This window comes from Somniosus microcephalus, chromosome 6 (assembly GCF_052327205.1).
Source record: "Somniosus microcephalus isolate GS21.2 chromosome 6, FLI_Smic_1.0, whole genome shotgun sequence".
In the NCBI taxonomy this organism is placed as follows: Eukaryota; Metazoa; Chordata; class Chondrichthyes; order Squaliformes; family Somniosidae; genus Somniosus; species Somniosus microcephalus.
The window spans coordinates 256,601,808-256,890,165 of NC_140992.1; the positions used below are offsets into that span (position 1 = coordinate 256,601,808).

At 45.6% G+C, this 288,358-nt stretch overlaps 2 protein-coding genes across 7 annotated transcripts; both read right to left on the reverse strand.

The window, feature by feature from the left end:
* Positions 1-10,084: 10,084 nt before the first annotated feature.
* Positions 10,085-94,876, reverse strand: zdhhc7 (zDHHC palmitoyltransferase 7). 6 transcript variants are annotated; one of them, XM_085991787.1, is made up of 10 exons: positions 94,672-94,876; positions 89,716-89,842; positions 52,196-52,325; positions 46,358-46,428; positions 43,580-43,901; positions 35,695-35,819; positions 23,906-24,002; positions 19,606-19,687; positions 14,653-14,783; positions 10,085-11,173 (listed from the first exon to the last, which is right to left on the reverse strand). In XM_085991787.1, the coding sequence occupies exons 5-10, from the start codon at positions 43,883-43,885 to the stop codon at positions 10,997-10,999; spliced, it is 918 nt and encodes a 305-aa protein (XP_085847913.1). In that variant the 5' UTR covers positions 43,886-43,901; positions 46,358-46,428; positions 52,196-52,325; positions 89,716-89,842; positions 94,672-94,876; the 3' UTR covers positions 10,085-10,996. The 6 variants fall into 6 exon arrangements, with proteins under 6 accessions (XP_085847913.1, XP_085847917.1, XP_085847911.1 ...); XM_085991791.1 differs by lacking the exon at positions 89,716-89,842 and having other exon boundaries at positions 46,358-46,390; XM_085991785.1 differs by lacking the exon at positions 89,716-89,842.
* A 15,677-nt stretch (positions 94,877-110,553) lies between these two features.
* Positions 110,554-240,215, reverse strand: LOC147116681 (uncharacterized). Its single transcript, XM_085991792.1, has 36 exons — positions 239,874-240,215; positions 236,907-237,041; positions 220,691-220,815; positions 219,786-219,854; positions 209,958-210,071; positions 200,272-200,387; positions 199,872-199,927; positions 191,069-191,121; positions 180,455-180,582; positions 178,237-178,393; positions 177,960-178,146; positions 176,146-176,252; positions 175,253-175,291; positions 170,850-171,045; positions 168,054-168,189; positions 165,541-165,617; positions 162,076-162,193; positions 161,799-161,899; positions 157,821-157,892; positions 153,082-153,188; positions 149,799-149,871; positions 147,556-147,651; positions 145,190-145,261; positions 144,736-144,828; positions 138,000-138,128; positions 135,469-135,553; positions 133,799-133,887; positions 132,764-132,826; positions 130,746-130,841; positions 124,685-124,842; positions 124,470-124,605; positions 121,670-121,761; positions 120,122-120,258; positions 115,451-115,630; positions 113,555-113,629; positions 110,554-112,827 (listed from the first exon to the last, which is right to left on the reverse strand). Exons 1-36 carry the CDS (start codon positions 240,213-240,215, stop codon positions 112,751-112,753), a joined length of 4,086 nt encoding a protein of 1,361 aa, XP_085847918.1. The 3' UTR covers positions 110,554-112,750.
* Positions 240,216-288,358: the final 48,143 nt, after the last annotated feature.

A 288,358-nucleotide genomic window follows, 5' to 3' on the forward strand; every position in this document is an offset into this window, starting at 1 on the left:
TAACACAGTTTGGTTGGTCATTTATTTCATTGCTGTTGGCGAGGTGTTGCTGTGCGCAAATTTGCTGCGATATTTCCCTACACTTCAAAAGTGCTTCATTGGCTGTAAAGCATTTTCAGATGGCCTGAGGTCGTGAAAGGTGCTATATAAATGCAAACTAGTTTGTTCTTTATATAATAAAAACAGAAAATGCTGGAAATACTCAGCAGGTCAGGCAGCATCTGTGGAGAGAGAAACAGAGTTAACGTTTCAGGTCGATGACCTTTCATCAGAACTGGAAAATGTTAAGAGATGTAACAGGTTTTAAGCAAGTGCAGACACAGGGGAAAGGGGGGAGGGGAGGAAAGAACAAAAGGGAAGGTCTGCGATGGGATGGAAGGCAGGAGAGATTAAAAGACAAAAGGGATGATGGTGCAAGGCAAAAGGAGATGGTAATGGGGCAAGTAACTGTGGTGTATGTGCCTTTAAGAGCAATTATGGTGTATGTGCCTTTAAGAGCCCCAGGTGTGCGTAATGCCGGTAATTGCCACTTGGGCTATATAAGCCTGTGTATTGTGTATATCCTTTAGAAACCCCCCCCAGACTTGCTTAGTAAATACCTATGAACCAACTCCTGTCTTCAGTGTCTTTATCTACACACGGACACTACAGTGGCGACGAAGTGGAAACGGACTTACCTGCAATTCGGCAGCACCTCAAGGACATCGATTCCTCCAGCGTCCAGAAGACTCAAGGAAGTAAGAGAAACTGTGGTTTCACCAGCTGGCCAAGCTGGTGACAGGTACTGCGCTAATCCTTCCTGGGCGTCAGGCTGGAGCTCCAGCGGCGGGCTCTACAGCTGAGACAGGCAGCGAAATCGGAGGCAAGCAATAACGGACTGGGAGGGTGCACTCGAGAGACGGCCGGCGTGGCAAGCAGGTCAGCGTTTAGACCTCCGTCGGGAACGAGTCTCCAACAGTGAATAAACGGAAACCACAGTAAAACAGCGTTGTTATCGGTAGCAGCGGCGGGAAAGCGCGGGAAGCGCCATATCGTTGCTACAGAGAGAAAAAAAAAGCGCGGGAAGCGCCATATCTTTTCTGAAATGCCTAAATCTGGTAATATTGAGGCTTTTGATGGCGAAATAGAAGATTGGACCACATACGTGGAAAGAGTAGAGGTTTATTGCACTGCAAATGGAATAACAGATGAAAAAAAAGCTTCAGTACTTCTGAACTTAATGGGCGCGAAGACATACGGGCTGTTACGAAATTTAATCACTCCAGCCAAACCAAAGGACAAGACTTTTAAAGAAATTGTTGATACCCTGCAGGAGCATTTAAACCCAACACCTCTGCTGATAGCGGAACGATTCAAGTTCTTCAAGAGAAATCAACACAAGAATGAAAGTAACGCTGATTACCTAACCGAATTAAGAAAGCTATCAAAGTACTGCCAATTCGGAGCAGGACTATCCGATTATCTTCGAGACAAATTTGTTTGCGGTCTCTTAAGTGAAGGAACACAAAAAAGACTGCTTTCTGAAAAAGATTTAACATTGGACAAAGCTTTCAGTATGGCTGTATCATACGAAGCAGCAGCAAAAGGAGCTGCAGAGATACAACAAGAGACACAGGACTTCGGCACCCATAAAATGACACAGGAGTTCGGAAGATGTTATCGCTGCGGCAGATCCACCCATAACCAGAGGGACTGCTGGTTCAAGGGCAAAGCATGCAGGCAATGTGGTAAGATTGGACACATTGCACGGGTATGCCAATCTGGACAAAATAAATCCACTGACAGAAAACAAAAAATCAATAAAGAAAAGTACAGGAAGGTACAAATGATGACGGACAATAGCTCCGAAGACCAGAATAGCGATAGCGACTCCGGAAACAAGAGACTAAGCTGTCTCAAATTACATAATGTACTTGCCAAAGAGGATTACCAAACCATTTGGGTTACCCTCACAATAGCAGGGTCCCCAGTTAAAATGGAGCTAGATACAGGATCAGCTCTAACCGTAATAAATCGACGAGATTACGAGAGGCTATTTTCGCATATACCTCTAAAAGACACATCCATTATCTTAAAAACATATACGGGGCAGGAAGTCTACCCCAAAGGAAAATTAAGGGTGCCTGTGGTATACAACGGCAAAGAAATACAAAAGTTGTATTTATACATTCTACAAGGTGGTGGTCCACCGTTGTTGGGACGTGAATGGATAAGGAAGATACGTTTAGACTGGCACTCCATTCAGGCACTGACGGTGACCAGTAAGGAAAAAAACAATGATGACATCATACCTGAACGATTAAAAGACATCTTGGCCAACGCCAAAGAAGTGTTTCAAGAGAAACTAGGAACCTTGAAAGGCATCACCGCCTCAATAAAAGTGGAAGATACAGCAATTCCAAAATTTTTTAAGGCAAGACCGGTGCCATACGCAATACGTCCGGCAGTCGAGGCAGAGCTGAAGAATTTGGAAAAGGCAGGCGTATTATCCAAAATAGATTGGAGCGAATGGGCAACACCCATCGTTCCAGTCATGAAAAAAACATTGAAAAATAACTCTGAGGAACAGAAAAAAATTCGCATCTGTGGGGACTTTAAGGTGACTGTAAACCCGGTCCTTCACACGGTACAGTATCCTCTTCCGAGGATAGAAGATATTTTCGCCTCACTATCCGGAGGGAAACGTTTCACAAAAATTGACTTGGCACAGGCATATCTACAGATGGAGGTTGAGGAGACCTCTAAAAAGTATCTCACAATAAACACACACAAAGGCCTGTACCAGTACAATCGACTGGTTTTTGGAATAGCATCAGCTCCAGCTATCTGGTAAAGAGCTATGGAGCAAGCCCTGCAAGGGATTCCGGGGACTCAATGCTACCTAGACGACATCCTTATAACAGGAGAAAACGACAACGAGCACCTTGCCAATTTGGAGCAGGTGCTCACTAGGCTGAAAGAACGGGGCCTACGAGCAAATCGCCCCAAGTGCGAATTTTTCCAAAATCAGATATCATATTGTGGCCACATAATTAATAAGGAAGGGTTGCATAAGTCACCTGAAAAAATTGAAGCGGTTATAAAAGCCCCAGCACCTGAAAATGTTTCACAATTAAGGTCATTCCTGGGATTAATAAATTACTATCATAAATTTTTACCGAACTTATCAACTATTCCACACCCTCTTAATGATCTTCTACAGACAGGAGTGATTTGGAAATGGAACGAAGACTGTAAACGTGCCTTCCATAAATGTAAAGACTTAATCACATCCGAGAAAATTTTGGCTCATTACAACCCATCACTACCAATCAGACTGGCGTGCGATGCATCCCCTTACGGCATAGGAGCGGTATTGTCCCATAGATTCCCTGATGGCTCGGAACGGCCGATAGCTTTTGCGTCACGCTCATTGAACTCAGCTGAGCGTAACTATGCCCAGATAGACAGGGAAGCACTCAGCCTGGTATGGGGAGTGAAGAAATTCAACCATTACCTACACGGACAAAAATTTACCTTGCTGACTGACCATCAACCCCTCATCTCCATATTCAACCCTAAAAAAGGTGTCCCCATTATGACGGCACAAAGACTACAGAGGTGGTCCCTTTTTCTAGGGGCACACCAATACGACATTGAATACAAAGGGTCAAAACAGCATGGGAATGCTGACGGTTTATCACGCCTACCGTTGCCAACGATAGAAGAGGCACCTACAGTAGACCCAGTAGAGATATTCCACTCTACCATAGTGGAATGTCTACCGGTGACAAATTCTGCCATTGAAAGGGAGACAAGAAATGACCCTACTCTCTCACGGGCCTACGATTTAACAGTGAAGGGATGGCCAGTACATGGCGAACCACTGTTGCCAGCATTCTCGCAAAGAAGAGAACAGCTGTCAGTGTGCCGAGGAACCTTGATGTGTGGATCCAGAGTGGTGATTCCACCCAAACTCCAGGATAAAGTGCTAAAGGAGCTTCACGAGGGGCATCTGGGTGGAGTGAAAATGAAGAACCTAGCTAGGGCGTTTGTATGGTGGCCAGGTATCGATGGAGACATCGAAGACATGACCAAGAGCTGCCTAGGATGCCAGAAGGTCCAAAATGCTCCGCCACAGGCCCCTCTACATCCATGGGAGTGGCCCTCATCTCCCTGGCAAAGGGTGCACATCGACTTTGCTGGTCCATTTATGGACTCAATGTTCTTAATCGCAGTTGATGCACACTCCAAGTGGCCGGAGGTAATAAAGATGTCCTCCACCACCACGGAAAAAACCATCACAGTATTAAGGACCATATTTGCCAGGAATGGGCTGCCGGAGCAGATATGTTCTGATAATGGACCGCAATTTGTGTCCGAAGAATTCAGAAAGTTCTTAAAGAACAATGGGGTAAAGCACTACACGTCCGCCCCATACCATCCCGCCACCAATGGATTGGCTGAAAGGTTTGTCCAGACCTTCAAGAAGGCCATCAAGGCCATGGGTAATGAAGACATAAAACTTCAGCACAAGGTGGATAACTTCTTATTTGCATATAGGAATGCAACGCATATGGTTACTAACCAAACTCCCGCCATGATGTTCTACAATAGAAACCTAAGATGCCGGCTGGATTTGGTCAAGCCCAACATCCGAAGGGACGTGGAGAACCGGCAGTTTCAGGGCATGAATGAAAGGCCAACTAGGGCCTTCCAGATAGGCCAACCGGTTTTGGCCCGGGACTACCGTACCGAGAAATGGCAGCCTGGAACTATCTGCACACGATTAGGACCACTGATGTATACCGTGGACAGCGGAGACAGCATAATAAGGCGCCATGCTGACCAAATCATCAAGTCATCCGAAAAGGGACAACCTACACCACCACTCTATACATCTAACGATGAAGTAGAGATACCCATATCTACCTCCGATCCGGTGATACTGGAGCCCGATGAACCCGACACTGGCCTTCAAGCCGAATCAGCCTTGCCAGAAGAACCTACTACACCACCAGAAACTACTACACCCCCGAGGCGTTATCCGGACCGAGTCAGGAAGCCTCCTGAGAGACTAACTTATAATTAATTAATACAGCAATGTATATTATTTTGCATATAACATGTAATTAATAATTACTTAAAATATGATGTACTAGTTAGCTAGAAGGGGAGGAATTGTGGTGTATGTGCCTTTAAGAGCCCCAGGTGTGCGTAATGCCGGTAATTGCCACTTGGGCTATATAAGCCTGTGTATTGTGTATATCCTTTAGAAACCCCCCCCCCCCCCCCCAGACTTGCTTAGTAAATACCTATGAACCAACTCCTGTCTTCAGTGTCTTTATCTACACACGGACACTACAGTAACGGCTCAAAAGATGGGTCTAGAAGAGGTGTAAATGGGAGTAGCAGAATCATCAACAGCTGCCATCCAAAAAAATGGGGGCAGAGGTTATGATCTGAAACTTTCTATTCAGGTAATCCATTTTTTGAGATGAGAAGTTTGTAAGATGGAACTTCGCCCATCTTTTAGGACACTACTGAAGGCAGAAGAGAGAAAACAGAAATGTGCCAGGACTCAGCTTGAAAATGTTCATCAGTTTTTTAAAACACCAATAAGGGTGTGAAGAAAAATAATTTGAATAAATAAGACATTTAAAAATGAAACATTAAACCAGTAAACATTGCTGAACTCAGCTATAATTCGCTCCTATCCTGAAGGTATCAATTCCTTGCTGGAGTATGGTTCCACAGGGGCCAGTCACTCTCCAGTACTCACCCAAATGACTGTTATTCATGTACAAGACTCAGCAATGAACACCTGATGATTATTCAGCTGCATGGGGCATCACAGCTCAGCCTGTTCCTGTCTTCACTCAACCTCTATTCAAGTGCACTTTCAGACATCCCTAAATAATGATCAGGAACAGGAGAGTCTTGACTAAGTTTTCCCCTCCCTATTCCAGTGGTGCCCTGGCCAACTGTAGCAACCTTACTGGTTCCCCAGTTGAAATAACTCAGCAAAGACGGAAGTTAATAATCACTGAAGCCTAGTTATACTTTAAAGGACGAATAGATAAATAATGGTGTTCATATAATATTCGGTGCTTTTTTTCCCCCCCATTCAGCTGAGCAGCACTGTTGGGACAGGAGACTGCAGGAATTCCAACTTAAGCTCGTGGAAACTGAGCTAATAATATTCTTACTTCTGAAAAGAGAATCAACCAGAGGACAGAAAGGCAGATTGCAAATATTTTACATTGTAAACAAATGCTACTTCCAATCACTTCGTCAATATTACTCAAATTTAACATGGTCATAAGTGAAATAATCCAAAGTATTTTTTTTTTAAATAAGCGAATCCTTATTGAATGTATTTTGCTCTGCCTAATCTCAATAATTTGAATCCTTACAGCCTAGCACTAAAAATATCCTGTAACTTTAACCATTAATTTGTACCATTTAAAATATCAACTCTGAAATTAAAGGGATCTTAATAGTGCAACAGACTTCTGATCACCCATGAGCACTTTAATCATACAACTACAGGTAGACTATCCTTTATCCAAAAACCTTGGGACCAGCCGTGTTTCGGATTTCGGAAAATTTCGGATTTCAGAAGGTATTACGGGGCAGCACCCCGTAAGCCACCACATTAATACTTCTGCAGCGAACTTTATGAATACCTGTATTTACACTGAGTGGGATAAATAAAGACTATAAATACTATAGTATTACAGAGATAAATACTCTAGTACAGTTTATTTGTAAGGAAAACATTCAGTAAAACTTCAAACATATACAGGTACAAACTAAGCTAAATACCTGTACATATACATGCAGTAAAGGTACATTACATCTGGCTTGAGGATCTTGGAGAAGAGGGTACATCAGTGTTGTCATCGTCGTCATCAGGTTGGAGTCGGACATCTGAAGATGGGCCAGGAACAGGATTCTCAAGTGATGAAGCAGCACTACGACAGACGGCCTTTTTAAAGATTTTTTCCAGTGTCATCTGTCTCATTAACATTGGTTTCTGTCTAAGCAGTCTCTCTTTAATTGAGTAAACTTGCATAATCTCTTGCTCACTGATAAATGCACGTTGTTCAAGGCCAGCAATTAACTGATCACACATTGTCACCATATCGTCTATGGGGATTTTTTCACCTGTGTTCACAATGTCACCATCATCATCATCAGTACTATCCTCATGCTTGTCTTTATTTAACACCATTTCAGCAATTTCCCCATCACTCAACGAATGCACAACAGGTGCATCATTGTCAATGTTCAGCACTTCTTCGATGTCAGCTTCCTCTAACTTATTTACACTTTCGGTTGATAAACCTTTGGCGTAAGTAAGAAGGTTTGATATCATCTTCTCCTGACTGACAGGAAATCCTTCAAAATCTTCATCTGCAGGTCCATCTTCATCAAACATCGTTGTAGGCCAAAGTCTGTGCCAAGCATTTATTAATGTTGGTTTGTCAACATCGTTCCAAGCATTAGCAACTGTGTAAATGGCATTCTTAACATTGAACTCTTTCAGGAAGCTTTGGATTCCTATGCCTCTGTTGATTGCATCAAGCATAGAGTTCAAAAAAACGTCTTTATACTTGCTCTTCATGGAGCGTAAAATTCCTTGGGCACAAGGCTGTATTAAAGATGTCACATTAGGGGGAAAGTTAATGTCGAAAACATAACTTTTCACAAGAAGTTCAGGAGGGGGATGTGCGGAGCAGTTGTCCAGGAACAATAACATTTTGCAGTTTTCTTCCAGTCCAACTTGCCTGCAATGAGCTCGTGTCGCTGGTACGAAGTGGTTATTGAACCAGTGAGAAAATATTCCTCTGGTTACCCACGCTTTCTTGCTCGCATAATAATGCGCAGGTAAATTGCATACACCTTTCAAACATCTCGGATGTTGGCTTTTTCCAATCACTACCAACTTTAACTTGTGTGTGCCTGCAGCATTGGCACACCCAAGAACAGTCAGCCTGTCCTTAGCGTCCTTAAAACCTGCTGGTGCACTCTCATCAGCCGTTGTTAATGTTTTTCTAGGAACGTAGCGCCAGAACAGAGCTGTTTCATCAGCATTGTAAATTTGTTCAGGACCGAGGTTTTCATCAGATATTATTTTGGCAAATTCGTCTATGTAATTTTCAGCTGCTTCATGATCAGCAGAAGCTTTTTCACCACAGATTTTCAGATATTTTATACCATGATGCTTCTTAAATTTATACAGCCAACCTTCTGAATATTCACACTCAACTTCAATGTTCAGTTCTTCACGGTATATTCTAGCTTGTTTCATGACCATCAAACCAGTCAGTGGCACACGTTCACCTCTGCGTTGTCGAATCCACTCAATCAGCACACGGTCAAGATCGTCATTTTTTGCCCTATGCAATGTTTTCCTACTTTTCATTAGTTTATGGTCATCACTGTCAGTGTAAAACTTCAACAACTTGTCTTTCTGTTTCTTTAAGTCATATATGGTGGTAGTTCCCACACCATATTCTTCAGTAAGACGTCGCACAGACACACCACGATCAAGCTTCTGCAATAACTCCACTTTCTGCGATATCGATAATGAGAGATGCTTCCTTCTCTGCTTCTCACTCTTACCCATAGGGGTATCTGCAGCTCTTTTTAGCATTTTCACAAATCGTAAAACAACAACAAATATCAAAGAGAGCAGCAGGCGCACGTGTGACAGCGCTGAGACACAACTGACGCCTCACACCTGCGTGGGTCAAGCATCGGCCGCGTCGGGTCATGTTTTGCGCCACTCGGGTCATGTCGTGCGCACGACTTACGCTCCACGAAAAAACTTTCGGTTTTCAGAGGTTTTCGGAAGTGCGGATAAAGGATAGTCTACCTGTATAACAATGGTACAAAGCTGTTTTGCACAGATATAATATAAATGCAGCCTAAATCCAGAGTCAGGGCCTGATTCCAGAGGGAAGTGGAGTGAAACTGCTTGGATGATGCAGTCTTACTCTGCTTCGCTTCAGAGATAGGCTCGGTCCCAACTCCAGATCTACACTACATAAAATTAGCTTTGGTGCACAGCAGAAAGCGCTAAACCGGCATTGTAAGTGCACACAAGGAGCATTAAATAAGCACTTTTTGTCTACTGGTGTAGTACCACAGTCAATAAGCCAAGTATGCACCAGATAACAGGGCCTCCAACTTTTTCCAAGGCTCCAAACGAGGTTATACATATAGACAGAGCCTATTTAATAAGCAGTGACTGCAACAGCACCTTTACTCTCTCAACAGAAATGTCAGGTTTTTGCCTTATATAGTCAACTTCTCCCTGCCCTTCTCCAAGGGTGATATCAGCCACTTTACAACTCAGACTTTCAGGATCGTTATAATACACATCACAGTAGAAATGGCATAGATATCACCAACCCATCTGGATGGCATTTAATATATCATGTCAGCTGCGTTACTCAGCTAAATACACACACAAAAATAATCACTACCCATAAAAAGGACCTGTGAGTGTAATACTTGCACCTTCATAAAGGTTTTTGATACATCTTATAATTATATGGGGAGCAACTTAGACACTAGATTTTCTAGTGACTGAGATGAGGAGAAATTTCTTCACTCAGAGGGTGGTGAATCTTTGGAATTCTCTACCCCAGAGGGCTGTGGAGGCTCAGTCGTTGAGTATATTCAAGGCTGAGATCAATAGATTTTTGGATACTAAGGGACTCAAGGGATATTGCAGGAAAGTGGAGTTGAGGTAGAAGATCAGCCATGATCTTATTGAATGGCAGAGCAGACTCGAAGGGCTGAATGCCTGCTCCTATTTCTTATGTTCCATCTTAATAGCAAAAATCAAACACTAATATTCATTTCCCACCGGCTAAAAGTTTGATAGATTTTTTGGGAGGATTTCAAAAGCTGAAAAATAAATGGATCCATAGCCTACCAGTCTACAGGATAATACTTTATGCTGATCTAGATCCCAGAAAGCAGGTTTCATCCTTCAGATCACAAAAATTAAAACAGAGCACATTCTTATGGTTAAACTGTATAGGAATAGTAAGGGTTTGCAAACATTGAAAAATTAAATCATTGCACCTTTGTTGGTTTTCAAGTTTTTTATGTTTCAGAAGATTAGAAACAATGAGTAAAACTTTTTCTATCCATATACTAAACAATCATTCTACATTAAACTGGACTGGGAGGATTTTGTTGTGAAGATATTTTATATCAATTTTAGAAACAGCCATCAACAATCTCACATTTACAATTCATCTGTGCTGTTCAACAAAACAATAAATAAAATAAAAAAATGTGATTATGTTCAGGGTAAACTTTGGATTATTGACAAAGAAAAACAGTGCACACCCATACCACAGAAGGAAAGAAACTTTCCTAAAATAAAAAAAATATACATGAACTGAAAAAATAAAGTTTCCCCTTCTTTAGAGTTCCCTTTTCATATATATATAAAAAAAATATAAAAACAGATAAAGAAATTATTCAATTCTAACTGATGCGGTTTATCGTCTGTAACAATTTGTAAATACAATGCCTGAAACTCATGTTCAAATGGGTTGAAAATGATTAAATGGAATGGACTATAAATTTTATGTTAAAAAACAGTTTTAACCAATGTCACTAAATGATCAATCGCATTGTGGTTTACATCCAAATATTTGTGATTATGTCACAATTGGTACATTGATGCAATACTGCAAGATGAGCAACTATGCAGTGGTTTATACAGTAGAGAATTAGGACGTATAACTGCCCATTCAAAGCTACAGTTTGATCTTTGCAATCCATTCTTATGACGGCTGATGGAGATTTCTGTCAGTTCCAGACTTCATGAAATTTGCTCATAATTAGGCTATGTTCAATTTTAACAGGCAGCAGTTATTTAATCCATAGTACCTTAGTAGGCAGAACGTAGAAAGGAACTAAGTCTTGTGCTAATTTTATTTTAATATTAGAAAGATTACTTTTTCAAAAATGTTCTCCCTCGGAATCAGACAGCAAATTCTGCTCCTCCCTTCATTGTTCGGGGAATGAGTCGTCTAATTCTAATGCCTGAGAAAGGATTAATCCACAGAAATGAGGGCTGTCCTCCAAAAACATTCTTCATTCCCTCCCATTGTAGCTTCCTTTCCCAAGTTGGTTTTTCATTTTTTAACCGTTCAATTTCCTGCATAATAAACATAAAGTTGTATTGATTAGTGTGATTACATGGAAGACAAATACCCCAAATTAGGACCCAGCTATATTTTTTCCTCTATCACCCACCCGCTCCTGCCCTTGGCTAGTATGCAATGGGAGTGTCAATCCATTTATTTACTATAGAGATGGGGTATTGGAGTGTTACTGTATTTTTCTAAACTGTCCTTGGTCCCATTGAAATGATGGGCTCCAGTGAAAGTTTAACTTGAGAAAGATAGATAACCTAACTGGATTAATTTGTCTTCTTCAGTCTTTAAATGATTTGCATCCTCCATATACTGTAGGAATATGGGTGAGCATATGAAAAATTGCCATGATATTGCAGTATATGAACCATCAGGATCCATGTCATTGAACCAGTTTGTTTTGACCTGGAACTAAACTGAAGCCAACTATTTACTTAACACTAGCATCCCCAAAATCAAGCCCCTTCAAAACCTGATGGATTGTGCTATGTAATCTTTCTTCTTCATTCTGTATTCTCTACGTACTGTAGAAGCATACCCACGTAGCATAAATATTGACGGGTGGAGGACCCCCAGCATAGAAGCCATAGCACCAGCTGTCAGGACTGATCTGCCAACATCAGTGTTGTGCCCTGCAGTTAAATCTAGACAGTAATGTTTGGTAAATGCTCAAGGATTGTTCCATGTGGTAGCCTTGTATATACTATCAATTGGAATCTGATTTTTTTTTAATTCGTTCATGGGATGTGGGTGTTGCTGGCAAGGTCAGCATTTATTGACCATCCCTAATTGCCCTGGAGAAGGTGGTGGTGAGCCGCCTTCTTGAACCGCTGCAGTCCGTGTGGTGAAGGTACGCCCACAGTGCTGTTAGGGAGGGAGTTCCAGGATTTTGACCCAGCGACGATGAAGGAACGGCGATATACTTCTAAGTCAGAATGGTTTGTGACTTGGAGGGGAACTTGGAGGTGATGCTGCCCTTGTCCTTCTAAGTGGTAGAGATCACGGGTTTGGGAGGTGCTCAGGAAATAGCTATGGAATGGAGGTAATAACGTTTAACATGGCCCCCCCCCCCCCCGCCGAACTTCTTTCTTGCAAGTGTAGGGTAACAAGTAACCATTTTTCTATTCAACATTTTGCTTTAGTTCCTTGTCCCACAGGAAAAAATAACTGTTGAGACTGTTTAAATTGCTCTGTGCGAGGTATGTACCTCAGGACTCCATGAATACCTGTGTAGTGGAATTGTTTCAGTTCTGATTTGTGTGGTGAGAGATGAAATGATGCTGCAGGAATTTCTTCACCCAAATGAAACTGGAAAATGCCGATTAGGATTGGAAATCCTGTCTGACTTTACGCTCCCAAGACCAGGGGTGTTAAAGCTAATTGTGCTATCGCTTGGCTGAGATCAGCTGTCTCAGTGCAGACTGGGGATTAGAGCTGGGATCCTCCTATTCCGTCTGGCTCAGTACTCGCCACCTTAACTGACTGAGCCACTGGGGATTTCTAAACAAGAGATTCTGGCTGACAAATTAAACATTCCTAATGACAGCCCCTTTAAAATTTTAGTTAAGCCCAGTGACTGGTGAAGGAGGTCACTTGCAGTTGATGCTGTTAAAGAACACAAAAATTATAAATTCTAGCACAAATCTAGTACTTTATTTGGCAGTCTTTTGAGGTTCTGGTTCCATTGAACTGAGTAGAGGGTTTGAGCATTAGAACCAAATTAGATCATACTGTCTTTTCAGGGAAGGCGGATACATTGAGATACATATTCAGAGGTGAGTGTGCTACCAACTGAGCCAAGGCTGACTCGAGTTTTACAAAACACAGATGAAAACAAAAGATTTCTAAAAGGTCGTACACTTCACTGATTTAAAATTAATCTTTGGCAGGACAACTATATCATGCTATGCTCGAGTGTTTTTAATCTTGGAGCTTTTATGAGCCTAAACTGTGTCAGCGCATTATCAAACTGTAGGGCAGCATAACAGCGAAACTCAACCTTATCCTTACACATGCACTTCCTAGCAGAGGCTACCGAATTGTGATCAGTAGCTTGTTCCCCCCGTCCCCTGACTGTGCTAGGGGCTCAAATGCGAATTATAGCATCCCCGCTGCCACAGGAGCTAACTCGTGGCAGAACAAAGATTGAACTCAGAACCTTCCTAGTCTGTATGGTTCAGTACTACAACAACAACTTGGCCCCGATTTTAACTCCAGGTGGGTTCCCCGCTCAGGCCTGGGTTATTTACAGTCGGGTCTCAATGCTGTCACTGGGCTGCAACATGGATCTGTCAAGAAGGACCCTGTTGGCTCCGGGCACGTGTCCTTGCTGCCTGCTCGGGTGAGCAGGTTAAAATTGCAGATGTTGCGATCAGGGCAGCTTTCAGACAGGTAAGAGCCAGGGTGAATTTAACTGCCCACCCGCCAGGTTTGTGCTGAGCGCGTCGGGTTAAAATCACCCAGCTTTGTACTTGCACATCAGAAAAGCATCAAAATACATAATGGGGCAGTAATTCCTCCCCAAACGCGTGAGTACGGAAGGGGTACTCACGCGTCTGGCCGGAGGACATGCCGGTTTTCAGCATGCACAGCGCATGCGCTGAAAACCGGCATTTCCTCTCCTTTAACCCAAGAGTTGAAGAGGCTAGCGCGTGCGCTGTAGGGGGCAGTGCGTGCGTCTTGGATTTCCTCTGTTTTGGGGGATTTGCGCATGTGTAAAGGCCTCCGGTCTTTACGCTTGTAAAAAGCACACGTAAGTATTTATTTTTACAGGTAAGTGGTGTTTTATTGCAGTTTAGAATTTTTTTTCCACAGGTTTATTATTTTAAAGAATCTACAATAAGGTAAGTTTAGTTTTAGATCCTTTTTATTAAAAATTTATTTTTTTCAACAAAAAAAAATTATTGTTTAAATTATTTTTTTTCACTTATTTATACTTAATTTAATGATTGGGATGTTTTTAAAATTTTTATTTAAAGTTTAAATAGTGTTTTGGGCCCCCGTAGTTTTCATGAGTTTGACAGTTCTTACTCTCAAACTCATGAATGAACCTTCCCCTCCCCTGATTGGTTGTACAGTGCTCACCTGATCCCAGCCGGCACATCGCACTAACTACGCCGCTGGATCAGGTAAGCACTGCACGCTGACATCTGAACTGGGCCTGTGACAGGAAATGCAAGCAGGCCCGGGCTTCAGATGTCAGCGCGCCGGGTAAGTGCAGATCGGGGGCTTGCACGCGCGGCAAGCCCCCGACACCAAGTTCTGGGCCATTGAACTGAAGTTGAAAAGGGTAAAATGCACTTGCACCAGAATCATGCAGATGAACATTATTTGTGACTTTAAAAAAGAGAAATGCAATAAAAACACTGACCACAAATTCTCTTTCTGTTGATGGTTAACTTGGATTTCTTCAACTGCTAACAAATTTGCTGAATCAAAAAGCATCTTATACACAAACTTCTAAAATCACGAAAAAACGTACCGTCTCATCATTGCATATCGAGTGAAGCTGCGTGCCAAACATTACTGAGGTGAATGTAAGAAACAGAAGTCCCTCAAGGCACAAAAAGATGATTAGGATTACAGTTACAGGAGGTGAGAAGCCACTGCATTCTGTGAAGGAAAACATCTTATCAAAATAGCATACAAATGATACAATATTAGTGCATTCAATGCTTTACCACTTTTCTTTCACACAATTAAAACTGCAGTAATTCACAAGAGCTTTAATTACAAATAACTTTCTCACAAAGAAAGGCAATGAGCAATCTAAGCAATTGTACTCGAAAATTTTGGAGTTCTCGACAGACTATTCTACATTGAGTGTATTTTTTGCCAAAATATCAGGCCATAAAAGGCCAACTGGAGCCTCTTCCTCTGTACAGTGTAGGTACATCAAGGAATTATTTTCTATGGTTTTGTTTTGCCACTTAAAGTTTCTGAAATATAAGGTGGTCTTTGTAGTTAGTGTTTAGGAATCTAATGCTAATGCGAGTGGGCTACTAAACCAAAGTCAGAATGTGAACATTTACAGCACAGTATTGGGGAATATTAATAATAGCATAATATCGGTAAAAATGCAGGACAAAACAAAGGCCCTGTCTGCCCTCTTACTTTACCAAATTTAAGTTGACCGTGAGATTTTAGCTCATTAGTTATTAAATACAAAAAGATATTGATTGCATGTCAGGCCGATAATGGTAAAAGGCTGCCTCTGGGTTTCCAGAAATGAATGACTTTGGGCTGAATTTTGCCGGCACTCAGAGGGCGGGTTTGGAGGCGGGTCTGCTGTCAAAATCGAAATGATGGACAGCGGGTTGGGAGCGAGCTCCCAACCCGCCTCCATGTAAGTTTCCAAAGTGTCGGGTCTATGATTTCAGAACAGACCCAACACCAAGCAGCGGGGGAGGCATTGAAGATACTTAACTACTTGTTAAGTGCTTGTTAACTATTATTTTGCCAGCCTATTTCTATTTTCCCACTTTTTTAATCGGGTTCACGTCATTCAAAGATCATGTCAGGTAAGTAGGTTGGGTTCTCTATGACTCTCCATTGCTGTGAATAGGTGACAGCTGCAAAAGTGGTATGGAAGCTGCCATTTCACAGCTGTTCACTTTCCAATGTCAGAAGCTTGAGCCTTCAGGACTTGGAAGACACTTTTGAGCTGTATGCAGTTTGGAAGTGTTTGGAACCACTGTCACCTACTTGGAGAAAGCTCTCACCATTGACAGATCGCTTCTGTCATCTCAACTTCAGCTGCCATCTATTCTGGTAACACTGGTGCCCTTGAAAAAATCTCATCTTGGTCCTCTGAATCCCTCCACGATCAGCCCCAACACCAACATCACCAGACACGCCAACAATACCAAACCTTCTTCGCAATCACCTGATGCTGCACAGGACACAGGGCATCAGCACCCGACAACATTGCATCATCAATGGCTTCACTTGACGCTGTACACCCTGGCTGCCACGTGATGCGCCAGGTTGACACCACCCCACACCAAACCAGCACCATAAAGCATCCCTACAATGTCCAAGCCATTCCTTTCACACTCATCACAATTTGGGGGCGGGGGGGGAAAAAGAGAGTTATATCTCAACATTCACTGGAACTCACTAAGACACTTCTAAAGGTGAGCACAGATCTGTCCAATAAGGTAAAGTGTTGAAAATAAAGATTTCAATGTTTGACAACCCATTAACAGAAAATTTACATGAACATTGCATAAAATGTCCAAGTGCCTACCATTATGTGTTGTTAGTTGGTATGATTGCAGTAGGATGAGGGTGAGTGTGAGGGGTGGCTAGTGAGATGGGGAAGTGATAATGTAGATAGAGGGATGGGTGGAGGTGCAAGGTAAGTTGGTGGGAGTAAGGATGTGCAGGAGTAGGGTAGGGAAGGCAGAGTGATGGGAATGTGATGAGTGGTACAGCAGGATGAGGTTGAGTGTGGCTTGGCAGTAACTTTTCGTGATCTACTGGGATCAATGAAAGGGTTGCACTACTGCAGCCTGGTCCTCCTGACGACATCCCTGCTTGTGCCCTCCTGTGCAATGTGCAACCAGGCTGCGTTGATCTCCTGGGGAGGTCTCTTCTGCCCATGGGAAGGGAAGATAACCTCCCTGCGTGCTGTGACTCCCTCCATAAGCATATGGAGGGAGTCATGGGACAGCCTGGGTGTAGCCGTGCACCTTTGTGCAGTGTTTATAGCACCTCAATGCTGCAGAACACTGACAGCAGAATGGTCAAGATCAATTTGGACATGGCCCCTTTAAGGAAACCCGCTTCCTATTAATTGGCCAGGAACCTCACAGGGCGGTCTTAACAAGCCCAATCAACGGAAAATCGCTTGGAGAGTGCGGGCTGCAGTAGGCAGCGGGCTGGGACTGCAACATCGCCCCAGGCCGCCGCAGTTGGCGAAATCGCAGCCTTTGTTTCGGTCATTACTCAAGGAGACTTGATACTGTTTACCAGTTATAGTTTGTCAACCAGCAAACGTTTGCTCCACTATATCCTGTTAATATTACTCCTTTGAAGCTAATGAGTTCAACTTTTCAATGTAGTTGTAGACCCCACAATTAATTAGGCTTGGAGCACTGCGCAACATGGTCTCAATGTGTCAATTTTAATCAAGGTCTCTACAGAAGCACAGCTGGCATCTAATGGCCAGAAAGCAGGTTTATTTGATGTATTGTACACAATAAAAGGTCAGATATCTATTTACAAAAAATTATTTTCCACTTGATGACTTCTTCTAATTATATAACATTCATTTAATCTGAAAATAGTTAAGTCAGAGTTAAACTTATTCTCATGAACTAAATGCTGGGGAAAACTATATGGAAATGGAAAATCATAATCTAAAAATTAAAAATAAACAAAGCGATCGCAGCTTCAACCCTCAAGAGTAAAAGAAAGATTTGCATTTATATAGCGCCTTTCATGACCACCGGACGTCCCAATTACCTAAATATGCCCATTTAATTCATCTTAAAGTACCATCTTACACAATTTGAGTCAAAATCCCACATACAACTGATTTAAGGATATTCAAATTTATTATACAGGGGTCAAGAAAGAGAGTAACAGATATAATTTTTATCTGTTATGGGATATCCAGTTATTTCTCTATTCCAGAAAGTTTTGGGTCTATTGGGATAATCCTCTGTTTTAACTCACAGTAAAGTTACTGTAAATTAGTAATGTCGCAAAGCATCTAAAGTGCATCAGACAACTACAAATGGTTAACTTTTACCCAATGGGTACTGTATATGGGGGTGAAATTGGGCATTGCCACAAGTGCCAAATGGGCTGATGGCAAATCGGCAGCCCACTTTACACCACGCCCGATTTTCTTCTCCATATGACATCCCAAAACATGCAAAAACACTTTTCTCAACCAATTAATTTAAAATCATCTTTGTTTTTAAATTCCTTCACCCCTTTCTATTTATGTAACCTCCTCCAGCTCTACAACCCTCTCCCAGGGCACACTGTTCCTCTGACTGGCCATTTGTGCATCCCTACTTTTCTTCACCGCACCATTGGCATTCATACCTTTATCCGTTTAGGTCCCATCTGCTCTGGAATTTCCTCCCTAAATCCCCTCCCCCTCCTTCTTTAATACCCTCCTTAAAACTCACCTCTTTGACGAGCTTTTGGTCACTCCTCCTAATATCTCCTTTGATTCAGCATCCATTTTTGTTTGACTACATCTCTCTGAAGCACCATGGGATAATTATTCAACATTAAAAGGCACTATATAATTGCAAGTTATTGCCATAAGTGCACTGACTGTTATGTAGGCAAATATAGCAGCCACTGGGCACACAGCAAGATCCCACAGTAAGATGAAAGGCCAGTTAGTCTATTTTTGATGTTATCAGTCGAGGGACAACGCCCTGCTCTTGTTTGTCATTTTGGAATCCCATGTACCATATATACTCACACATGACAATAAATTTACTAAAAGAGCCATGGAATCTTTAACATCAACCCGAAAAGGTAGACAAGACCGGAGTTTTGTGTCTTCTTTGCAACGCCAACAAGGCAGCATTCCCTCAGTATTGCACTGTAGTGTCAGCCTAAACTCTACTTTCAAATTCTGTAATGGGGCTTGGAACCACAACCTCCTGATTTAGAGGTGAGCATGGTACCATATAAATGAAGCTGATATTTGGGCTATGAAGGAAGGTGGGCTTTTGTTAGGAATGAAGGAAGATACTGTAACACATTGATTTACTGGAATGAACCAACTGAGATTTATTTTATAATCCTAGATTTTGAAACCAGAACTATAAAGATGTCAGTGCTGGAGACTACTTTTCATATAGTCTAAAAAGAAACTGTTACGAGATCGCAAATAATAAACCAAGGTAAAATAAAAAGTTAACCAACTAATCATGGTTTAAATTAAGCAGCAGATAATCTGGCAAGTTTGCCATTTGTGACCAAGCATCTGCATAGATCATCACAGTAAATGAATTAGCATTTTGGCTGGAGAGAAATTTCAGCCAAAGAAAAATGTGAAGTATAATTATCCTTCTGGGTTAAAGAGGTAGAGCAACTTGAATGTATGGGCTAGAATTCCTTCCGACTCATCACTTCAGGTTCCTCCCTTTTACTCTAACTCAGCAAAAATCAGATCTAACCTTTTGCTGCATGAGTATCGATCTGCTGAATAAACAGAATCTTCTTAAAGTTAAGAACACAAATTCAGTTGGCTATTAACAGTTACTTAAATAATACATCTGGACCAGGCCAAGTACAAACAGGAATCAAATCTGATCAGATTGAGGAAGACAGTGGTAAATTCAGCCATTTTTGCAGCCAAAGTATTAAACCAACTGTTTATCATCCATTAAGTTGCTGCCTTTGTCAAAACAATTTTCACAGGCACGCTGCATCTTTCTGGACAAATGTAGTTACTCACCACTCCACTGTTCTCTGATACAGAAGACAAATTGGAAGCCACACAGTATCAGTGCATGGACTGAAATCAGTGCTATGTACATCTGCAAATGGATGGAGAGAAGTATTATTGCATAATATCTGTCACAATCACTTTCATTATCAAGCACGACAAGTCAGCAAAGGCAGGGTCAAATTGATTCAATACACTTCATGTTCAAGACCGGCATTCACATCCCCAAAGCTTCTTACTTACAGTATTTGGTTTCCCAGCCGGTTTAGCAATGACATACCTATGGCTTTCCATGAAGTAACACACTGCCTACACATTAATCAAACACGCTACACTATGACAATAAAAAAGGCTTACTTATTACAGTACATAGACAAACTGTTAACTGATAGAAAATGGTAACAATGTTTCAGTCAATACATATTCTGCCTCAGGTTCACTGTTCAGAACATAAACTGGTCAATATCTGATTTCTTACATTTCTACTGTACTATAAAGCAAAATCAACCACTGTGGCTAATTGTACAATTTGCTTGGATTAATTTGCATTAAAAGTGAAAGGCTGACATGTGCTGAGAAACACAAGAATTTTCTTTTTTTTTTTGGCTATAGCGACAGCAAGGACTCGAGGTTTAGTTTTAAGACGCAATTTCACAAGGAGTTGGAGTTGGAGAGAGAGCGCCTCAACATTCTTCTCTTCAAGCCTGGCTTCCTGCAGAAGGCGTGGCTCTAGTACAGGCAGATCAGTGTTGTGTTTCTCTTACATCACTCCAAAGAATGCGCCAATTCTTTAACCACTGCCCTCAAATACCCACTCTTAAATGAGATTGTCCAATTAATGCTGATTTGTTACACAAATAATTTTTAAATTTAGTATAGACTAGATGGAAAACTCTATTTTGAAGTAAGTAGTTTGGTTATTTTAAATTGACAATTAGAGATGCACATTCTAGTTTCACAAGTCCTAGAAATGTGAGGAGATGCTTAAGCACATTTCACTTAACTGCACAGAAAGCATCATTTTACATGTTTTATTCCCTGTTTTTAGATACAATTAATGTTATTTTTATGAGAGCTGGGAAGGAGTGGGAAAATTATATCTGTACTAAATCAGTTCTAATTAAACTTACACATTGGTATTTAGGTATACAACTACAGATTTGCATACAATCTATAGCGTGCTTATTTAAGAGCGAAGATTCAGGTGAATGGAAATTATTTAATTGCGATCATTATGTATTAAATTGCTGGCAACACATCATGTATAAATATGAATAGAAATTTATAGCAAAGACGGAAGCCATTGCACCCATCGTTCCGGCGTCAGGTCTTTGCTAGAGCAACTGATACACTGATGATTCATTTATCCCATTGTTTCACTGCACTGAGATGAGCAGATTAATTATTGACGGGCTCCGGGATGAACTTACACTTTTGAAGAGACAAGAGCCATTCAGAGTTTCCACATGACCACTTTCAAAATAAAAACTCGGAGCATGAATGGCAGCAAACTGAGAATAATACACGTACATTCCCATCATTTCCAAGTTCCAAAGGTACACAGCATTTGATGAGAGGAAGTTGCTTATGAAGTTACCAACATTTATTAAAGCTATTGAGGTGGTAAGTTACTATTCATGACTGGATGGATTTTGCTATAATGGAAATGCTTATGCTTTAAATAACTGACATAATTTAAAACATTTTGTAAATTACTAAAGAGCGAAGAAGAGGAGGAATATAATGTTGCCAGCCCTCACTGACAGAGATCAACAATGCCATTCTTTTAATAAAGTTTCTAAAGTATAAGATAATGTAGATTTGTTCAAACCTTTTTGGATTTTTAACCACAACCCCTACAACTAGGGAGCCAACAATCATCTTTAATAGAAACATAATGAAACTGGCCCAATTTGCATAATTATCACGATTAATATCTCAAATCTCGTACGCCACAGTATAAAAATGTATTCTATTTGTTGGAGATAAATTTTGATTAGGACCAGATTTTTAAGGTATTGCCGTTGATTTATACAAAGTAGGGAGGTGGAACTCCAAATAGGATGGTGGAACAGCCAAAACTTCGGCAATTTGCAACATGTTACCTGACAGTGCAGTCAGTTTCTCCCTTAGACCACTGCTTTAATTTAGTCAGCGATGTGTTTGAAATGATGATGCTCTATCCCCTTAACTAGCAGTGAATTAAGTTTCCAGCTGGTTATTTTCACAGGTGCTTGGCCCCGTCTGTTCTCTAAGGTGGATGTAAAAAATCCTATAACACTATTTCAAAGAAGAGCAGGGGGTACTCACACGTAGGCCCAACGAAAGTGCATGCACTGCGCATGCGCGGGAAACCGGCACTTCCGTTCCCCTGAAAGAAGGGGTTCAGTGGTCAAACGCATGCGCCGGAGAGGCAGCGTGTGCGCATTGAACCTACGTTTTTTTTGCAGGTTTCTCCGGGAGGGTAAGTCTCCAGCAGTTACACTTTTAAAAAGCAGGCGCAAGGCCTGCTTTTAACAAGGTAAGTGGTGAATTAATTAAAATTAAAACATTTTTTCCACAGGTTTATTATTTTTAAATACTTTAAAGAAAGGTAAGTTTATTTTTAGCCCCGTTAGAAAAGTAAGTAATTTTTTCAAAAATTTAAACAATTGTTTAAAATAGTTATTTCATGTAATTTATAGTTATTTTAAAAATGTGATTTTTTTTAATAAAATTTATTTGAAGTTTTAGTGATGTTTTGGGGCTTGTAGTATTTATAGGTTTGACAGCTCTTCCTGTCAAACTTATGAATGAAGCATTCCTTGCTACCATTGGCTCTCCATGGCCCACGTGATCCCAGGGGATGCATCGAACTAACTGCGCCCCGGGATACGCAAGCACTGCGCGCCGGCAGTTGGAGGAGGCCCAGGATCGGAATTCCACGCGGGCCCACAGCTCAACGGCCGGCGCGCTAGTTATGTGCAGGTCGGGGGCTTGCACCCGCGGGAAGCCCTCGGCCCGAATTTCTGGGCCATTAATGTCTTGGCCAACATCGCTAAAACAGATTGGGGCAGAAATTCCTCCCCAAACGCGTGAGTACGGAAGGGGTACTCACGCGTCTGGCCGGAGGAAATGCCGGTTTTCAGCATGCACAGCGCATGCGCTGAAAACCGGCATTTCCTCTCCTCTCACCCGAGAGTTGAAGAGGCTAGCGCGTGCGCTGTAGGGGGCAGCGCGTGCGTCTTGGATTTCCTGTGTTTTGGGGGATTTGCGCATGTCTAAAGGCCTCCGGTCTTTACGCTTGTAAAAAGCACACGTAAGTATTTATTTTTACAGGTAAGTGGTGTTTTAGTGTAATTTAGAATTTTTTTTTCCCCCACAGGTTTATTATTTTAAACAATCTACAATAAGGTAAATTTAGTTTTAGACCCTTTTTATTAAAAAATTATTTTTTTCAAAAAATAAAATTATTGTTTAAATTATTTTTTTTTTAAACTTATTTATACTTAATTTAATGATTGGGATTTTTTTTTTAATTTTATTTAAAGTTTAAGTAGTGTTTTGGGGTGCAGTACTTCTCATGAGTTTGACAGTTCTTACTCTCAAACTTATGAATGAAGTTTCCCCTCCCCTGATTGGCTGAACAGTGCTCACCTGATCCCAGCCGGCACATCGCACTAACTACGCCGCTGGGTCAGGTTAGCACAGCGCGCCGACATCAGAACCTGGCCACTGACAGGAAATCCACTGCGGGCCAGGTTTCAGATGTCGGCGCGCAGGGTGAGCGCACATCGGGGGCTTGCACGCGCGGCAAGCCCCCGACACCAAGTTCTGGGCCATTATCTATCATTATCACATTGCTGTTTGTGGGAGATTGCTGTGTGCAAACTGGCTGCTGCATTTACTACATTACAACAGTGACTACACTTCAAAAAAAAACTTAATTAATGTTTTCTTTCTTAGTCGGCAAGCACTAGTCTTGCTCTGCTTGCCAAGACTGTTTAAAACTGAAGCATTGGATGCAGCAGATTCAACAAATAATCTCTAGTGTCCCCTTCCCTCAGCAACAATGCATTGAAAATTAAAATCCTGTGCTATCCATGAACAGGCATATTAGAATAAAATGCTTTGCTACACATTGTGAAATTAATGTTATTTAGTGGAAACAAAACTCTAGTTAATTAGCTCCTTATTTCATGCTATCAATCAAATCATGGCTTAATTTCAAAAGGTTAATTGAGGGAAATGCTAAATGTTAGTTCTAGACTGTTTGATATGCTGTCATTTTAATTGCTCAAAATTTACACTGGAACATATATAAACTTACAGTAAAGAGTACAAAGAATTTTTGATTGTTCTCTCCAACACAATTGTTCACCCAAGGACAATGGTGGTCCATCTTCCGGATGCACCTTTTACAAATACTGTTTTTGCAAAGAAAAAAAAAGTTATTACACAATAAAAACGGTTAGTTGAGAAATGCAACACTAATTATCAAGCAAGCAAACATTTATACATCATAATACTCCTCAGACATTTTTCAAAATACTGACAATCTCATTCAGATTTGAACATATAATGGCCTAGACATTATCTATCAATACAGTCAAAATTTTAATTTGCCCCTTATTGGTGTTTGACCACCTTTGTAATTGAGTTTCCACACAGTTGTGGATGTCACCTATTAAGATTTCCTTTTTCTGGTATCTCATCAACAATAACTTAGTGCGAACTAGAGCTCCAATATTACAGGGATAATATTCTTGAAACTGCAGTAATTTAACAGTTCACAAGCTTTGAAAATGTGCTAACAATCATAAGCTTAGATGCCAAACAGCACAGTTTAGACTGGAAGAACAAGTACAAATGTATGTATACATAGGCCCAGATATTTCGATCACAGGCCTCCCGCGGGTGGAGGACTGCGATCTGGAAAAATCTGCGCCCTGACCGGAGGGCTCCCGGGAGGCGCAGAGTTCCGCTGCTGGGTCTCTCCAAACTGCCGGTGCGCAGGGCCCACGTATCCCAGAGGCGCAGGAAGTTCGCAGCATCGCTGGGATCACGTGGGCCATGGGGAGCCAATCAAAGAAGGGAATCTCCCTTACAGGAAGACCTGTCAAATATATGAATGGAGATCATCCCCAAAACATAGTAAAACTTCAAATAAATTTTAAAAATCACTTTTTTAAAATGACTTGAAATTACATAAATTAACTTTTAAACAAAAATTTAAATTTTTGAAAAAAATAATTAAAGTTTTTAACGAGGCTAAAAATAAACTGCTTTTTAAAAAAAAGTATTTTTAAATGATAAATCAGTGGAAATTAAAAAAAAAAAACTTTTTTCAACTCTTATCCTGGCCTTACGCTGCTTTTACCAGGCACAAGAATTGTAAGTGTTTTCTGCGGGCAGAGGGTCTCCAAAAAGCGGAACTCTCCGCCCGCAGAGGCCCTGCTCCAGAGCAGCCGGAGGATCTGTCGAGAGCTTTCTTGACAGATCGGAAATGCCGGTTTCCGGCGTGTACACACCCGTAGGGCTCGGAATTTCTGGGCCATAATATCTAGTGTTAGTGTATGCAGAATTAGAAGGCTGGGATTTTATGTAAAGATTAAGGTGCTTATAAAAATGGTTTTTAATAAAATTGTAGATGAGGCCAGTAGCAATTCTTAAATAATTGAGGACAGAAATTATCAATGAAAATTGAAATGAACAAAAAGCAACACTGCTGTGGATGATCAAATCTACACAATGAATAACTGAAACACAGCGTGGGCTTAGAACAGAGCTCAATACAGATTTAGAGTTTTATTTCTGAACCAAATTTCTCTTCTGCACTTTCCTGAACCAATTCTGAAATTCCAGTCATTTAATTCCAAATGCACGCGCATTAAAACCTTTGAAGCTTTGATGGCTGGTATCTCTAAAGCAGCAAAACACTAAGAAAAGGTAAGTTACTGTCCTAACTCACCAATGGAACTTAAAGGAAAATGATCTCGTAAAAGGAACTGATGACCACCTTGTATCTCACACATTTTAGGTTGGTGGCTTAATATCTTTCCCAGTGCATGAAGCTTTTAGAGAGAGACAATGGGCTAGATTTTCGGGGAGCCGTCAGGCGGGGTTTCAGGCGTGTGGGGCGGGGAATCCCGACTTTGGGGGTCCCGACACCATCCCGTCCAAAACCCCGCCCCACGTAAGTTTCAGGGGCGGCGGGTACCTGCCCCGCACTGGGACCCGCCGAAACCAGGCGGGAAGGGATTAGTGCCAATTAACTGCCTGTTAACAGACAGCTTTTAGCCTAATCCCCATTTTGAGGGGTTTCGCGTGGGTTTCCCGACGGCTCCAAACCACGCCAGGTTAGAGCAGCGGGCCGTCGGGTTGAATGAGTTGGAGGGGTCGCGATGTCGGCGCTCAGGTGAGTGATGGGTGCATGAGTGCAAAGGTAAGTGTGTTTGGTGTGTCTAAAGTGTGTAAAGAACTTTTACTTACCTTTACTTACCTTAACAGCCTTTCTTCCTGTAGCCGTCGGGAGCGCAGCACTCAGCCGGAACTGAAAGCTGAATGGCTGCGATCTGTCAAAAGTGACAGCCTTCAGCTTTTAGTGCTGCTGAGATTTCTAAATGAGTCTGCGCAGAAGGACTCATCTTAGAAATCAGACTGTCAGTGTTTGACAGCTTCAAACAGCTGTGAAACGCTGATATTTCATCTGTCAGAAATCTTGACAGATGAAATTTCAGTCTGTGACGTCACCTGTTGCCGGGTGGCCCTTAATTGGCCTGCTGAGCCCACTGGGCGGGCTCAACAAGGACAATCAAGGGAAAATCGCGCAGATTGGCCGGATGTCAAAGTAGGCGGGTCAGAAACCCGAAGGGGAAGTCCCGCCTTCTTCCCGACAGGTTCGACAAAATCGACCCCAATATTGCTGCCTCTATTTTGCACTTATCCTTAACTAGCATGGCTGTAAAGCTGAATGGAGATGATCTGGTGTTGATCAAGAGCACTGTTCCCTCTCTAAAGATGCATAGGGCAGACTGTGCTGTTTTCACAGATAACGAATGATAAAACAGTCACTGATGCCTTAGGGAACCCAGTTTTGCATCCACAAACAAAAACGAATTTCCATTCTGCCCAGTAAATATATTCATCTGTGGCCGAGGATAGCGGTTAGCCGAGTGCACACCCACTCAACTAAAATGTCAGTGTGTGATACCTGCAGAGGCAGCTTTCAAATATACACCTTTCATATTCCAAAACGGTTTCCACTGTGACAGTTCCTGTTAGTGCCCGGTTTGTATTGCGGTGCGGTAATGTTGGATTCAGCTGTTCGCAAGTTGTGAACATTACACTACAGATCTGGTGAGAGCATCTCAATGTCGGGGGTAGTTCCATATAGGCCAGCAAAGCTAAACACAGAGGATGGCCAAGAGGTCAGCGCACAGGTCAGACTCCAGATGAAGGACCAGACAGCAACTGCTCCTGCCAGGAGGTCAGCTTTGCCACTAGTAGCAATTATGGTTGAAGGCAGAGTGTGAAACCGCTGACTGAGAAGACATTCAGTGTCTCCAATGGCAAGAGCATTGATTTGTTAGTATTGCCTTTGGAGGCAAGTTAGTTCTATAAAGCGGGCAGAAAGTTTCATGGATATCAAAGAAATGCTTAAGATATTTTAGTGTAACAATAAAAAATGTTTTGCCGATGTACAATGCATCAAAGGATTTATTAAACCTCATGGCTGTCTTTTTAGAAAGCAGTCTCGAGCCCTTAAAGGGGAACTACCTTATGAAAAAAAATCATTTAAAAATAGGCAGTCTCTAGCCATTAGAGCTCAACTGCCTTCTGAAATTAAAAAAAAAAATAATTCCAAACTACGCTGTCTTCAGCTCTTAAAGCTGAACTGCCTTCTGCAGCACTCCAACTTTGTGCAGGGGGTCAAAAGTGGAAGAAAGGTCCTCTACCCAAAGGGCGCCAGGAGGCCCTCCAGAAAGACTGATGTGGGACCAGATCGCCGAGGCTATCACTGCCAGCAGCGTCACCCCCAGGACCTGGCTCCAGTGCCCAAAGAAGCTTCATGACCCGAGAACAGTGGTCAAGGCCAGTGCATGCATCCTTGAAAGCCATCTCCTACCACTAGCCTCGCACACTGCACAATACACGACGCCCTCAACCCCCCCACCATCACTCAACTAGTAACAATCTCTACCAAACACGAGGGACACCTCACATTCCTTGCTTCCCCTCACCCCCTTGGAGGAGACGGTGCTGGCCAATCTTGGCAGGGGCATCGCTGAGCCCATGGCCAGCGGCGGGGCTGAAAGAATACAAGATGCCGGTATCCTCATACGTTATCCTCCTTCTCGCATCCCACTTACCCCTCATCCCACTATCTCTTCTGATTTACAAGCTGCACGTGGTATAAGCATGCACCTCTTGCTTTCCTGCCTCTCCTCACCACAACCCTACCCTTGTGCCTTCCTTATTTCAGACACCCAAGAAATCCAGCCTGCTCAGCCAGTGGTGGAAGAGGAGGGAGAGAAGTGAAGAAGAAACACCGTCACTCGATTTGACACTCCCAGCCACCAACTCAGAGAGGTCATCCTGCAGCGTCCCCCACTGTAAGTCAGCAGCCTTCCACCAGCCATGCTGCAGCCACTGGGGTAGCACTACGTTACATCACTAGGATAGGCAAAGACACACACAAGGCAGTCACTAAGGGAATGCACAAGGGTTATTAGTTGATTTCTTGATGTTATATTGGATGCATATATGGATTAGGTTGGATTGGAAAGTTTGCTTTGTGGTGACTTTTATTTCAGCATTGTGGCCAAGAGGATGCTGTGACGGTCAGTAACAGAGGGAAGGTAAGGTGTGGGACTACTGTTGAAAGGGAGGGAGAGAGAAAACGGGGAACTACAGATCAGTTAGCCTGACATCAGTAGTAGGGAAAATGTTAGAATCTATTATTAAGAATGTGGTAACAGGGCATTTAGAAAATAATAATACGATTGGGCAGAGCCATTTAAGTCAGAGAATTTGAGGGGCAAGTGCTGGCAACGGCAGCGCTATGGACCTCACCAAAATGGCGGCTGTTGTGTCCCGTGCCGGAAGCGGGCGAAAGCGAGGCGGCCGCCATTTTTTGTAGCAATACGGTGCTAATGGTCGGCGGTAAGGTAGGGAATTTCTAGGCCACTGTACTTCTAACAACTGAGCCACAGGATAACCATTAAATTCTTTTTTGGAATGATCAGTGTTACTGACATTACCTCAGTGGAAGGGAGCTGAATTAACATTAGGAAAGAGCTAACTGTTTGAATCTTTGCCAACTGCTGTTACGATTCAGGCTTTCTCCCAGCACTTGTAAATTGTGTTCACAGTGGAAGGGCAATTTCCATAAGCAAAAGCAGACTATGAACTGAAACCTGCAATGAGTGGGACAACATGCCACAGTCTAGCCATTAATTACAGTATAATACATCAGACCTCACTTGGGACGACCACCACACTTCCTTGTTTGTTCTAAAAGGCATTCCGACTCTGCCAGACTGCTATGTAATTAATAGTCAGATTTATTTACAGGAGAGATAATTATACAGCAGAAAACACAGCGAGATGGCACAAATACTTAGAAAGTAATAAAGATCGAATTTGCCGACAGGAATTTAAAATGCCTTCTACAGAACCTATTTCTTACTTCTTTTAGAGGAAACAGTTTTTCAGACTTCCCAGCGCAACGTTTGTACGTGGGTGAGGCAATATTCTTACCCACCACATGGAGGCGGAGTGCCAATATCATAAACTGAAATGGAGCTAAAAGCTGAAAACTGCACTTCAACATTAAACCCAAGATCAGTAGCTACAGCCAAAAAGAAATCTTTATCCTCCTTTCAAGATATCCCCTGATGGGTAGCCATTATAGATCATGAATTGGTCTTATTTCCCAACTGCAAACTTAGGCACATTAACATTTCAAAGAAGTAATGAGCCAGCCATCAAACCTGACCTAATTAGTTTCCAAGTAGGTAATGTCACTAACAAAGGAAGCTAGGTGATTTTCATTAAAATTATGGACAAATCAAGACAATTTCACGTATTTATAAAATCATTTTTTTTTAAAGTAGGGATTGATGGTGACATCACTGAGCATGGACGGCCACAATCAAGATTTTTGCACTGGGAAGTTTTCAAATACTTAATCTATTAACTGTATTTTTCTCTAGATCATCTACTGCAAAACAATTTGATTAATATAGAAAATACATAATGAGCTTTAATTTCCTCTCCCCACCCCCCCCCCCCCCCCCAAGAGGCTCTTGGAAGCACATTGATTCAAACAGGACTGATTCAACCGCGAGTTCTTTTAGGCCATCCTAAACATGGGTAACTTAATAGCCACAGGTCTGACAAGAAAAATTCCCTGCGTTCTGCTTCCTGTGTTCTGCTTCTCTGTAAGGGGCTGCGACATATACTTATTTTAACTGTGCTGCAAATAGGACATGTTGGAAATAAAATAACTGAAATAACTCATTTTTATTAAAAAATTTAAAATACTTGCATATCTCAAACCTATAGGCCCAGAAATTCGGGTCCCAACGCGTGAGTAAGCACGGAGTACTCACGTGTGGACCCGATGGAAGTGCCGGTTTCTTGCATGCACTACGCATGCGCGGGAAACCGGCATTTCCGATCCTCTGAACCAAGGGGTTCAGAGGTCAAACGCGTGCGCGCGGAAGTCTGCGGGTGCACGTTGAACTTCCTTTTTTTTTTTAAAACAGGTTTTTCCATGCGTGAAGGCCTCTACATTTTACACATTTAAAAACCAGGCGTAAGGACTTCATTTTAAAAGGTAAGTGGTCAATTAATTAAAATTAGAATTTTTTTTCCCCACAGGTTTATTATTTTTAAATAAATACTTTAAAGTAAGATAAGTGTATTTTTAGCCGTTTTTTAATTAAATTATTGTTTAAAATAGTTATTTAATATTATTTATAGTTTATTTAAAAAGTGTGATTTTTAAAAATATTTATTTGAAGGGTAAGTATTGTTTTGGGGGCCGGAATTTTCATTAGTTTGACAGTTCTTTCTGTCAATCTCATGAATGGGCTTTTCCCTCCTCTGATTGGTTGGCCATGGCTCACGTGATCCCAGCGGACGCATCGCACTAACTACGCCGCTGGATCACGCAAGCACAGCGCGCCGGGAGCTGGACCGGGCCACAGAGAGGAAATCCACGCAGGCCCAGGCCTCAACTGCCGGCGTGCTAGGTAAGTGTAGGTCGGGGGCTTGCACCCGCGGGAAGCCCCCGACACGAATTTCTGGGCCAATAGCATCTTCAATCAAATTGCTCAAAGCTTTTCAATTTGTGGGAAATCATATAAAAAGTGATCAGTAAAAGTGACCATAAAGCTGTCAGATTGTTGTTAAAACCAAACTAATTTAGTAATGTCCTTTAGGGAAGGAAGCCTGACGTCATTACCCGGTCTGGCCAATATGCGACTCCAGTCCCACACCAACATGGTTAGCTCTTAACTGCCCTCCGAAGTGGCTTAGTAAGCTACTTGTATCAACCGCTACAAAACAAGAAATCCTACACAGACTGCAGCGGTTCAAGAAGGCGGCCCACTATCATCTTTTCAGGGCAACAAGAGATGGGCAATAAATGTCGGCCTTGCAACCGACGCCCATATCCTGAATAAAATAAATCAAAAATATTGAACTGTTAACGGAACAGTACATTTCAAAAGGGTACTTAAAACGTCTAAACATATATTAACTTGAAAGAATTTAAAGACTACATTTCACAGATTAAGATAGCAATTGGCATTTCACAATTACTGATCCCAATGACTAATATGGTGCCATAAAACAGAAACAGAAGTTATTTGGCTCTTAATTTATTGTTAAAGAATTGGAATCAACTCAAAAACTGATCTTTAACAGGCACGGTATGGCTTTCTGAACTCAATTTAAAATCACAGTGGAGCTATACATCTAGAAACTATACACAGTTCATATTTTAATTATTCTTATGGACAACTGCAGTGTGAAATCAAACTAAGCAGAATAAAGGTAAGAGTGAAGTACTTCCTTTGCAAACTAATCTAAACTGCACACAGACTGACTGCTGAAAGTGATCTGGGTCACATACTAGACAAATTCACGCCATTCCAAAAGCGAAATGAGTAATATCAGTCACAAGTGCTGGTGTTCCTCCACTGACGTCAACTTCAGATGTGTCATCCACAGGAAATTCACAGTATGGCGTGTTTTTTCTCCCTCTATGGGAAGCCTAATAATCATCTTACTCCTTCACAGAAATTAATGAATCATTCCAAAGCCCCATTCAACTGTACTTGGGTCCAAGTACATATATAAATGATCTAGACTATTGTGCTATTAATATCCCCAAGTTTGCAGACGACACAAAGCTGGGTGGGCGTGTGTGCTGTGAGGAGGATGCAAAGAAACTCCAGTACGATTTGGACAGGTTGGCTGATTGGGCAGATGCATGGCAAATTCAGTATAATGTGGATAAATGCGAGGTTATCCACTTCGGTGGCAAAAACAGGAAGACAGATTATTATCTGATTGGGAAAAGGGGAAGTGCAACGTGACCTGGGTGTCCTTGTGCACCAGTCGCTGAAGGTAAGCATGCAGGTGCAGCAGGCGGTTAAGAAGGCAAATGGTATGTTGGCCTTCACAGCGAGAGGATTTGAGTACAGGAGCAAGGATGTCTTGCTGCAGTTGTACAGGGCCTTGGTGAGACCACATCTTGATTATTGTGTGCAGTTTTGGTCGCCTTATCTGAGGAAGGATGTTCTTGCCATGGAGAGAGTGCAGCGAAGATTCACCAGGCTGATACCTGGGATGGCAGAAATGACGTATGAGGAGAGAGTGGGTCGATTGGGCTTATACTCACTGGAGTTTAGAAGAATGAGAGGGGATCTCATTGAAACTTATAAAATTCTAACAGGACTAGACAGACTAGATGCAGGATGTTCCTGATGGCGGGGGAGTCCAGAACCAGGGGTCACAGTCTAAGGATAAGGGGTAAGCCATTTAGGACTGAGATGAGGAGGAATTTCTTCACCCAGAGAGTGGTGAACCTGTGGAATTCTCTGCCACACAGGGCAGTTGAGGCCAATTCATTAAGTATATTCAAGAAGGAGTTGGATATATTTTTTGAGGCTAAAGGGATCAAGGGATATGGAGAGAAAGCAGGGACAGGGTACTGAATTTGGATGATCAGCCATGATCTCATTGAATGGCGGAGCAGGCTCGAGGGGCCGAATGGCCTACTCCTGCTCCTATCTTCTATGTTTCTATGTTACTCAGCAATTTGTATTGTGATGTGAAAGCATTCTTTACACAGAGAAAGCACACACAGCAAATCTGAAGAGAAACATATGATCTGCCTGCACAACTACTGCAATAAATCTTTGCTGATGGGTCACTGAAGGGCACAATCTTTGTTTCAGTAACCTCAACCAATAATAAAATCTACAATATTTGCAAATCTTTTCTCAAATATTCTGTATTTTGTTAATTACTGATGTACCCACATCTTGCCAAATGTCTAGTTAAAACATGCCTTCTTCCCTAATTTAATGCTTACTTATTCGCACATAACAGTTTTGCCAGTTGTTAACCTGGAACACTGATTTGTTGTAACTGACACAATTTTGCGGTTGACTTAGAATTTGATTTTCACAATTCTTGAATCCTGATTGCTTTCTACACTATGTGGTCGATTTTCGTGGAGCCGTCAGGCGGGGTTTCAGGCGTGTGGGGGGGGGGGGGGGGGGGGAATTCCCGATTTCGGGGGTCCCGACACCATCCCGCCCAAAACCCCGCTCCACGCAACTTTCAGAGGCAGCGGGTACCCGCCCCGCACTGGGACCCGCCGACCCCAGGCGGGAAGGGATTAGTGCCAATTAACTGCCTGTTGACAGGTAGTTAACAGGCAGTTTTTAGCCTAATCCCTATTTTGAGGGGTTTCCCGACGGCCCCAAACCACGCCAGGTTAGCAAGGTGGGCTGTCAGGCTGAAGGGCTTGGAGGGTTCGAGATGTCCAGTATTCAGGTGAGTGATGGGTGCATGAGTCCAGAGGTAAGTGTGTTTGGTGTGTGTAAAGTGTTTAAATAAGTTTTAATTACCTTTACTTACTAATGCAGGCTTCCTTCCTTCAGGTCTCGGGAGTCCCTCATTTCACCAGCACAGAAAGCAGAATGGCCACGAGCTGTCAAAAGTTGCAGCATTCTGCTTTCTGTTCTGGAGAGATCTCTAACTGAGTCTGTGGAGAAGGACTCAAGTTAGAAGTCAGATTGTCAGTGTTTGACAGCTTCACAGAGCTGTCAAACGCTGATATTTCATCTGTCAAAAGCTCTTGACAGATGAAATGTTAATCCCTGATGTCACCTGTAACCGAGTGTCCCTTAATTGGCATGCTGAGCCCGCTGGGCGGGCTTAACAAGGTCAATCAAGGGAAAATCACATGGGTTGGCCACAAATCGATGGAGGCGGGACTACAACCCAAAAAGTGGGAGTCCCGCCTCCATTGGCAAAATCCAGCCCATAGTCTTTTTTCAGAAGGTTTTAGTACTTCTTTCTCGTACCTGCTCTTAGACTCCCCATTCCATATACCATCCCCAGCCATGAGGTGGATAGGTGATTTACTCTCAGTTCCCTAGGAATGTTGTTCTATAGTTAACCATGAAGATATTCTCAGGAATCAATCTGGGCAAATCTCCCTCCAATTTTTTCTGTCTCTCTCTCTAGGAAAATTTCTGCTCTTCACTCAGCACTTCTCCAATCATGTGGACCACAATTAATCACATGTGAAGAACAGTGGACATATCTATGCATTGTACAGTGCTAAATATTGTAACTCCTAATTGGTGTGCAATCATGCCCTGGCAAGAATGTCGCAGATTAAATGGTTCAGAGGACATTATAAATCAAGTAAACAAAGCTCTCTTGCGTTACACCATTTGAACACTTTGAAGTCTTGCAATTTGTAATTTACTTTTTTGTGTTTTCATTTCAAGCAGCAATAAACCTGGACTCCCCTGTAAGTTCACAGTACTGCAATGGCACATAATAACCAGCAGTAATCTTAAACAAATAAATATAATGCTATTGCCACAATTATGGTAATACTCTTGCTGTCTCATTTGCTGCTACCCTCTGCACTGCGGCCAAAACTGCAACTGACTGCTAAGTCAGTGCCGGTGTTGCTACAAGCAACGGTTTATTGGCCACTTCGACCTATCATAGAATCATAGAAATTTACAGCACAGAAGGGAGCCATTCGGCCCATCTTGTCCGTGCCAGCCGACAAAGAGCTATCCACTCTAATCCCACTTTCCAGCTCTTGGTCCGTAGCCTTGTAGGTTATGGCACGTCAAGTGCATATCCAAGTACTTTTTAAATGTGATGAGGGTCTCTGCCTCTACCACCCTTTCAGACCGTGAGTTCCAGACCCCCACCACCCTCTGGGTGAAATCATTTCTCCTCAAATCCCCTCTAAACCTCTGACCAATTACTTTAAATCTATGCCCCCTGGTTATTGACCCTTCTGCTAAGGGAAATAGGTCCTTCCAATCCACTCTATCCAGGCCCCTCATAACTTTATACACCTCAATTAGATCCCCCCTCAGCCTCGCCTCCTCTGTTCCAAAGAAAACAACCCCAGCCTATCCAATCTTTTCTCATTGCTAAAATTCTCCAGTCTAGGCAACATCCTCGTAAATCTCCTCTGTACCCTCTCTAGTGCAATCACATCCTTCCTGTAATGTGGTGACCAGAACTGCACGCAGTATTCTAGCTGCGGCCTAACTAGTATTTTATACAGTTCAAGCAGTTCACACTGAGAAATAGATTTTAACGTTGATTGCAGTACTTTATAAACTAGACTCAGAATTTCTGAAGGCAATTGATAGCTAATTAAACGTGAAACAAAATTTGTAACTGTTCAAGAATTATTGAACTTTCTGTCAATAACACTACAGTTCTACACAGTGATCCCTAGTACAGGTCAAGGACCTGATATAAATGGAATGATCAGGCAAATTAAAAAAAGCTTTTAATGCAATTAAAACTAAAGTATAGACTGTACAATACCTGCAATGGTGAGCTCGCTCTGGCTTAATACTGCAACATTTTGGGCACTTATAGATCACCTCCCCCGGTTTCAGCTGTAGACTCTCCATATACTCTTTTGTGGCATTGCCTTTAGGCACAGCGCCCTGTGGAAAGAAACCATTAAAGCCAAGTCAAAACCAGAAATCTAACTGAGCATGACAATTAACAATAATATCATGCAACTCAACACAAACTGGAAAGTAAACACACCTCAAAGCCAGTAGGAATGAAGTTTATACCTTTAACTCACTGTCAATCTTCATATGGAACAATTTATAGAATTCTACACTCTCATTTACTAACTATATACCTATGGGACAAAAATAAGAGACAAGAATAGATAATAGTCTTTTTTTTTTTAAAGTGTGTTCAAAATCATGAAGGGTTTAGATAGAGTAAATAAAGAGAAACTGTTTCCAATGACTGAAGGGTCGATAACCAGAGGGCACAGATTTAAGGTGATTGGCAAAAGAACCAGAAGCGACATGAGGAAAAACTTTTTTACGCAACGAGTGGTTAGGATTTGGAATGCACTGCCTGATAGGGTGGTGGATACAGATTCAATAGTAGCCTTCAAAAGTGAATTGGATAAATACTTGAAGGAGAAAAAATTGCAGGGATATGGGGAAACAGCGGGGGAGTGGGACTAACTGGATTGCTCTTTGAAAGAGCCAGCGCAGACTCGATGGGCCAAATGGCCTCCTTCTGTGCTGTACTATTCTATGATTCTAACACACACATAACACAGTCCGGTGTGCTGGGAAATAGTTCTCGGATTTATGCTATGATTGTCGCATCAAACAATTTAACCAAAATTGCACATCCAGCACGGTCCACAACATGCACATTAGTATAATTACAGGTAAAGAAATAGGCTTTTCCTCTCCCACTACTAAGTATAAAAATTAGCCATGTAGAGGAAGCCACCCTTCAGCCCATCATATTAGTGCTATTTCTTTGTTCCAAATCCAAAATTAACCCCACTCTCTTCCATATCCTAGTTTCTTGCTCTGCTTCAAAAATGGCAGGAAAAAATATTGGCAAGTAAAATCAAGGAAAACCCAAAAGATGTTTTATTAAATACATAAAGATCAAGAGGATAACTAAGGAAAGAGTAGGGCCTATTAGAGACCAAAAAGGTAACCTATGTGTGGAGGTAGAAGACGTGGGGTATGGTTCTTAATAAATACTTTGCATCTGTCTTCACAAAAGAGAGGGACGATGCAGACAGGAGGAGGAGTGTGAAATATTAGATGAGATAAACAGTGAGAAAGGAAATATTAAGGGGTTTAGCATCTTTGAAAGTAGATAAATCGCCAGGCCCGGATGAAATGTATCCCAGGCTGTTAAGAAAAGCAAGGGAAGAAATAGCGAAGGCTCTGACATCACTTTTCAATCCTCTCTGGCTAAAGGCGTGGTGCCGGAGGACTGCAAATGTTTAAAAACGGAGAAAGGGATAGACCGAGTAATTACAGGCCAGTCAGCCTAACCTCGGTGATGGGCAAATTATTTGAAAAAATTCTGAGGGACAGTATTAATCATCATTTAGAAAGGCACGGATTAATCAAGGACAGTCAGCATATATTTGTTAAGGGAAGGTCGTGTCTGACTAGATTGACTTTTTTGAGGAGGTAACAAGGAGGGTCGATGAGGGTAGCGCATATGATGTAGTCTACATGGATTTGAGCAAGGCTTTTGACAAGGTCCCACATAGCAGACTGGTCAGAAAAGTAAAAGCCCATGGGATCGAAGGGAAAGTGGCAAGTTGGATCCAAAATTGGCTCAGTGGCAGGAAGCAATGGGTAATGGTCGATGGCTGTTTCCAGTGGGGTTCTGCAGAACTCAGTCCCTTACTTTTTGTGGTATATATCAATAGTTTAGACTTCAATGTAGGGGACATGATTAAGAAGCTTGCAGATGATACAAAAAATGGCCATGTGGTTCATAGTGAGGAAGAAAGCTGTAAAATGCAGGAAGATATCAATGGACTGGTCAGGTGGGCAGAAAAGTGGCAAATGGAATTCAATCCTGAGAAGTGTCAGGTAATGCTTTTGGGGAGGGCTAACAAGGGATTGGCCCAGAAATTCGGGTCTCCACGGGTGAGTACGCACGGTGTACTCACCCGTAGGCCCAATGGAAGTGCCGGTTTTCTGCATGCACTGGAATCCGGCACTTCCCTTCCCCTGAACGAAGGGGTTCAGAGGTCGAACGCGTGCGCAGGAGAGGCTGCGTGTGCACATCGAACTTACGTTTTTTTTCCTAGTTTTTCCCGGGAGGGTAAGTCTCCAGAAGTTACACATATAAAAAGCAGTCGTAAGGCCTGCTTTTTACAAGGTAAGTGGTGAATTAAGTAAAATTAAAACATTTTTTCCCACAGGTTTATTATTTTTAAATACTTTAAAGAAAGGTAAGTTTATTTTTAGCCCCGTTAGAAAATAAAATTATTTTTTACAAAAATTTAAATTGTTTAAAATAGTTATTTCATGTAATTTATAATTTATTTAAAAATGTGATTTTTAAAAAAAAATTATTTGAAGATTTAGTGATGTTTTGGGGCTTATAGTATTTATAAGTTTGACAGCCCTTCCTGTCAAACTTATGAATGAAGCATTCCCTGCTCCGATTGGCTCTCCATGGCCCACGTGATCCCAGGGGACGCATCGAACTAACTACGCCCCTGGGATACGCAAGCACTGCGCGCTGGCAGTTGAAGGAGGCCCAGGATCGGAATTCCATGGGGGCCCACAGCTCAACGGCTGGCGCGCAAGGTAAGTGCAGGTCGGGGGCTTACACCCGCGGGAAGCCCCCGACCCAAATTTCTGGGCCATTAAATGGTAGGATGCTGAGAAGTGTATAGGAACAGAGGGACCATGGAGTGCATGTCCACAGATCGCTGAAGGTAGCAGGACAGGTAGACATGTGGTTAAGAAGGCATACGGGATATTTTCCTTTATTAGCCGAGGCATAGAGTCTAAAAGCAGGGAGGTTACACTAGAACCATATAAAATACTACTTAGGCCACAGCTAGAGTACTGCGTACAGTTCTGGTCACCACATTACAGGAAAGATGTGACTGCACTAAAGAAGGTAGAGCAGATTTACGAGGATGTTGCCAGGACTGGAGAATTTTAGCTCTAAGGAAAGATTGGAATAGGCCGGGGTTATTTTCTTTGGAATAGAGGAGGCTGAGGGGAGATTTAATTGAGGTGTATAAAATTATGAGAGGCCTAGATAAAGTGGCTAGGAAGGACCTATTTCCCTTAGCAGAGAGATCAATAACCAAGGGCCATAGGTTTAAAGTAATTGGTAGAAGGATTAGAGGGGAGTTGAGGAGAACTTTTTTCACCTAGAGGGTGGTGGGGGTCTGGAACTCACTGCCTGAAAGGGTGGTAGAGGCAGAAACCCTCATCGCATTTAAAAAGTACTTGGATATTCACGTAAAGTGCCGTAACCTACAGGGCTACGGACCAAGAGCTGGAAAGTGGGATTCGGCCAGATAGCTTTTCTTTTGGCCAGCACAGACATGATGGGTCAAATGGCCTCCTTCTGTGCTGTAAACGTCTGATTCTATTCAAATATTTATCCAATTTTCCCTTAAAAGATGCAATGGTCTCTACTTCAACCACTGCCTGTGGTAAAGCATTCCCTGCTTCTACAATCCTCCGTGTAAGACATTTCTCCCAACATCTTTCCTCACTCTCTAGTGATAATATATGACCCCGTCACTGACTCCCCAACTAGAGGAGATAGAGTTTTCCTATTCGCCCCATCAGAATCCTTCATAATTTTAAAAACCTTTATTAAATGTTCTCTTAACCTTCTTGGCTTCAGTAGAAATAGTTCTAGTATTTCAAGTTTCTCCTCAAAATTACAGTTTCCCAACCCTGGCATCATCCTGGTGAAACTGCACTGTGCGCTTTCTCTGGCTTAATGTCCTTTCTCTAAACGGGAAGCCGAAAACTGCAGAGTCTTTTAAACTGAGGCCTAACCAATGTTTTGTATAAATTCATTAATACTTCCTTACTCTTGTACACTATGCCCCTTACGTAAAAAACCCAAAATTCTATTAGCCATTTTTATAACTTTATCTACAGAGAATTATGTATTCGAACCCCTAGGTTTCCATGTTCATCCACACCCTTCAATGTCTTTCCATTAAGTATATCCTCCCATTCCTTGTGTTTTTTCTCCAAAAGGATATTACCTCACACTTATCCAGTCTGAGCAACATCCATTTACCCTAACTCTTACCAGTCAATACAACTTTCTATCCATCTTGCTACATTACTTATACCATATTCTTGAGTTTTTCTAACATGCCTTGTGAGACACCTTATGAATAGTAACTATCATCACATGGTTGTCATGTCCTACTGAATTGTATGTTCTGAATTAAACAATATTTTTTTTTCTTCAAACATCCTCTAGCAATAAACTTCTCTTCGAATGATTTTTGGCTGTTCAGCTTGTCTTTTGATTGCAGAAATTTGGCTGCATTGTCAAAATTGTTCAGATTTATTTGCTATGACAGCCGCGGTAGATATTCTGGGCTGTTGCAATTTTCTGACTGCTCCCGCTCCATAAATCAAATAAATTGCTCCCTGTTAACACAGAAGAATTTCTGATTTGCTCGTCCCAGATTCCTGAAGACAGTGTCAACTGAGGAAGAATTTAAACATAGGGTAAATGGGCTAAGTGCCTGCTTGACTGTTCCATGACTGATCTACTAAAATCTCATTCTGAAATAATATTGAACCTTAGAAGGGTTGGAAATGGCTAATGATTGAAAAGGAAGTTTTTCTTTGCAGTTATCTTGACTAAAACAAACAAAAAGCTAAGGCCATGATTTGTCTCAAAATACTGTTTATATGCTTGCAGGCCATTTAATTTCAGGTAATCTCAATTACTATTTTCCATTTAATTTTATTTAAAAGGAAGATCTGATACTGCTGTAAATGTTTTATGAAACCATCAGGCAACATAGTGATTAACTAGTGACATGTCATATATATTAAGTCAACACTCCAGGCTGCAGTTCAATGCATGTGAAATATGCTGAGGTACTGATCTGAATTAATTTAGTGCAATATGATCAATGAAGTCAAATGAAAAAATCTATTTGGGGAGGAAACAAGTAAAGAATGCCGATAGACAGAAAAATATGATTTTCAATCTTTTTTGATAATGCTGCATGATTGGGAGCAAAGTGGGAAATGTATTCTCATTTTTCAGTATGTCTATCACTCACACAAAATGTGCTTTCCGTCTCTCCTTTTGGAGCATTCAGCATTTGTTGTTTTGCTTAAAGAGCAAGTGATCTTCACAGATTTATAGCTGCTCCTCTTTTTTACGTACATCAAGGTTATATTAATGGGTTACAAGAAATACCGGTCATGTGTTCTGGGAGCTCAAGAATAAAGCAGTTCATTCAATTCCTCGTTCTCACAGATCTGAATTTAACTCGGTTTGGTTCTAATATACCAATATTTATGACTTGGTGTCTAAACATTATTCTTTAACTCACATTACTACAGCACTCTTGTGGACAACAATTACAATTAGTGGAAAAAAATACATAGTGCAGTCCCTGTAGTTGGCCAAATTTTGAATAAGCCATTAAAACCATGGCCTGGCAACTAAATAATTGAGTTGAGAAATGAGTTCCCATGTCCGCTAAATGGTTGTAAACATGGACAGTTCAAATAGAGAAGTGAATAGCTTCAGGTATACTGAAACACGAGTCACATTCACGGTGACATGCCCGGCAACAAAACAAAACATCTGGTCACCAAAGGTGGTTATCATGGTGGCCATTAGGGGGGGGATTCCTCGATTCGGCAGAAAAATCATAGGAAATTTCCCACGGTGCACTCCGTGAGGTCGCTCCCCACTGGGAGCACTGGATCATGGAATTACCCCTATTGTATCCAACAGCTAGTGTTAAGTTAAATTTAACTAGACTATTACTGTACCTGAAACGATTTGTCTTACTTAATTCTGCATTATACCACATTTCCCTTTTTTCATATTTCTTTGATACATCATATTGCAATCACTGGAACTATTTCTTTTGAAAGTTTATTTGAAAAAAAATGCATCAAGGTTAGGAAATCTAAATCCACATCAGAATAATAGCAGCCTGATTATGCTTGTGCTGCCCTGATAATCTAGAAAGCAAGTGAACATACCATTAAACTCATCTCTTGAATTACTTCACCCAATGTTTAACCTATATAGTATGAATAAATAGCCCAACTGTACCAATGACCATAACTTATTCAGAACTATGTTGCTCACAAATTTTGAGGTCAACCTAACCATGTTATAATCATGCTGTATATAAATATATATATATGCTACGGACTAAACAATCACGTCATAAAACAGGCAATTTTCCTCAGTGTAAAGAATAACTGTTTAAGGTAAGTTTAGAATAATCACCTTATGGAGCAAATGTTTTTAACTATTCAATCTGTCAAATTAAGGTAAAAGATGAAAAAGCTTCAGCAGAAACAAGTGAATTAGTTTCCTTTTTACCAACCATTTTCCTCTCCCCCTCCTGAAATCATTGACTTCTTCCTGAGGTATGGCTCCATGGGTGATGGCTACCGCTCCCCGTGGTACATGCCCAGGGTGCTACTCTTTATGTGTGAATGCAGATAGAACAAGTCAGCAGGCTATTGAATGTTGGGGAGCCAAGCGTGATCCTGTCTACACAAACACACTAACTGCAGGGTGGCTGGAACAGCGACCCTGGCTGATTTCCCCACTCTAACTCAGTGATATCAGGCTGGACATTAACTCTGAGGCGGGGAGGGAGTTGGGGGTTGGATTGTGGTCCAGCCCCCCACCCCACCCCCCCCAAAGAACCCGGAAGAACGGGTTTCCCTCAGGCCCTGTCAATTTTAATGGCAGGACCTGATTAACATTTTTTGTCGGTTTCCCAGACGCAGTCAGCCAGGCTGAGAGGCTGGCTGGCTGGCTCAGGCGGGTGGGCCTTCGGCACCAGGCCATAGCCAGAAAGTGGAGAGGATGGAGGGAGGGATCGGGGTGGGGGCGAGGAAGATCAGGCGTCGTGAGCCAGGCAACATCGGGGGGTCGGGGGGTGGGGGGGGAGAAAGAGGGGAAGAAGATTGGGAGTCCTGAGCTGGGGAACTAGGTGGAGGCTGAAGCAGAGGGATGAAGATCAGGAGTCATGAACCGAGCAACATCAGGGAGATCAGAGGCCGGGGTGATTGGAGTTCGAAGGCAACAAGGAAGATCAGAGGCCAGAACAGGGGGGGGTTTGGGAGGGGGGTCTCCGATCACGAGGTGTGGGTGAAGCAGATAAGCTGGATCCAGCAGGTAAGTGGAAAGGCACTTACCGCCTGGATCCAGCAGTCCTTGCCTCCCTTTAGCCGCCGGGTTTCCCCGAGACCTGGGAAACTCGGCCGGCCAGGTTTAAATTAAAAATGGTGGTTAAATGTGAGGCTCCCAGCCTCATTATAATATTTAAATTGCAAACTTGCCTCCTGCGAGCGGGTTGGTTGCCCGATCCCGTCCCGCCTCCGTTAAAACTGGAAGTGAGTGGGTTGGAGGCAGATTGGGGCCGGGATTCAGATTTTTAACATTTTAACATCCCACCCGACCCTAACCCACCCATTTTTGGGGGTTAAAATTCCCCCCATTGACTGTTGCCCCAGCTGAGATCAATGAACTCTGCACACATCAGGATCAAACCCTCTTGATCTGTATGGCTCAGCTGTACACTGCCTCGTCCAACTGCACCACCAAAGGCAGCCTGAATATAGCAATAAATATTGATGTTTCAACTGAGTTTACTCGATGCTAAACATTAAAAATACTCTCTATTGTATGCACTTACTGGATCTGTCAACATTGTTCTCAGATGGGATGAAAGAGCCAGCACTGCCAGACTGTTAAATACAATGCCGTTTATCAGCGCGTACCAGTAGTCTTTGGAAGGCAATAGCATTACAAAGGTCACAACAAAGTCTGCGTATAAAACCAGGAGCCAAGTTATGACAGCGCAGACCATTCCACATCCATCGTGGATAAACCAGGTCCGATCCACCGTTTCCACATTGGCAGACGAGCACTCAAAGTCATCTTCGGAGCTCAGCAGAGGATGATGGTCAACATCCCGGAATCGGTGCCCTGACGACTGCATGATCCGTCAGTCTCATCTATCATGAAAGAGACATGCATGTGCACAAAAAAAATGACAAGAACACAGTAAATGTCAGCACTCATTACAGTTCTTAACAGCCACATTATTTGACATTTTTGTATTTAAAAAGATACGGGTGAGCTTAAGTTACAGTTTGTATTATTTATCTCCTGTCATAACTTTCTAAGGAAGAACTGTCATAACTTGGATGTAAATAATATCCCATTATTCTTTTTTAATAAATTAATCATCATCTCTCTCACTTTTTGTGTAATTAACTCCCTTGTGTCATGTACATATATTATTTTAGTCACAGAATAAGACAACTTAAAAGTGAATCTATACTTCATCTAGAGCCATCTTTTGTTTCTTAACTTATCCCATGATCATCTCCTTTTGCCTTGCACCATTATTCCTTTTGTCTTTTAATCTCTCCTGCCTTTCTTCCTATCACAGACCTTCCCTTTCGTTCTTTCCTCCCCTCCCTCCTTTCCCCGTCCCACACTTGCTTAGAAACCTGTTACATCTCCAACTTTTTCCAGTTCTGACGAGGGGTCATCGACCTGAAATATTGGACTGGATGTTGCCAGCCCTGGGAGGCAGGTTTGGAGGCAGGACAGGTGGCAAAATGGCAGAATCTGGGGGCGGGTGCCTAACCTGCCTCCGTGCCATCTTGCCAACCTGCACTGGGTCGTGTCTCCTTGGAGGTGGGAAGGGATTACAGCCACTTAACTGCCTCTTAACAGGCAGATAAGAGGATTATCCCCATTTTGCCCACACGAGTGCGGGCTTCCCGAAGGCTCCGAAACCCGCTAGGGACACCAAGGCGAGTAGTGGGTCTGCGGGGGTTGGTGGGGTCCAAAAGTGTGCTGCGAAGATAAGTGATGGATGCAAGTGTGGAGAGGTGAGTATCTGAGGTAAGTGGAAAGTGTTAAAAAAAAATTACTTACCTTTGTTTCTTCCTGCAGGCTTCAATCGGTGGGTATGCAGAGAGTCTCGCACCTCTGCGGCAGTGATGACAGATGGCCGTTGCATTGTCCAATGCAACAACCATCTAATTTCTGCAAAAGAAAGAGGTTTGATGAGTTCTTGTATTCAAGAACTCATCAAACTACAGAGCTGTCAAACTATGACAATTCATCTGTCAAAGATTTTTGACAGATGAAACGTCATATGTTGACGTTCTCTGTAATCGGCTTTCCCTTAATTGGCCTGCTAAGCCCGACAAGTGGGAGTCCCGCCTCCAAAAGCTCCCCATTGGCAAAATCCAGCCCACTAACACTGTTTCTCTCTCTACAGATGTTGCCTGACCTGCTGAGTATTTCCAGCATTTTCTGTTTTTATTTCAGATTTCCAGTATCCGCAGTATTTTGCTTTTGTATTAACAGTGAATCTAATGGATACTTGTTACTCATAATAAGAAATATTGTTGCTCCACATTTACGGAAAATAAATGTAACTGTAGATCTGTGAAGTATCAGTATACTCTCAGCAATATTACGTATCTACTTAAAATGAGTAATTATTCAATTTTTTCTGGTTGAAAAAACAGTCCTTAAAATAACAGGATGTAAAATCCTCTCTGGATGAACATTTGTAATCAAGCATATTAGGTTTCAGGTTTTTGACGGAAGGCGGCAGAAGTGTGGGAGAACTCAGAACTCTTAAAATGTGAACATTGGCAACAAATTCTGGTGTCAGTAGAGCAACTTCTTCCCTTCACCGAAAGGAAATACAGATATATACCTCCATCCCCTCACCAAAAGATGAGATTTATAGCCTCTCCCATCTAAGACCAGCAAGTAGTAAAACGTATGCACGTAAAAAATGGCACAGGTCTTTGAAGAGCATTTAAAAAAAATTCTATTGTTTTTAGAGGGCCATTTTATTTTTTACATACATATATATGGTGTCCCCCTCATAAAAACTGTATCCGACAGATGCCAAGTAAACTATTTATACCAGGAGTTTAAGAAAAATGTGAACTAAAATTACATTTCTGTCTATAATAAGCTAATTATTTAATTGATTTGTTTATGAGAGTTAAGGTGATTTCCCCTCTCCCTTTTTGCCTATCACATGATTCATTCTTAATTTGAAGAATGGATTTTATTTTCTCCAAGTTTTTGCTCCCAATATTAGCATCAAGCGCATCGATGCCAAGCACAACACGGATTAGATGCATCATGGTGTTGTCACTACTCTGTCCTTACAATACACCGTACATCTATGTATTTTTTTAATGTATCCCAAACCAAGTATACTTGTGGCCTCTTTGAACGAAGGTTCCAATTTAATGCTAAATTATGAGTTTTGTATTACAGGCATTTACTAGAAATAAGTCTGCCCAAGTTAATTTTGCTAAGCAGCTTTACAGTTGGCAAAGAATGGTATATAAATATAGCCATCATGCTGGCTCTTATCATTTTCAAGACTGTTTAGCAAATAAAACACACAAAGAATAATCCTTACCTAAATGCCTCAGGATTTTCCATGAAGTTGTTCCTGAAACAAAATTGCTTTTCAGAATTATTTCAAAAGACCTGCAGAGAATATAAATGACAACTCTCACTCATTGTCAATTATTATACATTTATCCTTCACAGTTGACTAAAGTAGATCTTAAGTTATATTAAATCTTAGATCCCATCTAGAGCATGAACACCTTTCTTCTTTTATAGCCTGTATTTAGCTCATGTAGTTAGCCCTTCTTAATGCTATAGCCAAGCCAAGGATCATGGGTCAATGGCTGACGCCTCTTCTAATATCTGTTTATACCATCTTTGCATATGTTCAGCCAGGTGTCCCAAAAATTGCCCCTCACAGCCAAAGAATGTTGTGTGGGAGTAAAAGGAAAGAAACATGGTAAAATTGCATTTTATGTAAGTAGTTTTCTGTATGAACAGAAAGTTGTGGCTTTCACACGGATAGAGTGCTGAATATTTATTATGCAGATGAAGATGGCAACACAGGGGAGGGAAATCGTGAGTAGTACGTGGCACTGTGGGGCAATTGGTTAATGGGGGGAGGGGGTGGGAATATTGATAGGAAAAGGCAAGTGTTGGTTATGGGGATTCTATCATTAGGATAAATAGCCTTTTTTGGAGCCACAACCAATTTTTTGTATTTCAGATTCCAAGATAAGGGTAATAAGGGGGTGGAAAAGATTCAACCAGAAACGTTGGCCGCGAATTTGCCGGCGTTCAGAGGGCGGGTCTGCTGTCAAAATAGCGAAGATTGACATCGAGTAAGAAACCCACTTTCAACCCGCCTCCACACGAGTCTCCCAGGTGCCGGGTCTGTCAGCGGAGAACTGACCTGACACCAAGCAGCGGGGGATACAATTGAGCTAATTAAATGGCTTGTTAAGAGCCAATTTAATACTATGTTGAGGCTTCCTTCCCATTTTACGTTCTCCCTCACGGGTTACCCGCTGCTCAGGGAACACGCCAGCTCACCCTGGCGTGATTTGAGTCTGCTCTGATGTTTCTGATAAGCTGACAGCAGCAGAAGTGGTGTAAAGGACGCCATGTTGCAGATGGTCAGTTTCAGAGAGCAGGAAATGTTCGTTATTTGCCACATTGGGGAAACACTGTGTGTATGTAGATAAACCTGTATAATCCCCTTTTAACTGCTGTATTCCCCTCCCCCCGCAAGACAGTTGCAAGCTGAGAGGAATAAGGCATGTTCAGACTTGCCTGCTGCTGAGAGAAGGAAAACCAATCAGGTTCCAGCAGGTGACCCATCCGTGAGTCATCACAGGCTCGCGGGCTTTACGAATTCAGTACTGTATTGTGAGAGTTGGAGTAAAAGACCTATTTCTTGTAGCTCGCTGTGTTGCCTATTTCTTTACGCGGGAGACTGTAGTCTCCCACAGTTACTGCATTTGTAATATGTATAGGGCCGTATTTTCCGATCGGAGGCTTCCTACAGACCGATGCCTCGGATCGGAAAAAATCTACGCATTTACCTGCTGGCTCCGTAGGTCCCGAGGCTTCCGATCCTGGGCCTCTGCTCTACGAAATGCACAGAGACCCAGATATCCCAGGGGCGCAGGCAGTTCGCAAGCATCCCTGGGATCATGTGGGCCATCAGTAACTTATCAAAGGAGGGAATCCCCCTGCACACTTTTGACAGATCTCTATGCATAGGCCTGTCAAAAGTATGAATGGGGATCACTTAAAAAAGTTAAACATTAAATACATTTTTTAAAAACATCACATATTTAAAATTAGTTAAAATTACATTAAATTAAATATTTTAAACAAAAATTTAAATTTTGAAAAAAAATAAAGTTTTTTTACGGGCTAAAAATCAACTTATAATTTTAAAATACTTTTTAAAAAGGTAAGTAAGTGAAAAAAATGTATCTTTTTATTTTTTTTTAAACTCTTATGCTGGTAAAAGCAGGCCTTACGCCTGCTTTTACTTGGCGTAAGATTTTTAAAGGTTTTCAGTGGGTGGTAGTTGTGCAGAAAGCTGAACTTCCTGCCCGCGGAGGTCCTTCTCCCGGGCAGGCGGATGATCTGTCAAGAGGATTCATGACAGATCGGAAGTGCTGGGTTTTAGCGCATGAAACCGGCACTTGCAAGGCCCCTACGGGTGCGTACACACCTGTGGGGGTCGGAATATCCGGCCCATAGAGATTTCTTTAGCTTGCAAGTGTTTAGAGGCAACTGTATGTCCAGTGCCACCTCACTGGAACAATCTCTCTCACCATTGACAGATCGCTTCTGTCATCTCACCTGCAGCTGAGACCTATTGCAGCTACATCAGTGCCCTTGAAAAAATTATACCTTGGTCCTTTGAATCCTTCCACGATCAGCCCTAACACCATCACCACCAACAACATCACCAATCCGACACCGATGATAAAATCATCGTTAACTCGGTTTCTCTCCCCACAGACGCTGCCTGACCTGCTGAGTGTTTCCAGCATTTTCTGTTTTTATATCTTTCCTCAGGTTTGATGCCCAAAACTGAACGCAGTACTCCAGATAGAGTCTGATCACGGCTCTGTACAACTTGACAGCAGATTGCCAGCAAAACAGCTCCATCTTCGAGTCTGCAATCAGCGTGGCTTAAAATGATTATTTAAGTGCCTGCACCCAAAACAGGTTTCAAAGATAATTTTAAATCTCATTTCCTTTCAGCTGACAGGGATATGCTGTCACTGGTCAGAGTTCACTCTGCAATAGATAAAACAAGTGCTTCAACAGCAGGTTGGATTTTTCTAAAGGGCTGGAAATCAATTCTACAGGAGAGGCAGGGGGAAAGGTTCTTGATCTGCACTATTACGTTGCCATCTGATTTAATTAACTGCATTATATAGGATATTACTATATTGAAACTATCAATAATTATATAGTAATGGTGAAACCATACTCTGCAATAGAAACACTAAATATTTTTTCATAAAATTGTTCTAATATTAGTTATTTGCTGATATACAACTAACCTGGTACAGGAAACTCTTTTTTACCCGGCACCGACGGGACCGGTGTGGTGCCGGTTTATCAAAAAGTCCGGATTACAGAGAGGTATAGTAAAAGGTACGAGAGCCCCGTACACGGCCACAGATCCAGGCGTCCCTGTTGCATAGCAACAGGTGCAGGAACCCCGGTCACAGATCCAGGCGGCCCTGTTGCATAGCAACAGGTGCAGGAACCCCGGTTACACGGCCACAGATCCAGGAACGGCCACTAATATGAAGTAAAACTTACCTGAACCTACTCCTGAATTTTGCCGGTTAAGAGATTTCTGGTTATTTAGGTGCCGATAAATCAAGAGTTTCCTGTAATTTGATTTCAGGTGGCTCAATTCCCACCACAAAGGTCCTTGTCCACAAAACTCAGTGCTGTGGCTTGTACTCACTAGAAAAGAAACCTTATTGTCTACTACCATAAATAGAAGACGGCATTTCATTTGAGCACACTAGTTAAAATATACACCGCTAAATAAAGAACTGGATCCACAATGATTTTTTTTCTCCCAACTGCGATCAGAAAGTTACAACAGACTTGGATATCAAGTTCAGATGAAATGTGAATACTGTTGTGGAATGTTCTAGCACTAATGGAGGAAATCGTTACTGATTAGTCATCTATACACAGCAGAAAGTAATATTGATTTTTTCTTCTTTGTGCTTTGAGAACAAATGCCGTATCACATTCAGTCTGCCAGCATTGGCCATTTTAAAGCACTCTGTGATGCCCTTTAACCTAGTCAGATTAAGACTACAACAGGAGAAGGATGAAAGCTTGCAACCCTTACGGCTTTCTCACATTGTATATGATTTTAAGTCTGTATTAAGGCTGCAAAGCTGGAAAGAGGGCAAACACCTTTAATCCAAAACAATATTAGTTTAGTTAGGCTACATGGAACCGATTATATCTCATATAGAATTAGTATCCATTCTAAAAACTTTTAATATTGTGAAACTAATTTGGTGGCTCTCTGGCCAGCAATGCGGAGATCTGCAGCTGTGTATATGTACTTAGGTGCAGAGCTGCACTCGCAGTTCAAATACTGGTTACATTTTTAATGTTAGCAAATAGCTGATGGGACAATTGGTCCTTCGCCAATTGTCAAGGTTAAAAATAAAAGTTTAAATGTTTTCTGCCTAGCATCTTTTTAAAGTTTACAGTTATACTGAAGCTGGCGTAAAGTTAAAGAGGTAAAGCCTCTCAGGATGTGGGCGACATTGGCAAGGCTGCACTGGTTAGTCATCCTCAATTGCCCAAAGCTATAGATTTGATAAGTGAATGCCTTGCTTCAGTGGGCGTTCGAGTCAAGTGAGTAGTGTGGACGAGAGTCATATATAAACCAGACCAGGCAGGTTCATATCCCTGAAGCATCATTGGTGATCCAGCTGGGTTCATAGTTATTTCCTCTGGTGCTAGCCCACAAATTACCAGATCTATTGGGGGGAAAATTCAGTTGGTTAGCGCCTCTGGGGGGCGCTAGGAACTTAGTGTCCGAGCGTGGCGATTTTAGCGCTGCTCGCGAAATTAACCAGTCATTTTGCAGCGGCGCTAAATACTACCGCCACGATCTCCTGCGCCCGCAGATCATGATGTCAGTCGAGCGTGCAACGCCCCGGACCGCATATTGAGTCGTGCCCCCTGCCTCAGCGCCTGCCGCTAGGAACAACAGGTAGAGGGGAACGTTTTCAAGTCGGGAAGGGGCTGGGGGAATGCTATTTAAAGGCGGACGCTTCCGGCCTTTTCTTGTCGGCAAAATTTTTGGTACACGCAGGTTGAGAGGGAAAGAGACGTCTGGAAAGATTTAATGCTGTCCTAAGGAGTTTTGGCCCTCAGCACCACTTTTGAGGTTCCAAAGCGCCAAGCTCTTTCCCAGGGCCTATCCATTAGTGCTTCCAACACAATTGCTTTAGAGGTCTCTCTGGCCGAGATTCAAGGCTGCAATGAGCAGGGTGTGGCTGGCCAGCAAGATGGACCCTCCCCTTTAAGAACTGGACAGCACCAGTCTGTCTGGCTTCCATAGTAACTGACATCGCCTGAGCTTCAGTAGCGTTGAGGTAGCGCTTCGCTCCCCAACGTTAGTGCCTTAAGAGAGGTGTGTAGCATCTGATTTAGCGCTCAAATCATCTCCAGGGGCGAATTTTGCAGTCGGAGGCGATAATTAGCGCCGAGCGCTAAACTTTGCGCCCGGCCGATATTAGCGCCCCAAAATAGGCGATACCAAATTTTTCCCCCATTGAATTCAATTTGCCACAGTGGGATTTGAACTCAAGACGTCTTGACTGCTAGTCCAATAATCACTACACTCAGTACCCTTATACCTTGAGAAAGTCTACCAGCTCTGGCCAAAAATTCTTCAGGCCAGCGCAATGAGTAGCATAATTATTGTATAAAACAAAGCATGTCATGTTTCATTTTCAGCACTGCAGCCTGCAGAATCCTAAATGTGTACAGATATATTTAAAATAAACTCCAAGTTATCGGCTGTCAACTTACTTGTGCTAGATAGATTGACGATCAAAACAAGTGCAAAACAATTACGGACAATCTTTTTGCTGACAATATTACTTCCCAGATATTCTACTCATACATAATTCTTGCAGTTTGGAGAAGTGATATCACAAATGTAATCATCACATAACTGACTGCCAATGCCCATCTTCCATTCACGGGATCACACAGGTCAGACTTAGATGGAAATAAATAAATATTGAAGCATGAAGAGCAATTACACTGAAATTCGAAGGGTTTGCTCCAACCTACAATTCTTCACATCAAATTATACATATCCTGTATTTTCTCAATTATATTCCTGTAAACTACTCACTTTTAAATCACACTCCCATCATGCTGCATTGTAGACATCTAATGCTCATGTTCACTTTTGTTTGTGGCATCTAACCAGCCACTGCTCTTCGCTGCTGTTAGTTCTATCCAATCAAACTCGCCCTGAACCACTGGAGATTGTTGGGAGAAAAAACTCAAGTCATTAACATACCAATGTTTCTACACTGACTCCTGGATTTCAACATTTTGACTTCTGAAAATGGAACATGGGGAGTTGAAATGGGGTTGCAGATCTAATCAAGGTGGGACTTCGAGGTTTGGTTTGGACTTCTCAATGGTTCACGTATTAGCTTTAACTTAATTTAGAATTACACATATCTCCAACTTACCCTAACCACCCACCATTCTATACATCAAAGTCAAAATTAGCTGGTGTCCTCAGCCGAGGATGTAGTGAATTGTATGCAACAATCTTAGTTACGATACCAGTGAGCAGTATAAATAATTTTTCTTTTTATAGCTGTCTGTTTATACTTTCTATGGTAAATTTTCACTTCTGATTACAAAAGCCAACACTCTACAAATACCATTTTCATTCTGACACAACACCCAACTTCCAATCTCCCTACTGCAATATATTAACTTATATTAATCATTAATTCCTGGGATGTGGGTGTCATTGGTAAGGCCAGCTTTTATTGGCCATTCCAAGTTTCCCTGACAATTGAATGGCTTGTGGGACTGGAGCCACAGATAGATCAGGCCAGGTAAGGACAACAGGTTATCTTCTCTAATGGACATTAGTGAACCAGTTGGATTTTGACGACAATCCGACAGCTTCATGATGACTTTTACTGATACCATCTTTTATTTCCAGATTCCTTTTAATTCTGGTCTGCACAGAGCAGGATTAAACGGAGTGGACTTGAACAGAGTGCTTTGGTTGGGAATTTGGAAAGAGTGGGAATTCGGAGAAGAGGGGGAAGGAGTTGTTGCTTTTTGCCTACACTGCTTGTAGTGCTGTGTGTTACAGGTGGATATTTAATTTCACTACCCTTAACTTAATCTAGATCAAGTAAGTAGTCAGGAAACTACACTGTAAACGAATTTACCTAATTACAAATTTAATTAAATAAAAGTGTCATATAGGGATGGCAGTGCAGGCGGTGTGCCGCATCTGCAGCATGTGGGAGTTTGTGGAGAGCATTGTGATCCCGGACAACCATGTTTGCAGTAAGTGACTGCATCTTGAGAAACTTCAGCTCCGAGTTTTTCAGCTGGAGTCTGAGGTGTAAACATTGCAGGGCATCAGGGTTGGGGAGATTTACCTGGACACTTTGATCCAGGAGGCAGTCACACCCCTGAGGTTAGGTAGTGATACAGGTCTGGTTAGTGGTCAGGGACAGGAGGGTGTGACTACAACTCGGGCAGGCAAGGGGACCCCAGGTGCAGTGCTGGAGGAGCCTCAGCCTTTGCCCTTGTCCAACAGATATGAGGTTCTTGCTGCCTGTGTGGAAAGGGAAAAGCCTGCACGATGGATGAGCAGGCTGACCATGGCACCATGGTACCATGGTGCCGGAGGCCATTCAAGTGGGGGGAGTGAAAGGGAATGTAGTTGTGGTAGGGGACAGTATAGTCAGGGGGATAGATACTGTTCTCTGCAGCCGCAACCGAGAATTCCAAAGGTTGCGTTGCCTGCCTGGTGCCAGGGTTAAAGGCATCTCCTCGCGGCTGGAGAAGAATCCAGTTGTCGTGGTCCACATAGGAACCAACGACATTTGGTAGAACTAGGAATGATGTTCTGCTGAGGGGGTTTGAGGAGCTAGGATCCAAATTAAAAAGCAGAACCTCAAAAGGTAATCATCTCTGGATTGTTACCTGAGCCACGTGCAAATTGGCATAGGGACAAACAGATTAGGGGTTTAAACGCGTGGCTCAAAGAGTGGTGTGGGAGGAAAGGGTTTCAGTTCATGGGGCACTGGCACCAGTACTGGGGGAAGAGGGAGCTGCTCTGTTGGGACGGGCTCCACTTAAAACGGGTTGTGACCAGTGTCCTGGCGAACCGAATAACTAGGGCAGTAGACAGGGCTTTAAACTAATGAAGGGGGGAGGAGGGGCAGGAGGATTCAGGAAAGAGTAAATTTAAAAGCAGAGAGAGAAATGTCAAGGCTCCAGAGCAGAGTAGAGTTTTGGGTAAAAATAAGCAGATGGGTCAGGAACGGACAAAGAGAGTAACAAAGGTAATAAGGCATCAGTGACTAAGGTGACATCAGGGAAAAAGAGAAATAAGTCAAAGCTAAAGACATTATATCTGAAAGCGCGAAGCATTCGCAACAAAATACAGGAAACTTTTTTTTCTCCGGCACGGTTCATCAAAAATTCCGGATAACCGAAAGCTATAGTAAAAGATACGGGGCTGAGAGCTCCGTATAAAGCAACAAACCCTGTTGCTTAGTAACAGCTTCAGAACAATGGCCACAAGTTGCAAGCGTCTCTGTAGCTTAGCAACAGCTGCAGCAAATGGAGGAAGGCAAGTAATAAAAGTTACCTGAGCCTACTCCTGAATTTTGCCGGCTAACCGAGATTTCTGGTTATTTAGGTGCCGGTAAATCGAAAGTTTCCTGTAGATGAATTAATAGCGCAGGTAGAAATGAACCGGTTTGATCCAATAGCCATAACGGAAACATAGTTGCAAAGTGGCCAAGGTTGGGAACTAAATATTCCAGCATACATAACTGTTAGAAGGGATAGGCAAAATGGAAAAGGAGGAGGGATAGCCCTGATAATAAAGGATGGGATAAAGATAGTAGAGAGAAAGGATCTTAGCTCCGAAAATCAAGAAGTAAAATCAGTTTGGGTGGAGCTAAAAAAAAAACAGCAAGGGACAGAAAACATTGGTGGGAGTTGTTTATAGGCCCCCAAACAGTACTTGTAATGTAGGGCGGAGTATAAATCAGGAAATTAGAGGCGTATGTAACAAGGGTAATACAGTAATCATGGGGGGACTTTAATCTACATATAGACTGGGCAATCCAAATTTGCAGTAATAGTGTGGAGGACGAATCATGGAATGTATACAAGATAGTTTTCTAGATCAGTATGTTGAGGAACCAACTAGGGAAGAGGCTATTTTAAATCTAGTATTGTGCAATGAGAAAGGGATAATTAATAACCTTGCAGTAAAGGGGCCTTTAGGGAAGAGTGACCATAATCTGATAGAATTTTATATTGAGTTTGAAAGTAATTTAGTTAAATCTGAAACTAGGGTCTTAAATCGAAACAAAACAAAACTACGTAGGTATGAGGAGCGAGCTGGCTAAGGTAGATTGGGAAACTACATTAAAAGGTATGACAGTGGACGAACAATGGCTAGCATATAAAGAATTAATACATAATTTACAACAAATATACATTCCTTTAAGGCACAAGAATCCCCCCGGGAAAAGTGGTCCAACCGTGGCTAACAAGAGAAGTTAAAGATAGTATTAAATCAAAGGAAGAGGCTTATAAGCCTGACAACTACGAGTGCAGGAAGTGCATCCAGCTGCAGCTACTGACAGACCGCATTGTGGCACTGGAGCCGAGATTGGATGCATACTGGAGCGTTCACGATGCTCGGGGCGTCGTGAATAGCACGTTTACGGAGTTGGACACACCACAGGTAGAGGTTGGACAGGCAGAAAGGGAAGGGGTGACCAACAGGCAGAGTACTAGGCGCAGGCAGGTAGTGCAGGGGTCCCCTGTGGACATCCCCCTCTCAGATACACCACTTTGAGTACTGTTGGGGGGGATGGCTTATCAGAGGAAAGTAGCAGCAGCCAACTTCCTGGCACCAGGGGTGGCTCTGCTGCACAGGACAGGAGGAAAAAGAGGGGTAGAGCTATAGTAATAGCGGATTCTATTGTAAGGGGAATAGATAGGCGTTTCTGCGGCCGCAAACGAGACTCCAGGATGGTGTGTTGCCTCCCTGGTGCAAGGGTCAAGGATGTCTCAGAGCGGCTGCAGAACATCTTGGAAGGGGAGGGTGAACAGCCAGTTGTCGTGGTGCATATAGGCACCAACGATATAGGTAAAAACTGGGATGAGGTCCTAAAAGCTGAATATAGGAAATTAGGAGGTAAATTAAAAAATAGGACCTCAAAAGGTAGTAATCTCAGGATTGCTACCAGTGCCACGTGCTAGCCAAAGTAGAAATAGAAGGATATTTCAGATGAATACGTGGCTAGAGGAATGGTGCAACGGGGAGGGATTCAAGTTCCTGGGACATTGGAACCGGTTCTGGGGGAGGTGGGACCAGTTCAAACCGGACGGTTTGTACCTGGGCAGGGCTGGAACTGATGTCCTAGGGGGAGTGTTTGCTAGTGCTCTGGGGGAGGGTTTAAACTAAAATGGCAGGGGGTTGGGAACCTGAGCAGGGAGACAGAGGAAAGGGAAACAAGGATAAAAGCAAAAGATAGGAAGGAGAAAAACAAACGTGGCAGTCAGAGAATCAACAGTTTAAATCAAACGTGGCCACAGTAAATAATAATTCTAATAATTTAAAAAAAAACAAGCCTGAAGGCTTTGTGTCTTAATGCGAGGAGCATTCGTAATAAGGTGGATGAATTGGGTGCGCAAATAGAGGTAAACAAATATGATTTGGTTGGGATTACGGAAACGTGGCTCAAGGATGGCCAAGGCTGGGAACTCAACATCCAGGGGTATTCGATATTCAGAAAAGATAGGCAAAAAGGAAAGGGAGGTGGGGTAGCATTACTGGTTAAAGAAGGGATTAACACAATTGTAAGGAAGGATATTAGCTCCGATGATGTGGAATCTGTATGGGTAGAATTGAGAAATACCAAGGGGCAGAAAACGTTAGTGGGAGTGGTATATAGACCTCCAAACAGTAAGGCAGAGGTTGGGGATGGCATTAAAAGGGAAATTAAAGAAGCGTGCAATAAGGGCACAGCAGTCATCATAGGTGACTTTAATCTACATATAGATTGGGCTAACCAAATTAGTAACAATACTGTGGAGGAGGAATTCCTGGAGTGTTTACGGGATGGTTTCCTGGACCAATATGTCGAGGAACCAACCAGAGATCAGGCCATCTTAGACTGGGTATTATGTAACGAGAAAGGATTAATTAACAATCTTGTTGTACGAGGCCCCTTGGGTCGGAGCGATCATAATATGATCGAATTCTTCATTAAGATGGAGAATGAAGTAGTTGACTCAGAGACTAGGGTCCTAAATTTAAATAAAGGAAACTACGATGGTCTGAGGCGCGAGTGGGGTAGGATTGATTGGGGAGTCACTCAAAGGGTTCACGGTGGATAGGCAATGACAAACATTCAAAGACCGCATGGATGAACTACAGAATTTGTTCGTTCCAGTTTGGCAAAAAAGTAAAACAAAAAAGGTGACTCAACCGTGGCTAACAAGGGAAATTAGGGATAGCATAAGATCCAAGGAGAGGACATATAAATTGGCCAGAAAAAGCAATAATCCTGAGGATTGGGAGCAGTTTAGGATTCAACAAAGGAGGACAAAGGGATTAATTAAGAAGGGGAAAATAGAATATGAGAGTAAGCTTGCAGGGAACATAAAAACTGACTGTAAAAGCTTTTATAGATATGTGAAGAGAAAAAGATTGGTGAAGTCAAGTGTAGGTCCCTTGCATTCAGAATCAGGGGAATCTATAATGGGGAACAAAGAAATGGCAGACCAACTATAGGAAACTTTGGTTTATCCGGAGGTTATATGTCCGGAATACTCGATCTAACGGCAAAAATCAGGAGCCGTTTTCTATAAGTTTTTTTTAGTTCTTGTTGCTTTTTTTCCCCCCCAGTCAGGCACTGCAAGGTCTGTAGCTATAGCAACAGCTTCAGCTAGAGACGCTTGCAGCTGCAGCTGATTGTTTTGAAGCAACAGGGTTTGTTGATTCACACAGAGCTTTTCAGTTCCGTATGTTTCAACATTAACGCTGGTATGTCCGGCACTTTTGATGGTACGGCACCAGCTCGGTCCCGTCAGTGCCGGATATCAGAAAGTTTCCTGTAAATACATATTTTGGTTCTGTCTTCACAAAGGAGGACACAAATAACCTCCCAGAGATGCCGGGGAACATAGGGTCTGATGACAGGGTGGAACTGAAAGAAATCAGTATTTGTAGGGAAATGGTGTTAGGGAAATTGATGGGACTGAAGGCTGATAAATCCCCAGGGCCTGATAATCTACATCCTAGGGTACTTAAGGAAGTGGCCCTAGAAATAGTAGATGCTTTGCTGATCATCTTCCAACATTCGATGGAATCGGGAACAGTACTCATGGATTGGAGGGTAGCTAATGTTACCCCACTATTCAAAAAAGGTGGTGGAGAGAAAACGGGGAATTACAGACCGGTAAGCCTGACATTGGTTGTGGGGAAAATGCTAGAGTCCATTATAAAAGGTGTAATAGCAAAGCACTTGGAAAACAGTGACAGTCAACATGGATTCACAAAAGGTAAATCGTGCTTGACTAATCTACTGGAATTTTTTGAGGATGCAACTGGTAAAATAGATAAGGGAGAACCAGTGGATGTGGTGTATCTGGACTTTCAGAAGGCCTTCGATAAGGTCCCGCATAAGAGATTAGCGTGTAAAGTTAAGGCACATGGGACTGGGGGCAAGGTATTGACTTGGATAGAGAACTGGTTGGCAGACAGAAAGCAAAGAGTTGGAATAAACGGGTCTTTTTCCGAATGGCAGGCAGTGACTAGTGGGGTACCGCAGGGATCGGTCCTTGGACCCCAGCTATTCACAATATATATATATAAATGATCTGGACAAGGGAGCTAGATGTAATATCTCCAAATTTGCAGACGACACAAAGCTGGGTGGGTGTGTGTGCTGTGAGGAGGATGTCGAGAAACTCCAGGATGATTTGGACATGTTGGGTGATTGGGCAGAAACATGGCAGATGCAATATAACGTGGATAAATGTGTGGTTATCCACTTTGGTGGCAAAAACAGGAAGGCAGATTATTATCTAAATGGCAATAGATTGGGAGAAGGGGAAGTGCAACGAGACCTGGGTGTCCTTGTGCACCAGTCGCTGAAGGTAAGCATACAGGTGCAGCAGGTTGTTAAGGAGGTGATATACCTATCGATTCATCCAATGAAAAGCGACGAGTTAAGACAGTAACTATAGGTTTTTATTGGCTAAATAACAGAGCCCACCCTCGTGGGTGATCGGATCCAACAAGGAGGAATACCAGCCAGTCGACCACCTTTATACCTGGGCAAGTAGGTGGAGCCATGGGCGGAGTCAGCAGTGGTCAGCCCAGGTATAACAGCGTGACAAGAGGCGACCTCGTGTAGTGATACAACAGTGTAAACAGTGATAACCATAGTGTAACGATATAACAGTGATAACCATAGTGTAACGATAGTGAACGATAAAAGTGGTTTACCACATTCACCCCTTGTTTAGATTTGAGTCCGGCGGGGTGAAGTGTACTACCAGTTCGGATATGTCAGTCTGTCCGGAGGCCTCGTAAGCCTTTCCGGTCATCGCAGCAGCGGCGGCGGTGATGCAGTATCCGATGTTAATGCTGGTGTCTGCGTGGTCGGCGAAGGCTCGTGGGGTTCCGGCATGCCGTCTACCTGGGCTGGATTTGGGGGGGTGGTGGGGGGTAAAGGTGGTGTCTCAGGGATGCCCGAGGGTGTGAGGTCTCGTAAGGAGACTGTGTCCTCCCGCCCGTCTGGGTATGCCACATAGGCGTACTGGGGGTTGGCGTGCAGGAGGTCCACCCTCTCGACCAGGGGGTCCGTTTTATGGGCCCTCGCGTGCTTTCGCAGCAAGACGGGCCCCGGAGAGGTCAGCCAAATTGGTAGCGTGGTTCCCGTAGTCGACTTCCTGGGGAAAACAAACATTCGTTCATGGGGGGTGGCGTTAATGGCAGTGCAAAGCAGTGACGGGATGGAATGCAGCGCTGCCGGGAGGACTTCCTGCCAGCGAGAGGTTGGGAGGCCCTTGGACTTTAAGGCTAAGAGAACGGCCTTCCAGACAGTCGCGTTCTCTCTTTCCACCTGGCCGTTCCCTCGGGGGTTGTAGCTGGTGGTCCTGCTTGCAGCAATACCTCTCGCTAGTAGGAACTGGCGAAGTTCCTCGCTCATGAAGGAGGAGCCCCGATCGGTGTGTATATAGTTCGGGAACCCGAACACGGCGAAGAGGTCGTTCAGGCATTTGATGACCGTGGTACTGGTCATGTCTGGGCAGGGGAAGGCAAAGGGGAAACGGGAGTACTCGTCAATGATGTTGAGGAAGTACACATTACGGTCAGAGGACGGGAGGGGCCCCTTAAAATCGATGCTCAAGCGCTCGAAGGGGCGGGTGGCCTTGATCAGGCTTGCTCTGTCCGGCCTAAAGAAATGCGGTTTGCATTCGGCACAGGTTTGGCAGTTCCTGGTCATGGTCCTGACCTCCTCGATGGAGTAGGGCAGGTTGCGGGCCTTAATGAAGTGGTAAAGTCTGGTGACTCCGGGGTGGCAGAGGTCGTTGTGGAGGGTCTGCAGTCTATCAATTTGCGCGTTGGCGCATGTACTCCGTGATAGAGTGATGTGCCTCAATAATTCCGAGACTCGATGTTAGCGAAACAAAACAAGGCTTTTATTAACTTAGAAGGTAACACGCAGTGGAGAGAGGTATCTTCCATCTGGAGGTCTGCAGTACTGGATATGAGGCCAGACTGAGCTTGCTTACATAGGGGCCAGGTATGGGCGGAGCCCTACACACAATACATTACAATATACAATACAATGGTGAGGAGACGGAACTGAGGTAAGGGAACTGAAACCTGAAACCAACCACAGTCACAGGCAGTGATGAATGGAATATTTCATCACATAGAGCATCTGGGGGTTCGTTCAGTTTACCAGGCCGGTACAAGATCTCATAATCATAGGTGGAGAGCTCGATTCTCCACCTCAAGATCTTGTCGTTCTTGATTTTGCCCCTCAGCTTGTTATTAAACATAAAAGCGACCGAACGCTGGTCGGTGAGGAGGGTAAATCGTTTGCCTGCCAGGTAATGCCTCCAGCATCGTACAGCCTCCACGATCGCCTGGGCCTCCTTCTCGACCGAGGAGTGTCGGATCTCAGGGCCCTGGAGGGTCCTTGAGAAGGCGGCCACCGGTCTCCCCTCCTGGTTAAGGGTTGCGGCTAGGGCGAAGTCGGATGCATCGCTCTCCACTTGGAAAGGGATAGACTCATCCACCGCGTGCATTGCGGCCTTAGCAATGTCTCCCTTAATGAGGGAGAAGGCTGCGCACGCTTCTGCCGTCAGGGGGAAGGAGGCGGACTTCATGAGGGGTCTGGCTTTGTCCGCATAATTCGGCACCCATTGGGCATAGTAGGCGAAGAGCCCCAGGGTCCTCTTCAGCGCCTTTGGACAGTGGGGGAGGGGAAGCTCCATGAGGGGGCGCATTCTTTCAGGGTCGGGGCCGATGACTCCGTTCTCTACTACGCAGCCGAGGATGGCAAGGTGCGAGGTGTTAAACACACATTTCTCCTTATTGTAGGTGAGGTTCAGCCGTTGGGCCGTACGGAGGAATCTCTCCAGATTAACATCATGGTCCTGCCGGTCGCGGCCGCAGATGGTGACGTTATCTAGATAGGGGAACGTGGCTTGCAGCCGTTCTGGTCAACCATCCGGTCCATCTCCCTTTGGAAGACCGAAACCCCGTTGGTGACGCCGAAGGGAACCCTAAGGAAGTGGGAGAGGCGGCCATTCGCCTCGAAGGCGGTATACTGGCGGTCCTCAGGGCGGATAGGAAGTTGGTGGTAGGCCGACTTAAGGTCGATGGTAGAGAATACTCGGTACTGTGCAATCTGATTGACCATATCAGATATGCGGGGAAGGGGGTATGCGTCCAGCTGGGTGTACCGGTTTATGGTTTGGCTGTAGTCGATGACTAGGCGGTTTTTATCGCCGGTCTTAACGACTACGACCTGGGCACGCCAGGGGCTGTTGCTCCTCTCGATGATGCCCTCTTTCAGGAGACGCTGCACCTCAGAGCTAATAAAAGCTCTGTCCCCGGCGCTGTACCGCCTGCTCTTGGTAGCGACGGGTTTACAGTCGCGGGTGAGGTTGGCGAACAGGGAGGGGGTCGGAACCCTGAGGGTGGATAGGCCGCAGGTGGTACGCGGTGGGCGGTTTAAAGGCTGTTGGTTGTCGACTGAGTGGGGGGAGGGGTCCACCATATGCCAAAGTGACACTTTGAAGGTGGGATTGGAAATCCAGCCCTAGTAGGACGGCAGCGCAGAGTTGGGGCAGGACGAGAAGTTTAAAATTTTTATACTCCGTGCCCCTAACCGACAGGGTCACAACACAGTATCCGCTGATGTCTGTTGAATGGGACCTCGACGCCATCGAGATCCGGTTGCGCGTTGGCTGGACAGTGAGGGAGCAGTGGCTCACCGTGCCTGGATGGATGAAACTCTCCGTGCTTCCGCTGTCGAACAGGCAGGTCGTGGCGTGGCCGTTTACTTTGATGTCCATCATGGACTTGGACAGGTGATTTGGGCGAGCTTGGTCCATTGTGACGGAGGCTAGTGTATGGCTGAGCGAGCTGCTGTAGTCTGCGGGTGAGGCTGTGGTCGGGTCTGGAGACAAGGTGGCGGTCGAGTGTGGTGAACAAAATGGCGGTGCCCACGACGTTGCATAAAATGGCGGAGAAGATGGCCGCCCCCACAACTCACATGAGGCACTGCCGGTGTCGGTGGCCTTGATCAAAGATGGCCGCCCCCACGACTCACACGAGGGGATACTGGCATCTGTGGCCTTGATGAAAGATGGCTGCCCCCACAACTCGCATGAGTCACTGCTGGCGTCTGTGGCTTTCCCCCTGCAGGCCTTCGCGAAGTGGCCTTTCTTGTGGCAGTCGGAGCAGGTCGCGTTTCTTGCAGGGCAGCGCGCCCTCGGGTGTTTCGCCTGGCCACAGAAAAAGCAGCCGGCGGCCCGATCGCGGGGCTCCGATGTCGCAGCCGGTACCGGGGGTGGCGGTCCTGATCGGGTCCGGGACGCCGACGCTGAGGTAGGTCCCAGAGGCGGCGGTGTGAGGGGTTATTGCGGTCGGGGTCGGGCCCGAGTCCCAGGGTCGCGCAGCACAGTACCTGGAGTACGCCTCGAGGTCCCGATGGGCCACTTCCAGAGAGCGAGCGAGGGCTGCAGCTGTGTTCAGGTCGAGGTCCTTTGATTCGAGCAGTCTTTGCTGTGAGTAGTCGGACCGAAGGCCTTTCACGCAGGCATCGCGGATATTCTCTTCAGTATTTTCTGCAGCCGTTACAGCTTTAAAGTCACAGTCCCTGCCGAGTGTTTGTAGCGCCCATAAAAATTCATCTACAGACTCTCCTGGCTGTTGCGGGCAGGATCTTAGGAGATGTCTGGCATACATAGAATTTACCGGGCTCCGGTACTGCTCTTTCAGCAGGTTGAGGGCGGCCTCGTATGTAGTAAGTTCCTGGATGAGTGCAAATACTTTAGGGCTCACTTGGGCGGTCAGAACTCTTAGTTTGGATCTCTGAGGCACGCCGGATTCTCCCAGGTAGGATTCGAAACAGCTCAGCCAGTGTTTGAAGTCGAGGGCTGAGTTTGCTGCCTGTGGGTTTAGATCCAGGTACGGCGGTCGGAGGGCTCGCAGCCAGGCCGGCTGCTGTGGCTGTTGTAGCTGGGCGTCTGACTGGTCGTTTGGCTGCTCCGTTAAAGACATTTCAAAATTTAGCCAATAAAATTGATATACCTATCGATTCATCCAATGAAAAGCGACGAGTTAAGACAGTAACTATAGGTTTTTATTGGCTAAATAACAGAGCCCACCCTCGTGGGTGATCGGATCCAACAAGGAGGAATACCAGCCAGTCGACCACCTTTATACCTGGGCAAGTAGGTGGAGCCATGGGCGGAGTCAGCAGTGGTCAGCCCAGGTATAACAGCGTGACAAGAGGCGACCTCGTGTAGTGATACAACAGTGTAAACAGTGATAACCATAGTGTAACGATATAACAGTGATAACCATAGTGTAACGATAGTGAACGATAAAAGTGGTTTACCACAGAAGACAAGTGGTATGTTGGCCTTCATAGCGAGAGGGTTTGAGTACAGGAACAAGGATGTCATGCTGCAGCTGTACAGGGCCTTGGTGAAACCACATCTTGAGTATTGCGTGCAGTTTTGGTCGCCTTATCTGAGGAAGGATGTTCTTGCCATGGAAGGAGTTCAGCGAAGATTCACCAGGCTGATACCTGGGATGGCAGGAATGACGTATGAGGAGAGATTGGGTCGATTGGACTTGTACTCGCTGGAGTTTAGAAGAATGAGAGATGATCTCATTGAAACTTATAAAATTCTGACAGGACTGGACAGACTAGATGCAGGAAGGATGTTCCCGATGGTCGGGGAGTCCAGAACCAGGGGACACAGTCTAAGGATAAAGGGTAGGCCATTTAGGACAGAAATGCGGAGGAATTTCTTCACCCAGAGAGTGGTGAACCTGTGGACCTCTCTACCACAGAAGGCGGTGGAGGCCAGTTCATTAAATATATTCAAGAAGGAGTTGGATATATTTCTTAAGGCTAAAGGGATCAAGGGGTATGGGGAGAAAGCAGGGACCGGGTACTGAATTTGGATGATCAGCCATGATCGCATTGAATGGCGGAGCAGGCTCGAGGGGCCGAATGGCCTACTCCTGCTCCTATCTTCTATGTTTCTAATGCTGCCAAAAACAGTAGCAAGTCTGAGATTTGGGAGGATTTTAGAATTCAGCAAAGGAGGACCAAGAAATTGATAAAGGGAAAATAGAATGAGAGTAAACTAGCGAGAGACATAAAAACAGACTGTAAAAGCTTCAATAGATATGTAAAAAGGAAAAGATTGGCAAAAGTAAATGTGGGTCCCTTACAGGCTGAGACAGGAGAAATGATAATGGGGAATAAGGAAATGGCAGAGAAAGTAAACAAATACTTTGGGTCTATCTTCACGGAAGAAGATGCAAAAAACTTCCCGGAAATAGTGAAGAACCAAGGGTCTAGTGAGAATGAGGAACTGAAAGAAAGAAATATCAGTAAAAAAAATAGCACTGGAGAAATTAATGGGACTGAAAGCCGATAAATGTCCTGGACCTGATGGCCTACATCCTAGGGTTTTGAAAGAGGTGGCTATAGAGATAGTGGATGCATTGGTTGTCATTTTCCAAAATTCCATAGATTCTAGAACAGTTCCCGCAGATTGGAAGGTAGCAAATGTAACCCCACTATTTAAGAAAGGAGGGAGAGAGAAAACGGGGAATTACAGACCAGTTAGCTTGACATTAGTAGGTAAAATGCTGGAATCTATTATTAAGGACGTGGTAACAGGGCACTTAGAAAATTTTAATAGGATTGGGCGGAATCAATATGGATTTATGAAAGGAAAATTGTGTTTGACGAATCTGTAAGAGTTTTTTGAGGTTGTAACTAGCAGAATAGATCAGGAGGAACCAGTGGGTGTGGTATATTTGGATTTTCCGAAGGCATTCGATGAAGTGCTTCATAAGAGGTTTTTAAACAAAATTAGGGCTCATGGGATTGGGGGTAATATATTAACATGGATTTGAGGATAGGTTAACGGACAGAAAACAGAGTAGGAATAAATGGGTCATTTTCAGGTTGGCAGGCTGTAACTAGTGGGGTACCGCAAGGATCAATGCTTGGGCCTCAGCTATTCACAATCTACATCAATGATTTGGATGAGGGGACCAAATGTAATATATCCAAGTTTTCTGATGATACAAAGCTGGGTGAGAATGTAAGTTGTGAGGAGAATGAAAGGAGGCTTCAAGGGGCTATAGACAGGCTAAGTGAGTGGGCAAAAACATGGCAAATGGAATATAATGTGGAGAAACGTGAAATTATCCACTTTGGTAGGAAAAATAGAAAAGCAGCGTATTTTTTAAAATGGTGAGAGATTTGGAAATGTTGGTGTTCAGAGGGACCCGAGTGTCCTTGTACACGAATCACTGAAAGTTAACATACAGGCACAGCAAGCAATTAGGAAAGCAAATGGTATGTTGGCCTTTATTACAAGAGGATTTGAGTATAAGAGTAAAGACGTCTTACTGCAATTATATAGGGCCCTGGTGAGACCACACCTGGAGTATTGTGTACAGTTTTTGGTCTCCTTACCTAAGGAAGGATATACTTCTCAGAGGGAGTGCAACGAAGGTTCACCAGACTGGATCTGGGATGGGGGGATTGTCCAATGAGGAGAGATTGAGTAGACTAGGCCTATATTCTATAGAGTTTAGAAGAATGAGAGGTGATCTCATTGAAACATACAAAATTCTTAAGGGGCTTGACAGGGTAGATGCAGGGAGGATGTTTCCCCTGGCTGGGGAGTCTAGAACCAGGGGTCACAGTCTCAGAATAAGAGGTCGGCCATTTAGGACTGAGGTGAGGAGAAATTTCTTCACTCAGAGGATTGTGAATCTTTGGAATTCTCTACCCCAGAGAGCTGTGAAGGCTCAGTCGTTGAGTATATTCAAGATAGAGATCGATAGATTTTTGAATATTAGGGGAATCAGTGATATGGGGATAGTGCAGGGAAGTGGAGATGAGGTAGAAGATCAGCCATGATCTTATTGAATGGCGGAGCAGGCTCGAAGGGCCAAATGGCCTGCTCCTGCTCCTAGTTCTTATGTTCTTAACCTAAATTCAGATTCAAATTCTTAAACTGCAATGGTGGAATTTCAACTAACGTTCTCTAGATCAGGTCTCTGGATTGCTAGTCCAGTAACATAACTACTACTCTGCCAGATTTTGGGAGTGTGTGGGGGTGGGGAAAGAGGAAAAAAAGGAAAAAAAATAAGGGGGCAGAAATGGGCGCTAAACATCTATGCAGGGGATGAATTTCAGGTAGCGCGATCCAGCAGCCAATCCTCCCTGGAAGTGTGCCGACTGCCAAATTGGAAGCCAGTGCTACCGAGTCTCCAGGGCGGCTGCCCGAAACAGACCTGGCCTCCTGAATATGCTAGTCTTACAATAGTGACTACACGTCAAATACACTTCATTGGCTGTAAAGCGTTCTGGGATGTCCTGAGGTCGTGAAAAGCACTATACAAGTGCAAGTCTTTTCTTTCTTTCTAATGCAGGTTTTAGGATCGCACTCCCAAATTTGGCAGAAACTGAGCAGAGCATCCAGGTCTGCTGTGGCCTAATGTAATCCATAAGGCCGCCGACAAAAAGGCAAGTGCTTTTTTTTTAATGTACCTTAATGTAGAGCCTGAGAAAGCAGAGGTACTCCTCCTGCCTCCACAACAGTACTGCAGGTCACTGACACCCCAGGCTCACCCCCCACCACCCTGCCTCCCACTTCCCTCTTCCCCCAAATTGGTTGATTTTGCTAAGACCCTGACTGGTGAGCAGCATCAGGACACCTGATTGGCGTCTGCTCTTTGCCGGTGTGGAAATAAAATGGAAGAAGTAGTGTCTAAGTAAGAAAACTGAAATAAAATGAAGGAGTCACCATGTGTAAGAGAAAGTGGGTAAATAATGCAGAGGTTCAGTATCAGTCGTGGAAAGTTCTGAAACAGAGGGCTCATAGGTAACCTCATCAGACACGGGTGAGGTCACTACAGACACCAGTTAACAAACAATGGGTCAATTGAAGAAAATGGATCAAGTAAGACGTAAACTAATCAAGGAGATGGGACAGATTGTAGAATAGGATAAACTGATCATCAGGGCGCAGGAAAAAAGAAACAAATGTGTAACCAAAGAGATGGGACAGATTATAGAATAGCATAAACCAGGAGAGAAAACCCCAGATAGCAGCGAGAACCTAGGAGCAACACTCGACAGCAGGGACCTGGGGACAGAAATCCTACGTAGAGATTTGGACAGAGACTGATCACCTCGGACCAAATCGGGTAATATCAATATAAGTTGTGACTCTTATATTTTGGAATTGTACTTTTAGTAACGAATGGTGTTTGTTAAGCATTTATTAAAGATAAATCTTTGTACGCGAAATCTGTTGCCTGTGTGTTTGTTCAGACCAAACTTACATTTGAACCCTAAAAGGAAAAATTGCGAACCTATTTGTTCGAACATCTAGCGAATTTGGCGCAACACTGGTTTAATGAAAATGAGGCCCGAGGTCCATTTTGGAGTGAGCCTCAGGCAGAAGTCTTCAGGCACACATCATCCCCAGGGATGCTGCACACTTCTTGACTTTCAAGAAGTGCATAGTTAAGGTTTTTAAGAACTTACAAATAGAATACCTTTTATTAATTTATAAATGGTACATAAAGGAATGAAAGAATTTTAAAACATTCAACCAATCCTACAGTTTAGAAAGCCAATTTAAAACAATCATCAGGCAGATGCTCATTGCTCACAGCAAATCAAATACAGTAATATACTGTTCAATAAAGGCAGCAGTGTTATACCATGTAATGCTCAATGTTATTATTCTGCTACTAAAATGGAGCAGTGTCCCTTTAAGGCCATAAACTCTTAATTGTTATTCAGTAATTGTAACCTCGGATCAATTGCAGTTTAATCGCTTGGCAAGGGAACTTTGCAGAATGGATAATGTTTGTAAATTTTGGGAACCAGATCAGATTAATTCTGCATTAAGTTACTGGTTTCTTTCTCTATTATAAGATTTTTTTGAACAGATGAAAACAACATCACACTTTAAAGTGTAATCTCTGAAGTGTCATGGATGCACATTAGACGCAAGACTTTCACATTATACTAGCAGATGCCAATGGCATTGTAAGTCGGATATGTTATTTTATGAGGACAGGAGCATTATACCTGGCAATACATATAGGCCCGTAATTTCCGATAGGAGACTTCCTGAGGGCTCCCGAAGTCCGGACACTTCCGCTCCTGGGCCTCTCCACAGTCGAAATGCGCAGGGCCCACGTATCCCAGGGGTGCATGCGGTTCGCAAGCGTCCTTGGGATCACGTGGGCCAGGCCAGCCAATAGGAGAAGGGAATCTCCCTTCATACTTTTGACAGATAGACCCGTCAAATATATGAATGGAGATCACTCCAAAAAGGCACTAAAACATTAAATAATTTTTTTAAAAACCATCACGTTTTTAAAATGAGTTAAAATTACATTAAATTAAATATTTTAAACAAAAATGTAATTTTTTGAAAAAAATAATTAAAGTTTTTTACGGGGCTAAAAATAAACTCAACTTTTTTTTAAAGTATTTTTTAAATTATAAACGAGTGAATTTTTTTTTTTTTTACTTTTTTCAACTCTTATGCTGGTAAAAGCAGGCCTTGCCAGGCGTAAGATTTCTAAGGGTTTTCAGCGGGCGGAGGTTCTGCAGAAAGCGGAAAACACTCTGCCCGCAGAGGCCCTTCTCCAGGGCAGGCGTCCAATCCGTCAAGAGCATTCGCGCTTCGCATGCCTGAAACCAGCATTTCCGATGTCCCTGCAGCCAATGTATTATTCAGCTACAAAAGTGAAGTTGTATCCGTTTAAGGCCACAAAGTCTAATTGTTAAGTAAACAAGAGTTCAGGTCATTGACAGCTTAATTATTTAGTTGGTGAACTCTTCAGGTTGGAATGCGCTTATCAATTTCAGGCTGGAAGTAAGCCTGCAAGTCAGATGCACCCAGCATTTTAAGATTGTTTTGCATCTGTAACAGTGTAACATTTTGAGCAGGACAGGACAACAGTTGGCCCATCTTAGAACTTGCTCTGTTTTTTTTGTTCCAGTATCCCCATTGGTAATTTGTTCCACTTTTCTATCACTGTGAGTGAGAAAAATGTTGCCTAAATTTCCTACTTCCTTTTGACAGCATAAACTTTAAAATATGTCCTCCAGTCCTTAAATCCTGTGACTGATGGAATTTTTCTGGATCTAAATTTTCCATACTGGTGAAAAAAAGAGCTCCATCAAGTCCCCTTCATCCTCCTCTTCTCTAGAGAACAAAGACCCATGATCCTATTTCCTCATACCTCCAAACTTAAGAATCAGCCTCAAAGCCCTCTTCTGGACTCACTCCAATAATCCTACATCTTTTTTATAACACGGAGACCAAAACTGAACACAATACGCCAGATAAGAACCTAAGAATTAGAATTAAGCTCCGCCATTCAGTGAGATCATGGCTGATCATCTACCTCAACTCCACCTTCCCGCCTGATCCCCATATCCCTTGCTCCCTTAATATCCAAAAATCTATCTATCTCAGCCTTGAATATACTCAACAACTCAGCATTCGCAGCCCTTTGGGGTAGAGAATTCCAAAGATGCACAACCCTCGAGTGAAGAAATTCCTCCTCATCTCAGTCTTAAATTGGCCTACCCATTATCCTGAGGCTATGCCCCCCCGTTCTAGACTCTCCAACCAGGGAAAACAACCTCTCAGCATCTACCCTGTCAATCCCCTTCAGAATCTTGTATGTTTCAATGAGATCACCTCTCATTCTTCTAAACTCCAGAGAGTATAGACCCAATCTACTCAATGGGGTCGATTTTCCTGGAGCCGTCAGGCGGGGTTTCAGGCATGGTTGGGGGGGGGGGGGGGGGAGAAATCCCGAATTTGGGGGTCCCGACACCATCCTGCCCAAAACCCCGCCCCACGCAACTTTCAGGGGCGGCGGGAACCCGCCCCACACTGGGACCCGACGAAACCAGGCGGGATGGGATTAGTGCCAATTAACTGCCTGTGAAAAGTGACAACCTTCAGCTCTGAGTGCTGCTGAGAGTTCTAACCGAGTCTGTGCAGAAGGACTCATGTTAGAACTCAGACTCAGTGTTTGACAGCTTCAAACAGCTGTGAAACACTGATATTTCATCTGTCAAGAACTCTTGACAGATGAAATTGCAGTCTGTGACATCACCTGTTGCCGGGTGGCCCTTAATTGGCCTGCTGAGCCCGCTGGGCGGGCTCAACAAAGTCAATCAAGGGAAAATCGCGCGGATTGGCCAGACGTCGAAGTAGGCGGGTCTAAAACCCGAAAGTTGTAGTCCCGCCTTCTTCCCGACAGCTTCAGGAAAATCGACCCCAATCTCTCCTCAATGGACAACCCTCTCCTCCCAGGGATCAATCGAGTGAATCTCACCAAGCTCAGATACAACTTCAACATCACTTCATTAGAGTTCTAAGTCATATCCTTAGCTGTAAATGCAAACATTTTATTTGCTTTCATCACCACCTGCAAACACAGATATTTATGTGTGTGATATCCTAGCATGAATGATCTATATAGATCAATCATCTTATGTAAAAAAAAAAATTTACCCTTGATTTTCAACATCCTAGCAGATTTAAAAGGAGACGGGTATTGTGCTGTATTGTCATGCAATTCCAAGTGCAACAAAAGGGCATACTTCAATACTCACTGGTGTGTGTTTACACTTTGAAATTTCTGATCAGAGGCAACGTAAGAGCAGACATTTTGTGTAGGGTCCCCTCTTTAGTGAGACCATGAAGCTGCTTTCAAATGATGTCATGAATTGAGTGTTGCCCACAGCTATTCCCATTGATGATGTCACTGAAAGGGAAGAGATAGTCCGGCACAAGCTGCTGTCAGGGTGTCTTTGGGCAATAGTTTGAAGGATAAGCAAGATGAGAGAGAACTATGACACACTGGTAAGCGCACAAATGTGTCTTTTTTAATAATGTACTGCATTGCTCGGCCCTCGTATCACTTGTGATGAAGTAACAGACATGCTCATTGCCTAAATTTAACAACTGTCTTGCCTTCTGATATTATTATAGATTATATAGTAATAAACAAATGCTCTCCTAGGCACCATACTGCAATCAGTGGTCATGCCCCATCTGGAGTACTGCGTTCAGTTTTGGGCACCGAATCTCAGGAATTATACATTGGCCTTGGAACAGGTACAGCGCAGAGTCACAAGAATGTTACCAGGGTTTAAAGGTTTAAATTATGAGGACTGGTTGCATAAACTTCGCTTACATTTCCTTAAGTTTAGAAAACTGAAGGGTGATCTAATCGAGTTCTTTAAAATGATAAAGGGATTCCACTGAGTAGATACAGAGAAACTATTTCCTCTGGTGGGGGAATCCAGAACAAGTGGGCACAATCGTAAAATTAGAGCTAGTCCATTTAGAAATGAAATCAAGAAGCATTTTTTCACACAAATGATAGTGGAATCTGGAACTTGCTTCCCCAAAGGGTGTGGGATACTGGGTCAAATTAAATTTTAAACACTAAGATCGATAGATTTTTGTTTGGTAAGGATATCAAGGGATATGGAGCAAAGGTGGGTAAATGAAGTTGAGGTACAGATCAGCCATGATCTAATTGATTCTAACAGTACAGGCTCGAGGGGCAGAATGGCCCACTCCTGTTCCTATGTGACCAATAAATAGTAGATCTAAGCTAACAAATTCAACAGGGCCAGCAGTCGTTTTTTCCGTTGCTTTCAGATGTCATGCCTTTCCAGGCATTAATGTCACTGTGCTTAACATCACTTTAACCTGTAGCAAGTCTGCCTCATTTGTATTCTGGTTCCTGACCTATTCTAACAGGAAAACAATCCTTTTTAATAACCATGAAACAAACAGAATAAATTGAGAATTGGATATATTTATATGATCAGAAGACCCAATATTATAATGCACTCACAACTCTATCACTTGTCATTATACAGTCAGGTGTGCCTATATTCGATAATTATTTTTTCCAACAGGGATATGCCACATATCATCTTCGACAGCACCTCCCAAACCCGCGACCTCGAACACCTAGAAGAACAAGGGTAGCAGGCACATGGGAACACCATCACCTGCAAGTTCCGCTCCAAGTTACACACCATCCTGACTTATTAGAAATATATTGCAGTTCCTTCATCGTCGCTGGGTCAAAATCCTGGAACTCCCTCCATAACAGCACTGTGGGAGTACCTTCACCACACGGACTGCAGCGGGTCAAGAAGGCGGCTCACCACCACCTTCTCAAGGCCAATTAGGGATGGCAATAAATGCTGCCCTTGCCAGTGACGCCCACATCCCATGAATGAACATTTTAAAAAAATCATCCATAAACACTTGTATTCATAAAAACAACCATAATTCAGTTCTGCGTGTGTCACTGGAAGGCTGTCTAGATAACCTCATTTGAGGAGATTTAGAAGATGATCAGTACAACTCAACTGAAAAATAGGTCTCTGACTGGTGGTGGGTATCACTGAGTCACTTGTGTTTTTTCAATAACCCCCTGAATACTGCCGAGTGCCTTGGTTAAATCGCATTTACTCATTTTCAAGTTTACTCAAAAGTGTTTTTTTTTAATGTTTAAATACAATGGGGTCAATTTTCTGGCCGCCGTCGGGCGGCTTTTCAGGCGGCCGGGGGCCGAAAATCGCTGAAAAAGTGGGTCGCGACCCCCCCCCCGCCTGACTTTTGAACCGCCGTTTCCCCGCGACCCGCTTCAGTCCCGGCCGCCGCTGGGGGGACTGGTCGTCGGCACACTAATGACCAATAATTACCTTGTTGAAGATGATTTTCCGGGGCCGTTGCGACTTTGGGGCTTTCCCCACATCAAACACACCTGCGGGGAACCCCGTTGATGAGACCTGGCGTGAAGCTTGCCGGCTTGCTTGCTGTCAGCTGCAGGTCAGGGAAAGCTGCGATTTAAAGGGACAGCACTTGTATGTTGAAGGACCTTGTTGTTGCAGGTTTGGGGCTACTTCTTCAAGGCTTAGGCACAGCTGTGGAAGGTTGGAGCCTCACACACTTCTCCAGTGCGATCTCCTGGGAAGCCCCTCTCGCCACCCTCACTCAGTGCTTCCTCAGCGGAAGCATCTACGAGAAGCATGGGACGCCTTTTTTTTCCTTCCCTTCTTGCCATTACAGGATCTCCAGCAGCAGAGGCGGCAGCAGCAGAACCAGGAACAGCAGGATGAGCACCAGGAGCACCAGGCTGCTGCTCGCTCACCTGAAGCTACACAGGCCAGAAGGGGCCAGCGCTTGGAAGTGGCTTGAGAGCACCTTGCTGCGCTTTAGGGGGCCATGGGGGCCCGTTTCTGCACTGGCAGTCCTACTCAGAAGGACTTCCATGAAGATCTGGTTTCTCTGTTCAACAGATGGTCAACGCTCCTCAAGAGATGTCATTCTCTTATGAGCACTCACCATGTTTTCCGTACCCTGGCGAGTTATCTCCTCCATGGAGGTTGCCAACCTTTCCATGGTGATGCGTTCATGCACCAATGACTCCACAAAGGCTCTGCTCATGTTAGTGATGGACTCCTCCATTCGCTCCACACTCGCAGCGACCCTGGAGACAAAACCTGCCAGAGACTCCTGCATCTGTGCATGGAGATCCATCACCTCTTCTCTTGCGGATGGACCCAGAGGCAGAGGGTCGACATGCAGCGCAGCTGAGCTGAGCTGGCAGAGTCCTGCGCCCTCCGACGAGGACTCTCCACTGCTGTCCCTGTCTCCAGAATCTGCTGAGGCTCACTTGTGAGCTGTGAAACACCAGGTGACAACACTACTCTATGTCCCGAAGGTCCCCCCCGAGGTGTGAGTGTCTGCGCTGGCGCTGGGTGCGCTTACTTCTGCTGACGCTGCGCCCTCAGAGGTTGGAGCTTCCTCTGAGGAGTCTGGCTGCACAGCCTCTTCCTCCTCCACAGTGAGGACGGGGGCTCTGGATGGTACTGTGGGGGAGTAAAGGAAGGAGTTACAGATGTAATGCCAAGGTTCTTCTGGTGACTCCCAGCGAGTTGGCATCTGCTGACACCTGCATCCATGCAGCATTGGTCTCAGTGGGAGGCCTCTTCCTCCCTGACCTAGGGAAGAGGACCTCCCTGTGGGCCCTAACCCCATCCAATAATGCCTGCAGTGAAGCCTCGTCGAATTTGAAGGCAGCTCCCCGGGGTCTGGCACTGGCCACAGCTGCTGCAGGCTCCTCTGCCATCCTGTATGGTTCGCTTGGAAGCCTTCAGAGGAAGCAATACTTGCTATGGACCTTGAAAGCACCATGAATGATGACATCATATTGTGGGGATTTCTGACTCGAATTGGACAATTAGCAAGGCTTCCCACATGCTGGGAATTAATTGGCCAATTGAGGGAAAATTGCGTGGGGCTGGCTGACACATTTTTGTGTGTGTCAGAAACCCCACATTCGGGGAAACCCGACCATTTCCCACACAAGCCGAAAATCGGGGCCAATGGCTTTGCTTGGCGGTGATTTAGCATCCTATAAAGCTATATACAAAATAGATATTGTACTGAAATGTAGTTATATGCAATTAACCTGATCAGTTTTATCTTTTTATTATCAAAAAAAAGATTTAAAAAATCACAAAGTCCTGCTGTTATTGGGTAACCATATGCATGTGTCGGTTACCATGAGAAACACCCCCAAAATACTGAGTTAACACCAGGTACAGCATTTACATTTTGGAGGTGAGGAATAAAGAGAAAGGGAAAATGAGGGGAACAGGGGGAAAGAGAGACCCTGTTGTCTACACGTATATATTGGATGTCAAGGCTGGACATGTCATTACCTGTTTATACTGTAATATTCAAGATTATGTTTCAATTCAATGAAATGTCTTTTATCCTTTGAACAAATTAAAATACCTGAACTATATGAACTGAAGTCTAGTATTGTATTATTAAACAATTGCAATGTAGAAAATACAGTAATAGAATATTCACCTTTAGATATCCCAGACAGTTTTGTTTCCTGTAATGTTCTGACAGTTTTCATTTTAATAGCACACCCCAAGTTTCTCCAACGTGATCGCACCACCAAACACATCTTCCCCTCACCTCCCCTTTCAGCATTCCGAAGGGACCACTCCCTCTGCAACACCCTGGTCCACTCCTCAATCACCCCTAACAGCCTTTCTCCTTCGCCTGGCACCTTCTCGTGCAAGTGCAGGAGATGCAACACATGCCCCTTTACCTGCTCCCTTACAGGGCCCCAAACACCCCTTCCAGGTGAAACAGCGATTTACTTGTACTTCTTACAATATAATATACCGTATTCGCTGCTCACGATGCGGTCTCCTCTACATTGGGGAGACCAAACACAGATTGGGCGACCACTTTGCGGAACATCTCCGTTCAGTCCGTAAGGGTGACTCTGAGCTTCCGGTTGCCTGTCATTTTAATTCTCCGCTTCACTCCCACACTGATCTCTCTGTCCTCGGCTTATTACATTGTTCCAATGAAGCTCAACGTAAGCTCGTGGAACAGCACCTCATCTTTCGATTAGGCACTTTACAGCCTTCCAGACTCAACATCGAGTTCAACAATTTCAGATAATAATCCCTGCCCCCATTTTTCATGCTGTATTATTTCGCCATTCCCATTTGCAACATTTTATCTTTCCTGCCTCTTACATAAGTACAGTATGTTCTTTCAATTCCTCCCTCCCCTCCTAACCACAACCACCCCCCCCCCCACCTGCTTAATATCTGTTACATCTCCAGCTTTTTCCAGTTCTGTTGAAGGGTCCCAGACCTGAAACGTTAACCCTGTTTCTCTCTCCACAGATGCTGCCTGGCCTGCTGAGTATTTCCAGCATTTTCTGTTGTTATTTCCGATTTCCAGCATCCGCAGTATTTTGCTATTGTACATAATTATTGTTTGTTTTATACTTGTGGTGCCTGAGGGCACTTGCCGTAACGGTTGTTGTTCCTGTCTGGCGACACTGGGGCAACATTGCTTATTCTAGTTTGATTGGCCCATATGTTTCTTTCCTATATTAGTGGTGCCCTAAAAGGGACATTTGTGCTGATTCTTGTTTGGTGACCCTGGGACAACCTAATGTCACCCTTATTGGCCTATCAAAACAGGTACACTATAAACATAATTAGATAAATGTACTTAATTTGTATGGGCTACTGTGGAAATGACTCTTGGGTGTGTTCCCACACATTACCAAGGGAACTTAACTTTTTGAGATAACAGAATCCGTCAAAGTCTTCAAGCCCTAATAGGTAAAAGAAAAGTTACAGCAAATTATTATAATTATTTCCACAAGCGAGGCTGGCCAGAAAAAAACCTTTAATAAAGCTGATGGCATTACTGCAAGTGAATCGTGGCAAATGTTGCAAGTGGCGAAATTATGCCAAACTTAGTACATCATAAATATGAAAATTATCTCCAGTTTCCAAACCACACATGCAGTATAACCACTGCTGTCACTAGACTGAATTAACGAGCTTACAGTAAAAAAAAAATCACTTTTAAGCTGATGTGCTTTAATGTTGTGTAACATACTTGTGTGATACTCTGAATTCATCAGCTTAAATTGCTCCCACTACTAATGCCATCAGTGAGTGACTCACTTGTAGTTTACTCTCATGTTATAGAGCTCCAAATAATCCCTCCAGACATAACTGAACTCTGAAGGGCCAAAATTTCTAATTGTACTGCTGGGTGTTATCACTGTTCAAGCATCCAAAATTATGCAATAATAGGACTGTAATTTAATAGAGCAATTCAAGTGTCAAGTCATGAGTGATTCATAAATGCCATCTACATAGAATTACATTGCAATTACAACACAGAAATCAGCCATTCAATCCAACCAGTCTGTGTTGGTAATTATCGACCACACAAGCAGAAATCCTAATCTCATGTGCTCATCCTGCTCCGATATCCCTTCAACCATCTATCCAACCAATTCTTCGATGTTGTTCTTCTGAGTTAGAAGGTTGTGGGTTCAAGACCCACTCCAGAGACTTGAGCACAAAAATCTAGTGCAGTGCTGCGGGAGTGCTGCACTGTCAGAGCAGCCGTTTTTCACGAGACGTTAAACCGAGGCCCCGTCTGCTCTCTCAGGTGGACATAAAAGATCCCATGGCGCTATTTTGAAGAAGAGCAGGGGAGTTATCCCTTGATCAACATCACTAAAACAGATTATCTGGTCATTATCACATTGCTGTTTGTGGGAGCTTGCTGTGCGTAAATTGGCTGCCGCGTTTCCTACATTACAACAGTGACTACACTTCAAAAGTACTTCATTGGTTGTAAAGCGCTTTGGGACATCCGGAGTTAAAGGCGCTATATAACTTGTATTTACATAGCGCCTTTAACACAGTAAAATGTCCCAAGGCGCTTCATAGTATTGTAAGACAAAAAATTTAACGCTGAGCCACATAAGGAGAAATTAGGGCAGGTGACCAAAACCTTGGTCAAAGAGGTAGGTTTTAAGGAGCGTCTTAAAGGAGGAAAAAGAGGTAGAGAGGCGGAGAGGTTTAGGCAGGGAATTCCAGAGCTTAGGGCCTAGGCAACAGAAGGCACAGCCACCAAGGGTTGAGCGATTATAATCAGGGATGCTCAAGAGGGCAGAATTAGAGGAGCGCAGATATCACGGGATGTTGCGGGGCTGAAGAAGGTTAGAGATAGGGAGGGGCGAGGCCATAAAGGGATTTGAAAACAAGGATGAGAATTTTGAAATTGAGGTGTTGCTTAACCGGGAGCCAATGTAGGTCAGCGAGCACAGGGGCGATGGGTGAACGGGACTTGGTGCGAGTTAGGACACGGGCAGCAGGGTTTTGGATCAACTCAACTTTACGTAGGGCAGAATGTGGGAGGCCAGCCAGGAGTGCATTGGAAGTCAAGTCTAGAGGTAACAAAGGCATGGATGAGGGTTTCAGCAGCGGATGAGCTGAGGCAAGAGCAGAGACGGGCGATGTTACGGAGGTGGAAATAGGCGGTCTTTGTTATGCTGCGGATATGTGGTCAGAAGCTCAGTTCAGGGTCAAATTTAACACCAAGGTTGTGAACAGTGTGTTTCAGCCTCAGACAGATGTTGGGGAGAGGGATGGAGTCAGTGGCTAGGGAACGGAGTTTGTGACGGGGACCGTAAATAATGGCATTGGTCTTCCCAATATTTAATAAAAAATTTCTGCTCATCCAGAACTGAATGTCAGACAAGCAATCTGACCATTTGGAGACCGTGGAGGGGTCGAGAGAAGAGGTAGTGAGGTAGAGCTGGGTGTCATCAGCGTACATGTGGAAACTGACGCTGTGTTTTCGGATGATGTCGCCAAGGGGCAACATGTAGATGAGAAATAGGAGGGGGCCAAGGATAGATCCTTGGGGTACACCAGAGGTAACGATGAGGGAGTGGGAAGAGAAGCCGTTGCAGGGGATTCTCTGGCTATGATTAGATAGAGAAGAATGGAACCAGGCGAGTGCAGTCCCACCCAGCTGGATAATGGTGGAGAGGCGTTGGAGAAGGATGGAGTGGATGGAGTGGTCAACCGTGTCAAAGGCTGCAGACAAGTCAAGAAGGACGAGGAGGGATAGTTTACCTTTGTCACAGTCACAAAGGATGTCATTTGTGACTTTGATGAGAGCCGTTTCGGTACTGTGGCAGGGGCAGAAACCTGATTGGAGGGATTCATACATGGAATTGCGGGAAGATGGACACAGATTTGGGAGGCGACTACACATTCAAGACTTTGGAGAGGAAAGGGAGGTTGGAGATGGAGCGGTCGTTTGCAAGGACAGAGGGGTCAAGGGTTGGTTTTTTGAGAGGGGTGATGACGGCAGATTTGAGGGAGAGGGGGACAGTACCTGAGGAGAGAGAACTGTTAACAATGTCAACTAACATGGGAGCCAGAAAAGGAAGTTGGGTGGTCAGCAGTTTGGTGGGAATAGGGTCAAGGGAGCAGGAAGTGGGTCTCATGGACAAGATAAGCGTGGAGAGGTCATGAGGGGAGATCGGAGAGAAACTGGAGAAAGATGTGAGTTCACGATTAAGGCGGGGGGAACCTTAGAGGAAGTTTGGCCTGGTGAGCTAGGGAAAGGAAGGGAAGTAGCAGAGGCAGCTGAACAGATGCTCTCAATCTTAGAGACAAAGAAGTCCATGAGTTCCTCACACTTGTTGTCGGAGGTGAGGGTGGAGGAGACAGGGGAGAGGGGTTTAAGACGGTTAGCAGTGGAGAATAGAAGCCGGGGTTTATCTTTGCATTCCAGAATGATTCTGGAATAGTGACAAATTTTGGCAGACGAGAGCAGGGCCCGATAATGCTTTATGTGGTCCAGCCAGATCTGGCGGTGAATGGCCAAACCAGTTGAACACCATATCCGTTCAAGTCTGCGTCCCTTGGACTTAAGGGAGCGAAGCTGAGTGCAATTCTTTTTTGATATGGTCTATGCTTCAATCACTAACTCCAGTGGTGCACTTCACAGCCCCACAAACCTGTGTTTCTCCTACTCTCTGTAGTAAATCACTTACTTGTAATCTTACAACTATATCCCTTCATTCCAAACCTCTCAATTGCTGAACACAGTCTGTTTCTATCTACTGTGTCCCATCCCATCATTTTAAACACCACTATCAAATCACCCTGTAATTTCCTTTGTTTTGGTGAAAACAGCCCCATTTTATCTTCATATTTGCATTTCCTCATACCAGGCAGCATCCTAGTGAATCTGTGTATATTGCCTTAACATCCTTCGTATAGTGTGGAGGCCAAAATAGCATAGAGTACTCCAACCATGGTCTTGCTAAGGTTTTATATAGATTCACAATTACATCTCAACTTTTATATTCTATACCACTTGCCATAAAGCCCAGTATTCCATTAGCTTTTTTTTTTTTTTTTTTTTTTTTTAACAGCCTTATCCACTTGACTGCTTTTAATGTCTTGTGACTCTGAACCCTCAAATCCCTCTGCTGTTCCACAGCCCCCATCCAAAGTATACTTATTACTTTTGTAACCACAATCTCACATTTACTGACACTGAATTCCATCTGCCACTTTTTGCCCACTCCACCATCTGATCACTATCCTCTTGCACTCCCTTTGGTCTTCAAAATTATAGATTATGCCTCCCATCAGGACACCACTCCCTCTAGCCCTTTATCAAAATTATTGATGTACACATTGAACAGAAGCGGTCTCAGAACAGAACTGTGTGGGACATCACTATCCACTCCCAAGCACTCCGAAAAACTGTCCTTAACGCCTACTCTCTCTTTCCTCTCCCAATCACTTTTTAATCCAATTTGCTACTCTTCCCCTATCTCCATACCATTTAATCTTCTCCAATAATCTCTACCTTTTCAAATGCTTTCTGAAAATCCACGTACATTACATCCACTGTACATCCCCATCTGCCATATCTGTCACCTCCTCAAAGAACTCCATCAGGTTTGTGAAGCATGAACTTCCTTTCTGAAAGCTGTGCTGGCTGCTGTTATTTATTTTCCACCTTCATCTAGATAGTTAGTCATTTAATCTTCCATATGCGCACCATCACACATCAATAAAGCTGAGCTATCTAACCATGGGCATTTGTACCAGAAAAACCACAAAACTTCACATGAACTCCACTGTGCAGATTGTTAAAAAAAAAAGTGGATATCTAGCAACTATTTCACAGCTCCAATCTCAAGGTTCAGATAGCAGCTATTAACTCAAGCTGCAATTTATGATTTTTGATGTCATTGGGACTCCAATAAAATTACTACCTTGTATTCACTCCCACGTACCCATTATTCTACTTGCTAACTTACAGTTTGATCTTATTTCCTAGGCAGCGGGTTCGTTATCATTTCTAGAACTTTCGTAAACACTGAGTAGGTAGCCTAAATTAAATAGTGATTTTCCAATTGACAACCAACTTAAATGTAAAATACTGTTTTTGAAAAAGGTACTACTATACAGAAATGTTTTTTTTTAAACATTTGCGAGAGACTTCTGTGCTCTTCAAGGTGCAGGATGTCAGTGCTAAGGAATCAAAGAAATAGGTGTCAGCTGTGGCTCAGTGGTAGCACTTTTGCCTGTGAGACAGAGGTCAGGGGTTCAAGTCCCACTCCAGGACTTGCCCATATAATCTAAGCTGACTTCACTCAGAGAGTTGTGAATCTTTGGAATTCTCTGCCCCAAAGGGCTGTGGATGCCCATAAGAACATAACATAAGAACATAAGAAATAGGAGCAGGAGTAGGCCAATCGGCCCCTCGAGCCTGCTCCGCCATTTAATAAGATCATGGCTGATCTGATCCTAACCGCCAATCTACTATCACAGAACTATCTCCTGAATCTAACAGAATTAGACACACAAAATAGGAGCAGGATCAGGCTACACGGCCCCTGGGCCCGCTCCGCTCCCCACAGGGCCATGACCAATCCGAACCTAGACTCATGTCCAAATTCCTGCCCGCTCCCCGTAACCCTTAATTCCCTTTACTTCTAGGAAACTGTCTATTTCTGTTTTAAATTTATGTAATGATGTAGCTTCTACAGCTTTTTGGGGCAGCATATTCCATGGACCTACCACCCTCTGAGTGAAGTAGTTCCTCCTCATCTTAGTTTTGAAAGAGCAGCCCCTTATTCTGAGACTATGCCCCCTAGTTCTAGTTTCACCCATCATCGGGAGCATCCTCCTCGCATCCACCCAATCCAACCCCTTCACAATCTTATATGTTTCAATAATATCGCCCCTCATTCTTCTGAACTCCAATGAGTAGAGTCCCAATCTACTCAACCTCTCCTCATATGTCCATCCCCTCATCCCCGGGATTAACCGAGTGAACCTTCTTTGTACTTGTTGAGTATATGCAAGGCTGAGATAGATAGATTTTTGGACTCACGGGGAATCAAGGGATATGGGGATCGGGCGGGAAAGTGGAGTTGAGGTTGAAGATCATTTAATTTCATTGTTGTTTGTGAGATCGTGCTGTGCACAAATTGGCTGCTACATTTTCTTACACTGCAACAGTAACTCTACTTCAAAAGTAATTAATTGGCTATGAAGCACTTTGGGACAGCCTGAAGTATAAATACAAGGTCTCATCTTTATCTTAGAACATCATCCACATTTTGCAGCCAATATCAGTGTCAGGTACTAGCAGGTCATACATAGCGCCCCGAGAGCTCATGAGGAGCCGCCGAACCTATGAAAACACACTAATGCCTGGGAATTTTCCTTTCTGCTCAATATGGATTTGGTGGCTTAGATTGGCTCTCAGGATGGGCTGAAGTCACGGCTCCGATTGTTTTCAAAAGGAAACTTGATAAACATTTTTCCCCAGCAAACTACAGAGTAACCCATCAAAAAGGGTGGTCTGACCTTCTGGGTTCCTGTGCAGCTCAGAAAATGAATGTTTTATTTGTTTCGTAGTTTGGAAGCCATTTAAACCACTTATAACTAAATTGCCTATAACAGAAAACACTTTATAGCAAAGTTAGTACCATGTATTAATTTTTTTTCTATTGTTTAACCAGGAAAAACACTGGCTAAGGATAAAGGGGTAGAGTTTCCGCTTTGGGCGCAATTGGGCTCAAAATTCCGCCAGTTTTGAGAAGTGCTTTTTTTCCCCGAGTTTCCACACAAACTGATTTGCATATTGCTGAACACAAAATCTGCCATGAAGTGGTGCAATCGGGCAGCGTTTTAAAACGTAATATATAAAAAAAAAATTCTTTAAGAAATATTCCTTGATATAGTTAAGGTTGATTAATAAAGCTGAAAATGGGTTTATCACAAAAAATAAGCATTTTTAATCAGTGTCAATCCACCACCGATTTAAAATGACTTAAAAAAAATATACAGAACCATTTGCTAGTTACAGTAGTCAGTTTCTTAGTAAATTTTTTAAAAATTACATTCAAAAGCTTTTAAAATGTGCCTACTAGTGTCCTTGCACCTAAAAGCTTAATTTTTAGAGCAAAAGATCATGGAAACTCGATTTGCGCTTAAAAGTTCCGTGATCTTTTGTGCTGGTTACGCCAATTTCGGGTGAATTGTGCTGAAAATACCAGCGCAAACCGAGCGGAAATCCCAAAATATCACCTATTAAAGACCAACTTGCAAAACCCAAAGGCACTTTCATGTCTGATACACAAGCTTGGCTGCTCTCAGATATTTAGCGATGCCAGGACCATCTGTTTAAAACACGTGAAGTTCCATTAAGTGAAGAGTATGTTTAATGTGTACAAACAGGTAACTTCCTTCCGATCATCGACACACAGGCAGATGGAGCAGCATCAGCTGACTACAGTCAACAGCAAAATGCTGTCAAATAATGAAAATTAAGGCAAGCCTGGTTTAACAAAAATTGTATATAACGTAATAATGTGTCTGGTGAAAGCAACTTTGTTATATGTAATTTACAGTGTACTCGGAAATTGAACACCTACAATATACAGTAAATGTAACTACAATACAGCTTTTCTTAACCCAGTTGCTGGGTGAATGGAGGGTTGATAGTGAGTATATCCTTTGATTTTTTTTTCTTCTGTGGATTTCCATTATTTCACTTGATTCCACTGTGCTGTCAAATTTTAAACGATTATTATAATATTCTTGTGATTTACAGTTTCTTAAATCTGCATGTCACTTACTACAGACAGATGGCTGGTACTTCAATTGTTCCAAGCAAGGAAAGGGCTTACATTTATACAGCACCTAGAATGACCTCAGAACATCCCAGGGAGCTTTACAGTCAATGAAGTACTTTTGAAGTGTAGTCATGTTGTAATGTAGGGAAACGCGGCCGCCAATTTGTGCATGGCAAGCTCCCACAAACAGCAATGAGATGCATGACCAGAGAAGGAAGATGGGGCCTTGGATCAGCTTCTCAACTGAAAGACGGCGCCTCCGCCTGCAGAGCGCTCTCTCAGCACTACACTGAAGTGTTTGCCTGGATTCTGGATTATATGCTCAAGTCTCTGGAGTGGGGCTTGAACAATCTTCTGGCTCAGAGGCGAAAGGGCCACCACTGAGCCAAGGCTGACACGGAGCCAATTCACGGTAGGCAAGATATGTAATCCTATGTGTTCACATTCGTCTTCACATAAGGATATTCACATGGGAGATACCCAAGACAAAATACCTTCGAGGTCTTCAGTCTGGCCATACACCAAAAATCGAAGAATTACTAAAGACAGAAAGATCCTTTGGTTTAAACGTTTTCGTTCTTTTGAAGACAGAATTGTCCAGCATGATTAAAAATAATACAGATTCTCATAATATCAAATCATAATATCATGAAGACCCCAGAGAATGTTAATGAGAAGGTAAGAACACATTCCATGAAACTACTGCTGGTTCAGCACTACAGTCGCTTGATTTGGAAGATATCACAATCTGCTTTTGTGCATATTAGCCAGCCTTTATTGACATATAAAAGAATGGAAACAGATTGGCAAAATTCTGAAATGAACGACGGAAACAATTTGCAAAGTATATCCCCTTAGAACAGGATCTGGTATTTACAATTTGTGTTTTATTTCCAAATTTAACTAAAGAATCTTATTCACAAGAATAGAGCAAACAAATCTCTCTTTGAAGTGTAGAAAACCAGCATGCTGAAAGCTGCTAGTGATTGCATTAAATATACACCAGCAAAAAAATTACAACTTATGAAGTCCATTCAATCTTATTTCCCTTCCTCCTTTCTTGTTCAGCTACCTCCTCTCCTTGGCTGCAAAGTTCTAAAGCAAAGCAACGGCCACTGACAGTGCTACATCAAAGGTCACAGCAGGGACAGGATTTTAACAGTGGCTTGTTAATGATGGATAAAATAAAATGAAGAAACTAGATTCAAAACATTCTGCCACCATTTATTAAGTGCTCCAGAAGCACGGCCCTCAATTTCCTCGGCTTTTAAGTCACAGTGGGGGCATTATCGAGGGAGGCATCTGTTCACGCTGGGTTTCCACCCTGTTATTTAAGTGTCTGTGTTTTCTGACTTGGGGGGGGGGGGGGCGGTGAGGAAGGGGGCAGGAGGAGAGAGAACGGGAGGGGGAGGGGGAGGGGGACGGGGAGGAAGAGGGAACGGGGAGGGCAAATGGTTCTTGTGTCTTGTGAGGAAAGATTGGATAAGCTGGGGTTGTTTTCTTTGGAACAGAGGATGCTATGGGGAGATTTAATTGAGGTGTATAAAATTAGGAAGGGCCTATTTCCCTAGCAGAGAGGTCAATAACCAGGGGGCATAGATTTAAAGTAATCAGTAGAAGGATTAGAGGGGAGTTGAGGAGAATTTTTTTTACCCAGAGGGTGGTGGGGGTCTGGAACTCACTGCCTGAAAGGGTGGTAGAGGCAGAAACCCTCATCGCATTTAAAAAGTACTTGGATATGCACTTGAAGTGCCGTAACCTACAGGGCTACGGACCAAGAGCTGGAAAGTGGGATAAAAACAGAAAATGTTGGAAATACTCAGCAGGTCAGGCAGCATCTGTGGAGAGAGGAACAGAGTTAACGTTTCAGGTCGATGGCCCTTCGTCAGACCTGGAAAAAGCTGGAGATGGAACAGGTTTTTAAGCAAGTGTAGGGGCTGAGAGAGGGGGGAGTGGAGGAAAGAACAAAAGGGAAGGTCTGTGATAGGATGGAAGGCAGGAGAAATTAAGAGATGGTGCAAGGCAAAAGGAGATGGTAATGGGACAAGTTAAGAAACAAAAGATGGCTCTAGATGAAGTGTAAATGGCGCTGGTAGAATGAAAGACAGCTGCCATGTGGGAGAGAGAAAAAAAATTCAAGTAAATAAATAAAATGAATGAAAAAAATAGGGGCAGAGGTTATGGTCTGAAATTATTGAACTCTATGTTGAGTCCAGAGGCTGTAAAGTGCCTAATCGAAAGATGAGGTGCTGTTCCTCGAGCTTAGGTTGAGCTTCATTGGAACAGTGTAAGAGGCCGAGGGCAGAGAGGTCAGAGTGGGAGTGGAGCGGAGAATTAAAGTGACAGGCGACCGGAAGCTCGGGGTCCCCCTTACGGACTGAACGAAGGTGTTCCGCAAAGCGGTCACCCAATCTGTGTTTGGTCTCCCCAATGTTGAGGAGACTGCATCGTGAACAGCGAATACAGTATACCAAATTGCAAGAAGTACAAGTAAATCGCTGTTTCACCTGGAAGGAGTGTTTGGGGCTCTAGACAGTGGGAAGGGTGGAGGTAAAAGGGCATGTGTTGCATCTTCTGCGCTTGCACGGGAAGGTGCCGGGCGAAGGGGAAGGGGTGTTGGGGGTGATAGAGGAGTGGATCAGGATGTCGCGGAGGCAGCGGTCCCTTCGGAATGCTGAAAGGGGAGATGGGGGGGAAGATGTGTTTGGTGGTGGGATCACGCTGGAAGTGGTGGAAATGGTGGAGAGTGATCCATTGAATGTGGAGGCTGGTGGGGTGAAAGGTGAGGACAAGGGGAACCCTATCATGGTTCCGGGAGAGGGGAGGTGGGGGAGAAGGGGTGAGAACAGAAGTGCGGGAAATAGAACGGACAGAGTCAAGGGCCATGTCAACCACGGTAGAGGGGAATCCTCGGTTGAGCAAAAAGGAAGACATGTCGGAAGCACTGGTATGGAAGGTGGCATCGTCAGAGCAGATACGGCAGAGACAGAGAAACTGGGAGAATGGAATAGAGTCCTTACAGGAAGCGGGGTAGGAGGAAGTGTAGTCCAGGTAGCTGTGGGAGTCAGTGGGCTTGTAGTGAATGTTTGTCAATAGCCTATCCCCAGCAATGGAGATGGAGAAGTCGAGGAAGGGAAGGAAAGAGTCAGAGATGGACCATGTGAAGGTGAGGGAAGGGTGGAAATTGGAAGCAAAGTGAATGGAATTTTCTAGTTCAGGGCGAGAGCAGGAAACAGCACCGATACAGTCATCAATGTACCAGAAAAGGGGTGAGGGAGGGGACGCGAGTAGGACTGGAACAAAGAATGTTCCACATATCCCACAAAAAAGTAGGCATAGCTAGGACCCATGCGGGTTCCCATAGCAACACCTTTAATTTGGAGGAAGTGAGTGGGGTCAAAGGAGAAGCCAGGCGGAGGAGGGTGGTGGTGGATGGGGACTGGTTGGGCCTCTGTTCAAGGTAGAAGCGGAGCGCCCTCAGGCCATCCTGGTGGGGTTGGAGGTGTAGAGGGATTGTACGTCCATGGTGAAAAGGGAGGCGGTTGGGGCCAGGAAACTGGAAACTGTTAAAGTGACGGAGGGCGTCGGAAGAGTCACGGATGTAGGTGGGAAGAGACTGGACAAGGGAAGAAAAAAGAGTCAAGATAGGAAGAGATAAGTTCCATGGGGCAAGAACAGGCTGAAACGATGGGTCTACCAGGGCAGCCCTGTTTCTGGATCTTGGGGAGGAGGTAGAAGCGGGCTGTGCGGGGTTGGGGAATTATGAGGTTGGCTGCCGTGGAAAGTGAGATTAGGCTCGATAGCTCTTTTTCGGCCGACATAGACTTGCTGAGCCAAATGGCCTCCCTCTGTGCCGTATCTTTCTATGATTCCAGCTCCTCCTTTGCAAATGACACCAGACAAGGGGACAGCACTGACAGCATGATGCAATCCAGCAGAATCCTAGCTATGGTGCCCTCAGTGTACCGTGCCCTGTGTGAAGCAGGCGTACGGAACTCAAGGCTGACAGAAGCAGGGCCCAAAGTGAGAAAGGCCAGTTTACTTCCATAGAAACATAGAAGATAGGAGCAGGAGTAGGCCATTCGGCCCTTCGAGCCTGCTCCGCCATTCAACGAGATCATGGCTGATCATCCAAACCCTAGCACCCAGTCCCTACACCGACAGCCATCCCACCCAAGCCCTATCCCCGTAACCCCACGTATTTAATCCCCCCTAACACTAAGGGCCAATTTTTATCATGACCAATCAACCTAACCCGCACATCTTTGGACTGTGGGAGGAAACCCGCGCAAACACGGTGAGAATGTGCAAACTCCACACAGACAGTCACCCGAGGCCAGATTTGAACCCGGGTCCCTGGCGCTGTGAGGCAACAGTGCTAACCACTATGCCACCGTGTCGCAGCGATCAGCTGCTGCGAGGAAAGAAGTCTTCCTGGAAAAGGGCACATTCTTTTCGGATACATTCTTGTTTTGGCTGGACTCGGTCCCAATGGCTGGCCATATATTTCCTCCCCTGCGCCCTTCAACCTCATGTTAATTGCCTGATGCTGGGAATGCCAATGGAGTCAGGTGCACAAGTGGCCAGCACAAGGGAAGCCCCACTCCACTAATGTTACTGCGGACATTCAGGGACGGAATTGAATAAAATAGATGTAACTGGAAGACAGCAGGTGAAAGTATGCAGGGCAAAGCAGCAAGAACAAACATGTAAAATGCACCATTTGTGTTACAGTACTATTATTGGGAACCTTGCATCACTTCGCCTTTGATATTTTATTAGCCATAACTTTGAGAAGCATGCAGATTTTTATCTAGTACTTTCATTAATATATATAAATTAACACAACTATGGTATAATGTGCAATCTGTTCAAAAGAAAAAAACATTAGATTTGTACAAGTGATCAAGAGATTAGTGACATTCATTTGCTTTCGTCCAACTCTGTCTAAGTCAATCTTTGGAGATCACAGTATAATACCGGAATTTCCAGTTCTGGAAATGATGCACATTATGCATTACATTCATGTAATCATTTTAAGTGAGTTTACAAGATGGATAATCGCAATATGATAGATGGATCATATTGATCACATCACAAAAGGTTTGCTGTTTGCAAACCACTTTATATCTTACCATATATCTGATTTAAACTGTACATTCTTTGAACTGCACATATAAATTTTAATGCAAATTAATATTTTATCAGTTTTACTGGATGATAATCACCTGCCCCTGATGAGTAATTAGAGCACAATCATTAGTGTCCTTCTGTGACTGTCACCACGGCTCAAGGAGATGGCGCCTACAGAGAGCTGATGCCCACATGGACAGCCACTGAAGACACAGAGGCTGCCTAAACACAAAATAAAATCCTGCATGAAACTGAAATTGTAAAATTCTATCATGACAGATCAGAAAGTGCGATTCCATAACAGGTAGCAGTAACTTACAAAATGAATGAGTGGCATCAGCGGAATAATTCACAATTATAGGTGAGCACACTTATATCAACCACAGCACTGGAATTTATTCCATATAGACTCATGATCCCTCAAATGTTTTGTACTTGTACAACAGGGATGACTAATTTTGTTACAATTTATCTTTATTTTGCAAACTTCAATCGCTTTACAATGTGGATTTACTGAGAGACTGGAGAGCGACACCGCAGGCATGTCAAGCAGCCGGCATTGAGTGAACAAAAAGAAGAAAACTTTGTTCAATCTAGAAAAAAACGTACATTAAAAGGACACACTTGTGTGTGGGTGATCCCAACAATAAATATTTAAGCCATTCTTGTTCAACGGCTATTTAAAAAAGAACTTGTCTACAGCAAACATTAAATTTTAGCTTGAGGTTGATATGAAAGTTATAAATCTCCTCAACTTCTCTCTTGTGGTTTAAAAAAATCAACTGAACCCTTTCATTAGATCGCCACCTCATAGCCACGTCCAAATATTCATTGATTGCTTGCTTTTTTAATATATGCATGCAACTTTGTCAACTGACCAGTAATAATGGCATGCCCTGCTTCTTCCTCAACCACTTGAACATACCAACAAATGGAAAACTAGCTAAGAATAAAAAAGGGCAGCAGAAATAGATTTCAGTAATTCGGATTCTCTGTATCTGCTTTAATGCATTTACCACTGCCAGAATCTAGCAGCAGCATGTTAAATTCTAGAGAACCACCCTTCCCAAACATTTTGCTGCAGGCAAGGGGATATTCTTGCACAACACATTCAATGAAGAAAGCTGCAACATATTTGTCTTTGCCTCTACAGATGCACAAGGCGGTAATAACTAACCAATTAAAGAGGGTTCCTCCTAAGAGAGGAATCTTAGACTTTTAAGTGAGACAATAAGTCTTTAAAAATAGCATTTTGAGCATTGCAATGCTGTTTCACTATCAGCACACACTCTTTGCATTACTGTACATTGTATACAGCTCACACTAAATCACAGATTATACACAAGTTTTCCAATGTTCACTGAATACAGGTGTTTTGCCCATTATCTAGAATGTAGCAGGTACACTGTAAAGCTGCAATATCTTATACTAGCTTTGTCATTTATTTTTAAAAGCAGCATTTTCTGTTTCTTTGGACTTTGGAAATAAAACCTCAATTAGTAACTGCATAAAAATCATTGTATCCTACGAGTAAGGAAGACCACATAGCCAATGAGTGGCAAAGTTGGAACCAAGGAATGAAACAATACTTGACAGACGACAGACTGAGCTGGAACAGCGTTCTCATTTCTACATTGTTTCTTAAAAGAAAATCGCTGAACAACTGGGATAAAAGTGGCATTCAAATTCCAAGGAGTATTTCACTATACTAAAGTAAAAACATAAATAAACACAGCTATATTAAAAGCCTTACATGCACACTTCCTGTAAGCCTCACACTTACTTCCTGTCACACTTTAGCCAACCTACTTCTTCACATTTGCCATAAGCAACGCAACAGAGATGTGTGTGGTGAGTCTCTACCAAGCTGCTTTGTCACAATAAAAGTTAATAAAGGATGGAAAATACTGCCCTGAAACACCTATACTACTGTCCTTTAAAGTTTTTCATTTATTATAAACAGTATACTCAAAGGAGTCCTTTTAACAAGAATTTTATTTCCATTGCAGGCAAGCTACAGCAAACTCATAGATTTGTCACAAGGAAGAGTTTATATATATATAAAAAACACATAGAATATTATTTTAAAATATATTGTGCAAAGTGCTTGAAGTTAGAATTACAGAATGCTACAACATAGAAACAGGCCATTTTGCCCAACTATGTTGGTGTTTTTCCTCTAAGTGACGTAGTCTAATCTAATTCTCATGCCTGCTCCCCATTCTCTTTAGTATTTGTCTTTTTCAAGCAATTCTCCAGTTCCCATCCACTTATAGATTCTGCTTCAACAACGGTTTGTGGCTCAGAATTGCACATTTTAACCAACCTCCATGTAAAATGCATTGGCCTGGGGTTTCGGTTCGATTGCACTGGTTTATTCGGCCCAATTTCCCTGAGATCGGCGTAACCGACGCAAAAGATCGCAGGATTTGAAGTGCAAATTGGGTTCAGTGCAACTTGAGTGTCAGCGATCTTTGGCGCTAGATTTCAAAACATCGTGCTGGAAGCAGGCCCCGCCCACGCCCCCGGGTGAAGTCATCGATGTTGGGAGTTTCCGCTAATCACGATCTTTTGCAGGCCTTCGAGGAGGCTTTAAAAATTAAACTGGAACTTTTGGTCACAAGGCCACCAATAGGTACGTTTTGTAAGGTTTTGAATTTTTTTTTTTTTATTTACTAAGGAACTCACTACTGTACCCCAACCTAACTAGAAAACAGATTTTTTAAAGTCATTTTGAGTTATTTAAAATCAGGTTACTCACAAGTGGTGAATTGACAGAGTTAAAGTGCTTATTTTTTTTATGATAAACCCATTTTTAGCTGTATCAATCAAACTTTACCAGATGATTTAAGGAGAGGCTGGACAAGCACATGAGGGAGAAGGGAATAGCGGGCTATGCTGATTGAGTTAGATGAGGAAAGACAGGAGGAGGCTCGAGTGGAGTATGGACTGGTTGGGCCGAATGGCCCGTTTCTGAGCCGTATATCCGATGTAATCCTACGTAAATATATCAAGGAATTTTTTTTAAGCAATTTTTTTTAAATCACGTTTTAAAACACTGTCCGATTGCGTTGGTTAATGGTAAATTACATGCTCACCAATATACAAATGAGTTTGAGGGGGAAGCCTGGGGGGAAAAAAAACACTTTTCAAAATGGGTGCAATTTTACGCCGGAATCGCCAATTGCACCCAAAGCAGAAACTCTACCTCATTTTTCCTAACCTCCCCTTTAATTCCTTTTGTGATCATCTTAAATGTGTGCCTCTCACTAATGGGAAGTTCGAGAGCAGACTTCACATCCATGCATCCCAGTATGTACTTTTTGTCCCTCTGATCAGCTAGCTTGGTTTATCATTCTTTCCCACACAAAGGAATATTTGCTAGTGTTCAAGCACCATCAAAATCATAGATCCTACAGCACAGGAGGCCGCCATTCGGCACATCGTGCCGGCTCTTTGAAAGAGGTATCCAATTATTCCCCACTGCCCTCACCCATCCCCATAGCCCTGCAAATGATTCCTTTCCAAGGACTTCAATCTACTTTGTTTTTAAATTGACAAACCTAGGTGAATGACCAAGCCCCATAGTGCAAGTAGAACATTGCTACGGTTCAAAAGAGTAGCAGAGGTGGTCAGGTAAATGAAGATGTCATCCAGTTAAATCAGGAGTCAAATGAGCTGGTCCACAATTTTGAGGTCCTGGTCATGACTGAGATGAAGATGGCGTGTGTAGCAAGTCGATTTCAATACAGTGTGATTGCAGGTAAACAAACAATGTTATATTCAAATTCTGAATGATTAACATCTAGTGCAAAAAACAGGGCTCAAAGTCAAGGCCATAGAACCACTAGCCAAGTGGACTGGGAACTGACAGACGTTATTTCCTGTGTGTGGGAGCAATGTGCAGCAAATGTTACCATTCAAATTTAACCAGAGCATTATTGAAGTAAAGCTAATTGGTAAATCAGCCATTTGATTATATTCTCGCATAAACCTGTGTAATTTGTTTTTATAATCTACCATAGATGGTAACAATCTACGTACAACACTAATTCATTTACAGCGAGGACATACATTGGTGAATTGTCTCACTCACTGGCTCAATCACCTCTGGGTTATTACTGACCAGTGTTCATTTTCAAGCCGATTTATTTATAGTTAGGCTTCATCCCCTTTTGGCTGATCACCTGAAATACAATATCCCTCTAAAGTGTCATCTATGTTGTGCAGGGTAGCAGGCCAATGTCTACTGATGCTAAATGCTTAATATTGAATTGCTTTTACTTTGCCAGATAATGTGGAAACGGTTGGCATTACTAATGACTGACAGTTCACCAATGTTCACTCTCGCAGTAAATCCACTGAGTTACAGCGTTGTAGATTGTTACTGCCTATGGTAGATTATAAAAACAAATTACACAGGTTTATGCGAGAATATAATCAAATGGCTGACTTACCAATTAGCTTTACTTCAATAATGCTCTGGTTAAATTTGTTTGGTGTCTATTTGTAACGTTTGCTACACATTGTGAAAAGAGGTAAATAACCAAAATGATCACATTATAACCACTATTATTGCTTCTTTTCAAAATGACGTTTTCTTTTCTTCACTTGGCTGCTATTTCATCCATGCAAACAGCTGGAAATATTGCAATCGGCTGTTGAATTTAAAGAGGTTGGCCAAACATTTGCCAATTTTGAGTTAACCGCAGATCCAGTATTTGGGATGAAGCAACCAACGGTTTATAAAAAGGGGGAAATGCAAGTCAAGTGGATTACTAATGATAAGGTTAGGACACATCCTAGGATATTTTTTTTAAGAATAATTATAATAAAAATCAATACAGAGAAGACTTTGCTTAGTTCCATTATAGGTCTTAAGCTTATTAATAGAGGTTTAAAGACTGGGAATAATGCAACTTTGATTTTTTTTGACAGGACAGTGGCCTATGCCCGAGTAAGACTCAGTCAGGCCGGACAGGGTGATGCAGAGAATGGCAATTACATTTCTTTAGAGAGAGAAAAAGCACAACACCAAACGTTATACATACCTATTAGTTTTAGATGAGGGGGCAGCAGAGGAGGCGAGGTGGAAATTAAGTTAAAACAAATGCAGCGGCTTTCGGCGAGTTTCCCATTTTTTTTCTCTTCTCTCCCCCCCCGCCGTGCGGGAGGAAACTCCGCTCTGCCTCAGCGACCGAAGCCGAACACACACCGGAGCGCCGCACTTCCGCAGGCGCTTCGGGAACACTCGGCTGCACTCGGGGAGGGATTCGGAGAGACTCGGGGAGGAAGTCGGGCAGACTCGGCAAGACTCGGGGAGGAAGTCGGGCAGACTCGGCAAGACTCGGGGAGGAAGTCGGGCAGACTCGGCAAGACTCGGGGAAGAAGTCGGGCAGACTCGGCAAGACTCGGGGAGGAAGTCGGCTGCATTCAAACACACACTGGGCGTGACTGGGTGCGATAGAAGGAGCCGGGTTCGGTACTGGGAGGAGGCTGAGTGCATTAAGGGGGGTGGGTGGATTTGTGTCCCTTGAGGTTTCTCTTGTAGTATTTTGTTTTGGTAAAATGCAGAAAATGTAAAGGTGGGACTTTTGGTTATATACAAAGAGACATTGAATTTAAAAGGAAGGAAGTGGTTTTGAATTTCAATACAAATTGTAGGAGGGTGTGCCATCAGAAGAGTATTACAACCATGTAAAGGGAACAAACAACATAAGAACCATACAAGGACTGAGGATATAGATAGAAATAGATTAGATTATATCGGGCACTTTACAGCCTTCCGGACTCAATATCGAGTTCAACAATTTCAGATCGTAACTTCGGCCCCCAGTACATTTTTACTTATTTTTTATCCACACCTTTGTTTTGGCCCTTTCCCCCCCGCCCTTTTTTTCTCTCCCCCCCCCCGCCTTTTTTCTCTCCCCCCCCCCGCCTTTTTTTCTCTCCCCCCCCCCGCCTTTTTTTCTCTCCCCCCCCGCCTTTTTTTCTCTCCCCCCCGCCTTTTTTTCTCTCCCCCCCGCCTTTTTTTCTCTCCCCCCCCCCCTTTTTTTCTCTCCCCCCCCCCCCTTTTTTTCTCTCCCCCCCCCTTTTTCTCTCCCCCCCCCCCTTTTTCTCTCCCCCCCCCCTTTTTCTCTCCCCCCCCCTTTTTCTCTCCCCCCCCCTTTTTTTCTCTCCCCCCCCCTTTTTTTCTCTCCCCCCCCCTTTTTTTCTCTCCCCCCCCCCCTTTTTCTCTCCCCCCCCCTTTTTCTCTCCCCCCCCCCTTTTTCTCTCCCCCCCCCTTTTTCTCTCCCCCCCCCCTTTTTCTCTCCCCCCCCCCTTTTTCTCTCCCCCTCCCTTTTTCTCTCCCCCCCCCTTTTTCTCTCCCCCCCCCTTTTTCTCTCCCCCCCCCCTTTTTTCTCTCCCCCCCCTTTTTCTCTCCCCCCCTTTTTCTCTCCCCCCCCTTTTTTCTCTCCCCCCCCTTTTTTCTCTCCCCCCCCTTTTTCTCTCCCCCCCCCTTTTTCTCTCCCCCCCCCTTTTTCTCTCCCCCCCCCTTTTTCTCTCCCCCCCCCCCTTTTTCTCTCCCCCCCCCCCTTTTTCTCTCCCCCCCCCCCTTTTTCTCTCCCCCCCCCCCTTTTTCTCTCCCCCCCCCCCTTTTTCTCTCCCCCCCCCCCTTTTTCTCTCCCCCCCCCCCCTTTTTCTCTCCCCCCCCCTTTTTCTCTCCCCCCCCCCCCTTTTTCTCTCCCCCCCCCTTTTTCTCTCCCCCCCCCCCTTTTTCTCTCCCCCCCCCCCCCTTTTTCTCTCCCCCCCCCCCCCTTTTTCTCTCCCCCCCCCCCTTTTTCTCTCCCCCCCCCCCCTTTTTCTCTCCCCCCCCTTTTTCTCTCCCCCCCCTTTTTCTCTCCCCCCCCCCCTTTTTCTCTCCCCCCCCTTTTTCTCTCCCCCCCCCCTTTTTATCTCCCCCCCCTTTTTCTCTCCCCCCCCTTTTTCTCTCCCCCCCCTTTTTCTCTTCTCTCCCCCCCCTTTTTCTCTCCCCCCCCCTTTTTCTCTCCCCCCCCTTTTTCTCTCCCCCCCTTTTTCTCTCCCCCCCCTTTTTCTCTCCCCCCCCCTTTTTCTCTCCCCCACCCCCCCTTTTTCTCTCCCCCCACCCCCCCTTTTTCTCTCCCCCACCCCCCTTTTTCTCTCCCCCCTTTTTCTCTCCCCCCCCCCTTTTTCTCTTCCCCCCCCCCCCTTTTTCTCTCCCCCCCCCCTTTTTCTCTCCCCCCCCTTTTTCTCTCCCCCCCCCCCTTTTCTCTCCCCCCCCTTTTCTCTCCCCCCCCCTTTTCTCTCCCCCCCCCTTTTCTCTCCCCCCCCCTTTTCTCTCTCCCCCCCCCTTTTCTCTCCCAACCCCCCTTTTCTCTCCCCCCCCCCTTTTCTCTCCCAACCCCCCTTTTCTCTCCCCCCCCCTTTTCTCTCTCCCCCCCCCCTTTTCTCTCCCCCCCCTTTTCTCTCCCCCCCCTTTTCTCCCCCCCCTTTTCTCTCTCCCCCCTTTTCTCTCCCCCCCCTTTTTCTCTCCCCCCCCTTTTTCTCTCCCCCCCCCTTTTTCTCTCCCCCCCCCCTTTTTCTCTCCCCCCCTTTTTCTCTCCCCCCCCCCTTTTTCTCTCCCCCCCCCCTTTTCTCTTCCCCCCCCCTTTTTCTCTCCCCCCCCCTTTTTCTCTCCCCCCCTTTTCTCTCCCCCCCCCTTTTTCTCACCCCCCCCCTTTTTCTCTCCCCCCCCTTTTTCTCTCCCCCCCCCCTTTTTCTCTCCCCCCCCCCTTTTTCTCTCCCCCCCCCCCCCTTTTTCTCTCCCCCCCCTTTTTCTCTCCCCCCCCTTTTTCTCTCCCCCCCCTTTTTCTCTCCCCCCCTTTTTCTCTCCCCCCCTTTTTCTCTCCCCCCCTTTTTATCTCCCCCCCCCTTTTTCTCTCCCCCCCCCCTTTTTCTCTCCCCCCCCTTTTTCTCTCCCCCCCCCTTTTTCTCTCCCCCCCTTTTTCTCTCCCCCCCCCTTTTTCTCTCCCCCCCCTTTTTCTCTCCCCCCCCCCTTTTTCTCTCCCCCCCTTTTTCTCTCCCCCCCCCCCTTTTTCTCTCCCCCCCCCCTTTTTCTCTCCCCCCCCCTTTTTCTCTCTTCTCCCCCCCCTTTTTCTCTCTCCCACATGGCAGCTGTCTCCCATTCTGCCAGCGCATTTCACACCTAATCTAGAGCCGTCTTTTGTCTCCACTAGTCCTATCACCATCTCGTCTCGTTTTGAATACCTCTTAATGTCTCTTCTCTTCTCTTTTGTTCTCTCCCAGCCTGGCCTTTTAATCTATTTCATTTCCTGTGCTTTTTCAGTCTTGACAAAGGGTTTTGACCCGAAACGTTGACTCTATTTTCTCTCCACGGATGTTGCCTGGCCTGCTGAGTTTTTCCAGCATTTTCTGTTGTTATTTCGGATTTCCAGCATCTGCAGTATTTTGCTATCGTATTAGAATATATCTGTTTGGTTCTGGAATTCCCTCCCTAAACCTCTCTGCCTCTCTACCTCTCTTTTAAAACGCTCCGTAAAACCGACCTCTCATCTGTCCTAATATCTCCTTTGTGGCTCGGTCTCAAATGTTGTTGTCTAACGCCTTGGGACGTTTTACTGCGTTAAAGGCGCTATATAAATACAAGTTGTTGTTGGTTCGGTTGCTAGAATGTTTGCTTCTGATTCAGACAATTGTCGGTAAAAAGCCCCATTCCAGGTCTTGAGCACGTAGTTTAAGACTGACATATCAGTGCAGTACTGTGGGAGTGCTGCATCGTCAAAGATGCCGTCTTTCGGATGAGACAGTGGGTGTCATGTCCAACATTCATCATTCAACCAATATCAACAGAGCAGATTAACTGGTCGTTCATTTCATTCCTGTTGCTGGGATCTTGCTGTGTGCAAAATGGCTGCTGCGTTTGCCTACAAAAGCAATAAAGACCAGTAAACGCAATTCATAGCCGTGAACTGGGGAGCCATGCTCAGAAGGAGCAAGTGTCAGAGATTCAGCTGCAACGCTGTTAGGTGACCCACATGAAAGCCAACCCTGATACTTTCCAGCCAAATCAATCATGTTTTTTTTTGGTGCACCTTTTAATAGCAGTGGATTCAAATTCTCATGCTTGGGGAAACCACCCTCTCAGTCCCCCAGCGCAGGAAATTTGATGTATCATGGTGCAGAGAATCGTGCAAGAAGTGGAACTGGAAACCAGTGAGTGGAAAAAGATATACACCTAGGTGGGGGGAGTATTTTATACAAAAAATACTTCTCAAGGCAACCTTTTTTTATTTTAGTTATTAAAGGAAACAGTAGCAAACATGGCCAGATTCTTGGATGTGTAAGAAGTTAGATTGGAAATGGATCTGTTTAGCACTGTACTTGCCAACTGTACTCTTGCAGTACCTGGTACTCATTCTATGTTCAGCTCCTACTCACTGTATTCTGGATGCGGGTTGACTGCAATACTTGACAACTGTACTTGCGATGCAGTTTGGTGTTTGGTTCTGTCATTGCAAATACAGTTGGCAAGTACAATATTTGACTTGCTCTTGGAACAAGAAAGAAAGAAAGACTTGCATTTATATAGCACCTTTCACGACCACTGGACGTCACAAAGCACTTTACAGCCAATGAAGTACTTTTGAAGTGTAGTCACTGTTGTAATATAGGAAACGCAGCAGCCAATTTGCACACAGCAAGCTTCCACAAACAGCAATGTGATAATGACCAGATAATCTGTTTTAGATGTTGATTGAGGGATAATTATTGGCCAGGATGCCAGGGATAACTCCCCTGCTCTTCTTCAAAATAGTGCCATAGGATCTTTTACAGCCACCTGAGAGAGCAGACGGGGCCTCAGTTTAACACCTCATCCGAAAGACAGCACCTCCGACAGTGCAGCACTCCACTGGAGTGTCAGCCTAGATTTTTGTGCTCAATATTCTGGAACAGCACTTGAATCCATGACCTTCTGACTCTGAGGCAAGAGTGCTACTAACTGAGCCACAGCTGACAAGTGGGAACAGAACACTGTCCCAGCCACAGCGTGGAGCGCAGCTGCCAAGTACAGTGCTAAAATGACCATTTCAATTCTTACCTATTTCACATTTGCTTTCATTTTAAAACAAGCGTAACTGACAAGAACGCAAGGCTACCTCTGTGCAAAGCAAATCCTTACCTGCCATTCTTAGGTTTTATATTTCAGTGCAAGACAGCCACTGTCGTCACAGGGTAGGTTGATGCCACTTTACATTATAGAATCGATTCAAGCAGCAGCAGTTCTTCAAGTAGTTGTATGCCGGGGCTGCCAGTGCTGCCTTGTTTACAACTTGGGTGGATTCCACCGTAATGGCAACAACAAAAAGAATTGCACATGTAAAAACTGAATTGCTGGTGTGTATGAGTGAGCTAATCATGCAGTCCATCTATGGCCAGAAACAAATTAGGCGGTGTCGAATTCATTAGGTGCCAGCTCCGGATGGAAAGCCAAACACCAGGCATTGAAATTCCTGGAAGCAGAGAAGCCCGACTTCCTCCCAGGGTGGGGCCAGGAATTTCGGGCAGATTCCAGTGATGCTAGGTTTCTGTCCATTTAAGCTGGCTTTTTAAATTCCGGAAAGGGGAATCCATTTATGGATCTTCAACCCGCTCCCACCATGTCAAGGGGAGCTTCCCTGGGAAGTGTTGCCCTTTCCATCCTTAAAAGGCCGCAGTGTAACTCGCACATCATTCCACCTCTCAGGAAAAGCTCTGTAGGTCTTCATCTTCTGAACATGTAATCGCAGAGGATTACAACAACAACAAACAACAACTTGCATTTATACAGCGCCTTTAACATCGTAAAACATCCCAATGTGCTTCAGAGGAGTTTTATACCGATCCACATAAGGAGATATTAGGACAGATGACCAAAAGCTTGGTCAAAGAGGTAGGTTTTAAGGAGCACCTTAAAGGAGGTGGGAGTGGTAGAGATGTAGAAAGGCTTAGAGAGGGAACTCCAGAGTTTAGGGCTTAGACAGCTGAAGGCACGGCCGCCACTGGTGGAGTGATGAACATTGGGGATGCGCAAAAGGCCAGAATTGGAGGAGAGCAGAGATCTCGAAGGGTACTGGGGTGGAGGAGATTACAGAGATAGGGAGGGGTGAGCCCACGGAGGGATTTGAAAACAGGGATTACAATTGGCAAACCCATTGGTGCCTGTAAAGGGTTCTTTATGATGCTTTACTCTGTAAAGAATAGAAGGGAAGCAATGATAGTGCTATAGAGACAGAAGATAGGGTAGGGTTACAGACTTTGTCTTACAACTACATTCAAATTTTCAGTTTTCTGTACAAATCCTTTTGCCCCATTAGGAATGACTTTCATCTCTGAAGAGTTTTAAAAATGTTTACTGAAACAATATACAATGTATACCTGTGAGATAATCTTTACTCAGTAATCTTTACAGATACGTCAGTACATTTCAACTGCAATCAATTTCTAAATTAGTTTATTTCTATTTGCCAAAATGAAAACTCCAAATATCTGGAAACACCAACACCGAAAGATTGAAAGAGAGACCTGAATGTTTTACAAAGGAAGATTCAAGCAATTAAAAAATTGAATAATACATAGCCAGAGTTGTCGGTTTTGTTTTTTGTGGCAGTAAGGGGGGAAAATTTGTCCCCTTAGCACTGCCCGTTAGCACCAGTAGATGGCGCTAATGCAGCGTTGAGACCAGTATCGACAGGGTGAGATGAATACAGCGATGCACGCCAAATCGGGACCCCCTGTAGCACTGCCGGTAACAGCTATCACCGCGGACCTCAACGCCAGGGAGATCGTGACATCAGTGAGTGTGCAACGCTCACTGAACACCTGATTTCCCAAATTGCTTTTAGCCACTTAACTCACCGCCTGGAGTAAACACTGGCAGGGAGAGCTGGTGTGCAGCACCAGGAAGCCGACTGCAGGGATGTTATTTAAAGGGATCATCAGTAATCACCCGCACCTGTCAGGTTAGTGCAGTTTCAGTGGCTTTTTGTTAGTGTCAGCTACTGCAACAGTTTCAGGGGAGTCAAGGGCTATGAGGAACAGGCTGGAAAATGGAGTTGAGGCCAAGATCAGATCAGCCATGATCTTATTGAATGGTGGAGCAGGCTCGAGGGGCTGAATGGCCTACTCCTGCTCCTATTTCTTATGTTCTGGCGTTCATTGAATAATTTCAAGGTTCTTTTGTATCAGGAGCCTTGTGGCAAGTACAAAATAGCTACATTTATTCATCAAAGATTCAAACTGCAAGACTTGGTAAGATTAATGGGGGCTGTACTGGCGCCACCTCGCCCTCCAGGATCTACGCCTGAGGGAGCGTAGGAACGAGAATGACAGGAACGTGTGCGCAGAGGGAGGAGGACGAAGATGAGGAGGAAGAAGACGAAGAACAGGAGGGAGGGAGGAGGCAGCCGGACAGTCAGGCTTCCGGATGGGCGGTCCGTGATGTGGTGTGCCACTTCCCTCCACATAGTGCGGCAGACTTGCGGTGAGGGCCTCCTGCCAGTTGATGGGTACAGGATGCCCGCCTCCTCTCCAGCGCTAAAACCAATGCCGCCAAAGCTTCATGGGAAAACCTGCGGGCTGTCTCCCTTGGTCAGCGATCTGCCATGAGGATTTGTAAATAAGTACTCCTTCTTCTTGTCCTTCTTATGGTTGTTGAGGCAGCTGCACAGTCAACAATGCTGAGAATGAGGTACAGCAGCATCAATGAACCTCCCCTCTAAGTAGTGAAAAAGGTTTGTAGCAATCATGAGTTGTGATTAGACTGCACCTGATATTGGTCCAGCCTTTAAGTATAACGCCAATGATCTTGGGTTTTTAGACTTGATTTAAGATTCCAATCATTTTATTGAGCAGTTAGGACGAATTTTGCGTGCAGTCTAGAGCGTTTTTGCCTGGTGCTAATTCACCATCTTTTGTCCTAACATCGCCCATTTCTTGGCTATAACGAATTTCTAGCCCTTTAAAGACTTTAATTTATAGAATGCTTTGCACCCGCAGGATGTCCCAAAGCGTTTTACAGCCGGTGAAGTACTTTTGTAATATAGGAAACGCAGCAGCTACTTTACACACAGCAACCTCCCACAAACAGCAATGAGCTAATGACTAGCTAATCTGTTTTAGGTGTTGGATGAGAGATAAATGTTGGGCAGTACACTGGGGAGAACTCCCCTGCTCGTCTTCAGATAGTGCCATGGGATCTTTTACGTCCACTTTAGAGGGTAGATGGGCCCTCGGTATAACGCTACATCTGAAAGACGGCACCTCTGACAGTGCAGCACTCCCTTAGCACCGCACTGGAGTGTCAGCCTAGCTTATGTGCTCACGTCTCTGGAGTGGTATTTACACAAACAAATGCAAAACTAACAGGAGACCTATAAGCATCTGTCATTCACCCCCATACCATGTTTCCCCCCCCTAATTACCAGCTGCGACAAATGGCTGCAATAATTTCCAGGAAGAATTCATTGCACAGATGAAGAGACTGCAAGGAACTATTTCCTTTGACCTTTCATCAAAATTTTCTGTGCAGTTCTTTGATTTGACCTACAGTAGCTTTATTCAACTACTGGCTGCGTTTGCAGGCATTGGTTAAACCCTCTGTGATGCCTTCAAATGACATAGAATTTTGTAGCAAAACACATGCAATTATAACCCTGCAGTTCCTTGTATTCATCAGCTGGAATAGCTGGATGTGGAAAGGATGTTTGTAGAAGGCCTAAGTGAAATTAGTGCAGGCTAATTAGACAGTCTCAATGCAGTTCTTTGTGGGCCTTAATCCACAGCACATAATTCTGTGCCTAGTATCAACCTCGCTCACAGAGGCCCCTAGCATGGCTTATTCAAGGGCCTAGAGTGCTAAAGAAGACAAGTACTTGCATATATATAGTACCTTATTATGCCATTGAAATGTTTCAAAGTACTTCACTCAGTGAAATTGACTGGTTGTATAGGCAATGCCACATCAGTTGCAAAACTGGAAGATGCTGCTCTGAGACTGGAGTTTAACCAAATTACCACCCAGGCAGCGAAGACAAAAAGTATTGTGAAATGATTTATCGGGGAAGCCTATTCAAATGGACGGAATAAATGGGTTCAAGAGACAGTTATGTGCATTTCTGGAGAGAAGGAATTAAGGGACGGGAGAGTAAATTTTATGCTTGCTCACTCCTGATGCAAAGTCTCATCCACCAGGAGCACGGGTCAAGAAATTCCCTCACACAGCCTATTATTTTCCAAACGACAAATTTTAATGGAGAGAAAATCACAGGCTGCATACATGGTGTCCTGAATCTTATCATGACTCATGAAGTAACACTGGGCGGCCAGCTGGTGGCGCCGTCCAAGGAGTATAAATACTCGGGCGTGGGCCCAGCTTGCTCAGGATGTTTCTGTAACCAGGAACTAGTGATGTAACTAGAATCTCATGGTTGTGAAACAGTTGATTAAAGCCTTGTTTTACACTCAAACCAAGGGCTCAGTAGTCTTTTTACATCACATGGTTTCCTGATGGGCGCTTTGTGCGAGGCTCACAAGAGGAAAATTTACCCAATGATGAGCAACCAGATAGGTGTGTTTGGTTTGTAAAAAAAGGAACAGATTCATTGGACCCAGTTGCTTTTTCCCTGTTCCTACAAAGAAAGCATGGAGGAGTTAAGGTTAATTTTCATTTACATTTGGAGCTATACCAAGGCCTCCATAAAACTTTAAAATGTAATGATTGTGATATAGGGCTTGGATTTACCTGCTCCATTCTGCAATACACATCTGCTATATGCAAGGGCATCCCTCTCTGAGTGCACCACCAGGAAATTGGCTCTTATAGGGATGATACGATAATTGGTCATGCCCAGCCGGAAACTACATTTACACAAAGCTCATCCTGGGAAAATCATGACCACGCAGCACAAACACTGATTTTTCCATCCATTAAAATGAATGGATAGAAAATTACATTGCAACGCTGCAATTTATTGAAAGGCACTGCCTGTGAGCTCTGTCCTTGCGAGCAGTGCTGGATTGTGGAATCAGCCCTTATGTTAAAATGATATATGTATGCAAAAGCATTACTCTACAGATGCTGATATGAAAGCAACAAGAGGCCAACTGACCTGATTTCTACTGAGGTGTAACCACTTTCCATCAATGCAATTTCTATTGTCTAATGTCCTAGCTTCCGAGGCTTCTTCAACAGCACAAGCCAAATGTACGACCTCTACCACCTAGAAGGACAAGGGCAGCAGACACATGGGAACACCACCACCTCCAAGTTCCCCTCCAAGTTACAAACCATTCTGACTTGGAAATATATCGCTGTTCCTTCATCGTCGCTGGGTCAAAATCCTGGAACTCCCTCCCTAACAGCATTGTGGGAGTACCTTCACCACACGGACTGCAGCGGTTCAAGGTGGCGGCTCACCACCACCTCCTCAAGGGCCATTAGGGACGGGCAATAAATGCTGGCCTTGCCAGCGACGCCCACATCCCATGAATGAATGAAAAAAATAAATGAATGAAATGAGGTAATGTTTCATAATAACTAGAGTAGCATTTCAATGGACGAACAGACCTGATGATCTATCTGTTAGCATAATTCTAAATGGCTGACTTGTGATTATTTAGAATCACAAATTTTATCTACTTATCCATTGTTTCCCTAAGATTGCTGTTCATGAGACAATAAGATGATAATGTCTTCTGAGTACATGAATCCTACTCACAGAATCACCCAAAAAGCTTTGAATACATCTTAAAAATTGTTACTCTTTAGCAATGGTAATATTTAGATTTTTAAAATTTTGTCCAATGTACGGCTACCGGTAAAATCTTGGAACCTGCTGTGTCGGCTATAGTTTTCTGCTCCATAAAATCAGAAACAAAATCAAAAACATCCAATTAGATTACCATGAGTGAGTTGAGTTATGGGCAAATTATGGTTAGCAGTAAATCCATCCATTGTCCAATAAGTCAAAGCCTAGACACATAGGGCTGGATTTTCATTGGGCCATGGAGTCGGGATTGGAGGCGTGTGGGGTTTAAAATCCCGAAATCAGGGGTCCCGACCCCATCCCACCCCCAGCCCGCCTCCATGCCAGTTTCAAAGGAGGCGGGTACCCGCCCCACACTGGGACCCGCCTCCCCGAGGCGGGAAGGGGATTAGTGCCAATTAACTGCCTGTTAACAGGTAGTTAACAGGCAGTTTTTAGTCTAATCCCTATTTTTATTGTTGAAATGTGGGAGTCCCGATGGCTCCAAACCACGCCAAGTTAGCGAGGCGTGCCGTCGGGCTGAAGGGCTTGGAGGGGTCGAGATGTCCGGTGTTCAGGTGAGTGGTGGGTGCATGAGTGCAGAGGTAAGTGTGTTTGGTCTGTGTAAAGTGTTTAAAGAAGTTCTACTAACTTTTACTTACCTTTACAGCTTTCCTTCCTTCAGGTCTTGGGAGTCCCTCATCTCACCGGCACAGAAAGCAGAATGGCCGCCAGCTGTCAAAATCTGCAGCATTCAGCTTTCTGTTCCGGAGAGATCTCTAAGTCATCCTGAGAGGAAGGAATTAACTTAGAGTACAGATTGTCAGTGTTTGACAGCTTCAAACAGCTGTCAAACACTGATATTTCATCTGTCAAAACCTCTTGACAGATGAAATTTCAGCCTGTGACGTCACCTGTTGCCGGGTGGCCCTTAATTGGCCTGCTGAGCCCGCTGGGTGGGCTCAACAAGGTCAATCAAGTTAAAATCACGTGGATTGGCCGCATCTCGATGGAGGCGGGACTACAACCCTGAAAGTTGTAGTCCCGCCTCCAACCCGACGACTGAATGAAAATCCTGCCCATAGAATATGAATGAATGAGATTAGCGTAGTGAGCTCAGAATGAAATGGTGATACAGCAAAACTGGGGGTACTGTAATGTAATGGTTATAGGACTGGATTAGCAACGCAGCAGTTATGAGTTCAAATTCTACCCTGGTAAACTACAAAATTGAATTCAATACATTGGGTAATTTGGGGATTAGCACCAGAAAAATGACTAAAACTCATTGGATTGTTGTAAAAAAAAGTCCCATATTACATGGTTGACTCTAAATACCAACAGTGCAACTGTACAGATGGACAATAAATGCCCACATCCTGGAAACATAATAAGACAGTAAGTTGACCTGCAAACAACATACACCATTAGCACAGCTTAAAAGCATATTTTTCTTTGTGTCCACTGGTTGAAGTGACATTAATGATTGAATTATGATTTGAAATGCATGTTAAATACATATTTTATAATTCCAACTCTGCCATTTAGGAGGGAAATCAGGAAGCACTTTTCACACAAAGGGTAGTGGAAATGTAGAATTCTCCCACCAAAAAGGCTGTGGATGCTGGGTCAATTAAAATTGTCAAGACTGAGATCGATAGATTTTTGTTAAGTAAGGGTATCAAAGGTTAAGGAACAAAGGCGGGTAAATGGAGTTGATGTACAGATCAACTATGATCTAATTGAATGGCGGAACAGGCTCAAAGAGCTGAATGGCCTACTCCTGTTCCTATGGGGGGAATTTTGTCAGCCCTGGGGAGGAGGGTTTGGAGGCGGGACTGCCAGGAAAATGGCAGAATCTGGGGGCGAGTGCCCATCCTGCCCTCAACCCGCCTCCGTGCCATCTTCCCAGAAGGCGGGTACCCGACCCGCACCGGGTCCTGTCTCCTGGAGGCAGGAAGGGGATTACAGCCACTTAACTCCTGACGTCGGGAAACCCGCCAGGGTCACCGAGGCAAGCAGTGGGTCTGCGGGGGTCGGACGGGTGCAAAAGTGTGTTGTGGAGGTGAGTGATGGGTGGATGTGTGGAGAGGTAAATGTGTGATGCAACAGCCATCTGATTTCTACTCGGCAGATAGGTTTGATGAGTCTTGAATCCAAGGACTCATCAAACAACAGAGAATGTCAATGTTTGACTGATGTGCCTTCAATAACCACAAAACTAGAAGTTATAGACCTTAACAAGTTGGCTTTTAATCACTAAGGTCAGAGCTAACATCTCAACACACTGACTGGCTCGCAGGAATGAGTCATATAGATCCTGGGATCTTTATGTAAGAGAAGTCAGGGGCGGAGCCAAGAGCCAATACCTGGAACATTCCAGGTTAGTCAGGAAAGAGGAAGTGAAACTATACACCGTGTGGGGGAGGGTAATATACATGAGTGCAAAACGAATACAGGCAAGCCAAACACATTTCATTACATTGACATTTTCACAGAGCTGTCAATCGATGATAATTCATCTGTCAAAACTTTTTGACAGATGAAACGTCATACGCTGATGTTCTCTGTAACCGGCTTGCCCTTAATTGGCCTGCTGAGCCCGCTGGGCAGGCTTAACAAGGTCAATCAGGGGAAAATAGCGTGGGTTGGCCAGTAATCGATGTAGGCGGGACTAAAACCCGACAAGTGGGAGTCCCGCCTCCAAAAGCTCCCCATTGGCAAAATCCAGCCGTATGTTAGTTAAACTAAAGACAGCCAGATAGGTCACCAAAGATTCCTGTTGCTATTTCTGAATATCTAACTCATTCTTTTCTCTTGTACACAGTTGGTTTTAGAGATAAATATGTCAGATGATTCAACAAAAATTAACATGAATATATATCACAAATTTACATCATCCAATCTCTAACAAATATTTTATATACTTGCAGATTAAAAATAATTTAACTAAAGAAAGCAGTGTTAGTTGTTAAACTTGCTTTTAATTGTAAGTCAGGAACTCTCTCCATGACTCGGTTCATTCAGCATTACAAGAAACCTGTCACCTATCTTAACCTTAGATTTCTGGGGTAGTAAGTCCTGCTTACACTGAATTCTGATGAAGGATCTCAAATGAAACACTAATCCATCCTTCTCTTTCAGATGCTGACTGCCCTGCTGTGCATTTTCAACATTTTCTATTTCTCATAACTTCTTTTACTATAGCCAGAATTCTTTGGTACTTTAATTTATTCCCCTATGCTATCCTAAAGTGACCCTCAATGTGATTCCTTGCTCAATTCACCAATAGAGATATGGGGAAGGACTATTTCAGTAAGCAAATCTTAACTCTGACTACCTTTAGGAAACTAGACACTGGGCCATTCAGTCATTTAGTGGACTGTAAAAGAAAATTCACTCTCAGGATAAGAGCGTCACTGGCGAGGCCAGCATTTATTGTCCATCATTAGTTGCCCTTGAGAAGATGGTAGTGAGCCTCCGTCTTGAACCGTTGCAGTCCATGTGGTGAAGGTACTCCCACAGTGCTATTATGTAGGAAGTTCTAGGATTTTGACCCAGCGACGATGAAGGAATGGCAAAACATGTCCAAACTGGTATGGTATATGACTTGGAGGGAACTTGGAGGTGATAGTGTTCCCATGCACCTGCTGCCCTAGGTGCTGGAGGTCGCAGGTGCTGTCAAAGAAGTGTTGGCGAGTTGCTGATGTGCATCATATAGATAGGACACACTGCGGCTACGGTGCACTGGTGGCGGAGGGAGTGAATGTTTAAGGTGGTGGGTGGATGAGGTGCCAGTCAAGCATGCTGCTTTGTCCTGGATGGTGTCAAGCTACTTGACTGTTGTTGGAGCTGTACCCATCGAGGCAAGTGGAGAGTATTCATCACACTCCTGACTTGTGTCTTGTAGGTGGTGGAGAGGCTTCAGGAGGTGAGCAACTCACTGCAGAATTCACAGCCTGTGACCTGCTCTAGCAGCCACAGCATTTATGTGGCTAGTTCAGTTAAGTTTCTGGTGAATGGCAACCCAGAGTGTTGGTGGTGGTGGATTCAGTGATAGTAATGTCATTGAATGTCATGGGGAGGTGGCTGAACTCTCTCATTGGAAATGGTCATTGCCTGGCACTTATGTGGTGCGAATGTTACTTTTTTTTATCATTTACAGGATGTGGGCATCGTTGGCAAGGCCAGCATTTATTGCCCATCCCTAATTGCCCTTAAGATGGTGGTGAGTTGCCTTCTTAAACCGCTGCAGTCCGTGTGGTGAAGGTACGCCCACAGTGCTGTTAGGTAGGCAGTTCCAGGGTTTTGACCCAGCAACGATGAAGGAACAGCAATATATTTCCAAGTCAGAATGGTGTGTGACTTGGAAGGGAACTTGGAGGTGATGGTGTTCCCAATGCTCCTGCTGCCTTGTCCTTATGGGTGGTAGAGGTCGCGCGTTTGGGAGGTGCTGTCAATGAAGCCTTGACGAGTTGCTGCCATGCATCTTGTAGATGGTACACACTGCAACTATGTTGGAGCTATGGTGGAGGGAGTGAATGTTTAAGGTGGTGGATGGGGTGCCAATTAAGCGGGCTGCTTTGTCCTGGATGGTGTCGAGGTCTTGCTGAATATGAGCATGGGCTGCTTCATTATCTGAGGAATTGCAAATGGAACTGAGCGCTGTGCAATCATCAGTGAACAGCCTCACTTCTGACCTTGTGATGGAGGGAAGATCATTGATGAAGCAGCAGAAGTTAGATATCCTAGGATGCTGCCCTGAGGAACTCCTGCAGCAGTGTCCTAGCACTGAGATGATTGGCCCCTCAACAACCACAACATCTTCCTTTGTGCTAGGTTTAACTACAGCCACTGGAAAGATTTCCCCCGATTCCCACTGACTTCACTCATTACTTGCTGCATTAAATCAACCGTTAATCTCAGCTACGCACACATTAGTATAAAGATGGCCAAGTGCATATTTTAACAAAAGAACTGAAAGGGGCCATAAAGACAATACAACAAGCTGTAGGATGTAAATGAATTATTAAAAATATTGCAGCAAGAGCAAAAAGATATGACTTAGGATCTGAAAAAGAAATGTGAATAGACTTGCATTTTAAGTATTAAAAATAAAAAACCATTCATAGAAACAGACAACACTGAAACTTAATCATAAGTGGATTTATTTTTTAAAATTTTGACACAGTCATTAATGATACTTTATTAAGAGTGACAGAAAAATTTAAGCTCGTTACTCAGTAAAATAGAATTCCCATTCATCTCCTTCCTCTGAATTGAAGCATGGTTAAAAAAAATCAAATTGGAGGCACAATGAGCTTCATGAATTAATCTGGTGTGATTAGCCAAAGATCTGGTTCATATACCCAATATTTATCCCCTTGTACATTCATACAGGTGGCATATCCAACTTAACAAAAGAATTAGAAATTCAGCTCAAAAGGGAAACACCAGCTCAACTAAAAGGTAATTATAGCTGGGAACTGCAGTATGATGCGATAAAATTTAACAGGAAGATGGGAAGGAGATACAGTGGGGTAGAAATTGGTCATCGGTGATTTATCCAAAAATGACCAATTTCATATGGCTATGCCCTGCACCCAAAGGACGCTGGAAAAATGTACGGCTCCGTATCAGCCTTGGACGATTTTCAGGTGGCCACACGGCATTAGGCCCCTCGCATATGCTAATTTGGGGCCTAACAACAGTTTTAGGTCCCCTTCAAGAAATTGGGCTACACTGAATGGAGCAGGTGCTGAGCTTGAATCCACTCAGGTTTTCCAGGTGTGGCTGCAGCCTTGGAACTGGCCACCAGCTAAAAGGTAAGTTTACATTTATTTCAAAAAGAATTCATGTGGTGTCAGGAGGAACAGGGTGTTCCTTCCAGGCTCCACAGCACTCCTGCCAGACGCGATCGCCCCTCTCTCTCTGTCCTCCCTCCCCCAGCACTTGCCCAAGGCCGCTGCCCGCAAGGCAAGCTGCCCAGAGTTCTGCAATGGGTGAGCTGCTTATGGAGATGCGGCTGGTGCCGGCAGCTCACCTGAATTATTGAAATGAGGCCCAGTTTCAGGCCTCTTAGAAAGGGCACGTCTGCCCATGCAGCACTGATTCTGGGCCCAAAAAACAGCCAGACGATTTTCTGCCCCAGTGACTGGAGTTCCAATGTGTGGCAATATTGAGTGAGTAAGAATGTTAAATTGAATTTGTGATTCTCTACACAATGAGCTCTTGATCTTCCCATGTGCAGTTCAAGGCATCTTCATGTGCCATCAAGGGCAAGCACTAAGCAGAAGCAAGGTGCTTCTATATATCAAAGCAGGAAAAATCTGATGGTTACTCAACTCAGGATAATAGTGTAGACTTCTTAATCACTAGTTACAAAGGGCCTGTGAAATCAAATTACCTGGCTGAACTTTCTGTCAGGGAATGGTGTGCGGCATAAGGGTACTTTAGACAAAGGAAGTGAAGCAAAATAAGATAAAAAAGCAAGTGAAGAGAGATAAAATATTCCAAAATTAAGCCTTATTATAGCGACCTTATAGAGACTGGAAAAATAATTGTCATTCAGGGTTCATGATGGTAAGCTTAGGCTATTCTATCAGCTTTAATGGAGTTACATCATGGGTCACAACACAAATTTGTTGGAACAAAATGTTTGTTACCAAAGGTGTTTTTATATGAAAGGTCCAATATAAAGTAACAAAGGATTTCTGTAAGGAAACAGGAGCCTCTAAAAACAAATATAACTTGGTTATTAGTACTAATTAGTTGTTAGATCATTAAAGGCGGCATGTAAATTGGTGGATTGAATAGATACCAAACACGTCTAAAAACAAAGCAAGTTATAGCTAGCTTTATAGATATGGAAGAGATTTTATCCCTGACAGTATCAACTAGTAATCTGTACACTGTTTAAAAAAAGCATTGCCATGTTGACACTAAAAGAGCTGCTTGTTCTTCTCCATAATAATTTGATTTGAAATTTATAGCCAATCTAGATTGTACTCTGGCATTATCACAGAATTTTACAGCACAGAAGGAGGCCATTCGGCCCACCGTGCCTGTGCCGGCTCTTTGAAATAGCTCTCCAATTAGTCCCACTCCCCTGCTCTTTCCCCAGAGCCCTGCAAATTTTTCTTTTCAAATATATATCCAATTCCCTTTGAAAGTTACTATTGAATCTGCTTTCACCACCCTTTCAGGCAGTGCATTCTAGTTCATAACAATATGCTGCATAAAAAAAAAATTCTCCTCATCTCCCCACGGCTTCTTCTGCCAAATTAAACTGATTTAACTGGAAATTGACTGAACCCTTTGGAACCTGACAGAACTGACGCCACACCTTCTAGACACAATCAGCATTTTCAGACTCTTCAACTTTCTGCACAAATCCTTTTTCTGCATTGAGGATCACAATGTCACCTATAAAAAGGGAGAAAAAAACATTTCAAAGTGCACTGGAAAATACAACTTTAGACGTATGGATACAACCCTGCATTTCTCAAAAGCTTGTCTAGAATTGAAATTAGAAATGGAATTCAAGTTATGTGTAGATGTGTTTATTTTCTCTTTCTGTCTTTCACAAACATGCTGACGGCGCAAGTGAAGCATATTGGTCATTAGTGCAAATCTACTGTTCTCTATCTGTGTTCATTTCACTTCAATTTACCTGTGAATGAGTAAACTGGCCCAAGACCTAAAACCATTTCTGTATCTGAGTACGGAGAAATGGATGGATGATCCCATTCCTTCAAGTATGTGACTGTTCAAAAACAGTTTATTATAAATATGTGCAAATGACTGGGAACATGGACTTAAATGCGTCTCCTCCAAAGGCGCCATAGTGCACACCTGTGTGACCCACAATGAGCCCTATGACTTACGCTCTTGTCATACATAGGATAGTGGCATGAGTGAGGTGCATTAAACACGACTGCCTCACTCATGGGGGTCATGCTATACGGACCACCATCAGTGGCATTGCTCCAAAACTCACTGCAGCATTGAGCATCCGCAAGCACGCATTCACTGTGCCTAGTATGTGGATTAGTTCTTCCAACCACACGCATTAACTCTACTTACTATAGGTCACAAGTTTAATGTCATGCTGGTAAGTAAATAGGATCATTCAGCGTTGTACAGCACCTACCTGATCTGAACAGGCTTGTTGCATGCGCACAGCTCACAATGCACGGTAATCCGTATTCTCGTGCAACTACAGCACCTGTGAAGAATAGTACACAAAACAGTGATCAGTGGGAACAGGTCTGTATGTCTGTGCAGGTACCTGCATTTTTCAGTGACAGCACTTAGAAATGAAACAACATCGAGCATTCCCAGGTCAGATTACAGAAGAGACACTGTGACAGGCTGATATTTTTCTATATAATAGATGTTATGAGTATTTTTGGCACAGGTTGGCTTGAGAATGGCAACTGTACTTTTTAGGTATCTGTCTCTGACTAAGCTAAGGCCACAAAACTTCTTCTTATGCCATTCATTATTCTACTTTGCCTTATAATGGCAACTCTTATCGTCATAATTGTGAATATTTAGGGGGAAAAATTGGGTTGATTTGCACCTCCTGTTAGCGCCCCCGGGGGGCGGGGTGCTGCTAATGCCTCCCGCGAAATTCAGCGGGAGGTTAACGGCGGCGGTAGCCGGTAGTGCCCCGCCGCCGGCAATGACGTCATCACCATGCGCAGCGCCCTGGCCGCAAACTTGAGTTGCGCCCCCTGACCAATTGCCAGATGATATGTCTGACAGGGTCAGGGGGGCGTTTTTACAGCCACGGCGGCACTACTTAAAGGGCAAGTGTCGGGCGGCCATTATTCTTTGGCTGACTGCCAGCACCTGCCCCCTCCCCCTTTTTACTTCGGGGCGCCGGCCGTGATTGCCCAGCCCGGCACTCCTCTTGAGTGCCGGGCTGCTTTCATGGCACCACGCTCCCCAGTGGTCTAGCAAGGCCCCGGTTTGCACAGCGCTAGTCCCCTTCCCTTTAATCAGGGGAGGGAGGCCTGCAATAACGCGGCGCTACGTGCTGATGCGAGTGGCGCTGTTGCACGTAGCACCGCAATATTCAGTTGTAGTGCTCCAAGAAGGAGGTGGAGTGCTTCCAGTATCACCCCACCTCCTGCTTGGGGTGCTATAACTGAATTTCAGGCGCTAATTTATTCGGGGAGCTAAAAGCCAAAAGGGGAGGCACCAAATTTTCCCCCCAAAGAATTTGGGATTCATATTTATGAATAAATGAATATAGTTACAGCTCCCTCTTCTTTGTCCAGATACTTCCACTTGGAGGTATCAACCGGAATCAGGGGATCAGGTTCTATATGAATGCTGGTGACTCTTGGCTTTATCTGCTGCCTCTTTTAGTTCCAAGACAGTTGATCATTTCTCTATCTCCCTGTCTGACACTAAGGGCTGGGTTTTCCTCTGGGGTGGTTTTACCACTCGAGGTGGATCGGTGTGTTATTACTGCCCACCACCCCGACCCCTGGGTTGGGGGGTTATTACACGTGCAGGTGAGCTCCTGGCAGTGACTCTGCTCTACAGGTTGAGCCTGCCACATTTCCACTGCTCCACTGCCGTTATACCGATCGATTTCTGACAGTACACCAGAAACATATTCAAAATTATCTCCAAACTAATGTTGGTAAAACTGAAGCCATCCTTTCTGACTCCCATAAACTCCTTTATGTCTCTGTCCCAAATTCTAGTAACCTCCCTTTCAGCTCAACTTGAGTCTAGTGGTGTGCAACTTCAATCTGCAGCTTGACCTAAAACTCAGTTTCCTCCTCCATATTCTTCATCTTTGCCCCACTTATTGTCACCAAGATTCATGCCTCTATTACCTCAAGAAAACTTTTCCAATGCTCGCCTGCTTTATCTGCTCACTTCCACCCAAGCCACAACTTATCCAAACTCTCACTAATCATGTTATTCATCCTGTCTGCCACTTAGTATTCAGTTTCATTTTTCAATCTATAAAGTGCAATTTATTTTTGGCATTGCTGTTGAATAAAGTTTTGTTTACGGTTCTTACCATGTGATATTAATCCTCCAATCTCAGTGACCAGTCCTCCTAACAAGGGGAAGTATGGGCTCCAGCCAATGTCTGTGCTTGTCACAATTAAAATATCCCCCTGCTGGATGCATTCAGCCTCCAGAATCGTTTCCACAACACGCGCTGTTCCCTTCACAATCCCGTGACTCACTGTCATACCTGTAATAAAAATAATTTTAGGCTTTTGTGTTTTCAGATCGTCCCAATCTAGATGGGAGGTTTCCCAGATTAATATGAGCATTTTGTGCTGCTCTTTCTGGTTTTAAAAGAAGTGAATCGAAAGATTAACACTTAAACGGTAAAGGGAAAAAGTCATGAGCCGATTCCCTGGGAGGGGGGAAAATGGCCCATGCTCTTGACTACTCCTGCATTGGTGACGAGGCAGCCTGATCCTGTCGGATCCTGGGTGATTTCAATCGTTTATGCTCCATGCACAACTTGAGTCTTGCACATGAGTGTTGGGAAGGGAGGCCTGTAAAATTGGCAGCATGCAACCCTTAAAGGGATGCTATTGCACAGTAAAGGGATTTGGGCCTGATTGGGGGAGGGCGGACAAAATTGCCTGCAGCCCTTAGAAAGGATGAAAAAAAGTTTTCAAATATTTATCAGCTTTTCCAAAGGTGATATGGGCAGGGCTGAAGTAGTGGCAGGCAAAGGAAGCTGAAAGTGAATAAAATGGAGGCATGAAATTAGAGTCTATGGGCAAGTGGTGGAATGATGCAGCCTTCAATCCTATGCTTGGTGGCTGATTAAATTAATTTGAGGTACATGAGGCATGTGGTTTGCACTGATCACCATTCCAAGGCACCTTCCTTAGAGGACAGCAGTGTACCTCACCTTGAAGGGATAATTACTAGTCGTAGTCCTTTTAGGGCTAGCCTGGATCAGGCGTATTCCTCAGACGTTCACTTTTAACTAAAGTTTGAGGTAGCCGAATCCTAAAGACGCTTAATTGGGTCTAAAGGTCCAGACTATCTCTTCCTAAAGGAAAGAAACAACCTGAAAATGTTACTGTCCTTCAGATAGCACTTTTAATAAGGTTAGCTAGACTGTAACGTGCCGGATATTATGAGGGTCCGGGAAGCTCCCCCAGAATTCTTCAGCTCCTCACCAAAGAGTGTACAGAGTTTGAGTTCGCGAGTTTGATACAGAAATCTTATGTGAGACAATTCTAAAAATATATAGATTTATTAAAGAACCGACATGTAATTTACAGCTGACGAGTCAATCACAATATTAACAGTTCCAAAAAGAGAAAGCTTACAATTCTATTATCAGAGAACCTTACTCTCAAATCTTAACTTTGCTACAGTTTTACAGTTCTTAAAGTTCTATTCAGGATATCCACCAAAATTAAATACCTTTGATCCCCGAGGTACAAAGAGTTGGAGACTTACAGAGCAGCCTCTGAAGCCGAGAATCACTTTGCCCCTTTAAAGCGAATCTACTATCCCATTTGAGAGTTCAATATTTATACCCTTTTCCAGTGGTATTTCCTTTAAGGTTTTCTGCTGATGTAAGCTAATTATCTCTAGTCATTTTTCTGCTGACCCCTGCAATTCTTACAGTCACCTCAGCTGGTAGCATTACAGAATTATGTCTCTTCTCTAGGTGTTCTAAGTTTACCATAAAAAACGGTGTAATGGCAGATGTGTTTTACTTGATGTCATTTTTACGAAGGCAGATGTTTCTTACTTTTATGTGCTTCTTTACGAAGTGTAAATTAGAACACCTTGTACAGGGTGAACCATTGTTTCATTCCGAAAGGTTCAGACTCCCGGAGCCTTTAACCTTCTGTTTCAATAAGGTTATTGATTCAGTGTCAACAACTATCTTATCTCTATAGCCAGAATGCTTTCACAGCTTTTTCATAGTTAGGTTTCTAGACTTCCAAACCCAGTTTGTCATGTTTTAATAAGACCAGAATTCTTTCTTAGAATGGTGTATTTTTCTGAATAGGTTATATGGCTTATTCCTTCACGACCTGGCAGGAGGTAATGGCCAGACTGAATGCTGTTTACAGTAGCTGGAAACAGATGCAGGAGGAGACAGCACACTTTAAAAGATCTGCCAGAGTGCGACTAACCAACTATGTAGCAGGAAAATGGCACACGTAACAAAATGTTTACTGCTCGCCCATGCCAGGCATTTGTACAGCTGTATAGCTCTTTTATTGCATCTCGTGTGTATCCATACCTCAACTGGGCAGTCAAATTGGAACATAGGAACAGGAGTGGGCCATTAAGCCCCTCATGCCTGTTCCACCATTCAATGAGATCATGGCTGCACTGTATCTTAACTCCATTTACCCGCCTTGGTTCCATGTGATGCATAGCAAAAGCTTTGCCACACTCACAGTTTCCACGGGTTTTAAGTTGGACACATAGGAACAATCAGTGACCCTCTACTTCACGAAATACACCAATTGACATGTGTGTCATGATGTTCACTGGGAAAGGAGATAAATGTTTTGACCATGCTGACCACTACATCTGTTCTTGATCACTATGTGGCCAGCACAGTATCTGATATTGCAGCTCTGGATGGGACTGAGCCACGGACATAAAAATTGAGAGCAGTGGTGACCTTGCCAACCACTGATAGCACCATCCCGGTGTTGCAATATTGCTGCAGGTGTCCTTGTTGCAGATGTTAAAGGTCTGTCCTGCTGACCTGAATCAACCTGAATCAAGTTGTCTTGTGCAAATGGAAGGTAGGTGTGCCAAGGGCTGCAGAATAGCCTTGCTGATCTCCTTGACGTGCCTTCTTTCATTTTGTATTACCTCTACCATGAAATTGAGGTGCTTTGCAACTGAACTTAAGGGGTGAAAAAAATGGCTAACCAAAATATTTTCCCCAAAATTATTTTCATAAACATTTCTAGAAATATGGAAAAGGTGTGTCGCTAAGAACAATGCACTAAAAAGCACTGTAAACATTGCCCAAAAAACCTTCCAAAAGCTAGAAAAGATCTTCTGCACCCATGGAGCTTCCCTTGTGACCATTCCAAATCAGTGAAAAAGGGCAAAAACCAAGCACAAATCCCAAGGAATTGTGAGTGGTATTAATTTTTATTACCAAATCTGGGTGCTTAACGAAGCTCATGTGTAAAATGGGTACAAGCACTCCAGCTCATGAATTGCAGCCTTGAAGGAAATTGGCATTGATCCTCCACTCCCCCAATGCCCCACTTCTTCTGCTCCAGTTACACACCTGCTCTCTTAGGACACAGGACTGGTGAATCTATAGAACCAGAGAGGTTTACAGCGCAGAAAAAGACCATTCAGCCCATCGATCAAAACTCTTCATAATTTTAAACATCTTTATTACATCTCCTCTTAGCCTTCTTTGTTCCAGTGGAATAGTAACATAGAAACATAGAAGATAGGAGCAGGAGTAGGCCATTCGGCTCCTCGAGCCTGCTCCATCATTCAATGAGATCATGGCTGATCATCTAAATTCAGTACCCTGTCCCTGCCTTCTCACCATATCCCTTGATCCCTTTAGCCTTAAGAAATATATCCAACTCTTTCTTGAATATATTTAATGAATTGGCCTCCACTGCCTTCTGCAGCAGAGAATTCCACAGGTTCACCACTCTCTGGGTGAAGAAATTCCTCCTCATCTCAGTCCTAAATGGCTTACCCCTTATCCTTAGACTATGACCCCTAGTTCTGGACTCCCCGTCCTACCCTTTTTATAGTCCTAGCATCTCAACTATTGTTCCCCACCCTGGCACAGCATGGTAAATCTACTACTATACGCATTATATAGCTTCAAAGTTCTATCTCTAATGGAGCTCCCAAAACTGTACACGCTAAACTATCTGTGGCTCAAACAATGTTTTGTAAGAATAGATTGTTACTTTTTACTCTTGGCCTCTATTTATAAAAGACAAAATTCTTTTGATCTTTTTATGTCTTTATCTACCTGTATTTGCATTTTCAGGGAATTATGTATTTGATTTTATAGGTTACTCTTCAGTGTCTTTCCCTCGAGTGTAAACTCGCATTCCTTGTTTTTCTCATTTACCTGTAGAACTACACACTTATCCACATTAAATTGAATCTGTCACCTGTCTGCCCATTCTTATACCCTGTCTCTGTCTTCCTGAAGTCTTTGATAGTCCTCCTCACCATTTTTCCAAACCTCCTACTTTGTGCTTTCAGCTAATTTTGAGATTGTATTCCCTATATGCAAGTCCAAATCACTTCCATATACCGAGAACAGAAGCAAACCCAGCACTGACCCTGGTGAACATCACCTCGAAGCTTTCTACAATCTAAGAAACATTCATAAACTTTATTTTCCTGTTTCCAACCAACTTTCTATCCATGCTGCTACTTTTCATTCGTACCATATGCCCAAATTTGCTAACTAGCATCTTATGAGACACCTTATTAAATTCCTTCTGAAAATTCATATACACTACATCTATTGCATTCCCTTTATCTAGCCACTTCTGGAAAAAGATCTATTACATTTCTCAAATACGACTTTCCTTTACCAGACCCATGATGGCTGTCCTTGATTAACCCGTGCATTTCTAAGTGCATACCAACTTTAGCTTTGCTCTTCAGTTTGTTCCTTCACTAATGGGAAGCTTCTATATGCTTATACCCCCCAATATGTTCTGTGGTATCTGCTTACCTGTCAGTGTGAGACCTGTTGCACTGTCCCCAATGGCTCCACTCTGACTGTGGTCAATAGGAACAGGTTTGCCATTGTTCATCTCCATGAACTTTAAAAGCATTTGCTTTTCCAGCAGTCTTCTTCGACGCTGAGCTCTGTATAAAGCATTAAAGTGTTAAAAGGGCAACGGCTGTATTAGTGTGGGAGCTGCTTTGCTTTTCGGAAAGATAGATACGGTGTATAAATCCTTTAACTTCATAAAATGTAAATGATGTGGGGAAATTACGTTTAAAATGCACTTGAATTTGTGCTGGTTGGGTTACAGTTCGAGTTGCCGCTATAATTCATTTGCGTAATCACAAACGTAAAATCTTCCATGAACCAATTTGAAGAGCCTTCCCGAACCGGCGAATCTTGCAATTTCAACTTGAGGGCATGGCCGGTTTTGCAGGTGGGGCCTGATCCTGGTGAATTGAATCTTGAAACAGCATAAAACGCGGACGCAAGTGGTTTTTGGCCGTAACTCATGTTTAAAATTCCCCAATGGTTCGGCCGATTCCACTCGGATTACTAGCGGAAACAAGCAGAAACTCGACCCCATTATTTTAAAAAAATACTCGCCTCGAATTTCTGCATGGTTTCCCCCAACCCCTGCCCGTAATATCGACGGAAAATTGGTGGAAAGTCTGAGAAAACGGCAGAAACGGTGGTTCCTGCCATTTCTCCGGGGTTTCCTCCGAAGTTATGGTGAAGAAATTCCACCCGACTGAATCTATTCATAAATTTCAATTTTGTTAACTAACACAAAGAGGTACATTATTAATGACTTTTATTAATAAATTCAATTAACTCTTAGTAGGATTTGTTTTATGAACATGCGAATAACGACAGACAGGAAAAGACCCAGTGGTCCATCCAGCCTGTCCCATACTCTGCGATGCCTTGTGCATCACAGTAGATACACTCCCCACCCCACCTGAAAGCCATGTAATAAGAACATAAGAAGTAAGAACAGGAGAAGGCCATACGGCCCCTCGAGCCTGCGCCGCCATTCAATAAGATCATGGCTGATCATCGACGTCAACTCCACTTTCCCGCCCGATCTCCATATCCCTTGATTCGCCTAGAGTCCAAAAATTCTATCTATCTCAGCCTTGAATATATTCAAAGACTCAGCATTCACAGCCCTCTGGGGCAGAGAATTCCAAAGATTCACAACCCTCTGAGTGAAGAAATTCCTCCTCATCTCAGTCTTAAATGGCCTACCCCTTATCCTGAGACTATGCCCCCTAGTTCTAGACACTCCAGCCAGGAAAAACAACCTCTCAGCATCTACCCTGTCAATCCCCTTCAGAATCTTGTATGTTTCTATTCTTCCTACCAATTTCCCGAGAGAGGCAAAAAAAACAGGTAAGACTGGATTTTTTTCAGATTAGTTAACAGAGGTTAAAGTCCTGTCACAGGAAGTGTCTAAATACTGTACCACTTTACCAGCGAAGTGTCCCAACACAATTAATTTCAGCTAATTTCTAAACTATACGTCACTGGGTACCATGTGCCCCATACCTGGAGATCAAGGCTGGTGATCTGTGCAGAAGCAGTTTTCCAATTTCTGAGTGGGTCAGGAAGAAAATCAAGTCGTCATCAGGCAGAAATCCCTGAAATATTAAGGGTTGGTGAGTGCATTCTATATGTAATAACCAACTGCTTGCCTTCACAAACTAAAAGTACTTACTGGTGAAAACTATTGCTGAAGCCATGGATCAACCCTTTACATAGGGAGACTTCAATAATGTCACTGAAAATAATCAGCTCCTTAAATTGCTGGCCCAGTCTGGCTGGGACAGTAGATAAGAGAGCAGCAGCCTCAGACTACACTGCTCCTGACGAGGCCCAGGAGCACTGGGATCTCCTCTCGTAGGCTGGCGGCACAGCTAGTGCACGCCTGTCATGTGGCAGGGCCTAGCCCTAGCGGAAGTCGGGTATGTGCTGCTATCACGGTGGCATAGTGGTTAGCACTGTTGCCTCACAGCACCAGAGACCTGGGTTCGAATCCGGCCTCGGGTGACTGTGTGGAGTTTGCACATTCTCCCCGTGTTTGCGTGGGTTTCCTCCGGGTGCTCCGGTTTCCTCCCACAGTCCAAAGATGTGCGGGTTAGGTTGATTGGCTATGATAAATTGACCCTTAGTGTTAGGGGGATTAAATACGTGGGATTACGGGGATAGGGTGGGATGTGTGTTGGTGTAGGGGTTACGGGGATCGGGTGGGATATGTGTCGGTGCAGGCTCGATGGGCCGAAATGGCCTCTATCTGCACTGTGGGGTTTCTGTGATTCTGTGATCATGAGTCCGGCTGCACAGGGCAATCTTGGTCTCCTAGGATTTGCACTTATCTTTCCAGATCAAATAAATGGAGGCATGGTGGATCATCTCAACGCAAAGGCCTCATGTCTGCTGCCAGGGAGGTGGGCATTTACCCACCTGATTCTGATGTAGCTGGTCACTGACGTAATAAAACTCACTACGCACTTGGTTTGAGTATAAAGCAAGGCTTTAATCAACTTGTTTCATAACATAGAGGTCTAGTTGTACTTCACTAGTTCCTTGTCTTACAAAATGTCCCTGGAAAGCTGGGGCCAACGCCCAAGTATTTATACTCCTTGGATGGCGCCACCAGCTGGCCGTCCAGCATTATTTCATGAGTAGTTTCTTGATGAATGATTAGATTTATAACAGTCACATTTACCTGCCTGAGCCTGTGTACATGGTCACAGCTGAGTTGCATACCGATACAGTAGTAGTAGCGCTTGTGGTTTCTGAATAAGCAATTATTGTGTGCAGGAACATGTAGAGCTGCACGAGTGCAGTCAATGGACTTTGGGAAATCGTGCCATTTGGAAAAAAAACCTGAGGCCCTTCCCTGCTGTTGCCAGTTCTCCGTGGGGAAAGTGATGAAGTTACTAGCTCAGGCAAACAACGAGTCGGTCACCTGCTTGTTGCGTCTGCGCAATGTAGAATCACTATTATTTCTGATGTCCCCTGTTGCAGATTAGAATGAGCCTGAGGTGAAAAAGCTCAGGCTGAAGTGACTTTGGCAGTCATTAATGGTGCTGAGCCTGTCCTAGAGTTTAAGTTTAGGTAAGCTTGCAACACATGACCATTCTGTTTTCGCTTCCCTGCTGAACCAATGGGGGGAATCTTAATCTTAACTCGCCCTTCGGGAAGCTGATGGGATGGGGTGCAATGCTGGCTTTACATCCCACTGAAGTCAATGAAGAGCAATATTGGGTGGGGTGTTAAACCGGCGTTCCGCCCTGTCCCATGGTTTTCCTGCCCAGTGAGTTATGTTAAAATTACCTCCAATGCCTCAGCATACATTGGTTTTTTAGACAAGCCCAAGTAAACCCACCATTGCCTGTATATGTGATTGGGCAGGTAATGGCCGGTAGGCACAAGCCTCCTATGTCCTGCAGAATTGCCATTCTTCCTCCTCTTTGTCCAAATATCACAAAGAGGGATTCGTATAGGAATATCCAATACGAATTATCGGATATCCCAAGGAGTGAGCTGATTTCAAAAATGGGCACACCGAAAGCTCTCCCACAACCTTATTCACCCACTCAGATGACCACCAAAAAAAAATCAACAAAATTTAAAACAACAAATATAAATTGCACCCGAAGGTTGCTGCTTCCCCTTTAAATACCATTTTATCGGAGGGTGCAGCCTAGAAACTCGAGATTCCACATTTATGTGGGAAAAATTAAGAAACTGTGCACTTCTGCCATGAAAGCCGAAAATGAAGTCAGCAACTAAATGACATCACTTCCTTCACATTGTAATATTATAATGAGACTCCTACCTATTTCTGGAGAAGCTTCCAGTACATGATAGTACTCCAACTGGAAATAAGAATCACGCGCAAATGGGTGGAGATCTGCTGGTCACTGACCTCTGCCCATTTTTGAGGTCCATTAAGCTCCGTATGTGTTTATTTCTGGGACGTAACGGAGGGAAAAAAAGTGAGGCCTATGTGTCCTGCCCAAGTGATTTGTACAGAATTGCAGGGGATCTGACAAGGAGGTGCAAAAACCTTCAAAGTAGGAGACAAAATTCAAGTTTTAGTCATCCCAATCAATTTCAAACATACTAGATATTTCGTAGATGTCAAAGAGGAATAGAATTTACTAAGTGGGCAACCCAAGTGAGCAAATTGTTTTGCTGCCAACCATTAACCCATGGAAATGAGACTGTATGCAACTGCTATGAATATGCTCCTGTGAGTAGGCAATAACGTCATTCACTGTATTGAACTCTACAGTGCAGTGTAGTGAAGTATTAGTATGAACTAAACATTAGTACATACCTCCTGTACCATTAAGTTTGCCAGTTTCCAATAGGCTCTTTTAAATACATCAGTCATCTTGATTCCCATAGATTTTCCTAATTCTCTGGTGGCAACCGCTTTTCTTGCCTTTGGTAATGCAAAGTGCAGGATAAACCTACAACAGAAAGTGAGCTCTGTCACCATATTCCAGCCCTGCTATATTCTAGTGAAGTGTGTGTTGTAGTTTTACGTACTTTTGGATCTCCGAGAGTGGTGACTTTATGGAAGCAATGGCTTCCTCTGAAGACTTTTCTACCTTTTTGGCAAAAGGCTTGTTGTTCCGTAAAGCTGCCTGGATGGCTGGAATGATTTTAGTTGGTTCACTTGCCCATGACCTCTCATGCAATTCAGCCTACAAGAGAATAAAAAATAAATAAAAAGGTATCTGGGAATGTGACCCGGAGATTTGCATCTGATAGCACAACTAGGGCCAGAGAGTGAAGCTTCGAAGCAGTTCAGGTGTCTCCTAACCACTTCTTGGTTTGTCTTGACTTCTCTCCAACTCCTGGTGGTGTTCTGCATCATGACCATTGGTTCTTCACCAATGTTCCCTCTAATTTTATTTTGTGTGTGGTCCCTTGCAGCCGCGCATGCGCAATATCTTTCAGCAACAACAGTTTGTGAGCGACCTCCCGATTGATGCGTGGCCGCGCACCCGCGCACCTTAGGGGGAACATTGCTCCTCACCTAGATTTCTGAATGAAAAAACATGAAGCTGGGGGGCTCACGGAAGAACTTTAGAATTTTTAGGGACATTTTAAGACAGTAAGTCCATCGCTTTCTGATAGAGCAAGTGCACCTGCCTTCTCAGTATAGGGGTAATTCCTTGATCCCATGCTCCCAGTGGGGACACCATGCCTAACGTAAATGTGGATCAGAGATAAGGTCACAACATTGTCAAACCCATTCTCTGATACATGCTCCTTCTTTGTGTGGTCTTCCAATGGGAATACAATTACCTATATTTCTCCATCTTTTCTCATTTGCATTCATGCAGCACCTTTCATATCCTCAGGACGACCCAAAGCACTTCATAGAATTTCATAAAATTACATAGAATATACAGCACAGAAACAGGGCATTTGGCCCAACCAGTCCATGTCCAGTCCAAACCATTTATGCTCCGCTTGAGCCTCCTCCCATCCTTCCTCATCTAACTCTATCGGCATAACTCTCTATTCCCTTTTCCCTCCTATGCTTATCCAGCTTCCCCTTAAATGCAGCTATACTATTTGCCTCAACCACTCCCTGTGGTAGCGAGTTCCACATTCTCACCACTCTCTGGGTAAAGAAGTTTCTTCTGAATTTCCTATTTGATTTCTTGGTGACTATCTTATATCGATGGCCTTCAGTTGTGCTCTACCCTACAAGTGGAAACACACTCTCTACGTCTACTCTAACGTAACCTTTCATAATTTTAAAGACCTCTTTTAGGTCATCCCTCAGCCTTCTCTTTTCAAGAGAAAAGAGACCCAGCCTGTACATCCTTTCCTATAGATAATAACCTTGCAGTTCTGGTATCATCCTTGTAAATCTTTTTTGCACCCTGTCCAGTGCCTCTAAATCCTTTTTAATAATATGGCAACCAGAACTGCACACAGTACTCCAAGTGTGGTCTAACCAAGGTTCAATACAAGTTTAACATAACTTCTCTACTTCATAGTCAATGAAGTATTTTCAAAGTGTCGTCACTGTAGGAATGTTGGCAAATTTTGAACAATTATACTGTCTGCTGCAATCGTCTTTTCTGGCTGAAAATGTTCTGCCTAACTTCTCTTCATATTTCTGAATTCCTGGCTTTTATCTTATGCCCCTGGTACATAAAGCATTTGAGTATATTTCCAGAAAATGTTGTAAACATGTTTCCTTAGTAAAATTGTTAATTTATAGTCACTTCTCCTTCTTCTTAGGCAATCCCTCGGAACCGAGGATGACTTGCTTCCATATTAAAAATGAGTTCGCAGGTGACTGATGAGTTCAATGCGGGACCTACAGTCTCTGTCACAGGTGGGGCAGACGATGGTTGAAGGGGCGGGTGGGTGGGGTGCTTAGGTTGACGTGCGCTCCTTGCGCTGCCTGCGCTTGACTTCCGCTTGCTCCCGGCAAAGAGACTCGAGGTGTTCGGTGCCTTCTCGGATGCTTCTCCTCCACTTTGTGCGGTCTTGGGCCAGGGATTCCCAGGTATCAGTGGGGATGTTGCACTTTTTCAAGGAGGCTTTGAGGGTGTCCTTGAAGCGTTTCCTCTGCCCACCTGGGGCTCTCTTGCCGTGCCGGAGCTCCGAGTAGAGTGCTTGTTTTGGGAGTCTCGTATCGGGCATGCGGACGATGTGACCCGTCCATCAGAGCTGATCGAGCATGGTCAAAGCTTCGATGCTGAGAATGTTGGCCTGAGCAAGAACACTGGCGTTGGTGCGCCTAGCCTGACAATGAATTTGCAGGATCTTGCGGAGGCAGCATTGGTGGTACCTCTCCAGTGCTTTGAGGTGCCTGCTGTACATGGTCCATATCTCTGAGGCATACAGCAGGGCAGGTATCACTGCTGCTCTGTAGACCATGAGCTTAATGCCGTGTTTGAGATCCTGGTCTTCAAACACTCTCTTCCTCAGGCAACTGAAGGCTGCACTGGCACACTGAAGGCGTTGTTGGACTTAGTCATTGATGTCTGCCCTTGTTGACAGTAGGCTCCCGAGGTATGGAAAGTGGTCCATGTTGTCCAAGGCCTTGGCGTGGATTTTTATAATCGGGCGGCAGTACTGTGTGGCAGGGGGCAGGTTGGTAGAGGACCTTTGTCTTACGGATGTTTAGTGTAAGGCCCATGCTCTTGTACGCTTCCATGAAGGTGTTGACGATGGTTTGGAGTTCGACCTCCGAGTGAGCGCAGACGCAAGCATCGTCTGCATACTGTAATTCGACGACAGAGGATGTGACGACCTTGGATCTGGACTGGAGGCGACAGAGGTTGAACAGTTTCCCGTTTGTTCTATAAATTAGCTCCACTCCAGTGGGGAGCTTACTGAGGATGAGATGGAGCATTGCAGCAAGGAAGATCGAGAAGAATGTTGGTGCGATGACACAGCCTTGCTTGATCCTGGTTCGTATGTGAATTGGGTCTGTGGTGGAACCGTTGGTCAGGATCACGGCTTGCATGTTGTCGTGAAGCAGGTGGAGGATGGTGACAAAATTTTGAGGGTAGCCGAATTTGAGGAGGACACTCCATAATCCCTCACGGTTGACAGTGTCAAAAGCCTTTGTGAGATCAAAGAAGGCCATGTACAGTGGTTGGTGCTGTTCCCTGCATTTCTCTTGTAATTGACGTGCAGTGAAGATCATGTCCATTGTGCCCCTTAGTGGGCAGAATACGCATTGCAACTCTGGGAGGAGCTCTTCGGCCACTGGGAGAAGGCGATTGAGGAGGATTCTTGCGATGACTATCCCTGTGGCAGACATCAGGGAAACTCCTCTGTAATTACCGCAATCGGACTTGTCACCTTTCTTGAAGATGGTCACAATTACGGCATCTCAGATCCCCTGGAATGCTCTCCTCCTTCCAGATAAGAGAAATGAGTTCATGAATTCGCACCAGTAGTGCTTTTCCACTATGCTTTAGTGTCTCGGTGGGGATTCCATCTGCTCCTGAGGCCTTGTTGTTCTTCAGTTGTCAGATGGCCTTTTCAACCTCATGCCGGGCTGGGGTTGTGCTGAGGTGGCGGGTAGCATGCTGCGGGATGGAGTTGAGGACACTCGCGTCGAAGACAGAGTCTCGGTTAAGGAGATCTTCGAAGTGCTCCTTCCAGCGGGCACTGACTGCCTCTCTGTCCTTGATGAGTACCTCTCTGTTCTTGACCCGCAGTGGGGTAGGACCTTGGGTGTTTGGGCCGTAGATGGTCTTGACTGCGCTAAAGAATCCACGCACGTCGTGGTTGTCAGCTAACTGTGGATCTCCTGCGCTTTCTCCACCCACCATCTGTTCTTTAGGTCACGAGTTTGTTGTTGGACCTCGGCCTTCAGGCGTCTGTGGAGCTGCTTTCTTGCTCTCGAGTTCTGTCGCTGTTTCCCGATCAGGAATGCCTTACGCTTGTGGCTTATCAGCTCCTGGATCTCCTGGTCATTCTCGTCGAACCAGTCTTGGTGTTTCCTGGTCGAGTGACCGAGCGTCTCTTCACAGGTGCTGATTATGGAGGCCTTGAGTGCAGACCAGGCGCTGTGGGTACTCTGTGTCTCTGAATCACTGGGAGTTGTCAGGCTGTTTGTGAGACGCAGGCTGAATAGGGCCTTCTTAGCGGGGTCTTTGAGTGCTCCAGAGTTGATTTTTCTGCGGCATTGTTACGTTGCCGCTGCTGTTTTGGGGCTACATTGATGGAGATGACAGAGCAGATTAGGCGGTGGTCGGTCCAGCAGTCGTCAGCTCCTGTCATGGCGCGGGTGATGCGGACGTCCTTGTGGTCCCTCGCTCAGATGATGACGTAGTCCAGCAGATGCCAGTGCTTGGAGCGAGAGTGCTGCCATGAAGCCTTGTACTTGTCTCTCTGATGGAACAAGGCGTTGGTTATGACAAGGCTATGTTCTAAGCAGTTCGACAGGAGGGTACCGTCGGAGTTGGCTTTCCCTACCCCCTCTCTGCTGATCACACCTCCCCACAGGTCTGTGTCCTTTCCAACTCTGGCATTAAAGTCACCAAGGAGGATCAGCTTGTCGCCCGTTGGGACTCGCGACAGGGATTGTTCGAGGCTGGAGTAGAATTCCTCTTTGGTCTCATCTGTGGCTTCTAGTGTTGAGGTATACGCACTGATGACTGTAGCGCACTGGTTCCGGGCTAGGGTGAGCCGAAGAGTCATGAGGCGCTCGTTTATACCGCTAGGAGAGTATCTGAAACACCCAACTAGTTCATTTTTTATGGCGAAGCCAACCCCATGGAGGCGGCGTTCTTCAGGTTTGACTTTCCAGAAGAAGGTGTGCCCACTGCCTTGCTCCTTGAGCTGGCCTTCCCCTGCTCGCCGGGTCTCACTTAGGGCGGCGATGTCAATGTCGAAATGTCTGAGCTCCCGGGCAACGATAGCAGTACGGCGTTCTGGTCTGTCGCTGTTGGGGTTGTCCATGAGGATCCTGACGTTCCAGGTCCCGAACTTCATTTTAAAGGGTGGAAGATGCATGAGTCCAATGCATAAATATCTACAGCTTATTAATTAATGTTCCTAGTTATAAGTGAATATTAAAGATAAATATTCATCTACAAATTTAGATGTTATGCAGATGTTATACCATAGGTAACCGCCTTTCCTATTACCTAGAAATTACTGTTGGTGATACTAGCAGATGAATGTTTAATGTGTTCACATGACTTTCCTCTGCCCACTACTGTAGCACAGGTGTTAACCCTTTGTTAACATAGAGATATGCACGTCTGGTGGGTGTGGGTGGTCCCCCATATCATATGGGTTGCGGGTGCCCATAAAACCCTACCGTCATATAGGACTAACCACCCTATCAGCTGGTAGAAAGATGGTTCCAGCCATGGAAGGAGCGTTCACATTGCGTCCTGTCAGACTGTTAATCAGCCTATAAATCCATCCACTACTTCACATTATTCTCCAAGGGATGAGTGTGGCGATACAAAAACAAGAATCTGATGGACTCGGATTTAAGTTCAGCCAAGTGAGGCAAGATCAAACATTTTTCTCACTGACAGCTAGAAAGTCCCAAATGTCATAGTTTGAGTGGCTTCAACCCAGTTTGTACTGAAAACAATTCACACAGTGAATTTGGGACTAAGTGCCCATTTCACACAGCAAAAACCACAGTATGGTTTTGAGTGTGTGAAATTGAAATATCACACTAGTGCATTGGCTTAGTTTTCTGGGGCTCGCACAGTGTTGGGGCAGTGTTGAGGAAGTTTTATTCTTCATCAACTGGTGCTATAACTCATCTGGGATGACTTGATTCTGAGACGGGGTGCAAAAAAAAATAGATTTTCACCACTTACCTTGCAGAAAAATATTTTTATTGTCTTTAATTCTGTAACAATGATAGTGACCAACTGAGAAAGGTACCGGTTAGTGATAGTTTATGTAACCTGGCAACCATTTTGTTTTTTGCATAATTAAGTAGTCAAAGATGATTCGAAAGTATTAATATTAGACACAAGAGCATAGAAATATAAAATTAGGCACAGGACACGAAAATAAAATGCAACTGTTCTAGTCATGTATTTGAATCTCAAAACATTTGCATGAACTCTATATTTAACAACAAACTTACATCTCTGAGACATCGATAGCCATGCTTTTGCAGGAAGTTTTGAAACTTCTGACTAATTACTCCATTTTGCTGAGACAAAAGCCAGGATACTGCAGTCTGGTTAAGAAAAAGGTTAAAATGTTTCACTCATACTGCATTCAAAAATAATATTGAACTTCAATTGTGTATCAATTAACAAATGGGTGTGCAGTACTATATAGTAATAGTATCTCCAACAACACTCAAGAAGCTCGACACCATCCAGGACAAAGCAGCCCACTTGATTGGCATCCCATCCACCACCTTAAACATTCACTCCCTCCACCACCGGCGTGCCATGGCTGCAGTGTGTACCATCTACAAGATGCACTGCAGCAGCTCGCCAAGGCTTCTTCGGCAGCACCTCCCTAACCCGCGACCTCTACCACCTAGAAGGACAAGGGCAGCAGGCACATGGGAACACCACCGCCTCCAAGTTCCCCTCCAAGTCACAGACCATCCTGACTTATATTGCGATTCCTTCATTGTTGCTGGGTCAAAATCCCAGAACTCCCTACCTAACAGCACTGTGGGCGTAACTTCATCACACGAGCTGCAGCGATTCAAGAAGGCAGCTCACCACCACCTTCTCGAGTGCAATTTGGGATGGGCAATAAATGCTGGCCTTGAATAAAAAACAATACATTTCTGAAAAGTAAGCTGGAAGGTGTGTCCATCAGTCTCAGTACCTTCTTCCAGCTTTTTCTAGAGAGGCTCATCCTCCCAAAAAGCAGCTAGGTTTTCTGTGTTATCTGGCACATAATTGAACAAAAGAGGGCCAACTCAGAGTCCAACCATACATACCTCAAACAGCAGAAACTTAAGAAAATTCCCCCCCAACTCTGGCAGAGGAGGGCTGGTGGGACTGTGACCACAAGAGCACACCCTTGCATACATTCTTGTCCTGCTCAGCCCCCAGCCTTTCTGTACAGAGGTCCGCCTATGCACACTGAACCTGTTCATACAGGCCAAACAATGCTTTCCACGTGCAGATTCACAGCAAGAAGATCCTGTTGTCCCACAACTTAATCCCACCAACAAACATGAGCAAAACATATATGGGACATTTGTCAATCAGAGCAAGTAATTGATGGGTCAAATATAGAGGAAGGTAAAATGCCAGGAGATTTCTATCCATATGGCGGCCATCAACGACTGCCTATACTTTGGAAAAAGCAGCGGTGTCAGGATACTTGGTGGCTGCTGCAGTTCAGTGTAAAAGGACATTACCTGCATCAGTCATCTATTTGGCACATATATGAGCAGCACACTGGCTGATATGGTAGAAGATCCCTAGGTAGTCTGAAGGAGGTAGAGGCGAACAAGTAGTGACATGATCTGCAATGGCAATACTATATGGTTAGATGTTCTCCTGCCATTCTGGCTTGGACATACATCACTGTTCCTTCATTATAATGATTATCTGGTTGTTATCTCACTGCTATTTGTGGGATCTTGCAGTGCCCAAATTAGCGGCTGCGTTTTCCAATATTACAAGTGACTACACTTCAAAAGTACTTCATTGACTGTAAAGTCCTTTGCAACATCCTGAGTTTGTGAAAGGTGTTATATAAATGCAATTTCTTGCTTTCCTTCACACCATCGTGGAAGTAAAACAAGGAGAGTGCCACCACCACCTTCTCTGGGCAATTAAGGGTGGGCAATAAATAAACTGGACAAGAAATCACAGGCCTGCACCTGATTTCCCATCTAACTGACTGACATGAAATTAGGGGCTACCTTCCTGTGATTTCCTGTGAGGGCTGCTGCTCACGGAGTTCACCTGAGTCAGGAATGGAAGTTAGCCCTTATACGTCTCCTGGTATGTGAAGCTCTGAGCTGTGAGTGGAAATTCATAAAATCAATCCCAAAAACTCTGTTGCTATTGGAATTGACCGTGAGTGTGTAAAGGAATATTGCCGTTGAAATACCAACTGGACTAGTGTAAAGCCTTTAGCGACACCAAGACTGAATTCTGTAACTGCATCAGTGTCTCTCACCTGAGCATCCATTTCCAGAAATTCTTCCATCTTTCCTTGGCTTTTGATCAGTTCAATGATAGCCTATAATAAAATGATACCAACAAATACTAAAAATAAATCATAATAAAGGAAATCAAAAGCTACCGGATCTCAAAATGCATAGCCTCAAGCGTATATACATCAGGAATTGTGTCGTAAATTCCAAACATTTCCAAACTCCAATGCAGGCACGTCTCCCACTTCTCAGACAGATAGTATGGTGGCTGTCATAAATCTCATCATCGAGAAACTACCTATGAAATAACACTGGACGGCCAGCTGGTGGCGCCGTCCAAGGAGTATAAATACTCGGGCGTTGGCCCCAGCTTTCCAGGGACATTTTGTAAAGACAAGGAGCGAGTGGAATACAACTAGACCTCCATGTTCTGAAACAAGTGGATTAAAGCCTTGCTTTATGCTCAAACCAAGTGGGTAGTGAGTTTTATTACGCCAGTGGCATTCTCCAAGTGTGCTTGTGGAGAATCTGGAACTTCTCTCTTGAACTATTCTAATAATACGAGTGTCACAATTGTGGGCACTTGCCTACAACAGCCAGGATGATTGAATGAGGTCAGAAGTTCAGGCGAGATTCCAGATTGTTACCCATTGATATATCTAATGGAGTCTTATGATGTGAAGAATGTTGAAGCTATCCAACTGTTCATGAGGTCCAGCGAACTTTCAGCAGATCAAAATGGAAATAAAAACTGTGTGGGTTCCGAGGGCGATCTGCTCCGCCAGTTTACCACCCAATTGGTGATGGTGGAAATGACCTCCCTGTTATCTTCAGATGCTGACATACCTGCTTGCATTTTCTGTTTTCATTTAAGGTTTGCAACATTCACCATTTTTCTTTAGATCTCATAACACCATTAGAATCAGACACCTTTACAGCAGAGTTCCAGGATTGGACGTTAAGGCTACAGTATTTGCAGATAAGTAGCAGTTTTGCACTTTCTCTAAACTTTTGTTTCTGTTGATGTGGTTGCTTTTATTTATAGAGATTCTTCTTACCTCCAGAAATGTTGGGATGTCAGCGGACAAAACATCTGGGCACGTGCTGTACAGCACAGCGAGGTCAGACATTATTTCAGGCGTGTACACTGTGAAAGTACATTCCTCAGGAATTAATTTCAATGCATTTTCTATGTCAAGTTTTCATTACATGCAATGGTTTTACCAACCTTTTCATAGTTATTTTTTCTCTGGTAGGATGTAAATTTTAGGCCGCCCTCAGGTAGGTCCTGGGGAGCAGGGGGGGGAGAGGGGGGTGGGGGGGAGGTGATCGAGATGCAGGGGGCGATTGGAGGTGGAGGCATTCAGGAGGGGGTCTTTGGGACTGCTGGGGAGCCAGGAGGAGCACTCCTGCCCCTTCCAGCTCCACATTCAGGTCAGTGTTTTTTTTTAAAAATGTACCTTTTTGCTGGCGGCTTGTGCCAGCTGCATTCAGGGCTGCCCAATTTCAGTAAGGGGTCCTGAGACAACTGTTAGGCCCCCTATTTGTATATGCTGAGGGTCTAATGCCTGTTTCAGGAATGGGCCTTTTACGCCTATACTTCAGCCTTTACCAATATGACGGGCGGTACACTTCCGGCGTGGAATGCGCATGTGCAAAACGTTTGTCATATTGGGCACTTAGGTGCCCTTGGGCGCGGCGTCAACAAATTTTTAGACCAACGTTTGAGGCACAGTGTAAAATATAATTAATCAGAAAACTTCCAAGTCACTGATCACATCACTGATAACTGAGGTAAACATACGCTGGGATAGAGATCTGAACCTTTCCCTGCATTTGGTCAGTATAATGAGTTTTAACAAATCCCAAGGTTTTCCATGTTTAAGTTGAGGATGGTTAGATCGTCATTGGAACAGAGAGGATTATGAACAGATTTGGTAGTGATGTTAAAAATTATGATGTGACTCGATAGAAACAGACTGTTTCCAGCGATTGAGGGGCAATCTAGAACAACATTGACATCCGATTAAATGTGACAGATGTAGGACAGGAAGCAGAGGAATCTTTTTTATACAGAGCGTTTGAGGCTGTGGAATGTACTACCAGAGTCAGTGATTGAAGCAGGGACCATTTAAGAATAATTTAGATAGATGGTTGGAGGAAAGGGTATTAAAGGGAGGTAGAGCAGTTTTCTGGGAGTAACATTCTGGTGGCCATTTGTTGGGACAGGATTGCACTGGTAAGACACATTGCCCTGCTTTTCTCTATTTAACACTGTTGAGAAGGAACATCCAGCCCTCAGAGCCAGAGAAGGAGATACAGAGAGATACGAGAAAAGCATGCGACAGCCATATAAAGCGAGAGAAAAAGAGGGAAGGATGGGATACAAACGGAAATAGATATATATTTATATATATAAAATATATATATATGAGAGAGAGAGAGATTTAGAAAGGAAGGCAAGCAAAGATGCACTCACTAGAAGAGAAAGACGCACTGCTTGGAATTTCTGCTGGGATTCTCCCAATCTCCCATCTTAACTTCAGCAAATGATCAACCAAATCCCCAGAGAAATGGCATAAACAGCTGAAAATGGGCATTTAACAATTCTCCAGGGTTTCCACCAAAGGTGAGGAAATTCTGCCCTGATTTATTTTTACCTGTTGTGTATGAGCAACACCACAGGAGATCCTCCAGCATTGACAAAGTATTTTTTTATATGTCTTACCATGTTTTCCTTGTAGGAACAGATGCATGACAATATTATTCCAGATTGTAGACTTAGTTGATACCATGATTGATGTGATCCAACCCTGAAAAGGAAACAAAAAGCTGTTTTTTCGCAATCACCGAAACAGCAACAGGATATCAACAGGATTGTTATCAGTCCACAGTTATAGAGAAGTGAAACATGTTTTAGGCTGAAATTGGTCTTCGGCAAAGCGTGAAGCGGGCAATAGTGAATTGGCAGCACATTTGTTTTCAATTAAGAAGATCTAATAGAGGTCTTTAAAATTATGAAGCGGTTTGAAAAGGTAGACTTAGAGAAGATGTTTTCACTTGTAGGGGAATCCAAAACTAGGGGTCATAAATATAAGATAGTCACTAATAAATCCAATAAGGAATTTAGGAGAAACTTCTTTACCCAGAGAATGTGGAACTCGCTACCACATGGAGTGGTTGAGGCAAATAGCATTGATGCATTTAAGGGGAAGCTGGATAAGGACATGAGGGAGAAAGAATAGAAGGATATGCTAATAGGGTTAGATGAAGTATACCGGTGTAGGCCAGTTGGGCCGAATAGCCTGTTTCTGCGCTGTAAATTCAATGTAACTCTAAGTAAATAAAATCGGTCAAGGTGTAAAACAGGTTGTCAATTTGCTATTGCCCGTTTCGTGCTTTCACCAAAGACCAATTTCCCCCCCATTTTCTTTGTTTCTGCCCTGCAGAACTGGCTAATTAACTATTGCATAGTTTCATTCGAAATTGTATTAGAAACTAAAGTCAAAAATAACAAAGCCAACTGTAACAACTTTAGGAAAACAAACTTTGGAGCTATGAAGAGAGTTCTAGGGAGGATTAAATGGAAAGCAAAAATAAAGTAACACAAGAAAAATGGAACTTTGAAAGACAGGATGTGGAACAAAAGTCCAAGGAAAAAAACCCATAGCAAGACATCGTCACAATGGCTAAATAAGGAGGTCAAAACTAACCCAAACACCAATCAGAAATATTTTAACATAGTAGATGAAGAAGATAGAAAAGCACCACAATAGGATTTAACAAGCTATATATCTTATTAAAAATCTTTAGTCTGCCCTGTTACAATCATACCCTATGCTCTAACCCTGCTTCATCTAAAAACTACTCGAGGGCTGCGTTTAATCCAGCCGGCCTGGCAGACAGTTGAAATGGTCGCAGCGACTTACCCCCTCCGATCCTGCTGCCTTCCCGTGGGTTACAATTTTACCATGTTCTTTTGAACAGGCGAGCAGGACACTCTCCGGAAGGCAGCGGAGTCCTTTAAATATGCAGGTTGGGCTCCGATGATGTCATGAGGGCCCGGCTACAATTTTAACCCGAGGCCTGCGTGGGGGAATCCGTCGTGACTTCCCCCATCAGGCTAATCTGGTGGCAAACGGATCCAGGACCAGAAGAGGCACAAAAAGGGCATCATTTTTTATTCATTTTATTTCCTTGTGGGCCAGGGCGAGCAGGAATGCTTGGACCCACACAGTGGGCCCTACTTCCACCGATTAGCAGGGCGGTATGCCTGATTTCTCGTCGCATAGCAGCCGCTGAAGACCCACCAAACCCCAGAGGTGGAGCCCCTGGCCCTGATGGACTTGTTTGGGGCAGGCAGAAGCTCCACCACAACAAGACCATTCGGAAAGTCCAACTGAAGACCAAAATAAGACATATCTGTGCCTTGGCCGCCCTTTAACTGCACTCCCTCCAAAGTTATGCCAACAATGTCCTGGTAAGGCAGCAGATTTATAAAGAAAGACTTCCATTTATATAGCGCCTTTCACGATCACCCGACGTCTCAAAACGCTTTACAGTCAATGAAGTAATTTTTGAAGTGCAGTCACTGTTGTAATGTGGGAAGCGCGGCAGCCAATTTGCACACAGCAAGCTCCCACAAACAGCAATGTGATAATGACTAGATAATCTGTTTTTGTTATGTTGATTGAGGGATAAATATTGGTCAGGACACCGGGGATAACTCTTCTTCAAATAGCACCTGAGAGGGCAGACGGGGCCTCGATTTAGCGTCTCATCTGAAAGACGGCACCCCCGACAGTGCAGCACTCCCTCAGTACTGCACTGGAGTGCCAGCCTAGATTTTTGTGCTTAAGTCCCTAGAGTGGGACCCACAACCTTCTGATTCAGAGGCGAGAGTGCTACCCACTGAGCCACAGCTGACATGTTACCATAATAACATAGGAACACAGGAGCAGGAGTAGGCTGTTCAGCCCCTCATGCCTGCTTCACCATTCAATTAGATCGTGGCTGATCTGTACCTCAACTCCTTTTACCCACCTTAGTTCCATATCCCTCGATACCTTTACCTAACAAAAATAACGGTCGAACTTAATAGTATATTATCACTGCAGGAAAAACATACAGGGGCGTTTGTTTAGGCTTTCTTTTTCTTGTGCCACTTGAATTATGCTACCTGAATAAATTGATAAACGTGGCCTCTACTAAATCGCCATCATGTGGTTTGGAGAGTTAAGCAGAGAAACAGTTTCTTACCTTATAAAACTCTGGGAGTTCCTGATCTATGTTTGAGTAAAATGCTTTGGCTGTGCTTGCAGGTGGAACCTGGTACATCTTCAGCTTCTCCACTAAAGAACTGGCATTGTTTTCACCACTTAGCATAAACTGGAAGTGATTCAAATGCAGTTACTGTGGTATTTACAACTTCAATAAATGACAGGCATGGTGATCTTAATTTATTCATATTATTAATAAAAGCGCCCACAGTATTTATTTTCAAATAATTGTCTTTGTGACATATCAAACTGGTAGAAATATATGTAATATACGTACGCAACTTAATAGTATTTTAGAAAATGCCAATAAAATATTACAGTTTTAGATTCATGAAATACAACCTTTCCTGATTGGGTATTTTATTGCACACCATCTTATCTCTGGAGTGTTTTATGCAAGTTTTGAAAAAAATCTGTGGTTATTAAGATTCTTTTAACTGGGTAAAATTGCATTAAAAACAACCTCTAACTCTTTTGGGAAAATTGTGAATTTCATTACTGAACTGAGCCATGTTGGGGTAGAAATTGGTCTCAGTTGCACCCATTAATCAGGCATAAAGGCCTAGAAATTCAGTATAGCCACGTTTGGGGCGCTACAGCCGGGCGGCCGCTAAAGTTTGCGCCCGGCGCAACTTCGCGCCACCTTCGCCGATATTCAGTGGCATCGCCCCAAGAGGTTGCTGCTGTGCTAAAACAGGCGATGCACGACTATCATTAGGCGCTAAGCCGGCGGCCCGGGGCGAAACCCCCGAGGGCGGGCGCAGCGCAGGTGCAGCGAGTTGCTGATTGACGGCAGACACTCTGGCGCCAGTGAGCTCTTAAAGGGGGAGGGTGGATTTGTTTGCCTGCCACGCCCTGCACACTGCAGCCCTGAAGCAAGGCCTGACCACTGCTGCTTGATCTGTGCAACGCCCAGGACTATGGAGAAGGCCAGGGAGAGAGCGCAGCGCTTCAGCGACGGTGACTTGAGGGTGCTGGTTGGCGCAGTGGAGCGCAGGCGCCATGTTCTGTTCCCTGAAGGTGGCAGGAGGCCGCTGCCCAGCGCCTATCGGAAAGCCTGGAGGGAGGTGTCAAACAGGGTGACCTCCAACAGCGTGGTTGCCAGGACTCCTGTGCAATGCCGGAAAAAGTTCAACGACCTCACTTGGGTTGTCAGGGTGAGTACCCTTTCCAGTGTCCTCCTCATCCCTGCATGTGCACCTCAGTTTATGGGCAAAGGGACCTGGAAGCCCTAATGCCCAGCCCTCATCCAGCAGCTATGGGACTATCATGAAAATCACTTGCACATTCAGCACTTTACACACTGTACAAGCTATTTGACCATGGGAGGCAGTACAGCCAAGATCAGGGCTTCACACTGTCAGGGCTAGTCCACCATGGGAGGCAGTGCAGACAAGATCAGGGCTTCACACTGTACTTAGAGGCCGTCCTTTCTCTTGCAGGCCAAGGTGGCGCACAACCGGAGGCAGCAGCGTGAGACCGGGGGAGGCCATCCTGACCTCAAACAGCTCTCCGACCTGGACCAGCGTGTGGAGCGCATTATGTCAGGCCGGCTGATTGGCCCCGTCGCCAGTGGAGATGCCGACCCTGTTCTGGGCCCCAATGGTAAGGGCATCACCTTTTTGACCTCTCTCTTTCCACTTGCGCCTCAGAACAGCATCCTTTGCCACTGTCCGACCAATGCAGTGCAGAGCAGCACTCATGCCTCCCTCGCTGCCACCCTGTCCTCACTCTAAAGCAAACTCTTGTGCCTCCCTGCTTTCAGATGCTGAATCACCAGGTGAGGAGGCGTGCCCTCAACCTGGCACTGTGAGTGAATCAGAGGGCAAGGAGGAGGAAGAGGAAGAGGAAGCCGGACCATCAGTGCCACCCTCAGCCGAGGCAGCCCATGGCGATGATGGGGACACGTCTTCCCTGGAGGGGAGCTGGCGGGAAGGGTCGGAGGAGAGTGAAGCTCCGGGGCCCAGCGGCCTGCAGCAATGCGGGAGGGGTGGGGAAGCTCGGCGGACTTCTCCCCGGAGGGTGAGTGCGGCCTCCAGTCCTGCGACGGTGAGCGCAGAGGAGGTGCGGCTCCTAGAGGAAATGGCCGCCCAGGCTGAACGCAGGCACACTGAGCTCATGGCTGCAGTGGCAAGGATGCCTGACTCCATAGAGTCACTGTCAAGGAGTGTGCAGGAATTCGGGGCAGCACAGGCGGCTTCTAGCCAAGTGCTCAGTCGTGCCGTCCATTCACTGGCTGGTGTCATGCGGACACAGACCAGGGCCACACGGGCACTAACTGCTGCCACCCTCGCTGGATCGGCCAGGCATCGCCAGGGCACTCGCCGCGCCGCAGCAGCCCAGCAGTCTGTGCTTCAGCAGATTGCTGCGCATGCTGCAGTGCTGGCCTGTGCGAGTGCCACTGTCTCAGGCGACCAGGGAGTACCTGTGATCTGTCAGGCTGGCAGCATTCCTGCAGCCGACACTGCCACTCCTCCATTGCAGCTGCCACCAGCCGCTGGACAGACTGCTGCCGCACAAGCAGAGTTGGAGCAGTCAGCAGCCGGCCCCTCCAGGGCCAGAGCTGGTCCAGGCCGACCCCCAAGGGCATCTGCCGTCTCGCCATCTGACCCTCAGCAGCCTTCCCCCAGCCTTGCTGCAGCCACTGGGGTCCCATTGAGGAGGAGCTGCAGGGCGGGCAGGGGCCAGTCACGGATGCGAAAGGCATCACCCTCGCAGGGCAAAAAGTAGAAGGTGTGGCCAAATGTTTTGTTTCACATGTAAAGGCCGAGACTGGTCGATTTGTGTTTTTTGAAAGGCCGAGACTGGTCGATTTGTGTTTTTTGGTGGGGCTTCTCTCCATTAGTTTGTTATGTGGGAAGGGCAGAGGTATCAAAGTAATAAATGTTCTTAAATCGCACTGTCCATGCTTTCTTTTGGAAGTCCTGGTTGCCCTGCTCGGCTGAAGGCTTGTGGATCGGCTACATTAATCTTGTGCCATTGCAAGCCATTCCCTGAGAGGAGGCCTAGAACCGACGTTCAATAAGCCGCCGACGGGCGGCCCTTGCACTTTCTGCCTCCCTCCTGTGCTGGTCCTCCTCCTCCTCCTCCTCCTCCTCCTTCGGTGGTCCTCCAATGTCTGGTGGCAGTGGCTGAGTCCTGCGGATAGCCAGGTTGTGCAGCATGCAGCACACGACCACGAAATGGGAGACTCGCTCAGGCGAATACTGTAGGGCTCCTCCGGAACGATCCAGACAGCGGAACCGTTGCTTCAGGACGCCGATTGTTTGCTCAATGATGTTCCTGGTTGCTTGATGGCTGTCATTGTATCCCTCTTCAGCAGGGGTGCTGGGCGCACGGAGCGGGGTCATCAGCCAAGTGCACAAAGGATAGCCTTTGTCCCTGAGAAGCCATCCTCGTGGGTGAGGCTGGGCCTCGAACATGTCTGCCACAGAAATCTGGCGCAGGATGAAGGCATTGTGGCTGTTGCCTGGAAAGCGGACATTGACAGCTAGGATGAGCTGCCTGTGGTCATACACCAACTGCACATTGAGCGAATGGTAGCCCTTCCGGTTGCGGTAATCCTCGGCATTCTCTAGAGGTGCCCGCAAAGCCACATGCATGCAGTCAATGGTGCCCTGCACCATGGGGAAGCCTGCTAATGCTGCAAAGCCCATTGCACGCTGTTGCTGCTTGACAAGGGCCATGGAGAAGGAGATAAACTGACGTCTCCTTCTGAAAAGGGCATTGGTCACCTGGCGGATGCAGCAATGTACGGCAAACTGGGAGATGTTGGAAATGTCCCCAGTAGCGGATTGGAAGGAGCCGGTGGCATAGAAGTTGAGAGACACCGTCACCTTCACTGCCACTGACAGAGACGTCCTGCTCCTCAGATGTGGCTGCAGATCTCCGCGAAGCAGGTGGCAGATCTCAGTGACCACCGCCCTTCGGAATCGCAGCCTCCGAACACACTGCTCGTCAGACATGTTCAGATATGAGAACTGCTGGCGGTACACCCTGGGTGGGTAAGGCCTCCTTTGCCAACGCCTGTTGCCCCCTCTCCGTCTGGCCATGACTGCCACTCTCTCACGGCGTCTCTGAGCCCTTTGAATGCAATGGAGAAGGCTAACGTTTGCACCCATTGCAGCCCCCATTATATGTTTCCAATCAATGATTTGGCTCTGAAGTTAAAGACAAGTGCAAAGCTGTGGCCTGAAGCCACAAGTACCTGTGCGAGTGTTGAGCCAAACCAGAAAGCTCTCTACCTTTGTCTCTCTGCAAAGATCCGTCTCTCACAAAGAAGGAGTTTTGCAAAATGGCTGCCTTTTCTACTGCAGGAGGAGTGCCCTTTAATTTGCGCCCCCCGCGCCCCGCAGCGACTGGGAACCGTTCCCCTCTACCAGTCACTAGGGGCGCCAGGTGCGCAATAGGCCGGCGCCACTGAATTTCCGGTTTGGGGCGCACAAAGGGCGTTGCACGATGAAATGACGTCAGGATCTGCGCGCGCAGCTGAGCGCGCGCAAAGGCTTTGCGCCGCCGCTAAATCTTTACTGAAGTTGGGGAGAGGCGCAGATCGCGCTGCGCCCGGTCGCTAGCCGCCTAGCGCCCCACATCTCCTCCTCCTAAGGCGCTAGCGGCTGGCGCAAACAACCGAATTTCTAGGCCAAAGTGGCTGCAAAGCATACCAATTTAGCAGTGGGACTTGAGCCCACAAACGTCTGACTCTGAGGCGAGGGTGCTACCCACTGAGCCCAATCTGCACAGGCTTTGGACCCAGTGCTAAATTAATGGGGCCTAATTTTAGGCATCAAGAGGTCCCTTGCAAATGTTAGTGAGAGGCCTAACGTCTGTTTTAGGACCCCTTCCTGAAATTGGGCTGCTCCGAATGCAGCTGGCGCCAGGCCTATTGCACGCAGGATAACCAGGTATACACGTGGCCTAACTAGCAGTTCATGGAACACTAAAAAGGAAAGTTTCTTTAAAAAAAATCCTGACCTGAGGTCATGTCAGGAAGTCCCAAAGCGATTTACAGCCAATGAAGTACGTTTGAAGTGTAGTCACTGTTCTAATGTAGGAAACGCAGCAGCCAATTTGCACACAGCAAGCTCCCCACAAATAACAATGTGATAATGACCAGATAATCTGTTTTTAAGTGTTGGTTGAGGGATAAATGTTGGCGAGAACTCCCCAAACACTTCTTCGAAATAATGCCATGGGATCATTTACGTCCAACTGAGAGGTCAGATGGGGCCTCGGTTTAACGTCTTGCCAGAAAGATAGCACCTCCGAAAGTACAGCACTCCGTCAGTACGGCACTGGAGTCTTTCAAGATGTGCCAGGGCATGCAATTTTAAACCCCATGCTCTGTTAGCGCTCGGACCAATATGGAATGAATAATTAGGGGATTGATCCCAGGACATAGAACTTTGCTGGAAACCACTGAGCATTGCACTCGCTATGAAAATGTTTCGCTAGTTTCCGTGGCCTTGTAGAATCTAACCTATAAAATATGAAATGCTATAGATAATATTGCCTCAGATAAGATTGCCTAGAATATTACCACAGGTGAGTCAGGTCAGTGGAACAAGTGGACATAAAATAAAATTAATGAAAAATAAATTGAAAATAATGAGTCCCATTTTTCTCTTCAGCGACCAGGCATAAGAGCTTGGTGGGGTGAAAGCTCTTATAGCAAATTCAAGCAGAAGCTGTTCACAATTTTCCATCCATTAAAATGAATGATGGAGAGTAATGAATAGCTTGTGCTCAAATTTGCAAGCAGCACATCTGCCGTGACGAGATATTACGTCCAAGCACTGAGGAGGAAAGTCTGACGCGATATCTATACGCAAAAGGTGATATTCTTTAAACATTTGGAATAATCCACCAAAGACATTCGGGGAGTTCAAAATGTAGCTGGATGCTAGGCTGAGTGACTTGGAGAACTAGTGGGGTGACTTGCAGTGGACCAACTGGCCTTCCTCATGTTCTTATGTTAAAAAATGGTCAACGTTTAGGCTGGTTTTTAAACCCAAGCAAGGTCAGGTTTTGAAGTTCTATATTCTGAGCTTTGATTACTCCAAGTAGCAGATTGAAGCTGAGGATTGTGAAACTCACTAAGGAACACAGCTGGGACAATGACGGAGAACATATTCTTCAGGGAATGTGCATACAATTGGAAGATATTTGGCAAGTTTCATCAGAAGCTGCTGATGATTTACCCGCCAGAGTGACCTCTGTTAATTCTGAACTTAGAATAAGAACAATCATTGGGGGGTAGGTAATGTGGTGTGCAGCTTGTGCCTGGGTGGCAACATTGGCACAAAGAACATTCTTTTTGGACACCTTGGGGGTACAATGGTATCCTGTAAAAAAAAAAAAAAAAAATCAGATATGGTTTCTGCTTTAATCACAATCCAGTGACTCCTGCTACGCATGCACGGTCATCATTGGGTTCGACTGTACTGGACACCCATATTAGGAATTTGTAGGTGTGCTCTCCACAATGTTCCATCCATTAAAATGAATGATGGAAAATTGTGGGGAATGGGCCCGCCCTTTCGCCATACGCGGTCCTGGTAGAAGAATCTCTGCACCGGGAATAATCCGTTGGTAACTTTGGCCATTTACTGTCACGGCTCGCAAATGAAGAATGGGCACTTGATTTAGGTTCTAATGTAGATTTACTCTGCGTATGGTGCTAGACACTGTAAAATACAATTATATATATATACTACCTTTAAAATCGTCATAGAATTAATCACTCTTTTCCAGAAGGATGTGCGCCCATGAATTAAAACAGCATCCCCTATAGTCAGTTCTTTCAACACCTAGTGAATGAATATATTGTTATATTAATTTCAGAACTAAAGATTACAGCTGGTGAAAATAGCTTATTTAAAACAACATTTAATAACATTTTATTTGTGAATCACACATTCAGTATTCAAATTTGCTAGCTTTTCAAAGGAAATTTTCAGTCTTATTTGGAAAGCTTTATTTATAAACAGTTGCCCTATTAAATTTTCAATTCCTGGTCTGAGTGCAATTGTTGAACAGCTTTTCATTAACTAAGTTGATGCTTGAGGCAACGTATGCTACAAATCCATTTCAGTTCATTAACAAGTGACCATAAATATCATTACAGTAATTCTTTCAATTATATTTGTCAAAAGTAATGGAAAAACTTACACTTCCCCGTATGGAAAGGTCCAAGTCATTCTTTCCAGTTAATAGATGGCACTCTATTGATTTATACATGGACTAGGAAACAAAACAAAGACTACTTACAGTGGTTTATACTTGGGACTCTGCTGCTTATGAACAATGATTGCTATTGGAGGATGTTGTGAGAACGATGCAATTCTAAAACCAGCATTAAGATGCACTATTGAGGGAGTTATACTACTGCTTTTACACTGAAGTGAAACAACAAAAACAACAACAACTTGCATTTATATAGCGCCTTTAACATAGTAAAATGTCCCAAGGCGCGTCACAGGAGTGTTATCAAAACAAAATTTGACATCGAGCCATATAAGGAGATGTTAGGGGGAGAAGGAGTTCAGTTTTAAGGGGCGTCTTAAAGGAGGAAAGAGAGGTAAAGAGGTGGAGGGGTTTAGGGAGGAATTCCAGAGCTTAGGAACTAGGCAGCTGAAGGCATGGCTGCCAATGGTGGAGGTATTAAAATCGGGTATGTCCAAGAGGCCAGACTTGGCGGAGCGCAGGGGGATTGTAGGGTTGGAGGGGATTACAGTGTCAGGGAGGGGCAAGGCCATGGAGGGATTTGAAAACAAGGATGAGAATTTTAAAATCAAGGCGCTGCTTAACTGGGAACCAATGTAGGTCAGCGAGCACAGGGCAGGACTTGGTCCGAGTTAGGACACATGCAGCTGAGTTTTGGATGACCTCAAGTTTATGGAGGGTAGAAATAGGGAGGCCAGCCAGGAGTGCATCGGAATAGTCAAGTCTAGAGGTAATTACAATTACAAGGTAATTAAAATTACAAGGTAATCTAGAAACAATTACAAATACACATCACCACAAAGCCAGCAGAGTAACTTGCGGTCAGATCAACAATCTTACCTGAATACACTAAAACCCAGAGGTATGAGGATGCTTCCAGGAGGTAATCTTGGGTTTTGTACCAACTGCAGTATAACTGCCAACTATGCTAAGCCAAGTTTAAAAAGTCTCCAGTGTTGCATTGGACGGCAGGGGAACTTTTTAAACCTACGCTAGAAATTTGGTCCTATGAAGACCTCTGAGGGGCTGTGCATCCGATGACTGTTCCTCTCCAAGGATGCCATTGGGCACCTCTGCCAACTTCATCAGGAAGATCTGCAGACGCGCTCCACTGCCACAATTTCTTTGTCCGTGGCAATTATAGTGATAGCAGCCCTCAACTTTTACAGCTCTGGATACCTCCAGGCTGCCAAAGGGGATCTGTGCAACATTAACCAGGGAGCTCTCAGGCAGCTGACAGACACCACTTTCATTGAGCCGACAAATGCATCCAATTCGGCAGCAGAAGTGCAGAGCCGGGGACAGCTACAGGACAGCTGGAATCACTAGGGTGTAGGATGCCATGAAGGCATGCACATGGCATTGAAGGCATCAACTGAGCAACCGTTGATGTATGTGAATAGAAAATGGTTCCATTCCTAGGACGTCCAGCTTTTTATTCTGCATCTGATAGAGTAGTTGTTTGGTCAGAGGAGATGGGGATTTTTACACTGTGGTAGGGAAACAGTTGGCAGTGGCTTGGGAGCGAGCCAGGCAAATAACTTCAGCAGCTATCAAGGGGGCTTGTGATTGTTTCTTCTTGTCTGCCGCCAGGGAAACCATAGCACAAAAGAGAAGGAGGGGGTGGCACAGTCCTAAACAATGCCTCCATCACGCTATTTGCATTGCTCTTTGTTCCTTCATATCCTTCAGTATCGTTCCATGGAGTTTATACCAGTTTCTTGTTTTTCCTTCCAAAATGCATTACCTCACACCTGTCTGCCCAGACCACAGACCAAAAACTTTTCACTGGTTTCCAAACCCCTTACTTTTGTGCCATCAGCAAATGTCGATATTGTACTCCCTGCGCCCAAATCCTAATCATCCAAAAAAAGTGAATCCAGCTCTGACTAATGAGACACACCACTTCCAACCCTTCTTCAGTTTGAGCAACACCCATTAACCCTAACCTTTTGTTTCCTGCCTGTCAACTAACTGTCTATCCATGCTGCTATATCCCTTCTATACCCACATGTCCAAACTTATTTAACAAGCTTCCTGTAATATTTCTCATCAAATGCTTTCTGAAAATTCTAATCTGACAAAGTAACAAAGTTTTATGATTCAAGTGATTTTGATTGAAGTGAAATGACAAATGTTTCTGTCTGGGGAAAAAAAGGCAATTGTGGAATTCCTGGCAATTGATTTTACTCCTTAACGAAGGCCATCAAATGTAATCTCCTGAACCTTGACAGTCCAACCACTATTATAAAAAGAGTGTGGCATTCAACAGTTCAAAAAACAATTTCACCCAGCGTCACTTTGAAACTCACCAATACATTGAGGAACAAATGGCCACAGCAGATTGTAAAGGAAGAAGAACCATAGGGAAATAAATGGTGTGTCTTTCCAAATGTAGTCATTAATTCCTAGTTAAATAATAGATAAAATATCAGTGTTATTACATTTTGTGGTTTATGTAAAGTGACACGTCACTTTAGTATCTTGAGGAAAAAAACTCAAAACAAAATTCTCAATTTTTTATGCATATCAATATATATTAAAAAGTATGTTCCTTCAATTCCTTCCTCCGCCCCTGTCTCTGCACCTGCTTAATATCTGTTACATCTCCAGCTTTTTCCAGTTCTGATGAAGAGTCCCAGACCTGAAACATTAACTCTGTTTCCCTCTCCACAGATGCTGCCTGGCCTGCTGAGTTTTTCCAGCGTTTTCTGTTGTTATTTCAGATTTCCAGCATCCGCAGTATTTTGCTATTATATATTAAAAAGTTCTTGCACAAAAACTCAACACAGTGCAGGTTTAGGTGTCAGTTTATTTTCCGTTCCCCTCCCCACCCCCCTTAACGGGTATGGTAGAATAGTGGTTATGTTACTGGACTAGTAATCCAGAGGCCTGGACTGATGGTCCAGAGGTGAGAGTTCAAATCCCACCATGGCAGCTGGGGAATTTAAATTCAGTTAATTAAATAAATCTGGAATTAAAAAGCTAGTATGACCATGAAACTACCACATTGTCGTAAAAACCCAACTGGTTCACTAATGTCCTTTAGGGGAGGAAATCTGCTGTCCTTACCTGGTCTGGCCTATACGTGGCTCCAGACCCACAGCAATGTTGTTGACTCTAAACTGCCCTCTGAAATGGCCAAGCAAGCCACTCAGTTGTGCCCACCACCACCTTCTCAATAGCAATTAGGGATGGGCAATCAATGCTGGCTTTGGCAGCAACGCCCACATCCCGTGAATGAATGAAAACAAAACTCTGTCACTTCTGACACCTTTTGTTGTGAATCCTCCTTCAGGTTTAAAGCAGACAGGAGAATGTAATGAATATCCCACATGGCCTCCAGTGTAATAGATCACAGGTACGGGTAAATATAGAAGATAGGAGCAGGAGTAGGCCATTCGGCCCCTCGAGCCTGTTCCGCCATTTAATGAGATCATGGCTGATCATCCAAATTCAGTACCCTGTCCCTGCTTTCTCCCCATACCACTTGATCCCCTTAGCCTTAAGAAATATATCTAACTCCTTCTTGAATATATTTAATGAATTGGCCTCAACTGCCTTCTGTGGTAGAGAATTCCACAGGTTCACCACTCTCTGGGTGAAGAAATTCCTCTTCATTTCAGTCCTAAATGGCTTACCCCTTATCCTTAGACCGTGACCCCTGGTTATGGACTCCCCCGCCATCAGGAACATCCTTCCTGCATCTAGTCTGTCTAGTCCTGTTAGAATTTTATAAGTTTCAATGAGATCCCCTCTCATTCTTCTAAACTCTAGCGAATACAAGCCCAATCGACCCAATCTCTCTTCATACGTCATTCCTGCCATCCCAGGTATCAGTCTGGTGAATCTTTACTGCACTCCCTCCATGGCAAGAACATCCTTCCTCAGATAAGGCGACCAAAACTGCACACAATACTCAAGGTGTGGTCTCATCAAGGCCCTGTACAACTGCAGCATGACATCCTTGTTCCTGTACTCGAATCCTCTCGCTATGAAGGCCAACATACCATTTGCCTTCTTAACCGCCTGCTGCATCTGCATGCTTACCTTCAGCGACTGGTGCACAAGAACACCCAGGTCTCGTTGCACTTCCCCTTTTCCCAATCTATTGCCGTTCAGCTAATAATCTGCCTTCCTGTTTTTGCCACCAAAGTGGATAACCTTGCATTTATCCACATTATACTGCATCTGCCATGCATCTGCCCAATCACTGTAAATGCAATTCTATTAAGTCTATGCATCAAATTGCAGGGCTTAGCTCTTAGGAAAATCAGGCTGCATGTGGAAACTGCCTTTTGCTGCAACACAAGCTAAAAATGTTGCGTGATAGCTCAAATCTTAACAGTCCACACACGTAGCTTTTGTTCAGCAGGCATCACTGGAGCAGAACTCCGAGCTGTTATTTTCCTCTCTCCCTGAAGCCACTGTATAATTTAGTTTCAAATGTGTCAATATTTACCTGCACCAGGTGACAGGTCTTCCTTATGTCAGAACCAAATTTAAATGGATTTAATTGAGTTTATATCCTTTCATACATACCATTAAAACTCACCTGTATTGCATATTCAACAGCACCGACTACGGTGCTCAGACTTAGAGGTGTAACAGCTCCTGGCAACACTTCACTGCAACATCCAAAATGTTCACACGTCATTCAAAGGTTTTTTTTACGCTAAATATCAAAACTTGTATTTTACACTTTTAAAGCATTGCTTTTGTAGGTGCAGTTGTTATATATTTCAGTCTCAATATAGCAACATATGACATTAATTGATCTCTTATGGTGTTGCTTTTGGGCAGTGTAAGGCCTGGACGGACAGTTACAGGCCCTAAAAATCCACAGGCCTTCAGTCTGTCCCACTAACCCCGCCAAAGTGTGTAGGATCAGAGAGAGGAGCCATGAGCAACACTTGAGTGCCCCCCTCCCCCATGCTGAAAAGGCCAGAAACCCTGGCTGCAGCATGCCAGACCAGAGGAGGATGGGAACTGGCTGCCCCGAGAGACCTTTGTCAGGCGACATTTTGTGATAAATATACAGGTACACTATCCCTTATCCGAAAGCCTTGGGACCAGCTGAGTTTCGGTTTTCGGAATTTTTCGGATATCAGAAGGTATTATTATAAGACTGGAAAATTTGTATTTAATAAATTTTAAAAGTTCAGGCTACCTCTTGCGACTGTTCCGTGTCTCATTCCCCTTCCTGCTTCTCTGGAAAGCCGGATAACGGCTGACTCCTACTAAGCTGGCCCGCAAATCAGGTCGGGGGTCGGGTGGGGGGGGAGAAAAGAATATCGGATGGGCCGCGGTTCAGGTCGGGGGTGGGGGGTCGTCGGGGGTCGGGGGGGGCGGTCGGGGGGAGAAAAGAATATCGGATGGGCCGCGGTTCGGTTCGGGTCGGGGAGAAAAGAATATCGGACGGGTCGGGGGGGGGGGGAGAAAAGAATATCGGACGGGCTACGGTTCGGGTCGGGTCGGGGGGGTGGGGGGGAGAAAAGAATATCGGACGGGCCGCTGCAGCTATCGGACGGGCCGCTGTATTGTTGGGTTCACTCTCCCGGTACCTCCTTCACACTGCCCGGCTCGGCCTGCAATCTCCTACACAGGAGGGAACTCTGTGACCCTCTGCCCTGCTCAGCGTAAGTCATGCGCCACTCTGGTCATGTCGTGCGCACGACTTACGCTGAACGAAAAAACTTTCAGCTTTTAGAGGTTTTCGGAAGTTCGGATAAAGGATAGTCTACCTGTATATACAAAAATTCAACCCCATTTTTAGAACTCTAAGCCCTGGTCCCAGCCTGTACTCCCAGATGGGTCCCACATCCGACTTGTCCTGCCATGCATACCCAATGTTGACCCAATGCTGGGTCTCAATTGAGGGCTGGGGCATGGGACCTCTCGACATAGATTATTCCCCGGCCTTGCTCTTGTAATGTCGATGACCCTGTGGGGGCAGGTGGAAACTCCTGGAAACTTTCAGTCCGCAGCTGAGACTTGGCATCTCCTGGTCCCAGTCAAGTGAGCAGCTGTTCAAGTGGATTCTCACTGAAGTTATGGCAGGAGTTTACTGACTGAGAAGTTCACTGGTCAGTAGCTGAACCACACTGACATAAGATGGCATCAGGTAACTGAAACAAGGTTTGATAATATGCAGAAGCTATAGCCAGCGATTCCTGTTCATTTATTTCTGGTTCCAATTGTTATTTATAGTTTAAAGCAGATATCTACAACAGCTCCAGTGAGTGGATATCCAGGCCGGGATTTTCCACTTTGATATTAACTCTGCAGATTAACACTACGACCATTAATTAATACTACTTTTTTTTTTATTCGTTTATGGGATCAGGGCGTCGCTGGCAAAGCCAGCATTTATTGCCCATCCCTAGTTGCCCTTGAGAAGGTGGTGGTGAGCCGCCTTCTTGAACCGCTGCAGTCCGTGTGGTGAAGGTGCTCCCACAGTGCTGTTAGGGAGGGAGTTCCAGGATTTTGACCCAGCGACGATGAAGGATCGGCGATATATTTCTAAGTCAGGATGGTGTGTGACTTGGAGGGGAACTTGGAGGTGATGGTGTTCCCATGCACCTGCTGCCCTTGTCCTTCTAGGTGGAAGAGGTCGTGGGTTTGGGAGGTGCTGCCGAAGAAGCCTTGGCGAGTTGCTGCAGTGCAACTTGTAGATGGTACACACTGCAGCCACGGTACGCCGGTGGTGGAGGGAGTGAATGTTTAAGGTGGTGGATGGGGTGCCAATCAAGCGGGCTGCTTTGTCCTGGATGGCATCGAGCTTCTTGAGTGTTGTTGGAGCTGCACTCATCCAGGCAAGTGGAGAGTATTCCATCACACTCCTTACTTGTGTCTTGTAGATGGTGGAAAGGCTTTGTGGAGTCAGGAGGTGAGACACTTGCCGCAGAATACAGAATTCACAGAATCCCCACAGTGCAGATAGAGGCCATTTTGGCCCATCGAGCCTGCACCGACACATATCCCACCCTATCCCTGTAGCCCCACGTATTTAATCCCCTAACACTAAGGGTCAATTTATTATAGCCAAATCAACCTAATATAGCCAAATACCTGGCCTCTGACCTGCTCTTTTTGTCACAGTATTTATGTGGCTGGTCCAGTTAAGTTTCTGGTCAATGGTGACCCCCAGGATGTTGATGGTGGGGGATTTGGCGATGGTAATGCCGTTGAATGTCAAGGGGAGGTGGTTAGACTCTCGCTTGTTGGAGATAGTCATTGCCTGGCACTTCTGTGGCACGAATGTTACCTGCCACTTATCAGTCTAAGCCTGAATGTCGTCCAGGTCTTGTTGCATGCGGGCATGGACTGCTTCATTATCTGAGGAGTTGTGTATGGTGCTGAACACTGTACAGTCATCAGCAAACATCCTCATTTCTGATCTTATGTTGGAGGAAAGGTCATTGATGAAGCAGCTGAAGATGGTTGGGCCTAGGCCACTGCCCTGAGGAACTCCTGTTGTGATGTCCTGGGGCTGTGATGATTGACCTTCAACCACCACAACCATCTTCCTTTGTGCTCGGCATGACTCCAGCCAGTGGAGAGTTTTCCCCCTGATTCCCATTGACTTCAGTTTTACAAGGGCTCCTTGATGCCAGACTCGGTCAAATGTTGCCTTGATGTCAAGGGCAGTCCCTCTCACCTCACCTCTGGAATTCAGCTCCTTTGTCCATGTTTGGACCAAGGCTGTAATGAGGTCGGGAGCCGAGTGGTCTTGGCAGAACCCAAACTGGGCATCAGTGAGCAATAGAACAGAGAGCAGTTAAACAATAGCGATTGGTTCAGTGAACAAACAATAAAATGAAAAACCAGCTACGTACCTTACATTGGAGGTGGTCATCCAGAAGTAGTCTGTGGACAAGGCGGAATCAAACTCATGCATCAGCTCAAACTCTGACTCAATGTCAAGAGTTGTCACTGGCCTGGCCTGATGAAAAAAAAATAATGCGAAAAGATTTTACTGACAACAACTTTCATTTGCATTTACATAGCACCTTTAATGTAGTAATCACTACTATAATCACTCCACATAAACAATCTCCTCTCATAGCAAAGCATTAAAAACACTGCTATTGTGTATAGGCTAAGTACGCACATCTCAAGGCCGCGCTCATTAAAAAATTCACAGCCTCTCAATTCTTGCGCAACTGCCACCTCCTCGACCTCCCGGGCCTCGGTGACTCCACGCCGTCAGACTTACTCTCACACATGCTTGCTCTGACCGACGAGAAACCGCCCGGCTCCCTCTTCCGCACGCTCTTTATCCGCCAACTACCTCCCAGCATCCGCCCGGCGATCGTGGCGTCCAGCCTCACGGACCTCGAGGCCCTGGCCGACGAAGCCGATAAGCTCCTGTCCGCCAGCTCCAACCACGCCGTCACCCCCGACCTGGCCTCCGCAGCGTCGGCGCACGCTCCACCCTCTATCGCGCAGCCACACAGCTCGGCCACGAGGCCCCCACGTCCCCCAAGCCCTCCGACCCAGGGCTACTGCTACTTCCATACCCGGTTCGGCGCACGGGCACGCCGCTGCAGCCATCCCTGCACGTTTCCAACCGCCCCCACACCGGCCTACACGATGGCCGTGGGGCAAGCAGGCGCGCTGCTGTACGTTACGGACAGCGCCTCCGGACGCCGTTTCCTATGCGACACGGGCGCGCAGCGCAGCATCATCCCCGCGTCCGCCCTCGAGATCCAGCGAGGCGGCCGCGGCCCTGCATTGGCTGCCGCCAACGGCACCGACATCCGGACGTACGGCACCCGCACCGTCACCATCGACCTCGCAGGCCGCCGCTACCACTGGGAGTTTATCACTGCCAAGGTGCTCTCCCCGCTCCTCGGTGCGGATTTCCTGTGCGCCCACGGCCTGTTGGTCGACATGCCTCGGCGCCGCCTCGTGGACATGAACACCATGTCACCTATCCCGGGCGCCATGGCCCCCCCCCCACCCGCCGAAATGGCGTGGCAGTGCCGCGCCCGCTCAATGGACGACTACTCAGCACTCCTGGCTGAGTTCCCAGCCCTCACCAACCCAACCTTCTCCGCGAAGGTTGCTAAGCACGGGGTAGAACACTTCATCCCCACCACAGGCCCACCGGTGTATGCCCACGCCCGCAGGCTGGACCCGGCCAAGCTGGAGATCGCGCGGGCCGAGTTCGCCACAATGGAACAGCTCGGCATCATCCGCCGCTCCAACAGCCCCTGGGCCTCCCCACTCCACATTGTCACCAAACCCGACGGGGGATGGCGCCCCTGCGGGGACTACCGACGCCTAAACGATGCCACCACGCCGGATCGGTACCCCATACCGCACATTCAAGACTTCTCGGCTAGACTGGCCGGCCGCTCAGTCTTCTCCAAAGCCGTCCTGGTGCGCGATTACCATCAGGTGCCAGTCCACCCCACGGACGTCCCCAAGACGGCCATAATCACCCCTTTTGGGCTATTCGAGTTCCTCCGAATGCCCTTCGGCCTCAAAAACGTGACCCAGGCCTTCCAGCGGCTCATGGACTCGGTCCTCCGGGACCTGAAGTTCCTCTTTGTCTACCTGGATGACATCCTGGTAGCTAGTTCCTCCAAGCAGGAACACATCGAGCACCTCCGCACCCTGTTCCAGCGGCTCAGTGAGCACGGGCTCATCATCAGCCCAGCCAAGTGCCAATTCGGCCTCAGCAGGATCGAATTCCTCGGCCACCACATCACGCAGGACGGAGCCATTCCCCTGCCCGCCAAGGTGCAAGCCGTCCAGCAGTTCCCCCGGCCTACCACCATCAAAGGCCTCCAGGAGTTCTTGGGGATGATCAACTTTTACAACCACTTCATTCCCGGAGCGGCCTCCCTCATGCGGCCCCTATACGAAGCCCTCCGGGGTAAGAAAGACAGAATGGCGATCGAGTGGTCGGCGGACATGTTGACCGCTTTCGACTTGACCAAAAAGGCGCTCGCCGACGCCACCATGCTCGCTCACCCACAGCCCAACGCAAGGGTGGCCCTCACCACGGACGCCTCCGACCACGCGGTCGGCGCCGTGTACGAAGAGTGGGTCGACGGGGCCTGGCAACCGCTGGCCTTTTTCAGCCGCCAACTGCGCCCCCGGAGGCCAAATACAGCGCCTTTGACCGCGAGCTCCTCGCACTGTACCTGGCAGTCCGCCATTTTAGATTTCTTCTGGAGGGCCGCCCCGTCACTGCGTTTGTCGATCACAAACCCCTGACATTCGCGATGGCGAAATCTGTGGACCCGTGGTCAGCCAGGCAACAACGCCAGCTCGCCGCGGTGTCAGAATTCACCACGGACATCCGGCACGTTTCCGGTCGAGACAACGTGGTGGCCGACTGCCTAACCCGCCCCGCCGTCCACGGCGCCCACCTGGCAGTGGACTATGCTCAACTGGCAGCGGAGCAACGCACCGACCCCGATCTGCTCTCCGCACCCACAACCCTCCCAGGGCTGCGACTGACCGACGTCGCCTGCGGCCCATCCGCCGTCACAGTCAAATGCAACACCTCCTTGGTGCAACCCCGCCCCGTAGTCCCGGCGTCGTGGCGAAAACGGGTGTTCGACATCGTCCACGGCCTCTCACACCCCGGCACCCACGCGTCCATTAGACTGGTGGCCAACCGATTTGTCTGGCGCGGCCTGCGCAAAGATGTGCGTGTCTGGTCCAGATCCTGCATAGCTTGCCAGCGTGCCAAAATCCAGCAGCACGTCAAAGCCCCACTCAAGGAGTTCACCGTGCCAGAAAGAAGGTTCGACCACGTCCACATCGACCTCGTCGGCCCCCTGCCGCCATCACAAGGTCACACGCACCTGCTGACAATCGTGGACCGTACCACCCGCTGGCCCGAGGCCATTCCACTGACGTCCACCACCACCGCCGACATCGTGAGGGCATTCATCGGTACCTGTGTCGCTCGGTTCGGTGTCCCCTCCGACATGACGTCGGATAGAGGCCCGCAGTTCACCTCTGATCTGTGGGCCGCCATCGCCCGAAACCTCGGGGTGGCCGTTCACCGCACCACAGCTTACCACCCCCAAGCCAACGGACTGTGCGAGCGATTCCACAGGTCCATGAAGGCGTCCCTCCGCGCCAGCCTCGAGGACGAGGCTTGGATCGACCGCCTCCCGTGGGTGCTACTCGGCCTACGCTCCGCGGTCAAGGAAGACCTGCAAGCCTCGGCAGCGGAACTCGTGTACGGCCAGCCGCTGTGCATACCCGGAGAGTTCCTGCCCACCCCCACGACCCCCTGGTCGGCTGACCAGCAACGCCTCGCTTTCGCCAACCGAGCACAACAGTTTGCTCCGGTACCCACCGGCCGGCACGGCGAACCAGCAACCCGCGTACCACCTAGCCTGCACATGGCCAAATTTGTTTTCGTGCGCCATGACGCCCACCGAGGACCTCTACGGCCCCCATACGACGGACCCTACAAGGTACTCCAGACGGGGAACAAGTTCTTCCTCCTCGAAGTGGGCGGCAGAACTGACAAGGTGTCGGTCAACTGGCTCAAGCTGGCGCACCTAGAGCCCGACGAACCCGTTCAGGTGGGCCAACCCCCACTGCGGGGCAGACCGCCTAAGAGCCCGACGCGTCCGACCGCCCCGCTCCCGACACCAACTGCCAAGAGCCATTCCGGCCGTGCCATCAAGCCGCCACGCCGGTTCGTACACTCCCTACAAGCGGATTCTGGGGGGAGCTGTGTGGCGTACCGATCACAGAAAGGACACAATCCGCTTTCCGGTCCGTAGACTTTAAATCAGGCGTCATGCCTTTAAGAAGGATCACACCTTTAAGAAACTCGATCTGCAACATAGTTAAGCCCAGAGTGGGGGAGGAGCAGTCGAAGCTGTGCACTGATGAAAGGCAGTCGCACTTTGTATAGTCTCTGACTCCATTTTGTGTTCAGCATGCAGCCTCAACAATTAAACCTTTTCTGTTGAACCTCTCCGAGTTCAGTATTTTTTGCTAGGAGTACGTAGACTCCTACAATATCCCTTTTATAAAGTGGAGACCAGAACTGTTCACTACTCCAAGTATGTTCTGACCAAGGTTTTAATCATGTTTAAAATAACTACTCTGCTTTATTCTATCCCTCTATAAATGAACCTCAGTACTTTGTTTGGTATTTTTATGGCCTTATTAACCTGCATCGCTACTTTTAGTCATTGTATATCTGTACCACTAGATCCCTTTGCTCCTCTACCCCTTTGAGACTCTTATTTTCCAAGCAGTGTGTGACCTCCTTATTCTCCTTGCAAAAATGCACCACCTCACATTTATCTATATTGAAATTAATTTGGCAATTACACACCCATTTTTCTTGCCTGCCATAACATTGGCAGAAGAGCTGTGGAAATCCCAGTAAAACGGCATGAACACCATTGATGCCGTGTTTCCGGGGTTTCCGTGGCTAGTTTGTGAAGTTACAGTGGATGAGCGGGGCAAATCACCGCAGAAACTCACCCCCAGAAATGCAAATCACCAGTAAACAAAAAAAGAGAAAGACGTAACATTAATTCGAGTTAGTTAACTTTCATAACACATCCAGTAAATTTCTCACCTGCAGTAAATAAATGTTTGTGTCTTTTATTGCCCATTCAATATCCCTTGCGTTCCCATAAGCTTTCTCTACCTGGTGTATAAAGACAACATTGTATCAGTAATAATGGTCGTTAATCATTTTGAGAGATTAATATAATTTAAATATACTTACTAATTTGGTGTTCACTTCATGCATAAATGTCCCATTACAATAATATTATTTTATAATTAAAGAGATTCAACATCATTGAAACCAGTGGTTTAAATTAAAATGTAATTGTGTGGCCAGAGGGAACCTTACAATCCTGCTTGTTCCTGATCCAACACTCAGCTATCAAGAGATGAAAGCGAGGCCTTGCTGAGCATTTTGAACATTGAGAAGATATCTTTCTCATCACCCACCAATAACTCTACTCTTGCTCCTGATTCCGTCGACGCCCACACAGCTCCTCACTCGAGCTCAACCAGAAGCTGCAAAACGCGGAGCTGTTCTGTCCCTATATCGCATCCACCTGTTTACTTCCACTTCCACAGACACAAAGATTGCAAAACAAATGGTTTTGGATCTCGACTGGTATTGTCCACGCCAGTGACAGAGGTAAGCTCAGTTTTAACTAGCTCAGCAGCACCCCCAACAGGAATTCAATGGCCCTGCAAGTGCCTGTAACAGCAAAATGAAGGGAGAACAAAATATTCTGCATATTTTTTTTAATCAACTATTTCATCAAGGTGACAAAACTTTTCCCAGAAAGTTCTGAGCCAGAGACAGTCTGTCCTGTGCAGCATTTAGCTCGAACTCACCTAGATGATCACTTCTATTCCTATCACTAAAAACTTAAACTTGAAAAACAATTTAATTTTAGTTTTGGCAGTAAAGCTGACATAGAAACATAGAAGATAGGAGCAGGAGTAGGCCATTCGGCCCCTCTAGCCTGCTCCGCCATTCAATGCGATCATGGCTGATCATCCAAGTTCAGTACCCGGTCCCTGCTTTCTCCCCATACCCCTTGATCCCTTTAGCCTTAAGAAATATATCCAACTCCTTCTTGAATATATTTAATGAATTGGCCTCTACTGCCTTCTGTGGTAAAGAATTCCACAGGTTCACCACTCTCTGGGTGAAGAAATTCCTCCTCATTTCTGTCCTAAAAGGCCTACCCCATATCCTTAGACTGTGACCCCTGGTTCTGGATTTCCCGACCATTGGGAACATCCTCCCTGCATCTAGTCTGTCCAGTCCTGCCAGAATTTTATAAGTTTCAATGAGATCCCCTCTCATTCTTCTAAACTCCAGCGAGTACAAGCCCAATCGACCCAATCTCTCCTCATACATCATTCCTGCCATCCCAGGTATCAGCCTGGTGAATCTTCACTGAACTCCTTCCATGGCAAGAATATCCTTCCTCAGAGAAGGCGACCAAAACTGCACACAATACTCAAGATGTGGTCTCACCAAGGCCCTGTACAACTGCAGCAAGACTTCCTTGTTCTTGTACTCAAACCCTCTCGCTATGATTGCCAACATACCATTTGCCTTCTTAACCGCCTGCTGCACCTGCATGCTTACCTTCAGCGACTGGTGCACAAGGGCACCCAGGTCTCGTTGCACTTCCCCTTTTCCCAATCTATTGCCAATCAGATAATAATCTGCCTTCCTGTTTTTGACACCAAAGTGGATAACTTCACATTTATCCATGCTATATTGCATCTGCCATACTTCTGCCCAATCACCCAACCTGTCCAAATCATCCTGTAGTTTCTCGGCATCCTCCTCACAGCACACACGCCCACCCAGCTTTGTGTCGTCTGCAAATTTGGAGATATTACATCTAGTTCCCTTGTCTAGATCATTAATATATATTGTGAATAGCTGGGGTCCAAGGACCAATCCCTGCGGTACCCCACTAGTCACTGCCTGCCACTCAGAAAAAGACCCATTTATTCCAACTCTTTGCTTTCTATCTGCCAACCAGTTCTCTATTCAAGTCAATACCTTGCCCCCAATCCCATGTGCCTTAATTTTACACGCTAACCTCTTGTGTGGGACCTTATCAAAAGCCTTCTGAAAGTCCAAATACACCACATCCACTGGTTCTCCCTTATCTATTCTACCAGTTACATCCTCAAAAAATTCCAGTAGATTAGTCAAGCATGATTTACCTTTTGTAAATCCATGTTGACTTTGTCCGATCCTGTCACTGTTTTCCAAGTGCGCTGCTATTACATCTTTTCTAATGGGCTCTAGCATTTTCCCCACTACCGATGTCAGGCTTACTGGTCTATAATTCGCCTTTTTCTCTCTACCACCCTTCTTAAATAGTGAGGTTACATTAGCTATCCTCCAATCCATGGGAACTGTTCCAGAGCCTATAGAAGTTAACATTCCTCATTACTTTGATTATAGATCTATTCTGATTACAGATGTAAGAGCCACAAATGGGAGACCAGTGGTACTGTATTTCTGATGGCCAATTTGTATACAGTGTAGCTATAAATGAGGTATTATATAACTGGCCATCATAGAATCAGAGAACTGGCCATCATAGAATCAGAGAATTTTACAGCATGGAAGGAAGCCATTCAGCCGATCATACCTCTGCCAGCTCTGAAAAGACTATCCACTTAGTCCTACCCTCTTGCCCTTCCTCCATGCCTTTCTAAATTTTCCTTTTTCAATTTTTATCCACTTCCTCTTTAAAAGCTATTGTAGATTCTGTTTCTGGTAGGGCATTCTGTGTCCTAACAACCTTCTGAATGATGCAAAAATTCTCCTAATAACTCCCTTCATTCTTTTGGTGATGATCTTAAACCGATGCCCTCTCGTTACTGACTCACTGACCAGTGGAAGTCATTTTTCTCCCTACTGGGGTAAAAATTGGTCTTATTTTATCCAAACCCTTTGTAATTTTGAACACCTCTAAAGAAAGAAAGACTTGCATTTATATAGCGCCTTTCACAACAACCAGACATCTCAAAGTGCTTTACAGCCAATTAAGTATTTTTGAAGTGTAGTCACTGTTGTAATGTGGGAAACGCAGCAGCCAATTTACACACAGCAAGCTCCCACAAACAGCAATGTAATAATGACCAGATAATCTGTTTTTGTTATGTTGATTGAGGGATAAATATTGGCCAGGACACCGAGGATAACTCCCCTGCTCTTCTTCGTAATAGTGCCATGGGATCGTTTACATCCACCTGAGAGAGCAGATTATCTGGTCATTATCACATTGCTGTTTGTGGGAGCTTGCTGTGCACAAATTGGCTGCCACGTTTCCTACATTACAACAGTTACTACACTTCAAAAGTACTTCATTGGCTGTAAAGCACTTTGGGACGTCCTGAGGTTGTGAAAGGTGCTATATAAATGTAAGTCTTTTCTTTCTTCCATCTCCTTTCCATGGTTTGACAATCTCTAACATACTTCCATCAGATGAAGAGTTCCTTTGTTATTCCTTGACTCTATTCCATTGTCTGTATCATCCCTATTTTCTGGTGCTGTAATAGAATCTGGGATTAACACTGCCACCCCACCTACTTAATTTTTCCTGAATATTTTGTAACCAGGAACATTCAGCTCCCAATCCTGCCACACCTCTGCTAATGCTATTTTCTCATACCCTGATGGATGGTCATGCACGGACATGCTCTGTCTGTGTGGTGACCACTTCCTGGAACGTGCATTCCATGAAGCCTGCAGCTGTTCCTCAGGCTCAGATACCTGAAGTTCGAGCACAGACTATTGGAGACACTCCTTGTATGTGTGGTCTTCGCAGACACATGAAACATCTCGGACCTCCTACACTGCACAGGTACTTCACATCACAACCTCCGCCATTGGGACCTGCAATTCCAGTAGTGTGGCGTTATAAGAACTTTGCATTTATATTTTTTCATGATATTCCAATTATAGTTATAGTGTGAATTATCTAAATATTAATTATTTTCTGTAAGGAAAAAAAACTGTTTTGGAATCTAACTGAAACAAAATACAAACCTGAAGAGCCACTTGTCCTAATCTGAGAATGATATCCTCGCTGATGCAGCACCGTGCAGCTTGTGATGTTAGAATATCTTCATACAAAACTCCACCTTCAGCTGGAATTAAAGCAAATTAACCCCATCAATTTTCATGACAAATTTAAATTGCAAGAGATTTTATACTTTGCATGTCTAAAGCAACGTTGCAAAGAAACAATCGAAGTTTGTCTCCACAGGGTTTAGACTCGCAGCTCTTGAAAGTCAACAGTGGGTGCTTTAATTCTACTACCCACCTGCTTGCACTATCTGCAGCTTCTTTGTTCCCATTTCCTTCCTGATGATCTGGCATGGTCCTTTAGGGCTGTGAGAGAGGGTGATGGTGTCGGGCATTACGCTGCCACTCACCACAGACTGGAATAGGATAAGGAAAATGCAGTCAAAAATCTATCTGGAAAGATCTCTCTTTGACTCGGTTGCTTAAGATAAAGACATTTGTAACTTCTTTTGCTCCCCCTCCAGCGGAGAGGACTGATAGACGGAGATGTTTGTGTGGTGAGGTGGTCGGGAAAATGTTGAAGGGTGGTTTGAGGTAGGACCCATCATCAAAACACCATCCTCTGCTCCTGTCCGAACGTGGCAATACAGTCAGGATTAGTAATTCATAGAAACATAGATAGGAGCAGGAGTAGGCCATTTGGCCCCTCGAGCCTGTTCTGCCATTTAATGAGATCATGGCTGATCATCCAAATTCAGTACCTGTCCCTGCTTTCTCCCCATATCCCTTGATCCCTTTAGCCTTAAGAAATATATCTAACTCCTTCTTGAATATATTTAATGAATTGGCCTCAACTGCCTTGTGTGGTAGAGAATTCCACAGGTTCACCACTCTCTGGGTGAAGAAATTCCTCCTCATCTCAGTCCTAAATGGCTTACCCCTTATCCTTAGACTGTGACCCCTGGTGCTGGACTCCCCGACCATCGGGAACACCCTTCCTGCACCTAGTCTGTCTAGTCCTGTTAGAATTTTATAACTTTCAATGAGATCCCCTCTCATTCTTCTAAACTCTAGCGAATATAAGCCTAATCGACCCAATCTCTCCTCATACATCATTCCTGCCATCCCAGGTATCAGTCTGGTGAATCTTCGCTGCACTCTCTCAATGGCAAGGACATCCTTCCTCAGATAAGGTGACCAAAACTGCACACAATACTCAAGGTGTGGTCTCACCAAGGCCCTGTACAACTGCAGCAAGACATCCTTGCTCCTGTACTCGAATCCTCTCACTATGAAGGCCAAGATACCATTTGCCTTCTTAACCGCCTGCTGCCCCTGCATGCATACCTTCAGCGACTGGTGTACAAGGACACCCAGGTCTCGTTGCACTTCCCCTTTTCCCAATCTATTGCCGTTCATATAATAATTTGTCTTCCTGTTTTTGCCACCGAAGTGGATAACCTCGCATTTATCCACATTATACTGCATTTGCCATGCATCTGCCCAATCACCCAACCTGTCCAAATCATACTGGAGTTTCTCTGCATCCTCCTCACAGCACACACGCCCACCCAGCTTTGTGACATCTGCAAACTTGGAGATATTACATCTAGTTCCCTCGTGTAGATCATTTATATATATTGTGAATAGCTGGGGTCCTAGCACCGATCCCTGCGGTAGCCCACTAGTCACTGCCTGCCACTCAGAAAAAGACCCGTTTATTCCAACTCTTTGCTTCCTGTCTGCCAACCAGTTCTCTATCCAAGTCAGTACCTTACCCCCAATCCCATGTGCTTTAACTTTACACGCTAATCTCTTATGCAGGACCTTATCGAAAGCCTTCTGAAAGTCCAAATACACCACATCCACTGGTTCTCCCTTATCTATTCTACCAGTTACATCCTCAAAAAATTCATCACCTGGGTGAAAGTTTAAGGTGAGCTGGGATTCTGAAATGGGTCTTCCAGGCCACAGCATGGCGCAAGACAAAATACCGTGCCTGGGGTCATCTAAGAATGGCTCTTTGTTTAAATATAATCCCTGGATTGAACAGTTTAGATCAAGAGATTATTTTCCACTCAGCATACGGTAAATCAGTAGCACATTTGGATTAAAATCTGACAGTTTTCAAAGGCGTCTCCCAATTTATTAATTTCTTTCAGAAACACTTCCGTTCTGATGTTGAATGATTCAGCAGAAAATAATCTTCTGGACGTGGTTTCAAGTTTCAAGAATGTTCCATTGAATTATTGAGATTTGGATGAATGTTTATCATTGGCACAGAAGTGAACCATCAACTTCTGGACTACAGCCTATAGTCTAGTAAGATGTAAAAATGCAGCTAAAGTAGTCATTCAGGAGTGAATCACTGAAGGTAAATTGATACTTTGTAGACTTTAATTAAGATGTGGCTTTATTAACCCTTACACAGTTTTGGTTATGCAAATAAATTCAGGATAGCTCCAACATCTGGCTGTTGTAAGACATTCTTTGGATCTGACTATTCATTACAAAGCACATTCATGTGGTGTATGCACCTTCCATAGAAGGGACTGACTGCTCAATCTGGGCGAGTGCCTCTGACGGTAATATTTGTTCATTTATATTTACCGTATGAAACTATTTTTAAAGATGGAACAAAGAATGAAATTACTTAAAAGGGAACTCTGCAATTTAGTTACCTTTGAAGTTGTGGCAGGAGTCCCTTTAATCCTTTCAGTACTCAGTTTGCAAGGGATTATATTTCAGTGTTAAGCTTCAGCTAATGTGGTAGGTTGGCCTGGTTAGTAGCTCTCTCCTCTGGGTCAAAAGGTTGTGGTTCAAAGCCCCACTCCAGAGTACGTAATCTGGGTTTATATTTCAGAACAATACGAAAGCTCTCATGGAAGAGAAGGGAATTCTCTTGGTACCTTGGCAAGTATTCATCCCTCGAAAAGCAGACTACCATCATTAATTTCATTGCTGTTTGGTGCATTTCAAAGTACAGGAAACTTTTTTTTATCCGGCACGGACGGGACCGACGTGGTGCCGGTTCAACAAAAATCCCGGATAACCGAACGCTATAGTAAAAGATAGGGAGAGCTGACAGCTCCGTATAAAGCAACAAACCCTGTTGCTTAGCAACAAGTGTAGAACAATGGCCACAAGTTCCAAGCGTCTCTGTAGCTTAGCAACAGCTGCAGCCACACCCTTGCACAGCAACAGACGGAGGAAGGCAAATACAATATGAAGTAAAACCTACTCCTGAATTTTTCCGGTTAACCGAGATTTCCGGTTATTTAGGTGCCGGTAAATCGAAAGTTTCCTGTAATTCATTGTATGTGCAGTGCAGGATAGGATGGTATGTAAAAGCAAGATCTTTCTTTAAGTAAAACTGGATGCATTAGGGTCTAGAAGCATACATAATATATGAAAGTAGTCATATTTGGGAACATGGATGCCTTGTATTGAGCTTGTACATCAGGATGAGTTGAGCTACAGATCAGGGCACAAGGGACTCACAGGGACATGCAGAGGGGTTGATAGACAGTGGTGTTTAGTCATTTATAAATATATGTACAGATTAGGGTGTTGTCAGTCGCTGGCAAACTGGCAGATGTCCAATAGCTGCTTTGTCCAAATGTCTCCAGTGGGAGCAGGGAGAGCCAAAAACTGCTGATAGGTTTACAAAAAGAGCTATGAGTCATACTGATGTTCCTCAACTTTAAATACATTTAAATACTGATCATGTTTCAGAGCCAGAACATAAGTTGCAGAATCTCACCTCTCCTAGACCATAGTTTGCATTGATAACCATCCTGCCCGGGTGTCCAGTGAGAGGATCACAGGTAAACAATACACCTGTAACAACGTTGTGAAGCAAACATGATATTAAAGCAGAAGTACCACACTCGTGGTGTAAAACATGAGTTCTTATGGAAGCATTCTTGCTTAGTTTAGCATTATACATTTCAGTGCTGCACCGAAATTAGGACTTCTAGAGAAGAGTGATTGGAAAATGACTGAGTTACATCAGAATACTATACTTAAACCAGGTAGGCATTTAACTGGAGTTCACTATATTTACATGTGCCAAATTTGCAGTTAACCTCATTCGATGAAGTAACAAGAAACTATGGGGGTGATTTTGCCAATGGGGACGTGATGGAGGCAGGACTGCTGCATGTCAGGTTTTAGTCCCGCCTCCATCGATGCCCGGCCAACCTTGATTGACCTTGTTAAACCCGCCCAATGGGCTTAGCAGGCCAATTAAGGGAAAGCCAGTGACAGAGAACGTCGGCGTATGACGTTTCATCTGTCAAGATTTTTTGACAGATGAATTGTCATCATGTGACAGCTCTGTGAAACTGTCAATCACTGACAATCTGTCTTCTAATGTTGAGTCCTTTACTCAAGACTCACTTAGAAAGCTTTCCTGAGCAGAATGCAGCGGCCATTCTGCTTTCTCTGTCGATGAGATGAGGCAGCTCCGCAGCCTAAAGGGATGAAGCCTGGAGGAAGAAGCAAAGGTAAGTAATCTTATTAAAACACTCTACACTCACCTCACACACTTACCTCTCCACGCTTACACTCATCACTCACCTGCACACTGGACATTTCGGCCCCTCCGCCCCCTCGCAGACCCACGGCTCGCCTCGCTGACCCTGGCGAGGTTCGGAGCCATCGGGAAGCCCACACTTTAGGGCTCTAAATAGGGATTCGCCAAAAAACTGCCTGTTAATTGGCACTAATCCCCTTCCCGCCTCAAGGAGACGGGACCCAGCGTGGGTCGGGTACCCGCCTCCTGGGAAGATGGCACGAAGGCGGGTTGGGGGCGGGATAGGTACCCACCCCCAGGTTCTGCCATTTTCCCAGCAGTCCCACCTCCATACCCGCCTCCCCAGGGCTGGCAAAATCACCCCCCTTTTGCCAGCCCTGGGGAGGCGGGACTACCGGGAAAATGGCAGAATCTGGGAGCAGGTACCCATCCCGCCCCCAACCCGCCTCCATGCCATCTTCCCAGGAGGTACCCATATCCTCGAGGTGGGAAGGGGATTAGTGCCAATTAACTGCCTGTTAACAGGTAGTTAACAGGCAGTTTTTTAGCTAATCCCCATTTTGAGCCCTGAAGTGTGGGCTTCCCGATGGCTCTGAACCTCGCCAGGGTCAGCGAGGCGAGCCGTGGGTCTGCGGGGGTTGGAGGGGCCGAAATGTCCGGTGTGCAGGTGAGTGATGAGTGTAAGCGTGGAGAGGTAAGTGTGTGAGGTGAATGTAGAGTGTTTTAATAAGATTACTTACCTTTGCTTCTTCCTCCAGGTTTCATCCCTTTAGGCTGCGGAGCTGCCTCATCTCACCGGCAGAGAAAGCAGAATGGCCGCTGCATTCTTAAATGGAGCAACCTTCTGCTTTCTGCTCAGGAAAGCTTTCTAAGTGAGTCTTGAGTAAAGGACTCAACATTAGAAGACAGATTGTCAGTGATTGACAGTTTCACAGAGCTGTGAAAAAATCTTGACAGATGAAACGTCATACGCCGACGTTCTCTGTCACCAGCTTTCCCTTAATTGGCCTGCTAAGCCAGCTGAGTGGGCTTAACAAGGTCAATCAAGGGGAAATAGCGTGGGTTGGCCGGATGTCGATGGAGGCAGGACTAAAACCCAACAAGCAGCAGTCCCACCTCCATCACGTCCCCATTGATAAAATCACCCCCATGGACTCCACTTAATCTCCCGAGGGAAATGGCTCAATAAATTCTTCCAGATCCTGAAAATAATTAAGCTAAAACTCCAGAATATTTATCCATCCGCACATTTTTATGATTTGCCTGGCCTTCCAACCCCTGCCACCACATTTATCCAGCTGGTTGAAGGTTTTAATCAAAACAGCAACAACTGCCCTTTGCATTGAATACATCCTGAATAACTGTAGACTGTGGGAAAAAGTGTTTCTATTCTCTATCTTTGCTTAAGGCTTATTAATTTTGAACCTCTGTCCTCCATGTCATGCACTCATAGTAAATATCAAATAGTTTATGTCCATATAATCTGTGCCTCTCATTAGCTCCAAATGGAATCTAATGAAAGCAATACCCAATTTAAAGGTGTTCAAGCCCTCAGCTGAGCCAAGTGTGATGGTAATGTACTTTGAGGTGAATTTTCACCTTCATCCCTCGAGCTTCAAACTGACGGAGTTTACTGAATTCAATACAACAAACATTAGGCGGGCGATCTGCTCTGCCAGTTTGTTACCCAAAGTTGAAATGATCCCTATGTCCTCCTGAAGAGAAACGGCAAGCCTTACCTGCTGCCTGGGCTGATACCATCTGCTGGATAACCACACCCATGCTTGCTGGCACTGGTTGCCCCCTTTGACTGCGATATTGCACTGCTTGGAATGAGTAGAGAGAAGCCCAGCATTCCTGCACAGCATCGCACACCTGGGGAGGCAAAGATTCATTGTGTAAATCATGAAAATGACAAAACAAAGCCTACTTTGTCATTGTCTTTAAACCAGAAAGTTCTTAGTCTGGATGTTGCTTCTTTACGTATTGAAAGAAAATAATGATGCAGGTGAAAGATTGCCGAGGCAGTTTAAATAGCAGAGTCTGTCTCTCAACTCTGACATTATGGGCTGGATTCCGAAGGTGACCTGTCCTATGAATTCTCTTTGCTTAGTGAGATTTGCTAATCTTGAACAAGAGCACTAAATGGTGCATGGTACGGAAGGAAGCCATCCCATCAAGAGAGAAATTCATTGTTCTGTTCTAGTAACAAGTTTCTTAAACAAAATGTGGTGTTGACTCCAGTAGTGGACAAACCATTTTGGAAACAATTCATCACCTAAAGCACAAAGCTGTGTAAAAGGAGTGGTATGTAGAAGTAAATGAAAATTGCTGAACGAATCCTCTCAAATGCTTGCAGTGAAACTTTTACAATTACTGTAAACATTTATGGAGGGTCAATTTTGGATCCAATCAGCCACTTGTGTGACTTTATCTCGGGTGATCTTACATTCCTCTTGTCTGGAATTCTCGTAAATGATTCAGCGCACACGATAAGCTTTAGGATTTGTTAACTGTCAGTTTGGAAAAGGTGAGAATTATCAGATGTACCAATTTACTTCAATAATATGTGTTTAGTGATAGAGCTATGGTAGGATGTGGGATTCATTGTTCAGCTGCCAAGTAACGTTTGCTTTGTTTTCACATTATTGTACTGCGTTTCACAAAAGAACGGTGCCAGACTTGCACGAAAAATATGCATATTCTCGATTTGTAAATGGTCCACTCCATCAAAAAGTTCTTTCCGCCGAAATGGAAATGCAAGTTTATTGGATATAATTTGGTAGACTCCACTTGGCATGGAATCTCGCTTGATTGGAGCATCAATCGGAGAAGCGGTTGAGGAAGCCAGCCTACCTGACATTATCTCTGAAAATGTTCCCTCATTTTTATCCCTGTTCAACAAATTAATTCTAATCCCCTTCCCTGAAAATCAATCAAGGCAAGGATTGCAAACACAATGGCCTAGAAATTCGGTGGGCTGTGCCACCAGTTAGCGCCCAAAGAGGGCACTTAGTGGCTTTAGCGCCACTGGCCACGCCCCCCGCGAAATTTAGCGGGGCGCTAATGGTGGCATTAGCTTGTAGCGCTGCGCCGTCACCGATGACGTCATCGGTGTGTGCAGCGCCCCGCTACCGCCCTGATCATGATATTGGGTCGCGCCCCCCGCTGTAACGCCGGTCACAATCTGCGACCGGTTCAGAGGGGCCGACCTGTGGCGGTAGTGGCGCTAATTAAAGGGGAGGTGCGGGGCGGCCATTTTTTTTGCTGGCCGCCTGCCAGCACCTCCTCGCGCTGCTGTCCCCGGCCTCCTGAGCCCCCCCCCCACCCGGGCCGTGCCGGCTGTGTCCCAAGAGCCCGGCACCTCTCCTCGGTGCCGGGCTCTTTTGCCGGCACTCGCGATCTCGGATCGCCCTAGTGCAGGCCCCTCCCCTTTAAGAAGGAGAGGAAGGCCTGCAGTACCGCAGCGCGCCGTGCCGCAGCGTGTGGCGCTGCAGCACGCTGCGCTGCGATATTCAGTTCCAGCGCCCCAAGTGGGACGTAGGGCACCTCGAGCAGCGCCCCGCTTCCGTTTGGGGCGCTGAAACTGAATATCGGTCTGGCGCAAGCGGCTCCGTCCGGAGCGGAAATTCCGGCACTTCAGGCGAGCTTAAACGGGGCGCCACCGAATTTCTAGGCCAATGCTCCTAGACAGCAACATTCTAGCATTGTTGTCACTACATTTATTGTTTGTCAACACCAAAGAGTGTCTTATTGTTAACCCTTCCTCACCCATTAATGTTATATTGTTCGCTCTTAATCCAGAACTTCGGGTCTCCCAATGGAAGTGCCGGTTTCCTGCATGCACTGCGCATGCGCGGGAAACCGGCACTTCCGTTCCCCTGAAAGAAGGGGTTCAGAGTTCGAACGCGTGCGCGGGAGAGGCTGCGCGTGCGCATCGAACTTACGGTTTTTTTGCAGGTTTTCCTGGGAGGGTAAGTCTGCAGAAGTTAGACATTTAAAAAGCAGTCACAAGGCTTGCTTTTTACAAGGTACTGTAAGTGGTGAATTAATTAAAATTAAAACATTTTTTCCACAGGTTTATTATTTTTAAACACTTTAAAGAAAAGTAAGTTTATTTTTAGCCCTGTTAGAAAATAAAATAATTTTTTTCAAAAATTTAAATTATTGTTTAAAATAGTTATTTCATGTAATTTATAGTTTATTTTAAAAATTTGATGTTTTTTAAAATTTATTTGAAGATTTAGTGATTTTTGGGGCCCATAGTATTTCTAAGTTTGACAGCCCTTCCTGCCAAACTTATGAATGAAGCATTCCCTGCTCCGATTGGCTCCCCATGGCCCACGTGACGCATCGAACTAACTGCCCCTGGGATATGCAAGCACTGCGCGCCGGCAGTTGGAGCAGGCCCAGGATCGGAATTCCATGGGGGCCCACAGCTCAACGGCCGGCGCGCAAGGTAAGTGCAGGTCGGGGGCTTACACCCGCGGGAAGCCCCGACCCGAATTTCTGGGCCATTGTTTTTTTTTTCTTACCTGTTCAAAGCCTTTCAATCCCAGTATAGTGCCGAGTTGCCCAGCAGCAGACGTGTCTTCTGTGTCCTCCCCGACTGCGCTGGACCTGACGGCCAATCGTTCCTCTACTCCCAGCAGCCTCAGCTCAGCAAGCTGGTCGTGAATGGTGCTTTCTATCTCTGGAGCCAGTTTGGTGCTTCTGAACAATTCAACACATCTGGGGAACATTAAAAGCCAGTTCATGTGTCAAATCCCACAGCAATTTACAGTGCGTTGAGCTAAGTGGTAGATTCTTCCTGGTAGTTCTTTGTTTGATTCTTTTTCTTTAAATAACTATTTGAAACTAATATTCATTGCCTTTTTGCTTTGTTTGAAGTCTGTCTTTCCTCTTCTTTTGTTCTGTATTGCTTTTACCCTTAAGCCTCTCCTATTGGCATGATCCAATATTAAATAATTGATATATTAGAGTGCTAAAACTTCAATGTGTTACAGCAATTAAAACAATATTTCCTTTCCACTGACAAACTTAGTTTCTCTCAAATACAGGAGAACATTGTTTGATATGTAACTGAAATGTATTTTTGTAAGCACCTTGGGCTAGAAATTCATTATAGCCAAGAAATGGGCAGTGTTTAGGCTAAAAATGGTTATGTAGCACCAGTTGAAAATTGTCTAGGCTGCATGCAAAATTTATCCTCACTCCTCATTAAAATGATTGCAGTCATGATTCTAGTCTAAAAGCTCAAACTCATTGGCGTTATACTGAAAAGGTGGACCAATATTGGGGGCAGTCTTAATGCAAGTAATGATTGCCACAGGCATTTTTCACTAATTAAAGGGAAGGTTCATTGATGCTGCAGCTCCTCATTCTCAGCATTGTTGGGTGTGCAACTGCCTCAACAACCATAAGAAGGAGAAGGAGCACTTATTTACAAATCCTGATGGCAGATCTCCGCCCCAGGGAGAGAGCCCAGCAGTTTTCCAAGGAAGCTTTGGCGGCATTGATTTTAGCGGTGGAGAGAGGGCGGGCGGTCCTGTACCCGCCAACTGGTGGGAGGCCCTCGCTACAAGTCTGCCAGACTATGTGGAGGAAGATAGCACACCACATCACAGGCAGCATTGTGGTCCCCAGGACCCACACATAGTACAGCAAGAAGTTTAACGAGCTCACACGGGTGGTCAGGATGTGTGAAGGCTTCAACAAATGCTACATACCACCATCTGTACCACAGGCTTCACACACTGCTCAATGCACCACACCCCCAGCACCCATCCACCAAGAATCTCTACCTAGCAACACTCATACCCACATCTCACACCTTGCACACAGTGACAGATATTCAACTATGGCAGGCACAAGGTTCATTAGTTATTAGAATTCATGTGATATGTGTGATATGTTTGTAGATACATTTCATAAGTGTGTTTGGAATATTTTGTGGTCTCTCTCATTTCACTTTTGTGCCCAGGAGGACACTGTAATATGGCATGAGACAGGGATTGTATGATGGGGATGTGGTGAGCTACAGGGATCTGGGATTCATTCATGTGAAGCGGAGTCTGATGAGCCGGTCATGGACAGCCCATCCAGAAGGCCAATTGTCTAGCTGCCTCCTCCCTCCCTCCTGGTCCTCCTCCTCCACCTCGTCCTCCTGAGGTAGTCCCACAATCCGCAGCCCCCATGACTGTGAGGAAGTGCTGTGAGCAGAAGCCTTTAGCAAATAACGAGTCACCAAAAAAACTTGAAATAACTAAAGAAAACAGTTTCAGTTGCAGGAAGTAGCAAACAGGCACTGAAACTGCAGAACCATGTTAGTTGCAACTGATTGGGGATGGTACTTTAAATATCACTGCTGTAGCCTGCTTCCTGCTGGTAGACACCAGCTCGTCCTGTCGTTGTTCTGCGCTGCTGTTAAGGTAAGTGGCTATAATGAAGTTGGGAGCTCGGACATCCAGTGAGCGTTGCACATTCACTGACGTCACAATCTCCATGATGGTGAAGTTCCTGGTGATCGAGTTTACTGGCAGCACTACTGGCAACACCGATATGGCGTGTGGTGCTTGAACTGGCATCCACTGTCATTACAGCTGTCAGTGGCATTTTAGCGCCATCTTGTGGTGCTAACATGTGGTGCAAACCCCCAAGAATTTCTCCCCCATAGTACCTCAGTTTTGTGGGGAGTGTTTAAGTAGTTTGGAATAAAGCGATAACACAGCTCATGAGGTGTTCCTGTAAACTATACCTCATCACCAAACAGAATGGATTTTTTAACCTGTAGTCCAGACTACATTAGTGTCAGTGTTAGGTCCAAGATAAGCATTGCAATCACAAACCAGTGTTATAGAGAAAGGCCGAAATCATGCAATCCTACTGGCCAGTGTCAAGGGGTAGGAGATCAAACCTTGGGCATATTACTGTCAGTGTATCATACTAGAACATATTGGCCCAGATATTCTGATCGTAGGCCTCCCGCGGGCGGAGGACTGCGATCTGGAAAAATCTGCGCCTTACCTGAGGGCTCCCAGGAGGCGCACAATTCCGGTGCTGGGCCTCTCCAAACTGCCGGTTCGCAGGGCCCACGTATCCCAGAGGCGCAGGTAGTTCGCAGCATCCCTGGGATCACGTGGGCCATGGGGAGCCAATCAAAGAAGGGAATCTCCATTCATAGATTTGACAGGAAGACCTGTAAATATATGAATCGAGATCATCCCCAAAACATAGTAAAATTTAAATAAATTTTAAAAAAAAATCACATTTTTAAAATGACTTGAAAGTACAATAAATTTACTATTTTAAACAAAACTTTACATTTTTCAAAAAAATAATTAAACTTTTTTACGGGGCTAAAAATAAACTTACCTTTTTTAAAGTAATTTTAAATGATAAATCAGTGGAAAAACATTTTTTTTAAAACTTTTTTCTACTCTTATCCTGGTAAAAGCAGGCCTTACGCTTGCTTTTACCAGGTGCAAGAATTGTAAGGGTTTTCTGCGGACAGAGGGTCTCCAAAAAGCAGAACTATGCGCCCGCAGAGGCCCTTCTCCAGGGCAGGCAGAGGATCTGTCAAGAGCTTTCTTGACAGATTGGAAATGCCGGTTTCCAGCGCATGTGCAGTGCATGCCTGAAACCGGCATTTCCGATGTCCCTACGGGTGGAGGGATCGGAATATCTGGCCCATTAATTTCTTTCTTTCATAAGAATTAGACATATTTTTTGGTATTTTCTGAAGGAGTGACTTTGGCCCATTGTGTGGAATACCACTTTCTTAATCATACCATTTGTCTGTTCTGAACCATGTTTCTCAATTTTACCTTTTCTTTATCCCCGTTCTCCTCCTCATCCGAAGAGGTCCTGTGGTGGACTGTGTTGTGGATAAAGCCTGACCAGAGCATCTTTATATACTGTAGCTATTCCAATGTTCTCTTGGCTGGCCTTCCATCTTCCACCCACCATAAGATTGAGCTAATCCAAAACTCTGTTGTCCGTATCCTAACTAATGTTCCCTCTAAGCTGCGCATGTGCGCAGCTGTGCAGCAACCTGCAAGGCCCCGCGCAGGCCGCTCACAAGCTTTTCCGTTTGAAATACCGTGCATAAATTTAAAGGGACTGTGCAGTGAAATAAACAGAACAAAGACAATTTAGAGGGAACATTGATCCTAACCCTGCACACCCATCCCCCCTGTGCTCGCTAACTTACGCTGGCTCCTGGTCCACCAACACCTCGATTTTAAAATTCTTATCCGAGTGTTCAAATCCCGATATGACCTTGCCCCTTGCTATCTCTGTAAACACATCCAGCCCTACAATCCTCCGAGAACTCTGCGTTCCTCCGATTCTGGCTTCTTGAGCAAACACCACTCCCTTTTCCCCACCATCGACAGGGAATATTACAATGATGAAGTTGTTTTAAGTCCATTTATCTGACTGATCAGTGGAGTTTAGCCAAACAAACAAATTGTCGGAAACAAACATTCAGGAGTTCTCAACTATCAAATCAGGTAACCTGATATTAATATAAGGTGTGGCAAGGGATAGGATTGTCAAATTCATAGTTTTGTACTGTGACCTTACAACCAAGGTTCACCAAGATTTGATGCTCAAACTTGTGTTACTTATGGAGACCATTGTTGTTTTGCCTTGGGCCGAATTTAAACCAAGATCCCAGAGGTAAAGGGACAGAAAATATCATGTGCTTCTTTATGAAAGGGACATTTTTAGTTTCCCCATCACTTACCATGTTGTTTTATTTAAAGACAGCTATTTAAGGAAATGTTTGTAGGTGCAGGAAGTAAGATCTGGTACAAATTGATATGCAAAAAAATTCCAAAGATAAATTCCTATTATGCAAATAGCAGCTTGTTATAAAATAAACACCATGACTGTACTGTCAGGGTAAAACAATCTTGACTTTGTTTTTGTTTACCTTTTGCAAAGTTCCCGAAGATTTCCTTTTTTTATTGTGCTGTCAAAATACAAAAATACCAGAAAATATAATAGAAGTAAAACCTCTTATGCAGTTAGAAAGACAAATATTCCTTCCCCCAACTTCGAATGCTGCTTTGCCTTTCCCACTCCCCTGGACTCTAACCCGCCTGTACCTTCCCCCTTTCCCTCAACTTTTGTCCTGGCCAGGGAATGAAGATGGGAGGACCTCAAGGAACATTTATTCTATGTTTTATGCTGTAATGAATCAATAAAAAGATCATTTTCAAAAAATATATCTATACATCAAACAACACCAGGAAAAATAGATTAAGTGGTCATTTATGAGGTTTGTGGGACCTAGCTCTGTGTAAATTGGCTGTTGTGTTTGCCTGCGTAACAGTAATGACTGCAGCATGCTTCAATAGTAACATCAGTTGTGAGTGCTTTGAGAGGTGAACGGCGCTATAGAAATGCAATAGCAGAAAAAGCAACCAAAAAAAAACTTCAGATGCTGGAAATGTGAAACAGAAACAGAAGATGATGGAAACACTCAGCAGGTCAGCCGGCTCTGTTAAATGAACAGATGTTAACGGGGATAAAATTCAACTGCGCTGGGAGCACGCAAAGGGCGTTGGCGGATTGGCCCGCTAAATTTTCTTTTTCCTTGACTTCAATAGAACAAACAATCAGGCGGGGTGTACAACAGGTGGCAGATCTGCTACCACTTGTGATGCACTGCGTCCGATGTTCATTTTCACCTTCAAGGTTTCTCGTGTAGACCCTTCTGGTTCTGATAATATGTCCTGTAGGGTGTTTCCAGCCTCTTCTGTTTTTGTTGCCATGTAAGTGCAAGTTCCTTCTTGTAAAATTATAGTAAAATAATGACAATACCAGGCCACATTGTTCAGCTCTGCCACAGCTTCCTGGAGGCCACTGTTCATTTTCATCTGGTGTTTCAGAGCTGCTATAGTGACACAGAGGCCTGTGGGTACAGAAAACTGGAAGACAGACAAACAGGGCATCATTTCCCATGACCTGTGCTGGTTTTCATTACTTTAACTCTATTACACAGCAGGAATTTCCTCAGGGGTTGTTCCAATTGGCTGCTTTAACCTCGGCAGAAGATTAACGGAAGACCCAGATGGATGCATAAATGGGGTCACGGCAGCCAATCGGGAGACGTCCCCAGGGAAATTTCCAGGGGACAATATTAAGCAGCGGCCTGTAAGGAGAGAGCCTTTGCTTGAGTGATCACCATACCGGCCTCTTAGTCTGTAGGTGTAGGGTTTGAGCTCTGCTCCAGCCAGCCCCTGTGAGTGGAGACTGGAGCTCAGGCTCTAAATTTTGAGTTGACATCCAGCGGGGTACTCGGGTCCGGTGGGTGTGGGTGGCTCCCCTCATCGATGGGTTATGGGATCCCTAAAATCCATCCACCGCATAGAGCCAACCACCCAATCGGCTGGTAAATCTAGTAATGGAAACTACCCATGTGAAAGCTGGTAGTGACAATACATCCTCTATTCAGGATATGCCCTCCCAACAAAGTGTAGGTGCTGACATAAAGGTGTTAAAGAGTGGTGCAGATGTTTACCTAGCAGCTATTTCTTTACATTTTATATTTTAATATTGTTCTAAACTACCGGGGTATTAGATTTATACCAGCTGATCACATATCTACTGGTCCAATGGTACGGAGTCCAAAATCAGCAAGGCATTATTTTGTGCCTAGTTCAAAGTACAGCAGACAACATTTAGAGTACGAGGTTTAGGGGTTACACAAAATGTGTGTTGGAAAAGGTGTTCTATATATTGGTCAGCTAATGAACCATAAACATAGTGGCAAGCCACCGTATGCACCTCGACAGAGCTTTGGGGACTTTAGATTTGGTCACAGTGTCTCAGAAATTCAACCTTTCAGCCATTTGGGCTTAAATGCAGGTCTCTTCTCCAGCTGGTGGTTAATGATCTCGAATGAAATACTGTATAATTAATCAACATGAAGATGGATGGGTGGTTACTTGAAAATTTGGAACAGAAACAAACTATTGCGATAGTGAAGGAAGGCTAGAAATTTGACCTAAGTGATCAGGAACTAAAATTATGGGTTGCAAGTTTCCAAGCTGGAGCAAGAATTGATCTGTAGAGCAGAGGACAAGTTCAGCAAGGCTGGATGCCCAGCACTGGATCAGAGAATTTGCTTTATCGGGTCATAGCTCTATCTACTACCCATGTTCTTGTCTAGCAAGGGCTGCGTGAAGAACGTAGTCTTGCTCAGTATTCCCTGAGGGCACCAGTTGCCCTCTGATTGGCAATTACTCGTGTGTGCACTCGGCCAGTGACTGCTGGCTGACTAATCTATCATAAGGGCGTAACAACCTGTTCCTTGTCCAATATCCACATAGGTGTACGTACTGCAGGAGGCATTGGGTAGTGATAAGGGAATGGGGCCCTGGCTAATTTTGCCACAAAGGAAATTGAGGCCAATTGTGGTGTCGCTAAAGACTTCCTGGGTGATATAAGCACAGATGGAAGATTGAACCTAGCTTATTCCTAGTCTGTATGTCTCAGCTACTCACTGAGCCATTGGAGGAAGGTGGGGTCCCCATTGTGAACTGTTATAGTTTAGTGATTTCTGGCTAATATGGATCACTCTTACAAGATTCTCATCGTAAGATTAAAGCAGAGGGTTTTGTTTTTTCACCCACCTGATTCCCGAAGCGTTTCTGCATTTCCGTTAGCTGTGCCAGCTGAGCTCCTTTACCACCCACCACCGCAGCACACTGGCACGCCTCATCGGAGAACGCCAACACCAACTTGGAGCACGCGGGCACCACCGGTTCCTGCAGCTTTGCAGCTGGTATGAAGTCTGGGGCCTGTCGGCCGCTTTCATTTCTGACGAAGGAAAATGTTAAGCATTCAAAAGCGGTTTATTGTGTTTGCAAGGAAAATATACACAGCTTTTGTTTGACAGAACTAACTGACCTGTAATAAAGTTGAATTAAGCCCCAGCCTCGGGTAGTTAGGTTCAAGCGATAGTTGGCCGCACAGCCGTAGGTTCTGCCTTCCCAGCCCAATCCACTGTACAGCACAGGGCAAGCACTCTTGTCAGGTGTTACTGCCAGATTAAAATATGTCCCTTCTAGAACAGAAACAAAATGTCATATTTTTCTGGATGTACGCTAAAGTTTCGAAGTCTGACAAATGCATTGCACTGTCAAATTGAAACTGTATAATAGTAAATAAAAGCAGAAAATGCTGGAAATACTTGGCAGGTCAGGCAGCGTCTGTGGAGAGAGAAACAGAGTTAACGTTTCAGGCCGATGACCTTTCATCAGAATTGGGCTGACGAAGGGTCATCGACCTGAAACGTTAGCTCTGTTTCTCTCTCTCCACGGATGCTGCCTGACCTGCTGAGTATTTCCAGCATTTTCTGTTTTTATTTCAGATTTCCAGCATCCGCAGTAAGCAGCTAAGCAGCCAGGATTGGCTGCTGGGCCGTTCCCCACAAGGGTTCCGTGATCGGTGGGGAGGCGGGGGGGGGGGGAGTTTGCGGCGGGAGAGGCCTATGCTTTCCTTAAGCACCCTCGCTCCTCCTGGCACCATTATCAAAGTTAAGAAAAAATTAAATGTATGTCTTTGGGCCTATTCTGGCCTATCCACCGTGCTGTGCTGGGCTGGGCCCGGCAGGAAAATCACTGCCGCTTTTTCCTCAGGCCGCCTGCCAAAAATGGCAGTCGGGTACCGGTGACATCATGGGGATTCAACATATACATGTTAAAAAGGACCCCGCTGGCTTTTGGGCAGATGAGCATGTGAAAAGCGGAACCTGTCAACTCCCGGCGGGTAAGTAAGTTGGGTGATTTTAACTACCAACCCGCCTGGTTTCCATTGGGAGGGTAGGTTTAAAATCGCCCACTCTGATTATTTTTTGGGGGTTAATTTTCATCCCTTCTCCCCTGACATCATTGATTCCTGCCAGTTTGCAGTTCCACAGCCCTTCATTACCTCGCTCAACTGATCATTCTTCGTGCGCGAATCTAAAAGTTGAGTATTAGGAACATAGGAGTGTTGTTTGGTAATGGCGCCTTTCACCCAGCGCAAGATCCTGTTGTCACCTGATACACATGCACACGCACGTTCCACAGGGCATTGGATAGAGATCAATTCTCACTGGTTTGTGCATAATCCAAGGCTACTGAAGCCGGTTGTAGCAATCCACCAGCTAACTCAACACAAGCAGGAACATAAATCTAGAACCTTTAGAAAGGCAGCACCTTTACACACTAGGCCATCAGAGGAACTACTTTTTCTAGTTGTTAAACTTTCGCAACATGAAGATGCTTTTAGGTCATTATTTTTACACATGAACTCCCACTTGCTTTCTGATCATTAAAAGCAAGTAGGTCCCAGTCAAGAGGAGGAAAGAAGGGTAAAACCCCTCCCCCAACCTTTAACTAGAAAATGACCCCAAATCATTATCCTAGACAATGGGGATTTTAAATAATATTGGTTTAACCCCCTCTAATGTGGGTACTGGTTTTGCCCTCTGCTCAAATTTCCTGTTCTACCCCTTATACGGGTTAATAATTCCTGGAAATTGAATTATACGGTAAACTCTTGTTTAAACGGCACTTAATCATCTGGAATACTTTAATAACCGGCAAAATAGATAACCGGTAATCTTGCCGAATCCATCCAGCACTCGTTTTGCCGAGTCCGAGTCTCCCGCGGTGGCCGAGTTAGTCAGTGGTTTTTATTTTTGTTCGTGTTATAAATTGCCTTGGTCGGTATAGCTCGCTGTTATCCAGAATTTGTCATCAACCAGCACCATCCTGGTCCTGTAGGTGCCGGATAAGAAAGAGTTTACTGCACAAGGAATTTGAACTGCTAGGAATATTACAGAAAGGGTGAAGGAAAAGAACAACTTCTTGAGCATAAGAACGTAAGAAACTCCAGAACAAGAGAAGGTTGTTTGGCTCATTAAAGCCCATCCATTGTTGACGAACTCAACAGTGAATTTGTACTCGCACCATAGAAATGCAGAAAGCTAAAGTTAGCGTGATTTGGTAAAGAACGTGAAATGAAATGGCAGAAACATCAGCATTTTTCACTAAAAAATGAATTCTGAATTCTCAGTAACGCTCTTCCGCTATTTAAAAGCACAAGTGAATTCACCAGCTGATACGTTCTACAAGCTCACCTGCTGTAAAACTGACTCTGTACAAGTCAGCAATGACCCCGTCATCAGCAATGTCTGCTAAAGAGGCATCTGACCAGTCAATCCCAGCCTTCCTCCCATCGGGAAACATCACATAACCTACATTCATACTGGAAGAACATTGTAAGATATTTGCGAATTGAACGAGTTTAAGCCCCTTTTGATGCATTTCTGTATTAAAGGTGCTGTTTAAATGCGTCATTGTTTACAATAAAACAGACAGAGGGATTTCAAGACTGTGTGAACACATAGAAATATAGAAGATAGGAGCAGGAGTAGGCCATTCGGCCCCTCGAGCCTGCTCCGCCATTCAATGCGATCATGGCTGATCATCCAAATTCAGTACCATGTCCCTGCCTTCTCCCCATATCACAGAATCACCACAGTGCAGATAGAGGCCATTTCGGCCCATCGAGCCTGCACCGACACATATCCCACCCGATCCCCGTAACCCCACGTATTTAATCCCCCTAACACTAAGGATCAATTTATCATAGCCAATCAACCTAACCCACACATCTTTGGACTGTGGGAGGAAACCGGAGCACCCGGAGGAAACCCACGCAAACACGGGGAGAATGTGCAAACTCCACACAGACAGTCACCCGAGGCCGGATTCGAACCCAGGTCCCTGGCGCTGTGAGGCCACAGTGCTAACCACTATGCCACCGTGCTGCTCTTGATCCTCTTAGCCTTAAGAAATATATCTAACTCCTTCTTGAATATACTTAATGAATTGGCCTCAACTGTCTTCTGTGGTAGAGAATTCCACAGGTTCACCACTCTCTGGGTGAAGAAATTCCTCCTCATCTCAGTCCTAAATGGCTTACGCCTTATCCTTAGAATGTGACCCCTGATTCTGGACTCCCCGCCATCGGGAACATCCTTCCTGCATCTAGTCTGTCTAGTCCTGTTAGAATTTTATAAGCTTCAATGAGATCCCCTCTCATTCTTCTAAACTCCAGCGAGTATAAGCCCAGTCGACCCAATCTCTCCTCATACATCATTCCTGCCATCCCAGGTATCAGTCTGATGAATCTTCGCTGCACTCCCTCCATAGCAAGAACATCTTTCCTCAGATAAGGTGACCAAAACTGCGCACAATACTCAAGGTGTGGTCTCACCAAGGCCACACTGATCAACACACTGATCAACTTAACGTATACTGAGACTGGGAAAAGGAACGTTATTAGAGATTCGGTTTTCGGAATCAATAAACCAGTGCCTCCTATTTAGGGCTTGACCCCGAAATAGAACTCAACCTCAGCCAAGAACAGAGCAAACTTGGTAAACATAAAAAAGTTCAAATGGGTTTTACTTTGAAAACATTTTTCCGTCTGATTTAAAATGAAATGGTTGTTCTTAAGCCACTGCTTTATTGCAGAAAAATGGACAGATTCACAGAGTATGATCCCCAAAACACTGATAAAAATCCCATATTAAAAAAAATGGAATCTAACTTATTCAGTCACACTCATGTTTCATTACACCAGACCTTGTTACACTATAAGGCTCTCTAAGACACTGGGGAGAATTTTCTCCTAAAAAAGCGGGTAGGTTTGGACCGTGGGGGCAGTTAAATTGTTAAAAATGGGATTCCCGACCTGATCCCGCTTCCAACCCGCACACTTCTGGTTTTAACGGAGGCGGGTTGGGGCGGGACGGGGGGGGTGTGGGGGTGGGCGACCAACCCACTCCCAGGGGGCGGGACCTCAATTTAAATATTGTACTGAGACTGATGCGTCTTTTTTAACCTCCATTTTATATTTAACTGGTCGGGTTTTACACAAATCGTGAAACCCGGCAATTAAAGTGAGGCGGGGACTGCTGCATCCAAGAGTTAAGTGGCTTAATACATACCTCCTGGATCCAGGGTCCCTGCCTTGCCCATCCATCGCGATCGGAGACCACTCCCTGGGCCTCCAATTGCCTCTCCAGACTTCCGATCGCCAGCATGAGGCCTCCCCCTCACCACCCCGCTGATGATGCTGAGACCGGCCACAATCCACCGGTGGCTGGTCCCAATCCTCTCTCCACCTCTGCTGAACACCCCCGCCGTCGCCCCCAGGCGATCCCCGAGCCCACCACCCCTCCCCGATCCCCTGCCAATCCTCCAACCCCCTCCCGAACCCCGATCCCCCGTGACCCCCTCTCAATTTGGCTGGCTGTGGGCAGGAATCCAAGGCCTCACATTCAAATCAGGCCCTGCCGTTAAAGTCGGCCTCTTGGGTTTCCAGCTCGACTCGGAAGCCCCCCCCGCCCCCAACCCGCGTCCCTTGAGTAAATTCGGCCACTATAACTGCTAGTGGAATGCTTATTGTTTGTGGCTCCCTCACTAGAAGAAAAGCCTCCGCAAGATCCTGCAAATCCATTGGCAGGATAGGCGCACCAACGTCAGTGTCCTCGCTCAGGCCAACATCCCCAGCATCGAAGCTTTGACCACGCTCAATCAGCTCCGGTGGATGGGTCACATTGTCCGCATGCCCGATACGAGACTCCCAAAACAAGCACTCTACTCAGATCTCCGGCACAGCAAGAGAGCCCCAGGTGGGCAGAGGAAACGCTTCAAGGACACCCTCAAAGCCTCCTTGAAAAAGTGTAACATCCCCACTGACACCTGGGAATCCCTGGCCCAAGACCACACAAAGTGGAGGAGAAGCATCCGGGAAGGCGCCGAACACCTCGAGTCTCTTCGCCGGGAGCAAGCGGAAGCCAAGCGCAGGCAGCGCAAGGAGCGCACGTCAACCCAAGCACCCCACCCACCCGCCCCTTCAACCACCGTCTGCCCCACTTGTGACAGAGACTGTAGGTCCCGCATTGGACTCATCAGTCACCTGCAAACTCATTTTTAATGTGGAAGCAAGTCATCCTCGGTTCCGAGGGACTGCCTAAGAAGAAGAAGAAGAAGAAGAAAAACAATGGCCCGGAATCTGCGGTGGTAATGATGGCAAATTGTCAGCGTTCGCCATCATTACCCCTGTGAAACTGACCTTAATGTCAGGATTTAGCGCACGCACAGCTAAACGCGGAAATCCTGATGTTGTGGTCAGCCATTCCCTGCTCCGCCACTGGCTGTGCTGTGTAACTCCCCATAGCTGGCAATCAGTGAAATCACTTGAACTGATGAAAACGTAAGCTTTTCCGCTGTAATATCGCTGATAAACACCCCATAAAAAGTTAAGCCTTGTTGGAATAGGTGTTTCTGGGGGTTTTAATGGCGTATTGACTCCCGAACAACCGCCGTGGCCCTGAAAAATGATTTTATATTTGTGGAATGTCAAATTCCTCCATTGTGATAGAAAATGACTACATTTTTAAAAGAATAAAGATCATTTAAAAAAAATTATGTTTGTTTATGATATTTCAGCTTATATCTTAATGCCATGTGTATGTCTCAATCTTTATTTCACTCTCTGCAAAATTTTTCAAAAGTGATTTCAGTCAGTTTAAAAAAAATTAGTTCCAGGATGTAGGCGTCGCTGGCAAGGCCAGCATTTACTGCCCATCCCTAATTGCTCTTAAGAGGGTGGTGGTGAGTCACCTTCTTGAACCGCGACAGTCCTTGTGGTCCACAGTGCTGTTAGGAAAGGAGTTCCCATAACATGACCATAGCCAGATTTAGAAAGTTGCGTTAAACAGGAAGTAAATTGCAGTGCAGGAATAAATCAAGGCCGGACTTTGACTGACCCATCAAAACGTGAAGCCAAGCATGTCAGACTTTTATCAGATAAATTACTGGGATGAAGAAAGGGCCAGATCCAATTTTGTTTTATTCTTTACCAGGAAAGTGCACACATACTTTTAGTCTGAATATCAGAAGTGAGCAATTATCCTGTTGGTTCTTTAATAACATCAAAGATATTTCGTTGCTCCTGCATATACCCTTGAGGAGCTTTCACAACTTCTCTTGTTATTTTAGATTCTAAAGGTTGCTTCAGACTGGTTCCAGTTGGAGCATGTAATTGAAACTACAGTCTTAATTCAAATTAAGAATTTTGAATTATCTTTTAATTGGAATTAAAATTGTGGAAACAGCCCCCCTCTTCTACTATTAAATTTGCTTGATTCACACTACAGGATAATTTGATTTTTTTCATGCAAAATACAACTTTAAACTGACAGGAGTAAGTTTTTTTTTGTTCATTCATGGGATGTGGGTGTCGCTGGCAAGGCCAGCATTTATTGCTCATCCCTAATTGCCCTTCAGAAGGTGGTGGTGAGCCGCCTTCTTGAACCGCTGCAGTCCGTGTGGTGAAGGTGCTCCCACAGTGCTGTTAGGGAGGGATTTCCAGGATTTTGACCCAGCGACGATGAAGGAACGGCGATATATGTCCAAGTCAGGATGGTGTGTGACTTGGAGGGGAACTTGGAGGTGGTGGTGTTCCCATGCACCTGCTGCCCTTGTCCTTCTAAGTGGTAGAGGTCGTGGGTTTGGGAGGTGCTGCCAAAGAAGCCTTGGCAAGTTGCTGCAGTGCCTCTTGTAGATGGTACACACTGCAGCCACGGTGGTGGAGGGAGTGAATGTTTAAGGTGGAGGATGGGGTGCCAATCAAGCGGGCTGGTTTATCCTGAATGGTGTCGAGCTTCTTGAGTGTTATTGGAGCTTCACTCATCCAGGCAAGTGGAGAGTATTCCATCACACTCCTGACTTGTGCCTTGTAGATGGTGGAAAGGCTTTGGGGAGTCAGGAGGTGAGACACTCGCCGTAGATTACCCAGCCTCTGATCTGCTCTTGTTGCCACAGTATTTATGTGCCTGGTCCAGTTAAGTTTCTGGTCAATGGTGATCCCCAGGATGTTGATGGTGGGGGATTCGGTGATGGTAATGCCGTTGAATGTCAAGGAGCGGTGGTTAGACTCTCGCTTGTTGGAGATAGTCATTGCCTGGCACTTGTGTGGCGCGAATGTTATTTGCAACTTATCAGCCCAAGCCTGAATGTCATTCAGGTATTGCTGCATGCGGGCATGGACTGCTTCATTTTCTGAGAGCTTTTTATTTCCTGGTTTGCTGCCTGTGAGAATTCATCAATTGTGATTGGCTGCTTAGAGAGTTTGATGACATCACTGCTGCTCTCCTCTGGGAATCCCTTTTTGATAGCGCTATGATCAATTTAATGTCGAGAAAGCTCTAGTTTTCGCCAGAGATCATGAGATCTTTGTGGGCAGCTTTCTATGAGGTCAGCGGCGATTGCCATCATATTGCTGCTGACCACAAATTACGGCCCTATATGAAACCCCCCTGATAGAATTATCAGGGCCTGAGTGATCTCCTGTTTTGATCGCCTCTGGGGTGGGCGGGGGGTTTGGCGAGGATTTTCCCAGATTTTTCCCCCGAAATAGGGCTTTTATGTGATTTTTCGCCTCTCCCAGGAGATCACATGGTTTCGGGTGGGGTGGGGAGTTCATATATTGTGATGCACAAGGTATCACAATTGTGAGGGGCAGGCTGGGAGGACCAGAGGGTTTTCTCCTGTCCGTCATTGTTCTTATGTTCGATTTTTAAACAAATCTCTAAACAAGTTGATGCAGATTTACTAAAGGCAGTGTTGTGTATGTAACCGTTTACCTTTAAGGGAACTATAGAATGTGACCGTTCGCCTTTAAGAGCACTACTTCAGGGTGGCACTATTTATTGGCTCATGTATACTGTAATACCGATAGTGACCACACCAGTATATAAGGGTTGTGATACGTTAACTAGGGCAGAAATCGCCCAGACCTCTGAATAGTAAAGACCTGTTTTGTTTGTACTTCTAAAGTCTCTGAAGTTATTTACTGCACAACCTACAGACTTTACAGTGGCGACGAGTCCGATCGTACCCTGCGGCAAGACTAACCAGTAGCAGAGAGCTTCAAAAAGAAAACACGAGGCTCCGTCTACTAAAAGTATAGTACTTACTGGAAGCTGGAAGATTAACAGCAAAGCTGCGGCAGCAACAGGCACAGATTACCCTGCTACCACATCTTGAGCGAGCCAATCAGCCTAAAACAAGGCGGCCGAAGAGACTGTGAGTAGTTAAAACAAATAAATTTAAAAAAAAACGGGGTAGAAGTATTTGGAGGAGAAGGGCAAAGCATTCGGGTCCAACGGCGTCGGGTGACAGCCGGACCGCGGGCAATGTGAGAAGCCGTGCAGCAACCGCTGCCACGAAGCGCTGAGCCTGCGAGTAGGCGCGGGAGTGTCAGAGCCGAGAGCCGCGCGAGCGGGGGAGCCAGAGCCGAGCGGGAGGCGTTGCAAGCCAGCGATCGCATCTCCAGATAAGGGCCGAGAGCCGCGAGAGCGATCGGATCTACAGATAAGGGCCGGCAGCCGCTTCGCGATCCAGCGATCGCATTATAGATAAGGACCGCACTCGGGCTGACAGACGGCGTCGGGGGACCGGGTGAAGACCGCCAAGCGCGGGAAAACCGCCATTGAAGTGGGCGGGGAGAGCGAGAAGCGCGGGAAAGCCGCCATTTTTCGGGGAAAACCGCTGAAGAAGAAGGAAGAAGCGGGAAACCGCCATCTTGGAAATTATTAAGAATTTCAGAAAAGTAATAAGATTTTTCAGAAAGGCTGGTGTGTTCTCAAGAAGAGAGAAGAAAATTAATAATAAGTAAAGTAATACTTGTACTGTTCTCAAAAAGAGAAGAAGATGCCTAAGCGAGGAAATATTAATGACTTTAATGCAGAAATAGAAGACTGGGCCACGTATGTGGAACGCATAGAAATGTATTGCGTAGCCAACAAAATTGAGGATGACAACAAGGCAATAACTTTGTTAAATTCGATGGGAGCAAAAACATACGGGCTTTTGAAACATCTAATAGCACCAGTTAAACCAGTGGACCAGACCTTCGAAGAGATCGTAACAGTGTTGAAGGATCACTTGAACCCCACACCGTTGATGCTGGCTGAACGATTTAAATTTTACGCCAGAACCCAGAGGCAAGATGAAAGCAATGCGGAATACTTAGTCGAACTGCGTAAGCTAGCGAAATACTGCCAGTTTGGAGGGAATTTGACAGAGGCGCTGCGGGACAAGTTCGTATGCGGCTTGGCCAAAGAAGGAACGCAGAAGCGACTTCTGGAAGAAAACGACCTCACACTGGACAGGGCTGTCCTCATAGCTTCATCGCACGAAGCCGCAGCGAAAGGGACGGCGGAAATGCAGCTAAAGGCGGCGGCACTCGGGGTGGACCAAATTACAACAAGCACTCCCAAATGCTACCGTTGTGGAAAGACAACGCACGACCAGAATCAGTGCTGGTTTAAGAACCAAGAGTGCAGGAAATGTGGCAAACTGGGTCACATCGCGAAGGTATGCAGGTCCGGAAAGAAGACCAACAAGCAAAGGAAGCCACCACCACAAGGAAAGTACAACAAGGTGCATCAGGTGGCTGAAAAGAGTTCAGACGAACAAAATTCAGACTCAGACCCAAACAGCCAGGAGCTGGATAGTCTGAGAATCCACCATGTGGGTAAAGTAACTGATCTACAGTTGATCTGGGTCACACTAAAAATAGCGGGAGTCCAAGTACGAATGGAGCTGGACACGGGATCAGCTGTATCCGTCATCAACCAAAAGGACTATCACCGGCTATTCTCTCACATACCCTTAAGAAATACCAAATTCGTATTACAGACATACACGGGGCATCATGTATACCCCCTGGGAAAAATACGAGTCAAGGTGAGAGATAGGGGTAAAGAACACCCACGAATGTATCTGTACGTACTACCTGAGGGAGGACCACCACTTCTGGGACGGGAGTGGATCAAGAAAATAGACATGGAATGGCACTACCGACAAGCAATGACGAGTGAGGACTCGGTGCAGACAAGCAGCTCAGACTCCGAGCCGGAAGACGATAAGTCCAGCTTATGTATGAAAAACAAGATTAACATGAACTCACGGACTAAGGTTGGGAAATCGATGGCGTGCATAAAGACAGAGAATTCTGAGTCTGTTCAAGCTACAGACAGATGCATTACGGAGGAACACCGGGCTAGAACTCAACGTTATGTCAAAGTACAACGACAATTAGAACAGTTGAGTGCCCGTCTCCTACAAGAGATGGAAAAGGTGAAAAAGTTCTGGGACACCGAATGGGAGTCCCTGGAAAGACAACAGAGACAGCTCGCTCAAGCAGAGAGCGACCATAGAGCCATCGTGGCCAAGTACCAATCACATCTCCCTGAGGCTGTTCAGGAACTAGAATATACACAGAACGATCCAAAGGAAGAGGAATCTTCAGGAAGTCAGGATGGTATTCCAGTTCACCTCTACGACTTGTTGCAAGCAGAGTGTAACGAGTTGAAAGAACAGTATGAACAGGCTCGGACTACAATCCTGGAAGGGGTTAACTTGGCAACTTCCGAAAAGCTCGTGTTAGTGAAAGAACATGAACGACTAAAGGTTGACCATAAGCAAGAATTACAAAGTCTGCAGGAAATGTTTGATGAGCTTCAGGCCAAGGCTGACTCATCGTTAGGGATTCAATCCATAGGAAAAAAATTAGTGGTGGAAGACATACCAGAACAGGGAATACAGGATGTCCAAGAACTCGTTAAATTATTAAAGGAAACACAAAATAAATATGAAGCGGCAATGGCCGAGGTCCAACGACTTGAAGAACAGATGCAACTGGAAATCTTTTCAGTGGAAGAAAAGGGAACTGTAAGAAACACAGAGACCGTAAGAATGGGCCATGAACATGAGCTTAAATCGTCAGAGGAGAAGGGTTTGGAGCTCTCAAAAGTTATTGAAATAGCCGAGGTTGCAACACAGACTGAGAAGATGGCAGCAGAGCAACCCTTAGATACCAAAAGTACGCTGACTCATGTCAAGGTTGAACAACAGAACGCTGAAACAACTGCTCCGGTAGAGGGATTGAATAGTCCGATCAATCAATCTCCAAAGGAAGTTGAAGTATTAAAATCACAAATGAGGTCATTAGTAAACAACTTGCTGAAAGCCCAGAAAAAGTTAGAGGAAGCGGAACACGTGAAGAAGTCTCTTCAGGAAAGATGTCTGGATTTGGAACAAAAGCTGGCTGACGTCCAGCTGGGTAGGGAGGACATAGAAGACCCTCTCGCTGGCCTAGCTCAGGACGACTCCGAATATTACTATGTCCTGTCCTGCCCAACTTGTAACTTCGACTCCCACCATACAGAAATCATGGAGGAGCACCGAAAGTCTACGGAACATCGGGAGAAGGTGGCTCTACTACGGAAAAAGGAGGAAGAGAAGGAGGAACTGCGCATGCAGCTGGCAGCTGACAGTGGAGCCCAGAGAGTCTCCAAGAAGCAGAAAAGGAAAAGTCGAAACAGAAGATGACCCATCTGAACCATGATTACCTCTACCAGATCACACACGTGGTCCCTCCGAACGGAGCCAATTCAGTTCGGAAGTTCAAACTGTTAAACCCATGGAAGGACTATTGAATGAGTCACTTCAGCAATGTGAACCGACTACACCACAGAGACTGAATCTGTGATCTGTTTTGACATGAAGTTATATATGTTATTATGTTATGTTAAACATGAAGTTATATGACGTTGACTCCATCGAGAGTATATCTGTAAATTGTTATATGACGTTGACTCCATCGAGAGTATATCTGCAACCTGTTTATATAAAATTGAAGATTGTATGTTTAACGGGATTCTGTAAGTAATAAGCTAGGAAGGGAGGAGTGTTGTGTATGTAACCGTTTACCTTTAAGGGAACTATAGAATGTGACCGTTCGCCTTTAAGAGCACTACTTCAGGGTGGCACTATTTATTGGCTCATGTATACTGTAATACCGATAGTGACCACACCAGTATATAAGGGTTGTGATACGTTAACTAGGGCAGAAATCGCCCAGACCTCTGAATAGTAAAGACCTGTTTTGTTTGTACTTCTAAAGTCTCTGAAGTTATTTACTGCACAACCTACAGACTTTACAGGCAGAACTACGAGAGTAACATTGCTTTAAAGGAAGTAATTGAAAAATATCTATACATCAACACTGTGTACATCAAATGCTAATGGGCATGGCAAGAACTCGAACTGTGCAACACCTTAATAGCTAGATTGATGCATATGGTGTGCTTTTTATCATGCGGTCTAATTTGCAATATTTCTGCTAAATTAATTCTGAATCATCTTTAAGGCCCATTTATTATTGAATTTCATGAAGATGTGGTATATGAGGCCCACTGGCAATTTGCACTACCCTCTGCGACTAATCTGACCATTTGTACAATTTAGCTTCCAACTTGTGACGGCCAGATTATCATCTTTTTGGCTTTTACAGGAGCTGAAGACAAATCCTGGGAACACCTGACTACTGATCCCGAACATACGCCTTTCTGCTTCAGAATGTGAGAAGATGAAAACGTTGATAGAAATTGGCAGCGTCTGATTAAAAATGTGTTACATCTAAAGAGTAGAAATGGAAAATCAATGTTGAACAATTCCATTTTTCATTAACATCGGTGTCCACCAGTGTAATGGGAATAAAATGGTAACAGGGACATTATAATGCCATTGGCTACTCCCATTTCATGGCTGAGGCCAATCCTTGAAGTGCAATACAAGCCACATTGTAGGTCATGTGTAATACTTACTGTGTGATAGAGGTTTGAAAGGAGAGGGACAGCAAATTTACTGATATTCCATTCTGCGGAGAATAAAAGCACAGCTCTATTACTGTTCAGATTCCTAAGCGAAAGGACATCGACTGTAGTGCAGGACACCATGAGGGTTAAAAAAGCCAGAGAGAAGTGAAGCCAAGGTAGGGTTGAATAAGTATGTCGGAGAAAAGGGAGACTGAGAGGCCCACAGTTTTGAAAGAATATTAAGCAATTGGAATTAAGTTTTGTTGCAGTAAAGGTAACAGTTTATATGTGCTTCAAAAACTGGGCTCTTTTTCAGACGTGCTTGAGCCTTGGAATTATGCCGTGTGAAGATTAGCGTATGAATGCTGAATGCACTCGAATGCAACTGCTTTGTCTAATGTTGAAATATAGGTGGCTACCTGTTTATTTTAAACAATTAAACATCTCCATTAAAACATTGGACTACATATGTTAAACAAGATCACCTTCACACAGCTTAATTTCAAAAACTCGGAAGTAAATTAACATCCTGGAGGGAAATGCAGAGAGGAATGTTGAATGTTGATCCACTGGCACAGTCTGAAGCATCAGTGGTGGATGGGATGAGTGGAACAGGAAGGAGGTTCGTGAGATTTAGCCCCCAGCTGGACTGCTGGGTGGGAAGGACAGCAAGAGAGGAGGATGGAATGGTTGGGGTTGCTATTCTTAAGCAGGAACCAACAAATGTCTCGGTGGGGCCTTTGAAGAATTCTGAGAGAGGCTTATCCCAGGGGGATTCATAGAAACATAGAAGATAGGAGCAGGAGTAGGCCATTCAGCCCCTCGAGCCTGCTCTGCCATTTAATGAGATCATGGCTGATCATCCAAATTCAGTACCCTGTCCCTGCTTTCTCCCCATATCCCTTGATCCCTTTAGCCTTAAGAAATATATCGAACTCCTTCTTGAATATATTTGATGAATTGGCCTCAACTGCCTTCTGTGGTAGAGAATTCCACAGGTTCACCACTCTCTGGGTGAAGAAATTCCTCCTCATCTCAGTCCTAAATGGCTTAACCCTTATCCTTAGACTGTGACCCCTGGTTCTGGACTCCCCCACCATCGGGAACATCCTTCCTGCATCTAGTCTGTCTAGTCCTGTTAGAATTTTATAAGTTTCAATGAGATCCCCTCTCATTCTTCTAAACTCCAGCGAATATAAGCCCAACCGTCCCAATCTCTCCTCATACGTCATTCCTGCCATCCCGGGTATCAGTCTGGTGAATCTTCGCTGCACTCCCTCCATGGCAAGAACATCCTTCCTCAGATAAGGCGACCAAAACTGCACATAATACTCAAGGACTTAGAAATTCAGTTGTTAGCGCCAGCCGCTAGCGCCTTAGGAGGAGGAGAAGTGGGGCGCTAAGCGGCTAGCGCCCGGGCGCGGCGCGATCTGCGCCTCTCGCGAACTTCACTCAAGATTTAGCGGTGGCGCTAAACTGCAGCGCCCGCTCAGCTGCGTGCACTGATCCTGACATCATTTCATGGTGCAACGCCCTTGGTGCGCCCCGAGCCGGAACTTCAGTGGCGCCGCCCTTCTGTGCGCCTGGCGCCCCCAGCGACTGGTAGAGGGGAACGTTTCCCAGTCGCTGCGGGGCACGGGGGGCGCTATTTAAAGGGGACTCCTCCCGCATTATAAGTGGCAGCCATTTTGTGCCAATCCTTCTGTGTGAGAGACGGATATTTGGAGAGAGACAAAGGGAGAGAGCTTTCTGCTTTGACTCAGCACTCGCACAGGTACTTCTGGCTTCAGGCCAGAGCTTTGCACGTGGATTTAACTTTCAGTGCCATAGCTTTGAGTCCCCACATATAATGGGGGCTGCAATGGGTGGAAACATTGGGCTTCTCCATTGCATTCAAAGGGCTCAGAGACGCCGTGAGAGAGTGCCAGTCATGGCCAGACAGAGAAGGGCCAACAGGCGTCGGCACAGGAGGCCTTACCCACCCAGGGTATGCCGCCAGCAGTTCTCATATCTGAACATGTCTGAGGAGCAGTGTGTTCGGAGGCTGCGATTCAGAAGGGAGGTGGTCACTGAGATCTGCCACCTGCTTCGCAGAGATCTGCAGCCACAGCTGAGGAGCAGGATGTCTCTGTTGGTGGCAGTGAAGGTGACGGTGGCTCTCAACTTCTATGCAACCAGCTCCTTCCAATCCACTACTGGGGACATTGCCAACATCTCCCAGTTCGCGGTACATTGCTACATCTGCCAGGTGACCAATGCCCTTTTAAGAAGGAGACGTCAGTACATCTCCTTCCCCATGACCCTGGACAAGCAGCAACAGCGTGCAATGGGATTTGGAAGAATAGCGGGCTTTTGCATGGTCCTGGGCGTAGAACTGATGAACCAGCAATGGTCAGGCCTTGCTTCAGGGCTGCAGTGTGCAGGGCGTGCCAGCCAAACAAATCGACCCTCCCCCTTTAAGAGCTGACCGGCGCCAGCGTGTCTGTCTTCAATCAGCAACTCGCCGCACCTGCGCTGCGCCCGCCCTCGGTGTTAGCGCCTCGGCACGCCAGCTTAGCGCCTTATGATAGTCATGCATCGCCTGCTTTAGCGCAGCAGCAACCTCTTGGGGCAATGCAACTGAATATCGGCGAAGGTGGTGCTAAGTTGTGCCGGGTGCTAAATTTAGCAAACGCCTGGCTGTAGCACCCCAAACGTGGCTATACTGAATTTCTAGGCCAAGGTGTGGTCTCACCAAGGCCCTGTACAACTGCAGCAAGACATTCTTGCTCCTGTACTCGAATCCTCTCGCATTGAAGGCCAACATACCATTTGCCTTCTTAACCGCCTGCTGCATCTGCATGCTTACCTTCAGCGACTGGTGTACAAGGACACCCTGGTCTCATTGCACTTCCCCTTCTCCCAATCTATTGCCGTTCAGATAATAATATGCCTTCCTGTTTTTGCCACCAAAGTGGATAACCTCACATTTATCCACATTATACTACATCTGCCATGCATCTGCCCAATCACCCAACCTGTCCAAATCATACTGGAGTTTCTCTGTATCCTCCTCACAGCACACACGCCCACCCAGCTTTGTGTCATCTGCAAACTTGGAGATATTACATCTAGTTCCCTCATCTAGATCATGACTAGCTGGGGTCCTAGCACCGATCCCTGCGGTACCCCACTAGTCATTGCCTGCCACTCGGAAAAAGATTTGTTTATTCCAACTCTTTGCTTCCTGTCTGCCAACCAGTTCTCTATCCAAGTCAGTACCTTACCCCCAATGCCATGTGCTTTAACTTTGCACACTATGCGGGACCTTATCGAAAGCCTTCCGAAAGTCCAAATACACCACATCCACTAGTTCTCCCTTATCTATTCTACAAGTTACATCCTCAAAAAATTCCAGTAGATTAGTCAAGCACGATTTACCTTTTGTAAATCCATGTTGACTTTGTCCGATCCTGTCACTGTTTTCCAAGTGCTCTGCTATTACATCTTTAATAATGGACTCTAGCATTTTCCCCACTACCGATGTCAGGCTTACTGGTCTATAATTCCCCGTTTTCTCTCTACCACCTTTTTTAAAAAGTGGGGTTACATTAGCTACCCTCCAATCCATGGGAACTGTTCCAGTGTCTATAGAATTTTGGAAGATGACCAGCAATGCGTCTACTATTTCTAGGGTCACTTTCTTAAGTACCCTAGGATGTACATTATCAGGCCCTGGGGATTTATCGGCCTTCAACCCCGTCAATTTCCCTACAAATACTGATTTAATTCAGTTCCTCCCTCTCATTATACCCTATGTTCCCCAACATCTCTGGGAGGTTATTTGTGTCCTCCTTTGTGAAGACAGAACCAAAGTATGTATTTAATTGGTCAGCCATTTCTTTGTTCCCTATTATAAATTCACCTGATTCTGACTGCAAGGGACCTACACTTGACTTCACCAATTTTTTTCTCTTCACATATCTATAAAAGCTTTTATAGTCAGTTTTTATGTTCCCTGCGAGCTTACTCTCATACTCTATTTCCCCCCTCTTAATTGATCCTTTTGTCCTCCTTTGCTGAATCCTAAACTGCTCCCAATCCTCAGGTTTGCTGTTTTTTCTGGCCAATTTATATGTGCTCTCCTTGGATCTTATGCTATCCCTAATTTCCCTTGTTAGCCACGATTGCGCCACCTTTTTTGTTTTATTTTTATGCCAGACAGGGATGATCAAATTCTGTAGTTCATCCGTGCAATCTTTAAATGTTTGCCATTGCCTATCCACCGTCAACCCTTTAAGTAACGTTCCCTAATCCATCCTAGCCAACTCGCGCCTCATACCATCGTAGTTACCTTTATTCAAATTCAGGACCCTAGTCCCTGACTCAACTACTTCACTCTCCATCTTAATGAAGAATTTTTTATCATATTATGATCGCTCCTCTCCAAGGGGCCTCACACAACAAGATTTCTAATCAATCCTTTCTCATTACATAATACCCAGTCGAAGATGGCCTGATCTCTAGTTGGTTCCTCGACATATTGGTTCAGGAAACCATCCCGTATACATAGATACATAGATACATAGAAGATAGGAGCAGGAGTAGGCCATTCGGCCCTTCGTGCCTGCTCCGCCATTCGATGAGATCATGGCTGATCCTTTAATTCAGTATCCCGTCCCCGCCTTCTCTCCGTAACCCTTAACCCCTTTTGCCCGTAGAAATATATCTAATTCCCTCTTAAATATATTTAATGAGCTGGCGTACACTGCCCTCTGTGGCAATGAGTTCCACAGGTTCACCACTCTCTGAGTGAAGAAATTCCCCCTCATCTCTGTCCTAAATGGTTTAGCCCTTATCCTTAAATTATGTCCTCTAGTTCTGTTCTCACCCGCCAAGGGAAACATTCCTTCTGCATCCAGTCTGTCTAGACCTGTCAGAATTTTATACACTTCTATGAGGTCCCCTCTCAATCTTCTAAACTCCAGTGTGTACATCCCTAAACTACATAGTCTCTCCTCATAGGTCATTCCCGCCATTCCTGGTATCAGCCTGGTGAATCGCCGCTGCACCCCCTCCATGGCAAGAACATCCTTCCTCAGATGAGGCGACCAAAACTGTACACAGTACTCGAGGTGTGGTCTCACCAGTGCCCTGTACAGCTGCAGCAAGGTATCCCTGTTCCTGTATTCTAACCCTTTTGCTATGAAGGCCAGCATACCGTTTGCCTTCTTGACCGCCTGTTGCACCTGCATGCTCGCCTTCAGTGACTGGTGTACAAGAACACCCAGGTCTCTCTGTACTTCCCCCTCTCCCAATCTATTGCCATTTAAATAATAATTTGCCCTCCCGTTCCTGCACCCAAGGTGGATAACTTCGCACTTGTCCACATTATAGTGCATCTGCCATTTATCCGCCCAATCGCCCAGTCTGTCCAAATCGCTCTGGAGCTTCCTGGTCTCTTCCTCTGAGCCCACCCCCCCTCCTAGTTTAGTGTCGTCTGCAAATTTGGAAATGCTGCATCCGACTCCCTGATCCAGGTCATTAATGTAAATTGTGAACAGCTGGGGGCCCAGGACAGATCCCTGTGGTACCCCACTTGTTACTGCCTGCCATTCAGAAAATGAGCCGTTTATTCCAACTCTCTGTTTTCTATCTGACAGCCAGTTCCCTATCCACGCCAAAACTTTCCCCTTTATCCCATGAGCCTCAATTTTCCATGCTAATCTTTTATGTGGGACCTTATCGAAGGCCTTTTGGAAGTCCAGGTACACCACATCTACTGGCTCTCCCCCATCTATTCTACCAGTTACTCCCTCAAAAAATTCCAATAGATTAGTCAAGCACGATTTACCCTTTGTAAATCCATGTTGACTCTGTCCTATCCTGTCCCCATTTGCTAAGTGCTCCGCTATTTCATCCTTAATGATGGACTCCAGCATTTTGCCCACAACTGATGTAAGGCTTACAGGTCTGTAATTACCTGCTTTTTCCCTACCCCCCTTTTTGAATAGTGGGGTAACGTTAGCTACCCTCCAATCCATCGGCACTGTTCCCGAGTCTAATGAATTCTGAAAAATCATCCTTAGTGCATCCGCTATCTCTAGGGCCACCTCCTTCAGTACCCTAGGATGCATGTTATCAGGCCCTGGGGATTTGTCCACCTTCAATCCCTTTAGCTTCCTTAACACCATATCCTTAGAGATATTGATTTGCGTCAGTTCCTCCTTTGCCAATGTCCCTATTTTTCCCGATATCCCAGGGAGGTTTTTTGTGTCTTCCTTCGTAAAGACTGACCCAAAGTATGCATTTAGTTGATCTGCCATTTCCTTATTTCCCATTATATATTCCCCCGTATCTGACTGCAATGGACCAACTTTGGTTTTCACCAGTCTTTTCCTTTTGATATATTTATAAAAGCTTTTGGAGTTAGTTTTTATATTTTCCGCCAGCTTGTTTTCGTAAGCTATTTTGCCCCTCTTGATCATGCCCTTTGCCCTCCTTTGCTCTATCTTAAACTGTTCCCAATCTTCCGCTCTGGCGCTTTTTTTGGCTATTTTATACGCCCTATCTTTGGATTTTATGCTGTCTCTAATTTCCCCTGTTATCCACGGTTGAGTCACCTTTTTAGATTTCCTTTTATGCCAGATTGGTATAAACAATTTTTGCAATTTTGTCATTCTATCTTTAAATGTTTGCCATTGTTTATCTACCTCCAGTCCTCCCAGGAACGTTGTCCAATCAGACCTACTCAGTTCCCGCCTCATGGCATCATAATTCCCCTTGTTTAAATTCAAGACCTTAGTCTCTGAGTCAATTTCTTCGCTCTCCATTTCGAGTGAGAAATCGATCATGTTATGATCGCTCTGACCCAAGGGTCCCCGTACAACAAGATTACTGATTAGTCCCTTCTCATTGCACAGTACCCAGTCCAATATAGCCTGTTCCCGAGTTGGTTCCTCGACATATTGATCCAGATAACCATCCCTTAAACACTCAAGGAATTCCTCCTCCTCATTATTTTTACTGATTAGGCTAGTCCAATCTATATGTAAGTTAAAGTCACCTATGATGACAGCTGTGCTCTTATTGCACGCTTCTCTAATTTCCCTCGTGATGCCCTCCCTAACCTCTATTTTACTATTTGGAGGCCTATATACCACTCCTATTAATGTTTTTCGCCCCTCGCTATTTCTTAGCTCCACCCATATAGATTCTGTATTAACTGAGTTAATATCCTTCTTTTCAATTGCATTTATCCCCTCTTTTACTAGCAATGCTACACTCTAGGAATTCCTCCTCCTAGTACTGTTACTAATTTGGTTAGCCCAATCTATATGTAGATTAAAGTCACCCATGATAACTGCTGTGCCCTTATTGCACGTGTCTCTAATTTCCCGTTTAATGCCATCCCCAACCTCAGCATTACTGTTTGGGGGTCTGTATACAACTCCCACTAACGATTTCTGCCCCTTGGTATTTCTCAGCTCTACCCATACAGATTCCACATCATCAGAGCTAATATCCTTCCTTACTATTGTGTTAATCTCCTCTTTAACCAGCAATGCTACCCCACCTCCTTTTCCTTTTTGCCTGTCCTTCCTGAATATTGAATACCCCTGGATGTTGAATTCCCAGCCTTGATTCAAGCCTAGGGCAGTAGCAGGTGAATACAAAGGCAAAGGAGCAGGGATGGGTTGGGGTTGGGATTGCAAAGTACCTGAGAGGGGACAAGTGAAAGGTTGTGTGAGTGGATGACAAGAAGGGGCGGAGACAGGAGAGACGGGCCCGAAAGGGGCCAGGAGACAGTTGTGGAGAGAGAGTGAATTTAGGAGCTGTTCAAGGAGCATAGTATTAGTGGTTGGAGAGTGTCCGGTGAAAACAGAGAGCCAAGGAGGAGTGGAGAGTCGTGCATGAGCCAGCGAAGCTTGATCCAGAGGCGTGTCGTAGCCTCAAGTATTAGCAGTGCACACCCAACGGATCTGGTGTACTAGCGGAGGGGTGAGAAGCCAGGGAGGGTGAAAGGTAAATTCATGGGATTAGTGAAGGTGAGTGAGCTGGTCCAAGGAACAGCCATGGAGAGGTGAGAAGCACACAAGATTTGATACAGCAGTCGGAGCGGAGGAGCCAGTCCAACTCAGTTAGTGAGGAGTGACAGAGGGGTTCTCAAGAATGAGTGGAGTCAGCGACCATTGGAAACCAGCGAAAAGCAGCAAAACAGAGAACACACAAATTCTAACACACACTACCTTAATACATCAGCTAAACAGTACGAGATCCTGTGGTTAACAGAGATGCGAAAACTATTTATATTTCCCTTGTCTGTCACCTAACTCTACAGTAGGTGAGCAGAGTAACTGAATTAATTTCTTCAATATGAGTTATTTTTTAAATTATTACTGCTACATTATAATTTTGTTCCTGTCAATAATTATGGGCAAATTATATCATTAATGTCTCATAGTACCAGTATGAAGTCTACTTGCATGAGATTAGTTTTACTGCTTAAGTGAGAATGATGGTATTGGGCAGGTGTAACACTGAAATGTATTTCCTAGCGGGAATAATCTCAGAGAAATCCACAGAGTAAGCACAGTTATTATTTTAATATAGCTGTTAACCTGCTTACTTAAAATATGTTAATGACGGTGTTTAAATTGTGCACACAAGAGTTTAATATGAATGTGTTGAGCAGTGCACAAATAACATTAAAAGAGAATTAATCCCCTAACAGTCATTCCACAAGAGCAGAAATTAAACTTAACATGGAGACGAGGACCAGCACTTTAAATTATCTCTATAGCCAGTCAGTAAAAATATTATCATCTCTTACCTCAAAGTGCACAATAAATGCAGCATAGCGATAGATGTCAGCCCAATTCCAGATACCTAAGAGGTATTTGGAAACAATTTTGATTTGAAGTATAAACATGCTGACACAGAAAACATTTTCTCAGCGCTTTATATGAGAAAATTAGAATATCTAGACACAGCTTCCAGATCAAATTTTGGCACAATATATATAATCCAAATGCAATATTTGTGTGATAACAGAAAATATATTCAGAGTAGGATTTTACATTTCTGGAGAAAACACTTGTTCGAAGTGATTTTCCAATAAAATTGCAGAAGAATCTGATGTAATTCAGCAGATTGAAAACAATTGGTGATATCTGTTAAAATGTGGAACCTCGAGCATTAGTTCAGATAAGTTAACAATTTATTTTTGTTACCAGAAGAATGGCTCCTCAATCCTCTCAGCAGAAGCTCCTTCCTCTCATGTCCCTCAATTTCTAGTTCCCCCACAAACTGACCCCACTGTTCATAGTGTGACAGTTGTTGACAGCACCTAAAAGCACAGGAAGTTACATAGAATCATAGAAATTATAGCACAACAATTTAGCTCATCACACCTGTGTTGATGTTGGCTCTTCAATCCTTCTAATCCCATTTCCTGGCTCCTTCCCCAAAGTCCTCGTATCATGGAAAACTTGATGATTACAATGAGAGATGATTACAAGTGCATGTGGCTACCAAGTGTGAAATCTGGTTTAGAAATGGCTAGGTGGCTGTAGAAGTCTGATTGGAGAGGAAAGCAATAAACAGGATATTCCATCATTGAACAAGTGGGAGAAAAAATCCCTAGATGCTTCACAGAGGCATAAGGAAAATGGATGCCAAGCCACAGGACAAATTAGGATGGGTGAATTCGGCCAAAGAGATGGACATGAGGGAGGAGAAGGAAGAGGAGAGATTTAGCGAGGGAATTTCAGAGAATAGAAGTTAGGCATAGATGCTAATTGTGGAGCAAAGGGATGGAAGGGGTGCACAAGATGTCCAAGTTAGTGAAACATATTTTGGGGAGTGGGGGATTTGTTAGACTGGCGGGTTAGAACTGGGGAGGGGCAAAGCCATGGAAGGATTTACACACAAGGATAAATACTCTGAAGTTGAGGCTTTGCAGGGACGGGGAGCCAATATAAGTAATTGAGGACAGATGTAATGGGTGAGCGTGACTTAATTTGGGATATGATACAAGCAACAACATTTTGGAAGAGCTGAAGTTTATGGAGGATGAGGGATTGGGGGGCTCCAGGAGAGCATTAGAGTAATTGATTCTGGAAGTGACAAAGACATGAATGAGGGTTTGGGTGGCAGTTGTGCCGAGGTAGAGATGAAAGCGGGAAATGCTCTGGAGTGGAAGTGTGATGGAGAGGAGGTTACAAACAGTCTGGTTCAGCCTGAGACAGTGAGAAGGGAGGGAGATGGAGTCAGTGACGAGGGTATAGAGTTTAATGGAGGGGTGAAGACAAGAAGGATGAAGAGGGATAACGCATCATGGACACAGTCAATGTAGCAAAATATAGTGTAGTACAGTACATTACTGTAAAAAACTTGAGTTAAAAAAAGTGCTTATCGCACAAAATGGTGTCTATTACGCTTAAGTGTCCATAACCCTGAGGCCGTGCTATATTTTATAGAGATTTCATAAAAGTTGCCAATAGATTTTCTTATAACCTTATGGAGGAAAAATTGAGTTGCGCCCCCTTTGGGGCGTTAACGTCGCCGGGGCACTACCCGAAAAAAATTAACACCCCCGCGGCTGAAATCATCAGTAGCGCCCCAAGTGGGAAGCGGGGCACTACTGGAAGTGCCCCACCTTCCTCTTGGGGCGCTGCGAGGGAATATTGTGGCACTGCGGCACGTCGCGCTGTGGTACTGCAGGCCTTCCTCCCCTTCGTAAAGGGGAGGGGCCTTGCGCAGCGTGACCCGGGGCCCAGCTGGGCCACCGGGGATTGGAGTGCTGGCAAAAGAGCCCGGCACTCAAGAGAAGTGCCGGGCTCACGGAGCGCAGCTGGCACTCCGCAGAGGGGGCTGGTCAGGAGGCCGGGGACGGCAACGGGGGCAAGTGCTGGCAGGTGGCCAGCAACAAAAATGGCCGCCCGGCACCTCGCCTTTAATTAGCGCTGCCCCGGTCGCAGGTAGGCCCGTCAGACATAGCGTCCGTCGGTAAGTCAGGGGGCGCTACCGAAGATCGCGGCCAGGGCGCTGCACATGGCGATGACATCTTTGCCAGCGACGAAGTGCCATGGGGTGTCAATGGTTACCGCCACTGCTAATCTCCCGCTGAGTTTCGCGGGAGGCGCTGGCGGCGCTGCGCCCAGGCGCTAGTTGCTTTGCGCCCCATTAGCGCCCTCTTCGGGAGGCGCAAAGCAACCAAATTTTTCCCCCTATGTTTTGAAACAGGTTTCCCTTGGCTCTGATAATAAGACTAACATACAAAGGATATTGTCCCACACAGATCAGGTTCTAGGCTTTTAAGAGTTTTAGCCTTGTAACTTCTGTTTATAAAAGCAGAAATTGCTGGAAAGACACATGTCCGCCAGCATCTGAAAAGAGATAAGACAGCCAAACATGACAGGTATAGGCCATTTGTCATTTCAAAGCCTACACCCAACACGTTAATCTTTCTTTTTTCAGATGCTGACACATCTGCTGCATATTTGCAGTAGTTTCCATTTTTAGGTATTTTAGCTTTGATCTAAATATTGTGCATTGTGGGCTGAAATAATTGTCGTCTAATCTAGCACAGCAGACAAACTGTAGGTAACATTGCACACTTGGGGGTTTCAACAACCAACAAAGCTCTTTGTTACAAAATTCCACCTGCGACAAAAGATAAACCTTCAAATTTCACACCTTGTTTCACCACCTAAAATTCTGTGATAACACTCATTTACAACAATCTTCTTAGGCAGTCCCTTGGAACCGAGGATGACTTGCTTCCACATTAAAAATGAGTTCGCAGGTGACTGATGAGTCCAATGCGGGACGTCCAATCTCTGTCACAGGTGGGGCAGACGGTGGTTGAAGGGGCGGGTGGGTGGGGTGCTTGGGTTGACGTGCGCTCCTTCCGCTGTTTGCGCTTGGCTTCCGCTTGCTCCCGGCGAAGAGACTCGAGATGTTCGGCACCTTCCCGGATGCTTCTCCTCCACTTTGTGCAGTCTTGGGCCAGGGATTCCCAGGTGTCGATGGGGATGTTACACTTTTTCAAGGAGGCTTTGAGGGTGTCCTTGAAGCGTTTCCTCTGCCCAACTGGGGCTCTCTTGCCGTGCTGGAGCTCCGAGTAGAGCGCTTGTTTTGTGAGTCTCGTATCGGGCAAGCGGACAATGTGACCCATCCATTGGAGCTGATCGAGCGTGGTCAAAGCTTCGATACTGGGGATGTTGGCTGGAGCAAGAGCACTGATGTTGGTACGCCTATCCTGCCAATGGATTTGCAGGATCTTGCGGAGACAGCGTTGGTGGTACCTCTCCAGTGCTTTGAGGTGCCTGATGTACATGGTCCATGTCTCTGAGGCATACAGCAGGGCGGATATCACTGCTGCTCTGTAGACCATGAGCTTAGTGCCGGGTTTGAGGTCCTGGTCTTCAAACACTCTCTTCCTCAGGTGACTGAAGGCTGCACTGGCACACTGAAGGCAGTGTTGGACTTCGTCGTCAACGTCTGCCCTTGTTGACAGTAGGCTCCCGAGGTATGGAAAGTGGTCCACCTTGTCCAAGGCCTTGTTGTGGATTTTGATAATCGGGGGGCAGTACTGTGTGGCAGGGGCAGGTTGGTAGAGGACCTTTGTCTTACGGATGTTTATTGTAAGGCCCATGCTCTCGTACGCGTCGGTGAAGGTGTTGATGATGGTTTGGAGTTCGACCTCCGAGTGAGCGCAGACGCAAGCGTCATCGGCATACTGTAATTCGACGACAGAGGGTGGGACGACCTTGGATCTGGACTGGAGGCAACGGAGGTTGAACAGTTTCCCGTTTGTTCTGTAAATTAGCTCCACTCCAGTGGGGAGCTTACTGAGGGTGAGATGGAGCATTGCAGCAAGGAAGATCGAGAGGAGCGTTGGTGCGATGACACAGCCTTGTTTGACCCCGGTTCGTACATGAATTGGGTCTGTGGTGGAACCATTGGTCAGGATCACGGCTTGCATGTCGTCGTGAAGCAGGCGGAGGATGGTGAAAAACTTTTGAGGGCAGCCGAATTTGAGGAGGACACTCCATAATCCCTCACGGTTGACAGTGTCGAAGGCCTTTGTGAGATCAAAGAAGGCCATGTACAGCGGTTGGTGCTGTTCCCTGCATTTCTCTTGTAATTGACGTGTGGTGAAGATCATGTCCATTGTGCCCGTTAGTGGGCGGAATCCGCATTGCGACTCTGGGAGGAGCTCTTTGGCCACTGGGAGGAGGCGATTGAGGAGGATTCTTGCGATGACTTTCACTGTGGCAAACAGCAGGGAAACTCCTCTGTAATTACCGCAATCGGACTTTTCACCTTTCTTGAAGATGGTCACAATTACAGCATCTCTGAGATCCCCTGGCATGCTCTCCTCCTTCCAGATAAGAGAAATTAGTTCATGAATTCGCGCCAGTAGTGCTTCTCCGCCATGCTTTAGTGTCTCGGCGGGGATTCCATCTGCTCCTGAGGCCTTGTTGTTCTTCAGTTATCAGATGGCCTTTTCAACCTCAACAACAACAATGACAACTTGCATTTATATTGCGCCTTTAACATCGTAAAATGTCCCAAGGCGCTGCACAGGAGCATTATAAAACAGAAATCTGACACAGAGCCACATAAGGAGAAATTAGGGAAGATAACCAAAAGCTTGACTACTGGTGACTGCGACACTAAAAGGTTAATCACAAGATATTTGTGTAATTGTAAATGATAGATATAATTAGAATGTGAAATTAGCTTCTGAAGTATATAGCGAGCATGTCACACTTCATGCTTGCCAGACTGACAACGTCTGTTGGATTGTGAGGCGAGAGAATTGTTGGGATCGCTATACCGACATCGTAAATGCATTTGAATGGAATGTGCTTACAATGTTACAAGGAGTGATCAGACCAGCTATGCCCCTTAGTTTGTGTTTAACACAAAGCACTAAAGTCACAGTCATCCTTGGCTACCTTCAGAACCCCTAAAATATACATGATTTTGGCAACAGCCTGCAGAAACCCAGTGCATATAATTCATTAGTATGAAAGCAAAATACTGCCGATGCTGGAAATCTGAAATAAAATCAGAAAATGCTGGAAATACTCAGCAGGTCAGGCAGCATCTGTGGAGAGAGAGAAACAACGTTTCTTAGCCTTGTAACTTCTGTTAAAAGCAGAAATTGCAGAAATACGGTAAAGGCGCTATATAAATGCAAGTTGTCATTGTTGTAAATGAATGTTATCGCAGAATTTTAGGTGGTGAAACAAGGTGTTAAATTTGAAGGTTTATCTTCTTGTTGCAGGTGGAATTTTGTAACAAAGAGCTTTGTTGGTTGTTGAAACCCCCGAGTGTGCAATGTTATTTACAGTTTGTCTGCTGTGCTAGATTAGACAACAGTTATTTCAAAGAACCGATGAAAGGTCACAGGCCTGAAATGTTAACTCTGTTTCTCTCTCCACAGATGCTGCCTGACCTGCTGAGTATTTCTGGCATTTTCTGTTTTTATTGCAGATAGTTCATTTCCTCTTTAACATATCTTTTACAACACTGCCTTGTCCCTTATCTGTGGCTACTCACAAAATTGAATGGTATCAGCAAGATAAGGACGGACAATAAGCAACTGTTTTCAACTGTAAGAATGAACTCATTCCTGCAGATAACCTCCAAACAATTAAACCACTCACTCTTGCCAATAATCATGAGTTATGCTATTTTACCAGCACCACACAAATGAGATATCCATTCATTTTTGAGTCTGTGCCCATTTCCATATCTTTAACATATAAGTTCAAGCCAGCCACTCTGAATAGAAACAACCTAGTGCACGTGATAAGTGAAATGAATGGAACGGCTCCCATGAAATAACGAAACAATGAGGCGAGGGCTATGAAACAGTGAACAGCTGTAATATTATAGTAGATTAATTGTTACAATGTCTTGTATATTGTGGAAGCATGTAGTTGCAATATTTCCCCAATCAGTTGATTTTGCTGTGTATATTCCTTGCAGTTATTTGTCAATTATACACTTTCTTATAATAAGGCTGAAGATTTGGACTGAAAGGGTAATATGTCTGGTGCACTTCAGATTCAGTGAGACCAGGCAAGCCAAAATGACAGAAACCTAACATTTAATTCTTTCACGGGATGTGGGTGTCGCTGGCAAGGCCGGCATTTATTGCCCATCCCTAATTGCCCTGTGTGGCTTGCTCGGCCATTTCAGAGGGCTGTTAAGAGTCAACCACATTGCTGTGGGGTCTGGAGTCACATATAGGCCAGACCGGGTAAGGACGGCAGATTTCCTTCTCTAAAGGACATTAGTGAAGCAGATGGGTTGTCATGACAATCCGGTAGTTACATGGTCACCATTATTCACAATGTGAGAATATCACGAGAAATGCTTCTGATTGACTGGTGTTGAATATGATCAAGAAATGTGAGTAAATGATTTATTTTTTAGCAAAAACAGAACAGCTATTGCTGCCTCTCAGCACCATTGGTACTTCGGATTTCCCACTCAGATATTGCAGGGTAAAAGGGTTGATGCTTCTGTGAACCCAATGCAGTATAATGTCAGCATTTTCTGAGTTAGGATCACTAAAACAGTCAAGAGTCTTACTATGATTTCAAATATTGCATTGGTGTAGTTACTAAATCTAGGCATGTAACATGTAGAAAAACTTCCCCAGAATAAACAACCCTTTTAATTTCCATTACATGATACGGAGTAACTACTGCAAGGACACAACTTCTAAAGTCCTCAGCAGTTTAGTAAAGCATCTTGTTTTCAATTTTCCCAAGGTGAAGTGAGATGTTCCTTTGTTGCATCTGTAAACAAGAGATTTGCAGTGACACGGTACTGTAAAGACTGGCCGTGTCTGGCTACAGTGTACTATAAATTGCTGTTTCCTGGTAATATTCAAAACCTTTCTTGTGACTGCACGGGAGCTCTCGTTCAGTGACTATGGGGTGAATTTTAACCCCCAAAAAACAGGTGGGTTGAGATTGGGTGAGAAGTTAAAATTTAAAAAATCTCAAACCTGATCGTAACCCATCTCCAAACTGCCCACTTCCGGGTTTAACAGAGGCGCGACAACCCTGTCAAGATTGGGGCCATATGTGACTGGAATCCAAAACCCTAAGCACTTCAGTAAACTCTGTAGATATCAGACCTACAGTACACCATAACTCTAAGTAATAGTGTAACATGATGTAGTTTATTAAAAGTAAAAGTATCCACATTTATTTAACTTAGATGACTACTAAACACCTAATTTGCAACCTATTTCTTTATTCTTAGCAATGACATTTTAATCAACAACAATAACTTGCATTTATATAGAGCCTTTAACATACTAAAATGTCCCAAGGCGCTTCACAGGAGCATTATCAAACAAAATTTGACACCGAGTGACATAGAAAGCATTAGGACAGGTGACAAGGTAGCTTTTAAGGAGCATCTTAAAGGAGAGGGGCAGAGATGCGGAGAGGCTTAGGAAGGGAATTCCAGGACTTAGTACTGAAGAAGCTGAAGGCATTTCAGGATGATTCTGGAATAGTGAGCAGTTTTAGTTGAGTACAGCAGGCCCTGATAGTGCTTTGTATGGTCAGCCAAATCTGGCGATGAATGGCTAAACCAGTTGTCCGCCATAAACGTTCAAGTCTGCATTTTCTGGAATTAAAGGAGCAGAGATGAGGGCCGTACCAGGGAAACAACCAGGGTGAGAGAGAGGAATGGTTTCAGTGAGGACAAGGGCATCAAAGATGGAGGTGAGAGTGTGATTGAGCAGATCAATAGCTGCAGAAATGTCATTCTGAATGGAGGGCCAAAGGCTAGACAATTAGGGAAGTGAAAGTGCATCGTAAATGACTTGGGGCGGACACAGAATGAAGTGGGGTTGGGAACGGGAAGGGGGATGTGAATGGCAAGGGATACAGGGAAGTGACCAGAGATGGCCTTATCTGTAATTGACACGATGGGAGTAGAGAGGCCACATGAGATGGCAAGGTTGAGGGGGTGGCCATGAATATGGGTAAGGGAGTCTATATGAACAATCATTTAGGGCTGTATTTTGCCAGCCGAGGCAGGTTCGCAGTGGTAGAGGTAATTGGTGGGTTCCGGTCCCGCACCTGGCTGCAGCCATGCTGTGAGAAGGATTTTCCCTTAATAGGGCTTGTTAAGCCTGCCCTGCGGGGTTCCCAGCCAATTAAAAGGAAGCGGGTCTGATAATGTCATTTGATGGCGTGTCATCAGCCGGTTTCCTTAAAGGGACCATGATCACATTCATTTTGACAGTTGTGCTGTCAGTGTTCTACATCATTGAGGTGCTGCAAACAATGACAAGCACTGCACCAAGGTGCATGGCTGCACCCAGGCTCTCCCATGACCTTCTCCATATGCCTATGGAGGGAGTCACAGCACGCAGGGAGGTCCTCTTCTCTTCCCATGGGTGGAAGAGACCTCCCCAGGACACCAATGCAGCCTGGTTGCACATTGCACAGGAGGGCACAAGCAGGGATGTCATCAGGAGGACCAGGCTGCAGTGGTGCAAACCTTTCACTGATATCAGTAGATCATGAAACGTTATTGCAATGCCCCACTCAACCTCATCCTGCTGTGTCACTTATCATATCCCCATCACTCAGCCTTTCCTACCCTACTCCTGCACATCTTTACACTCACCAACTTACCTTGCACCTCTACCTGTCCCTCTCTCTCTAATTCCCCATCTCACAAGCCATCCCTCACACTCACCCTCATCCTCATCCTAGTGCAATCATACCAACTAACACACAAGGGTAGGCACTTGGGTGTTTTATGCAATGTTCATGTACATTTTCTGTTAGTGTGCTGTCAAACATTGAAATCTTTCTTTTCAACACTTTGCCTTATTGTACAGATCTGTGCTTACCTTTGGAAGTGTCTTAGTGAGTTGCAGTGAATGGTAAGACATAACGGCACCCCTGAAATGGTGATGAGTTTGAAAGGAATGACTTGCAGGAATTGCTTGTGAAAGCAATGCATTGTAGGAATGCTTTATGGTGATGGTGTGGGGTGGTGTTAACCTGGCGCATCATGTGGCAGCCAGGGTGTACAGCATCAAGTGAAGTAAATCTGGCCATGGTGATGCTATCGCTGACCTCCCGGGCAGCAATGTGGTCGGGTGCTGATGCCCTGTGTCCTGTGCAGCATCAGGTGATTGTGGAGAAGGTTGTTATTGTTGTTGGTGATATTGGTGTGCCTGGTGATGTTGGAGTTGAGGCTGATCATGGAGGGATTCAGAGGACCAAGGTGAGATTTTTTCAAGGGCACCGATGTAGCTGGAATAGATGGCAGCTGAAGTTGAGATGACAGAAGCGATCTGTCAATGGTGAGAGAGCTTGCTCCAAGGAGGTGACAGTGGATAGAGAGTTTACTTCAAACACTTCCAAACTGCATACAGCTCAAAAGTTTCTTCCGAGTCATGAAGACTCAAGCTTCTGACATTGGAAAGTGACCAGCTGTGAAATGGTAGCTTTCACACCACTTTTGCAGCTGTCACCTATTCACAGCAATGGGGAGACAGAGAACCCGACACACTTACCTGACGTGATCTCCGAACGACGTGAATACTGTTAAAAATGTGGTAAAATAGAAATAGGCTGGCAAAATAGTAGTTAACAAGCGTTTAACTATCTTAAATGCCTCCCCCGCCGCTTGGTGTTGGTTCTGTTCTGAAATCGTAGACCCGACACTTTGGAAACTTACATGGAGGCAGGTTCGCAGCAGGTTCCTAACCCGCTGTCAATCATTTCAATTTTGACAGCGGACCTGCCTCCAAACCCACCCTCTGAGCGCCGGCAAAATCACGGCCTTAATGTTTAATAGGGCTGATCCATTGGTATTAAAATACCTCTAAATGGAAATGAGCTGTACTCACGTATCCATGTTTACAATGAATCTTCTGTTCCACTTCTCCTTTGCAATGCCCTGAGCAAGTGCACAGGGATGGACATCGGTATCAAAATCAAACACACAGGTAAAGGCTGACCAGCTGAGGGGAAAATGAGTAAAATTACTTCATTGGATGATACATTTCATGGGGCATTGCAGATTTTACCACAATGTTTTACAAATTAGCTTTGACAGCTGTACATATTTCAGATGGGGTTAGCTGGTAAATTTATCAGGTATCATTTAAAAAAAAATTTTTTTATTCATTGATGGGATGTGGGCGTCGCTGGCTAGGCCTGCATTTAGTGCCCATCCCTAATTGCCCTTGAGAAGATGGTGGTGAGCCGCCTTCTTGAACCGCTGCAGTCCATATGGTGTAGGTACACCCACAATGCTGTTAGGAAGGGAGTTCCAGGATTTTGGCCCAGCGACAGTGAAGGAATGGCGATACAGGTTCAAGTCAGGATGGTGTGTGACTTGGAGGGGAACTTGTAGGTGGTGATGTTCCCATGCGTCTGCTGCCCTTGTCCTTCTAAGTGGTAGAGGTCGCGGGTTTGGAAGGTGCTGTTGAAGGAGCTTTGGCGAGTTGCTGCAGTGCATCTTGTAGATGGTACACACTGCAGCCACAATGCGCCGGTGGTGGAGGGAGTGAATGTTGAAGGTGGATGGAGTGCCAATCAAGCTGGCTGCTTTATCCTGAATGGTGTCGAGCTTCTTGAGTGTTGTTGGAGCTGCACTCATCCAGGCAAGTGGAGAGTATTCCATCACACTCCTGACTTGTGCCTTGTAGATGGTGGAAAGGTTTTGGGGAGTCAGGAGGTGAGACACTCGCCGCAGAATTCCTAACCTCTGGCCTGCTCTTGTAAGGAAAAGCTCTTAGGTCAAGATGGGCTTCAATACACATCCGTTTTATTCAAAGAATATTATCATTATGAGAACTTTATGTGACCTTCCTCATGAATGTCACCAAATTATTTTTAACCATTTCACCAGCACACTGGGGGCGATTTTTGTTTTGTTACTGCCCCGTTTACACCTAAAAATGGGGAAGTAGACAGAACAAAATGACATGGGAGTTAACTTGGCGACTTACTGCTGGGCACATGGCCATTCCGATTTTCGGGCGGACCTCGATTTAGGCAGTGAGAACACGCTCCGGAAACAGGCAAGGGCCTCTTTAATATAAGCAAATTAAAATCAAATGACACTGTCAAGGCCCGGACACCAATTTCCTCTTTACCCATGTTGGTATCACCAGTTCCGCAGGCCGCCCACAAATCATGGGCGGTACAAGTCGGGAGGCAGTTATTTCCAGCAGTATTTAAAGGGATTCTCACCTGCTCTCAGCGAACATATTACAGATCATTTTGCCTCGATTACAATGGCCCAGAAATTCGGGTCAGAGGCTTCCCGCGGGTGCAAGCCCCCGACCTGCACTTACCTAGCGTGCCGGCTGTTGAGCTGTGGGCCCGCATGGGATTCCGATCCTGGGCCTCCTCCAACTGCCGACGCACAGTGCTTGCATATCCCAGGGGCGCAGTTAGTTCGATGCGTCCCCTGGGATCACGTGGGCCATGGAGAGCCAATGGTAGCAGGGAATGCTTCATTCATAAGTTTGACAGGAAGAGCTGTCAAACCTATAAATACTATAAGCCCCAAAACATCACTAAAACTTCAAATACATTTTTAAAAAACATCACATTTTTAAAATAACTATAAATTACATGAAATAACTATTTTAAACAATAATTTAAATTTTTGAAAAAATTAATTACATTTTCTAATGGGGCTAAAAATAAACTTACCTTTCTTTAAAGTATTTAAAAATAATAAACCTGTGGAAAAAATGTTTTAATTTTAATTAATTCACCACTTACCTTGTTAAAAGCAGGCCTTGCGCCTGCTTTTTAAAAGTGTAACTGCTGGAGACTTACCCTCCCGGAGAAAGCTGCAAAAAAAACGTAAGTTCGCTGCGCAAGCGCTGCCTCTCCGGCGCACGCGTTCCACCTGTCAACCCCTTCTTTCAGGGGAACGGAAGTGTCGGTTTCCCGCGCATGCGCAGTGCATGCACGAAACCGGCACTTTCGTTGGGCCTACGTGCGAGTACCCCGTGCGTACTCACGCGTTGGGACCCGAATTTCTGGGCCAATTATTTGCTACTTAGACTCTTTCAAAGTGCTGGTAGAGGCTGTACAATGGTCTGAATACTTAAGAGGGGGCTTCTGGCAATGCAGTTATTTCTTCATGGGGGGCATTCTGGCAATTCCACTATGGCTAGGGGATGAGGCGGAGGAGGAGCAGCTACAGGAAGAAGGAACACACAGAGCTGCAGATGCAGAGAGAGCAAATAGAAGGAGTTGTGCTCGCAGGAATCCTCACACTCCTAACAGAGTATGTAGGCCCAAGACAACATACCTGCAGTTCTCTGAGGAGCAGTGGAGAAGGAGGCTATGCTTCTCTAGGGAGGCTGTCACAGAGTTTGTGGGGGAGAAATTCGGTATCGTCCCGTTTAGGGCGCAATTATCGGCCGGGCGCAATGTTTAGCGCCTGGCGCTAATTATCGCCTCTGACTGCAAACTTGGCTTCTATCGCCCCTGGAGGTGATTTGAGTGTTAAATCAGGTGCTACACACCTCTCTTAAGGCACTAACACTGAGCAGCGAGGCGCTACCTCAGAGCGCTGGCAAAGCTCATGTGATGTCAGTCAGCAATGGAACACAGACACACTGGCGCCGGCCAGTTCTTAAAAGGGGAGGGTCGATCTTGCTCTCCAACCACACCCTGCTCATTGCAGCCTTGAATCTCGGCCTGGAGAGACCTGTACATCAAATCTGCTGGAAAGAACACTGGAGAGGGCCAGGGAAAGAGCTCAGAGTGCAGCCCCCATAGTCTCTCCTAAATCGATGCAAGGAAGGTCAAATCAAAATGAACCTGCAAAGTGCTGCTCAGTACCCAAAACTCCTTCACACAGTGTTGAACCTCTCCAGAAGTCTCTCTCTCTCTCTCTCTCAGAATGCGTGGTGCAAAAATGTCGCCGACAAAAAAAGGCAGGAAGCGGTCGCCTTTAAATAGCGCTCTCCCTGTCCCTTCCTGACTGCAAAACGCTCCCCTCAACCTGTCGTTGCTAGTGGCAGGCGGTAAGGCAGGGGGCACCATTCAATAGCTGGTCCGGGGCGCTACCGGGGCATTGCACGCTTAACTGATGACACGATCTGTGGGCGCAGGAGATCGTGGCGGTAGTGTTTAGCGTCACCGCAAAATGTCTGGTCAATTTCACGAGCGGCGCAAACATCGCCACGCCCGGGTGCTAGTTGCTTTGTGCCCCATTAGTGCCCTCCTAGGGCACTAACGGGAGGTGCAAAGCAACTGAATTTTTACCCCTGTATCACTTGTTGCAACAAGACCTGCGACCACTGCCACACCTAGCACAACATTCTCTGTTACAGTCAAGGTCACTGCAGCCCTCAACTTCTTTACCCTTGGCTGCTCCAAGGCTACTGTGGTGTATGTAACCTGTACCACCTTAAGAGACTACCTTAAGAGATGGACTACTTTCTCTTGGCTACTGTATATTGTAGTACCGGTGGTGACCACACCGGTATATAAACTCTGTGTAGTAATTTGCTAAGCAGTTCAGCCCTGACCTTCGATTAGTAAAGACCTGTTTAAGTTATTCTTGTTGTCTGTGTCCAGTGATTTAGAATAAGCATATCTGGGACACTCAGACTCAACAGTGGCGACGAGTCCGATCTTACCCTGCGGCAGTTTTGCATCCAAGGCAGCTTCGTCCTCAGAACGGGCGTCGAGAAGAGGCATCCGCCCTCATCATCCTGCTGAGCACCGCATCGCACGGGAGGCATCGAGAACCCGGGTTGAAATTACTGACCACAAAGTCCTCCATCAGCGACAGGCAGTGATCATCCTTCTACCACGGTGGTGGGTAAGCCGATCTAGCGACACGGGCAGAAAGTCGGCCGCGTTGTCAGTGGAGAAGGGGAGGGAAACCGGAGGAAAAAGGGCGGAGAACTCGACCGCAGCCGGTGAAAAGGGCCGGGCTGCAATTGGGGCCGAGAGGCGCAGCGACAAGGGCAGCGTTAATGCCACGAGAACAGCGGAGAACTCGACCGCAGCCGGTGTAAAGGGCCGGGCTGCAATCGGGGCTGAGAGGCGCAGCAACGAGGGAAGCGTTAATGCCCACGAGAACCGCGGGGGAGCAAAAGCAGCGTCGGGGAAATTAAGAACCGCTGGGAGGCGAGAACGGCAACAGCGCGGTCATCGCCATTGTAGCCAGCGGGGGAAGAAGACAAGCGCGGGAAGCTGCCATTGTAGTCGGCGGGGGAAGAAGACAAGCGCGGGAAAAGCCGCCAAGCATGGGAAGCCACCATTTTAGTAGGCTGGGGAAGAAGACAAGCGCGGGAAGCCGCCATTTTGGAAAAATAAAATATTTAAAGAAACTCTCAAGGATGCCTAAACACGGTAACATCACTGCTTTTGATAGCGATGTTCAAGATTGGGCCACGTATGTAGAACGCATTGAAGTTTATTGTACAGCAAATGAGGTACCAGATGATAAGAAAGCACTAACCTTATTAAACTCAATCGGTGCGAAGACGTACGGGTTATTGAGGCACCTTGTAACACCAGATAAACCGGCGGATCAGACTTTCGCGAATATTGTTAATATCCTGCAAGAACATTTAAACCCCACGCCGCTGCTGATAGCGGAACGATTTAAATTTTACAGAAGAACGCAGCGGAAAGAGGAAAGCAATGCTGAATTCTTAATTGAACTGCGCAAGCTATCAAAGTACTGTCAGTTTGGTACAGGACTAGCAGATGCTCTGAGAGATAAATTCGTGTGTGGATTATTAAAAGAAGGAACACAAAAGCGACTGCTAGAGGAAAAGGACCTTACGCTTGATAAAGCTGTCACCATTGCAGCATCGCACGAGGCCGCGGCAAGAGGCACCGCGGAAATGCAGCTAAGGTCATCGGAACTCAGCACCAATCAAATGGCATTGGGTGCAGTAAAGTGTTATCGTTGCGGAAGGACAACGCACGATCAGAACCAGTGCTGGTTCAAAAATCAGGAATGCAGAAAATGTGGCAAGCTCGGTCACATAGCTAAAGTATGCCGGTCAGGAAAGAAGACCAGCAACAAAAAGTCACCGCAGGTAAAGTGCAAAAAGGTACACAAGGTGACAGAGAACAGTTCGGATGAACAGAAGACGGATTCAGACTCCAGCAGTAAGGAACTGGGTTGTCTAAGAATACATAATGTGAGTAACACAGCAGACCACCAAACTATCTGGGTCACACTTCAGATAGCAGGAGTCCAAGTGAAGATGGAATTGGACACTGGATCGGCATTGACGGTCATGAATAAGCAAGATTACAAAAGGTTATTTCCACACATTCCCCTAAGGGATACGGAGATTGTATTGAAAACATACACGGGGCAAAGAGTATACCCCATTGGAAAGATAAAGGTAAAGGTGGTCCACAAGGGTAAAGAAAGCTGAGGAATGGACTTATATGTGTTACCTGAGGGAGGTCCACCACTACTGGGACGGGAATGGATCAGGAGAATAAATATGGACTGGCATTCCTTAAAAGCACTAACTGTAGATTCCGGTAAAAAGGGCGATGTCAAACCTAAACGACTGTCCAGAATATTGGACGATGCTAAAGAGGTGTTCCAGCAGGGACTGGGAACACTGAAAGGAATTACGGCAAACATCAAGGTTGAAGAACATGCAAACTCGAAATTTTTCAAAGCTAGACCGGTACCTTATGCGATACGACCTGCTGTGGAAGCTGAGCTGGAAGGACTAGAATGTTCCGGAGTACTGTCAAAGGTGGACTGGAGTGAATGGGCCATGCCCATTGTTCCCGTCATGAAGCGTTCATCGAGTAACAAGCCGGGGAAACCGGGGAAGGTTCGCATCTGTGGCGATTTCAAGATCACTGTTAATCCGGTGCGTCACACGGTGCAATATCCGCTTCCACGGATTGAGGATATCTTCGCTTCGTTGTCTGGCGGGAAACACTTCACCAAGATAGACCTGGCGCAGGCGTACTTACAGATGGAAGTTGATGAAGCGTCACGCCAGTATCTCACGATCAACACGCATAAGGGCTTATATCGGTATAATAGACTAGTTTTTGGAGTGGCATCGGCTCCAGCGATTTGGCAAAGGGCCATGGAGCAGGTATTACAGGGAATTCCAGGCACACAATGCTACCTGGACGACATTCTGATTACAGGAGATGATGATGAGGAACACCTTGCAAATTTGGAACAGGTGCTCACCAGATTGAAAGAATATGGACTTCGAGTTAATCGCCAGAAATGTGAGTTCTTTCAGAAGCAAATCTCGTACTGTGGTCACGTCATTGACCAGGAGGGACTTCACAAGTCACCTGACAAGATCGAAGCTGTTGTGAAGGCTCCCGCTCCGGAAAATGTATCCCAGTTGAGGTCGTTCCTAGGGTTGATTAACTATTACCTTAAGTTTCTGCCAAATTTATCCACGGTGCTACACCCGCTGAACGCTCTTTTGCAGAAGGGAGTGCCATGGAAGTGGAGCGAGGACTGTAAGTGGGCCTTTCACAAAAGCAAGGCATTGATCACCTCTAAGGAAGTGTTGGCTCACTTTAACCCAACGCTGCCTATTCGTTTAGCTTGTGATGCTTCTCCATATGGTATTGGGGCAGTGCTCTCACATAAGTTGCCAAATGGCTTGGAAAGACCAGTCGCATTCGCATCCAGATCATTGACCTCCGCTGAGCGCAACTATGCTCAGATAGATAGGGAGGCTCTCAGCCTTGTGTGGGGAGTAAAAAAATTTAATCATTACCTGCAAGGGCAAAAGTTTACGCTGCTGACAGACCACCAGCCGTTGGTTTCCATTTTTAACCCTAAGAAGGGTGTTTCGGTGATGACAGCGCAGAGGCTCCAGAGATGGTCCCTTTTCCTAGAGGCACATCAATGTCAGATCGAATTCAAAGGTACAAAGCAACATGGTAATGCTGATGGGCTGTCGCGCCTGCCACTACCTACAGCGGAAGAGGCACTGACAGTTGACCCTGTTGAGTTATTTCACTCGACCATCATCGAATGTTTACCAGTCACCAATGCAAGTATTGAGAGAGAAACCAGGAACAACCCGACACTGTCTCGGGTCTACGAATTGACAGTGAAGGGATGGCCAGCTCATGGTGAACCACTGTTACCGGCATTCTCAGCCAGACGAGAACAGCTGTCCGTCTGTCAAGGAACATTGATGTATGGAACAAGGGTGATTATTCCTCCTAAATTAAGGGAGAGAGTTCTAAAGGAACTGCATGAAGGTCATCTGGGGGGAGTCAAGATGAAAAGCCTTGCTAGGGCTTATGTGTGGTGGCCAGGTATCAACCAACAAATAGAGGATCTGACTAAAAGCTGCTCAGGGTGCCAAAAAGTTCAAAATGCACCTCCAACTGCACCGGTGCATCCATGGGAATGGCCTTCAACCCCATGGCAACGTGTACATATTGACTTCGCAGGTCCATTCATGGACTCCATGTTTTTAATTGCGGTAGACGCACATTCTAAATGGCCAGAAGTGATTAAGATGGCGACCACTACCTCGGAAAAGACGATCGCAGTTCTAAGAACGATATTCGCAAGAAATGGATTGCCAGAACAAATATGTTCAGACAACGGACTGCAGTTCGTGTCAGAAGAATTCCAGAAATTCATGAAGAAGAATGGGGTGAAACATTATACCTCTGCCCCATATCATCCGGCTACAAATGGGTTGGCTGAGAGATTTGTACAAACGTTCAAAAAGGCGATAAAGGCCATGAGCGAAGACCAGATTCCACTACAACACAAGGTGGACAATTTCCTAATGGCATATCGAAACGCCACTCATGCAGTGACAAATCAAAGCCCTGCCATGATGTTCTATAACAGGAGGTTGCGGTCCAGGTTGGACTTGTTAAAACCAAATGTGCAGAGGGAAGTCGAAAACAAACAGTTCCAGCATATAAATAACAAGACCACTCGGAGTTTCGAAATAGGACAACCAGTGTTAGCCTGGGACTATAAGAATGAGAAATGGCAATCTGGAACAATTCGTGCCAGACAAGAACCCCTGATGTACACGGTAGATATTGGTGAAAACGTAATACGATGTCATGCTGACCAACTTGTAGAATCGAGAACAAGGGTCGAACCCATGACTACGACAGAGACACCAGTGGAAGAAGTTAGTGAACCTGAAGCATCTACCTCAGACGCCAATGTATCTGATGATGTCCAACCCATAAGAGATCAACTAGATGAGTCACCCCAGCAACGAGAATCAGAGACCCCTGAAAGGCGTTATCCAACTCGGATCAGGAGGCCTCCTCAGAGACTGAATCTTTGAACAGTTTTGCATGAAGTTGTATATATGTTATCCATGTTATGTTTAAATTGGGATGTACACTGTTAAGCTAAAAAGGGAGGAATTGTGGTGTATGTAACCTGTACCACCTTAAGAGACTACCTTAAGAGATGGACTACTTTCTCTTGGCTACTGTATATTGTAGTACCGGTGGTGACCACACCGGTATATAAACTCTGTGTAGTAATTTGCTAAGCAGTTCAGCCCTGACCTTCGATTAGTAAAGACCTGTTTAAGTTATTCTTGTTGTCTGTGTCCAGTGATTTAGAATAAGCATATCTGGGACACTCAGACTCAACAGCTACTACAGAGGATATCAGCAGCATCAGTCAGTTTGCAGTTTATGCTTGCAGTAAGAAGGTAAATGATGCTATGTTTGTTACAGCAAACATTTTCATCATTCCCCACAGAAAAGCACAAAAAGCAGGATAGGGTTCTGGGGTTTATACAGGGGGAAGATGAGCAGACATTTCTTTACCCAGTGAGTTGTTATGACCTGGAATGCACTTCCGTACAGGGTGGTGGAAGCAGATTCAATAGTAACTTTCAAAAGAGAATTGGGTATATCCTTAAAAAGGAAGATTTGCAGGGCTCTGGGGAAAGAGCAGGGGAGTGGGACTAATTGGTAGCTCTTTCAGAGAGTTGGCACAGGCACGATGGGCCGAATGTCCTCCCTCTGTGCTGTATGATTCAATGATTCTATTACAGGCTTCCCCCAAGTTCAGGGTCTCATTGACTACACCCACGTCACCCAGCCGGCAGCTTCAGCTGACCCCACGACCTTGATGAATCACTAAGGCTTGCACTCTATTAATGTGCAACTGGTGTGTGCTCGCTGGCAGTGCATCATACAGGTCTGTGCCCACATTCCTGGCAGCGGTGATGATACTTTTATATTGTGCTAGTCCTCCACCCTCCCCGCTCTTTGCTCCTGCACAGCAAGTGAGAGACTGACTGCTTGAAGACAAGGGCTATCCTCTACACACTTGGTTCATGACTCCTCTCGGGAACTCACGCTCTGTGCTACGACCGGATCAATGGCTCAATTGGTGTCCTCACAGAACAGACCTCAAAGCCAGTATCCATTTGGATTCTATTTGCGCACAAATTAAGAGTTGCAGCAGGGAAGGAACGTCTCTGGCATTTGTCTTCATTACCAAGTATCCAACAGAATTTACTCTGATACATTTATTGCTAAGGGTTTTTCTTTACTCCATTTCCACGTTAAAATGGATGAAATGTGGGCCTCAATGAATCCCATTATAAAATAATAATGAAGGCCAGGCTCCATGTTTAGAAATGTTCATGCATATTTGTTAACTATCACACATAAATACTCTTTAAAATCACTTTTTTTCCCCCATGGTTTACGTAACATACATAAATCCAAACTTGACATGGAGAAGTTCTCCTTCCTCTTCATTCCACTCATGTCTGCATGGTCCCTTTCTGTACAGCAAAAATATAAAATTACTTAAACAGAATGACAGGCATCCATTAACACCACACCCAACATTAAGACTATTAACGTTACATTGCCAGTAAGTGATGTATCTGACTTTGCTAAGTATATCAAGGAAATTTTGATGCACAGTAAATCACACAAGTTCTTTTGGCTGAGATGGAAAACCGTCCCATCTGCCAGTTCAGTTGGATATAAAAGATCCAATTCGAAGAAAAACAGTGGAGTTTTTTCCGATGTCCTGACCAACAATTGTCCCTCAACCAACATCATCAAAACAGATTAACTGGTCAGTTATCTTATTGCTGCCTGCAAGTTGACTTCTGTAATAACAACAGAAAATGCTGGAAAAACTCAGTAGGCCAGGCAACATCCGTGGAGAGAAATTAGAGTCAACGTTTCAGGTGAACCTTTTGTCAAGACTCAAGTTGACTTCTGTATTCGTCTACATAACAAGAGTGACTACATTTCAAAAGTATTTCACTGGCTGTGAACTACTTTCACACATCCCGAGGACATGAAAGGCACGATATAAAGGTTTTATTCTTTTCTTAATTTCTCATCAGTACTCATTATTTAACAAAGATCATTACAACTCTTCAGGAAGGTGTTGAAGATAACCACACTGTGATATTTAGTGGCTCATATGTGAAACTCCTTCTTTAAAATATCTGACAAACAGATTGTTAAAGATTGTCTCATTTCAACTGCCATATTTAAACTATTCCCTAATCTTGTCAGTAACTGTAACAGAAGCATCCCTTAGTGATGTGGGCAACATCATATTACTATTGAAAACTGACAGGTTTTGACCAGTACTGACCTCAGGAGCCCATTAAAGGAAACTCGCCAACTTCGATGTGGTTCAAGGCATTCCAGTTTTAGACCACCGCCGCTCCAGCATTTCTCACTCTCCGCACTGACGAGAGCATCAGGATGGACAGGGTGCTGAAAGGTTGAGAGCTGTACTATTACCATAGTCTTCACAAGGATATTGAGACATTGCCTCAGTGTAAGAATTTAATAACAATGTTGATGTAAGAAAACTACTAGGCACTTGGTCTGTGTATTAAACAAGGCTTTAATCAACTGTTTTTCAACATGGAGATCTAGTTGTGTCCTTCACTAGTTCCTGTTAAAGAATGTCCTGAGCAAGCTGGGCCCATGCCCGAGTATTTATACTCTCCCTGGACAGCGCCACCAGCAGGCCACCCAGTATCATTTCATAAGTCATTTCCACATGAATGACAAGATTCATGTCAAATGTTATGCAAATGACATATACTATGGTTTAGGATTACTGTATAGGGTAATTTTTGAAAGGCCTCACAAAATGTATCCTGATGTGTAGCCACTCTCACTACAGCAGGTCACTTTTTTGGTATTTTTTCTTTATTCTCAGTCTTGTTTCTTTATCCTATTTGGTTTTTTCTATAGCCCCTAAACTACCATCTGTGAAAGTTCAGCATTATTTGAATAAATTAAAGTCTAAATTTAGGAGGAATTCCATTAACATAATTTACTTGTGATTGAAATCTTAATGCTGAGACACAGTACACGATTAAGATACAATTTGAATGTACTCTTGGGAGCATATTTACTCTGCCACAAATGCCCTTCTAAAATAAAAACCAATTAAGCACATAATATGATACAGTGGAATTATATTGCCTGCTTACACAAATCTGACCCTGAAGTGTGAAGAGATCGCTAAGTCTCTGAAGAATGGACTCAGTCAAGAATATTTTTGTGGACTTTATGGGATTTTTCTGAGGGTATTTTCCCTGTTATGGGATCGCCCTGTGCAGATACGTGAAAGACTGGTTTGTTAAAACTCCAGAGAACGCATGGCAGTTGGCTATGACAAAAGGACTTTCAGTCATCCAGAATGTATGGGTTCACCTGACAGTCCTGGAAAAAGGAAGGGGGCCATTGAACTTGATTAGAAAAACCACTCTAATATGCAAAAGCACTTCTCACCTCCATCTCAGAAGAGAAGCAGAACAATGAACCCACTGGCTTCAGCCAGCCAAAAGAGAGCCAGTTTTCCCAACACAAAGACCGAAAGATATGTCCCAGACTTAGGGCCATTAATCCAATATGCATGGGTCCGAGGATGACTCATCACAGATTAAGCACCGGAGTGCTCAGAAGCAAATAGATTTTAAAGATTGACGGGAAAAGATAGGGACTGTTCTGGACCGATGGACATTTTTACATGCAGTAGCACCCTCTGGTGGTGGTTATTGTGTTAGCAGTGTGTTTTTATGGAACAGAGGTCATTTGACCTTTGTTCCTTTCTTCCTGTGTGAGGTCATTTGACCTTTGTTCCTTTCTTCCTGTGAGAGGTCATTTGACCTTCGTTCCTTTCTTCCTGTGAGAGGTCATTTGACCTTTGTTCCTTTCTTCCTGTGAGAGGTCATTTGACCTTCGTGCCTTTCTTCCTGTATAACCCAGGAAGTAGAATCCCAGGAAGTAGAATTCCAGGAAGAACCTGGCAGTAATGGAGGATTCCATAAGGGTTTCACAATCCAATGTAATCTGATTTCATATGTTAGGCCAAGCGCAATATCTGTGAGTATCTTTGTTTGTTAGCATAATAACAATGTTGTCAGAGTAGTATTTTGATAACACTATGTTTATAAAAGGTTAATATTTGATAGTTACAGAAGTGAGTCCAAATGTTAGTTAGTTATACAATTAGTCTATTCTGCTGTTGTAAATATGTTTATATCTTATGTAATATCGAATGTAGAGTACTCAGTTTATGTACAAAACATACTTTATCTTTGTTTACAGTTTCACAAAATTTGTTCAAGTAAAGCTTCAAAACAGCAAACGGCTTCACGAAGAATTATTTTTGAATAAGTGTTTAACTTGCTGGATAACTAGATAGGAGCACGTCTAGCGCGGCCAGTACAGTGTAAAGATAGCAATATGGCTAGCAGTGAAAAGATATCAGTGAAAAGATAGCAGTGAAAAGATATCAGTGATAAGATAGCAATACGGCTAGCTGTGAAGAGCGGAGCCACAGGAACTCAGAGTGAGTCTTAACCTCGTAGAGCACGCCTACCTCACATCAACATGTCAGAAGATAATAACAAAAATGCTTTGCAGCAAGTAGAAGACCTTAAACAGGCAGACGAAACTGTAGAACGTGACAATCGGTCTATAAGCTCCGGTTACTACAGATCGCAAGTTGGTTCACGGTCATCGGGTGGTTCTAGAGTAAGCATAGCCATCGCCAAAGTATGGGCTAAGCTAGTAGCAGCTCAACCCAGAGCTGCACATGCGGACAGTGAAATAGAAATAAACGTAAGACAGGCCCGTCTCCAAGCTGAATCACAAGCCGAACAGGCCCGACACCAAGCTGACCTGGCCCATCACCAGGTTGAACGACAAGCTGAACAGGCCCGTCTCCAAGCCACATTAGACGCTCTGCAGCAACAAAAAGAGATAGATGCTGCATTAGCCGAGACACAAGTATTCGAGGCAATTTTGGAGGGAGCTGTTCCCGAGACAGCTTACAAACCTTTAATTCCCGTTCCGTGGCAGAGTCCACGACAGCGCACTATAGATTACATGAGCGACCATATCGACATACTGTTTACAGGAGAAAGGGGTGGAGGCCCGCACATCTCTACAGACACAAGCACTTCGTATAACATGCCACAAGTTGCCAACCAAGGTCAAAGCAGATGGCGTGCCTCAAGCCGCAGAGTCTCCCCTAGCAGAAAGGAAGACACGGTGTAGAGGAATAGGACGCCAAATAGAGAAAGTCAGAGGCAAATCCCCTCTCGGTTCCTTGAGACCCCCAACAGAGCCCCTAGCCAAGGCAACCCTGGCACAGGTCCCAACACCTACGACCTTGCCAAATACCTTGCACGCACCCAGCTGGTGACTTCGGGGTTAATCAAGTTTGATGACAGGCCGGAGAATTATCGGGCTTGGAAGTCCTGCTTCCACGATGCCATATCGAGCTTAGACCTGTCGGCAGGAGAAGAGCTCGGCCTCCTTATCAAATGGCTCGGCCCAGAGTCCGCCGGACAGGCCTGCAGGATAAAAGCGGCCAATGTGGGACAGCTGCCAGAGGGGTTGAAGAAGGCTTGGGCGAGGCTGGAAGAAAGCTACGGCTCGCCCGAAGCCATTGAAAGGGCTCTCTTTGACAGGTTGGAGAACTTTCCGAGGTTGACGAGTAAGGAACCCCAGAAGCTCCGCGACCTTGGAGATCTACTGTCGGAACTCGAAGCCGCAAAGCAGGACGGCTACCAACCCGGTCTATCGTACTTAGACACTTCCAGAGGGGTAAGTCCCATAAGAACATAAGAACATAAGAAATAGGAGCAGGAGTAGGCCAATCGGCCCCACGAGCCTGCTCCGCCATTTAATAAGATCATGGCTGATCTGATCCTAACCGCCAATCTACTATCACAGAAACATCTCCTGAATCTAACAGAATTAGACACACGAAATAGGAGCAGGATCAGGCTACACGGCCCCTGGGCCTGCTCCGCTACCCACAGGGCCATGTCCGATCCGAACCTAGACTCATGTCCAAATTCCTGCCCACTCCCCATAACCCTTTATTCCCTTTACTTCTAGGAAACTGTCTATTTCTGTTTTAAATTTATGTAATGATGCAGCTTCTACAGCTTTTTGGGGCAGCATATTCCATGGACCTACCACCCTCTGAGTGAAGTAGTTCCTCCTCATCTCAGTTTTGAAAGAGCAGCCCCTTATTCTAAGACTATGCCCCCTAGTTCTAGTTTCACCCATCTTCGGGAACATCCTCCCCGCATCCACCCGATCCAACCCCTTCACAATCTTATATGTTTCAATAAGATCGCCTCCCATTCTTCTGAACTCCAATGAGTAGAGTCCCAATCTACTCAACCTCTCCTCATATGTCCATCCCCTCATCCCCGGGATTAACCGAGTGAACCTTCTTTGTACTGACTCGAGAGCAAGTATGTCTTTTCTTAAGTATGGACACCAAAACTGTATGCAGTATTCCAGGTGCGGTCTCACCAATACCTTGTACAACTGAAGCAATACCTCCCTATTTTTATATTCTATCCCCCTAGCAATAAAAGCCAACATTCCATTGGTCTTCTTAATCACTTGCTGCACCTGCATACTAACCTTTTGAGTTTCGTGCACCAGGACCCCCAGATCCCTTTGTACTTCAGTACTTTCCAGTTTCTTGCCATTAAGATAATAACTTGCTCTACGATTTTTCCTGCCAAAGTGCATAACCTCACACTTTCCAGTATTGTATTCCATCTGCCAAATCTCTGCCCACTTACTTAGCCTGTCTATGTCCCCTTGCAGGTTTTTTATGTCCTCCTCACTCACTATCCCTCCCACCTTAGTATCATCTGCAAACTTTGATATGTTACACTCGGTCCCCTCCTCCAAATCGTTAATATAGATTGTAAAGAGTTGGGGACCCAGCACCGACCCCTGCGGAACACCACTAGTTACTGATTGCCATTCTGAGAATGAACCATTTATCCCAACTCTCTGCCTTCTGTTAGATAGCCAATCCTCTATCCATGCCAGAATATTACCCCCAATCCCGTGATTTTTTATCTTAAGCAATAATCTTTTGTGTGGCACCTTGTGAAATGCCTTTTGGAAGTCTAAATACACTACGTCCACTGGTTCCCTTTTATCCACCCTATATGTTACTTCCTCAAAGAACAACAGCAAATTTGTCAAACATGACTTCCCCTTCATAAAACCATGCTGACTTTGTCCTATTAAATGATGATTATCCAAATGTCCTGTTACTGTCCCCTTAATAATGGACTCCAAAATTTTACCTACCACAGATGTTAGGCTAACCGGTCTATAGTTTCCAGCCTTCTGTCTACTGCCCTTTTTAAATAAGGGTGTTACATTAGCAGTTTTCCAGTCTGCCGGGACCTTTGCTGAGTCCAGGGAGTTTTGGAAAATTTTTACCAATGCATCCACAATCCCTACCGCCACTTCCCTCAAGACCCTAGGATGTAACCCATCAGGTCCAGGTGATTTATCCGCCTTGAGTCCCATTATTTTACCAAGTACCACTTCCTTAGTGATTTTGATCGTGTTTAGCTCCTCCCCCCCTATAGCCCCCTGTTTGTCCAGTGTTGGGATATTCATGGGGCTAGATTTTCAGTTGCTTGCGCCAGCAGTTAGCGCCTTAAGAGAAGTGATTTTTGGGCGCTATGCGTGTAGTGCCTGGGCGCAGCGCAGTTTGCGCCCCGCCCCAAATTAAGTTGCCCGTTAGCGCCGGCGCAAAGTTTAGCGGCCGCCCGGATGCGCGCGCAGAAAATGACGTCACATCCTCGTGCAACGCCCTTTGGCCGCCCCGAATGCAAACTTCAGTCGGACCGCCCCATTGTGCGGCTGGCGTCCAGAGCGTTTGTAAAATGGAACGCAACTCACTCTGGGGAGCGCAAATTAAAGGGCACTCCTAAAAAAGGCACTCTGCATGTGTTGTGTGGAAGTCTCCAGTGTGTTGTTGTGAACGGTGTATTTATGGTTCCGGCCACATCAGTCCTCCTCCTCCTCCTCCTCCTCCTCCTCCTCCTCCCAGACTTTGCCTTTGAAAAAAACACATGCACCCTTCCCCTTTAAGAGCGCACTGGCACCAGAGTGTCTGCCGTGCGCTGCGCCCGAGCTCGGGTGTTGCGCTCTCCACCGCCGGCTTAGCGCCTAAAGATACTAGTGGAACGCCTCTTTTAGCGCTCCACCAACCTCTTAGGGCGAAGCCACTGAATTTCCGGCAACAGGGCGCTACTTTGGGGCGGGCGCTAACTTCGGGCGGGCGCTAAGGTTAGCGCCCCAAAACTGTCTATACTGAAAATCTAGCCCTTAGTGTCTTCTACTGTAAAGACTGATTCAAAATATTCATTCAGTGTTTTTGCCATCTCCATATTTCCCACCATTAATTTCCCGGTCTCATCCTCTAAGGGACCAACATTTACTTTACATCATTAAGAAGCTTCCATTTAACCTGCAGGAGAAGTGGATAAAGTTTGGATCAAAGTTCAAGCTAAAGCACAACGTGGCGTTCCCACCATTCTCTGCGTTCGTTAAATTCATCCGTAAAGAAGCCAAAGCCAGGAACGACCCCAGCTTCAACTTCTTCTCCGCCCACCCAGCACTTGCCAGAAGAGACAAGTTCGACAGACATGGAAAGACACCAATATCTGTCCACAAAACGCAAGTGTCCTCAACTGAGCACACAAAGATTCAGAAGAAACCTGAGGATATGAGCAAACAATGCCCTATCCACAACAAGCCCCATCCTTTAGAGAAGTGCAGAGGCTTCAGGGAGATGTCCCTGGAAGATCGGAAACAATATCTTAAAGAGAACTCTATGGCCTAGAAATTCAGTTGGGCGCGCCAGCCGTTAGCGCCTTAGGAGGAGTAGATCTCGAGCGCTAGGCGCTTAGCGCCCGTGCGCAGCGTGATCTGCACCTCGCCCCAACTTCAGTACACATTTAGCGCCGGCGCAAAGTCTTAGCGCGCGCCCTGCTGCGCGCGCAGATCATGACGTAATTTACTAGTGCAACGCCCTTTGTGCGTCCCGAACCGGAACTTCACTCGCGCCGGCCCATTGTGCGCCGGGCGGCCCTAACGACTGTGAAGTGGAACGGTACACAGCCGAGGCGGGCTGCGGGGAGCGCTAATTAAAGGGCACTTACCCTGCACTATAAAGGCCAGCCATTTTGCAGCATTCACTCTTGTGCAACGGTTTTTTGGAGAGAGACCAAGGAGGAGAGCTTACTGGTTTGGACCAACACTAGGACAGGTATTTTTGGCTCAGGCCAGAGCTTAGCAATTATCTTTGCCTTCATTGAGAGCTCAGTGTTTGCCAACATATAATGGGGGCTGCATTGGGTGCCAACGCTGACTTTCAGCCTTATGCCAGAAGGGCTTACAGACGCCGTGAGAGAGTGGCAGCCCTGGCTAGACGCAGAGGGGGCAACAGGCATCGCCAACTGAGGCCTTACCCACCCAGGGTATACCGCCAGCAGACCTCCTATCTGACCATCTCTGCCGCGATGTGTGTTAGGAGGCTGCGATTCAGAAGGGAGGTGGTTGCAGACATCTGCCAGCTGCTTCACAGAGATCTGCAGCCACAGCTGATGCGCAGGACGTCTCTATCGGTGGCAGTGAAGGTGACGGTGGCTCTCAACTTCTATGCCACCGGCTCCTTCCAATCCGCTGCTGGGGACATCGCTAACATCTCCCAGTTCGCCGTGCATTGCTGCATCCGCCAGGTGACCGAAGCCCTTTTCAGAAGGAGACATCAATTCATCTCCTTCCCCATGGCCCTGGACAAGCAGCAGCAGCGTGCAGTGGGATTTGCAAGAATAGCGGGCTTCCCCATGGTGCAGGGCGCCATTGACTGCACGCATGTGGCTTTGCGGGCACCTCTGGAGCATGCCGAGGATTACCGCAACCGGAAGGGCTACCATTCCCTCAACGTACAGCTGGTGTGTGACCACAGGCAGCGCATCCTAGCTGTCAATGCCCGCTTTCCAGGCAGCAGCCACGATGCCTTTATCCTGCGACAGACAACTGTGGCTGACATGTTCCAGGCACAGCCTCACCCAAGAGGATGGCTTATCGGAGACAAAGGCTATCCTTTGCGTACCTGGCTCATGACCCCGCTCCGCGCGCCCACGACCCCTGCTGAAGAGGCATACAACGAGAGCCATCAAGCGACTAGGAACATCATAGAACAAACAATCGGCGTCCTCAAGCAACGGTTCCGCTGTCTCGATCGCTCCGGGGGAGCCCTCCAGTATTCGCAGGACCGAGTCTCCCAATTCGTCGTCGTTTGCTGCATGCTGCACAACCTGGCTATCCGCAGGACTCAGGCACTGCCACCTCACGTTGGACCCCCACCTCAGGAGGAGGAGCAGGAGGAGCATGAGGAGGAGGTGGACGAGGAGTACCAGCCCAGGAGGGAGGCAGAAGGTCCAAGGGCCGCCCGTCGGCGGCTTATTGAACGTCACTTCTCGGCCCCCTGTCAGGGAATGGCTTGTGCCAATGAAAGAACATGATTGCAGCCGCTCCGCAAGCCCTCAGCCGGCTAAGGCAACAAACACTTCAAAGATCAAACATGGACAATGTTAATAAATAAACATACGGCCTTCGTAAAAAACAAACATCACATCCTCGGCCTTCAAAAAACAAACATCCAATTCTCGGCCTTCAAAAAACAAACATCCAATTCTCGGCCTCAAAAAACAAACTCAATTGGCCACACATTCGACTTTTTGGCCCGCTAGGGCGATGCCTTGGCCATCTTTGTGTGGCCCCTGCCCGCCCTGCTGCTCCTCCTCAAAGTAAGGCCATTGGCTGCTGCAAGGCTGGGGGCAGGCTCCAGAGGGGCACATGTCGTGACGGCAGATGCCCTTGGGGGTCGGCCTAGTCGAGGTCTGGCCGTCGAGCGGGCGGCTGTTGAATGCTGCAGCTGTGGCTGGCCAGCATCAGTCGCTGCAGCAGCTCCTGGCAGCTCCACTGGGGTAGTGTCAGTGGCGGCTGGAGGAACGGGGGCAAGCTGGCGGATGGCAGGCGCTCGCTGGTCGCCTGAGACACTGGCACTCGCCCGGGCCAGCACTGCAGCATGCGCACCAATCTGCCGAGAGACAGACCGCTGTGCTGCTGCAGCGCGCCGGGTGCCCTGGCGATGCCTGGCTGACACAGCGAGTGTGGCAGCAGTGAATGCCCGTGTTGACCTGTTCAGTGACCTCATCAGAGCACCCAGTGACTGCACGGCACCACTGATCAGCTGCCCACTCGCTGCCTGAGCTGCCCCGAATGCTGCCCGACTCGCTGCCTGCTCTGCCCCGAATTCCGCCAAACTGATGGCCTGTGAGGCCCCGACGTCGGTGACACTCCGAGAGAGGGACTCGATGGCCTCAGGCAACCGTGCCACTACCCCCATGAGCTCCGTGTGCCAGCACTCCGAGTCCGCGGACAAGTCCTCGAGGCGTTCCATCTCCTCGGCGAAGACCATCTCCGGACTGGAGGCCGGACTCTCCCTCTGGGGAGAAGGCCGCCGAGCTGGCCGACCCTTCCTGCGTTGCTGGACGCCGCTGGGCCCAGCAATTGGACTCCCCTCCGACCCTTCCCCCCTCTGGGGAGAAGGCCGCCGAGCTGGCACCCCCCTCCCGCGTTTCTGCAGGCCGCAGGTCCCATGAGCTCCCCTCCCCTCCGACACTTCCGCCACGCTCCCCTCCAGGGAAGACGTGTCCCCTACATTCGCATGGGTTGCCGCGGATGAGGGTTCCCCTGATGGGCCGCCTTCCTCTTGCTCCTCCTCCTCCTCTTCTGAGGGGCTGTCACTGGCAAGTTCAGGGACCTCCTCCTCACCATCTGAAAGCAGGAAGGCACAAGAGTAGCTTTAGAGTGAGGAGAGGGCGTCAGCGAGGGATGCATGAGTGGTGGCATTCAGCGCATTGGTCGGACAGTGGCAAAGGATGTAGATCTGATGCGCAAGTGGGACGAGAGAGGTCCAAACGTTGATGTCCTTACCATTGGTGCCCAGAACAGGGTCGGCATCTCCACATGCAACGGGGCCAATCACTCGGCCACCCATGATGTGCTCCACGCGATGTTGCAGCTCGGTGAGCGGCTGGATCTGGGGTCGGCCTCCCCCGGTCGCAGTCTGGCTCTTCCTATTATTGGCCAGCTTGGCCTGCAAGAGAAAGGACGGCCTCTAAGTACAGTGTGTAGCCCTGATCTTGTGTGCACTGCCTCCCATGGTGGAATAGCCTGGCCAGTGTGTCGCCCTGATCTTGTGTGCACTGCCTCCCATGGTGGAATAGCCTGGCCAGTGTGTCGCCCTGATCTTGTGTGCACTGCCTCCCATGGTGGAATAGCCTGGCCAGTGTGTCGCCCTGATCTTGTGTGCACTGCCTCCCATGGTGGAATAGCCTGGCCAGTGTGTCGCCCTGATCTTGTGTGCACTGCCTCCCATGGTGGAATAGCTTGGCCAATGTGCTAAGTGCAGAATGTGCAATTGATGTTGATGCCTGTCCCATTGCTGCTGGATGAGGGCTGGCCATTAGGGCTTTCAGGTCCCTTTGCCCATAATGTGAGGTGCACATGCAAGGATGAGGAGGACACTGGAAAGGGTACTCACCCTGACTATCCGAGTGAGGTCATTAAACTTTTTGCGGCATTGGACACCGGTCCTGGGGACCTCGCTGTTGGCTGACACCTTGCTGGCGACATGCCTCCAGGCTCTCCGGTAGACGCGGACCGACGCCTTCCTGCCATTGTCCGGGTACAAAAGATGGCGCCTCTTCTCCACACCACCAACCAGCACACTCAGATCACGCTCTGAGAAGCGCTGCACTCGTTCGCGGGCCTTCTGCATGGCTTCAGGCGCTACTTGGGTCCAGCAGCAGTGTTCAGGCCTAGCTGGAGGGCTCCACTATCCAGGGCGTGGCCGCAGACCAAGTCGACCCTTCCCCCTTAAGAGCTGGCCGGCGCCAGGGTGTCTGTTGTCAATCACGAGATGGCCGCACCTGCGCTGCGCCCGGCCTCGGCGCTCTCGCTCAGCACCTCCGGCTTAGCGCCTAAAGAGAGGCGTCCAGCGCCAGTTTTAGCGCTCGAGCAATCTCTTAGGGCGAAGCTAGTGAATATCGGAGAAGTGGCCTCGATTTGGCGGCGGGCGCAAACTTTAGCGGCCGCCCGACTTTACTGCCCCAAAAGTGGCTACAATGAATTTCTAGGCCTATATGTTTCAAGTGCTGCTCTTCCACGAGCCATCTCAGAACTGCAAGGTAGATGCAAAATGCACAGAATGTGAAAGTGATCGGCACATTTCAGCACTACACCCAGGCCCAGCTCCTTGGAAGTCAGAGACGCCTCCTCCCGCTTCAGAGCACGGCGGGGAGAGAGAGGGAGCTGCTGGTCCAGAGATTACATCCAGGTGCACCGAGGTGTGTGGAGAAGGAGTGAGTGCAAGAGCATGCTCCAAAATAGGCCTCGTTAATGTGTACCCTGTAGGACGTCGCACACTAGAGAACATGCCATCTCAGGTGAGCACACCCAAGACTTCCATCTTGGAGAATGGTTGTCCAAGCGACCTTACCCCATGCAGTATTCAGATCCGCATGGTGTTTGACTCCAGTGCACCATATCAGGTCGTCTCTCTCAACGACGTACTCCTCACAGGGCCCAATCTTAACAACAGCCTCTTGGGAGTGCTCATCACTGCCAATATCCAGCACATGTTTCATTGCTTCGTGGTGAGAGAAGACCACAGAGACTTCCTCCGCTTCCTGTGGTATCAGGACAATGACCCCAATAGAGACATTGTGGACTACAGAATGCGTGTCCATGTCTTTGGGAATAGCCCATCCCCTGCTGTCGCCATATATGGACTAAGGAGGGCTGCCAAGGAAGAAGACGACGACTTTGGCAGTGATGTGAGAGGGTTCATCAAACGAGAGTTCTATGTCGACGACGCACTGAAGTCATTCCCGACCGAAGCAGAGGCCATCAGTACCCTCGGACGAGCCCAGGAACCACTTGCACTATCCAACCTCAGGCTGCATAAGATAGCCTCTAACAGACCAGCAGTGATGGAGGCATTCCCCCCTGAAGATCGTGCTAAGGACGTCAAGGACCTCGACCTCTTCACTGATGACCTCCCCTTACAGCGTAGCCTAGGGGTGTCGTGGAACATAGCAACAGACACATTCACATTCCAAGTCCTAGACGCCAAGAAACCCTTCACACGTAGAGGAGCGCTCTCTACAGTCAATAGCCTATACGACCCTCTCAGCTTCTTAGCCCCTGTCACCATACAAGGCAGGCTGCTCCTCAGGGAACTCTCCACACGCGCTGAAGAGTGGGATTCACCTCTCCCTGAAGAGATGGAAGCAGAGTGGGACAGATGGAGAGACTCACTCCAAGACTTACAGGAGATCCGAATACCTCGCTGCTATTCGTCTTTCTCTCCCTTAAATGCACAATTCAAAGAGCTTTGCATCTTTGCAGACGCATCCGCTAAGGCCATTGCAAGCGTGGCTTATCTGAAGGTCACCACTCAAGAAGGACAAAGCAAAATCGGCTTCGTCTTTGATAGAGGCAAGTTGGCGCCCCAGCCAGACCTCACCATACCCAGATTGGAACTGTGTGTAGTAGAACGTAACCTACCCCCTCACAGCAGTCTAATGAAGCTGCATCCTATCATCAACACTGACGGACCGTCTCTGAGGTGGTTCTTCTTTTGTCGCCAGAGGACTCCAGCGACAAGTAGAGTTCGGACTACGTGGAGTCGTTAACGACCCCAGACGGGGAGTGTTCTGGACCGATGGACATTTTTACATGCAGTAGCACCCTCTGGTGGTGGTTATTGTGTTAGCAGTGTGTTTTTATGGAACAGAGATCATTTGACCTTTGTTCCTTTCTTCCTGTGTGAGGTCATTTGACCTTTGTTCCTTTCTTCCTGTGAGAGGTCATTTGACCTTTGTTCCTTTCTTCCTGTGAGAGGTCATTTGACCTTTGTTCCTTTCTTCCTGTGAGAGGTCATTTGACCTTCGTGCCTTTCTTCCTGTGTAACCCAGGAAGTAGAGTCCCAGGAAGTAGAATTCCAGGAAGAACCTGGCAGTAATGGAGGATTCCATAAGGGTTTCACAATCCAATGTAATCTGATTTCATATGTTAGGCCAAGCGCAATATCTGTGAGTATCTTTGTTTGTTAGCATAATAGCAATGTTGTCAGAGTAGCATTTTGATAACACTATGTTTATAAAAGGTTAATATTTGATAGTTACAGAAGTGAGTCCAAATGTTAGTTAGTTATACAATTAGTCTATTCTACTGTTGTAAATATGTTTATATCTTATGTAATATCGAATGTATAGTACTCAGTTTATGTACAAAACATACTTTATCTTTGTTTACAGTTTCACAAAATTTGTTCAAGTAAAGCTTCAAAACAGCAAACGGCTTCACGAAGAATTATTTTTGAATAAGTGTTTAACTTGCTGGATAACTAGATAGGAGCACGTCTAGTGTGGCCAGTACAGGGACTACTATAAAGATAGTCTCTTTTCCACCATTCTCTCTCTCTCCCTGCTCCTACAAGGTCAAACTAACAAGAAGTACCAGAGAAGCCGACGAGCAGAGCGATTGAAACCGCCCGCATGTGGGGGTAAGCATAGTCTCTCAGAAGTGGAGTTTGTGGGCTATTCCGAGGGGGGAGAAGCTTCGTTTGGTTCAGCCAGGCGAAGGGGTTTATGCGACTGGAAACCCACGCAAACACGGGGAGAATGTGCAAACTCCACACAGACAGTCACCCGAGGCCGGATTCGAACCCGGGTCCCTGGCGCTGTGAGGCAACAGTGCTAACCACTATGCCACCGCACTTGCCCTGTATGTATGTTGATTGTAATCTGGATTTTATTCTCCACAGGGAGAGTGATTCCGTTTAGTAGTGCATGTTTTAGCCAGTGTATGTTAGACCAAATAAATACAAGTTTGATTTTTTACTGAAGCATTCCTGTCTGTGACTTATTTCATTTACACTCTGAATAATAATTCCCGGGTGTAGAACTTTCGTAAGGCGGGGGCGATTCGAACCATCCGTCTAGCGATTGGGCTAGGATCAAAAACCGCTTACAAGTGTCAGCTTGCCTTAGTTGGTGTCACTCTCACTTCTGAACCATGATTGTGGGTTGAAGCCCCAATCCAGGACTTCAGCATGTGTTTTTAGTTGAAACTTCAGTATAGTATTGAGAGAGTATTACAGCGTAGGAGCGATCATTAAACCGAGACACCATCTGCCTGTTCAGGTGAATGTAAAAGATCACATGGCATTATGCGAAGAACAATAGGAAGTTCCTGGTGTCCAGGCCAACATTCCGCCCTCAAACACCACCAACACAAAAAAAAAGATTAACTGGTAATTGATATCATTTGCGGATTGTGGGGACCTTTCTATGCGCAGTTGGCTGTTGCATTTGTCCATTTAACACTTCAAAAGTAATTCATTGCCGGTGAAGTGCCACAAGATATACAAGGGCATGTTAAAGCCTTACAAAAATACAAAGGCCCATATTTTCCGGGGCATATGGGTGTGTACGTGGTGCGTACATACCCGTAAGGGCCCCACAAGTTCCGGGTTTTCGCGCACGAAGCACATGGGCGAAAACCCGGAACTTGCGATCTGTCAAGAATCTTCGACTGATCGTGGCCATCCCTGGGAAAAGGGCATTCGTGGGCGGAGTACTACCCAGCGAATGCCCGTGAAATTCTTACGTCTGGCAGAAGCAGCACGGTGGCATAGTGGTTAGCACTGTTGCCTCACAGCGCCAGGGACCCGGGTTCAAATCCGGCCTCGGGTGACTGTCTGTGGAGTTTGCACATTCTCCCCGTGTTTGCGTGGGTTTTCTCCGGGTGCTCCGGTTTCCTCCCACAGTCCAAAGATGTGTGGGTTAGGTTGATTGGCCATGATAAAAATTGGCCCTTAGTGTTAGGGGGGATTAAATACGTGGGGTTACGGGGATAGGGCTTGGGTGGGATGGCTGTCGGTGTAGGGACCGGGTGCTAGGGTTTGGATGATCAGCCATGGTCTCGTTGAATAGCGTAGCAGGCTCGAAGGGCTGAATGGCCTACTCCTGCTCCTAGTTTCTATGGCCTGCTTTTACCAGCCTAAGAGTTTAAATTAAAATAGAAATATTTTTTTTCCAATTATTTAAACATTAAAACACCTGTAAAATAAGTTAAGGTTATTTTTAGCCCCTTTGAAACGTTTACATTTATTTTTCAAAAAATTAAAAAAAAAATTAAGTGTTTAATTAAATTGTATTTTAATGAATTTTAAATATGTAATTTTTAAAAATGTATTTGGTATGTCAATGTGTTTTTTATGTGATCCCCATTCATGCTTATGGGGATTCTGTATGTACGGAATCCCCATAAGCACGAATGGGGATCCCCCTTCTTTCATTGGTTGGGCTGGCCCATGTGATCCCAGGGGCACTTGCGAACCGCCTGCGCCCCTGGGATACGTGGGCCTCTACATGTAAAGGCCCAGGAGCGCGAGACTCCGGGAATCCCGAGGCAGAAGGTAGGCGCGGATTTTATTTGTGAATCGGAGGCATTTCCCCCGCGGTAAGTCTCCAACCACAAATTCAGGTCCAATAAAAAATAAATTCTTTGGTGTAATTACAGGCAATGCAAATCAGTCCTTTACATCAGTTTTTTTTTTACCATGTGTTTTGGTCTGATCTTTTCTTCTAGTTGGAATGAACATTTAGGAGCAACAAGGCATTTAAAGTAACAGGATCTGTTATGCTGAGGTTTGACATTGTGAAATAATGTTGAAAATATTAATAATGGGGGGATTGTCCTATGAGGACAGATTGAGTAGACTAGGCCTATATTCTCTAGAGTTTAGAAGAAAGAGAGGTGATCTCATTGAAACATACAACATTCTTACAGGGCTTGACAGGGTAGAAGCAGGGAAGATGTTTGCCCCTGGCTGGGGAGTCTAGAACCAGGAGTCACAGTCTCATAATAAGGGGTCGGCCATTTAGGATTGAGATGAGGAGATATTTCTTCACTCAGGGTGGTGGATCTTTGGAATTCTCTACCCCAGAGGGCTGTGGAGGCTCAGCCGTTGAGTATATTCAAGACAGAGAGCGATAGATTTTTGAATATTAAAGGAATCAAGGGATATGGGGATAATGCAGGAAAGTGGAGTTTAGGTGGAAGATCAGCTATGATCTTATTGAATGGCGGAGCAGGATCGAAGGGCCAAATGGCCTACTCCTGCTCCTATTTCTTATGTTCTTATGTTCTTATACGGTATGACAGATAAACAAGTAATAGGCACAATAATTACAGTAATATTGTTAAGGGACGTATTAAATTTAACATTTTGCAATTACATGCCATCAATATTATGAAACAGCTTTGCTTAATAAATATGAATTATCACAGCAATTTGAATGATGCATTATGCTATAATTTTCAGTAGTTATCCGTGACCCAGAATCAGAAATCTTTACCTCAAAGTTTCCAACCCCATCAACTCGAAGGAACAGCCAGATTTCACACAGGCCATTCGGTCTTTGGCAAAGACGTAGAAAAAATAAGGTTTTATCTGTTTCTGTGAACCCTACAAACTGAACTGCATTGATAGCCTGGAAAAATGTAAAGTGGAACAAGTTTAATCATTGTTACTGTGTACGATATGCCAAGTTTCAAGCCATCTATGTACCAATGTAATGATTTTACATAAAATTATATAGAATTTACAGCACAGAAACAGGCCCAACTGGTCTGTGCCGGTGATTATGCTCCACACGAGCCTCCTCCCACCCCTCTTCATCTAACCGTTTCTGCATATTCTTCTATTCTTTTCTCCCTCATGTACTTATTAAGCTTCAGCTGTGGCTCAGTGGGTAGCACACTCGCCTCTGAGTCAGAAGGTTGTAGGTTCACAGTCCCACTCCAGAGACATGAGCACATAAAGCTTGGCTGACACTCCCAGTGCAGTGCTGAGGGAGTGCTGCACTGTTGGAGGTGCCGTCTTTCGGATGAGACGTTAAACCGAGGCCCCGTCTGCTCTCTCAGGTGGATGTAAAAGATCCCACGGCACTATTCCGAAGAAGAGCAAGGGCGTTATCCCCGGTGTCCTGGCCAATATTTATCCCTCAAACAACATCACTAAAAAAACAGATTATCTGGTTATTATCACATTGCTGTTTGTGCGAGCTTGCTGTGCGCAAATTGGCTGCGGCATCTCCGACATTACAACAGTGACTACATTCCAAAAAGTACTTCATTGGCTGCAAAGCACTTTGAGACGTCCGGTGGTTGTGAAAGGCGCTATAGAAATGCAAGTTTTTCTTTTCTTTTTTCCCCTTAAAGGCCTCAGCTACTCCACTTTCACAATGTATGTGAGGAAGGCTTGAATATACTGCCTTCTGAATTTCTTTTAAATAAGTGGTTATTATAACAATATTGGTTACAGTACAAGGTTGAAGACTGAAGGCACAGTTCTACACTTAGGACCATTTAAATAACCTGACTGAGTATAGCTTATTTCGTTATATTGGTCTTGGACTGGAAAGCCGGCAATGTTTGGGCACAGAGCTTCCAAACATAGGAAAATTATTCTTAGTCTTGACCACCAATTGGCATCAATAGGCAGTAGTCTTCAATGCATCACGTCAGTGGGTAATAAACCCAAACTATTGACCACTGAAGTCAGAACTTCAGGTTGTAACTTGAACAAAATGGTTGAATTCCTCCCATTGTGTCTTCCCTTTACAAATTAAATTTTTGCCACCCTTTTTAATTTATCCTAGAAATAAATTTCTGTTCATTTATGACTTGCCTCTTGCAATCTGCTATTACAAAACACCACCATCTCTGCTCTAAAGATTTTCAATCTTACTTGGACCTTGTCTGTGGAACAGAAATGCTGCTGGTAAAGTTGGTGAGGTACACTTATATTCTTTTCTGTAGGATCGTCTAACTACAGGAGAATGTAGGTACAAGGTAATATAAAGTGGGAGAATGTAGACACAAAATAATGTAACCATTGGACTGTTTAGGTACAGGATAGTATAACCAAGGGGTGTGTTGGTGTGAAATGGTATGTGGAGAGTGTAGGTATGGGATAGTATAACTGTGGAAAGTGTAGGTATGGGATAGTATAACTGTGGAGGCTGTAAGTGTGAAACTGTAATGCAGTGGCCTGCCTTCAATGGCATTTCACTGATGAACATTTTATAAATTTCGGGGGAATTATAAATCCAAGACCTTAATATCAGTAGTACGGCCAATCATTTAGCAAAGCTTAAATGTACCTAACCTACAATGCTGGACATACAGTTGACAGTTACAAGTATACCCAATTGTGTAAAACTGTTACAGTGAAACTGTTGTAAAATTGAAGATTCCGCAATCTCTACAAAAGACAAGTGATATTTTTTAAACGATAAAGTACATTGTCATTTTGAAAATGTAGTATAGTGCATAAGGATAACAGTTCAGAGCCTAGATAAAGAAAGACTTGAAAGACTTGCATTTATATAGCGTCTTTCACAACCACCGGATGTCTCAAAGCGCTTTATAGCCAATGAAGTACTTTTTTGGAGTGTAGTCACTGTTGTAATGTGGGAAACACTGCAGCCAATTTGCGCACAGCAAGCTCCCACAAACAGCAATGTGATAATGACCAGATAATGGGGGAAAAATTCAGTATCGCCCCTTTTGGGGCGCCATTATCGGCCGTGCGCAAAGTTTAGCGCCTGGTGCTAATTATCGCCTCCGACGACAAACTTGGCTTTTATCGCCCCTGGAGGTGATTGGAGCACTAAGTCAGGCGCTTCACACCTGTCTTAAGGCGCAAAGGCCGAGGAGCGAGGCGCTACCTCAGAGCACTGGTGAAGCAAGGAAGGGCAAATCAAAATGAACCTGCAAAGTGCTGCTCAGTACCGAAAACTCCTTCACACAGCGTTGAATCTCTCCAGAAGTCTCTCTCTCTCTCTCAGAATGCGCGGTGCAAAAATGTCACCAACAAAAAAAGGCAGGAAACAGTCGCCTTTAAATAGCGCTCCCCCAGTCCCTTCCTGACTGCAAAACGCTCCCCTCAACCTGTCGTTGCTAGCGGCAGGCGGTAAGGCAGGGGGTGCCACTCAATATCCGGTCCGGGGCGCTACCGGGGCGTTGTGCACTCGACTGACGTCACAATCTGCCGGCGCAGGAGATCGTGGTGGTAGTGTTTAGCGCTGCCGCAAAATGTCTAGTTAATTTTGCGAGCGGCGCAAACATTGCCGTGCCCGGGCGCTAGCTGTTTTGCACCCCATTAGCGCCCTCTTAAGGTGCTAATGGGAGGTGCAAACAACTGAATTTATCCCCCAATTTGTTTTTGTTATGTTGATTGAGGGATAAATATTGGCATGGGTAGATAGTTCAGGTAATGTGTAACTTATCAATTCAACATTAAAAATTTGTAATCTTACATGAGGGTGGCTTAGTAACTTTGGAAGGCATTTCATTTCTTCAAAGGAACGTCCCAGCGATGTTCCGAGCTCTCTGCTTTCAATTCCACCATTTCCAGTGCAGAATTCTTCTGCTCTTCTGCGACCCAACCCCATGTTCTCTCTCTCCAGATCAGTTTTCGTGTCACTCCCATTCTTCCTCCTGTAAATGTGGTAAAGGATTAAAAAAAAAATTTTTTTCAATGCATACCATCTCCCTGGAATGGAATACCTGCCATTTAACAGCACTGGGTCTTCTTTCAGCAGATTCTTTGCTATGTAGATGCAAAGGAAAACTGACACGATTGACAAAAGACTGATCATATTGGCCAGAGTGTGTAACTGTCTATCATCTCGGTGTCTAATATATGGTTAACGGTTGCTTAACGATACAGACAGGAAACACTGTGTTGGCTCCATTCCAACTATGTGATGGTCCACTGAATGCCTGACATGTAAAAGAGGAGGAGCTTCACCAGGGGGGTTGCTCCATTTTTGTTTTTTACAGTTTTTATTTAATCGGCAAACCCTCACATGACCTTTAACAACTCTTAACTTTGGAAAAAAAAGCATTTCTTTGTCAAATTATGATTAAAGTTCATTTTTACTGTTTCTGTCATGGGAAATCGAACTTAAACCTAAGGCTGCATGAACCATCTTAAATCTCTAGGAATATATATTTCTTTTCATTTCAATCACCAGAGATTAGGGCCAGTTATATATTTAACATGTAACCAATGGGGAACAGATGCATGCTCACTATATTATTACATAGAATTTATATAGAATGTACAGCACAGAAATAGGCCATTCGGCCCAACTGTTCTATGCCGGTGTTTATGCTTCACACAAACCTCCTCCCACCTGTCTTCTATCAATATCAATATTAATCAGGCGTATCCCCCTGACTCAATGACCACAGACCAGATATACAACAACCTCGATTTCCTGCCCTTCCCCAGACAATAGATGGATATTCCAGCACCATAACAAACCTACTACAGGAAACTCTCGTTTAAACAGCACCTAAATATCCGGAATTCTCTATTAACTGGCAAAATTCTCACTCCGAAAACAACACCTCAATAACCGGCAATGTTGCCGAGTCCGAGTCTCCCGTGGTGGCCGAGTTAGTCAGTGGGGGTAGTTCTCCAAACAGCCACTACTCGGCTTCTTGGCACTGTTGGAAGTCCGAACACCTCAATAACAGGAGTCTGACTCTCCCGCGCTGCCGGTAGTCTCTTCTGGTCTGCCATTTTACAGGGGTACTGTGTGTCTCCCACACTGCTGGTAGTCATTGCATTGCATTACCCTCAACTGGCAGTACTGTACTTAATCAAGCATCTTCCACCATCCATTTAACACAACATTCTGTAGGCGAGTACCCAATTACTGTATACTGCACATTTCTTGATTTTTTTATTTTTCTTTGTTAAAAATAGCCTCGGTAGATAACCCTCTCTGTCATCCGGAATTTTTGATCAACCGGCAACACGCCGGTCCCGTCGGTGCCGGATACCAAACAGTTTCCTGTACTTTGGTCTTTTGATTCCTGCCACAGTTGCCAACTACATATATTGTCACAGATATACACACCAGTTCCACTCTGTTATTTTTGAAATAGAGATTTAGTAAAACCTAAACTGACAAATTTTGGAACTTTTAAAACTCACTTCAGTCTTCAACCCTCATTTTAACCTCCAACACTAAATCCCCACAAATACTTAAAGTAATAAACTACACAAAGGCAAGTTTTTGTGCAAGTGTATTTTAGCTCATGTAGTTTTTTTAAAGAAAGTATTAGTCATTTATTTGAGTTGTGATGTCATTTGAGCTGTTGGACTTATGTAGTTATTTCTTACAGGACATAGAAAGGCCAGCAGAATGGGCAGACAAGTGGCAGATGGAATTTAATTCAGAGAAGTGTGAGGTGATGCATTTTGGCAGAAGGAAGAGGAAGAGGCAATATACACTTAATGGCACAGTTTTAAAGAGTATGCAGGGACAGAGGGACCTGGGAGTTAATGGGGCAGTAATTCCTCCCCAAACGCGTGAGTACGGAAGGGGTACTCATGCGTCTGGCCGGAGGAAATGCCGGTTTTCAGCATGCACAGTGCATGCGCTGAAAACCGGCATTTCCTCTCCTCTAACCCAAGAGGTGAAGAGGCTAGCGCGTGCGCTGTAGGGGGCAGTGCGTGCGTCTTGGATTTCCTCTGTTTTGGGGGATTTGCGCATGTGTAAAGGCCTCCGGTCTTTACGCTTGTAAAAAGCACACGTAAGTATTTATTTTTACAGGTAAGTGGTGTTTTAGTGCAATTTAGAATTTTTTTTCCCACAGGTTTATTATTTTAAAGAATCTACAATAAGGTAAGTTTAGTTTTAGACCCTTTTTATTAAAAATTTATTTTTTTCAAAAAAAAAAATTATTGTTTAAATTATTTTTTTAAACTTATTTATACTTAATTTAATGATTGGGATGTTTTTTAAAATTTTATTTAAAGTTTAAGTAGTGTTTTGGGGTGCAGTACTTCTCATGAGTTTGACAGTTCTTAATCTCAAACTTATGAATGAAGTTTCCCCTCCCCTGATTGGCTGAACAGTGCTCACCTGATCCCAGCCGGCACATCGCACTAACTACGCCGCTGGGTCAGGTTAGCACAGCGCGCCGACATCAGAACCGGGCCACTGACAGGAAATCCACTGCGGGCCAGGTTTCAGATGTCGGCGCGCCGGGTAAGTGCACATCGGGGGCTTGCACGCGCGGCAAGCCCCCGACACCAAGTTCTGGGCCAATATGCATAGGTTCCTGAAGGTGGCAGAACATATTGAGAAAGTGGTTAACAAAGCATTGGGATCTTGGGCTTCATAAATAGAGGTATTGAGTACAAAAGTAGAGAAGTTATGCTGAACCTTTATAAAGCGCTGGCTAGGCCACAGCTGGAGTATTGCATCCAGTTCTGGTCACCACACTTTAGGAAGGATGTGAAGGCCCTTGAGAGGGTGCAGAGGAGATTTACCTGCCTATTGACAGGTACTTGTCAGTCGTTTTCAGGCTGTTTTTCGATTTTCCTGCTTCTGGGTTGCATTTCCTGATGTCCGGACACCACGCCAGGTAAGTGTGGCGTGTTGTGAGTCTGCTCTGATGTTTGTGAAAAGATGACAGCTGCAGAAGTGGTGTCAAGGATGCAGTGCTGCACATGGTGAGTTTCAGAGCAAAGAACATTTTGGTTACTGCATTTTTAATACATATACAGATTTCTTTAGCTTACAAGTTTTTAAATCCAACTGTATGTCCAGTGCCACCTCATTGGGAGAACATCTTTCACCAGTGACAGATCACGTCTGTCAACTCATGTGCAGCTGCCATCTATTCCAGCAACACTGGAGCCAATGAAACAATCAGACCTTAGTCCTCCGAATCCTTCCACAATCATCCCCAACACCAACATCACCAACCTCATCACCAACCTTCACCGCCATCACTTGATGCTGCACTGGACACAGGGCATCAGCCCCTCACAAAATTGCTGGCCGGGAGGTCAACGATGGCATCACCATGGTCAGACTTTCTTCACTTGATGCTGTAAATCCTGGCTGCCACAAGATGCGTCAGGTTAACACCATCCCACACCAGCACTGTGAAACATCCCTTTAATGTCCAAGCTATTCCATGCACACACATCACTATAGCGGTTCCGGGGGGGGCGGGGGGGAGGCGGGGGGAGTTATGACTGAACAATCACTGGAACTCAGTAAGACACTTCTCAATGTGCGCTCAGATCTGTCCAATAAGGGGCACTTTTTGAAAGAGAGATTTCACTGTATGACGACACATTACCAGAAACTTCACATGGACATTGGTTAAACCTCTCAAGTGCCCACCCTTGTGTGTTGTTAGTTGGTATGCTTGCAGTAGAATGAGAGTGAGTGTGAGGGGTGGCTAGTGAGATGGGGAAGTGATAAAGTAGATAGAAAGGGATGGGTGGAGGTGCAAGGTAAGTTGGTGTCCTGGGGAAGTGTCTTCCGCCCTTGGAAGAGAAGAGAACCTCCCTGCGTGCTGTGACTCCCTCTATAAGCATATGGAGGGAGTCATTGGAGAGCCTGGGTGCAAGAGTTCACCTTTGTGCAGTGATTGTCAGTGTTTTCAACACCTCAATGCTGTCAAACACTGAAAAATCAAGGGGGAAGAATTCAGTTGCTTTGCGCCTCCCATTAACGCCCTAAGAGGATGCTAATGGGGTGCAAAGCAACTAGCGCCCGGGCGCGGCGATGTTTGCGCCGCTCATGAAATTGACCAGACATTTTGCGGCGGCACTAAACACTACCGCCATGATCTCCTGCGCCCGCAGACCGTGACGTCAGCCGAGCGTGCAATGCCCCGGTAGCGCCCCGGACCAGATATTGAGTGGCACATCCTGCCTTTCTGCCTGCCGCTAGCAGCGACAGGTTGAGGGGAACGTTTTGTAGTCGGGAAGGGACTGGGGGAGCACTATTTAAAGGCGACCGCTTCCTGCCTTTTTTTGTCGGCGACATTTTTGCACCACGCATTCTGAGAGAGAGAGACTTCTGGAGAGATTCAACGCTGTGTGTAGGAGTTTTAGGTACTGAGCAGCACTTTGGAGGTTCATCTTGATTTGACCTTCCTTGCAGTGATTTAGAAGAGACGATGGGGGCTGCACTCTGAGCTCTTTCCCTGGGCCTCTCCATTGTTCTTTCCAGCAGAATTGATGTACAGGTCTCTCCAGGCTGAGATTCAAGGCTGCAATGAGCAGGGTGTGGATGGAGAGCAGGATCGACTCTCCCCTTTAAGAACTGTCCGGTGCCAGTGTGTCTGTGTTCCATTGCTGACAGACATCACATGAGCTTCACCAGCGCTCTGAGATAGCGCCTTGCTCCTCAGTGTTAGCGCCTTAAGAGAGGTGTGTAACAACTGATTTAGTGCTCCAGTCATCTCTAGGGGTGATAGAAGCCAAATTTGCAGTCGGAGGCGATAATTAGCACCAGGCGCTAAGCTTTGCGCCCGGCCGATAATTGTGCCCCAAACAGGGCGATACCAAATTTCTCCCCCCATGACTCTGTGGGGGAAAAATTGAGTCGTGCCCCCTTTGGGGCGCTAACTTCACCGGGGCGCTACTTTTAGTGCCCTGAAAAAATTAGCGCCCTCACGGCCGAAATTCATCGTTAGTACCCCAAGAGGGAAGTGGGGTGATAATGGAAGTGCCCCGCCTCCCACTTGGGGCGCCACGAGTGAATATTGCTGTGCTACTTGACACTGCGGCACGTCATGCCGCGGTACTGCAGGCCTTCCTCTCCTTCTTAAAGGGGAGAGACCTTGCGCAGCACGACCCGGGGCCCAGCTGGGCCACCAGAGATCGGAGTGCCGGCAAAAGAGCCCGGCACTCAAGAGAAGGCATCGCGGTGCCGCGGGGCGCTAACATTTACCGCCGCCGCTAACCTCCCGCTGAATTTCACGGGAGGCATTGGCGGCGCTGCGCCCGGGCGCTAGTTGCTTTGCGCCCCGTTAGCGCCCTAAGAGGAGGCGCAAATGGGAGGCGCAAAGCAACCGAATTTTTAGGCCTATGACTCTATGACATTGTGGCGGTTCCACCGGGTGTCCCTTACATATATAATGTACATAATTCACTTTAACCTAACTGTATGTATATTACTTACCTGTTTGGGCCGTTGCCCCTTTAACTTACCTGTTTGGGCCGTTGCCCCTTTAGGACGCGCCCTAGCACGCTGACATCACGTATCACGTGATGCACCTAAACGTGTCGGCCGCCGGCCTAGTTCGGCCGTCCGCTCCCTTGACGGTCGCAATGGCCAGCCATAGTGCCGGGTGCCTCTTGCGCTCGCGACTTCGGCCGCAACGACCAGCCTCAGTGCTGGGTAGACACGTCGACATATCGGCGCGGGTCACGTGACCGCCCCAAGCACAGGTGAACTTGCTGACATCACGACGCGGTCACGTGACGCCCAAAGCGCGGGAAAACACAGCCGAGCGTGATGACATCACCACGCTATCCAGAGGACTGCGGACTCAGTCCTCGTGGCGTCCCCGCTGGGGAAAGACCTACTCTACGGCTCTCCTGCAACCAACTCACTTACCTGCTGTATTTCGTCTGCTTCCTGCATTAAAGAACTTATTTATTGTTCTCCTGAAGTCGAACTCGATTATTTAGTAGGCATTCGTCCAATACCTGCTGAGGTCAACCAGAATTCCTACAATTGGTGACCCAACGACGTGGGTACGGGAGCTCATCAATTCCTACACTACAATTGGTGATCCCGTATCCATGAACGATTTTCACGGACGCAACGCGCAGCCTGAACCTCGTCTTCACAGAAGACGACCGACGAACAGCTGACGAACACCAATTCCTATATTGGCGACCCCGCCTTTGCGAACGTATTCGCAAAGGAAGCGCTGTAGTGTCCGAGTATCAATAATACACGGACTGCAGGAGAACAATAAAACAGGTATTTACTGAACAGAGGGTAAACGTCAGACTGAAGTACAGAAGCCTGCTAGGGCTTTTTATACAGGTGTGGTCACTGCCGGTACTGCAGTATAAAATCAGTTCTTCTCTTAAAGGTACATACACAACAATTCCTCCCCTTTTAGATAAACAGTACATAACATTCATTTAACAACTAAATAATAACTAATTACAATTACAATTTTCTCTGTACTATATACATCAACTGAAATAATTATTTATAAGTTCAGTCTTTGAGGAGGTTTCCTGATCCTGACTGGATAGCGCCTTTCTCGAGTATCCTGTTCTTGCGGCGGAGTCGATTCTGGATCATTGTCATTGGTTGGTTCGTCAGCTTCCAATACCACTGCTACTGAGGTAGACACAATCTGTACTTTGGGTTCATTACCAGGTGCACATGCTCGTGGTATAGGTTTGGCTTGTTCCTGTGACTCTAGAATCTGGTCAGCATGGCATCTCACGATGCTCTCTCCAACGTCCACTGTGTACATTAGTGGTCCCTGCTGTGTGCATATCGTTCCTGGCTGCCATTTTTCTGTTCGGTAGTCGTGGGCCAAGACTGGTTGCCCTATCTTGAAGCTCCGGGTTGGCTTCTCATTGATGTGCTGGAATTGCTTATCCTCAACATCTCGTCTTATGTTTGGTTTGAGCAAATCCAGGCGACATCTTAGCCTTCGGTTTAAGAACATTATGGCTGGAGCTTGGTTGGTGACTGCATGTGTCGCATTCCGGTAAGCAAACAAGAAATTATCTACCTTGTGTTGCAGTGGTATGTCGTCGTTATACATCGCCTTTATTGCCATTTTAAAGGTCTGAACAAACCTCTCAGCCAATCCATTTGTGGCTGGATGATATGGGGCAGATGTGTAATGTTTCACCCCATTATTCCTCAGAAACCTCCGGAAATCCTCGGACACAAACTGTGGCCCATTGTCGGAGCAAATCTGTTCTGGCAAGCCATTCCTGGCGAAGATGGTCCGTAGGACTGCAATAGTTTTCTCCGTGGTGGTGGACGACATTTTGATGACCTCTGGCCATTTCGAATGGGCATCCACGGTGATTAGAAACATTGAGTCCATAAATGGACCAGCAAAATCAATGTGTACCCGTTGCCATGGAGATAAGGGGGGCACTCCCATGGGTGTAGAGGGGCCTGTGGTGCTGCATTTTGGACTTTCTGGCATCCTGAGCAGCTCTTGGTCAGGTCCTCGATTTGTTTATCGATTCCCGGCCACCACACATAAGCCCTGGCTAGGCTTTTCATTTTTACCCCTCCCAGATGACCCTCAAGTCTCTCAACTTGGGTGGAATTACCACTCGGGATCCACACATCAAGGTCCCCCGGCACACTGACAGCTGTTCTCTCCTTGGCGAGAATGCTGGCAACAGTGAGTCGCCATGTGCTGGCCATCCCTTCACCGTCAAATCATAGACCCGAGAGAGTGTCGGGTCATTTCGGGTTTCCTTCTTTATACTTGAGTTTGTAACAGGCAGACATTCGACTATGGTCGCATGGAATATCTCAACAGGGTCCACTGCAGGTGCTTCCTCTACCGTAGGCAATGGAAGGCGCGACAGCCCATCAGCGTTTCCATGCTGTTTTGTACCTTTGTACTCTATGTCGTACTGATGTGCCCCTAGAAAAAGTGACCATCTTTGCAGCCATTGCGCCGTCATCACCGGAACGCCCTGCTTTGGGTTAAAAATGGAGACCAGGGGCTGATGATCAGTCAGTAGGGTGAATTTCTGCCCGTGCAGATAGTGATTGAACTTCTTCACCCCCTACACCAGGCTGAGGGCCTCCCTGTCAATCTGGGTGTAGTTACGCTCGGCTGAAGTTAACGAGCGCGACGCAAAGGCTATTGGCCTCTCTGAACCGTCAAGGAATTTGTGTGACAGCACCGCTCCAATGCCGTAGGGACACGCATCACATGCCAACCGAATCGGTAGTGTTGGGTTGTAGTGGGCCAATACTTCTTTTGAAGTGATTAGGCATTTACATTTCTGAAAGGCACGCTTACACTCATCACTCCATTTCCATGTTACTCCAGTTTGCAGCAGGGCGTTCAGTGGGTGCAGAATTGTAGATAAATTCGGCAAGAACTTATGGTAGTAGTTCACCAACCCGAGGAATGACCTCAGTTGCGACACATTTTCCGGTGCTGGGGCCTTGACTACAGCCTCAATCTTGTCTGGCGACTTATGCAACCCTTCCTCATCAATCATGTGGCCACAATACGAGATTTGTCTCCTGAAGAACTCGCATTTGGGGCGGGTGGCTCGTAGCCCATATTCCTGCAATCTAGTGAGCACCTGCTCCAGGTTGGCAAGGTGTTCACTGTCATTTTCGCCCGTAACCAGGATGTCGTCCAAATAACACTGGGTCCCCGGGATCCCTTGCAGGACTTGTTCCATCGCCCTCTGCCAAATAGCCGGGGCTGATGCTACACCGAATACCAGTCGATTGTACTGGTAAAGGCCTTTGTGAGTGTTTATCGTGAGGTATTTCCTAGATGCTTCTTCCACATCCATTTGTAGATACGCTTGGGCCAGATCAATCTTCGTAAAGCGTTTCCCTCCAGATAGTGAGGTGAAAATATCTTCTATCCGTGGAAGTGGATATTGTACTGTATGCAGGACTGGGTTCACAGTTACCTTGAAGTCCCCACAGATGCAAACCTTCTTCGGCTCCCCAGGCGTGCTGCTCAATGATGTCTTCATTACAGGAACGATGGGTGTGGCCCACTCGCTCCAGTCCACCTTGGACAGCACACCCGAACGCTCCAGACTCTCCAGTTCTGCTTCAACAGCTGGGTAGATCGCGTACGGTACCGGTCTGGCCTTAAAAAATTTCGGGTTTGCGTTATCTTCGATTTTTAGCGTTGCCTTTACTCCTTTTAGAGTCCCAAGTCCTTGTTGGAACACCTCTTTCGCGTCAGTTAGAATTTTTGACAGTCGTCCAGGTGTGACGTCATCATCCTTTTTGTCAGTCACAGTTAGCGCCTGAATGGAATGCCAATCCAATTGTATTTTTCTGATCCATTCACGTCCCAATAATGGTGGTCCTCCATCTTGTATTATATATAGAAACAGTTTCTGTGTTTCCTTGCCATTGTATTTAACTGGCACCCTTATTTTGCCCCGTGTATGTCTTCAATACAATGGACGTGTCCTTTAAGGGTATGTGTGAGAATGGCCGCTCATAGTCTCGTCGATTCATGACAGTTAGGGCTGATCCTGTATCCAATTCCATCTTTACTTGGGACCCTGCTATCATAGAAACATAGAAGATAGGAGCAGGAGTAGGCCATTCGGCCCTTCGAGCCTGCTCCGCCATTCAATGAGATCATGGCTGATCATCCAAATTCAGTACCCTGTCCCTGCCTTCTCCCCATATCCCTTGATCCCTTTAGCCTCAAGAAATATATCCAACTCTTCTTGAATATATTTAATGAACTGGCCTCCACCGCCCTCTGTGGCAGAGAATTCCACAGGTTCACCACTCTCTGGGTGAAGAAATTCCTCCTCATTTCAGTCCTAATGGCTTACCCCTTATCCTTAGACTATGACCCCTGGTTCTGGACTCCCCGGCCATCAGAAACATCCTTTCTGCATCTAGTCTGTCCAGACCTGACAGAATTTTATAGGTTTCGATGAGATCCCCTCTCAATCTTCTAAACTCCAGTGAGTATAAGCCCAATTGACACAATCTCTCCTCGTACGTCATTCCTGCCATCCCAGGTATCAGCCTGGTGAATCTTCGCTGCACTCCCTCCATGGCAAGAACGTCCTTCCTCAGGTACGGTGACCAAAACTGCACACAATACTCAAGATGTGGTCTCACCAAGGCCCTGTACAACTGCAGCAAGACATCCTTGTTCTTGTACTCGAACCCTCTTGCTACGAAGGCCAACATACCATTTGCCTTCTTAACCGCCTGCTGCACCTGCATGCTTACCTTCAGCGACTGGTGCACAAGAACACCCAGGTCTCTTTGCACTTCCCCTTCTCCCAATCTATTGCCATTCAAATAATAATCTGCCTTCCTGTTTTTGCCACCAAAGTGGATAGCCTCACATTTATCCACATTATAGTGCATTTGCCATGTTTCTGCCCAATCACCCAACCTGTCCAAATCGTACTGGAGTTTCATGACATCCTCCTCACAGCATACCCTCCCACCCAGCTTTATGTCGTCTGCAAATTTGGAGATATTACATCCAATTCCCTCGTCCAGATCATTAATATATATTGTGAACAGCTGGGGTCCTAGGACCGATCCTTGCGGTACCCCACTAGTCACTGCCTGCCACTCGGAAAACGACCCGTTTATTCCAACTCTTTGCTTTCTGTCCGCCAACCAGTTCTCTATCCAAGTCAATACCTTGCCCCCAATCCCATGTGCCTTAATTTTGCACGCTAACCTCTTGTGTGGGACCTTATCGAAAGCCTTCTGAAAGTCCAAATACACCACATCCACTGGTTCTCCCTTATCTATTTTACCAGTTAGATCCTCAAAAAATTCCAGTAGATTGGTCAAGCATGATTTACCTTTTGTAAATCCATGTTGACTTTGTCCGATCCTGTCACTGCTTTCCAAGTGCTCTGCTATTACATCTTTTATAATGGACTCTAGCATTTTTCCCACTACCGATGTCAGGCTTACTGGTCTATAATTCCCCACTTTTTCTCTGCCACCTTTTTTGAATAGTGGGGTAACATTAGCTACCCTCCAATCCATGGGTACTGTTCCAGAGTCTATCGAGTTCTGGAAGATGACCAGCAATGCATCTACTATTTCTAGGGCCACTTCCTTAAGTACCCTGGGATGTAGATTATCAGGCCCTGGGGATTTATCGGCCTTCAGTCCCATCAATTTTCCTAACACCATTTCCCTACAAATACTGATTTCTTTCAGTTCCACCCTTTCATCAGACCCTATGTTCCGCGGTATTTCTGGGAGGTTATTTGTGTCCTCCTTTGTGAAGACAGAACCAAAATATGTATTTAGTTGGTCTGCCATTTCTTTGTTCCCCATTATAAATTCCCCTGATTCTGACTGCAAGGGACCTATGCTTGACTTCACCAATCTTTTTCTCTTTACATATCTATAAAAGCTTTTACAGTCAGTTTTTATGTTCCCTGCAAGCTTAATCTCATATTCTATTTTCCCTTTCTTAATTAATCCCTTTGTCCTCCTTTGTTGAATCCTAAACTGCTCCCAATCCTCAGGATTATTGCTTTTTCTGGCAAATTTGTATGTCCTCTCCTTGGATCTTATGCTATCCCTAATTTCCCTTGTTAGCCACGGTTGAGTCACCTTTTTTGTTTTATTTTTGTGCCAAACTGGGATGAACAACTTCTGTAGTTCATCCATTCGGTCTTTGAATGTTTGCCATTGCCTATCCACCATCAACCCTTTGAGTGCCATTCCCCAATCAATCCTACCCAACTCGCTCCTCAGACCATCGGAGTTTCCTTTATTTAAATTGAGGACCCTAGTTTCTGAGTCAACTACTTCATTCTCCATCTTAATGAAGAATTCGATCATATTATGATCGCTCCGACCCAAGGGGCCTCGTACAACAAGATTGCTAATTAATCCTTTCTCGTTACATAATACCCAGTCTAAGATGGCCTGATCTCTGGTTGGTTCCTCGACATATTGGTCCAGGAAACCATCCTGTAAACACTCCAGGAATTCCTCCTCCACAGTATTGTTACTAATTTGGTTAGCCCAATCTATATGTAGATTAAAGTCACCCATGATGACTGCTGTGCCCTTATTGCACGCTTCTTTAATTTCCCTTTTAATGCCATCCCCAACCTCCGCCTTACTGTTTGGAGGTCTATATACCACTCCCACTAATGTTTTTTTCCCCTTAGTATTTCTCAATTCTCATGAGGGTGACCCAAATGGTTCGGTGATCCTCCTTTGCGATCACGTTGTGTAACTTTAGACAACTTAGTCTCCTGCTTCCGGAGTCATTATCACTCTCCTGATCTTCCGAACTACTGTCTGTCATTTTTTTTACTTTCTTGTACTTTTCCTTAGTAGTTCTTGTAGTGTTGGTTTTCTTTCCCGACCTGCAGACTCTTGCTATATGTCCCATTTTCCCGCATTGCCTGCATACTTTGTCCTTAAACCAGCAATCCTTCTGATCATGGGTTGTTCTGCCGCAGCTATAGCACTTTTCTGCTCCATACGCCATTTCGTTAGCGCTGTATTCTTGTGGTTTCTGTTGTATTTCCGCAGCTCCCCGTGCTGCTGCTTCGTAGGATACTGCCACGCTGAAAGCCTGTTCTAGCATCAGGTTCTTTTCCGAAAGTAGTCGTTTCTGGGTTCCTTCACTCTGGAGCCCGCAGACAAACTTATCCCATAAGGTGTCTGCCAGTCCTGCTCTGAAACGGCAGTGCTTCGATAACTTGCGTAGTTCCGTAAGATAGTCAGCATTGTTCTCACCTTTGTGCTGGTTTCTTTTATGGAACTTGAATCTTTCTGCTATCAGCAGCGGTGTAGGGTTTAGGTGTTCCTGTAAGATATTAACAATCTCTTCAAAACTTTTCTCCATTGGTTTAGCTGGGGTGATTAAATTCCGCAATAGGCTGTACGTTCTCGCGCCCATCAAATTTAATAATACCGACTCCTTCTTTCCATTGGCCACCTCATTGGCATTGCAGTACACTTCAATTCTTTCCACATACGTGGTCCAGTTTTCTACCTCGTTGTCGAAAGCAGTGATACTGCCACTCTTCGGCATCTTGGGTGATTTAAAATGGCGCCTCCCGTGCTTTTCCTTTTTCCCCAATGGAATAAAATGGCGCCTCCTGCACTTTTCCTTCTTCCCCTTGCTGCCACGCTGCTCCTAGCATTCTACAGGGTAATGGCGGCGACCCGCGGCTTCGGCGCGTCTCACTTTTCCTTCCCCTCGTTTTATTTTCTCTACGCTGCCCGGTTCTTGAGCACCGACCACGCCCTGTGCGCTCCACCCTCTCTCTTTCTCTTTCCTCCCGACGACGCTGCGCGGCCCCTTTGCAGAGCCGCTCGAGAGCTCGAGCCCGCCGCAGTCCGGAAGGGTCAGCGCACTACCTGCTACCAGCGCGATTTGTTGGAACACCTTGACTGGGGAGCCAAGCCCAGCTCTCCACAGCCTCTCCCGCAATTCTCCGAACACCGATGGATCCTTGGGCGGTTGCCCGCGGTCGACGCCCGTTGACCTGACTTCGACCTCCAAGAAGCTTCTTCTCAGGGAAAGATCCCCGTGAGGTGATGCAGTACTGCAGGTGAGTTCGAACCTGCCCGTCGCCAGTGTAGTGTCCGAGTGTAATGAAATCTGTTTGTCTTGATCCTGTATTCGTTTTGCACTCATGTATATTACCCTCCCCCACTGTGTATAGTTTCACTTCCTCTTTCCCGACTAACCTGGAAGGTTCCAGGTCTTGGCTCTTGGCTCCGCCCCTGACTTCTCTTACATAAAGATCCCAGGATCTGTATGACTCATTCCTGTGAACCAGTCGGCGTGTTGAGATGTTAGCTCTGATCTTAGTGATTAAAAGCCAACTTGTTTAAGTCTATAACTTCTAGTTTTGTGGTTATTGAAGGCCCATCAATTTTAATCACTAAAGAATACGAAGATGGATCGACTCCTAAAACCAGAGCGTCTGGACTTGGATCCACATTCTGCTGAAGCATCAAATCAATTTGGACACTGGCTCAAATGCTTTGAACTCTTCGCGGGGGCCTCATCCGCTAGCGAGGTAGATAAACTGAGTCTACTGACTACTCGCGCAAGTCATCAGATTTATTCGTTCATCCGGGACGCCACCTCTTACACGGAGGCCATCACTATCCTGAAGGCCCAATACCAGAGGCCGGGAAACGAAGTGTACGCCAGACATCTGCTGGCTACACGCAGGCAGCGACCAGAGGAATCAATGGACGATTTCTTACAGGGCCTAAAGGACCTGGTCCGGGACTGTAACTGCAAGGCCGTGATGGCCAACGCGTACTCTGACGAATTGGTCTGCGATTCCTTCATCACGGGCCTCAAATCGAATTATATCCGGCAGAGACTGCTGGAGAAGGAGGTCCTGGACTTAAAAAAGGCAGTGGCCACTGCGCGATCGCTGGACGTGGCCCAGAGAAACTCTGACTCTTATTCTTCCGACCATGCGGCCCTCACCGCCTCGTGCGCGCCGAGGGGGCCGCCATCTTGGAATCAGCCATCTTCCCCATCCAGGTCTCAGACCAGCTCTACGCCACCAGAGTCCCCACACAGAAGTTCACCCAGGAGTCCTACTACAGCGGCAATGTCTCGAGGCCCGAAATGCTACTTCTGCGGCCAGGCCAAGCACCCCAGACAACGTTGCCCAGCGAAGGACGCTACATGCTTCAAATGTAAGAAAAAGGGGCATTTTAGCAAAGTCTGCAGGGGGAATCCGATTTCCAACTCCGTCACCGCCTCGTGCGTGCTATGCGGGCCGCCATCTTGGGATCCGCCATCTTTTCCCGACTCAACGGCCGCCCAGGGCCCAACAGTGGCTTCGATCACAGTGGATCAATCCAGGCCACACCTGTTGACAAAATCCATGATGGACATACAGGTAAACGGGAGTTTAACTAAATGTTTAATTGACTGTGGGAGTACCGAGAGTTTTATCCACCCTAGCCTGGTACGGCGGCACTCATTAACGGTAACCCCTACACGGAGCAGAATTGCTATGGCTGCTAAGCCCCACACTTCGGACATTTTGGGCTACTGTATGGTAACACTGACTGTAAAAGGCACGGACTACAACGATTTTAAATTCCTCGTGATGCCAGAACTCTGTGTTAATGTAATCTTGGGCCTGGACTTCCAGTGCCACCACGAAAGTGTCACGCTAGCATATGGCGGGTCCCAGCCGCCACTCACAGTCTGTGGCCTATCAACCTTAAAAATCAGCCCGCCCTCTTTATTCGCTAATCTCACTCCGAACTGTAGGCCCATAGCGACCAAAAGTAGACGGTACAGTCTGGAAGACAGACACTTTATCAAGGCGGAAGTGGACAGACTCCTGCGGGAAGGCATTATTGAATGCAGTACCAGCCCGTGGCGTGCCCAAGTAGTCATAGTTAAAAATAGCGAAAAGAAACGGATGGTAATTGACTACAGCCAGACTGTTAATATTTATACCCAGCTGGACGCCTACCCTTTACCCCGCATATCAGAAATGGTCAACCAGATTGCGCAATACCGAGTCTTCTCGACTATCGACCTCAAATCCGCGTATCACCAGCTCCCCATTAGAACGGAGGACCGCCCATACACCGCCTTCGAGGCGAACGGGCGCCTCTACCATTTTCTCAGAGTGCCCTTCGGGGTAACAAATGGGGTCTTGGTCTTCCAACGTGAGATGGACCGCATGGTTGACGAGAATAAACTACAAGCTACCTACCCCTATCTGGACAATGTCACTATCTGCGGGCACAACCAGCAAGACCACGATCTAAATCTTGCGAGATTTTTAAAAACTGCCCTAAAGCTGAATCTAACCTACAACGAAGACAAATGTGTCTTCAACACAACCCGTCTCTGTATCCTCGGCTGTGTGGTGGAAGATGGGGTGATTGGACCGGACCCTGACCGATTACGCCCCCTAAAGGAACTGCCCCTACCACACAATCCCAAAGCTTTAAAAAGGTGCCTGGGATTTTTTTCGCATTATGCCCAATGGGTGCCCAATTACTCTGATAAGGCCCGACCCCTCATTAAATCGACGTCCTTCCCACTATCAGCTGAAGCTCGGGAGGCTTTCACCAGTATTAAACAGGACATTGAAAGGGCTGCAGTGTGTGCAGTGGACGAATGCATTCCCTTTCAAGTCGAAAGCGATGCGTCAGACTTTGCCTTAACTGCGACCCTCAATCAGGCTGGGAGACCTGTGGCCTTCTTCTCCCGAACCCTTCAGGGGCCTGAAATCAGGCACTCTTCTGTCGAGAAGGAGGCACAGGCTATAGTGGAGGCAGTGCGGCACTGGAGACACTACCTAGCCGGCAAACGTTTCACCCTGCTCACCGACCAGCGGTCGGTGGCTTTCATGTTTAATAACAAAGGGGGAAAATCAAGAATGACAAAATACTCAGGTGGAGGATCGAACTATCCACGTTCGACTATGATATTATGTACAGGCCGGGAGCCCTTAATGAACCCCCAGACGCCCTATCGTGGGGAATGTGTGCCAGCATTCATACGGACAAATTGCAGGGCCTCCACAACGACCTCTGTCACCCAGGGGTCACCCGACTATACCATTTTATAAAGTCCCGCAATCTGCCCCACTCCATCGAGGAGGTCAGGGCAATGACCAGAGCCTGCCGCATCTGTGCGGAATGCAAGCCTCGTTTCTACAGGCCTGACCGTGCACACCTTATCAAAGCCACACGGCCATTCGAGCGCCTAAGTCTGGACTTCAAGGGACCCCTTCCCTCTGCCGACCGTAACGTATACTTCCTCAATATCATTGATGAATATTCCCGCTTCCCCTTCGCCATTCCCTGCCCAGACATGACCAGTGCCACGGTCATCAAGTGTCTCTGTAATCTATTCTGCATATTTGGCATACCGAACTACATAAACAGCGATAGGGGGACGTCATTCATGAGTGACGAGCTGCGCCAGTTCTTGCTCTCGAAGGGGATAGCCACTAGCAGAACCACTAGCTACAACCCCCGGGGTAATGGGCAAGTGGAAAGGGAGAATGCTACTGTTTGGAAGGCTGTCACGTTAGCCTTAAAGTCAAAAGGCCTTCCGACCTCCCGCTGGCAGGAAGTCCTCCCAGACGTGCTCCACTCCATAAGGTCTCTGTTATGTACTGCCACTAACGCTACCCCTCACGAAAAGATGTTCGTTTTCCCCTGGAAATCCACCTCGGGCATATCTCTACCCGTGTGGCTGACGTCTCCGGGGACAGTACTATTGCGGAAGCATGTGAGAGGCCATAAAACGGACCCCCTTGTGGAAAAGGTACAGCTCCTCCATGCAAACCCTCAGTACGCCTATATCGAGTACTCTGACGGGCGAGAGGACACTGTTTCCATAAAAGACCTCGCTCCCTCGGGGAGCGGAGAGAACGATGGGAGACTACCCGATGAAGACCTACACTACAAAGAGACAGGATGCCCAGAGGTATCAATACCCAACTTTAACCTGGAGGACACTGCAGATAACCTGGAAGACACTGCGGAGGCCCGGACAGCGGAGGAACCAGAATCCACTCCCCTAGAGGCACCCCAACCGGCTTTGCGCCGATCACTGAGAACTGCAAAACCTCCTGACAGACTCACTTATACCAACTTTTAAGAAACATCACCCCGATGGACTAAATCTATAGAAGGGGTGAATGTAATGAAATCTGTTTGTCTTGATCCTGTATTCGTTTTGCACTCATGTATATTACCCTCCCCCACTGTGTATAGTTTCACTTCCTCTTTCCCGACTAACCTGGGAGGTTCCAGGTCTTGGCTCTTGGCTCCGCCCCTGACTTCTCTTACATAAAGATCCCAGGATCTGTATGACTCATTCCTGTGAACCAGTCGGCGTGTTGAGATGTTAGCTCTGATCTTAGTGATTAAAAGCCAACTTGTTTAAGTCTATAACTTCTAGTTTTGTGGTTATTGAAGGCCCATCACCGAGTATCAATAATACACGGACTGCAGGAGAACAATAAAACAGGTATTTAGTGAACAGAGGGTAAACGTCAGACTGAAGTATAGAAGCCTGCTAGGGCTTTTTATACAGGTGTGGTCACTGCCGGTACTGCAGTATAAAATCAGTTCTTCTCTTAAAGGTACATACACAACAAGCGCAACCTGGAGGTGATCCCGTTTTTCACAGACAAAACGCAGCCGGACCCCAATTTTTGTGAACCACGAGGACTCACCCCCGCGAACCACGAGGACTCGCTCCTCTCGAAACACGAGGACTCACTCCTCCCGAATCATGAGGACCCATCCCTCGTGAAACACGAAGACTCATGCCCCGCCGACGACGCACCAGCCCGTCAGCCTGCTGGTTGTGTTACCTACCACACTTTTCGGTGAGACAAGAAGCATGCCGCCCTCCCGGCTGTTTTCTCCTATAGCAAGAACAACTACAAGTGTTGCTGCCCTCCAGGCAAAGCTAACCCCTACCGCAATCAACATCAACCCGGACTGTAGCCGCCCTTTCTCCAGTTTTCTCCTTAACAAACGCAAACATCTACTGACGCTGCAAACATCGAGGATGGGTCCAACGGGCATCTCGCGTCCACGATCAGCCACGTAAAAGTTGCTGTCCTCACCGATCACTGATCAACGCAGCAACTTTTCACCCTCCTTTGTGTTATCGTCGTAGCACTATGGCACGCACCGTTCTGTGCGTTCCAACCTCCCGAAGGTTTCACTCACTTGTCGGCGAGTTCACCGACCTCGCCTGTCAAGTCCTTCTGGATCGCTCGTTTGGCGTTCCTGCAGAGTTCGTCAGAACAAGGACTTGTTTCAACATCAGCGGAGACATCGCCCGCGTCCGCCCAAACTGCTCGTCACTCTGACAAGGCCTGCTGTTTCGCACGTCTCCACGGTCCTTCGCCTGACGGATACGTTTTATTCGCCACGACGTGAGTCAGCCTACAGGGAGGAGGTCCAGCATCTCGTGAAGTGGTGCGCCGATAACAACCTGGCCCTCAACATCAAGAAAACCAAAGAAATCATTGTGGACTTCAGGAAGTCTAAAGGCAGAAGTCACACCCCCATCCACATCAATGGGGCTGTGGTGGAAAGGGTGGACAGCTTTAAGTTCCTCGGAGTCCACATCACGGAAGACCTCTCCTGGTCCCTCAATACCTCCTCTCTGGTGAAGAAGGCCCAGCAGCGCCTATATTTCCTAAGGAGGCTGAATGGATGTAACCTGTCACCCCTGATCCTCTCTAACTTTTACCGCTGCACAATAGAGAGCATCCTGACGAACTGTATCACAGTGTGGTATGGCAGCTGTAGCTACTATGACCGGAAAGCCCTGCAGCAGGTAGTCAAAACTGCCCAACGCATTATCGGCACCCGGCTACCGACCATAGAGCACATATACCAGAAACACTGTTTACGGAGGTCACGGACCATCATCAAAGACCCTACCCACCCCAGCCACAGTCTGTTCACCCTCCTGCCATCTGGGAGACGCTACAGATGCATTCGCACCCGAACGACCAGATTTAGGAACAGGCTGTCATCCTACTGAACTCCACAAATAAACTCTAAAGCCTGCACATCTGCCAATGCACTTTATTATGTTTATGTTAATGTATTACAAGCCAAATGAATGTTGAATGTTTAAATGTCTTAATCTAAATGTACACTCTCGGGAGCCGCAAGCCTACATTTCGTTGTACTGCACTTGTGCACTAACAATGACAATAAAGTTGATTATTATTATTATTATTATTATATATTATATTATTAAGGATCCGCTTACGACCAGCATCTTCAGACCTGGCCCGCCAAGTCGAGACAGCACGCCCGCCAAGACCACTAGCTCGTCAGACCATCTCATCTGTGGACTTTCGTTAAAGTGAATTCTGGGGGGGCGCATGTGGCGGTTCCACCGGGTGTCCCTTACATATATAATGTACATAATTCACTTTAACCTAATTGTATGTATATTACTTACCTGTTTGGGCCATTGCCCCTTTAACTTACCTGTTTGGGCCGTTGCCCCTTTAAGACGCGCCCTAGCGCGCTGACGTCACATATCACGTGATGCACCTAAACGCGTCGGCCGCCGGCCTAGTTCGGCCATCCGCTCCCTCGACGGTCGCAACGGCCAGCCACAGTGCCGGGTGCCTCACCCGCTCCCGCGACTTTGGCCGCAACGGCCAGCCTCAGTGCCGGGTGCCTCTCGCGCTCGCGACTTCGGCCGCAACAGCCAGCCTCAGTGCCGGGTAGACGCGCCGACGTATCGGCGCGGGTCACGTGACCGCCCCAAGTGTGGGTGAACGCGCTGACGTCACGACGCGGTCACGTGACGCCCGAAGCGCGGGAAAACACAGCCGAGTGTGATGACGTCATCACGCTATCCAGAGGACTGCGGACTCAGTCCTCGTGGCGTCCCTGCTGGGGAAAGACCTACTCTACGGCTCTCCTGCAACCAACTCACTTACCTGCTGTATTTCGTCTGCTTCCTGCATTAAAGAACTTAATTATTGTTCTCCTGAAGTCGAACTTGATTATTTAGTAGGCATTCGTCCAATACCTGCTGAGGTCAACCCGAATTCCTACAACATGTTATATTTCCTACATTAAGCAAATTAATGGTTGCTACAGGTATAACTGGCTCTTTCTACAAGCTAATATACAATTATCCATTGTTTAGCAGCATGGACAAAGTTTGAAACAATTTAATCCAATATTAAAGTTATTGGATGTAATATCTCCAAATTTGCAGACGACACAAAGCTGGGTGGGAGGGTAAGCTGTGAGGAGGATGTCGTGAAACTCCAGTACGATTTGGACAGGTTGGGTGATTGGGCAGAAACATGGCAAATGCACTATAATGTGGATAAATGTGAGGTTATCCACTTTGGTGGCAAAAACAGGAAGGCAGATTATTATTTGAATGGCAATAGATTGGGAGAAGGGGAAATGCAAAGAGACTTGGGTGTTCTTGTGCACCAGTCGCTGAAGGTAAGCATGCAGGGGCAGCAGGCGGTTAAGAAGGCAAATGGTATGTTGGCCTTCGCAGCAAGAGGGTTCGAGTACAGGAGCAAGGATGTCTTGCTACAGTTGTACAGGGCCTTGGTGAGACCGTACCTTGAGTATTGTTGTTAGATCCGTGATTCTGAGAGTATGATGTTTTTCAATAACCACACGGATGCTGTAACTTAACAATCAACAGGTATTTACTGGAGTAGGGTAGTCTCAAGACTGGGGGTACAGAGGCATGCGCAAGGCTTATATACAGGTGTGGTCACTGCCGGTACTACAGTATACAGGAGCTGTAAAAGTAGTTCTCTCTTAAAGGTACATACACTACAATTCCTCCCCTTTTAGATTAGTAGTACCCATAATATTCAAATAACAATTAACACTTTAACATGTACATTAAACAACAATAGTCCATTTATAGATTCAGTCTTTGGGGCGGCTTCCTGATCCTTTCGGGATAGCGCCTTTCCTGAAGTTCTTGTTCTTGGTGCGGAGGCGATTCTGTCCCCTTTTCATCGGTTAGTTCATCGGTTTCCACTGCTACTGGTTCTGAGGTAGATGCTACCGGTATGTCGGGTTCATCCCCAGGTACTCGGGACATGGGGTTGACTCGTTCCTGTGACGCTAAGATCTGATCGACGTGGCGTCTCACAATGCTCTCCCCGACATCCACTGTGTACATTAATGGCCCCTGCCTTGTGCATATCGTTCCGGGTTGCCATTTCTCTGTTCGGTAGTCACGGGCCAAGACTGGTTGTCCTACATTGAAGCTCCTTGTCGGCTTCTCATTGATGTGCTGGAATTGTTTATCCTCAACATTTCTTTGCACATTTGGTCTGAGCAAGTCCAGACGAGATCTCAACCTTCGGTTAAAGAACATCATGGCCGGGGTCTGGTTGGTAACTGCATGTGTCGCGTTTCGGTAGGCTAATAAGAAATTGTCCACCTTATGCTGCAGTGGAATTTCATCGTCGCACATGGCCTTTATCGCCTTCTTAAAGGTTTGTACGAACCTCTCAGCCAATCCATTTGTGGCTGGATGATACGGGGCGGATGTGTAATGCCTTACCCCATTCCTTCTCATAAATTTTCGAAACTCTTCGGACACAAACTGTGGTCCATTATCAGAGCAAATCTGCTCTGGCAAGCCGTTTCTGGCAAATATGGTCCGTAGGACTGCAATCGTTTTCTCTGTAGTGGTTGAGGACATTTTTATCACCTCAGGTCACTTCGAATGAGCATCCACTGTTATTAAGATCATTGAGTCCATGAATGGACCAGCAAAATCAATATGCACCCATTGCCATGGAGAGGAGGGCCACTCCCATGGGTGTAGAGGGGCATGTGGTGGTGCATTTTGGACCTTCTGGCATCCTGAGCAGCTCTTGGTTAGGTCTTCGATTTGTTGATTGATTCCCGGCCACCACACATAAGCCCTAGCAAGGCTTTTCATTTTCACTCCCTCCAGATGACCTTCATGTAGCTCATTTAGCACTCTCTCCCTTAACTTGGGTGGAATCACCACTCTGGATCCACACATCACTGTCCCCTGGCATACTGACAGCTGTTCTCTTCTATATGTGAATGCTGGCAACAGTGAGTCGCCATGTGTTGGCCATCCCCTCACTGTCAAATCATATACCCGAGACAGCGTCGGATCATTGCGGGTCTCCTTCTCCATATCCGCGTTCGTTACTGGCAATCGTTCAATTATTGATGAATAAAATATCTCGATAGGGTCCACTGCTGGTGCTTCCTCCACAGTAGGCAGTGGCAGGCGCAACAGCACATCAGCGTTTCCATGCTGTTTCGTGCCTTTATATTCTATTTCATATTGATTCACCCCTAGAAACAGGAACCATCTTTGTAACCGTTGTGCAGTCATCACTGGAACGCCCTTCTTAGGATTAAAGATGGAGACAAGTGGTTGGTGGTCAGTCAGCAAGGTGAACTTCTGTCCATGCAGATAGTGGTTGAATTTTTTTACTCCCCATACTAGGCTGAGGGCCTCCCTGTCAATCTGGGCATAGTTGCGCTCGGCTGAGGTTAGTGACCGAGACGCAAAGGCTACTGGCCTCTCCAACCCGTCTGGGAATTTGTGCGACAGCACCGCTCCAACACCATAGGGTGATGCATCACATGCCAAACGAATTGGTAGTGCTGGGTTGAAATGGGCCAACACCTCTTTTGATGTGATCAATTCTTTACACTTCTGGAAAGCTCATCTACGTTCGTCATTCCACTTCCATGGTACCCCTGTTTGCAGTAAGGTGTTCAGTGGGTGTAATACCGTGGACAAATTTGGTAAGAACTTATGGTAGTAGTTTACCAGCCCGAGGAACAACCTCAGTTGTGACACATTTTCCGGTGCTGGAGCCTTGACTACTGCCTCAGTCTTTTCAGGGGACTTATGTAACCCCTCTTCATCAATGACGTGGCCACAATACGAGGTCTGCTTCTGGAAAAACTCGCACTTGTGGCGATTAGCTCGTAGCCCATATTCCTTTAATCTGGTGAGCACCTTCTCCAAGTTGGCGAGGTGATCACTGTCATTTTCGCCCGTGACCAGGATGTCGTCCAAATAACACTGGGTCCCTGGAATCCCTTGCAGGACTTGATCCATCGCCCTTTGCCAAATAGCCGGAGCCGATGCTACCCCGAACACCAGCCGGTTGTATTGATAAAGACCTTTATGAGTGTTAATCGTAAGGTATTGTTTCGAGGCTTCTTCTTCCTCCATTTGCAAGTACGCCTGGGCTAGATCAATTTTGGTGAAGCGTTTACCTCCAGATAGCGAGGCGAAAATATCCTCAATTCGTGGAAGCGGATATTGTACCGTGTGAAGGACTGGGTTCACTGTCACCTTAAAATCCCCACAGATGCGGACCTTCTTTGGTTCCCCAGGCGTATTACTCAACGACCTCTTCATTACAGGAACGATGGGTGTAGTCCACTCGCTCCAGTCTACTTTGGACAGTATTCCTGAACGTTCCAACCCTTCCAGCTCTGCTTCGACAGCTGGTCTGATCGCATAAGGCACTGGTCTGGCCTTAAGAAACTTTGGGCTTGCATTTTCCTCTATTTTAATCGTTGCTGTTATGCCTTTTAGTGTTCCGAGTCCCTCCTGGAACACTTCTTTTGCGTCAGTTAGCATTTTTGACAGTCGTCCAGGTGTGACATCGTCATCCTTTTTGGCCTCAACCTTCAGTGCCTGTATGGAATGCCAATCTAATTGTATCTTCCGGATCCATTCACGTCCTAGCAGTGGTGGTCCTCCATCTGGCAATACATATATGTCTTTATATATCACTTTCACCCTTATTTTTCCTTTGGGGTAGACTTTTTGCCCCGTGTACGTCTTCAAGACAATCTCTGCAGCTTTCAAGGGTATATGTGAAATTAGTCGCTTGTAGTCCCTTTGGTTTATGACTGTTAGGGCTGATCCTGTGTCCAATTCCATTTTCACTTGGACTCTGTCTATCTTGAGTGTAACCCAGATAGTCTGGTGATCCTCCATTTTGGTTACCTTATGTAGTTTCAGACAACCCAGCTCCTTGCTTCCGGAGTCTGTGTCACTTTTCTGTTCGTCTGAACTACTGTCCATCACCTTGTGTACCTTTTTGTACTTCTCCTGTGGAGATTTCTTACTGTTGGTTTTCTTCCCAGACCTGCAGACTCTTGCTATGTGTCCTGTTTTTCCGCACTGTCTGCACACTTGGTCCTTGAACCAACAATCCTTCTGGTCATGTGTTGTTCTGCTGCAGCGATAGCACTTCCCTGTTCCATAGGACATTTCATTGGTGCCATATTCTTGCGGTCTCCATTGTATCTCTGCAGCGCCCCTTGCGGCTGCTTCGTGTGATACTGCCATACTGAAAGCCTTGTCCAGCGTAAGATCCTTTTCTGATAGAAGCCGTTTCTGGGTTCCTTCACTTTGCAGCCCACACACAAACTTGTCCCTTAACGTATCTGCTAGTCCCGCTCCAAACTGGCAGTGTTTCGATAGCTTGCGCAGTTCCGTTAGGTACTCAGCATTGCTTTCGTCTTTGCGTTGGTTCCTTTTATGGAACTTAAATCGTTCTGCTATCAGCAGCGGTGTGGGGTTTAAGTGGTCCTGTAGGATTTCTACTATGCTTTCGAAATTCTTGTTCACAGGCTTCTCTGGGATTATTAGGTTTCGCAGTAACCCATAAGTTTTTGCACCCATGGAATTTAACAAAACCAATGCTTTCCTAGCATCTGGCACTTCATTCACCCTGCAGTACACCTCAATATGTTCCACATATGTCGCCCAATCTTTGACTTCATTGTCGAACGTAGAGATACTGCCACTCTTCTGCATCCCTGGGTGTGATTTAACTGTCAAAAATTGCGTCTCCCGTGCTTCCCCTTCTTCTCCACTGGCACAAAATGGCATCTCCCGCGCTTTCCTTCCTTCCCGTGCTCGCCCTTCTTCTCCGCTGCGGCTTCTAAAAATGGCGTCTCCCGCGCTCTTCCTTCTTCTCCGTGGCTCAATGGCGTCTCCCGCGCTCTTCCTTCTTCTCACTGTGGACACTGTTCAGCCCTTGAGCCCTGGCTGTGCTCTGCGCATTTTTTTTTTTTTTTTGCGCGCCTTTCCCGTTTCCGCCGCTCGGTCCTGAACCCAGCTGTTGCTTTACCCTCCCTCTGTCCATTTTGTTTTTCCTCGACGCCGCTCGGTTTTCAACCCCCGGCTGCGCCCTGTGCGCTTCACCCTCTGTCTTACCCCTTCGACGCTGCTCGGCTTTCTCTCCGCCGTCGGTCGGCTCCACCCGCCGCTTTCCGGGAAGGGTATGCGCTGTACCTGCCGTCAGTCTATTGCTGATCGTCATGGCTGGGGAACCAACCCCGGCTCTCCACAGCCTCCCCCGCGATGTTCACTCTCTACCGGACGACTGGGCGGTTGCTCGTGGTCGACGCCCGTGTTTCTGGCCTCGGCTTTCTTCCACCGCCCTCCCGGAGCGAACCCTCGAAGGGAAATGGAGAGTTGCAGGTAGATTCGAATCGACCCTCGTTGCCACTGTTAGATCTGTGATTCTGAGAGTATGATGTTTTTCAATAACCACACGGATGCTGTAACTTAACAATCAACAGGTATTTACTGGAGTAGGGTAGTCTCAAGACTGGGGGTACAGAGGCATGTGCAAGGCTTATATACAGGTGTGGTCACTGCCGGTACTACAGTATACAGGAGCTGTAAAAGTAGTTCTCTCTTAAAGGTACATACACTACAATTGTGTGCAGTTTTGGTCGCCTTACCTGAGGAAGGACGTTCTTGCCATGGAAGGATTGCAGTGAAGATTCACCAGGCTGATACCTGGGATGGCAGGAATGACATATAAGGAGAGATTGTGTCGATTGGGCTTATACTCACTGGAGTTTAGAAGATTGAGAGGGGATCTCATCGAAACCTATAAAATTCTGTCAGGCCTGGACAGACTAGATGCAGGAAGGATGTTTATGATGGCCGGGAAGTCCAGAACCAGGGGTCATAGTCTAAGGATAAGGGGTAAGCCATTTAGGACTGAAATGAGGAGGAATTTCTTCACCTAGAGAGTGGTGAACCTGTGGAATTCTCTGCCACAGAGGGCGGTGGAGGCCAGTTCATTAAATATATTCAAAAAAGAGTTGGATATATTTCTTAAGGCTAAAGGGATCAAGGGATATGGGGAGAAGGCAGGGACAGGGTACTGAATTTGGATGATCAGCCATGATCTCATTGAATGGCGGAGCAGGCTCGAAGGGCCGAATGGCCTACTCCTGCTCCTATCTTCTATGTTTCTATGTTTCTATGAGGGTGGCTCTATTTCTTTAACGGAAGATTTATGACAAACATAAGGTTCATAATACAGTCGAGAACCAAGCTGAATACAGAAGGTACAGGGGAGATCTAAAAATGGTAATAAAAGGAGCAAAGAGAGAGTATGAGAATAGATTAGCGGCTAATATAAAAGGGAACACAGAAGTGTTTTATAAACATATAAATAATAAAAGGTTCATTAAAGAAAGGGTGGGGCTGATTAGCAACCATAAAGGGAATGATCTTGTGGAAGCAGAGAGCATGGCTGAGGTACTAAATGAGAACTTTGCATCAATCTTCACTGGATAAAAGGATGCTGCCAGTGTAACAGTAAAGGAGGAGGTAGTAACCGTATTGGATAGGATAAAAATGGATAAAGAGGAGGTACTTAAAAGGTTGGCAGTACTCAAAGTGGCAAAGTCATCCGGTCTGGAAAGTATGAATCCTAGGTTAATGAGGGAAGTAAGAATGGAAATTGCAGAGGCTCTGGCCACAATTTTTAAATCATCCTTGGATATGGGGGTGGCGCCAGGGGACTGGAGGATTGCAAATGTTACACCCCTGTTTAAAAAAAGGAAGAGGGATAAACCCAGCAACTACAGGCCGGTCAGCCTAATGTCGGTGGTGGGGATACTTTTAGAGATGATAAACCAGGACAAAATTAATTTGCACTTGTTATGGGCTAATAACTGAAAGTAAGTATGGATTTGTTAAAGACAAATCGTGTTTGACTAACTTGATTGAGTTCTGTGATGAAGTAACTGAGAGGGTTGATGAGGGTAGTATGGTTGATGTTATGTATAGGGACTTTCAAAAAGCATTCAACCAAGTACTGGTATGCAAACTTAAAGTCTATGGGATTAAGGGGACAGTGGCAGCATGGTTACAAAATTAACTAAGGGACAGAGAACAGAGAGTAGTGGTGAACTGTTGTTTTTCAGACTGGAGGGAAGTATACAGTGGTGTTGCCCAGGGGTTGGTATTAGGACCACTGCTCTTTCTGATTTATATTAATGACCTGGACTTTGGTATACAGGGCATCATTTCAAAGTTTGCCAATGAAATGAAACTCAGAAATGTAGTAAACAATGAGAAGGTTAGTAACAGACTTCAGGAGGACATAGACAGGCTGGTGAAATGGACATAACAGATGAAATTTAATGCTGAGAAGTTTGAATTGATACACTTTGGTAAGAAGAACGCGGAGAGGCAATAGAAACAATTTTAAAGAGGGTACAGGAACAGAGAGACCTGGGGGTGTATGTACACAAATCTTTGAAGGTGGCAGGACAAGTAGAGATGGCTATTGAAAAAGCTTACAGAATCCTTGGCTTTATTAATAGAGGCGTGTATCTCATCTAACACTGGCCTCAGCTTACTGCGACAAACCACTTCTAACAGCATAAATGCAAGTCTTCCTTCCTTCCTATAAGCACACAAAATCCTAACAAAATTCAAAGTGAAAAAAGGCCATGCAACCTATCAAGCATGTTCCATCCAGACTTCATGTCTGATTATTCGATCACTTCTTCCCCCTCACACCACCTCGAGTCCCTATTTTAAGGAACACTAATTTCCTTCCTGACCTCAAACAGTCCTGTTATTAATCTTCAAAGCCCTCAATCTCAAAAAAGGACATCTTGTATCATATTGATGGAGATGTTCTACAATTCATGCACTGTAAATCATTATTTGAAACTTTTATTTAGTAAATCAGTTTAGTTTGTGGCTGCAATTTTTTCCATTCTCTGAATGTGGGCATCGCCGGCAAGGCCAGCATTTATTGCCCATCCCTAATTGCCCTCGAGAAGGTGGTGGTGAGCTGCCTTCTTGAACTGTTGCAGTCCGTGTGGTGAAGGTACTTCCATAATGCTGTTAGGCAGAGAGTTCCAGGATTTTGACCCAGCGACGATGAAGGAATGGTGATATACTTCCAAGTCAGGATGGTGTGTGACCTGGAGGGGAACTTGGAGGTGGTGGTGCTCCCATGCGCTTGCTGTCCTTGTCCTTCCAGGCGATAGAGGTTGTGGGTTTGGGACGTGCTGTCGAACAAGCCTTGGCAAGTTGCTGCAGTGCATCTTGTAGATGGCACACACTGCAGAGGGAGTGAATGTTTAAGGTGGTGGATGGGGTGCCAATCAAGTGGGCTGCTTTGTCCTGGATAATGTCGAGCTTCTTGAGTGTTGTTGGATCTGCACTTATCTAGGCAAGTGGAGAGTATTCATCACACTCCTGACTTGTGATTGTAGATGGTGGAAAGGCTTTGGGGAGTCAGGAGGTGAGTCACTCGCTATAGAATACCCAGCTTCTGACCTGCTCTTGTAGCCACAGTATTTACGTGATGGTCCAGTTAAGTTTCTGGTCAATGGTGACCCTCAGGATGTTGGTGGTGAGGGATTTGGCGATGGTAATGCCATATGCTAATTAGGGCCAATGGTTGTTCACAGATATGCTAATTAAATGTGTATCATCTTTAGAGAGGGAACTATAATAATTTTAGAGGATGAGTACATGTTCAGTTTGTTGTTTGCAAGGTTATTGTTTGGAAGGTTTAGTTTTAGAAGTGTAACTTTATGGTCATTTGGTCAGGGGCAGAATCTGATGGCTCCATGCAATTAAATTACCACAGTCTAGGCTCACACATGAGGAATGACCACGAGATGGGGATTGGTACCTTTGGAACCAATTCCTAACAAGAAGCAGTGTCTTCAATGGGGCAGGGCAGAAAAAAGAAGATTGAAAAAACTTTCGTTGGGGAGGTGGGGGGAGAAATATCTGTTATACATAATAAACTATTGTGAAGACAACTTCCTGGGAAGTATGATATTCAACCTAAGAAAAGCACTCTGGCCATTATGAAAATTCCTAATCTCACTGGGCTACTTTGGTTAAATGGATGTAAATATCTATTATACATTAAAAATAGTGAGTGGTCGCAACAGTGTAAGGGTATTGTACCTGTGGGTGGCGCTGTGAGTGCAACCAGTGGAGAAAGTTGGCTGTTAATGCATCCCATCCCCATCATTCAGCTTCTTGATGTACCTATCTTTATTTAATTCATTTTCTCCAGTGAAGCTCCAATCTTGAGCTAATTTTGTGGACTGAAGCCTGATGTTTATTTAATTAATGTTGCTGATGTGTAAAGGCACCAAACATTTATTAAGTTAACTTTGTCCAAATTATCCCCAATATATTTCAGTAATTTATCCCACCATTGCCAGCTCTCTAATTTATTTATTTGGTGCCATTTCTCCCCGTTACATGTAAGGCTACTTTAATTTTCTGAATCGCCCATTATCACAAAATTTATTTTTCTCAGTTCTATTTTTATTTTCGTCTAGCCTCTCCTCTTCCCCCTCTCACTCTCCCTTTTCCCTGTTGCCTCCCTCTCTCCAACCGCTCTGCCTGTCCACTTTGCTCTCTCCATGACCTCTCACCTTTCTCCCTGGCCTCTTCCCTCTCCTGTTCCTCCAGGCCCCATTTCTTGCCCTCTTCCTGCTCCCAACGTTTCTGCCTGTCTACTTCCCTCTCTCCCTGTTTCCTGTCCTCTTCCCTCTCTGCCTCCTCTGCTCTCCCTCTCTTTCCACTCCCTGATCTCCCTCTCTCACCATTCCCTGATCTCTTTACCTCTCCCCAGAGATTCCCCCTCATTGCCGACCCCATCATTTTCCCCATCCTCTTCCCCTTTCATATTCGCTGTTTCCTGCATCCTCTCTCTAACCTATTTCTTCCCCTCCCCATCCTCTTTCAGCTATTCCCATTCTCTTTTTTCTCCTCCCTGCCCTCTTTCAGCTATTCCCATTCTCGTTCCTCTCTCCTGACTATTCTCACCCCAATCTCCTCTCTCTTCCCTGTACTCTGCCCCCTCTCCACTCCTCTGTCTCTTCTCCCTCCCTGAGCTGTGACCCCCACCTCCTACCACCTCCCCTTCTCCTCCTTTCCCCTCTTTCTGGAGAAAAGAATATGGTAAATCTGAAGACATCATGTGGGGCAGCAGTCAAACCAAAAAACAACACTGTGAGGAGAGCACTGCAGTGCTAAATTGTTAATGAATTTCTATGGCCTTGATGTGCCACCAGTTGAGTTAGCTGATCTTTTCTGGGGCAGAAGTTGGGTTTCTATGAATCATCTCATTCCCCATGACCTAGGGAGAGGAAACAGCAGGTAAAGTTTCTGCTTCAGATAGCTATCCAGCAACATGCTAGAAGTGTAACTTTATGGTCAGGGGCAGGATCAGATTCAGATCTGATGCCTCCAAGCAATTAAATTACCACCGTCTAGGCTCACACATGAGGAATGGCCACAAGAAGTAGTGTCTTCAATGGGGCAGGGCAGAAAAAGAAGATTGAAAAAACTTTAGTTGGGGAGGTGGGGGAGAAATATCTATTAATCAACATTCAGCAGCTATAACTGGAAGCTCTATAATGAAGCTGGGCTGGATGGGCTTTACTGCACTGAGATTTAGTTGCCATCTTGTTGCTTTTTCACCATCTTTTAGGTTTGCTGACATCCTATATAAGACAATTTTTGCTCCACTTTCTCCCCAACTCTTCTGACGCTCACCAGAGGGAGGCCATTTTCCCCATTTTCGCTCACCCATCCAGATTAAAAACAAATGCGTCCTCCCAACCATCAGATCGTCTACCTCTCGAATGGATTGCCTCCACTGCCCCATCCTGAGAACCGCTTCTTAAAGTAATCCGCTGGCTGTGAAGCACTTTGGGATATCCTGAGTCAATTACATAAATATTTTCTTATTCTCTTAACATATTTGTGGTGTATGTAACCTGTACCACCTTAAGAGAACTACCTTAAGAAGATGGACTACTTTCTCTTGCTACTGTATATTGTAGTACCGGTGGTGACCACACCGGTATATAAGCTCTGTGTAGTAATTTGTAAAGCAGTTCAGCCCTGACCTTCAAGTAGTAAAGACCTGTTTAAGTTTTTCCTGTTGTCTGTGTCCAGTTATTTAAAATAAGTATATCTGGAACACACAGACTCAACAATATTATTGACTCATGTCTGTACTTGTTTTACCATGGGTGTTTACAGCCCTACAATACCTCATTTAAGTTTAACCACCAAACTCAAAATAATGTAAAATAACAACAGAAAATGCTGGAAAAACTCAGCAGGTCAGGCAACATCCGTGGAGAGAAATTTGAGTTGACGTTTCGGGTTCATTTTGTTGCAAGTTTTGACCTGCTGCCTACATCAGTTGTTACTCGAGGAACAGCACCTCATCTTCCGATTAGGCACTCTGCAGCCTTCCGGACTCAATATCGAGTTCAACAATTTCAGATCATAACCTCAGCCCCTATTACACATTTTTTCTTGTAATTTTTCCACTCCTTTCCCCCCCCCTTTCCTTTTGTTTCTCTCTCACACCTGGCAGCTATCTCTTGCCCTGCCAGTACGCTTTACACCTAATCTCAGCCTATTACCATCTCGTCTAGCTTTTTTACTTCTTTTGTTTCTTTCACTTCTTTTGTCCGATCGCAGCCCTGCCTTCGATCGATTTTCTTTTCTTTCCAGTTTTGAAGAAGGGTTCGACCCGAAACGTCAACTCAAATTTCTCTCCACGGATGTTGCCTGACCGGCTGAGTTTTTCCAGCATTTTCTGTTGTTATTTCAGTTGTTACTGAGTCTGTTATTAACACAGCAGCTTAGTTGACTCTCTTCCAGCGTTTGCTAAATGCTGAATCAAAGGTGAGTACACTAATGCTGAAACTGAAAACTTACCAGGTTCCAACTGCAAACAAAGCAAAAGAGTTTATTGTTTAAGAAATGAGGGAGAGCAAAACCCGGTAACTACAGACCTGCCGGTTGTGAGGAAATTACTGGAATCTATCATCAGGGAGAGAGTGACTGAGCACTTGAACAATTATGAGCTGATCAGAGAGAGTCAGCATGGATTTGTGAAGAGTAAGTCATGACTGACTAATCTAGCTGAATTTTTTCAGAAGTCAGTTGCTAAGGTTCTGCAAAAGGGATTATTAGCAAAAATGAAAATGCATGGAATTGGAGGCAACCTTGTGACATGGGTTAGAAATTGGTTGGGAGACAGAAGATAGAGAGTAGATTCCTTATCTGAGGAAGGATGTTCTTACCATGGAGGGAGTGCAGCGAAGATTCACCAGACTGATACCTGGGATGGCAGGAATGACGTATGAGGAGAGATTGGGTCGATCGGGCTTATATTCGCTAGAGTTTAGAAGAATGAGAGGGGATCTCATTGAAACTTATAAAATTCTAACAGGACTAGACAGACTAGATGCAGGAAGGATGTTCCCGATGGCGGGGGAGTCCAGAACTAGGGATCACAGTCTAAGGATAAGGGGTAAGCCATTTAGGACAGAGATGAGGAGGAATTTCTTCACCCAGAGAGTGGTGAACCTGTGGAATTCTCTACCACAAAAGGCAGTTGAGGCCAATCATTAAATATATTCAAGAAGGAGTTAGATATATTTCTTAGGGCTAAAGGGATCAAGCGATATGGGGAGAGCAGGCTCAAGGGGATCTCATTAACATTTGATCTCATTAAATGGCGGAGCAGGCTCAAGGGGCCGAATGGCCTACTCCTGCTCCTATCTCCTATGTTTCTATGTTTCTAAAAAGGGAACTTACTCTGATTGGCAGGATGTGACAAGTGGTGCTCTCCACCACTGGCACCTCAACCTTTCACCATATGGATGACATGGATGAAGGTATAGGGAGTGGAATATCCAAGTTTGCAGATGACACGTGTTGGGAGGCACAGTAAATTGTGCAGATGGGACCAGGAAGTTATAAACAGATATAGACAAATTTAATGAGTGGGCAAATGGAGTTTAATGTGGGAAAGTGTGAGGTCATCTACTTTGGATCCAAGCAAGACAAATTGGAGTATTTTCTTAATGGTGAGAAACTAGGAACTGTGGAGAGGAAAAGAGAAGTGGGTGTCCATGTACGCAGATCACTAAAGGCTAGTGGATTGGTACAAAAAGTAATCAAAAGGCTAATGAAATGTTGGCCTTTACCTCAAGAGGGCTGAAAACAAGGGGCAGGAAGTTATGCTTCAATTGTAGAGACTTGATCAGACCTCGTCAGGAATACTGTGGTCATTTTTGGGTACCGCACCTCAGGAAGGATATATTGACCTTGGAGGGCAGCACAGATTCATGAGAATGATACTGGGACTTAAAGGGTTACTTAATGCACTGTGTTGATTGACATTACTGTGTCAGCCAATGAGTTGGAGGTGGGGCAGGACTTCCAGCTGGCAGGACTTTCAGCAAACAGTGTATTTTACAGCAAACAAAGCAAAGAGCAAAGCAGACAAAGTCGATTTAGAATAATAATAAAAACAGAAAATGCTGGCAATACTCATCTGTGGAGAGAGAAACAGAGTTGACGGCCCAGAAATTCGGGTTGGGGGCTTCCCGCGGGTGTAAGCCCCCGACCTGCACTTACCTTGCGCACCGGCAGTTGAGCTGTAGGGCCCTGTGGAATTCCGCTCCGGGGCCTGGCCCAGCTGCCGGCGCACTGTGCTTGCGTGTCCCAGGGGCGTAGTTAGTGCGATGCGTCTCCTGGGATCACGTGAGCCATGGGCAGCCAATTGGAGGAGGGAAAAGCCCATTCATAAGATTGACAGGTAGACCTGTCAAAACTTATAAATACTACGGGCCCAAAATAGCAGTAAACCTTCAAATAATTTTTTTTTTTAAATCACACTTTTTAAATAAACTATAAATTACATTAAATAACTATTTTAAACAATAATTTAAATTTTTGAAAAAAATAATTTTATATTATAACGGGGCTAAAAATAAACTTACCTTGCTTTAAAGTATTTAAAAATAATAAACCTGTGGAAAAAGTGTTTTAATTTTAATTAATTGACCACTTACCTTGCAAAAAGCAGGCCTTATGCCTGCTTTTTAAATGTGTAAATCCTGCAGGCTTACCCTCCCGGGAAAACCTGTAAGAAAAACCTAAGTTCAAAGCGCACGCGCAGCCTCCCCTGCGCGCGCGTTCGACCTCTCAACCTCTTCGTTCAGAGGATCGGAAGTGCCGGTTTCCCGCGCATGCGCAGTGCATGCAGGAAACCGGCAATTCCATAATGCCTACGGGTGAGTACTCCGTGCGTACTCACCCGGGGAGAGCCGAATTTCTGGGCCATTGTTTCAGCTCGATGACCTTTTGTCAGAACTGGGTCTATTTACAATCTATTTAAAAAGAGTCTCTACGAACTGCAACAAACAGAACATAAAATCAATCACAGTCACTTCCGGGGGAATTACCCAAACACCTCCATTCTGGTCGGGCATAGTTTTATGAGGGCAGGTTGCATAAACTTGGCTTGCATTCCCTTGGGTTGATGGGTGATCTAATAGAGGTGTTTAAAATAACAAAAGGATTTGATAAGGTAGACAAAAGAAACTATTTCCTTTGGTGGGGGAATCCAGACAAAGAAAGAAAGACTTGCATTTATATAGCGCCTTTCACGACCTCAGGACATCCCAAAGTGCTTTACAGCCAATTAAGTACGTTTGAAGTGCAGTCACTGTTGTAATGTAAGAAATGCAATAGCTAATTTGCAAACAAGCTCCCACAAATAGCAAGGAAATAAATGATCAGATAATCTGTTTTAGGTGTTGGTTGAGGGGTAAATGTTGGCCAGGACAACGGGGAGAACTCTCCTGCTCTTCTTTGAAATAGTGCCCTGGGATCTTTTGTGCCACTTGAGAGAACAGACGGGGCCTCAGTTTAACATTTCATCGGAAAGACAGCACCTCTGACAGTGCAGCACTCCCTCAGTACTGCACTGGAGTGTCAGAATCACACAGAATCACAGAAACCCCACAGTGCAGATAGAGGCCATTTCGGCCCATCGAGCCTGCACCGACACATATCCCACCCTATCCTCGTAACCCCACGGATTTAATCCCCTAACACTAAGGGTCAATTTATCATAGCCAAATCAACCTAACCCGCGCATCTTTGGACTGTGGGAGGAAACCGGAGCACCCGGAGGAAACCCACGCAGACACAGGGAGAATGTGCAAACTCCACACAGACAGTCGCCCGAGGCCGGATTTGAACCCGGGTCCCTGGTGCTGTGAGGCAACAGTGCTAACCACCAGCCTAGATTTTTGTGCTCAAGTCTTTGGAGTGGGGCTATGAACTCAGAACCTTATGACTCAGAGGCGAGACAGAAACTGTGCCACTACACAGAACTTTTCATCATTTCGAAACAAAACTCCCCATTTGGTCAATAAATTCTCAGAAGTAGACAACAAATTGTTTTTACAGTTTTGACAATTCCTGGAAACTAGCCACTCAACTAATGGACACATTTTGCATGCTGCAATCATTGGTTGTGAGGATTTCTTGCTTTCTGTAACGATGTTGGGAAATGACAGAATTTATGAATAACTCTTGGATTAGCTGATGACACAGCGGGTTATTTCTGCATTTCCTTTGCTTATTTTATCAACCAATTCAACCGAGAAACTAACAAAATCAACCTCATGGAAGTAGTTCAATTGAGATAACTTGTGACTGCTGACAGGTTTTCAAGCCACTATTTCTTTATCATTTAGTTTTAATGCATACATATGTCGCATTACCAAAGGCTGCAACAGAAATGATCAGCAAGCAAGTGGAGACTGCTGAGTTTCCATTCTCTACATTTCTCCTACTTTGGTCTCTTATGCATTCCCCCCTTCATTTGCCCCACCATTGGCAGCCATGCCTTCGGCTGTCTAAGCCCTAAGCTCTAGAGTTTCCTTTCTAAATCCCTCCACTTCTCATAGAAACATAGAGGATTGAAGCAGGAGTGGGCCATTCGGCCCCTCGAGCCTGCTCCGCCATTCAATGTGATCATGGCTGATCATCCAAATTCAGTACCCTGTCCCTGCTTTCTCCCCATATCCCTTGATCCCTTTAGCCTTAAGAAATATATCCAACTCCTTCTTGAATATATTTAATGAATTGGCCTCCACTGCCTTCTGTGGTAGAGAATTCCACAGGTTCACCACTCTCTGGGTGAAGAAATTCCTTCTCATTTCTGTCCTAAATGGCTTACCCCTTATCCTTAGACTGTGACCCCTGGTTCTGGACTCCCCGACCATCGGGAACATCCTTCCTGCATCTAGTCTGTCTAGTCACAGAATCACAGAATCACAGAATCCTCACAGTGCAGATAGAGGCCATTTCGGCCCATCAAGCCTGCACCGACACATATCCCACCCGATCCCCGTAACCCCTACACCAACACATATCCCACCCTATCCCCGTAACACTAAGGTTCAATTTATCATAGCCAATCAACCTAACCCGCACATCTTTGGACTGTGGGAGGAAACCGGAGCACCCGGAGGAAACCCACGCAAACACGGGGAGAATGTGCAAACTCCACACAGAATGTGCAAACTCCTGTTAGAATTTTATAAGTTTCAAGTTAGAATTTTATAAGTTTTCTCTACCACTCTCTCCTCTTTTAAGACCATCCTTAAAACCCATCTCACCCCACCTAATATCTCCTCCTTTGTCTTGACGTCCACTTTTGCCTGATTATGCTTCTGGGAAGTCTTTCTATGTTAATGGCGCTATATAAAGGCAGGTTATTAAAAATTCTTCATTGAATCTTTATGCTAGGTATTTCAAACTTAGTTTTGTATATAACTCATTGCCTAGCAACCATGTACTCCCATTATGTATGGGCGGGAAGAGCACTTAGGATTGCGCCTGTATGGACATCAGGAACTAGCATGCAGGATGAAATGAAACCACCGCAAGTTAATTTTAATATTGGCTCTGAACATTGGCGGAACATCTCAGTCACTCGCCTGCTTTAACATGCCAGAAAATCTGGAACCATGGTCCTCCCCCCGGAAAGTATATTAGGTGTACCATGTAGCTCCCTTTGTAAGGGGGCCACATTTATGTAATTAAAAAAAAAATGTATCTTCCTGTTTCTTTGGGGTTCCTGGCTAACTGACCCACAGGTGGGTCCCATACGCACCCTTTAGTGGGCCAGTGCATCTCTTGTTACTGGGTGTGCTGATCCTGCCTCTGCCAAATGAGACACCAGGAATGTAGTAACACCTGCTGTCGGAAGTTCACACCCCAGACCCCACCCTGTCTACTGTCACCCTGCCACATTCCTGTGGCTGAGCAGTGCAGATATCCTGGATTGCCTAAGAATAAATGACTCATGGCTATTCCCCGGGTAGCATGTATTGACATGCATAATGAAGTGGCCAGCACCACTCACTACCTGGGCAAGAAGTTGATGGGGCTTTCAAACAGGTCAGACCACAGTCCTGAGCGGAGGCAGCAGGAGCAGAGGTGGCAGGAGCATAGACAGAATGGGAGAGAGAGCCCAGGACAGAGCGCGGACCTGAGCGGAGGAGGCAGAAGCAGTGGTGGCAGTATATATTCAGCAAAACCAAAAACAACAAAATGAATCAAGGAGTGACATCACAGGACAGCAGGTACATGAATGGTTGGTGAGTATTGCCGTTGTCTTTTTTTCTCTCTAAGTTAGGGCAGGGGTTTAAACTAAGAAGTTTAGTTAGTAGTCTAATAAATAGAGGCATGGCAGGGCACCTCAGTCCCGTCAAATGTACATCCTGTGCCATGTGGGAAGTGTTGGACGCTTCCCATGTCCTGGACAACCACATGTGCAGGAAGTGTTGTCAGCTGGAGGAGCTCGAGCTCTGGGTTTTGGAGCTTAAGCAGCAGCTGGCGTCACTGCGGTGCATCCGTCAGGCTGAGAGCTTCGTGGAGAGCACGTTTCAGGGGGTGGTCACCCTGCAGCTTAAGAGTGTGCAGGCAGAGAGGGAATGGGTGACCACCAGACAGACAAGGAGGACCAGGCAGGTAGTGCAGGAGTCCCCTAAGTGTATCTCGCTCTCCAACCAGTATTATACTGATGAGGGCAATGGTTCCTCTGGGGAGCACATCCAAAGCCAAGTCCACGGTGTAAAGTCTGTGGGTTGTTTAGTTAATTAATACACAGACTCCAAGAGTAACTTGAAACAGGACTTTACTATTCGAAGGTCAGGGCGAATCTGCCAAATAAATCCTGACACAGCACTTATACACCGGTGTGGTCACCGTCGGTATTACAGTATACAGAAGCCAACAAAGTAGTGCCACACCTAAAATAGTTCTCTTAAAGGTGAACGGTTACATACAATGGTTTTCTTAAAGGTAGACAGATACATACACTACAATCCTCCCTTTTTAGCTTACAACATACTTAGTCCCCCATTAAACATAACATATATTCAACTTCATGTAAAACAATTCACAGGTATAATCTATGCGGGAAACAGTTTACAGATTCAGTCTCTGCAGGAACAGTTCACAGATTCAGTCTCTGGTCTTGACTCGGTCCGAACAACATCTCTGTGGTGTAGCCGGTTCACATTGCTAGCGTGACTCATCCAATAGTCTTTCCCTTGATTTAACAGCTTGAACTTCCGTCCTGCTGAACCAGCAGTGCTGACTTTTACAAACAGCTGGACTGCCTTGGTAATTTTTCCTACTTGCCAACTGATTTGGCTCCCTTCGTAGGGCCCACGTACATGATCTGGTAGAAGTGATAATGATTTAGATGGTTATCACCTTCTGCTTCGTCTTTTTCTTTTCTGCTTCTTGGAGACTCTCGGGGCTCCCTTATCAGCTGCCAGCTGTAGCGCCACCATCTCCCTATGTTCCTTAGACTTTAAGTGCTTCATCCTGATTTCTGCACTTTGGGAGTTTTCATCACAAGCTGGGCAGACCAAGTCCTCGTAATATTCCGTGTCACTCAACAGGTCATGGTAATATTCAGTGTCATCCTGAACTAGTCTAGCGAGAGGGCCTGCTACTTCTTCCTTACCCAACTGGACGTTAGCCGACTGTTGTTCCCTCCCTAGACATCTTTCCTGAAGAGACTTCTTCATGTGTTCATATTCATCCCGCTCTTCCTGGGTTTCCTGCCAATCCTTCACTAATGACCTCATTTGTGATTCCAATACTTCCCCTTCCATCGGGGATTGATTGATCGGGCTATTCAATCCTTCTACTGGAGCAGCTGTTTCAACATTCTGTAGTTCACATTGACGTGATTCAGCGTACTTTCGGCAGCCCCGTAAAATCTGTGTTGCAACCTCAACTATTCCCCAAACTTTTGAGAGCTCCGAACCCCTTCCCTTTGAAGATTGAAGCTCGTGTTCAAATGGTTCCCATTGCAGAGTCTTGTCTCTCAGCATATGAAGGAGTTGGCTGACCGTTAACTCTTCCACGGGGACCCTGTGGATCAGAGTCTTCTCCATTTCATCCACCTTTTCCTCCAATGCTTTCACCTTTTTTTCCTCTTGTACTTTGGATTTAAGCGCTCGGAGAAGTTGCGCCTTGATGCTCTCTAGCTCATGTTCAGGGGCCATTCTTACAGTCTCTGTGTTTCTTACAGTTGCCTTTTCTTTCACTGAAAGAATTCCCAGTTGAATCTGTTCTTCAAGTTGTTGAACCTCGGTCATTGCCGCCTCATATTTGTCTTGGGTTTCCTTCAATATTTTTATGGGTTCTTGGACATCTTGACTTTCATGTTCTGCCATGTCTTTCACCTCTAATTTCTCATCTATGGATGGAACTTCTACCGATGAGTCTGTCTTGGCCTTGAGCTCATTAAGAATTTCCTGCAGCCTTTGGACTTCTTGTTCATGTTCAACCTTTAGTTGCTCATATGCTTCCACTGAAACTAGCTTTTCGGAGGTTGCCGAGTTAACCCCCTCCAGGATTGTAGCCTGGGCCCGTTCATACTGTTCCTTCAACTTCTCAAACTCTGCTTGTAAGGAGTCGTAGAGAAGAACTGGAATAAAATCCTGGCTTCCTGAAGATCCCTCTTCATTTGCTTCTTTCTGCAAATATTCTAACTCCTGAACATTATAAGGGAGATGTGATCGGTGATTGGTCACGATGGCTCTATGGTCGCTCTCTGCTTGAGCTAGCTGCTTCTGTTGTCTTTCCAGATTCTCCCATTCGGTGTCATAGAACTTTTTCATTGTTTTCACCTCTTGTACGAGGCGGTAACTCAATTGTTCTAATTGTTGTCGTGATTTGAAATAAAGTTGAGTCTGAGCTCGGTGTTCTTCCGTCATGGATATGTCCTTAAACTGAACAGACTCAGAATTCTCTGTCAAACTATGTTGTCGTTGTTCAGTGGAGCTCTGTTCTGAAACTTTGTTCTTCTCTGAAGCATAAGCCTTTCTGCATGCCTTCGTTTTTCCAACCTTAGTCGGCAAGTCCATTTTAGCCTTGTCTTTCACATTTGGGTTGGTCTTATCGTCATCCGATTCAGAATCTGAGCTGATTGTCTGCACCGAGTCCTCACTCGTTATGGCTTTTAGATAGTGCCATTCCATGTCTATTTTCTTGATCCACTCCCGTCCTAGAAGTGGTGGTCCTCCCTCAGGTAGTACGTATAAGTTCATTCTTGGGTGTTCTTTACCCCTATCTCTCACCTTGACTCTTATCTTTCCCATGGGGTATACTTTATGCCCCGTGTATGTCTGCAATACGAACTTGGTATCCCTTAAGGGTATATGTGAGAATAGCTGGTGGTAATCCCTTCGATTTATGACTGATAGAGCTGATCCAGTGTCCAACTCCATTTTCACTTGGACTCCAGCTATTTTTAGCATGACCCAGATAGTTTGTAGGTCAGCTTCCTTACTCACATTGTGAATTCTCAGACTACCCAGCTCCTGGCCGTTTGGGTCTGAGTCCGAATTCTGTTCGTCTGAACTCTTCTCAGCCACCTTGTGTACCTTGTTGTACTTTTCCTGTGATGGCTTCCTTTGGCTGTTGGTCCTTTGGTTGTTGGTCTTCTTCCCTGACCGGCATACCTTAGCTATGTGACCCAGTTTGCCACATTTCCTACATTCCTGGTTCTTAAACCAGCATTGGTTCTGGTCGTGTGTTGTCTTCCCACAACGATAGCATTTTGTTGTTGTCGAGGTAATTTGATCCACACTGAGTGCCGCTGTCTTTAGCTGCATTTCCACAGTTCCCTTCGCTGTGGCTTCGTGCGATGCTGCAATAAGGACAGTCCTGTCAAGTGTAAGGTCGTTCTCTTCGAGTAGTCGCTTTTGCGTTCCTTCCTTTGCCAATCCGCACACGAACTTGTCTCGCAATGCCTCTGTCAGATTCCCTCCAAACTGGCAGTATTTCGCTAGTCTACGCAGTTCGACCAAGTATTCTGCGTTGCTTTCGTCTTTCCGTTGCGTTCTCGCATAGAATTTGAATCGTTCCGCCAACATCAACGGTGTGGGGTTCAAGTGATCCTTCAGAACAGCCACAATATCATCGAAAGTCTGATCCGCCGGTTTAGCCGGTGATAGTAGATGCTTCAAGAGCCCGTATGTCTTTGCGCCCATCGAGTTTAGCAAGGTTATAGCTTTGTCATCTTCTTCTATTTTATTGGCCTCACAATAGATCTCAATGCGTTCCACATACGTGGCCCAGTCTTCTACCTCGGAATTAAAATTGTTGATGTTACCATGCTTAGGCATCTTCCTCTCTTCCTGATAACACCACAGATTATTTCTTTAAATTTTCTTTTTTTTTCAAGATGGCGGTTCCCGCGAAAATGGCGGTTTCCCGCGCTTATCTTCTCTCCCCGCCCACTTCAATGGCGGTTCCCCGCTTCTGTCTTCTTCTCCGCCTAATGGCGGTTTCCCGCGTTTCTTCCCCTGGTGGGAGGGGTACACTTTCCCCACGGGCGACGGCCGCTGGCTTTCAGGTTCACAGCCTGCGCGTCGGCTTCAGTGCTTTCCCTTTTCTCGGCAGGGCAACCGGCGCTGGGTACACCCCGTTGACAGCGAACAGTTTCAGCCGCTGGGCTGGCTCTCGCTCAGTTCCCCTTGCTCGGGCTCTGCCTCTCTCCCGCTCGCTCGGCTCTACCGGCGCTGGGTACACCCCGTTGACGGAGAACAGTTTCAGCCGCTGGACTGGCTCTCGCTCAGTCTCCCTTGCTCGGGCTCTGTCTCTCTCCCGCTCGCTCGGCTCTACCGGCGCTGGGTACACCCCGTTGACGGAGAACAGTTTCAGCCGCTGGACTGGCTCTCGCTCAGTCTCCCTTGGTCGGCTCTGCCTCTCCCGCTCGCTCGGCTCCCAATCGCGCCTCCCAGCCCTCTCGCAGTCCGGTGCTTCCCTCCCCGGCTGCGGCTGAGTTTATCTCTTCCCGCGCCTACGTTCCCGGTCGCAGCGCTTCGTGGCTTCGGTCGCAGCCCGGCCTTTTTCGCCGGTCACGGTCTAGCTGTCTCACGACGCCGTTGCGTCCCCAGCCTGTCTGTACCGCGGCTTCTTTGCTCCACGTTGCCCCAGTCTCAGCGCCTCTGGACCCGACTTCTGTCCAGCTCCTTTCCCCCTCGACCGTGGTCGAGTGCACCGCCCTTATCCTCCGGTTATTCTTTTTACTTTCCCTTACTCACAGTCACCGTGGCCGCCTTGCTTCTCGTGCTGATCGGCTCACTCCTCACCGTGGCAGAAGGGACAGTCAGTGCCTGTTGCTGATGGAAGTCTTTGTCTCTAAATTCTTCCTCCTTTCTAGTTCTGCAGCCTCGAGTTTTCTCCCAGCAGAACGACGAGGGCGGTTGCCTCTTCTCGACGCTCGTTAACTGCTTCGGAAGTATTGTTGCCGCAGGGTACGATCGGACTCGTCGCCACTGTAAAGTCTGTGGGTTGTCTAGTTAATTACTACACAGACTCCAAGAGTAACTTAAAACAGGACTTTACTATTCGAAGGTCAGGGCGAATCTGCCAAATAAATCCTGACACAGCACTTATATACCGGTGTGGTCACCGTCGGTATTACAGTATACAGAAGCCAACAAAGTAGTGCCACATCTAAAATAGTTCTCTTAAAGGTGAACGGTTACATACAATGATTTTCTTAAAGGTAGACGGATACATACACTACACACGGCACTACAGATGGCTCAGATGTACATGGGGGAGGAGGATGATCAGAAAAGCAATAGTGGTAGGAGATTCAATAGTTAGGGGAACAGACAGGTGTTTCTGAGGCCGCAGACGTGACTCCAGGATGGTACGTTGTTTCCCTGGTGCCAGGGTCAAGGATGTCACTGAGAGGCTGCAGGAGATTCTGAGGGGGAAGGGTGAACAGCCAGAGGTCATGGTCCATATAGCACTAGAGACACTTCCAGCATTGTAGATGAGCAAACAGGTAGGCAAATTTCTGAGAAGTGCAAAAATAATAGGGCAGTAATAGTAGGGGATTTCAACTACCCTAACATTAACTGGGATAGAATCAGTGTAAAAGGTATAAAGGGCGCAAAATTCTCAAAATGCATTCAGTATAACTTTTTTAGCCAGTACGTAGCAAGCCCAACAAGAGAGGACGTGGTTCTGGACTTAGTTTTAGGGAATGAAGCTGAGCAGGTGGAAGGGGTATCAGTGGGAGAGCATTTTGGTGGTAGTGATCATTATTCAGTTAGGTTTAGCGTAGATATGGAAAAGGACAAAGATAGATCAGGAGTAAAAGTTCTTGATTGGGGAAAGGCCAATTTTACTAAGTGGAGGTGTGATTTAGCAAAAGTGGACTAGAAACGGCTACTTGAAGGTAAATCAGTGTCAAAGCAGTGGGAGGCATTCAAGGAGGAGATAGTGAGGGTCCAGAGCAAATATGTTCCCACAAAGAAAAAGGGTGGGACTCCCTAATCTAGAGCCCCCTGGATGTCAAGGGGCATACAGGGTAGGCTAAGGCAAAAAAGGGAAGCTTATGTCAGATACTGAGAACTAAATACTGCAGAAAGCCTAGAGGAGTATAGAAAGTGCAGGGGTGAAATTAAAAAGGAAATTAGGAAAGCAAAGAGAGGGCAGGAAAAAATATTGGCAAGTAAAATCAAGGAAAACCCAAAGATGTTTTATAAATACATAAAGAGCAAGAGGATAACTAAAGAAAGAGAAGGACCTATTAGAGACCAAAAAGGAAGCTTGTGTGTGGAGGCGGAAGACATGGATATGGTTCTTAATGAATACTTTGGGCCGGATTTTCATTGAGGAGGCGGGTAGGAGGCGGGACTACGGCCTAGAAATTCAGTCGCGTTTGCGCCCACTTATTGGCTATAAAGTGGTTTGCGCCTGAAGTTTTTTATCGCCCGAAATTCAGATGGACCCTAACATCGGCGTTAGCCGGTAGCGCCGCGCCGGCACCGATGACATCATCGGTGTGCGCAGCGCCCCGGCTGCAATGCTATTCCGGCCCGATGGCCAAATTCAGTTGCGGCCGCCTCGCCCGTGGCAGCCGCAAACAGCGTTTGTGAAACGGGGTCTTGCAGCTCCGAAAGGCCGGCGCATAAAGGTGGAGCGGCGGCCGGCCGCTTTCCCGGCGGCCGGCCGCTTTCCCGGCGGCCACCTGCCCGCACCTCCCTCCCCGGGCTCCTGCACCACCCCCCCGCGGCATTGATGTCTGAGTCCCGCGAGCCCGGCACTTCTCCGTGGTGCCGGGCTCATTTGCCGGGGGAATCCACCGGTGATCTGGCGGCTGCAGGCAGCTCCTCCTTAAGAGAAGGAGGAGGCCTGCAGTACCCCAGCCTGCCGCACCGCATCGGGTGCCGCAGCGGGAGCTGGACGCCTGAAAGTGACATTCATCGCCCCTAGTGAGGCGGCCAAACCCTGCAATAGCGCCCGCCGCCGTCTTGGCCCGTCGCAACTGAATTTTAGGCGGGCGCTACGGGAATCCTGGCGGGCGCAAAATTTCGGGCGCAAAAGACCTGGCGGGGCCATACCGAATTTCTAGGCCTACAACTTTTGGGGTTGTAGTCCCGCCTCCATCGAGTTGTAGCCAACCCACGTGATTTTGACTTGATTGACCTTGTTGAGCCTGCTCAGCGGACTCAGCAGGCCAATTAAAGGCCACCCAGCAACAGGTTACGTCACAGATTGATATTTCATCTGTCAAGACCTTTTGACAGATGAAATATCAGCGCTTCACAGTTGTTTGAAGCTGTTAAACACTCACAATCTGTATTCTAAGTTAATTCCTTCCTCTCAGGATGATTTAGAGATCTCTCCGGAACAGAAAGCTGAATGCTGCAACTTTTGACAGATCGCGGCCATTCTGCTTTCTGTGCCGGTGAGATGAGGGACTCCCGAGACCTGAAGGAAGGAAGGCTGTAAAGGTAAATAAAACTTCTTTAAACACTTTAAACACACCAAACACAATTACCTCTGCACTCATGCACCCATCACTCACCTGAACACCGGACATCTCGACCCCTCCAAGCCCTTCAGCCCGATGGCCCGCCTCGCTAACTTGCCGTGGTTTGGAGCCATCGGGAATCCCACACTTCAAGAATGAAAATAGGGATTAGGCTAAAAGCTGCCTGTTAACTACCTGTTAACAGGCAGTTAATTGGCACTAATCTCCTTCCCGCCTCGGGGAGGTGGGTCCCAGTGCGGGTCGGGTACCCGCCTCCTTTGAAACTAGCATGGAGGTGGGTTGGGGGCGGGATAGGTTCATACCCCCCGATTTCAAGATTTTAACCCCCCACACACCTCCAATCCCGCCTCCACGGCTCAATGAAAATCCTGCCCTTTGCATCTGTCTTCACAAAAGAGAGGGACAATGCAGACATTGTAGTTAAGGGGGAGGAGTGTGAAATATTAGATGAGGTAAACTTAGTGAGAGAGGAAGTATTAAGGGGTTTAGCATTTTTGAAAGTAGATAAATCACCAAGTCCGGATGAAATGTATCCCAGGCTGTTAAGGGAAGCAAGGGAGGAAATAGCGGAGATCCTGACCATCATTTTTCAATCCTCTCTGGCTACAGGTGTGGTACTGGAGGACTCCTAACATTGTACCGCTGTTTAAAAAGGGAGAAAGGGATAGTCCGAGTAATTACATGCCAGTCAGCCTAACCTCGGAGGTGGGCAAATTGTTGGAAAAAATTCTGAGGGACAGTATTAATCATCATTTAGAAAGGCACGGATTAATCAAGGACAGTCAGCATGGATTTGTTAAGGGAAGGTCATGCCTGACTAATTTGATTACATTTTTTGAGGAGGTAACAAGGAGGGTTGATGAGGGTAGTGCATTTGATGTAGTCTACATGGATTTTAGCAAGGCTTTTGACAAGGTCCCACATGGCAGACTGGTCACGAAAGGGATTCAAGGGAAAGTGGCAAGTTGGATCCAAAATTAGCTCAGTGGCAGGAAGCAAAGGGTAATGGTTGATGGGTGTTTTTGTGAATGGAAAGCTGTTTCCAGTTTCCAGTGGGGTTCCGCAGGGCTCAGTACTAGGTCCCTTGCTTTTTGTAGTATACATCAATGATTTAGACTTCACTGTAGGGGACATGATTAAGACGTTTGCAAACGATACAAAAATTGGCTGTGTGGTTGATAGTGAGGAAGCAAGCTGTAGACTGCAGGAAGATATCAATGAACTAATCAGGTGGGCAGAAAAGTGGCAAATGGAATTCAATCTGTAAAAGTGTGAGATAATGCATTTGGGGAGGGCTAACATGGCAAGGGAAGACACAATAAATGGTAGAATACTGAGAAGTGTAGAGGAACAGGGGGACCTTGGAGTGCATGTCCACAGATTCCTGAAGGTAGCAGGACAGGTAGATAAGGCGGTTAAGAAGGCATACGGGATACTTGCCTTTATTAACCGAGGCATAGACTATAAGAGCAGGGAGGTTATGCTTGAACTGTATAAAACACTAGTTAGGCCACAGCTAGAGTACTGCGTACAGTTCTGGTCACCACATTACAGGAAAGATGTGATTGCACTAGAGAAGGTACAGAGGAGATTTATGATAATATTGCCAGGACTGGAGAATTTTAGCGATGAGGAAAGATTGGATAGCTGGGGTTGTTTTCTTTGGAACGGAGGAGGCTGAGGGGAGATTTAATTGAGGTGTATAAAATTATGAGGGGGCCTAGATAGAGTGATAGGAAGGACCTATTTCCTTTAGCAGAGAGGTCAATAACCTGGGGGCATAGATTTAAAGTAATTGGTAGAAGGATTAGAGGGGAGTTGAGGAGAAACTTTCGCCCAGAGGATGGCGGGGGTCTGGAACTCACTGCCTCAAAGGGTGGTAGAGGCAGAAATGCTCAGCACATTTAAAAAGTACTTGGCTATGCACTTGAAGTGCCGTAACCTGCAAGGCTACGGACCAAGAGCTGGGAAGTGGGATTAAGCTGGATAGCTCTTTCAGCCGGCACAGACACGATGGGCCGAATGGCCTCCTCCTGTGCCATACATGTCTATGATTCTATGATTCTAGGGCCTTTATAGCCATATGGGTGGCATCAATGGCACCCAGCACCTGTGGGAATCCAGCCATTCAGAAGAAGTTGATGGCTCTCTCTCTCTGCTTTACTAGGTCGTGTGGAACTGAATGAACTCAGAGCTTCCCTGAAC

Excerpts from the sequence above, each read along its gene's own strand:
- zdhhc7 (XM_085991790.1), bottom strand. The coding sequence starts at position 43,885 with ATGCAGTCGTCAGGGCACCGATTCCGGGATGTTGACCATCATCCTCTG. Across the intron at positions 35,820-43,579 it reads GAACAATGTTGACAGATCCA|GGCGCTGTGCCTAAAGGCAA; the intron begins GTAAGTGCATAC and ends TTCTTTCCACAG. Across the intron at positions 24,003-35,694 it reads GAGCGAGCTCACCATTGCAG|TATTTGTAAAAGGTGCATCC; the intron begins GTATTGTACAGT and ends TTGCAAAAACAG.
- LOC147116681 (XM_085991792.1), bottom strand. The coding sequence starts at position 240,215 with ATGATCAGTCTTTTGTCAATCGTGTCAGTTTTCCTTTGCATCTACATA. Across the intron at positions 191,122-199,871 it reads CATTTATTGTGCACTTTGAG|AATGGAATATCAGTAAATTT; the intron begins GTAAGAGATGAT and ends TATTCTCCGCAG. Across the intron at positions 168,190-170,849 it reads GATTGAAAGGCTTTGAACAG|GTGTGCGATGCTGTGCAGGA; the intron begins GTAAGAAAAAAA and ends TTGCCTCCCCAG.